General features: G+C 42.4%; 2 protein-coding genes across 2 annotated transcripts; both read right to left on the bottom strand.

Annotated features, from left to right (window-relative positions):
• Positions 1-30,870: 30,870 nt before the first annotated feature.
• On the bottom strand, positions 30,871-142,218 carry MAOB (monoamine oxidase B). The gene is made up of 15 exons (XM_062184088.1): positions 141,997-142,218; positions 100,113-100,207; positions 99,055-99,192; positions 70,243-70,347; positions 69,115-69,206; positions 61,970-62,111; positions 61,107-61,256; positions 58,485-58,644; positions 53,173-53,269; positions 51,515-51,568; positions 46,160-46,217; positions 40,241-40,338; positions 33,726-33,837; positions 33,216-33,278; positions 30,871-31,872 (listed from the first exon to the last, which is right to left on the bottom strand). The coding sequence occupies exons 1-15, from the start codon at positions 142,040-142,042 to the stop codon at positions 31,720-31,722; spliced, it is 1,563 nt and encodes a 520-aa protein (XP_062040072.1). The 5' UTR covers positions 142,043-142,218; the 3' UTR covers positions 30,871-31,719.
• A 74,020-nt stretch (positions 142,219-216,238) lies between these two features.
• On the bottom strand, positions 216,239-224,073 carry NDP (norrin cystine knot growth factor NDP). Its single transcript, XM_062182907.1, has 2 exons — positions 223,900-224,073; positions 216,239-216,466 (listed from the first exon to the last, which is right to left on the bottom strand). Exons 1-2 carry the CDS (start codon positions 224,071-224,073, stop codon positions 216,239-216,241), a joined length of 402 nt encoding a protein of 133 aa, XP_062038891.1.
• Positions 224,074-226,243: the final 2,170 nt, after the last annotated feature.

Here is a 226,243-nt window from a genome sequence, read left to right as displayed (position 1 = left end):
CCAGAGGAGAGTACTTACTGAGTTATAATGAAATGGATTTGTTGGAACTTCTGTGCACCACCCAAGATGAGCAGCATACTAGAGCAGCAAAATTGTCCTCTAGGAGGCCTCCCTGACCAGCCTCCTGTGAGCCCAGCTACAATGGGCATCTTCTCTTCTGCCTTGAAGGTGGCCAGACAGCAGTCAGTCCTTGTCAGTGACAGCATTTTATGACAATGTCAAGAAAGCTGTATTTCCTTTTTCTCAGGTAGCCCCCAGTTGTCTGAAGGCCCTTAGGGTCATATTTTTTTTTCCTATGACCATGGAATTATATCTCTTAACTTGCATATGTCTTCAGCATGGCTACTTTGCATAAATATTAGCATTCCAATTTCTCTCAAATGAGTGCTGAAATATACATGATAAATTTGTGATTGTTATTCATGAAGACTCAATACAGAAAGGAAATTAGGGCTCTATATGATAACCTCAATTTGCTTCATTTACTAAATTTTATATCAGAAGCAAAATTGAGTGATTTTATATCTGAAGACTATGTTCTCTATCTTAGGAGTAATATGGGCCCAGACCAGTGCCCACTTCTTACCTTGGCCATTTTAAAAACTGCCAAATTTTTTTAAAGCTCCTGCCAAAAAATTCAATCATAAAATAGTTCTTTTAAAAAATATATATATTTTTATTTAAGGAGAATTAAAGAGTACCAGAGGAAACCAGCCAAACCAAGTATATTACTCCATTAACCTTATCAGAAATGCAAATGTTAGTCTCTGGACCCTGGATATGAGGACTTCAGGTCTTCCAAAGTTTTTCCTATCCTAAGAGCAAAGAGCTGGATTTTTCTGCCACTCTTTCTTTCTCTTGCAATTCAAAAGTATTTTAGCTAACTTAGGAGTTTCTGTAACATCTTGGATATACTCCAGTACCATAAGGAGTTGCTGAACATTATATCAAACTGCTTTGAGAAATCTCATCTCTAATCTCATGTAGTTTTTCTGTTCACTTACTGATTAACCCAGTCCTGACACACCTCTTGGGAAGTGCTTATTTAAACTTCTGAACTGGTAACAGTTTTAACAGTAATCAAGTTGGTAACATATGTAAGTCTTGCATGTTGAAATACTCCAGAGTGTGCCATTTACTATCTTCTCCAACTTTTTAGAAAACCAGTTGATTGATCCTACTTAGATCAATTCTATTCAGCTACAGATTTGGGTATCAAAATGAATGCCAGTCCAGATCTGCCTAAACATGAAATCAGAGCTGAGAACTCCCACCATGTGTGAGGGTCATCCATTATGAAGATACCATTGATCTTCTCTCCCAACCAGAGAGACAAAAGACAGTGTAAGATGCTGATAGAGTTTGGCTCTATAAGGCATCCGCTTCACAGTTCTGAAGATTGAGTTGGCCTCATTCCAGAGTTAGGTTGAGAATTAGATTTTAAAATTTCATCTGTTTGTCACAACTGACTGCTAAATAAGATCTCATACTCCACTGAAGGATAAAATATTGAAGGATTGTAAACCCTGTTTAGTTTGTAAACTTGGTGTCTAATGTTCTGTGTCTGAAGTTTGTCCCCAGTGCTACATGTGGGAGTATGCCCATGTGTCTGCTTCGTCATCAAAGTGAGATTTGCCTGTATGGTACTGTTTGCTAATAAAGTATACTACCACCCCTGATTCAGACCTGGCTTCTCTATAGTTGAGGGTTCCATTCAGAAGGTCCAGTGGCTTCTTACTGCAGAAGTTCACCATGAGGCATTATCCATAGAGTATAGGCTTAAAAACCCAATTCTTAAAGTTGGTTTGACTCTCATGTGTTACTGAAGTTTCCTAGGAACTGATTAAATGCTAGAATACTGTACTCTGCCTAATTAGACCACAAGAGGTAGGTTCTGATCCAAGGTTTCTCACCCAATTAGCTAATGATACCTTGAGCCAATCATTCCAGTTCTCTGTCTCAATCTCCCCATCTGAGGAAGGATGGGTAGCATGAGATGGCTTCTAAAGGTTCTTTCCCTGACAACATTATGTGATTTATGCATTTTATTGCCAGTACTCTTTATATTTTTTGCCTATTGATATGGCAAAGGCAAGACATTCAGCCTTTCTGTGTCTAGGTCCACTCTTTGTCTTAGATTGGGTTCTCTGGGAAAAGACTCTGAGATGCAGAGTCGGGGCAGAAAGTTTATTGGAGAGAGTTCTCAGGAAATATACCTAAGGAGGTGAGCAAAGCAGAATTGTGGAGGGGAAGGGTCAACCTACAGTGCAGTTGGAATGCAAGCCTCAGCAGAGCCTAATAGGGAGCGGGGGAGTCCCTGTAGAACTGTCCTCTGTGAGACAAGGGAGTGATCTGTGTGTTCCTTCATCAGACACCCTCTGGGAGGATATTCCTTGGGTAAGGTAGGTCCAAGGATAATTCCTGATGTGAACTAAGATTAGCCTGTACTCCAAGAAGCTGAGAACCATAGTATCTACTTCCCCACACAAAAGAAAGTTGCCTTGTCATATAGGAGATAGCACTGACTTGATATTTGCTTTTATGGATAGAGTGGAGCTATCCCTGTGAACCTATCCCTTTAGATGAATCAACTTCTTAATTTAAAAGGTTGTATTTTTGCACCATTTTTATAGGAAGGAACCCTGGAATGATTCAAGGTGTATCTCAATAAATGAGCCCCATCTACAGATTACTAGCAGAAAGCTCAAAGGGAAAAAACATGCATTCACAAAAAAGTCCAAAATGTCTTCCGGAGTCAGGCAGCTAAAAATGAACAGCAGCAGCCATGAGATATTAGGGGGTAGCGGAGACTGTAGCTGACCTAGGAAGCATGTGCCCCTCTAAAGAACATTTATATTCAAATACCTTTAAAAGTCCACTGAACCAACCAAAACACATTTGAAGGCTTGGTTTACATGTTCAAATTATGCTCAAGACCCTGATAAATGCAAAGTTTGGTTTTGTACCACTTACATAACAAATTCTTTTTGAATCCCTTTTACTTTCTGAGAAATGAGTATCAAGACTGACAACCATTGTAAAACCACATAGAGCAAGTAAGAGAAGCCTGGGTTGGAAGGGCAGAAAGACAGAAAACAAAGATAGGAAGAAGCCCTCTTAGACCAAAATCTCCATTAAGAAATAACTCTTCCCCTAGGCAGCAGCAGTGTTTACCTCCTGCTGTGCCAATGTCATGAACAATGAGAGCAGTACCAGACTTTATTGGAAAAAGACGCATCTTCACAGTGAGATAGAAATTGCCACTCTTTTTGTCAGCATTTTATCTGTGCTGACTATGATTTAAATCCAGTTAGCAGGACATCAACATTGAATTGATGATTTAAAAAAAAAACTATAGTGGGGCCGGCGCCATGGTTCACTTGGTTAATCCTCTGCCTGCGGCGCCCGCATCCCATATGGGAGCCGGGTTCTAGTCCTGGTTGCTCCTCTTCCAGTCCAGCTCTCTGCTGTGGCCCGGGGAGGGCAGTGGAGGATGGCCCCTGCACCCGTATGGGAGACCAGGAAGAGCACCTGGCTCCTGGCTTCGGATCGGCGCAGCGCCGGCCGTGGCGGCCATTTGGGGAGTGAACCAACAGAAGGAAGACCTTTCTCTCTGTCTCTCTCACTGTCAAAATATAAAAAAAGAAAAAGAAAAAAACCACAAAACTAATGTTTGCTTAAAACTAAAGTGGTCATAAAAATGCAAGACATGCCCCTTGGCCTAGCAAAGGAAGGTACTAGGTAATAGCAACAGCTCAGGACTTGGTTCCCTTCCTTGATCAAGGCCATTCTCTAGAGTTCAAGGGAAAGGCAGGACTCAAAGTGATAGCTGGTATTAACTGGTTTTCTTGGCTGGGAGTCAGTTTTCTGAAGCCAGGTTTTTTTTTTTTTAATATTTCCATAAAAGCCCACAGTACTTTTTTTTTTTTTATTTGACAGGTAGAGTTATAGACAGAGAGAGAGACAGAGAGAAAGGTCTTCCTTCCGTTGGTTCACTCCCCAAATGGCCACCACAGTCGGCACTGCGCAGATCCGAAGCCAGGACCCAGGTGCTTCTTCCTGGTCTCCCATGCGGGTGCAGGCCCAAGCACTTGGGCCATCCTCCACTGCCTTTCCAGGCCACAGCAGAGAGCTGGACTGGAAGAGGAGCAACTGGGAATAGAACCTGGCGCCCATATGGGATTGCGGGCGCCGCAGGCAGAGGATTAACCAAGTGAGCCACAGCACTGGCCCCCTGAAGCCAGTTTTGAAAGCCTCATGTAAAACAACCGGCTGAGGGAACTTGCCATTCATGCAAGGTAGGCCATGCACTCTTCGAGCAAACCCCTTTTAATGCACATATGGTTTATAAAATATGGTTTCATACCTCAATTGGAGACAGCTTTTCTCATTAATCGGTCTCAAGAATGTCAGTGAATCACTGAGATCCATGGGTGAAATGCAGTAGGGTGTTATGGGTGTATGCTGGGAGCTGGAATGGGAACAAGAGAAAAAGAATATGGAGTGCTTAAAGGTCCATAGAACACCATACTACTAAGAATCTTGATGGGTTGATACCACCAGAGTGAATTAGAGCCCCTCCAAAACCATGTGTCATTTATTATTTACATGCCCCTACACAACCACTCTGTGACTTGAACTACCTGCCTCATAGAGTTGATAAGAAAAGTGAGGGAATGCAGGTAAGGGCTTAATGAAGCAAGCACTAAACAAATATCAGTTATAACCCATCAACCCTTTAGAATAAAAGCAAAGAAAACACATTTTACGTTTTGTGAAAGTTACTTCCTTATGAGTACTGACTATGTGCTAGATAGGCACAAGACAGAGTCAACTTTATGGAGCACATAGTCAGCCACAGACACCAAGCAATATGCGAATTGTGGCTTTGGTCAGAAATTACATTACAGGGGGCTGGCGCTGTGGCATAGCTGGTAAAGCCTCCACCTGCAGTGCCGGCATCCCATATGGGTGCTGGTTCAACCCTCGGCTCCTCCACTTCCAATCCAGCTCTCTGCCGTTGCCTGGGAAAGCAGTAGAAGATGGCTCAAGCCCTTGGGCCACTGCAGCCACATGGGAGACCCGAAAGAACCTCCTGGCTTCAGATCGGCACAGCTCTGGCCATTGCAGCCAATTGGGGAGTGAACCAGCGGATGAAAAACCTCTCTCTTTCTCTCTCTCTCTCTCTCAGCCTCTGCCTCTTCTCTCCTCTCTGTGTGTAACTCCGACTTTCAAATAAATAAATAAATCTTTAAAATAAAAAAAAAGAAATTATATTACAGAAGCACAGTGTACTATGAACACAGAATAAGTAAGATTTATGGGGAGGTTAGTGGAATATGTTCTCAAACCCCCATAAACATTCTTGTGTGTTTATGTAAGTAAGTAAATAAGGACCCTTCATAGGGGAGAATAAGGAAGTAAAAAGGAAAAAGATGGCATGGCTAATTGATAAACGACAAAAGGCGTCATTAATAAGTGCTAAATATTAGGCCCCATTGATTGTAGTTTACCCCATGTGTCTTACTGTCCGTGTCTACCCAGCACTTCTGTGCCTTGCAGATCTTTATCAACTATGATTCACTTTCTCCCAGCCCCCTGTGCTAGGGAACTGCCTAAATTTGTTTTAGAAGAGTGACATCTTCTGGCCAAACACTGTTGTTTCCATCCAATAGAAATCCTGAAGTATTCAAGATAATTTCCTTCTTGGAAAAACTAAATCTCCAAACATGTTTACCTGTGCTCTCTTACTTTCTTTCCAGTTTTGACAGAGATTGACAATATTAATATCTTGTATTCTTTTTTCTTTTTTAAAGATTTATTTATTTGAAAGAGTTACAGAGAAATAAGGGGAGAGAGAGAGACAGACAGAGACAGAGACAGAGACAGAGAGACAGAGGTCCTCCATCCGATGATTCACTCTCCAATTGGCCGCAATGGCTGCAGCTGCGCTGATCAAAGCCAGGAGCCAGGAGCTTCCTCTGGGTCTCCCATGTAGGGGTGGGGGCCCAAGGACTTGGGTCATCCTCCACTGCTTTCCCAGGCCATAGCAGAGAGCTGGATCAGAAGTGGAGCAGTCGAGACTCGAACCGGCTCCCATTTGGGATGCCGGCGCTTCAGGCCAGGGCATTAACCCTCTGTGCCACAGCGCCAGCCCTAATATCTTGTATTCTAAGCTTTTCTCCTGCCCTAATCTCCTGGAAAGATTTTTGTTGCTGTTGTTAGAATTACTCAGCTTCCTCAGCCTCTGTTCTGTACATCTGGGTAACGAGCAAAGAGAAACACTGAGAGACACTCAGAGAGGTGCAATTGCTTTCACCTTAGAAAGGGCAGGGAAGTTATCTGGAAAAATCAGAATGACGGTAAAGTCTAATGGTGTGTGGCATCTTGAATAGTGTCTAAGAGTTCCGTGGGGAGAAGAGGAGAAGGTTTCAGAAACCTAACCTGAGGCTGTGGAAAGTGTAGAACTGGGGAAAAGAAGAGGTTTTGCAAAGCTGCCTTGACAACCTAGGAAGCCAGAAAGGAAAGAGGGAAGGAAGCCAAATTTGCCTGTGAGTTTTATGATAGATACCTATCAAGGAGTCAAAATCTGTTTCTTTTAAAAAGAAACAAAAAATGAAGCATTGTAGTGGGACCATCGTAGAGGTCTCCAAAGCACCCTTGATGATCCAGGACTGTGTTAATTCAGAAATATACACCTAATGGTGCCTGGCATCTTTAATGGTGCTGAGGAGTTCTGTGGGTTACATTTATAGACTCTTAGTGGAACTAAACAGAAAGAACCTGACAACTCTGCAGCCAGCAATGTTAACATCTAAGTTGGCAAACTGTACCCTAGGCCAAACATACACTATATGTGTCTGATAGTAAACTAGATTTACATTAAGAAAATGAACAAGAGTTCTGTTTGCCTAGCATGCATATTCACTTGACTACTACAGGTCATTGTCTCATATCAACCAGAAATCATGGGAAATGCAGATATGAAACCCTCTAGATTGGCCCACCTAGGCATCTGGTATCAGATGGACCTTGTATTTATATTGTGCAGAGTAAGGCAGAGTGTCCTTCCCAAGGGCAATTCACTGGGAAATAATGCCAATTCAGAGATGCCAAAGGGAGTGAGGGCAAGTCAGCTTCTCTTACAAGCAGCCTGACCATTCTAGCCTTCTCAGCCATTTGAATTTTATGGGCTCTATCAGTGTCCTATTGCCCCTGTAACAAGTTATCACAAATTTAGTGGTGTGTTATCTTATAGTTCTAAAGGTCAAAAGTTTAAAGTTTAAAGTGAGTCTCATTGGGTTAAAATCAAGGTGTCAACAGGGGTGGCTCCAGGATAGAATCCATTCTTTGTCTCTTCCAGCTTCTAGAGGCTTCTGCTATTCATTGGCTCATGGCTGCATCACGCCTATCTCTTGTTTCCATGGATACATCACCCTCTCATTTTGACCTTCCTGCCTCCATTTTGTGAGGACCATTGTGATTACATGGGCCCACCAGGATGATCCCTCCCTTAATCAAATCTGGGAAGTCTCTTTTGCCAGGTAAGGTAGCAAATTCACTGGTACCGGGTTAAGAACGTCAAAACCTAGAGTGAAATGGCAACATTGGCTTATCCTCAAATTCCTGCTATTCCAGGCGCCTGAATGTGGGGCAGCCTTCAAACCATATGGGATCTACCCTGCTCCTACCAGTGCCTGCTCTTCTCCACATCATACATACCACTGAATATGACCTTCTTCCAGTTTTGTCTGCTACATGCGCAAGGGCTGAGAAGCAAATGTATTTCTCTTATATAAGCACAAAAAGTGACTCCAATTTTACACCTTTAGTAAACTAGAGCAGCAAAATTTCTATTCTCTAGTCCCAATAACAGAATGTTTTCAGTCTCTGTACACAATGGGCTTTCATAGGAACCTGCTTGGGGCCAGCGGGAGCTGTGGCATAGCAGGTTAAGCGCCACAGGTTAAGCAGCTGCCTGCAAAACCAGCAACCCTTTTGGGTGCCAGTTTGAGTCCCAGCTGTTCCACTTCCAATCCAGCTCACCACTCATACACCTGGGAAAGCAGCAGAAAATAGCCCAAGTGCTTGGGCCCCTGCCACCCATGTGGGAGACCCAGATGGAGTTCTTGGCTCCTGGCTTTTGACCTGGCCCAGCCATCTGGGAAGTGAACCAGGGGGTGAAAGATCTCTCCCTCTGTCTCTCCCTCTCTCTCTGTAACTCTGCCTTTCAAATAAATAAATCTAAAAAAGAGAACCTGCTTAGGGCTTCCAAGGTGGCAGAGCATCAAAGCAAGAGTATCCTACCAGGCGCTTGGCAACCCTTGACCTCCCAAAAGACAACCAAAGAAAATGTCAAATCTAAGTTTATCAGACACACTATAGTAAGAGAGCAAACAACAGTGCAACAATAGTCTTAGTAGAGCCTCAAAGAGGAGAAATAGAGAAGGTTGTATTGGATTTTCAGCTTGGACTGGGCTGTTCTGAGGGCAGGTCTAGCCAGGTAGAAAACTGGTTGGAAGTGGTGGAGTTTATTATGTAGTAGTCACTGACTGGTAGGCCTAGTGAGGTAGGGTCTTGGAGTCTTGATGAGCAAGCTGTTATTCATATTCCAAGAGCAAATATTTCATGGGACAAGTAACCAACTTATTTTGACTGATTCCTGTAGCGTTTAGTTCAGGGACAGGAAAGTGTGTTGGTTTCAGTTTCTGACATTAAACAGAACTGCAAAAGTTACTATTCCTAAATGCACATTCTGATTAGTCAGCCCAAGGGTTTTCCTTAGATGTGAATTGTTAAGTCATTATTCTTTGAGAGCATAAATGTTTTCTCGAGAAATGGACTCTTTAAGTCAGCTTCCCTTATAGAAGACGATAAATGTTAAGAGCTCAGGTTTTTGCAGGCAGTTAGACCTGAGTTTGCATCTTGCTATTTAGCATAAATTTCCTGTTCAACAAAACTGTTCAGTTGTTCTGAACATTCAGTAAGAATGCTATAAACCCTCCCCTGTTTCTCCTCTTTGAGACCCTACCGAGACTATCAATGGGATGTTCTGCCTTACTGCAGGTGAAGTTGATAGTAATAATAAACGTTAGCCTTAAAAATGACAACTTGGGGCAGGCGTGGAGTAGGCGGTTAACCTGTGACGCTGGCACCTCATATGGGCTCTGGTTTGAGTCCCGGCTGTTCCACTTCTGATCCAGCTCCCTGCTAACACGCCTGGGAAGGCAACAGAAGATGGCTCAAGTACACATGGGAAATCTGGATGGAGTTCCAGGCTCCTGGCTTTGGTCTGGTCCAGCCCAAGCCTTTGTAGCCATCTGGGGAGTGGAACCAGCAGATAGAAAATCTGTCTTTCCCTCTTTCTCTCTGTAACTCTGCCTCTCAAACAAATAAATACAATCTTTTTTTTTAATACATGATGACTTAAGATCAGTGTGTGGTCTACTATGATTCTCATTTCTAAAATACATTTTGAATTTTCTTCTGTCCTCCACTACCATGTCTCTGATGAGTCACCTCTTGTCAAAATACCCTGGTTTTCCTTTTATCAACACCACCTGAGCAGCCCCAGTGATGTTTCAGAAGTTAAATCTGGAGGCAGGTGTTTGACCTAGGGGTTGTTAAGACACCTGTGTCCTACATCAGAGTATGTGAGTTTGATACATGTCCCTGACTCCTGACTCCAGGTTCCTTCTAATCTAGATCCCAGAGGCTGCAGGTAATGGTTCAAGTGATTAGGTCCCTCTCATCCATGTGGGATAGCTGGATTGAGTTCCTGGTTCCTGGCTTCAGACTGGTCTAACACTGGATCAGGCAGGCATTTGAGAAATGAAGCAGTGGATGGGAGTGCTTGCTGTCATTATCATGCTCAGTCTCACTGTCTTTCTGTCTCTCTGCCTCTCAACTAAGTTTTTTTTAAAAAGTATATCTGTTCCTTTCAACAGCTGCTCATTGCACTTTGGATATAGCACACCATGGCTCCCAAGGCCTTGCATGCTCTATCTCCTGCCTGGCCTCAAGCCACTCCTCTCTCCCTCAGAACCTTCCAGCCATCTATCTAGTTCTTCTGATAAATCCGCAGACATATCCAGTTTTTTTCTTTTTGAGTTTCCTTCTTCTGGAAGGTTCTTTTCTCCATTCTTCCCTAGGCTAAATCCTTTGGGTCTCTGATGAAATGTCACTTCCTCAGAGATGCATTTCCTGACAACCCCTCCCTCACAATTAATTCTCCATCACGATCTCTTTTTTAAAAAAATGATTTATTTTATTTATTTGAAAAGCAGAGTTACAGAGAAAGGTAGAGACAAAGAGAAAGAAAGGTCTTCCATCCATTGGTTTACTCCCCAAATGGCCACAACGACCAGGGCTGGGCCAGGCTGAAGCCAGAAGCCAGGAGCCAGGAGCTTCTTCCAGGTCTCCCATGTGTGTGCAGGGGCCCAAGCACTTGGGCCATCCTCTGCTGCTTTCCTAGGCGCATTAGCAGGGAGCTGGATTGGAAGTAGAAGTAGGATGCTGGGGCTTCAGGCCAGGGCTTTAACCCTCTGCCCCACAATGCCAGCCTCCATCACAATCTCTTATCACTGTTTTTACTGTACCTCAATAAAGCTGATCTGAACTTAAAATAGTGATTCCAAGAAGCTAGAAAGGCTGGAGGTGGGGAGGAGGGTAGAGGGAGGTTGGATAATGAGTACCAAAGTACAAGTACATAGAAAGAGTAAGTTCTAGTGTTCCCTACAACAGTGAAGTGACTACAGTTCACAACAATCTATTACATCTTGTATGACTAAGTAACAGAGAGGAGCTTGAAGCTTCCAAACATAAAGTAATGACAGGGAGACAGAAATGCGAATTACCAGGCTTGATCAGTATACATCACACACAATTATTGAAATATCACATGGTACTCCATAAATGTTAACAATCAGTAAACGTCAATTGAAAATGTTTTTAAAATGTTTGAGAAGTGACATCATAAATAGGAGCGTCAGTTGTTAAATCAACAATGGAGTCACCGTGCACTTGCTCCCCATGCTAGACCTCTGTCCTTAATGAGTTGTACTACGAGAATTAAAGGCAAAACTTGTCTTCAAACAGTACTTTATACTTTGTGTGTCTGTGTGGGTACAAATAGCTGAAACCTTTCCTTAGTAAAAAGTTGGTCTTCTGTATATAAAGTCAATTAAAAACGAATCTTAATGGAAAATGGAACGGGAGAGGGATTGGGAGGTGGGATGGGAATGCAGGTGGGGGGGAGGGAATGGGGGGAAGAAACACCATATCCCTAAAAACTGTAATATGAAAATTTGTATTCATTGAATAAAAACCTTCAAAAAATAAAATAAAAATAAATAAAGTGTTTGAGAAGGAAATGCTAACTAACCTGATGTCATCACATTTTGAATACATGTATTGCATTATTAACACAAAACCCAGTATATATGTACAATTAAAACAATACAATTGGGGCCGGCGCTGTGGTGCAGCAGGTTAACACCCTGGCCTGAGGCACCGGCAACCCATATGAGCACCAATTCTAGTCTCGGCTGCTCCACTTCCCATCCAGCTCTCTGCTATGGGAAAGCAGGAGAAGATGGCTCAAGGCCTTGGGCCCCTGCACCCGCGTGGAAGACCTGGAAGAAGCTCTTGTCTCCTGGCTTTGGATCTGCGCAGCTCCAGCCGTTGCAGCCAATTGGGGAGTGAACCTTCTCTCTCTCTCTGTCTCCTCTCTCCGTGTAGCTCTGACTTTCAAATAAATAAATAAAATCTTTTAAAAAATAATACAATTAAAATTACATTTTTGTTGAAATGATTGGTATTTTTAAAGTTTTTATTTATTTGACAGGCGGAGAGACACATAGAGCCCCTGCCTGCCGGCTCACTCCCCAGATGCCCAAAATGGAAGCCAGGAGCCAGGAACTCAACCCAGGTCGCCCATGTGGGAGGCAGGAACCCAATCACTTGAGCCATCACTGCTGCCTCTTAGGATGTGCATTAACCAGAAGCTGGAGTCAGGAATAGAGCTGGGTACAAAGTCCAGACACTCTGACAGGGGAATGCAGCTAACTAGCTACCAAGCCGAATGCCTGCCACTGAAATGACTGTTTAATATCTCCTCAAATGATAGACAAGCCTTACCACAAGTAGGGTATATATGTGCAGAGATCTAGGTGGCCACAAGCTCCCTCATGTCCACCTCCCCACGGTTCATTTCCAGGCAGGCAGTAACTTTATCCATTTACCCAGCATGGCTTACAAATGCAGGGCTTTTTTGGTGTATTCTGATGTGAACAGTGTCAGCAAGCAATGCCTTAAACCAGTATTTTTGGTACAGATAGAGATACAAGCAAATAAGGATCAAGGATCACCATTAACAGTCAGGATTTACTATGAAACATCACTTGCATGAGAAAAATTAAAACCCTGTCATTCCCCAGGGTCACAATTTCATATGGTGTGCCCAGTATCATAATGGTAATGACATAACTTCAAAAGGACCCAACCACAAATTCAAGTTTGCTGCTCTTTAATTATTATACTTCCATTGTAACATGCCCTCAAAAGAAGGAATTTAAATGAGCCAATTAGTAACCGGAGGTCAGTCTGGAAGAAATAATTGACAGGACTAGTCCTCAGATCTCACCAGGGCTCCTTGGATTTAAATTGGAATCCAAGAGAGAAGCATTTATTCATTATTTATTTCATTCGATCATTCATGACATGCCCATTCTCTAGGGGAAGCTGGGTATCTGGCTGAAATACAAAGTTAACAAATTTAAAATTCACAAGCCAAGAAAGAGAAAGTCCAGTCTCTCCCCAGCTCACTGCAAGGGCTGGGACTGACATTGGGCAGGCTGGGGAAGGGTGCCCCTGGCTTGTCAGAGTTGGGTCAGCCTACTCCTCTACCCCTTGCGACCACCCAACTCCTGACATGAGTCCATGGAAGACATTTCTGGTTAGATGAAGCAAGCAGAGGATGGTGGCACATGACAGTTGTTTGGCATCACGTTTGTGCTTTCAAGCAGATGGCAGGCAACTCCTTCCATGGATCAGGATCCAAGGAAACAATGGCTGTGGGTAGCCAGTCCCTCTGAAACAGGACAAATGGGCCTGGCAAGGCACAAAGCCCTTTCCTGGGCCAGAGGCAACACGATAGAGTGGCAAGGGTGAACAAAGAGAAACAATAGCTTTAGTGGTTAGAGAGGGTTCAGGGAAGAAGGTGGGCTTTGCCACACTCAGCCTAGCCTTTCTCCACTGGGGTGTCAGGCAATCAGATGCAGCATGTCTTGGCGGGGGGAAGAGAGGAAGGGGTTGACTGAGGATAACAATAGGAAATCTGGGGCAAGACACATTTTTAAGCTCAGGAGAATCTCCTACAACATGGAATAGATTGGGGGCTGCTGATGATTGTTGGGCATGAAGCCTCAGTCCTGTCCACTGAGGCAGACCAATTTCTGGCAGAGGATGGAGCCTGGGACTTAGTTCTAGGCCTGTAGTCTGTACTGGTCACCTTAACTACTCTCACTACAGCTTCCTCTTAGGGAGGCATAGGGCTGACACTCAGGTGCTACCAATCTCCTACCTCGGGGTAGAATGACTCTTCCTATCCATGCTAAGCCCTGGGCCCCTGAATCCACCAGGATTCACCCCCATAGAACCCACACTGAGACACCTTCCAGCCCTACCTTGATCCTTCTGCTTGGTCCTGCCCACCCATCTGGGTCACCCTACTGAACTCTAGCTGCCTCAGTGGGATGGGGTGGACTCATTGGCTTCATGAGACCTAGCAGACTCCCCTGTCCCTGGCTTTCTGAAAAAGGAAATTCTGGAGTTGAGTTGCTAAAGACAAAATGTAGAAATTCTCCAGGCTGACAGAAGGCTCCCAAGGCACAGGGAGTAACCTGCCTCCATATATAAGTCTCAAGGGCAGATTCTTGGACCACGGTCTGCTGGGTGAACAAAAGGCCAATAGAACTTACTGCTGCTTCCCCTCTCTTCTATTTTTATTCTAGTTTTCTCACCAATTCCCCTTTTCATAAAGCCCTTTGAAATAGGGAACTCATCTGCCTGAGGTCAAGCCACGAGGTCAAGGCCATATTTGGGACCCTCTTCTCTCCATTATCAGGATCTTGAGAAAGGAGGAGGCCGCAGAGAGAAATGAGGAAAAGCTAGCGGTGAGGAGGTGAGTAAGAAGAGGAACCTAGAAGGCCATGCAGAAGGAGGAATCATTGGGTCTCTCTCTTTGTTATTTTTTTTAAGATTTATTTATTTGAAAGAGAGTTACAGAGACAGAGAGAGAGGTCTTCTATCCGCTGGTTCACTGCCCAATTGGCCGCAATGGCCGGAGCTGCACCGATCTGAAGCCAGGAGCCAAGAGCTTCCTCCAGGTCTCCTACGTGGGTGCAGGAACCCAAGGACTTGGGCCATCTTCTACTGCTTTCCCAGGCCATAGCAGAGAGCTGGACCGGAAGAGGAGCAGCCAAGACTAGAACCGGTGCACATATGGGATGCTGGCGCCTCAGGCCAGGGCTTTAACCCGCTGCACCACAGTACCAGCCCCCACTGGGTCTCTTAACATTCCAACTTTTTGCTGGTGTCACCCAGAATTCCATCTTTAGAATATACTTTACCCTGTGTTGACCACAATTTGATGACCCATGCATACTAGGGTGAGACATGCGAGGAAGCCACTTGGTGGGCTAAATATACATTTTAAATTTCTTGATTAATTAATTTATTTGAGAGAAAGAGATAAAGAGCTCCTATCCACTGGCTCACTCCTCAAATTCCTGCAATAGCTAGTATTGGACCAGGCTAAAGCCAGGGGCTAGGAACTCAATCCAGGTATTCCACATGGGTGACAGGGGCTCAACTATTTGAACCATCACAAACATGCATCTGGAGACAATCCAATCCAAGAGGCTTTCTGATATGATATTTTAGACAATGCAACAAAATGAAATAGGAAAATTGTAGCCCTTGCTCTCTGGGTCCTTGTTATAGTTCCTTCGCTTCCTCTGAGAAGGAACTTGGCTTTCTCTGAGCCCAGGGCTTTGTCCACCTTTTCCTCATCTAATAATTGCTTGTATGCCAATCTCCTTTTGTTTTATTTTGCTACCTTTATATTTACATATATTACTGGATGTTGTCGCAAATCCTCTGGGAGGTAGCAGTCAAGAAGCAACAAATGCATAAATACAGTAGCAGATTGTTTAACCAGGTGTCTGAGCACCAGAAATATATAACAGAAACATTTCTAAAATATTTTAAAGTAATTATTTACATTTTAATATCAGGTTATTATAATTGCTGAAAAGTTGTAATAATAGAGCTTATAATGAGCGATTACAGTGAAATCATCATAATCTCAGTACACACATTATGACAGTTCTTAGATAAATGTCTCTTTAGGGGATCACAGTTTTTTGTAACTGAGCAAATATTGTTGTACCTCATTATCTGTGCGGGGGATTGGTTCCAGGAATCCCCATGGATGCTAAGATGCTCAGATACTCAAGTCCCTGGTATAATATAGGATGGTGTTTGCATAGAAACTGCACACATCCTTCCAGAAACTTTATATCATCTCTGGATTACTGATGCTGCCTCACACAATGTAAATGCTATCTAAATAGTTGTTATACTGTATTGTTTAAGGAACTAGGACAAGGAAGAAAGCCTATATATGTTTAGTACAGATGAAATTTTTTTCAAATATTTTTGAACAAAGATTGGTTGAATCTGTGGATGTGGATATATATACATATATACTGGGAAATGTATATATATATTATATATAATATATTTTAAATATTTTATTTATTTGAAAGTCAGAGTTACAGAGAGAGGTCGAGACAGAGAGAAGGTCTTCCATCTGCTGGTTCATTCCCCAGATGGCCACAAAGGCTGGAGCTGTGCTGATCCGAAGCCAGGAGCCAGGAGCTTCTTCCGGGTCTCCCACATGGGTGCAGGGGCCCAAGGACTTGGGCCATCTTCTACTGCTTTCCCAGGCCATAGCAGAAAGCTGGGTCAGAAGAGGAGCAGCCAGAACTAAACTGGCACCTATATAGGATGCTGGTGCTTCAGGCCAGGGCTTTAACCCGCTGCACCACAGCGCCGCCCCTAACAGTACATATTGAACATTTTATATATAATGTTTGGATGTCTAAGGGATCATCCTTAGAACTTTTCTCTATTTATACTCAACCCCTTGGCTGCCCAATTACATCACCAGCTCCCATCTTTCCCCTGAACTCCAATACTTACAGTCAACAGCCTACCTGACATCTCCACTTGGATGACCATGGATATCTAAAAGATCTCATTTATTGCACTAGACCAAGCCACTGGAGTCTCTGTCCTGGACAACTAACTTCCCTGGCCTCCTAATTAGTCTCCTGATTCCATTCTTATTATAGAGCAATCTGAGCTCCACATCACTGTAGGCAGCCCATAAACAAGTCACAGACAAGTCAAGGTCAGTCTTGGCTTGTGGAATTCCTGGGATGAAAAAAAAAAGTTACCTATTCCCATGCTCTAGGAGAATGATCAAACAAGAACACTCCGCTAAAATTAACTATGTTATGATTGTGCTGCAGAAGCCTGATAAGTTGCTTGCCTGTGTTGTTAACTTCTGTGTTGCCTTGAGCTGCAGCTGGTAATGTATAAAATATCGCTGAGACGCTGGAATAAACGAGCCTTGATCAGACTTTTGTCTTGGCTCCATTCTCTGTGCCCTTGTCCCTCTTTTCATTCCCACTCCCTCCTTCAGGTTCTGTTCGACAGGTGCGGCTGGCCCGCATCAGGTGGCGCCCGAACAGGGACCTGAATACGAGGGACAGAAGTGAGGAACCCCGCCAGAAAGGCTGCAGCGACAACACAATAATGAGAGGAAGACGGTAAGGACCCAATACCGCTTGCCTCCGGATAGGTGTGAAAGGGGCAATTATGGGACAAGCACAAGGTAAGCAGGCCGTGATAAAGGCTATAAAGACTCCATTACAGACGCAGGGAATAGGGTTAAAAAAGGCGAACCATAGAACAGTTCATTAATGCTATAGGAATAGTCAGTCCTTGGTTCGCAGAAGAAGGAGTCGTGGATGAGCAACATTGGGATTTGCTCGGAAAAGATTTAAATGCGCATTTAAAGAAACAAAGCAAGCCATGACAAAGGCTGTGAAAACTTTATTGCAGATGTAGAGAATAGGGTTAAAGAAACAAACCCATAGAGCAATTTATCAGTGCTGCTGAAAAAATTAGTCCTTGGTTTGTTGAAGAGGGTGTTGTGGATAAGAAACCTGGAAGTAAAAAATATAGATCAGTGTACACTGGACATCCCCCACCCTGCATTTCAATATTTCATTTGAAGTGAATGTTATCTGTTATAAAGTTAATATTACTATGTGAAATGAGGAATTGTGGTGACAAAGTGTCCGGACTACCCATTCTGTTTTTGTATTATGTGCTAACTCTACCCTTATTATTGATAGGAGTGCTTGGACAGATTATGCTTGGTTTGCTTTACAAAATAATGTAAATCAAAATATGCCTCAAATAGTTAAGATTCCACAAACTTGCAAAAATGTAATAATTACAGATAATAAGAGGCTAATTCCCTCAGATATGTTTCAATTTATCCTTAAAATACATTGAGTATTACTGTGTTTGATTGCTGGATGTATGCTTGTATGAAAAATTTGTATTGTATTCTTATGATGTGCTAATTATGTCTACCTCTCAATGCAACCCTAGGGCCAAATGTAAGGACAGATATTTGGGATGGAGAGGCTTGTATCTAGGTTTGGCTCTGGTAGACAAGTAACTTTGCTGCCGGATGACCTTCTCCTGCTCCTTGGGAGCCTGGCCAGTTCCCGAGGAGGGGGATAAAGGAATGTTTCTAATAAACAGGTGGGCATGCTTCATGTCTCGGCTCTCTGGCCAAGATCCGGGACCGGACGCACTGCTTGCCTAAAATCTCAGCAATAAGCCACCCTTGTCTTTGGGGGCTTTAAGGAGGAGCCGGAGCAAGTCTCTGCTGCTGCTGTTTCATCCCGGGGGAACACGCAGTCAAGCTGAATGTTAAACGTGCCTGTAATGATTACTGATGATGGCTGATTCTCAGTATGGATCCTTTTCCGGTGCTGTGTGAAGATTGCCTAGTGATGCCCACAATACTGTAAATTCTACAAAAGTTAAGTACAATGTGGACATGGATCAATTGGCTACTGTGGCTGAGGTGTTCTGTGACAGTCCCTTTGATGAGGGATTAGCAAAATGGATTCACTTAAAAACAGGACATTCAGGACCTGCCACTCTGCATAGTATGTCATTACAAAAAATCAACAAGGAGGACTGCCCGATAAATGAGGGTGATATGAATGTGGCAGCAAGGACATGTACAAAAATTGTCCAAAAGTCAAAAATCAAAATAAGGCTCCTCCTGGGATTTGCCCCCGGTGCTAAAGGGGAAGGCATTGGGCCAAAAATGTCACTCCAAAACTGATAAAGAAGGTAATTCATTAAAAAACAGAGTTCAGGAAACTGGAAGTGGGGCCAGCCTCGGGCCCTCCCTACAGGAATCAGAGGACCGTCTTGCTATAGTATCACTAAAGCAATGGAGCCATGTTTATTGCAACATTCTGTTAATCTATGCTCCTTTACCATCTTTCCTCTAAATAATTTTAGTGTGCACTACAAGGCTTGCAGCGTATTTCTTGCGGATTAAACTAAAAGTAACTAAGTCTGTGCCCAGCAGACAGCTGAAAAATAATTTGCTGTCACAAATTGGCAAAGTTGGCAGGATCTGCAAGTATACAAAGCAATGCCTTTCTTTAAAAAGAAAACTGAAGTTGCATGTGTAACCTGTAATGTTCCTGGCTGGAAAGACCCTCAGTTGGCCTCTTTGGCAAAGGAATGGGCTCTCTGCTCAGGATTGAGTGAGAATTGGGATGGCAAGTTACGGAGTGCACAGCCTCCACAAGTTATTGAGGTTTGCAATTGGTGCCAGTAGAAAAGGGGAATGAACTATAGGCTTTGGGAAGGTGAGGATGGATTTTGTTATCTGCATACTGATGCATGTGCAAACAATTAAAAAAGCAGTACAGGATAAATGTAAATTGGGAAAAAGAAAATGCTGCCCTTTGGAGTCAAACCGCTAGGTAGTGGTAGGAAAATTATATCAAGCCCCTGTACCGCTGCCAGGGCCAACTAAGGTTATTCAGTGTAAACGATATAGAATTCCAGGTGGACGTGAGAAAATATCTAAAACAGTAAAAAATTATATTAATGCTGGAGTGATGATTTCCATAACCACTAAAAGGAATAATCCAATTTGGCCTGTTAAGAAATCAAATAAAACCTGGAAAATGACTGTGGATTACAGGAAATTGAACAAAGTTACTCTCCCATTGACTGTTGCAGTCCCAGATACCATCATTTTGATGTAAAAGGTCAGAAGTATAGAAGCGTGTTCTTGATAAGGAAAGTTAAAAGGAAAAGAGGTTTTTAAATAAAGGAAGGATAGGGTTTGTAAAAATTGTTTATCTTAATGGCTAGTTTATTCTATACTGGAAAAAAAAGGTTTGAGTAAGTTACAGAAGGTGTGAGAAAGTTACAAAATGTTATAGGAAGAAGACATTTTTGGTTATAAAACTATTAGTCTATTTTCTTTGACATAAAATCAAAATCTGATCCTCTGTCAAAGCAATGAGTTAAAGTAATCTATTATGTTCAAGTCTTAATGTCTCTGTTAAATTCTAACTGTTTAAAAATAGCTGCGAAAAGAGCAATGGTGAAATGGAGGGATCCTATCACCAATCAATGGAATGGACCTGATCCGGTACTGGAATGGGACGCGGGCTCCTAAGGGATGGGTTTTTCTATACAGCCAATATGCCTTTACATAGTTAGCCTCTGATAACTTCCCAAATTGCTCCCTGGGCCGTGTGGCCCCGATGCTGACATCTGTATTTACAGCGGCAGATAGAACGCGTCGGCGGCATGCTTCACCTGAAGACTGTAATGGCAACGTCATCCTAATAGGAGAGGACACTGCCCTTGCCATGGCTGTACCAGTAGTAAGTGTTCCTGGACTGGCCTTTGGAAATAACCGTGGACTGTGAAGGCTTGCATGTTTAGTGACCAAAACAATCTTACTGCTACTGGACTGTCCAATATAGCTGAAGAATTGGATCAAGTTCGTTCAGGAGTGCTTTTAAAAGGCGCAGCTATCGATTACTTGCTGTTAAAAGATCATATAAGTTGTAAATCTGTACCTGGGGGATGTTGTTTTAACATTACTAACAATGTGCCATATATAGAGTCTGTCATTGATAAACTTAAGACTGAAATGCAACATACGTTCATTACTAACCCCATAACATTTGGAGGGTTTCAATGGATTCATTTGTTATTAATGCTGGCTGGACCGTTACTGCTCTTCCTACTTTGTATGGGATGTTTTCCATGTGTTCTGCATTTTATGCTGACTTCGCTACAGTCTGTATGGACTGACATTCATTACTTAAAACTTCATACCAAACCTCCTTTGTAATCAAAAATAATTGATATTTGGCTGTATGTTTCATCTCTCACCTAATGTCAAGGTGGAATGGTACTCAATGACGGGTAAGACACTCAGCATCCTGTACCAACCTAAGACAGGGCTCTAGGCCAAGCTGCCAGAGTTACCGATGACGGGTAAGGACAGAGATGACTGAGGGCAACCTAAGACAGAGGCCATTCTCAATTAAATAAAAAAGGGGGAGATGTAGGCAACCCATAAACAAGTCACAGACAAGTCAAGGTCAGTCTTGGCTTGTGGAATTCCTGGGATGAAAAAAAAAGTTACCTATTCCCATGCTCTAGGAGAATGATCAAGCAAGAACACTCCGCTAAAATTAACTATGTTATGATTGTGTTGTAGAAAGCCTGATAACTTGCTTGCCTGTGTTGTTCACTTCTGTGTTGCCGTGAGCTGCAGCTGGTAATGTATAAAATATCGCTGAGACGCTGGAATAAACGAGCCTTGATCAGACTTTTGTCTTGGCTCCATTCTCTGCGCCCTTGTCCCTCTTTTCGTTCCCACTCCCTCCTTCAGGTTCCGTTCGACAGGTGTGGCTGGCCCGCATCACATCACAAAGTGTGCCACAGCCTGAATTCCCCAGGAAGGTGGTGACTGGCATACAGGAAGTTGATAGGAGGGTGCCTTAGTATCAATACCAGTGGAAGAGTGAGGGAAACAAAATTGAGCAGAGGGTGAAGTTGAACACAGAAGCGATTTCACTATAGGCTTCAACTGGATCTAGGATTGTTCTTTGTATTCCTTCATTGCCCAGTCATTGTTTGGGAGCTACTCCTAGGAAGGGTCACATCTTTGGGCCAGGGAGCTTTTTTCATCCCAGAGAAAGGGACACAAGCATGAGTCATTAGCCTCCCAAACTCCAGAAGCTGGAAGAATCAGTGTTTCAATTCTAAAGTGGTGGTGGTAGGCAACATCTACACAATACAGTAGTTTCCACTATAGATTAACTCTTGCAAACATTTGCCAGACTCTCTACTCATCAGTTAGAAACCCTCAAATGAATTGTCTGCATACTAAGTATAATAACCAGTCTTTGCTGTGGCCTAGGACTTCCCAGATGATCTGGCTTCTGTCTAACTCTCCAACCTCATTTTCTGCCATTAATTTTGATACTGTTGCTCCTGCCACATGATCTGACTACTATTTCTTTAGTGCCCCAATTATACTGTCACTTCCAGTCCTTCCACTTGATGTTTCTTCTGCCTGGAATGCCTTTACCTTGAATAGCACCACAGTTCATTCCTTACTTCATTTGGGTCTCTATTAAGTAAAAGTCACTTTTTCACTAAGGCCTCACATGGCTACCATATAGCTCTCTATGCCTTTGCCTTTCTTCCTTTTTTCTTGATAGACATTTTTCCACTTGACAGAGTGCATTACACCATGTATTTATGTGTTATCTACCCATTAGAATGTAAGTTCCACAAAAGAAGGGAGTTTCCCAGTTTTTGTTCACAAGTATATTCTCATCACCTGGAAAAATAACTGGAATAGAGGGTATTCAACAGACATTTGGTAAGATATTGTCACATGGCTATCATTCTTTAATCCATATAATAGAGTAGGAAAATGACCACATCCAGAAGATGCAGTGGTTAGATTGAATGATAAGAACAATAAAATATTAGAAATAAAATATCTAAGCCTTGGAGCTATCAGTAATTCAGAAAGATCAGATCCTATGCATTCTGGTAAAGTGATCTTAAAAGGAGTAGACACTGAAGAGAATATTCACAGGTTTCCAGCAGCTCCCACCTGGGTTTGAACTGTATCTCTACTGCTTACTGGTTATAAACCTTTGTCTTTTTTAAAAGATTCATTTATTTGAGTGGCAAAGTTACAGAGAGAGAAGGAGAGACGGAAAGAGAGAGAGAGAGAGAGAGAGAGAGAATCTTCCATCTGCTGGTTCACTCTCCAAATCGCCACAATGGTCTAGGGCTGGGCCAGCCTAAAACCAGGAGCCAGAAGCATTATCTGGGTCTCTCTCTCCTATGTGAGTGCAGGGGCCCAAGCACTTGGGCATGCTCTGCTGCTTTCCCAGGGGCATTAGCAGGGAGCTGGATCAGAAGTGGAGCAGCCAGGACTTGAACGAGCACCCATATAGGATGTCAGCATCATAGCTGGTGGTGACTTTACCTGCTACACCACAGTGCTGGCCCCAAGACCTCTGTCTTATAATATCTCTGAGACTCAGACTCCTCTTCTGTAAAATGGAGCTGATAGCAGTAATGTTCTTATAAAAGTAAATGATGCGGCCGGCGCCGCGGCTCAATAGGCTAATCCTCCGCCTTGTGGCGCCAGCACACCGGGTTCTAGTCCTGGTCGGGGTACTGGATTCTGTCCTGGTTGCCCCTCTTCCAGGCCAGCTCTCTGCTGTGGCCCGGGAGTGCAGTGGAGGATGGCCCAAGTGTTTGGGCCCTGCACCCGCGTGGGAGACCAGGAGAAGCACCTGGCTCCTGCCTTCAGATCAGTGCGATGCGCCGGCCGCAGCGTGCCGGCTCGGCCATTGGAGGGTGAACCAACGGCAAAAGGAAGACCTTTCTCTCTGTCTCTCTCTCTCACTGTCCACTCTGCCTCTCAAAAAACAAAAAAGTAAATGATGCACATTATCTTTTAAATAGCATATTTAAAGAAATAGAGCTGTTATAACAATGTAAATAAAATGATTATCAAAAGACAGTCTTATAAACTCTTAAATTTTTAAAAATATTTATTTATTTGTTCTTTGAAAAAGCAGCAGAGAGAGGGAAACAGATCTTCCATCTACTGGTTCACTCCCCGAATGGCCACAATAGCTGAGGCTGGGGCCGGATGAAGCCAGGAGCCAGGAACTCCATCCATGTGGATGGCAGGGTCTCAAGCACTTGGGCCATCTTCTACTGCTTTCCCAAATGCATTATCAGGGAGCTGGATTGGAAGTGGAGCAGCTGGGACTTGAATTGTCTCCCCACTATGGGATGCCAGTGTCAGAGGTGGCATCTTAACCTGCTGTGCCACCACGCTAGCTCCCAGTCTTAAAATTTTGTCATGTGCTATTTTGACTGAAAACCTGTATTCAAAAATCTTTGAATTTATTTCTCATATGATCATACTTCCTGAGGCAGGGTAGGCAGGAAGCAAAGTATATTCAGACTGTACTTTGGTTTCCATTTTTACTTTTTTTTTTTTTGACAGGCAGAGTGGATAGTGAGAGAGAGACAGAGAGAAAGGTCTTCCTTTTTGCCGTTGGTTCACCCTCCAATGGCCGCTGCGGACGGCGCATCTCGCTGATCCGAAGTCAGGAGCCAGGTGCTTCTCCTGGTCTCCCATGTGGGTGCAGGGCCCAAGCACTTGGGCCATCCTCCACTGCCTTCCCGGGCCATAGCAGAGAGCTGGCCTGGAAGAGGGGCAACCGGGATAGAGTCCAGCGCCCCAACCGGGACTAGAACCTGGTGTGCCGGTGCCACAAGGCGGAGGATTAGCCTGTTAAGCCATGGCGCTGGCCCATTTTTACTTTTTTGACCTTGGCCAGGAAAAGATATGTAAGGGATACATCCTGGATCTAAAAGTTAGCTGGCTATAGTTATTACAAGGGTCACTGCCAGACACTTGCAATGTGCAGAGGAAGGGTGGAATAGCACTTTTAATTTTCATGGGTGTGTGTGGCTTAGAAGAGAAGAGTCCTTCACTAAGAGTTCCAGCCAAAGAACACTTCCCTATGGTCACTGATTAGAATTGAATAACACATCCAGACTTAAATAGATCATTGACAAAGTTAAACAGGCCTACCACAACTGCCTCCATGTTATGGGACTGAGGAGGTGGCCAGTGTAGCTTCCTTGAATCATAGCAGTGAGTAAATAGCTGAACAAAGTCACGATTCAATCAGGAAGGAGCTGAAGGGATGAATATTGCTTAGGCCTAATACCCAGCGTTTTGCCATTTTGTTGCCAATGGGAATGGACTGTAATACTAAGATCCCTCTCTGTGAACCCAGTTTCAATAGTAATCCTTTTTATTGCAGGTTTCATCACTTGTGTTTCCTTTGCTTAAGCAGTACCTGTGGCATTTGGTACCTAAAAGGACATGGGCTCAGAATACTTGGAGAGGGCATTAGGGGGTTGGTAAGGAGGCTTTTATATTACTCAAGGGCATAAAACTTTTGTGCTGGCTTAATTATTTAACAAGCAACATTCAGAACATGTTATTTTGAAAACACTTCTGCCTTTGAAGCACTTCCAAACTATCAGGATACATAGACCAAAGGGGCAATAGCCCCCATTGAGCCTTGGGCTCAAGAAGGAATTATATTCACCCAAAGTCAGCCTTGTCCAGCGGGCTAAGGATCTGAATATTTGGCAGCATAGGAGGTAGCAGAGATCAGGTAAAGAACAACACAAGGCCAGAGAACAGAGATGGCTTGTGGGGATGAATGACTTATGGCCCAAGCCAGCCTCCGCTCTCTTCTGAAACAGCTGGTGGTTATCTTTCACTGCCTCCACACAACTCCAGGACTTTCTCCCTGATTTACTATAACCCAGGGAAGATTTTGTTATTGAAAAGGTTTTGACAGCAGGTTAGGAGAAAGGAACTATAATGCAATGAAATGGCCTAAAGGTGACAGTCAGATATGTCAACTCAAGAGCAAAAGCTCAGTGCCCTCAGCATTTTGCTTTGCAAGGAAATGAAGTTTCAACGGGAGAAAAACTGTACCAGAATGCTTAAGGAAGAAAATGACTGGGAGTTGGAGATGTAAAGAAAGGTGAAAGAAGAGGTCAATGTTTTCAGGCGGCCATAGGTTGAAATGTTATTCCACCGCAGTGAGGGAATATGACTCGACAGCGACTTATCATGTTGTCTCAGCAGACATGACAAGAGCAATTATATCAGAAAGTATCAGCCCAGGGTAAGTGCAGGATCTTATTAAGTCCATTATTTACAATAGAGGAGCTTGGCTCCAGTGTCCACAGGCTGAAGTGTCATCAGGATCACTTGCCAGGAGAATTTTCAACTCTGGGTCTTCCTCTGTACTTCAGAAAAAATTAACAGTAAGCAAATGAATAACAATAGACATCCACCAACATATTTCAGCAAGTCAACTACACATTCCTCTGGAGTCCAGAACACCCTAGGTCATTCTATGTCTCTAATGTTTACTCCGTTATTGAAGTGAAGACTGAGTGAGAAAACTATCCTTGCTTTCATATAGGACCTGCCTTCCTCAGTTTGGAGCCAAGGCTAAGGAGAAAGTAAGGGAATCCTAGCAGACTGGCCAGGAGAGAAGACCCTAAGGGTATGCAGTGGCAGAGAACTAGGTGATTAGGGACAGGCATAACGTTTGGCGAGAAGCAGATAGGCAGGCAGAGGAATGTTGGCAGAAGAAAGATGCCTCTGTTGGTTAGGTACATTCTGCTTCCATTAAAAAAAACAGGGACAGTGAGGAAGGCTCAGTCAAGTCACAAGATGTCCTGGAGCATTGTCCATTGTTGCTGAGATGCCTCAGTAGTCAACTGACACAGCAGCTACTCTACTGCCACCTCTTCAGATTAGGACATTATTTGCCCATGCCTATGACTAACCTATTCTCTCCTTGTGTTTACTCTCTTCACAGCTGTCACAGAAAGGCTTTGAGCCAGGACAACTCAGGGACCACTGGGCCACCCATACATGCTTTGACTTGGACATCAACTCTCATCCAATTGGCCGTGACCAGGGTAGTACAATCAAAAAGCCAGATGACTTTTCTGCAAAGATCTACTTCTGACCACTTTTTTCAAAGGGGGGACCCACAGACATGGCAAGCACTTAGTGCCTAGCACCTTTCCAGCAATAGACCTGACCTGTAGGGATTTACCCCAGTTGTATGGGAGGAGAAGAGAGGAGGGTATGGAACCAGAGGGGAAGAAAAGAGAGGAGCAAAGCAAAACTCTAAACTGTCTTTCCCTCAACAGAACTCCTTTTAGTTGTGTATTGGCCCCTATATATGACAACCCTTGGACATTACTGCACCCTCTCAGCCCATCTTTTCACTTCAAACACTGCTGCAGCAACCAGATGTGCCAGCTGACATCAGCGTCTTCCTCAGTGGACATCTGGATGCATGAACAAACCTAGAAGTTCAAGGGAGTGAACAATCCAGGCAACACTTTGGCCAACAGGGGATATATACTCCCTTCTTTGGTTCCACAGGCAATCTGTTATCAGGTGCAATCTACACAGCTCCTCAAAGAGTTCCCAGCAGGACCGAGCTGCATTAGCCCACAGCAGTGCCAACTCAATAACATACCCTTGGATCAGCTCTTTCCTTCCCTATTTCTCTGTTTTCCAGTAATACTCCTACTCTTTGGGACCTCTTCCTAGGGTGATCTGCACAGAAGTCCTTGTGTGAGGCACTGCTTTTAAGGAAGGAAAACAGCCCAAGACAAACCCATCTTACCAGGAAGATCATCTTCCTGGGGTCAGTGCTATGGCATAGTGTGCTAAGCCTCCACTGGCAGTGCTGGCATCCCACAGGGACAGTGGTTTGTATCCTGGCTGTTCCACTTCCAATCCAGCTCTCTGCTATGGCCTGGGAAAGCAGCAGAAGATGGCCCAAGTGCTTGGGCCCCTGCACCCACATGGGAGATGGGGAAGAGGCTCCTGGCTCCTGGCTTCAGTTTGGCTCAGCTCCAGCCATTGTAGCCATTTGGGGAGTGAACCAGTGGATGGAAGACCTTTCTCTGTCTTTCTCTCTGTCTGTAACTCTACCTCTCAAGTAAATAAATAATTTTTTTTAAAAAGGCCAGCGCTGCGGCTCACTTGGCTAATCTTCCGCCTGCGGTGCCAGCACCCCGGGTTCTAGTCCCAGTTAGGGCGCCAGGTTCTGTCCCGGTTGCCCCTCTTCCAGGCCAGCTCTCTGCTGTGGCCCGGGAAGGCAGTGGAGGATGGCCCAAGTGCTTGGGCCCTGCACCCACATGGGAGACCAGGAGGAAGCACCTGGCTCCTGGCTTCGGAATGGCGCAGTGTGCCTGCTGTGGCAACCATTTGGGGGGTGAACCAATGGAAGGAAGACCTTTCTCTCGGTCTCTCTCTCTCTGTCTAACTTTGCCTGTCAAAAAAAAGAGAGATCAACTTCTAGCTCTATGATCTGGGAAATACACACTGCTCTTTCACTTGTTGAATTAATGCTTAACTTTCAGAGAGCAACTCTGTTTCCTTTCATTCTAAGTATTTTATAAGCCTCTTTTTTCACCCTGATGCAGCTGGGCAGTGAAAAAGAGGATGAAGCCAGGCAGCAGTTCTGTGAGAAAGGCTGATGTCATATCTCCAAGCCTTCTTATATCTTTGAACCAGTGACATTTTAGCCCTTGGTTAAGACCTTCACAGAGAAAGTCTTGCCTCCTATATTAAACTGCTGCTGGATTGAATTCCCTGTATGTTTAGGCACAAAGGTCTTTCCAAACCACCCCAGTCATTCTGATGTGAACCCTCAATTGAGAATTATAGCTTTAGACCTGTCAATCTACTCAAGAATGAAACCAGTTAGTTATTACTGCTACCTCAAATAAAACATATCAAAAAGACAACTGCCATTTAAAAAATGAATATGAGGGGACCAGCATTGTGGCACAGTGAGTTAAGCTGCCACTTGAAATGCTAGCATCACATATCAGAGTGCCTGGAACTGAGTCCTACCTCTGCTTCCAATCCAGCTTCCTACTAATGTACACCCTGGGAGGCAGCAGGTGATGGCTCAAGTACTAGAGTCCCTACCACCTACATGGGAGACCCAGATTGAGTTCTGGCCTCCTTGCTTAGACCTGGCCCAGCCCCAGCTGCTGCGGGTATTTGGGGAATGAATCAGCAGATGGAATACCTCTCTCTCTCAGATAAATAAGAATAAACATTTAGAAAAATGAGTATGAGGAAAAATGAAAACTGGCTCTCTACAAGACAGCATAACATTGTCTTTTTAAAAATTATTTATTTGAAAGGCAGAGAGAGAGAGAGAGAGAGAGAGAGAGAGAGAGAGAATCCATCTATCTGCTGATTCATCCCCCAAATGGCCACAATGGCCAACTAGACCAGGCCAAATCCAGAAGCCTAGGAACTCTCTCTGGGTCTCCCATGTGGATGGCAGGGGCCCAAGCACTTGGGCCATCTTCTGCTGCTTTCCTAGATGCATTAGCAGGGAGCTGGATTGGAAGTGGAGCAGCTGGGTATTCGAACTGGCACTCATTGGACACCAGCATCACAGGTGGCTGCTTAATCCACCATATCATAATGCTGACCGTAAGCACAGCATTCCGTTTACCAAATCGGTGTAACAATTATTAATCTAGAATTAAAATGAAAATTTCAGGAGTCCATTTATTTATCTATGTATGTATTTTGAGAGACTGTGATGGCTTAGGTACAAGAGTTATGGAGGATGGAAACATAGAAACAGTGTCTACTCTCAAGAATAAATGATAATAATGCCAGAATGTTGAATAGGGTATGAAGAACTGCAAGTTTACTTTTTTGTCCCCCACTGTTCATCTCAATCTGCTCAGTGAGGGAGGTTTCTCCCTTTGTTGTGTTTGGAAACTCTAGTAGGTCTATGACTCTAGCAGTAATTCTTAAGTTAGAGACAATCCTATGGCTCCTTTTGCCTTTTAAATACTTAATGTATTTATTTGATAGAGAGACAGAAAGATAGACCTCCCATCTGATGGTTCACTCTTCGAATGCCTGCAATAGCTGGGGCTGTGCTCAGCAGAAGCTGGGAGCTGGGACCTCAATCCAGGTTTCCCATGTGGGTGGCAGGAACCCAACTAGGTGAGCCATCACCACTGCCTCCCAGGGTCTGCATTAGCAGGAAGCTGGAATAAGGAGCTGGAGCCAGGAATTGAACTCAGGCACTCTGATGTGGGATGCCGGTGTATTAACCAGTCTTAACCACTAGGCTAAACTCACCCCAGTCATGTGGCTTCTGTTAAGTCACAAACCAGAATCTGGTCTGAGCTTGATTTAGAGCTCAATCTCTCCTCCTGCAGTGAGAGCCACCTTTAGGGGAGGTGGTGACATCTTCCAGGGCTATTTGGTTAACTTTCCATTCTGCTTAGTTTGTCAGCCATGGATTCTGGAACATTATGTGTCGGACACAGTTTTTCTTTTTGAAAAAGATTTATTGATTCATATGAAAGGTAGAGTGACAGAGGCACAAGAAGAGATCTTTCATCTGCTGGTTCATTCTCCAAATGCGAGCAACAGCCTGGGCTGGGCCTGGCCAAAGCCAAGATCCAGCAACTCCACTTGGGTCTTCCACTACCAATCCCACTTCTATCTTGGGCCATCATCCACTGCCTCCTAGGATCATTAGCAGAAAGCTGGATCGGATGCCAGAGTAGCTGAGACTCAAACCAGGCACTCTTGATATCAGATGTGGACATCCCAAGAAGTAGCTTAACTCATTGTGCCACAGCACCCATGCCTAGAGGGAAATTCCTTATTTGACTCTTTATTAATGTATGTTCTGGAGTCAGTAACGTCACAACATTTTAGGGACAGTTTTTGGGGGGAGCATGCCTAAGCAGATACCCTTATGCCAGGTATGTTGAATTTTTAAACAAATTTAAGAAACAAAATGGTTACAAAAATAAGTCTTACTGGGTTCTCTAATTTTCTCATTTAATCTGTGAAGTTCCTATAAATTCATGCATGTAAATGTCATCATAAAATCAGAAACAGTATGTTACGATTTATTGATCCCAGAGGGTTTCTTAAATTTCACTTATACTGAGAATAATCAGCTTCATTTTCTAAGGGAGGGTGTGAGAATAGTCATTCATGGATTTAAAATATATCTTGATAAAATCTGACCTTGGAAGTTGAGAGGTATGAATGCTCTGAAATAATGATCTCATTTAAAAAGTAGATCAAATAGGATTTAATGGACCATAAAACTGTGGTTTTAAATTAATGAGTGTACATAGTAAAAAGCTTTGCACTGGATAAGGAATATAAAAGGTCAACTGAAATATTATAGTTATTTTAATAGTTTTAGCATCTTGCTTATTAATATGTCAATTACCTTGACAGGTTTGAGAGAATGAAAGCAAAGAGCTGTGCCACTTAGCACCCTTCCCATATCATTTTAAATCATTTACCAAGTGCTCACATGTATGTCATCTATGATGGATCACGCAATCAAAACACATGCATCATCCAGTCTTCAAGAAAATTTTGACTAAATGCTTTAAAGCCACAATAATATGCCTAATACAGGATCTTGATTTGGTCTGTCAAAACCTTGGAAGTCATTACCCCAAAAGAAAAGACAGCAGACATCTGGTCAATCAATTTTATTTTTAATTACCCAAATGTGCATTGACCTTTGTGTCAAGACATAATGGAGGATAAAAAAGGAAGACAAGACAAGATTCCTACTCTTAAAGCAACTAAACGCACCTGGAGGCACATTGCAAAAGACAGTAAGACTTAAAGGATATATATATATATATATACTGAGTAGCATTTAAGCAGCACAAGACCATTTAGTTCAGAGGAAACCCAGGCAAGAGCCCACCATTTGCGATGATAGCAGGGAGTCGGAGAGAGCAGTTAGGGAATACATCCTGGGAGGTGGGAAAAGTGCTGCACCGGTGTTGTAGGCCCCCAAAAACCAGCGGCTTACTGGGTAGTTAAGTTCCACCTCTGTCAGCTCCAATTTGTTAGACTCTAAAATAGAAAGTGAGGATTAGATGGTCTCTAAGATCCTCCAGCTATAACAGTATAGGATTCTGAAGACAGATGTAGAGAGCTTGGGAAAATAAGGGCATCACAGGAATAAAGGTTAAGCACAAAGCCACAAAGGTGAGAAAAAACTTGTACATGGGCAAGGCGTGTGGTGGAACAGCCAGGACATTAAACAAGGCTATTTAACTATTCTAAAGATTCCAAGGGCAGTAATCTTGACAATGGATGAGACAGCATGCCAAGCCAAGTAAGGAACACTAACTAGGGGCCAAAATGAGATAGAGATACTATGTTGCCTGTGGTCACAGTCTGATTTATCTTTATGCTCCTAACCATGCTCTATATTCTTTATATCTTTGTGGAACTTCATTGCAGCCCCTTCCTCAAACCTACAACCTAAATAGAATTAAGAAGAGGGTGTGGCTCCAGACGCCCTCTCTTCAGACCCGTACAAGTAACCCCCTTTTGTAGGCCAGGAAGCCAAGAGCCACAGCCGAAAACATGGTGGTCAATCCAATCAGTCTCAGCAGACCAGGCACAGAGGGCAAGTTCCTCTCCAGGAAGGTGGTTGTGATGGGCCGAGCAGGAACATCCTGGGTTCAGAGAACACTGGGTGTTAGTACAGAGCTTGCACACTGCATTCCAGAAAAGTCTATTCCCTCCAATTCTCTGAACATGATTCCCTCTTGCCAAGCTCTAAGACATCAAACATAACATTCCCTCCACACATATTGCTCACTCCCTCTTCCCCACTGGGCCCTATATTTAACTCCCTTCCTCAGGGAGCCTTTCCTGAGCCTCCAGCCTAGGATGGCCCTCATTTTACATTTTCTCTCAGCATGGCTTCTTCAATACGCTTGTACTTTTTGGTTATCATCTGTAGTCCCCAGCAGATGTCAAGCTCCACAAAAGCACTGCTGTGTCCTCACTCCAATGACCCATGCACACAACACACATGCCATAAATATTTATTGAGTGAGTGGATCAATAGTCTCCCCTGCATCCCACAACCCCCTCCCCCCTCTGGCAGAGACACTAAGAGGATGACTTTGGAGTGGCAGCTCTATTCTCTCTGACTTCACACTTAAAGGACAAAGGAATGACTTTGGCCTTTTTATCTCTTGTCCTCTACAATATGCTTATTTTATTTAAAAGATTTATTTATTTATTTGAAAGGCAGAGTTTCAGAGAGAGGGTAAGGAGGCAGGGGGAGATCTTCCATATGCTGGTTCATTCCCCAAATGGCCACAAGGGCTGCAGCTGGGCCAGGCTGAATCCAGGAGCCAGAAGCTCCTTCTGGGTTCTTCCACATGGGTGGCAGAGGCCCAAGCACTTAGGCCAACCTCTGTTGCTTTCCCGGGTACATAAGCAGGGAGTTGGATTGGAAGAGGAGCAGCTGGGACTCAAACTGGAGCTTATATGGGATGCCAGCATCACCGGCAGCGGCTTAACCTACTGCACCACAACTCTAGCCCATATAATGTGTTTCCACTCCATCCTCGTGTGGCCTTTCTTCTAGCCAGGAATGCTTCCTGAGGTCTTACTACAAAACTTCTCAGTACATTGAAAATGAGTTATTAATCTAAATATGCTCTGATTCCTTCCAGCCCTTTACCCCTGGACATGGGATGCTAAACCTACTTCTTTTTTCCCACCTCTTGTTGAAAATATTTATTTAACAGACATTTATTGAGTTCTTCTTACATGTAGAATTGAGAAATGTCTCCATTTTAAAAACTCTTTATTTTATTCCTAATAATCTGCAATGAACATAGCAGCTACAAATTTATCAAAGTTCTTCTAAATTCCTCACCTCTGCCCTAACCCCTGACACCTATGTTAAACATTCACTGAATTAATAGATACAAATGTGTTCTTGCAAGTCATTGTTTGTAGAGGAAAAGGATCTAAAGCCTTGAAATAAAATATAGCTTACCACAGATTCTGGTTCTGACTGCCAGATTTCATCCTCTGGAATCTTCCCAATGGCATGCAGGATCTGAAAAGAAGGAGCAGCTTGGTGAATAGCAAAAGTGATCACATCTTTCTCCTAAACTGCTCTTGAAGTATGATATCAGAGGCTCACAGCAAGTAAGTTTGGTAAGTTAGGAACGTGCCTGAACAGGGATGAGAGCTGAGGGATTTTCATGAAAGATCACAGAAACAAGTTTGGTTCTATAATGCTGGATCTAGGTTATTGCTCAATCAGAGCCATGGTGATCTTCTACCCCATGGGATCTTTTTACCTTCATATGTGAGATATTTTTTTGCTATTACTTTTTGGTTAAGTTGTTTGCTCCATCTGGAACTGCTGGGAAAGAAAAATGGGGGTTTCAGGTATCCTCAGATGGGGGTTACTGAGGAGTTGACCTCCAGGCTCTCAGACAGCTTTGATCAGCTTGGCAAGCCCATGGGTTAACTCCCTGTCTGTGACCCTGGGTCCTACCTCTCGGGCAGCTCTCTCTCCAGCCTCCACAGCCCCCTCCATGTAGCCGCTCCAGTGTGTGGCAGTCTCGGTGCCTGCAAAGTAAATCCTGCCAACTGCCTGGCGTAGAACCCTTGGAACAACAGCAAGAGGTTAAAATGGTTAGTCTCAGCAAGCCAGAGAAGAGCTTTCCCACAAAGACCAAGGCTGCCTGGTTTGCTGATTCTAAATATCACCTTCTTGGGACACAACCTTTATCATGTATAAAATGAGTCTTGGACTAAGTCAGTTCTGTCAGCTTGACATCTTTTTTTAAAAATAGAGGTTTTTTTTCCTTTTGTAAGATTTATTTATTTGTTTGAAAAGAAGAGATACAGAGAGAGAAGGGGAGAGAGAGAGAGAGAGAGAGAGAGAGAGAGAGAGAGAGAGAGAAGTTCCATCAGCTGGTTCACTCCTCAAATGCCCACAACAGCTGGGGCTTGGGCAGGCCATCCATGTCTCCCACATGGGTGTCAGGGACTGAAATATTTGATCCATCACCTGCTGCCCCTACCCCAGAGTGCATTAGCAGGAAACTGGAATGGAGAGCAAAGTTGAGGCTCAAATCCGGGCACTCCAATATGAGATATGGGCGTTCCAAGCAGCATCCTAACTGCTGCTCCAAACACCCACCCTATTTTTCTTAAATTTGTTTTTTGACAGGCAGAGTTAGACATTGAGAGAGAGAGAGAGAGAGAGAGAGAGAGAGAGAGAGAGAAAGGTCTTCCTTCCGTTGGTTCACCCCCCAAATGGTTGTCACAGCCGGCGTGCTGCGCCGATCCGAAGCCAGGAGCCAGGTGCTTCTCCTGGTCTCCCATGCGGGTGCAGGGCCCAAGGACTTGGGCCATCCTCCACTGCCTTCCCGGGCCACAGCAGAGAGCTGGGCTGGAAGAAGAGCAACCAGGACAGAATCCAGCACCCCGACCGGGACTAGAACCCGGTGTGCTGGCGCCGCAGGCGGAGGATTAGCCTAGCCTAGTGAGCTGCGGCGCCGGCCCTTCAAATTTTTTTTTTTAAAAAACTCCATGACATAGCTACTTTTATCATTATCTCATTTCACCCATGAGGAAACTGAGGCTCAGAGAATGTGCAGTGACTCACCAAGAGCCACATTACTAGATAATATCAGAGCCAGGATTTTGAACCAAATCTACCAAATGTTAAAGTCTCCATTTTTCTCCTGAATGTTGCCTGGTGTATCATTATCACTAGTTAACAGGGAATGCCTATGGGCCAGTGTGGTGTGGTAAACGGCGGATTAAACCATTGCTCGCAATGATGGCTTCCATATCAGAGTGCTGGTTTGAGTCCTGGATGCTCTACTTCTGATTCAGCTTCCTGCTAATGTGCCTGTGAAGCAACCAATGATGGCTCAAGTACTTGAACCCCCCCAGTCACCTATGTGGGAGACCTGGATGGAGTTCCTGGCTCCTGGCTTTGGTCTGGCCCAGCCCTGGCTATTGTAGCCATTAGGGAGTGAACCAGTGGATGGAAGGTATTTCTCTCTCTCTCTCACTCACTCACTGTCTCTGCCTCTCTCTCTCTGCCACTCTTCCTTTCAAATAAATATATTAATAAATCTTTTAAAAAGCAAGGAGTGCAGGGCCAGCACTGTGGCACAGTAAGGTAAGCCTCCACCTCCAGCGCCGGCATCCCATATGAGCACTGGTTCATGTCCCGGCTGCTCCTCTTCCAATCTAGCTCCCTGCTAATGGCCTGGGAAGGTGGCAGAGAGGGTTCAAGTGCTTGGGCCCCTGCATCTGCAAGGGAGACACAGAAGAAGTTCTTAGCTTCAGATCAGCCCAGCTATGGCCATTGCAGCCATCTGTAAAGTGAGCCAGTGGATGGAAGACCTTTTTCTCTGTCTCTCCCTCTTTCTGTAACTCTACCTATCAAATAATAAATAAATAAGATCTTTAAAAAAAAAGCAAGGAGTGCTCAGATGTGATACAAAGGGACCTAAGTGTCACAGACTTAGCCTGAAGAGAGGCAGTGTGTTTTCACTCTCACAAAAACATGAGGTGAGCATCACCAATAAGCCATTATGCATCCTGTCTCCAGTTTCCATTACATCAGTGAAGGGCTGTTCAGATCTAATGCCCATGCTCCATCCTTGTCAACACTGTACACTGCTCAGCCTCTTATCCAAAAACCAGAGACTGGCTTGAATTGGTAATTTTCTTTTACCTGCCCTTACTGTAGCCATCGAGAAAATACAAGATATTGAATATTAGTATACTGACAATAATACATGGAATGATCTGGAATTATTGAGAGCCTGTAGGTATTCAGGATGGGTTTGCTTTCTCCACATCCATTAAATACTGCTACTTTTCACTGCATGTTCACTATTTTAAAACATATGGAACTAACCCCAGTTGGACATCTCTGGGAAGCCTGGCCAAACCCTGTAGTTAAATATTGGAGGAGAACAAAGGCTTAGATAGAACTAATTACGCTCACAATCATTCATTTCAAACAGATGGAGATAGTTTTGCTCCATTAATCATGTAGAAACCTTCTTTCTTTATTGAAATAAAAGTGCAACAGTTAGAAAAGAAAAATCCCTGTCCCTTCTTTCGTAGGTGAGTGAACAGACAGCATATACTTACAAAGGATACAGGACATATATCAGAAAGGAGAGCTCCGCAGATACTTCTCCTGGTTCATGTGCTTTACTGCACAATCACTACAATAAGCTTTCATTCCATCCAGAAGGAAAATTCTCTGAGAAATGTATCTAGTCCTATTTTTAATTTTTTCAATTTTAGAGGCAGAGAGATAGATCAATCTTTCATCCTCTGGTTCACTCCCCAAATGCTTGCAAAGGCCAGGGCGAGGCTGGGGGTAGAGTCAGGAACTGGGAATACAATCCAGGTGTCTCACATGGGTGTCAAGAAGCCAATTACTTCAGCCATCACCACTGTCCTCCAGGGTCTGCACTGGTGGGAAGCTGGAGTCAGGAGCCGGAGCTGGGACTCAAACTCAGGCTCTCCAGTGTGGGAGATGGGTGTCTTAAAGGCGAGGCTATGTGCCTGCTCTCTGTACTTAGTTCTTTATCAAAGTGATACTATTAATTTTGTCCACTGTCTTTCATCTGGAAGCAGAACACTTACAAGGGTACTCCAAAAGGTTCATGGAAAATGGAATTCAAAGATAGGTTTATTTTGGTCCAAAAAAATTTTTTTTGACAGGCAGAGTGGACAGTGAGAGAGAGAGACAGAGAGAAAGGTCTTCCTTTGCCGTTGGTTCACCCTCCAATGGCCGCCGCGGCCGGCGCACTGCGCTGATCCGAAGCCAGGAGCCAGGTGCTTCTCCTGGTCTCCCATGGGGTGCAGGGCTCAAGCACTTGGGCCATCCTCCACTGCACTCCCGGGCCACAGCAGAGAGCTGGCCTGGAAGAGGGGCAACCGGGACAGAATCCGGCACCCCGACCAGGACTAGAACCTGGTGTGCCAGCGCCGCAAGGCGGAGGATTAGCCTATTGAGTCGCAGCGCTGGCCCAAAAAAATTTTTAAATCCATGCAGTTTTTTCATAATATGCACTTCCATGAACTTTCTAAAGACTTCTCGCATGGATTTCAAAATTCTTTTGCTCCAAAATAAACTTGGGTGGTATGTCTATTACGAAGCCTTTGCAGATTTGTCTAGGTAAAGCAAATCTGTCCTTCCATGTTTCTCCATGGTGGCTTTTATAGTGCTCTATTTACCTCAGAAGTTTAGATGCCATTGTTGTTATTCTGCCCTCTCACCCATCACCACCATGAACCCCCCAGCACTGTCAGTTCCTTCCTAGCAGGGAGGTGTGTCCTTGGTATTGAATTTTTCAGCACAGTGCTTAGCAAATGGTGGGCACTTAGCCAATAAATGCTGAATGAAACAATTACAATTGACATTACTTTACACTGAGCCTATCCAAAACTCATCCTAATGACCAAGTAGTTTATCAAGTGGTACCCTTCGGCCCCAGAATGTTCTTTCATGATCAGATTTTTCCATCTTCTATAGGATAAGGAAAGTGCTAACTAAAGTCATTATGAACCTTCTGAGAAGCAGGTTTTAACCTTTCTTTGATTGGTTTCTATGCATAGACTGATTAGCCACTTCAGTTTACTCACATCCTCTGTTTGTTGCATATTCTCAACAGTCTTTCACTCACTATTCTACATTCTTTACTTTTAATTCTATTTGTATTTATTTATTTGACAGAAAAAGCTAGTTCCTATCCACTGTTTCACTTTCTTTCTCTCTCTCTCTCTCTCTCTCTCTCTCTCTTTCTCTTTGGACAGGCAGAGTTAGACAGTGAGAGAGAGACCGAGAGAAAGGTCTTCCTTCCGTTGGTTCACCCCCCAAATGGCTGCTACGGCCGGTGCACTGTGCCAATCCGAAGCCAGGAGCCAGGTGCTTCCTCCTGGTCTCCCATGTGGGTGCAGGGCCCAAGCACTTGGGCCATCCTCCATTGCCCTCCCGGGCCACAGCGGAGAGCTGGACTGGAAGAGGAGCAACCGGGACAGAATCTGACGCCCTAACCGGGACTAGAACCTGGGATGCCGGCACCGCAGGCGGAGGATTAGCCAAGTGAGCCGCGGCGCCAGCCCACTGTTTCACTTTCCACGCGCCTGTAACAGCTGGGGCACTGAAGCCAGGACCTGGGAACTGTAGTCTCCCAGGGTCTGTATTAGAAGGGACCTTGAAAAGTCAGCAGCCAGAGCCAGGCACCAAACCAGGCAATCTGACATAGGACGAGGGTGTCCTAACTGGCATTTTAACCACTAGGCCAAATGCCTGCTCTTACATATCCTGTTTTGTTTATATTGAACTCTCAGCATGAAATTATTGCTTGGTTTAGTATCACCATAACTATCATAATAATTACTGTTATACCATTAATTTATACCTTGTTATTACCATCAAATGCAATTTAGCTAAACATCAATGACTCATACTCAGATGCACAATGCTGTGAACGCTAAAAGCAAATGAAATGTGCACTTTGGGTGAACTGTGATGTGAATCATATCTTGATAAATACATTAAAAATAACTCTCACTTTCACTAACATACAGCTTATTGACCACTGTAGGTCTTCTTGTGCCTCTTCACCCACTGGCTGATGGAACTGAGGCTCAGAGAGAAGAAATGACCTCTCTAGGGTATCCAAGTTTGTTATCGGTAGAATCAAGACTGAAACCAAGTCCCTTCACACAAAGTCTAGAGTTCATTTTGCTTTTATAATGCACTTAAAAAGGGCTGCATTTCACTGAGATCTGAACTCAGCACAGATGATCCCTCACAAACCAATAATAAGCTGAACATATCCCAAGTCAAGAATGCATTTAGGGGCAGGTATTTAGCCTAGTGGTTAAGATGCTGGCTAAGATACCTACAGCCTGGGGCCAGCACTGTGGCATAACGGGTAAACCTACCACCTGCGGCGCCAGAGGCACTGGCATCTCATCTGGGTGCTGGTTTGAATCCAGTCCAGCTCCCTGGCTAATAGTGTGCCTGGGAAAGCAGCAGATGATGGCCCATGTGCTTGGGCACCTGCATCCACGAAGGACACCTGAAAGAAGTTCCTGGCTCCTGGCTCCTGGCTTTGGACTGGCCGAATGTGGCAGTTGTTCCAGGAGTGAATCAGCAGATGGAAGGTTCTCATTCTCTCTCTCTCTCTCTCTCTCTCTCTCTCTCTTTTAAAAAAGCATTTAATTCACCTAACCTACTAAACATCACAATTTACCCTAGCCTACCTTAAATGTGCTCAGGACACTTACATTCATCTCATTTGGACAAAAATCATCTAACAGAAAGCCTGTTTCCTCATAAAATATTGAGTGTCTCATGTAATTTATTCAACACTATCCCGAAAGTGAGAAACAGAATGGTGTTATGGATATACTTTCACACCATCACATAATAGAAAAATTCCAAGTCAAATCATCATGAGTTGGAACCATCTATAGAAGCGTATTTCTTCTGATAAAGCGAGTGAACCCTCTGACTATATGAATTGCTATTCTTTTTGCACTTGTAGCTCACATTATTTCCATGGGAAAACAGCACTCTGGACAGTCATGCTTGGTTTTGGTCTTCTTTTCTCAACTTTTCTTCTTATTTACATTCTTCCCACTTGTTCCCCCAAAATCCCATTGCTGCCATTTTCTGCTTTAAGTTATTTTTGTACAGTTCAGGTCTAGTTTATTTAAACATTTTTTTCTTACTTAAGGTAAACAAATTTCATGTATTTCATATATACTGAATTGCTACTCTTATGCTGCAACCTTCTTTGGTCACATTGATTGCAATTGATCCTCTAGAGGAATCAAGAGTGAAAGGCAGCACTCTGGTACAGAATTCTGACTTCATTCACGAGATTCATAAAGTACAAAGGAACTTTGAGCTTCTTTTGGGGTGGCAGTTATTTATAAGCAACAGGGGAGAAGAGCTTTGCATGCAGGTGCAGAGGATCGCGGTCACAGCTTAGCGCACTCTCACTCTACCTTCCGTATTGAGTCATGATGCCCGGTGGGAAGTAGGTCGTGTAGCAGCCCCCAGAGTACTGCTCCTCACACCAGTTCTTCTCTTCATAATGCACTGGCTGCAAGGCAAAGTGGCAAAAGCTTGAAGGAGATGCAGAGGAAGCTATCTAGCCCAGAATAAGTCAAACACAGTCCCCTAGGCTTCATGCTGGTTAACCAATGTAGTCTTCCCTCAGGGCCTGTGGGGGGATTGGTTCCAGGATCTTTGGCTGATACCAAAATCCATGGATACTCTAGTCCCGCATACAAAATGGCATAGAGTTTGCATATAACCTACACATATCTTCCTGTATACTTTAAATCACCTCTAGATTATTTAATACACCATAAATGCTATGTAAATAGTTGACATTGTTTTGTTTGGTGAAGAAGGACAAGAAAAATATCTGTACATGCTCAGTATAGAATCAGCTATTTTTTAAAACTATTTTTGATCTGTGGTTGGTTGGATCCACAGATGAAGGGCTGTCTGTATTTCTCAACTACAGTTTCATTATCCTGGTGTTTTTGAAGATCTGTATTTGGGCAGGTAAATATCCTTGGTAATAAACTTGTAAAAAATTCAGACTTTGGAAAATGTCCTATTTGGTTTATTGATGTTTGTTGCACCATTCATAAACTGCAACTCTCTTTTTCCATTTTTAACTTGGTCTTACCTATTAAGAAGTTTTTGGTGCAAGGTTTCACAAAGAGTTTTTTTAAAAGATTTATTTATTTTACTTGAAAGTCACAGTTACACACACACAGAGAGAGGGAGAGGCAGAGAGAGAGGGAGAGAGAGAGAGGTCTTCTATCCGCTGCCACTCCCCAGATGGCTGCAATGGCTGGAGCTGTGCCGACCTGAAGCCAGGAGCCAGGAGCTTCCTTCACGTCTCCCACATGGGTGCAGGGGCCCAAGGACTTGGGCCATCCTCCACTGCCCTCCCAGGCCACAGCAGAGAGCTGGATCAGAAGTGGAGCAGCCGGGACTTGAACCGGCGCCCATATGGGATGCCGGTGCTATAGGTGGCAGCCCCACCTGCTATGCCACAGCACCGGCCCCCACAAAGAGTTTTGTTTTTTGTTTTTGTTTTTTTTTTTTTTTTGACAGGCAGAGTGGACAGTGAGAGAGAGAGACAGAGAGAAAGGTCTTCCTTTTCCATTGGTTCACTCCCCAATGGCCACTGCGGCTGGCGTGCTGCAGCTGCCACACCGCACTGATCTGAAGCCAGGAGCCAGGTGCTTCTCCTGGTCTCCCATGTGGGTGCAGGGCCCAAGCACTTGGGCCATCCTCCACTGCCTTCCCGGGCCATAGCAGAGAGCTGGCCTGGAAGAGGAGCGACTGGGACAGAATCCAACGCCCCGACCGAGACTAGAACCCGGTGTGCCGGCGCCACAGGCGGAGGATTAGCCTATTGAGGCTTGGCGCTGGCCCCCTACAAAGAGTTTTAAAAAGAATTTATATCAGGGCCAGCATTGTGGCACAGGGGTTAAGCTACCACCTGCAACACTGGCATCCCATATGAGCACTGGTTCGAGTCCCAGCTGCTTCACTTCCAATCCAGCTCCCTGCTAATGTGCCTGGGAAAGCATTGACAAATGACACAAGTACAAACATGGGAGACCCAAATAGAGTTCTAGGTACCTAGCTTCGGCCTGCCTCAGCCTTAGCTCTTGTGGCCATTTGGGGAGTAAAGCGGTGGGTGGAAGACCTCTCTCTCTCTCTCTCCCTCCCTCCCTCCCTCCCTCTTGACTCTGCCTTTCAAATAAATAAATAATCTTTTTAAAAAATGATTTATACTTATTAGAATGATTGAGCAGGAAAAAAAGCAGAAAAACACAGCTGTAAAATTGAAAAGGATGATGAGATTCACGGTTCTGGTGGAGAAGAGCTTTGTTAAGGGAAACTGAACAGATAAACTAATGTTTTGTGACATGTGGACACTTATGTTGGTGGTGATACTTGTAAACAACTATTGTTCTGAAAAGTATATTTTGGCCACAAACTTGCAAAACTAGAGCTGAAATTTTGCAAAGCTCGAATGCTTAAAGTCACTGAATGAAAGTTTGGCCGGCGCCGTGGCTTAACAGGCTAATCCTCTGCCTTGAGGCGCCGGCACGCCGGGTTCTAGTCCCGGTTGGGGCGCCAGATTCTATCCCGGTTGCTCCTCTTCCAGTCCAGCTTTCTGCTGTGGCCCGGGAAGGCAGTGGAGGATGGCCCAAGTCCTTGGGCCCTGCACCCGCATGGGAGACCAGGAGAAGCACCTGGCTCCTGGCTTCGGATCAGCGTGGTGCGCTGGCCACAGCAGCCATTGGAGGGTGAACCAACGGCAAAAAGAAAGACCTTTCTCTCTGTCTCTCTCTCACTATCCACTCTGCTTGTCAAAAAAAAAAAGAAAAGAAAGTTTTATCATTAAGCACTACTTTGAAACAATAAAATCAACAGCAAATTTTAAGATAAAAATGGATGCTTTAAAACAGATTTTGAAAAATGTTTTGTTTAAAAAAAATTTGCAGGGCCAGCATTGTGGTATAGTGTGTTAAACTGCTGCCTGGATACTGGCACGCCATATGGGCAGCAATTTGATTCTTATCTGCACCTGGGAAAGCAGCAGCAGATGACCCAAATGCTTGGGCCCCTGCCACCCATATGGGAGACCTGAAACAAGCTCCTGGTTTCAGCCTGGCTCAGCCCTGGCTGTTGCAGTCAAATTGGGGAGTAAACTAGTGGATGGACGATCTCTTTCTCTCTCTCTCTCTTTCTCTCTCCTTTTCTCTTTCTGTAACTCTGCCTTTCGAATAAATTAATATGTCTTTTTAAAAATCTGAAATCATAGAGCTGACTTTGCATAATCATTTGCAAAGCAACCTACTTATAAAGTATGAGGCCCTGCCTGTTAGGCTAAGTGGCTCCAGGTCTTCTGTAGTGTCTCTTGGGGCTGTACCACCAACAGAGTTGGGGAACCTGTTTTCTGCCAAGGGTCATTTGGATTTTTATAACATCACCTACAGGCCATACAAAATTATCAACTTAAAAATCAGCCTTCTATAGATTGATTGAATTTCTCGAGTCCCACCTGTGGTTGCCTTGGCAGGGCCAGACCAAATGATTTTATGGGCCTTATGCAGCCTACAAACCAGGCACTCTTCACCCTTAGCCTAATATCTGATGGCTACAGCTACCTCCTGAACCACCCTTCTTTGGCTTTCCCAGCCAATCAGAAGGAAGGCTGCACTTTATTTTTCATCTTTCCTAGCTTCCACAAATGTCTCTCTTGCACTCAATAGACACCAAAGCAAGAGCAAAGCAAATGGCACTTTCTTTTTTTTTTTTTTTAACTTTTATTTAATGAATATAAATTTCCAAAGTACAGCTTATGGGTTACGATGGCTTCCCCCCTCCCGTAACTTCCCTCCCGCCCGCAACCCTCCCCTCTCCCGCTCCCTCTCCCCTTCCATTCATGTAAGGATTCATTTTCAATTCTCTTTGTACACAGAAGATCAGCTTAGTATATATTAGGTAAAGTTTTCAACATTTTGCCCATATAGCAATACAAAGTGAAAAAAAACTACCATTGGATTACTAATTATAGCATCAAATAACAATGTACAGCACATTAAAGACAGAGAACCCACATGATTTTTTTTTCCAAATTAATTAACTTTCTATGCCATTTCCCCTTCAATTCCAGGTTGTTTTTTTTTTTTTTCATTTCCAATTCTCTTTATATACAGAAGATCACTTCAGTATATCATTAGTATAGAGCTCATCAGTTTGTGCCCACACAGAAACGCAAAGTATAAGGATAAAGTATTACATTCTATATCTAGAGTCAGGACCTAAGCTGATCAGGTCATTGTTTCTTATAGTGTCCATTTCATTTCAGCAGGTTTCCCCATTAATGTTTATTGCAGCTCAATTCACAATAGCTAAGACCTGGAACCAACCCAAATGCCCATCAACAGTAGACTGGATAAAGAAATTATGGGACATGTACTCCATAGAATACTATACAGCAGTAAGGAACAATGAAACCCAGTCATTTGAAACAAGATGGAGGGATCTGGAAAACATCATGCTGAGTGAACTAAGCCAGTCCCAAAGAGACAAATATCATTTGTTTTCCCTGATCGGTGACAACTAACTGAGCAAATGGCACTTTCTAGGCCAACAGCAAACAAGGACAGAACCAACACTGCATTATCATCAGGGAAGAATCGTCCACATTCTTCTTAGAAAAAGAGACTTTCCAAAATGAAAAATGATCAACTTTTGCGTAAATATGAGAATAACCGCTTTCCTCTCCAAGTGAGGTTCCCCAAACAAGGACCTCACATGGTGTTAGATGAACTTCAATTACAAACTGAAATTACCTGTGAGTGTCTGTCTCAGAAGGTAACTTCATAAATGTCTGACTATCAACCAAAGTGAAACATCTGGAACAGCAGTTTTATAAAGAAAAACTAATGTTTTATCAGATGGTAAATGATTTTTTAGTGTGCATATATTTTTGGTTTTGCTACTTCACTCATTATATTACCCTTGAGTCTGGAGGCAATGACTGAATTAAAACTTGCTTAACAGTATGGAAGCAAAAAAAAAAAAAAAAAAAAGAAAAGAAACAAAGCACCTTCCTCATTAATATTATGTTTCTCTGCAAACTGATCAATTAACTGCTGTTATTCATTTGCTAAGAAAGAACTCCCCCACACCTCAAGAGCATATGTTTCACCTACCGCAAGGACTCAAGGTCTGCAATGGGGCCAGGGTAAGGGGACAGAGATCTTGCTTTAAAATAATGAACCAAAACAACAGGTTCAAAGGCATACCAACTCGACCAGGAGGATGCCGGCCACTCCACAAATAAGCAAGGTTCAGGGGTAGAGTCCTAGGACCACGCCACGTAGCTGATCAACTAAATCATGGGATATACTGCAGAGATTTGGAGTTCAGAGGCTTAACAACGTAAACATATTTAGCCTCCTTTTTGATTTTTCTCACATTTTTAACTGCTCATTATACATTAGTCCCTGCTGACTTCAAATGCTTCATGGACAGCTAGATTTAATAATCACTTTTCAAAGGTGATATAATCCATGTTAAAACAAAAACAGCAATTCCTCATTTTAAATATTGGTGAGGGAGATGATTATGGTTACCAGTTAGTTTGTGCTGGTTAGCCTGCCTACTACCCTGTCTCCCTACCTTGCTCCGCCCCACCTTGCCTTTAATCACCTTGGAGCTCACTTGATTAATCGGAAGATCATTATTTCCTCCGGCGGCTTCACCACACATCTAGGAAACTCAGCAGACAGGACCTAGCCTATCAGCCTGCTCTCCTTCCATCCTTAATGTTCAAGGGTAAAACAAGGACCCACAGGAAGGGGCCAGGTCATCCTATTTTGACTAGAAGACTGGGGGTGAGGGGTGAGGGGGTGGGGGGAGTGTTAGTTTATGCAAATTAATGGGACCCTGGTCTTTTTATAAGATCATCTGAGAAAAACACAGCTCCTTTCATCTCCATCCTGGCTGCCAAGATCTGGGATTTCCCTTGGGTGGCTTTAGCACAAGCTAGCCTTCTGACTCCCTGACAGAGAAGGGAGCAGACTGGCCCCAAGTCCTGCTTCAGGTAGAGCTCTGAATTCAGGGACAAGTGACACCACCTAAAGCACAGCATGTCGCAGGATCACTGACCCGCCACCAGGCCACCAGCGCAGTCAGGGCCCTCACTCTCTCGACGCACTAAGAGACGGATCAGCCTTGTGCAGACCCCTCTGTGAATGTATCACGAGAAGAAACAAGAGCTCCAGAAACTGACTTGCACGAACCAATTCCCACAAGCCCCTCGAGGATGAAGCAAGATCTGTCTCCTCTAGGAAGGGGTTGAGAAGCAGCCTTACCTGCAGAGCTTCTTGGGAGCCCAGCACTTTTGCATAGAGCTCACACAGTTTCTTCAGCCTATGGGCAAACAAAAAGAGAGGTAAATATGAAGAAGAAAGGAAAGATAAAGTGAAAGAGGAACCTGTCTTCAATGAGGTCTTAAATCTATGAGGTCACAAGTACGAATCGTGTAAGACTGCTGATAAATCTTGAAGCAGCTACAGTGACACAGTGCTTGAATCACTGGGGACACACAACAATTTGCTCATTCGTTCGAGAAAACAGATTGTGTACTTCTTAAGTGTCCATCCATTTACTAAGCACTGGAGATTCAGGGACATTGAAGACACAGCCCTTGCTCACCCCACTTTGCCCCCTTGCCCAGGTACAAGGTGATAGGCACAGTGGAAAGCGAGGGGAACAGGAAAAACTTTGAATTCTGCTCCTGCCTCTTTCACATTGTGAGATCTTGAGAAGCTTACTCAAGCTCTCTGAGTTTTAGTTGGATCCGCAGTCTTGCAGGATTTTCTTATTAATGATTTCAAACAGTGTGGCTCCCACAACAGCAGCAGCGGCATCCTGATGTGGGGAAACCTTCTTAGAAATGCTAGTTCACAGGTCTTGCCCCAGACCTCCTGACTCGGAAATAGGAGAGGTGGCAATCTGTTTTCACAAACCTTCAGATGGTTCTCAAGTTTGAAACCTCTCACAAGAAAGTGTATACAGTTGCCCACCCAATAACTGAAACATAATATATAAGTGCTCAATAAACAGTAGCTCTTAAGAAATTTAGTTTTGGGGTGGGGAGAGAATTGGAAGTAAGCCAACAGTTATAATTAGTCAATTTAAATATGAACTCATAATTCTTTCAAGCCTGATTTTTGCAGAATAGTATGCTTAAAGGGATCTTAAAGATGATTTAAGAGCTAGGACAGTGATTTTTTAAAAGTGACTTTTAGTATTTTTTTTATTTATTTGACAGGTAGAGTCATAGACAGTGAGAGAGAGAGAAACAGAGAGAAAGGTCTTCCTTCCGTTGGTTCACTCCCCAAATGGCCGCTATGGCCGGTGCTGCACCGATCTGAAGCCAGGAGCTAGGTGCTTCTTCCTGGTCTCCCATGCGGGTGCAGGGTCCAAGGACTTGGGTCATCTTCCACTGCCTTCCCAGGCCACAGCAGAAAGCTGGACTGGAAGAGGAGCAGCCGGGACTAGAATCGGTGCCCATATTGGATGCCAGCGCCACAGGCGGAGGATTAGCCAAGTGAGCCACGGTGTGGGCCCCAGTATTGTTTTAAATTCAAAACTATACAAACAAAAGTATAGGAAAATGCCTAATTTCTTCCCCTTGCCTCTCTTCCTTCTCTTTGTCTTTGTTTTTACAAAAGTGAAATAGTTTGACACAAGCACAGGAATAGTTGAACACACAAAAAAAAGCAAAATGAAATTCAGAAATAGAACCCTGAGGAATACTGATCTCTCTACTTACTACTTATTGAATTCTTTATTTAGTGGGGAGCTAAGCTTGTGATGATAAAGTATAGTGAAAATATGTCACTGTAAAAATTAAAAGAAAATGGGGCCAGTGCTGTGGCGTAGCAGGTTAAGTGGCCGCCTGCAGTGCCGGCATCCCATAAGGGTGCCAAATCAACTCCCGGCTGCTCCAGTTTCAATCCAGCTCTCTGCTATGGCCTGGGAAAGCAGTGGAAGATGGCCCAAGTCCTTGGGCCCTTGCACCCGCGTGGGAGACCCAGAGGGAGGAAGCTCCTGGCTCCTGGCTCCTGGCTTTGGATCAGCGCAGCTCTGGCCGTTGCAGCCACTTGCAGAGTGAACCATCGGATGGAAGACCTCTCTTCTTCCTCTTCTTCTCTGTGTAACTCTGACTTTCAAATAAATAAATCTTTTTTAAAAAAAACTGTATATATGAAATACATGAAATCTGTTCCCTTTATACAAATAAAAAACAAGGAAAATTATCAAACCAGAAAAAAAAAAGAAATAGAACCAAATACATAAGGAATTTAGAATACATATGTAAATGGGCTTTTTAAACTGGGGCAAAGGGTTTATTCAGCCAAATGGCACTGGTGCAGGAAGAAATGAAGTTGGACTCCTACATTACTTCTTACATCAAGTATATTTCAGAAAGATCAAAGATTTACATATAATAGATGAGACCATAAAAGTAATGGGACAGTTTACTGTAAAGCAAATTAGGTATCCCACCCTTCCGATGGCTCTTTTGTTTTATCCTGAGCAAGCCAGACAGGGTAAAAGATTGCAAATCAGGTCTTTTGATGGGTTTTGTACCCTCCTTGTAACTGAATGTCAAGCTGGTAAGTTTTTTTCTTCCCCAAAATTGTGTGTAAAAACTCCACTACCACCAGCCCCTTGGGTTCTGCCTTTCTTGGAGGCCCCCTACAGGCCACTCTGGCTGGAGGTCTCTGACTTAAATAAATCTTGCTTTTAAATACTTTTTTTAAAAAGTAATGAGAAAATGGATGATCTTACAGAAAAAAAAAGTGTTCTGGAATAGGAAAGTCTTTTCAATGCATAATATACTATCCAGAAGCTATGATTTATTTTTATTTTTTTCCATTTTTTAAAAAAATTTATTTGACAGATAGAGTTAGACAGTGAGAGAGAGAGAAAGAGAGAGAGACAGAGAGAAAGGTCTTCCTTCCGTTGGTTCACCCCCCAAATGGCCACTATGGCCGGCTTGCTGCACCAATCCGAAGCCAGGAGCCAGGTGCTTCCTCCTGGTCTCCCATGTGGGTGCAGGGCCCAAGCACTGGGGCCATCCTCCACTGCCCTCCTGGGCCACAGCAGAGAGCTGGACTGGAAGAGGAGCAACCGGGACTAGAACCCGGCACCCTTATGGGATGCCGGCGCTGCAGGCGGAGGATTAACTAAGTGAGCCACGGTGCTGGCCCCAGAAGCTGATTTAAAAATGGATAAATCAAAAAAGGAGAGAAAGATCCAACATGGGAAGTGGGATACACAGCAGACTCATAGAATGGCAGATGTCCTAAACAACACTCCGGCCTCAGAATCAGCCCTTAAGGCATTCGGATCTGGCTGAAGAGCCCATGAAAGTATTGTAGGCATGGAAAGCCAAGATACCATGGAAAAGAAAAAAAGAAGAAGACCTAAATGAAAGATCTCTGTTAGTGAGATCCCAGTGGAAACAACGGGGCCATCAAAGAAGGAGGTACCTTTCTCTGAAGGGAGGAGAGAACTTCCACTTTGACTGTGACCCTATCGGAACAATATCAAAGTCAGCGAACTCTAAAGGCTTCCATAGCCCTGGCAACTCATGACTAGAGCCTAGGGAGATTACTGACACCATGAACAGGAGTGTCAAATTGTTAAGTCAGCAACAGGAGTCACTGTGTACTTACATCCCCTGTGGGATCTGTCCTTAATGTATTGTCTAATGTGCAGTGATGCTATAACTAGTACTGAAACAGTATTTTTACACTTTGTGTTTCTGCGTGGGTACAAACTGATGAGATCTTTACTAATTACATACTGAATCGATCTTCTGTATATAAAGATAATTGGAAATGAAAAAAAAAACCTGGTGTTAAATTGGAAATGGCATAGAAAATTAATTAATTTAAAAAAATATATATATTATGTAGGATCTCTGTCTTTAATGTGCTGTACACCCTTATTTAATGCTATAACTAGTACTCCAACAGTATTTTTTTTTCTTTTCTTTTCACTTTGTGTTACTATATGGGGGGCAAACTGTTGAAACCGTTACCTAATATATACTAAACTGATCTTTTGTATACAAAGAGAATTGAAAATGAATCAAATCATGATGTGATAGAAAGGGGAGAGGGAGCGGGAGGGGGGAGGGTTGTGGTGGGAGGAAAGTTTTGGGAGGGGGAAGCCATTGTAACCCATAAGCTATACTTTGGAAATTTATATTCATTAAATAAAAGTTTAATAAAAAAAATGGATAAATCTGACTTCATAAAAAGATAAAATTTTAGCCGGCGCCGCGGCTCACTAGGCTAATCCTCCGCCTGCGGCACCGGTACCCTGGGTTCTAGTCCCGGTCGGGGCGCTGGATTCTGTCCCAGTTGTCCCTCTTCCAGTCCAGCTCTCTGCTGTGGCCCGGGAGTGCAGTGGAGGATGGCCCAAGTGCTTGGGCCCTGCACCCGCATGGGAGACCAGGAGAAGCATCTGGCTTCTGCCTTCGGATCAGTGCGGTGCACTGGCCGCAGCGGCCATTGGAGGGTGAACCAACGTTAAAGGAAGACCTTGCTTTCTGTCTGTCAAAAAAAAAAAAAGATAAAATCTCATTACAGTATAAAATGAATAAGCCGTAAACATGAACAAAGAAGTTGGGAAAAATGTGTTCGAGGCACTGGAGGTCCAGCAATGAAACAATCCAGACAAAACTTCCTATCACCATGGATCTTACATTGCAGTGAGGATATTTTTAAATGAGTGGCCCAAGCAGATCTCCATAGCCGTGGCCATGTACATAAGTGGCAGTGGTAAAGAAGAGTACCCAGATAGAAGGGGAAAGAATAAGTCACAAATCAAGGGCTCTTAGCTGGTAAATATGTGGCATGGGAATAACTAATTGGCAGCAGTAAATATTGTCAGAACAAGCTGTCACCTCCAGAGAAATTAATCCCTTGTGTAGTAAGCATGGTAGACTGTCTTGCAACACAGTAAGTTGTCTAACTGTTAATCTCCCCAAGTAAATTTTCAGCACCTGGGTTATATCCATTTTCTTTTTTTTATTATTTTTTTTGACAGGCAGAGTTAGTGAGAGAGAGAGACAGAGAGAAAGGTCTTCCTTCCGTTGGTTCACCCCCCAAGTGGCCGCTACGGCCAGCGCACTGCACCAATCGGAAGCCAGGAGCCAGGTGCTTCTCCTGGTCTCCCATGTGGGTGCAGGGCCCAAGCACTTGGGCCATCCTCCACTGCACTCCCAGGCCACAGCAGAGAGCTGGACAGGAAGAGGAGCAACCGGGACAGAATCCGGCGCCCCGAACGGGACTAGAACCTGGGGTGCCAGCACACAGGCGGAGGATTAGCCTAGTGAGCCGTGGCGCCGGCCCTATATCCATTTTTATATTATCCATAGCTCCTAGCATAATGTCCTATGTACAATAAACTCAATAGTCATTTGAATACTTGGTTCTTAAGTTGCAGCACTGTCTTTATACAGTAAGATCCATGTAGTTAAGATATGAGACATAGCATTGGTATTATACATAAGTAAAACTGAAAATCAGGCACGTAGACAAAAAAAAAAAGGAAAAAACGGAGGAGGAAAGGGAGAGAGGGAAGGAGATGAAGAGAAAGACAAGAAGGCAGGCAGGCAGGCAGAGAGGCATTTCTTTTGTTACCTTTCTTCTTTGGTAAGGCGTGCCAGTTTTCTGGCTTTGTGGGCAAGGATAAATCTGAAACACACAGACGAGGAAAAAAGAGGAGAAATAAGTGGATGATTCTTTCATCCTGGTCTCATTTCTATAGCTACGTATGTGCTCACTGTACAACGTCAACACCAACCAGAACTAACAAGTTTATTTTATGCTCAGTGTTTGAATATTACATGTTACATTCCCGACACAGAAGAACACTTTCTACCTTCAGGGAGTCAAGGTATTCCAAAAGAGATGACTGGCCAGAAAGGCTACTTAGAACAACACCATGACTGATGTGCTTCCGCATACCCAGGCTGCTGGGCAATAGGAATGAGCCCTGGGCAGCAAATGCCCGCTTAAAGTCATGTCTCAATCCTTCCAATTTCATCCAGTCCTTGCTGATTAGTTTCATCTCCACCATCTCCTTAGCATTGAACCTTCTAGATTCTGCCTCTATTTCTAGCCCGACAATTGCCTTCAACTTAACAACTGATTCTGGGCTCTCTGTTCTGACCCTTGGTTCCCTCTGAGACAAACTCATGCATGTCCTAGGTTTCCTCTCAAGTTTGGCTACTCCAGTGAACCACCTCTCTGGGCCGGATGCTGGCCCCCAAGACATCTGCCTCTGTGCTGGTCTCCTCTTGAAAGCTGAGGACTGGGCTGGCTTTAACTCCTCTCTAATGGGGACGTAAAAAATCTCAGCACCTTACATAAAGAACATTTGCTATAGTTGCAATATGGTTTTCCCCACTAAAACTCAATATTGAAATCTGATTCTCAGTTTGGTGGTAGCTGAGAGGCAGCGGATCCTTTAAGAAGTGTTTTGTGTCTTGAGACATCTGCCCTCATGAAGGAATTAATGCAGTTCCCACGAGCGTGGATTAGTTCTCAGAGGAGCAGGTCGTTATGTGAGTTTGGCTGCCTCGGCTCACTCTCTTGCTTCCTGTTGCGCCACATGATCCTTTGCTCACGCCTGCTTCTCTCCCACTTTTCTGCCCTCCACCAGAAGCTGAAAATCTTTTAGATGCTGGTGCCATATCCCTTGGTTCCCAGAGCTATGAGGCAAAAACACACATCTTTTCTTTATAAATCACTCAATATTAGTTATTATAGCAACACAAAACAGAGTAAGACAGTATCGATATCCACATAGACTTCACAAGAAATCCTCTTAGTAAAGCACCCAGGTCAGGCCTTTATATCGCGCTTTCAACAAAAGACGGCTATCAAAATATATCTACCCTCTCAGAACTAAATACAAAAAGGAAAATTAATATAATGGATTTTAGAATGTTATTGGCATTATATTTCCTTTCAAGGTATTTATTTATTAGAAGACATTACAGAAACAGTAAGATTGTTTCTACTGTTGGATTTAGAGAATAAGGTCATAAACCCATTAGGCCCCACATTTTCAATTCTGTGACTATTTCAACAACATAATATTTATTTCAAAGTTATGATAGGTAGTATATTTACCACTCAATGTAAGTCTACATGGGTGCCCTGTATTTAGAATAATGGCACAAAATGGGTTAAGTGAAAAGGTCATTTAACATAGTTCGAGGCACATTTACTGACAGTATATGATGAACTTCTCAACACAAAATAGCAGCCACAATACCATAATTATGCCTTACCCCATGATAGCTGCATAGTTGCCATCAGGTTTGGTATCATCCAGTGTGTAAGCAATTGGAGCTTCTTCTCCTTCAATGATCATGGTTCCACAATAATCTTGGAGAAAAGCAAAATGGAAGGAAAAATGTATCACCCTATCCAACTGCCCATAGCAGATACAATGAAGCACATGTTTTTCGAGTTTAGAAGCCTGAAGGCTGAATACAGCATGTATGCTATGTAGGTATATATGTATGCTCATAGAGCATACTCTAAACATATGAAGGCAAACCAAACTGATGTCAAAAGAAGCGCTAAGTAGCAAACACTTTACAGAAAAAAACAAAAACAAAAACAAAAAGCCCTTCTCTGCAAAGAACAGAGCCAGGAGATAAGAATTCATCCAGGCAACCATTCAATGAAACCTGATTTTCCTTGATGTTAATACTTGTGTTCCCATTTCCTTTTTCATAAGGAACCAGAATAAAATCCAAAGACGTGTGAAAGAAACACTAGTCCACTCCCATAAAGTAGATGTGACTGAATGCTCACATTTTATGAGGAGCCATTTAATTTGATTAAAGTGGTTCTTGATTATTTGGAAATAGGGCAGAGAATCTGGATGACAAAAACCCATAGAGTTCCAAGCCTTCATTCCAACTATGACCTCCAAAGACCCTTTTCATCCTCGAGAACAGCTTAGGAAACAATTTCATTTCATCCTGGACAAAAGTGCTTCCTTCATCCCCTTCCCAAACAAAATCCAATGGCCTTCCTTATCTATGGGTATCCATAGATTCAAACAACTGCAGATCAAAATATGCTAGAAAAATGTGCCTCTACTGAACACATACAGACCTTTTTCTTGTCATTAATCCCCAAACAGTACAGTGAAACAACCATTTACATTGTTTTCGCTATTATTAGTAGTCTAAAGATGATTTAAAGTATATGGGGTGGCTGGCATTGTGGCACAGTAGGTTAATCCTCTGCCTGTGGCACTGGCATCCCATATGTGTGCCGGTTTGAGTCCTGCTGCTCCACTTCTGATCCAGCTCTCTGCTATGGCCGGGGAAAGCAGTGGAACATGGCCCAAGTCTTTGGGCCCCTGCACCCATGTGGGAGACCCAGAAGAAGCTTCTGGCTCCTGGCTTCGGATCGGCCCAGCTCCAGCCATTGTGGCCATTTGGGGAATGAACCAGTGGATGGAAGACCTCTCTCTCTGTCTCTCCTTCTCTCTGTCTGTAACTCTACCTGTGAAATAAATAAATAAAATCTTTTTTAAAAGTATATGGAAGACTATGTAGACTATATGCAAATACTACACAATTTTACATGACACATTTGAGCCTTCATGGATTTTGATATCCATGGAGACTCCTAGAAACAATGCTTCCGTGTGTACCAAGGGACAATTATTATAGACTATTTTTACAAAAGAATGTGACAGAGAAATGGTAAAAAGTGATGGCAGAGTCTAAAATGTTCTAAAAATATCCCACGTCTCTGTACCACTCCTCCAGTGCCATCATTTACTTGGCATATTTCAGGTGACTGAAGAGCATATGGTAGACACTCTGGAACAAATACTGTATGGAAAATCCAATAAGAGGGTTTTAAAATGAAGGAGAAAACAGAACGAACTTTGTGGCTACTAACCTCAACCTGTCAGTGGGCACATGTGTGAGAACAGATGCACTCAGAGGCCTTCTAAACTACACTTTCCCCTCCCACGTCCCTCCCCATTGCCCACCCCAGGGAATCAATGTCAGCCACTAGCTTGAGGGGTACTTTCATGCCACTCAGGTGTGTTGGGTCAGGAAAGACACTGAGAAAGACTGAAGTGTGGGAAGGAGATGTGCTTAAAGTCTGTCCAAGAACTCAGAGACTTAAGAATACAAGGGCGACTGGTGTTGTGGTGCAGTGGGTTAAAGCTGCCACCTGTGATGCTGACATCCCATATCAGAACGCCAGTTCAAGACCCAAGGTGCTCCGCTTCCTATCTAAGTCCCTGCTAACGTGTCTGGGAAGGCAGGGGTAGATGACCTAGCTACTTGGGCCCCTGTTACCCATGTGGGAGACCCAGATGGAGTTCCAGGCTCCTGGTTTCAGCCTGGAGCAGCACAAGTTGATGTGGCTATTTGGGGAGTGAACCAGCAGAGAAGATGGATCTCTCTGTCTCTCTCTCTCTCTCTCTCTCTCCCTCCCAAACCCTATGTTTCAAATAAATAAATATTTTTTAAAAGCTAATACAAGAGAAGTTGCTGTTACAAGAAGGCAAGAAAGAGAGGAGAAAAACAGGACAGAGAAAAGAGAAAGTTCATGTTGGTCATGTAGCAATCAGTCAGATGAGACAAGGAGCTGGCACATGATACCAGTGGAGGAACTGCCTTCTGGGTAGAGGGACTCCTTGTATACTTCCTTCCTAGGATGAAGCCAGCCTGTGAGCCAGGCAGGGACACTTGAAGGAAGTGAAGGAACAAAGAGCCGAGAGAAATGTCATGTTCACGCCAGACCTGAAGCATGCAGAATCAGTGCAATGTCTACCACTCACAGAAGAAAGCTCAGGAGTCCTGCCTGTATACACAGAGCATCCCACCAGCTTCGCAGGGCCTCACTCCTAAACAGGAAGGGCTCTTCCAGACATGTAAGGGGGTCTTAGCAGAAGAAAGTGAGGCAGACACTTGGTCGAGCAGGTGGGTTGCCAGTTAAGACACCTATGTCCCACATCACAGTACCTGGGTTTCATTCCCAACTCTACTTCCTGACTCCAGCTTCCTGTTAATGAGAAGCAGTAATGACAGTGCAAACAATTGGGTTCCTGCCACCCACATGGGATTCCTGGATTGAGTTCCTGGCTCTTGGCTTCCGTCTGCCCCAGCCCCAGCCTTAACAGGCATTTAAGGAGTGAATCAGAGAATGAGAGTTCGGACTCTGTCTCTCAAATTAAAAAGAAAAGTAGAAAAAGCAAAGACAAAAGTAGAAACAAATGAACCAGAGAAACTCTTGGGAAAAAAGACAGTGATTTAAAAAGTAAATTTCCCCAAAAGTACTAAGAAACATCCTAAGAGAGAATGGAGGAGAGACTATAGTAGCTATAAGAGGTGATAAAGAGGAAGATTCAGAATAAAATACTTCCGTAGAGACAGAGAGAGTAATTTTCCATCCGCTAGTCCACTCCCCAGAGGGCCGCAACAGCCAGAGCTGTGCCAATCTGAAGCCAGGAGCCAGGAGCCTCCTCCAGGTCTCCCACGTGGGTTACAGGGGCCCAAGGACTTGGGGCATCCTCCACTGCTTGCCCAGGCCACAGTAGAGAGCCAGATCAGAACTGAGGCAGCCAGGACTCGAACTGGTGCCCACATGGGATGGCAGTGTGGCAGATTGGGGCCTTAACCCACTGCACCACAGCACCGGCCCCACATAGTATTTTTATATCTGAGCATTTATTTGTATTTGGGATTTTTAGTTTTTTTTTCCTTATTCTATTCTGAATTTTGAAAAACATGAGCAATAAAGTATTTTAAAATAAAAAACACATTTTTACCCCAGAATAAACCTATTTTTCAATTCTACTTTACACAAACTTTTTGAAGAGCCCTCACATATTTAAAGTATTACCAATGCAAACAGTAAATCTTTAAGAACAAATAACTTAAAATTTTAACAATGGTTCCCTGGGGGAAAGAGCAATAGGAGAGGGACATTTTCCATACACTTTTACTGTTTGAAAGTTTTATGGTGGGTTTAGTTCTGTAATTTTTAGTTTAGCTTTTAATGAAATAATTAATTTCAGAGGGAGAGAGGGGAGAGAGTGTGTGAGAGAGAAATAGAATTCTCATCCACAGCTTCACTTCCCAAATTTCCTCAATGGCCAGGGGCCAAAGCTGAGAGCTAGAAACTTAATCCAGTTCTCCTACATGGGTATTACTTGAGGAATCCAATTACCTGAGCCAATGTCTTCTAGGGTCTGCATTGGCAGGAGGCTGGGGTCAGGAACTGGAGTGGAGTATTGAACCCATGTACTGCATGTATGTGGGACACAAGTGTACTTGCCAACATCTTACCTAGTAGGCTAAATGCCAACCCTATATTTCCATAATTCTTTACAAAGCAGGTATTATTCCTGTCACTGAAAATGATATAAATTAGATGTGAAGATTTAAGGGAAAGTATAAACAGCTAAAAGAAGAGCAGAAGCAGGGAGACTGCAAGGATACAAAGTGTTGCTAACAGCCAGTTCTCTCCACATATATGGGCTTAGCATGAAGGGCTCAGGTGGCTGACATGGCCCCTGAAGAGGGAAGGGTAGAGATGGTGAGGGAGATTGGACTTAGGATGACTTGGTGGAAGGTTGGCAAAGATGGGGGCCTTTCAGTACACATTTGTTGAATATATATGACCGAACAAATTAATTTACCACAAGGGTACTTCAAAGAGTTCAAGAAAACCAGAAGAGAAGTTTATTGTGATACAAAAAATGATTTTGGAATCCATGTGTTTTTTTCATACCACATTTTCTGTGAACTTTTTGAAGACCTCTGACGTGTATGGATTTCAAAAACTTTTGCACCACCATAAACTTACCTTTAATTCCATTTTCCATGACCTTTTGATATACATGTGTATAGTAGAATCTTGACACTCATGAGATGGCTTGCTAAGCATTTTCAAAATCCTCATCTTTGTGAATATCTTTATACACCCATTTTTTTTTTTATTTTTGACAGGCAGAGTGGACAGTGAGAGAGAGAGAGACAGAGAGAAATGTCTTCCTTTGCCGTTGGTTCACCCTCCAATGGCTGCTGCGGCCGGCGCATCGCACTGATCCGAAGGCAGGAGCCAGGTGCTTCTCCTGGTCTCCCATGGGGTGCAGGGCTCAAGCACTTGGGCCATCCTCCACTGCACTCCCTGGCCACAGCAGAGAGCTGGCCTGGAAGAGGGGCAACCGGGACAGAATCCAGCGCCCTGACCGGGACTAGAACCCGGAGTGCCGGCGCCGCTAGGTGGAGGATTAGCCTGTTGAGCCACGGCGCCGGCTTATACACCCATATTTTAAAACCTGTATTAAGAAGTGTTAATCACCCATCCTCACAAGATTTTGTAGGAGGATTAAATAAACTTCATATTGCATTTTAAAGAGTTGGACATATTCCATGGAAACTTAAACCCATGAGTTTGTCTAACATACTTTACTTGAAAGAACTGTACTTAGAACCTGGACTAAGGATTCGTGTCCAGCATGCTAACAAAAACACTTATAAGCAAGTGCATGTCTTGACGCCCAGTTTCTTGGACCTTCTCTTGAAGGTCTTCATAAAGGGAAATGACTCACCTTTCTTCCTCCAGAAGGGCTCCTTATAGTAAACCATGCACTTGATGACTGAACCCAAAGGCACACGAGTGATCAGCTGATTTCTCATCATCGGCAGAGGAGGATTGTAGTGAATTTTCATGCCCAGAATAGGAGGAATAGCACTAATGACATATTTAGCCTAAAAAAAAGCAACATGGTTTAACATAATTGGTTTACAGGTTTTTCTCCTAATGATTCTTTCTCATTCTACCCTTGTCCCCTTTCCAGCTATTCTTTTGTTTTTCATCTTTATCGTGTTTTATTACAGAACACTTCAAACACTACAGAAAGCGGTGTATTGAATGCAAAGACAATAGCATTTGTGTATTACTCAACTATGGTGTCTTGCCATCATATTTTATCTGTCCTCCATCCTTTTCCCTCTCTCTGATGGATTAACTGAAAGCAAATCTGATATATGACATACATTTAGTACTTTATTTCTGAAATGGATAGATGAAGATATTTCTGAAAATAATTACTCAATGTCCCCAGGTATTTTTCAGATGACAAAACAGTTTTGTCAGTGCAGGAGAGCCCTGAACCCTCCCCTATATGCCTATCTGCTAGGGCAGCTGTGGAAGCAGTCAATTTTTTTAGGGAAAAACTTTACAAGAAAATAGCAATGAAACTGTTGTGATTTGCACTATTTATAAAGTAATTTTAGAAATGCATGTCTGGCCGGCGCCGTGCCTTAACAGGCTAATCCTCTGCCTTTCGGCGCCGACACATCGGGTTCTAGTCCGGGTCGGGGCGCCAGATTCTGTCCCGGTTGCCCCTCTTCCAGGCCAGCTCTCTGCTGTGGCCCGGGAAGGCAGTGGAGGATGACCCAAGTGCTTGGGCCCTGCACCCGCATGGGAGACCAGGAGAAGCACCTGGCTCCTGCCTTCAGATCAGCGAGATGCGCCAGCCGCAGCGGCCATTGGAGAGTGAACCAACGGCAAAAAGGAAGACCTTTCTCTCTGTCTCTCTCTCTCTCACTATCCACTCTGCCTGTCAAAAGAAAAAAAAAAGAAAGAAAGAAAGAAAGAAAGAAAGAAAGAAAGAAATGCATGTCTTATCTGGGTGTATAGTAGGATTTGAAGAAAACTCACAGCTATTGTACTGATTGCCTAGTTACTTCCTCCTTTACTCCAAAACTAGAATTCCATTCTTCTCTCCCAGTTCCCTTAAATGCCATTAGAGCACTGAGAGAAATCTCAGAAGCATCTCTTCTTTTTTTTAAAAAGGATTTTATTTATTTGAGAGTCAGAGTTACAGAGAGAAGGAAAGACAGAGAGAAAGGTCTTCCATCTGCTGGTTCACTCCCCAGATGGCTACAACGGCCAGAGCTGGGCCGACTGGAAGCCAGGAGCCAGGAGCTTCTTCTGGGTGTCCTACATGGGTTTAGGGGCCCAAGGCCTTGAGCCATCTTCCACTGCTTTCCCAGGCCATAGCAGAGAGCTGGATCAGAAGAGGAGCAACCGGGACTCGAACCGGCGCACATATGGGATGCCTGTGCTTCAGGCCAGGGCGTTAACCTGCTGCATCACAGCGCCAGCCCCAATTGTATTGTTTTATTTGTACATATATACTGGATATGGTGTAATAATGCAATACATGTATTCAAAATGTGATGACATCAGGTTAACCCTAACCCTGAACTGGCACCCAGATGGGATGCCAGCACTGCAGGCTTGGGCTTTAACCTGCTGCACCACAGTGCTGGTCCCCCAGAAGCATCTCTTCTTAAAAGAGAAGCTAGAAGGATCTTGTCAAAACCTAAAGCAGCTCTTATTGTTCCCTAGGTCAAAACCTCCAATGACTTCCCATCACACTTGGAGTCAAAGCTAAGTTCCTCATAATCACTTGAAGGTCATACAGGAAATGGATTCCTATTAAACTTCCATTCCCATCTTCTGTTACTCTTCCCCTCGTTCCTCTTACTGCTGCCATTTTGACCACCTTGCTGCTCCTTAACCATGCTGTGCCTGCTCCCACCCCAGGGCCTTTGCACTGGCTATAGAGCCTACTTGGAACACTCTTAGCCCAGAAAACCGCATGGCTCAATCCCTCATCTCCTTCAGTTCTGTGCTCAAATATCACCTTCTCAGAGAAGTCATCCTTGCACAACTTACTGAAACTTAGACAACAAATCCTACTACTCCAGCTTCTGATACACCCTCTCCCTCCTTTGCTTGGTTTTTCCCATACTCCTTGTCACTATCTGACAGTCTATATAATCTAGCTGTATATTTGATTATGGCCTTTCATCTTCACTAGAGTGTAGGCCTCAAGGAGTAGAGAATTGTATCTATTTCGCTCGCTGCTCTGTTCCTAACTCTTGGAAGGAAGTCAGGCATATAGGAGGAGCTGGCTACTTATCAAATAAATACTTCCTTTGGTTTTCTAATCATTATCCAGCCTAACATGGAGGCTGGATAATACAGGCACTTGTAAATGCCTATTCCTGCCAAGATGCTGGTTCTTTTTTCCTTTCAGATAGAAGTAGCTTTTGGCAAAGTGCCTGCCTATGAAGTTGGGGCTATCCTTGGCGTTATTTCAGCTTTGGTTATCTGTGGGACTCAGGCCTCTTCCCCTTGGTTCTAGGGTCTTGGTTACCTCATATATCTCATGGTTTAGGGTCTCCACGAGGACATTTTCGCCAGTCTGGTCAATGCGGATCACAGGCCTCTCAAGCTTCACTCGCTCCCCCAGGAGGTCCATTATTCGCTCACTCACTTGGCCAGATCCACCCACAAACTTCCTCTCCTGGAAAGAAAAGAGGACTCTGGAGCGGAGTGACAGATACAGGAGCAGGCACCCTTTGCTCAGTGCCCGGTTTTCCTTGTTTGTCTTTACTCCAACATGTGTAACTGTTCCTTTTGCTCTTGTGAATTTGCATCCTGCGCCATTGTTTTCTAGTAAGAGACTGCTGGATTGTGAGAAAATTCCAGGTTTGCTGAGTCACCTTCCGGGTCACACTCTTGCAGAGTCCCTGTCCCCAATCTCAGGTAGACATCCTCAGAATGTTCTCACGTCCCACCTGTCTGGTCACCACCCCTGCTCTCTGAGGGGACTTCAAAAAGTTCATGGAAAATCAAATTAAATATTTGTTTTGCTGCACAATTTTTTGAAAGGTGTGCACAGTTTTTCACAATACACATTTTCTATGAACTCTTTGAAGACCCCTTCATGTATTTAGCTGATGATTTCCTACAAACTTACCAAATAACAATGGGATGTATATCCAAACGGCAAGTGGCAAAAGTCCATAAAGAGAGACAAGCCTAGTCTTGAAATCACATTAGCCATTGGGTTCTCACACTGGGTATCTCATGAAAGCCACAGAGTTGCTATGGTAAAGCTCTAAAAGCCGCAACCCTGCCTCCTGTTTCAGCTGTTCACATTTGAGGGATGACACCAATCTTTCGTTTTGGTGGTGCTAGTACTCTGTTGGGAAGGTGGGGAGATGGATGAGGTACCTGCCCTCCATTGGTTGTTGACATGATTCTGGTCGTGCCCCCACACTGCTTCACATACCACAGGAACCAGAGAGCAGAGACCTCATGGGTCTCTGCAGTGACACACAGATTCACAAAGAGAGTGGCAAGCTTCTTCGCAGATCTGCACAGGAATAAACAAGAGTAAAATGGGCAAATATAGGATAGCTTCTTCTTCTCTAGACATTATTAAAATTATACATTTTCTTGGCTATGTTAGCACAATTTGGCAAGTCATGAAAAAATGTCAATAGAATCTGATATGAAACACAACATCAGAGATTTGGAGGATATAAGCTTGATTTTCCCCCTTAAACAAAACACCTTACTCAGAATCAGTTTCTAGCCTATATTCTTGCTGTCCTGATTTCTTCTGACCCACCTGCTGCTCTCCCACTGAGCCCCATCTCAGTGAAATCACCACCATCCACCACCATCCACTAAAGTCAACACTCTAGAAATCAAGCTCAATTCCTCTCTTTACATCATTCTCCTCACACCCCATCCATCAGGAAGTCCTGTTGCTGCTTACCACCTCACTCCAACTTCATCACCAGTAATTTAGCTTCATCTCTTGCCAGCAGTGTTGCAATTCCAGACGTGTGTCACTTAATAACAGGACACATTCTGAGAAATGCATTGTTAGGCAATTTCATTGTTGTGTGAACATCATAGAGAGTACTTACATAAACACAGATGGTATAGCCTACTTCACACCTAGGCTACGTAGTATAGCCATTAGCATATAAGTGCTCCTTCATTGACAAAAATGTCATTATGTGGAACATGGCCGTACTCTCCAGATTGGTTTTTCTGCCTTCTCTTGTCCTCAACAGATATCGCCACCACCCTCAAGATCAGATGCTTTTACCTTCCTTCCTACCATGGTGTTCTTTCTCAAGTGTAAATCAATTCATATCATATTCTCAATCTGTGTGTGTGTCTCAGCTCCCATCTGCTGGTTCACTCCCCAAACTCCCACAACAGCTGGGACTGGGCTAGGCTGAAGCTGGGAACTGGGAACTCAATCCAGGTCTCCCAGGTGGGTGGCAGGAATAGAATTACTTGGGCTATCACTGCTTCCTCCCAGGGTCTGCATTATCAGGAAGCTGGACTCAGGAGCTGGAGCCAGAAGACAAACCAAGATGGTCTAATGTGGGACACAGAAGTCCTAACTGATGTCTTAATTCGTAGACCAAACACCCACCCTGTAATTCTCTTGCTTAAGACCCTCTAATAACATCCTTTCAAAACCAGAATAAGATTCAGGTCTTTCACCATGGCCTCCAAAGCACTAAGTGATCCAGCCCATGTCTATCTTCTCTATCCATCCTGTCCCCCTACAACTTATTCTAATGCTTAATCAGAATGAAAAATGCTCTTATTCATTTATTAAAATAAGTGCTGGTTTCCATATTCCCAGCACCCTGGTATTCTGTAACTTTGCCATTATCCAATATTTTAGAACTCTTTTCACCCTCTGAAATTATCTTGATTATTGGTTTATTATTTTCGTTGATGTCTCCCCCACTAGAAACTCAATGTATGAAAATTGAGACCTTATCTTTCCTACATACTGTCATGTTCTTTAACCAAATAGTGTCTGGCACATAGAAAGCACTCAATAATTACTTGTTGGGTGATTAAATGAATGATTGATAATAAATATCAACTAAAAATTATTTTTTAAACATCTATAATATGCAAAGGTTATGCAGGTACTATACAAAACAAAAAATTAGTAATACTTATTTATTCAGTTATTCTACTGAGTAATTGAAGACAAGCGCAAAGGATAAGTAATTAATAGAAAATAGAGGGGTGGGCCAGCGCCGCGGCTCAATAGGCTAATCCTCCGCCTTGCGGCGCCGGCACACTGGGTTCTAGTCCCGGTCGGGGCGCCGGATTCTGTCCCGGTTGCCCCTCTTCCAGGCCAGCTCTCTGCTGTGGCCAGGGAGTGTAGTGGAGGATGGCCCAAGTCCTTGGCCCCTGCACCCCATGGGAGACCAGGATAAGCACCTGGCTCCTGCCATTGGATCAGCGCGGTGCGCTGGCCACAGCACGCCGGCCGCGGTGGCCATTGGAGGGTGAACCAACAGCAAAAGGAAGACCTTTCCCTCTCTCTCTCTCTCTCTCTCTCTCACTGTCCACTCTGTCTGTCAAAAAAAAAAAGAAAGAAAAAAAAATAGAGGGGTGAACATTTGTCAGGTAAATGGCTAGAATTTATAGCCTATCAGAAGATACAACAGAAAGTGAGCAATCCCATGCAACTCCAAGGACTCAGCACACCCCAAAATCCACCAGTGGTAATGTAAACATGGGATATCTTTAAAAAGGACAAATCTCTATTTTGACTTTGACATAAAGTTTGCATATTGTTAATCTGGTTATATCTGATGCAGAATTTTCTACCTGGTGGTGCTGACAATGGATAGTGGTGGTGCTGACAAGGTCTGTAAGCTTATCTTGTTGAATTGTTATAACAATCCTATAAAATAGCCATTATTTTCTCTAGTTCACAAGTCAGAAAACTACATCTCTGAAAGTTGAGTAATACTTTGGTACACAATTCACTAAATGGTACAATTTCAAATCAAATCACACTTGACTCAAAACTCAAGCTTTTGAAACCTCAAAATGTTTTCTAACTATTCAGCTAGCAACCTTGAAAGTACAATCACCAAGGGGCATCTCTCTATTGTAGTATATCTTGATCCTAGAAGTTTGTAGAATTGAGACAATGTTTGCAGTCACAACAGTGCCTGACAGCACTTTTGTGATAGTCCCCACCATCATGGCCTGCAAAATAGTGTCATATATATGTTGAAGTAACTTCTAGTTCATCTTATGAGATTCCTGCTGATAACTGAAGGGAAGGAAATTACTAATGCATGCTGTCCTTGCAGAGGCAATTTGTGGTATTTATGTAAAGCAAATATCCAAACATCAGCTTAAAATGCTTCTGTAAATGGACAACATCGTTTGCTGTTTCCTGACATCCTATTTAGTTTACTTCTTATTTTATAGGTGAATTCAGGTGCATAAGGTCAAGAGTGTAATAAATAGAAAAAACTTAATGCTGGCCCAGTTAAAAAGCCAATATTAAACATAAAAATATTGCGGATTCCAGTTGTTATTGTTGCCCATTTGTTGGGAAAGAAACAATCTTGTTTGGAAGTGAAGGCAGATGTGAAAGTACAATAGTGCCCCCCTTATCCACAGGGAATGTGTCCCAAGACCCCCAGTGGATGCCTGAAATTACAGGTAGTATTGAGCCCCATAGCTACAACATGTCGTCCTAGACATACACACCCGTAATAAACTTCTATTCCTCAACAAGGTACAGGAGGAGACCAGTAACAATAACTAAGACTAAAATATAGCAATTCTAACAATAGACTGTAATAGAAGTTAGGTGAATGTGTTTCTTCTCTCTTGAAATAGTCAAGACAAATATTAATATTTTCCGACGGCAGTTGAGAGTAGGTAGCTGAAACCGGGAAAGCAAAACCAGGGGAAATGGAGGATTACTGTAATTCTCTCTGAAGGGCCAGCTCATTCTGAGTCTTCTTTTTGATTTACTCTGGGATATTCAGTGAGAAAACAAAGAAGAGGAACAATATTTGGGGGGTGGAAGTGCAAAGAATCTAGTGTAATGCTTTTTGTATTTTTTGCCCTGTTGACTTTTAAAAAGATAAATGTTACAACATGTTTCTACATGAAAAATATATACATGTTATATAAAATGTGAAAAATTCATAAACTAAAAAGACGAGGGAACGAATACCTTCCATATTTCTGCCTTCCCAAAGGATAAACACTAGTATCATTTTGATGCATTTCTTCTAAGTATAGGTTTTCAAAAACAATGTATTTGCATGGCTGTTATGATATGGAAAATGGAATTTCTGCCTCTGAGGAATACGTTATAAGTGACCATAACTGAAACAGTGATCAAAAGTAGCCTTTGGGGGACCGGCGCCATGGCTCACTTGGTTAATCCTCCGCCTGCAGTGCCGGCATCCTATAAGGGCGCCAGGTTCTAGTTCTGGTTGCTCCTCTTCCAGTCCAGCTCTCTGCTGTGGCCTGGGAGGGCAGTGGAGGATGGCCCAAGTGCTTGGGCCCCTGTATCCGCATGGGAGACCAGGAGGAAGCACCTGGCTCCTGGCTTCAGATCGGCACAGCGCCGCCCATGGCGGCCATTTGAGGAGTGAACCAACGGAAGGAAGACCTTTCTCTCTGTCTCTCTGTCTCTCTGTCTCTCTCTCTCTCTCTCACTGTCTATAACTCTACCTGTCAAATATAAAAAAAATAGCCTTTGAAGTTATGATTATGCTTTAGTCTGAATAACAGTAGATTGGATACTTTGGGGATTACTTTCTTTAAAACCAGAAATCACCCTGAGTGCATCTTGCTTAGGAAGCATTACAAAATTATTTTGTGTTTCTACCCTCCTAGTATCTCAGAACATTCTACTCTGTCATACAGCAACCTAGAGTATTCACCAAGCAGAGGACCAGGCCGAAGTCTATGATCTCAAAGAAATATCAGTGGTCCCGTCTTCAAGGAGGGTAAACCTCTCTGAGGAGAAAACACTTAGCTGAATTTACCAAAAGTTTTACATAACAAAAGTTATAAAACAAATTCAGATGATTGTATACTCACTACATTTTGAAAATCTATAAAGTATATAATTTTAAAACATTGCAACTTTATTACAGTCAAAGTACATTACATTACAAACCATATTCTCATAAGAAGTGTTAAATAGCACTAGATAATTGTTAAAAGGATATAACAGGGGCCGGCGCTGTGGCGAAGCAGATTAACGCCTGGGCCTGAAGCGCCAGCAACCCATATGGGTGCTAGTTCAAGACCCAGCCGCTCCACTTCGTATCCAGCTCTCCGCTATGGCCTGGAAAAGCAGTAAAAGATGGCCCAAGTCCTTGGGCCCCTGCACCTGCAGGGGAGACCTGGAAGAAGCTCCCGGCTCCTGGCTTTGGGTCGGCTCAGCTCTGGCTGTTGTGGTCAATTGGGGAGTGAACCATTGGGTAGAAGACCTCTCTCTCTGCCTCTCCTCTCTCTCTGTGTGTAACTCTGATTTCCAAGTAAATAAATAAATCTTTAAAATAAATAAATAAATAAAAAGATTTAACAAAAAATTGATTTCATGGCATCAAAATATGTTGCTATTCGAGAATTAGTTGCTTTCAAAGGTTGAAGACTCAGGAGAAACACAAAGATTTTTTTTTTTTTACAGAATGTATAGCAATAATAACAACAACAACAACAGTAATAAATCCATTATGATATTCACTTTCCATGGAATGTTCTGTAACCACGAAATATGATACCTGATGAAGACTTTTTAAATGATGCCATGTCTTAAAGTTCTTAAAATAAATATTGACATTTGATATTAAATGTTAAAATCATTTTCTTGGTTGCCTATTGCTTTTGCAGAGCATATAGATACAGTTTCATTTTTAGAAATGAGGTTATAAATCACACTGTACACACTCTATAACAGCCTGTTTTTCCATGCATTTAAATATTATTTTTCAAGTCATTAAATACTTCTATACAAAATGATTTTTAAAACTCTAGAGCCTTCTAACTTTTCAGTGTCTCATAATTAATCTACCAATCTTCTATTACTGGATATTTAGGGCTTCCTCTTTAAAAAAATAATTTAAAAATAATTCTTTGAAACTTCCTCTCTCATTTTCTCTTCTTCCTTCCCTTCTTCCATCTGTATGCCCCTTACCCCTGTTCTTTCTCCTTTAAACTAAATTCTAAGCTGAATTTCTGTATTAAGAAGTATGTACATTTCAGGTCTTTTGATGTCAACCACATCTTAGATTCAGATATTCCTAAAAACTTGTTTTTAGTTTTGGGTGTGAGCATCCTAGCTTCCTTCTCCAGTGCCTAGAGAATGAAGACATCAGCCCCAGCCCTAATTGCATTCCCAGATAATGCTGTTTAACATGCAAAGACAGTCTCCTTGAACTTGGCTTCCGTTTCTCATACTTTGTATACTGCATATTCACCATGTCCTGAACTGGAACCCCCACAATCCTTTCCATTTCCCCTGCTGTCAAAGAGTAGTGAGGCCTTTCCATGTCAGCTGTCTATACAGCCTCCTCCACAATTTATATATAATCCCCAGTTCTGCCAACAAGATGAGAAACAGAGACAGATACAGACAGGACATACACATATGGTGTTGGCAGGGAGATATATATATATATATATATATATATATATATATATATAGAGAGAGAGAGAGAGAGAGAGAGAGAGAGAGATTCCATCTATGAGTTCATTCCCAAAATGTCCACAATGGCTGGGGCTGGGCAGAGGCCAAGACCAAAGCTGAATCAGAAACTCAATTCATGTCTCTCACATGGGTGGTGGGAAGCCAAGTACTTGGCATTATATAATGCCTCCCAGGGTGTGTATTAGCAGGAGACTGGAATCAGGAGTGGACCCAGGACTCAAATCCAGGTGCTACATCTGATATGGCACGTGGCCATCCCAAGCAGCACCTTAACAATTATGCCAAATACCCACCCATGCCCTGAAGAATTTAATATCTGAATCAGGAATACTTGCTTGCAAACGTACATGTTTTGCACTTAAGGAGAGCAGCAGGTCCAGTCATACATGTGTCCCCCACTGTTGTATATTATTAAAAGGACTTCTCAGAAAGTTCCTCTTCAAATGAAAGAGCGGCAGATGTACATGCTAAAGAACCATCTGTACACTTGATCACCAGTGAGGGCTATAAAAGTATATCTATATCAACGGCTTGATGAATAAGATCTTTAAGCTGGTTGTCTTCAAGCTTTCCTAAGTAAAGGAGGTGACACATCCTGAGGACTTTATAGGTCACATCACCTTTGTGATGCAAAACTACTCCAAAGAAGTAAGTTAGACATATCAATATTTTTAGAGGAGCATCCAGTTCCAATACTGTTCACTCCATTTGACTAGTACTGCCCACTCCATTTAACTAGTACTGTAGTTTTAGACACCAAGCAGCTGCTGGTCCCATACCCGCTATATCGTAACGCTAAACCTGAAAGATGGTCACAAAAATGCCTATGTCTTATGTCAAGTCTTACTCAGTCCAGCAGATCTTGTCCAGCAGTTCCTTCATTGTCATGTGGTCCCACTCTTCAGCAAGGGGTGCCTTCCAAGGGGCATCACTGGGAATCTACATTCAGATGAGGTTTAGAAAGGGAAATACTCAATTCCATTTAAAATAAATATTCAAATAGTATTAAACTCTAACTTAAGAAGAATGTAAGTTTTTCAAATTCCCCCAATAATGACTTTCATTTTATAATAAATGCTGTGTGTATAGCTTTCCTATGATAGATGTCTGTACCATTCAATCCATACTTACCTTATGATGTCACTTCCTGCACATTAAATGAAGGTACATTGTAACTGAAGTATTTCCAAATATGGATTACAGCGTCTCCCCTTATCTTCAGGAAGCACATTTCAAGGACCCCAGTAAATGCCTGAAATCTTGGGTAGTACTGAACCTTAAATAAACTATGTTCTCCCTTTCCATGCATAAATAAAGTTTACCTTACAAATTAGGCACAGTAAAAGATCCACAACAATAACTAATAATAAGATAGAATAACTATAACAATGTACTTTAATAAGAGTTATTTAAAACTCATGAACCTTTTACTTCTGGAATTTTCCATTTAATATTTTCAGACTGTTGTTGACAGCCGGTAACAAATAGGCAAGAGCAAAACTGTGGATAAGGAAGGATTACTGTACTAAGCTACTAACTTACAGAGCACATTCATAAATTCAACTCTTTAACAATGTTCAGACAGCTGCAACAAATCACATCTAAATTGGAGTTTTCAGTTAAGCTTCGTATGTGTTTACTTACAGGCTGCAAGTTTGAGCACGATGGGGAATCAAAGACTCAAAAGTCTTACTTTGCTATGTCCTGAGGATTTTCTAAATTAGAAACATCATCTCTGGAAGGCTGAGTGATACATGATCGTCTGCCTCCTCCTCAGTAGTACACAAAGCAGTCAGCTTGACATCTCACTCTTTTAGAGGTTAAAAGCAAGTTTGTTCCTTCAATTCACAAATCTTTACTGGATGTTACTATGTTACACTGTGCTAAGGAAGCGTTGGTTACTTACACTGCACCTTCTTTCTTCTAAGGATTAAACTTACTATGAAAAATACAAATGAAGTCAACGGAGCTTTACCTCTTGCCCCATTTCATCCATTATTCTCCAAAGGTTGTTATGATCCAGGTAAGTGATTGGATTCCACACTGCTGGGAATGGGCCCCTGAAAGGGTATGACTTGCCCTGTGAGATACAAGATATTTTGAAAATGAAACATTTGTTATGATGTAAAAGTAGCTAAATCTAATAAGCCAGTACAATGCTGCAAACAGAATCATCTTTTGTTATCAATACGTGATGGACACTCAAGCCTTTTAGCTCCTTGTGTTCTTAGAATCATTAACTTTTCAGCATAGAGATTTCCTGCAAAATTCTCTGTTAACTAAGTAAGTTCTGCGTCACACTAAGCACAATAAAGAGGTTTCTCTCTGAAGCTGGAACGTTTACCATATAGATTTAATTGCCAGTACAGAAACAGAGTTACTGAAAGTAATCTCATTTGTCAACGATAGTTGCAGATAACTATCTTACAATTAGGAGCCCCTGTGTGTCTAGAGAGTTAGCAAATTACAACTATAAACATTATACAGACAGCCCTTCACATCCATGAGTTCTGCATCCATGGACTCAATCAACTGCTGATTGAAAATATATTTTTTAAATGGCACCTGTAATGAGCATGCACTTTTTTTCTTGGCATTATTCCATAAACAACACAGTATAACAACTATTTACATGGCATTTATATTGTATTAGATATTGAAGTGGTCTAGAGAGGATTTGAAGCATATGGGAGTAGGGATACATATGTTCTGTGCAAACACTATCTAGTTTTATATAAGGAACATGAGCATCCATAATATTGGTACCATGGGGCAATCCAGAACCAATTCCCTCAGATACCAGGGGTGAAAAACCAACCACAGAAATGCAGCCACCTGCAGGAAGAGTCACAAAACAGGGCCCAGAAAGCTTCCCAAAGGTGTCAGATGAGTTAGGTCCACACAAGATTTCTCAGAGATCAGCACAAAGATGAGACAACTTCAGGCCTGTCATCTGGACATGTTTATACCACCTGGTTCCTCCCACAGAGACACCTTGACACATAAAGGGAAAAGATCTATGCAAGGATTAAGAATCAACCTATAGATCATCTCTGGGAGACTTGGCTTGTTGATGGCAGTTTGGATCAATTTGAAAACCTGAGTCAGAAGTCAGATTGTGTATTCTGACAGCATAAATCAACAAAATCAGAATAACTTAAGGCTGTCAGCTAACCAAAAGCTCATAATTAGTCTGTGGCATTCGGCAAAATTTCATCTTGTAATGATTTGGTAGGCAGAGAAACTAGAGTTGTGAAATGAGAAGAGATTTTGTGTTCCTTCTTGTATTCATTCTATGGCTGTGTTGATCATCTCTCTCCAACAGGGCCCTAGGAGTCTCAGGGAAGAGTTGAGACACAGGCTTTCTTTTCTTCTTAGTCAATATTCTCTGGAGGAACAGAACCAGCTTTATTTTAAGGAATTAGTTCTTGTGATTGAGAGAGTTGGGGAACCCAAACTCTGCAGGGTAGACCGGAGACCCAGGGATGTATTACACTCCCAATCTAAAGTCTGTCTGCTGGCACAGTTCCCTCTTCTGGGGGACAGCGCTGTAGCATAGTGGGCTAACCCTCCGCCTGTGGTGCTGGTATCCCATATGGGTGCCAGTTCGAGTCTCGGCTGCTCCACTTCTGATCCAGGTCTCTGCTACTTACTACCTGGGAAAGCAGTAGAAGATGACCCAAATACTTGGGCCCCTGCACCTGCATGGGAGACACCGAAGAAGCTCCAAGCTCTGGCCCAGCTCCAGCCATTGCAGCCTTTTAGGGAATGAACCAGTGAATGGAAGACACCTCTCTCTGTCTCTCCCTCTCTCTGTCTGTAACTCTGCCTCTCAAATAGATAATAAAAATAAAATCTTTTTAAAAAATTCCCTCTTTTGCTGAGGACTGCAGTCTCTCACTTGAAGTTTTCAACGGCCAAAGCCCTCTTAATTCTTAGAAAGGAAGTATGTTCAGGATTCTAAAATAAAAGAGTGAGAGGTGACCATCACGAAAGGTCTTGTGTGAGTAAATGGAAACCAAATAATATGTGAAGAGCACCATACTGCTGCAGAAGAAAACATTTTATTCTTTTATGTACTCACACATAGTCCTCACTGGCTCATGTCAAAGCAGGTAATGGCTTAGTTTAGCTAAATTCATAAAAGCCAGTATTCTAAGATTATGGAAAGCTTCTGATAAACACAGGAAAAGCTTTTGTTAGACTCATAAAAAAAAATCTCAAATCTTCAAGATTCAGGGAATAAGCAGGCTAGGGAGGAGATGCCCGAGTTTATAAGATTACACAACCAAAGGCATTGCAGTTTTGAGGCTCAGATTTGGCTGTGATAGAAACAGTCCAGTGATTGTTACTGTTTTGAATGTTGTCCAGGGAGGCCTGTCTTTCTGAGAAAACTATAAAACATCAGAATAAATTCCCAGTTCAGGATATGCCCAAATTACAAAGACTAAGCACATACGGCATTTTATTTTATTTTCACAACATCCCTGTCAAGTAGGCCCAGATGTCCTTTCTTTTATAGGTAAAGAAAACAAAGCGTGGATGAGTTTAAATAATTAGTGATCTCACAGTGGAAGCTACTGGAAGTTCAATTGAATTTATAGTAGATGTCAAAGTTAGAAGTGTGTGTGTGCACACACTGGTGTGTGAAAGAGGGACAGAGAATAGCAATTGTCAGGAGGCATTCAATAGCCAATAGATATATACTGGAGGCTAATATCAAAATCTCTGTGATATAAATTAAGTCGCTGTCAGTAGCAAACACCACGAGAAGGGCAGCACCACAGGGACTTTGGGAACTGAGAACAAGGTGCATCATTGTCCTCTGGGCTTCCAGGAAAGGACAATGAAGTCCAAACCTGTCCCCCCAAGTTCTTTATGGGACATGACAGAGCAGGTGAGTATTTCTGCAGGGGTAACACAGGGCTGAAAGGCATGGAGCTCCACTGGTGGGGAAAAGGCACAGACCTTCAGCCATGATTGATGGAAAAGTCACCCACACAACTCATGCATGTGTTCACATGTGTGGATATGTATGTTTCATCAGTTGTAGAAATTCTAGGTGACAAAGAAAACTATAAAGAATAACCATTCATCATTCCACCAAGCAAAAGTCCATCTTGAAGGGGCAGGCATTTGGCACAGCTATTAAGACACTGATTGGGATGCCCATATTCTGACTGGAGTGCCTGAGCTCAAGTCCCAGCTCTGCTCCCTATCCAACTTCCTGCTAAGGCACATCCTGGAAGGCAGCAAGTGATGGCTCAAGTGCTTGGGCCCCTGTCACCCATATGGGAGATCCAGATGGAGTTCACAGCTTCTGGCTTTGCTCTGGCTCAGCCCCAGATGTTGTAGGAATTTGGGGACTGAACCAGTAGATGGCGCATCTCTCTCTCTCTCTCTCTCTCTCTCTCTCTCTCTCTCTCTCTCTCTCTCTCTCCTCCCTACCCGCTCTGCCACTTTGCCTTTCAAATAGATACATAAATGAATAGATTTTTAAAAAATACAGATTCATTGACCATTAGAGTAGAAAAGGACTTCAGCTGTCATCTGGGTCCAGCCGGCAACCATCTAATGTTATGGAGCAAAACTTGCTGCCCTGCCAGATGCCCTGAGATGACATCCAGCTCATTAGACAAGGTCCCTTCTCAGAAAAGTAATATTCAATGTGTGCTCTGGATACAGGTGAGCGACTCCCTCAGAGAGAGAAAAGAGAGGAAGGAATTTTTAAAATCATATGCCATTTTGGATTCCAGTTGCATTGAGTTCAACGTATTCACCCTAATTTGTGACACAGGCATTGCTGATGGGCTATCTCAGGATAGCAAATGCTAGATCACCCTAAGGAAAGAGATCCACAGTTCTCAGAATCCACAATGGGCTGATCCTGTTTTTCCCAGCAAAAGGCCTAGTTTTCTTCAGTACATGAACTTCGGGAGCCTCCCACGTCATCTCCTTTGGCCATCAACAAGGGCCAGAGATCTTCCAGGGTAGCATTTCTTCCTCCCAGATACAATCTCTTTGTTACCATATCTGTCTGTTTTAACTACTGCCTGGATTGGCTTTTCAGGGAGTTCAGCATAGTTCACTGACTCATGTTATTCCTTTCTCTACACTTGCCCCCTGCCCATTCATCTTACTGCTGGAGAATAATAATCCTTGCATCTGTAAAACTACAGATTGCCTGAAATCAGTTACTTAGACCAAAAAAAAAAAAAAACAAAAAACAAAAAACAAAAAACTACCTCTTTTCTCCCATCTCATAATCAAGCATCAAAACTGCCAGTTCTACATTCAGTATCTACTTAAAATCCAGCTACACCTCACCTCCTTGACTATTACTTCCTTGACTGAAGGCCCCATCAGCTCTGACGTCCTAAATTCTTTCCCTGCTTCCACTATTGGCCCCCAAAGTTGCCCAGCAGGCAGAGAGAGCTTTGTAAGATATACTGCCTAACATGTCATTCCCTTAACCAAATGTCTCTAATGGTTTTTCATCATGCTTATGTGTAATTCGAAGTCCTTACCATGGTCAAGAAGGTTTAAATAATTTCCTCTCCCCTTCTCCTACTTTTTCCCTTTGTTCATATCACAATGACCTCCTTGTTCTTTAGGCACACAATGCTCATCACTGCCTCAGTGCCTTTGCACTTGTCCTTCATTCCTTATTTCAGGAATACAATTCCCTCATTTCATTCAAAATTCATTCAAATGTTACTTTCTTAAAGATTTTTGTTCTTTCAATCTTTATCATTCTTTATATCAACTGAGACCATGTGATTTATTTATTCATATATATGTTTAATGCCTCTCCCCTCTGGAATTCTCACAAAGGTAGAAGTTTTGTCCTTTTCACTAGTGTAATCCCAGTACCTACAACAGTATTCATTTAATGAATATTTGAGGAATAAATAAATAAATATCGGATACTTTGTTCCTCTGAAACCATCTAGAGGTCAGAGGCGACTGGTAACAAACTATCCATGCTCACATAAGCAGAAGCATACACTATGTGTCATTTTGTGGCTAACATTTCACTCAACCTAATGTCTTCAAGGTTCATCCACCGTATTTCACCATGAGTCAGAGTTTCATTCTTTTCTGACTGAATAGCATTCCACTGCATGGATAGACTATATTTTGTTTAAACATTCATCAGTTGGTGGGCACTTGAGCTGCTTCCACTTTTTGGCCATTCTGAATTATTTTACAGATGAAGAGGGTGAGGCTTAAGAGAAATAGCTTCCTCCAGATCACACAGCTAATAAATGGGGTTCAAATTCAGGACTGCTTCAGGTCAAGCCAGTTCCCCTGCTTCTCATGCAGCAGAAGATTCAAGATCTCGGGGCAACTCCAGGCAACAGCAGGCACCACGGAGGCCCAATTCAACCCCATTCTATTCTGTCGGCTTCAGTGTAAGTGAAGATCCCTAGGCTGAGAGACAAAGCAAAGAATAATGATCAAGTTATAGCTAAACGATGAAGAGAATCAAAACTGTCTAACCCACGGTCTTGGACAGGCCCAGGAGAAATCTCCAGGCATCATACTTCTGTGTGCTACTGATACTCAGACTATTTCTTCTTTTGTTAAATTAAAAGGTATTAACCACAAGCTCGAAACAAGCACTAGGCAATGTTATGAAGATATAGAGATGAAAAAAGATGTAGTCCCAAGCTCAAGGAGCTGCAACATGTAGCTGGACAGACAGGTCCACAGAAACAGAAGATTCTGGCACCATAATGAAAATGGGGCACATGGCTGACTTCACGGCCTTGCCTGGCTACATGGCTATGCATAGCACAGCCCCCTTGATGACAGCCCCAGTGTTGGGGTAAAGGGAGTTGTTTCACAGGGAGTTCAGTCAGCTTCTTTCATCACTGTGTCTATCTCACCCCAGACACCCCTATACTTCTCTGTCCAGAGCCATTCTCAGCCGGGTGACACAGTCTGCAAAAGCCTCAAGGAATAAAGTTTGACTTGGAATGACTGAAGAGAAGAGTAGACTTCTGCAGTGGCCCACGTGGTAGGCATTGTAATGAGCTTGCCCAGATCACTCGTCAGAAATAGAGAACTGGAGCAGGCCTTAACCTAACAGTTATGAAACTCACATCCCATATCAGAGTGCCTGGGTTTGATTCCCAGCTTTGGCTCCTGACTTCAGCTCCCTGCTAATGCAGACCCTGGGAGGCAGCAGTGTGGGCTCAAGAGGTTGGATTCCTGCCACTCATGGATTGAGTTCCCAGCTCCTGGCTCTGTCCCTGGATGTTGAAGGCATTTAGGGAGTGAACCAGTATATTTGAGTGCTCTCCATGCGTGTGTGCGTGTGTGTGTTCCAAATAAATAAAATAAAATAAGAAAGAGACTTATTCAGTTGTGAGGAATGTTATTGGCAGGCAGTCCTTGGTTCAAAGTTCCCTCCAGAGATTACCCCAGCTGCAGAAAAGTCACTTTCTCCAAGGTCATGCCTCCTTCCTTGGGTATCTCACTTCCAATGACTGACCAATGTGAAGATATAGAGACCTTGCCCTCTTGTTCCACTCAGGACAGCTTTGAATGGTCATCCCATCCTCAGAATTCCTTGCAAGGTCATCTGAGACTTTCACAGCAACTCTATCATAATTTGACTTCTCCCTCTGACCTCTCCTGCCTCCTTCCCCACCTATCCACAGTTACTGAGCCCTGGATCCCTCTGTAACAAACTCCCTACACATTATTCTCTATCTGCATCCTGGGAAACCCAATTGTGATGGCCATTCAATGGAATGGGCCCAGCAAACTGGAGCAACGTCTGAAGAATCTCAAGCCCAGGGTCCTGGGGTAACCCATACCTCATGAGAAACTTCTAGAACCAGGCTCAATGTAACCTCATTTAGAATTGAGGTATTTTCTTTTAGAGGGATTAGTGGGGAGGTTCCGACCTTCTAGATGATTCTCACCAGAAACTTGCTAAAGGAAACGAGAACTACAGCTACTCAGATAGGTGAACAGACTAAAAAGGGGGAAGTTCATACTCAAATCTAAGGCCCACGTCACAGGTCTTCTTCAAATCTCATTAATCTTCATATAGAGGTTTGAGCCAGGAGTAAGAGGAAGTTTGCCACCTTAAAAAAAAATCCCCAAGGACCTAAAACAACAACAAACACTGTTATACAGTTTTATAGGAAGGGATCTTAATATTAAAATCCACATGATCTCCAAATTTCAATGAATCTTAAATAAGTTGAAATAATGAAACTTTCTCTTCCATGCATTTTTAACATGCTCTGCTAGATGTATGAGCTTAAGTGTAAATTCTTAAATCAAAGAAAAGATAACCTTCAGTCTCGCTACAAGACTTCATAAAATCTTCCATAAATAATTTACACAGAAGGTAATTTTGCTAACTCTACTGTTCTAGTTTAATTAATAAATCTAATGTGTTTTTTCATAGACAAAAATAGCAATACAGTGCTTGTTAAAAAGTTGAAATTAAAGAGTTACAAAATTTCACGTTCACATAGATATGTTATGGCTCATAAGTTTTTACTACAGACACAAAGTGACTTTTACGGTGATTGGATTCTAGGACAGTAAAGAAATAAAACCAAACACAATAGCATGAGTCAAAAACGGACACTAAGCTTTACCACAACCATTGCAAGCCCTTCTTTTATAATATCCAACCATCAGAAACCACTTGAACAAGGTCTATTTTTACCTACATATATAATTTTATATATAAATTTCTCTCTATATATGAGAGAGAAAAACATAGCTATGAGGTTCAACACTCAGTCAGCAGGTATTCATGAACTAAGATGTGTGACAAACTGTTTGGCACTCTGCATGTAATGTGGATATAAACAGAACCAATGCCATGGTGTTACAGTGGGCAATCAGTGAGCTAATGCAAACATGTCTTAACACAGTGCCTTGCACGTAGTAAGTGCACAAATATTGACTAGAGTCATTACTGCTGTCCCTTTTCTTTTCACAAAATGTATTGCCGACTGTCTTTTCACACTTTTCTTTTCATAATATGTATTGCCAACTATTGTTAAGTAGATGGGAGCACTGGCCCCAAAACACATTCATTCCAAGTCAATGTAGGTAAGTTACACCTCTGACACTTTCATCATCTGTGTATAATAATAATCTGCAGATAACAAAGCCTACCTCTGAGGCTGTGGCAAGGATTAAATAAGATAACATATGCAAAGTCCTTAGAAGAATGTTAGTTATTACAGAGTGAGAATCTCTTATCCAAAATTCTTGGGGCCAGAAGAGTTTTGGATTTTGGATGTTATTGGATTTTGAAGTATCTGCATATGCATCATGGTGTAACTTGAGGATGAGACCCAAGTCTAAACATGAAATTCATTTATGGCTCATATACACCCTATACCTGTAGCTTGGAGGTAATCTTACTGAATTTTGACTGTGACACACATGAAATCAGGTGTGGACTTTTCCACTTGTGGCTTCATATCAACACTCAAAAAGTTTCAGATTTTGGAGGATTCTGGATTCTCAGATTTTTTATTGCTGTTATCATGATTTTAATAAGTACCATAAAGTTCCTTCCTATGTACATCTTGAAGCTGCCATGATGGGAAACCCTCCAGGCTTTGCTGGGGGCAATTTCACTGTGCGAGCCCAGAGATGACTGTGTCACAGAAGCCCCAAAGCGCTCCAGCCTCACAGCATCATTGAGCATGCTGGGATTTAGCACCAGGAAAAGCCATTCCCACTGCTCACCCTAGTACCCCCTTGTTGGGGAAGGTGTTCACCCAGTCACATTCTCCAACAGCCTTCTCTGAACCTCTAGAACTGGACCCTGAACTCCAGCCTCTGAGAGCAGTTCAGCTAATCCAAAACAACTGCACTCTCCTTCCTATCCCAACTGTGGCCTCGCTAGGGTCGCAGGTGCCGGACGACAGGTGCGCCCTCATCTTTCAAAGATATTACCCGAATGCTTTTGATGTCCCTGAAATATATAGAGTAATAAGAAGATGGAAAAGCTCTTGGTAACCTGGGTACATTCTTAGGACAACATAAAAGGGGGGAGGGAGGATGGAAGGGAACAATTGACTTCTGAAATAAATGATTTTTATCAAAACAGGTTTTCCCTCAGATTCAACTGTTATCCTTGGGTTGCCAGACTATTATCTCGAAATATGAGAATATGTCATTATCCTTGAGACAAATTGTGTCTAAAAAACAAATTTAAAAAATGCTTCTAAAGGGCTTTTCTACCATATAAGATTTTTTTAAAAAATGATGAAAGTACCTGATATTTACAGCCATCTTGCATATTATGGTGTTTAACTTTTGTGGCAACATTGAAAAGCAGAAACTAATTATTCCACTTTCTAGACCAGAAATTAAATTCTAAAATACATGACATTACCTGTCCAAGGTCCAGTTGAATTTACTGAAATCCCAGGAGTTTAACAGACTCCAGCATTAGAACGTTAATCTCTAAGGAGGGATCCTAACAAAATGGAAATTGATAACCTTGAATTTAGCCAGGCCTAATAGGTATTCTCTTTATTGAAGAACTCATCCAGTTTCAAAGTCTGCCTTTGGTTGATGCTGACTTTTCACTCCATAATTTCTTTGGGAGATGTTCAAACCAGAATGATGATTCACTTGGATGAGTCAGAAGATTCCCCCAAAGAAATGTAAAGCCTTGAAACAAGAACTCCACTTTAAAAGTAATCAGAGAAGATTTTATGAGCAAACAGAAAAGTTTTCTTGACCCCAAAAGGAACTTTGCTGCTATGAACATTAATCCTTACTGTTGAAATTGTATTGATTGAAGGGACATTCATTTGTTGAGGCAGTAAAAATGGTTCTGAATAGACCCTAACTAGAAGAACATCCTGGGAACACAGCAGGAGTGAGATTCGGATAAAAAAAGAAGGCAAGTTTGGCAAAGAAGCAACTTGTGAATTTTATGTGGAAGCCATCCTACAGCCACTTTTAAGAGAATTCAAACTTTACCAACTGTACTGAGATGAAAGGAATCAGAGGCATCTGCTTACTTGAAACAACTATTCTCAGGAAGAAGGAGTTGTCAAAGAAACTCACTTAAGGGGCTGGTGTTTGGTGCAGCAATTAAGATGCCACTTGCTGCTATACTTGCATTCCATATCAGTGTCTGGGTTTGAGTCCTAGGGCAGCTCTCTATTCCAGCTTCCTGCTAATGCTCACCGTGGGAAACAGCAGGTGATGGCTCAAGTACTTGGATCCCTGCCATCTGTGTGGGAGACCTGGATGGAGTTCCCAGCTCGCAGGTTTAGTCTGGCCCAATTCTGGCTGTTGTGGACATTTGGGGAGCAAAACATTAGATGGGACATCTCTCTGTCTTTCTCTGCCTCCCCAAACTAAATAAATAACAAAGGAAAATGACTTCTAAAAAGAAGAAACTCATTTAAAGAGTACTTTTACTTGACACCCATATGCTTAAGATACACACAATAATATATATTTTTCAAAGCTATTCTGAACTTTGACTTGATAATGTCTACAAATGAGAGGCTCTCCAAAAAGTTCACTGGACATGTACATTATGAAAAATCTATGCAGAGATTTCACATTTTTCACACCAAAATAAACTTATCTTTAAATTCCATTTTTCCATGAATTTTTTGAAGTATCCTTGTGTCTTGGAACTGCTGGAGATATTAAAAACAGACCACTCAGACAAAAATCTCTTTCTTTGATAGGTAAAAAAGACACAGTTTCAGATGAATTGTATGATGATTCGTGGCTTGTTAAATTTATAACTGTTTGCCTCTCTCTACTTCTTGACAGTGTTTTCAAGTAGCTCACCTTTTCCATCTTCAAGTACATTATTCGTGCTCAGAAAGTCTGTCACTGTGCTAGTATTTTCTCTTTATTTCATGTGTATCATTTGGACCCATTCAAAATTAATCTTTTACTTTAGAAGGTCTCTAAAACACACCCAATACCATTCTTATGCAAAGACTCAATTTTAAAATTCCGTTTGGGGCTACTGTCTCATATGATGGCTTTGAAGTCCAAAGCAGGTCACAGAGTGCTAGCTAACTTGAGCTGACCTAAAGTGGGTTTCCACAATGACCACAATAGTGAGACAGGCAGAGTGGCCTAAATACAGTTTCAAACGCTCCTCTTCAGAATTATTGAATGACTGCTGGCCATTTCACTTCCCATGTATTCAAGAATCCATTTGAATATGTTGCTGTGAGCTTCAGAGCTGGAGAACACAGAAGGATCCTAACAATACTTCCATCGCCACTCAACAACATGAAGTAAGAGAATTAATTGTGAGCATATCTTAAGGCTTCTTGTGCTGAATTTCACTTGTATGAGAAGCTCTAAGGGTTGCATGAATCTTATATTCTGTAAAATTTTGATAGTAAATGACATTTTTATTTCAGTGCATTCTTGGTTAAATGGCTAAATGAGGAAAGGGGATCCTTTCACAGGAAATGATGGATTTTCCTCATTGATATCTGTCCAAAAGAAAGAGCAGAGTGGCAGATGGTGTGAATCTCCATCTAAAAAGAAGAAATAGAGAGACATACATGCACACATACACGCACACAGAGAGAATCTATTTGCTCATGAAGGAATTTCTGAAGCATATTACATTTAAAACAAAAGTCAGGGACTGGTGTTTGGCCTAGTGGGTAAGCCATTAAGTTCAGAGGCCTGCATATCACATCAGAATGCCTGGGTTTGATACCTGGATCTGGCTCTTGTCAGTACAGACCCTGGGAGGCAGTGGTCATGGTTTAAGTATTTGGGTCCCTGCCATCCATGAGGGAGACCTGGATTGCATTCCCAGCTCCAGAGTGGGTCCCTCCAGATGTTGTGGGCTTCTAGGGAGTGAACCAGTAGATGGAAGTGCTCTATCTCAAATAAGTAAATAAATTTTTAAAATCAACAAAAGCCAGATCATGTTACTTCTCTATTTTAAACTTTCCATTGGATTCCCATGGGTGGAAATAATTGCATCTGTACTAAACATACACAGACTTTTTTCTTGTCATTATTCCATAACCAATACAGTATAGTAACACTTTACATAGCATTTACATCTTATTAGGTAGTTAAAGTGGTCTAGAGATGATTTAAAGTATATGGGAAGAAGATATACATAGACTACATGCACATACTACACCAATTTATATAAGGGAGTTGAACATCTCAGGATTTGGATATCCATGGGGGATTCTAGAATCCACCCCCTATGGACATTGAGGTATGCCTGTAATTGCCTACTAGGCCATTTGCCATCTAGCTCTGTGACATCTCTGACCTCCCAGCATTGTGCATACCGGGTCATGAGAACCAACTGATTGTATCTCTTTGCAACTCTGTTCAGTGATGACAGGCTGGCAGGTTGGCATCAGCCATGGAGTATTTATACCATGCAAATTCTACAGAGGAGAATTTTTTTTTTCTGAGAGCAAGTTATTAGCAAACCACTCTCCCTTGTCTACTCTGCTCCAGCTCCTTGCTGTTCTGGAAACACTCATCACATACCTGCTTCAGGACTTCTAAGTTGGCCATTTCCTTTGGCTGGAATGCTCTTGCCCAAATAGCCACTTTTTACTCTCACCTAGGTTAGGTTATCATCACCTTCTCAGTGAGTCCCTGCCGTTATTGAACCTTAAATTGGATCCCATCCTCTCAACCCCTATACTCTTCATTCTCCATAGCACTCATCACTGTCAGATAACTAGATATATTTTTTCAAATGTGGCTGAGCAGATGTTTTATCAGATATTGCTTTTAAAAAGATTATTTAATTTCATTTTTAAAAATTCTCCTTTACTTATTTTAATCTTATTTGTAAAGCAGAGAGACATAAATAGACAAAGACCTTCCATCTACTAGTTCACTCCCCAAATGCCCACAACTGCAAGGGCTGGGTCAGACTGAAGTCCAGAGCTCAGAATTCAAGGTAGGTCTCCCATGTGGGTGGTAGGGACCCAAGTAGCTGAGCCAACATCTGTTGCCTCCCAGGATCTACAATAGCAGGAAGCTAGAATCCAAAGTGGAACTGGGACTCAAACCCAGGCAGTGTGGTATGGGATGGGGAGGTGGGGGTTCCAGGCAGCATCTTAACCACTGTACCAAATGCTTGACCCTATATATTAACATGGAACATCTTATCCATACAAGTATACTTTAAAACATTTGTGGAAAGTGGAGTTAAAAGACAAGCTTATTTGGAAGCAAAAAATAAAAAATAAAAACCTTTGAAATTCGTGCACACTTGTTCTCATAATACATAATTCCATATACTTTTTGAAGACTGCTCTTATGCATGGATTTCAATTTTTTTTGCACCAAACATAAACTTAACTTTTAATTCCATTTTCCTTGAACAGTTTGAAGTACTTTGTTTAAAGGAGACTTAGCAGATCTGGTTGAAAAGTTCAAATCCTTAGTAGAAATTATTAAATCTTGACACAGGGAAAATAACAGATTTTAAAAGCTGAAATTTTTTTGTGTAATTCACTAACTTGGTGGTTAACTGAATTTTTCCTCTAAAATACACTTGAAACTCAAGCATTTTTAAGTTTCAGACAAGCCATATAAATTCTGGGTACATCTGAATTAACTTCATTATAGAAAATCCATAGCTTATGCCAGTTTTTATTCTGTACTTTACCATGTTTCTTGATTCTGCCTGTTTAATGCAAGTGACAGGCAACAGAAAGTCAACCCCAGCTAATTCTAATTGTATTTTGGGTATATATGTTTTTCCTACATATATTTTATGCATTTTCTTATCACACACCCTCCTCAACTAACATGTAAACTCCATAAAGGCAGGCTCATTTAGGTGGCAAAGATCCATTCTTTCAGTCATTCATGTAAGAAACATTCCCTTAAGGCCTGTTAAGTGCCATGTCCTGATACAAGTGCTAGAGATAGAGCAGTGGACCAAATCAAGAAACTAGATACATTCCTGCCCTCACGGAGCTTCCAGTCTACCAAAAGAAGGAAGATAAGAGAGAAATAGATGCACTATGGTACATCAGAAAGTTTGTGGGAAATAGAATTGAAAGATGTTTGTTTATTTTGGCATAAAATGTTGAAGTCCACACATAGTTTTCTCATAATACACATTCTTCCAAGAACTTTTTGAAGTAATGTCATACAATGTGATGTCAAGTATTACTAAGTGCCTGACAACAAAACAGGGAAGGAATAAATTAAGAAAAGAGGTAGGAGATGCTACTCCTTAAGACAGGGTTATCAGAGAAGGTGATATTGGAGTTGAGACACAAGAACATCCCAAGTTCAGGGAAAGGCAGTGTGTTTTAATTATTTTTTTTTTAAATTTTTATGTATTTGAAAGGCAGAGAGACAGAGACAGAGAAGACTCCCATCTGCTGGTTCACTATTACAAGTACCCACAAAAGCCAGGGCTGGGCCAGACCAAAGCCAGGAGCCCAGAACTCAATATGTGTGTCCCCATAGGTGGCAGGGACATAACTATTTGAGCCATCACCTGCTGCCTCCCAGGGTGCTCATTAGCAGGAAGCTGGAATCAGAAGCACAGCCAGGACTTGAACGCAGACACTTAGATACAGGACGCAAGCATCTCAAGTAGAGTCTTAACTGCTGCACCAAATGCCTACTCCTCCATTATCTACTGCTGCATAAAGGAAAAAAAACCCGCAATTCAATGGCTTAAGACACCAATCTATTATTGTCTCTCACAGTTCTGTGGTTTGACTTGGCTAAGCTGGGCTGTTCTTACTTGAGGAGCTCATGTGGCTACACCAGTTAGTGGCTGGTGCTGGAATTATTTGAAGGCTCAACTGGGCTGGATGTGCAAGACAGCTTCACTCCAAGTCTAGCTCCTTAGGTGGAGAAGGAGGTAGAAAGCTGCATTCAGCTGAGACAGTCTGAGTTACTCCTTGGAGTGTCTCCAGTATGGCAGTTGCAGGGTATTTAGACTTCTAAACTCATGTATGTTAACTCATGGCCTCTAGAGGGCGTTGCAATCTGCCAGGATCTTAAGGTCTGGCCCTCCAAAATGGAATCACAGCACTTCTGTCAAATTCTCCTGGTCAAAGCAGTGACAGAGCTCTCCCAGGTTCAAAGGGAAAGGTCACGGAACTCACTTCTCCCTCTCCATGGGAGGACAGTCCAAGAATATGAGGCCAACCATCTTTAAGATGCCTCAAAGTGCACAAGTGCAGGGGAGTAATAAACTTGGCACTCTAGAAGCCAGAGTGGCTGGAATACAGCGGGGTCAGGAAGCTGGTTGGGGACATATCATTTAGGCACTTATGAGCCATGATAGAGGCTGAATTCTTTCATTCTCCTTCTAGTTTCCTTTTACTGCTTTTTCTCCCAAGGTTCTACAGTCAAGAAACCTAAGCTCCAGCCTGGATACACAGACAAGATGTCAACAGGAATCTGGGAGAAATGCCTGGAACCAATCAGGGAGAACTATGAGGCCCCTAAAATAGCAGCAGCACAACTACCCTGGCCTTAGAAAGAACAGTAGCAGCTTAAAAACAACCTGTTGTTTTTAGGTGGACTCTCATCCTTTCTAATCCAAAGGATCAATGGCATTAAGTATCATAATGGCATCCTTCAACTGCCAAAACATCTAATCTACATAGGCCACTCATAAAGTGATGCTTCTTATAACCATATTATGTTTACACTTTGCAATAGAAACATGAAATGAACCCCAAAATACATGTATGGCTGTCTAATATTTATCTTGTGTGACACAAAGTTCCAACAGTCTCACCAGAATATAGATGCTCCTCCATTTATGATGATGTCCCATCCCAATAAGTATACCATAAGTCGAGACCATCATATGCAGAGAATGCCTGGTATCCCCTAACACAGAGAACACACCAGCTTTGTTGCACCACATACTGTAATACAGTTGTAAGTCTCCTGGTGACTGCAGGGCTGCCTGGGAGCTGCACTTGCTGCTATAGCTCAACATCACAACAGAAGAGAGGATCCAAAAGATCAGAGGATCCAAAATTCAGAATTTGAAGAATGGTGTCACTGAATTTGCATTTTCTTCACACCATCATAAAGTAGAAAAGTTGAAAAATAAACCATCAGAAGTTGGGGACTGTCTGTACTTTAAATTCCTGGATTAAGAAAGAAATGAAATGACTGAATGTCCCCCAATAGTCCTTGACTTAACCAAATGGGTAGATCGTGTCATTGTTCTCCATGGGCTCCTGGTATCAGGGAGGTATTATAGGTACCAGAGGGTCCAAACAGGGGTGTAAAACATCAGTGATGGGGCATAAGACAGACAAAGTCAGTATGAGGAAGCAAGAACCTGAGCAGAAAAAACAGAAAGGTCAACAGCCTGCTCTGCAGGTCAGTCCTCAACACTCTCACCCTTTTCCTTATTTCTCCTCGAAACTCCACCCATTCTCATGTACAATCTCCATGAACAGGTCAGCATCTCAACTGAGACACCAAGTTCCCGAACTCTGGGGTAAGACCATCAAGGCTTGACATCCCCAACCCATCACTTACCAACTGGGGAATCTGCAGGAGTCATGTGAATGCTTTGTGCCTCAATGTCCTCATTTGTAAAGGAGGGACAATAATAACCACAGGGCTTTTCTGAGTATCCAGTGAGACAGACTTATGCTTAGACTAGTGCTTTGTATATATATCAAAATCGCTAAAGATGGCTATTAAATTCAGTTTGGAACTGAATCTCTAGGAGCCACCATGCACATGTGTGTTTGGTTTAACTTGAGAGTCTAAACGAAAGGTAATTATGAATTGTGATTTTTTTTTCTCAGCTCACACATGACTAGAAGCTTTCTGTAGCAGCTGCCCTTAACATTTGCCAACTTAAAACTAAAAGAGAAACAGTAAATGTCAGCAGTAAAAGGTGCCAGGTCACTCTACAGCCCTTCTGCACGATGCGTATGTGCTGAAAGATGAAATGAGGAAACACACTTCTTCCATGCAACTAGAGGTGTATTTTCCTTATGACTCATTTCTGTTGGGCTTTTCTCTAATTTTTATTTATTTTAATTTATTTGAGAGACAGAGACAGAGAGAGAGAATCTGGTATCTGCTGTGTCACTCTCCAAATGATCATAACAGCCAGGGCTGGGCTAGGCTGAAGCCAGGAACCTGGAACTCCATCCAGGTCTCTCACATGGGTGGCAAGAGCCCAAGCACTTGCATTAGCAGAGAGGTGGATCAGAAGCAGAGCAGCCAGGACTCAAACCAGCACTCTGATATAGGACACCGGAGTTGCAGGTGGCGGCTTATCCTCTGTGCCACAAAGCCAGTCCCTGTATTTTTTTTTTTTAAACGATCTGGTTATTTATTTGAAAGGCAGAGTTAACTTAGGTTATTTTGATATTGGTAAACCCTGACATGCCCCCTGTAGAAGAGTACCAGCATGGTCACTTAGTAATCCAGAGGAAAGGGTCTCCACTGGCTTAATCATAATCACTGTCTCATATCCTAGGATCTAAAAAGATTACAGTGGAGCCGATGGAAATTTAGAGAGTAACATGGCCAGAAAAGGGCATTTTACTCTTTTCTACGACCTATGTGGTCTGTCTGGGAATGTCAGTTTAGTTGCAGTCAAATGGTTGATCTTCTAGCCTACTCATAATTCAGAAAGGAAGACAGAGAGAGAGAGAGAGAGAGAGACTAGACTTAAAGAGGAAAGGCTTGTAGTTCAGTGCATAACAAGACTACACAACTATTTTTGTTTTATTTTGGTTATTGGCCTGATTCTCATTGGAAAAGGATTTACAAAGCTTCATCCTGCCTGGCGTCTCATCTTTGAAATTCTTCCTTAATAATAATAATTCTAGAGCCAATTAGAGAAGTGTGTTTTCAAAAGTAAAGTAAACACTATCTACCCTTCCTATCAGAATGTTTTCAGGATGTTCAGGGCATCACAACAGCCTTGTTGGTGACAGTGATGTTAATCAATGTCTTCTGCTAACATCTTTTCCAAACCTCAAATCACTAAGAGAGACAGGTAAAAACATCCCTCTGTTCAAATGGAGAAATCAAGGTACACAAGCACAAATTACATGGCCAAGGTCACACAAAAGGTCAATGATCAAGTGTGTGTGTGTGTGTGTATGAGAGAGAGAGAGAGAGAGAGAGAGAGAGAGAGAGAGAGAGAGAGAGAGAATGGGAAAATTCTGCAGCCCAGTCATACTAGGATAAGAGCCTTTGAGGTTCTGCATTAGACCAGCTGCTTTGGGATCTAGACAGTCTAAACTCAAAGGGTCTATGCTCAGGCACTAAGCCTGGCTGGAAGCAGTTGGGTTATTGTTAACAGACATGTAACACAAGAGACTGCTGCCTGGGCAGGTGAGAGGTACACAGCTCTGTTAGAAACAGTGGACCTAACCTCTTCTCACAGGTCATGAACTCTGCACAGTAGTCTATGTCTGATTATAGTTTCAAAAATAAAAATGAGAGGAAGTCCATAAAAAGTTCTAATATTACTAACATGTACAAAGAAGAAAGTAGCAAATTATCTCACAATGCACCGTCCAGGTAAAAGCAAAAGCTATGCCGTTTGGTGTATGACATTTCAGACCTCTTTATATAAGGATCTATAAAGAGAAGATGGGAAGATGAATGGATGGATGGTTGCCATGGGTAGATCAATGAACAGGTGGATGACTGGGAGATGAGGGAAAGACACCAAAAAAGGAAGAAAGCAAGGCAGGAGGAAAGGGCAAAGAAAAATATATGAGAATCAAAGCATAATATATATGCTAATTCAAATGACATAAATGTACTTGAAGTTAATGGAAGAAACCAAAACTGAAGTGAACTGAAAGAAGTGTTAAACTTTCAAATATGTTTCATAAACTCCATACACATATATATGCTTCTATATATATACATGCAAGGGTTTTAAAAAGTTCATGGAAAGGCCGGCGCCATGGCTCATTAGGCTAATCCTCCACCTGCAGCGCCTGCACCCCGGGTTCTAGTCCTGGTTGGGGCCCCAGTTCTGTCCTGGTTGCACCTCTTCCAGTCCAGCTCTCTGCTGTGGCCCGGAAGTGCAGTGGAGGATGGCCCAAGTGCTTGGGCCCTGCACCTGCATGGGAGACCGGGAGGGAGCACCTGGCTCCTGGCTTCGGATCCCTGCAGTGCGAAGGCCGTGGTGGCCATTTGGAGGGTGAACCAACAGAAAAAGGAAGACCTTTCTTTCTGTCTCTCTCACTAACTCTGCCTGTCAAAAAAAAAAAAAGTTCATGGAAAATGGAACTGACAGATAAGTTTATTTTGATACAAAAATTCTGAAATCATATATATGAGGAATCTTCTAAAAGTTCACGCAAAATACATATTATAAAAAACTATGCATGAATTTCTAATTATTTTGCACAAAAGAAACATATCTTTTAATTAATTCTCCATTAACTTCTTGAAATCCCCTTGTATACCTATATATATAAAATCTTGGAAGTACAAGTAAGAGAAAACCTGGGCCGATGCTGTGACATAGTAGGTTAAACATCCACCTGCTGTGCCGGCATCCCATATGGATGCTGGTTCGTGTCCCAGCTGCTCCTCTTTCGATCCAGCTCCCTGGTAATGGCCTGGGAAAGCAGTTAAAGATGGTCCAAGTGCTTGGACCCCTGCACGCATGTCAGAGACCTGGAAGAAGCTCCTGGCTCCTGGCTCTTGGCTTCAGATTGGCCGAGTTCCTGCCATTGTGGCCATTTGGGGAGTGAACCAGCTGATGAAAGACCTTTCTCTGTCTCTCCCTCTCTCTGTCTGTAACTCTACCTCTCAAATAAATAAATAAATTTAAAAAAAAATCAAGTAACAGAAAACTATTCATCCTATTTCCAGCATCACGCTGATCCGAAGCTTGGAGCCAGATGCTTCTCCTGGTCTCCCATGTGGGTGCAGGGCCCAAGCACTTGGGCCATCCTCCACTGCCTTCCTGGGCCATAGCAGAGAGCTGGCCTGGAAGAGGGGCAACCGGGATAGAATCTGGCGCCCCGACAGGGACTAGAACCCGGTGTGCTGGCGCCTCAAGGTGGAGGATTAGCCTGTTGAGCCATGGCACTGGCCTAGTGTGTTCTTAGTACCCAAATTGTCATCTGCAATTAATCTAACTTATATATCCTCACCAGTTAATAGCGATAAAATTTCTAGTTCACAACTAAATAACTTAGTTATTTGGGAATGCAAATACTTAGTAGGTTCTAGATGTCTGCACCAGAGTAATATTATCACAGTTATTATGTCCTCATGGCATTAAGGGCCAAAAGAAAGGCACGAGCCATGTGAAAGACAGCCTGGAAATTCATGCCTAGGACTTTCTGCAGGTTGCTGCCACTGAGCTCTTGGCAAGGTAGGCAAAACCTTTTCAGGCCATCTGTCAATCCCTTGGTACCAACTGCAGGCTGCTGAGGCTCTTTTAGCCCTCACATGGTCCTCTTACTAGTCACCATCCTTCAGTTTGCTGGATCCCTGTCACTGTATGTCCTTTGGACTACCTGACATACCCCATGATGACAAGGTATATTAGGGATCTTCAAAAAATTCATGGAGTGTGGGTGCAGCCTCAGAGGCAGTGGTGATGGCTCAAGTAACTAGGTTCTTGCCACCTAAGTGGAAGACCTGGAGTGAGTTCCTGGTTCTGAGCTTTGGCTTAGCCCAGACTGAGCCACTGTGGGTATTTGGGGAATGAATCAGTGGACAGAAGTGTTCTCTCTCTCTCTTTCTCAATCTCTATCTCTCTCCTTATAAATTAATAAATGAAATAAAAAATTTAAGTTCATGGAAAATGCATATTATGAAAAACTATGAATGAATTTCAAAAATTTTTGCACCAGACTTACCTAATACCATTTTCTCCATAAACTTTTTGAAGTATCCTTAGAGATAGTGTAAAATTCTGCACATGATTTAAGCTATAACCCTGTTTCCCTTAGTGAATTTCACCATCATAGCTGAATTCTATACACACTCTACCCTCCACCCCAAGCATAATTTAAAACTAACTCTGGTGGATGGCATTGTGGTGTAAGGGGTTAAGCTGCCACTGGCTGCTCCACTTCTTCTTCTTCTTTTTTTTTTTTTTTTTTTTTGACAGGCAGAGTGGACAGTGAGAGAGAGATAGAGAGAAAGGTCTTCCTTTTTGCCGTTGGTTCACCCTCCTGGCTGCTCCACTTCTAATTCAGCTCCCTGCTAATGCACCTGGGAAAGCAGTAGAAGATGGCCCAAGTGCTAGGGCCCCTGCACCCACATGGGAGACCTGGAGGAAGTTCCAGGCTCTTGGCTTTGGCCTGGCCCAGCCCTAGTTGTTGCGGTCATTTGGGGAGTAAACCGTCTGACGGAAGATCTCTCCCTCTCTGTTCTGTAACTCTCAATTTCAGTTAAATAAATAAATATTTTTTTAAAAAAACTAACTCTGTGTTACCCACAACTGCAGCCCCTATTAAGTTTATCGAGATGCATGTGTGTGTGTGCACGTGTGCATGTATAGAGTATGTTTATTGAGTCTGTCACATTTGAAGTTCCAATTGGAAACTATGGAGGCCTAGAATAAACCTGTCTCCCATCCCAAAATGTTGTTCCAAATCCAGCCATCAAAGACATAATTTTGAGCAAATTATTACATGTTTCAGATCTGCCTGTATTCTCCAAAGAACACAAATAAGCACTTTGGTTTCCAGGATAAATTAGCATTTAGCTTCAGAATGATCACTAGACAAATAGGTTTCACTTGCAGAAGAGAAAATTACTACTTGCCACATTTTTTTTCTTTAAAAAAATTTCCTATGGTGATAAAGACACATTTGTTTCCCATAAATAAGAAATAAAATGGAGTGGGGGTGGGAGTGGAAGAGAAGGTTCATTAAGCCCACCTCAGATAGAGCAGATTTGTGGAGTGGGTAAGCTCAGCGTGGCAAGTGTGAAGTTCATGTGAAATGGGCAGCTGGAGACTTCTGTCATCATGAGAGACACAAGTGCATTCTGGACTTTGATCCAGGCTTCCCTGGATTAATAGGATTGGTGATGGGGCATGGAGAAGGGGAATTAAGGGCCTGAAGAAGACTGCATACTTCTGGCTCATGGATCTTTAGAAGAGGCCAAGGTCTTACGTGAGGGGACTTCAAAAAGTTCACAGAAAATGAAATTAAAAGATAAGCTTATTTTGGTGCAAAAATGCCTTTGAAATCCATGCACAGCTTTTTTTATAATATGCACTGTCCATGAACTTTTTGAGGATCTCCTCAAAGGCATGGATTTCACATTTTTTGCACCAAAAATAAACTTATCTTTTAATTCTACTTACCGTGAACTTTTTGAAGTCCCCCGTATAACAAGATAATTTCTATTTGTTAAATGTGGTTATCACTTGAATATTTTATTTCTCAATATTTCTCTTCTCTGTTGCTATTCCCTGTTACTGAGTTTAGACAGAAAGATTCACTGAAATGGTATTGTAGATAGATATCTACAATTTATCCTGGCTGCCTGTGATTTTTGTCTACTGTAACTTCAACTGGATTTCAGAGTTATCAACAAGACTGAGGGGTTGAACCAAAAGCTCTTCCTGCTATGAGGTTGTTAGAACAATAGCAGTTACAGCAACAATTAGGTCATCTTTTTGAGAGATGTGTCTTCATTCACACACCTCTGTTGCCTTCAAGTTGATCACATACAATGCAAAAGGAACTTTCACAATGAATTTGGCTTTTGCCCACTGGGAAGTAGGCTAAGCTGAGAGTGTCTATTTGCTCAGTTTCTTCAGATAGCTGAGGTTTGGAAATGATTGTTAGTATGACATTGAGCTCTTTATGTTACTCTGCACCTTGACGTTGACCAACGTCTTAAGAGTTCACCTGTATTAGGCAGCTTTTCATTACTACAAGAAAATAACTGATAAAGGCTACTTATGAAAGAAAGAGGTTTACTGTGGCTCATGGTTTGGAGGTTCACAGTCCAAGATTGGGTGGCCCCGTTGGTTTGTGATGGTGTTCTTGCTGGCCGCAGCCCAAAGTGGTACAGAGCATCACATGGCGAGAGGGAGCTTACTTCTACATCTCTCTTTGTAAAGCCAACATGATTAAACTGTGGTGGGGCTCTATTCCAAGAATATAATGCAATGTAATCACCTTTCAAAGGCTCCACCTGCAGACACCATAATTGGATTAAGTTTCACCATCTTCGTAGCATTAATGTAAGATTTTGGGGACCAAATCTTTAACACAAGGGTCTTTGGAGGACAATTAAGATCCAAACCAATATCCAAATTTTCTCGCTTTAAATCTCTGTTTTAACAGCATGGGCCTTTGGATGTTGGAGGAGATAATGTTGCCAATAAAAAACCCACAGGACACAGAAACAGAGCTGTTTCAGACCCAACCTTGTCATCGTTTGCTGTATAACTCTGAGCAAGCCCTCGAGTCTTTCCAAGCATCTATTTCTTAACGTGAAGAATGGAAGTGATGATGCCAATTGTTCCTGATCTCAGAATTTTTTCCAAACTTCTTCAAAGTAAAACCACAAATGAGTAAAAAAACAAACAGTAAAAGAACCATACAGATAGATGGGTGCATGAAAACTCACAATATAAGAACTGGTGTAAGTCAAAGTACTGTATAGCATGATTCCTTAAGAAGTTTTAGTTTTTGTCTTTTCCTTTTTAATTGTGAGATATTCCTTAAAAGGAAACAATTTTTTGCAAGTCACTTCCAAGGCATACAGCTGTCTTCTAAAGTGTATCAGTAGAAATCAGCATTACTATTTGTAAAACAGACCAAAAATCTCAGCAGATGCTCAACAATAACCAAGTACTAATGGCTGCATCACTGACTACAGAAGTGAAAAGGGGGCCAGGTTAAGCTTCCACCTATAATGCTGGCATCCAATATGGGCGCTGGTTCATGTCCCCACTGCTCCACTTCTGATTCCGCTCCCTGTTCCCTGCTAATGTGCTTGGGAAAACAGCAGAAGATGCTCCAAGTGCTTGGGCCCCTGCACCATTTGGGAGATAAGGATGGCGTTGCTGGCTCCTCCCTGCAGCCTGGCCCAGCCCCAGCCATTGTGGCTGTTTGGGGAGTGGCCAGTAGATGGAAGACTCTCTCTCTCTCTCTCCCTCCCTCCTTCCCTCCCTCCCTTCTTCTCTGTAACTCTTTCAAATAAATAAATCTTTTTTAAAATAAGTAAAAGAAAACCCCTTCTAAATTATATAGATTTGAGTTGAAGCACTTTTCTTACTGATAATCAAATCAATATAGTTTGGCATCATATTTTTTATTCACAAAGTCATCATTGGAACACCATGTTTTAACAACATAAAACATATGCGGGCTGACGCTGTGGCTCACTTGGCTAATCCTCCACCTGCTGTGCCAGCATCCCATATGGGTGCCAGGTTCTAGTCCCGGTTGCTCATCTTCCAGTCCAGCTCTCTGCTGTGGCCCGGGAGGGCAGTGGAGGATGGCCCAAGTGCTTGGGCCCCTGCACCTGCGTGGGAGACCAGGAAGAAGCTCCTGGCTCCTGGCTTCGGATCGGTGCAGCACCAGCCGTAGCGGCCATTTGGGGAGTGAACCAACGGAAGGAAGACCTTTCTCTCTGTCTCTCTCTCACTGTCTATAACTCCACCTGTCAAATAAATTTAAAAAAAAATACATGCACACTAGCACTAAAAGTGAATGCCACTCAATAGATATAAATATTTCTGATAGAAACAGTATTCATCGAAGCACACCATGGGTTCATGGATACCTACTATGGAGCCAGCATGAACAAACTTCACCTTTCAGCAGACCATACATATATCTTCTACAATGACAGGAAACTGGTGATACCGGAAGTTCTCCTCTCTCAAGGAAAGATGGCATTTCATTGGATAACTAGCCCACCATGAGCCATGTATCATTCCCCTTTTCCAGGTAGCTGAATTTAATCAATTTCAGTATCAACCAACAAACTCAAGTTCCTTAGCCTAATGTTGATAAGGCTGCATTTAAAATGATCATCCATTAACAGACATGTAATAAATTTACAAAGCAAATCCCTTCAACAGAGGCTGATTCAAACAGCAAGGATCTCACAAAATGGCTTGATCCTCTCAGGATTCAGGTTAAGAAATAGTGTAGGTCTGCTGAAGAAACAAGGCATGAATAAACAAGGGTATATTCCAAAACAGTTTGTGGAAAATAGAATTCAGAGAAGTTAATTTTAATGCAAAAAATTCTGAAATCCATGCATAATTTTTCCAGAATTACTCTGCATGAATTTTTAGAAGATTCCCTTGTACTATATATTTACATGTGCTATCATTTGCATTGGGGACAGTAATTATTAAAACTGGCAATAGAGAGCAGTGTCAAAATGTCCAAAGGCCTATCTTCCATGCAGAGGAGACAATTTCTGAACTACATTCTCTAGCCTGCAGTAGGAGATAGAATGTCAGAGCTCTTGTTAATAATCCCAGAAATGCACATAGCCATCCAAGATGCTTTTTATACGTTAAAAATGAGAAAAATGACATGTGGCCAATACAAGAAGGTGGTGATAGTAGAGAACCAGTATTTAGTTTAAGAAATATGTCTTAGCTTTTTTTTTTTTTTTTTTTTTTTTACAGGCAGAGTGGACAGTGAGAGAGAGACAGAGAGAAAGGTCTTCCTTCGGTTGGTTCACCCTCCAATGGCCGCCGCGGCTGGCGCGCTGCGGCCGGCACACCGCGCTGATCCGATGGCAGGAGCCAGGTGCTTCTCCTGGTCTCCCATGGGGTGCAGGGCCCAAGCACTTGGGCCATCCTCCACTGCACTCCCTGGCCACAGCAGAGAGCTGGCCTGGAAGAGGGGCAACCGGGACAGGATCAGTGCCCCAACCGGGACTAGAACCCGGTGTGCTGGCACCGCAAGGCGGAGGATTAGCCTAGTGAGCCGCGGTGCCGGCTATGTCTTAGCTTTATGATTATTTATTATCATGCAGTTTCTCACCAGATATGACCATAAGGAGGTCAAAGTGGGTCTTTTGCCAAGATTCCAAAATCTTTTGCTTGATTGCATCATTAGTATTTCAATGTGTCTCATTACTGAGAATTAGAGACTAAGGCAGCATATACACATATGCATATGCATATATTTTTAAATGCACTGATATTTCCCACTTCCTCCAGCAGAGGTCAGAAAATAGCAACACAGGAATGTGAAAATCTACAAACCAAGACAGTATTATAGAGTGATTTTCCCAAGACAGGATTACAAAAGGTTTTTAAAATTGTTTTCTTTATTACTATTTTCTAATTACGTTATTACAATAAATATGCTTTACTTCTATAATATTTAAAAAGTGATAACATCTATTTTAAGCTTCATAAAGAACTCTGTTGGCATATGTTACTTGCAGTTTCTTAGCTGCACATAGATTATGGGAAATCATCAAAGAAAGTAGCATATTTGGTCATCACTATTAAAAATCATTTAACACCATTCTCATTATTGATTCCTGTGAGAAATTCCTCTCAAGCAAGGGACTTAATGTCAATCAGAAGATTATCAGGAGAAAAAATCCAAAGCATTCTGGATATAGCTCTGAACTAAGATGAATTCCTGCATACACAAAGACAGAAAAGCAAATATAATCTCTGGTCATCGCCCCTGTCTGGAAAAGTCTGAGAGAGCCTAGTGTTGGAAGTCTATCTCTGCAAGTCTTAGTGGCGGGACAAGGAAGACATAAGAAATCAGTCAACGTGACCTACATTTAAAAAAGCAAAGAACTCAACAAAGGATATTTACTAAGAACTGCTGATTGATTGTCATCAAATCTCACCATTACCATGCAAAAGTCTCATGTATAATTCATGTATCTCTTTTTCTACTAGACACATATGGAAAGCAAAGTGAAAAGGCTCATAAAACAAAGCTTTAAGGTCAACCGAAACATTTATTTATAAAGTAAGGAAACATTTTACCTACATTATGGCAAATTAAGTAGATGCTTGGATCCTGTTCTAGCAAATGATTCATAATGTGTGTGGTCTGCTGTTTGTCCTCGAAATTATCACTCACAAATAATATAAGGATGTCAGAATTGTTGCAGAAATCAAAACTGACTGTTGCTAGTTTCTTCTGCCTTCTAAGGGAGCAATTTCTACCAGGAAGGAATACAAGAGAACTTTAAAAAGTTCATGCCAAAGATAGAATTAAAAGATAAGCTGCTTTGGGGGCAAAAACTTTTGAAATCCATGCATAGTATTTTACAATACACATGTTCCATGGGCATCTTGATGGCCTCTCACATGTCTTCCTACTGCTTACTTTCAAGTGAGTAAGACTGAAATTCAAAACCTCTGCCAGGGACTCTGGAGTGGGCCCTGGATTCCCTTTGTTTGAGAGTATCAGTGTGTTGGGGACCAAGATGAAGATTCTGGGAAAACAGGAGCAGGGATATGTGAAGAGAAACTGAGGACAAGCAACATGGTGGGAGACTGAACTCTACAGGGAAATGTGACCAGTGGGAGACTCTCAAGGTCTAAGGAGTTATTAGAATGATATACAATATTCATTTCTAAGCTGTTTGTGTTTCTGCAGTTTCAAAGCCACCCCTCACCCCCTGCCACTTCTCAAAACTCTAGTCACGTCTGGGGCACACAGATACTTAGGGCGGTCTGAGAAAAAACCAAGACAAAGAGGTGAGTTTGAGCTCCGGTTGGCATAGAGCAAAGGTGGAGAAGGTAACAGGTTATGAGACGTGAATGACCCTAAGTGTCGTGGAAGCAGGAAATAAATCACAAATGATCACAAGAATGAGAGACCCAATAACTTCACAGAAATGTTGGGGAGATCAATGGAGTTTCCCCCACAAAAGCTAAGATTTGGAACTTGAGCCACTTTGTGTCAAAGTCCAAAGAAGAGCAGCCTTAGCTGATACGTAGCACACAATGGCAAAATTTCTGAATATTCCATTATATATATTAAAAAATAGACTTTGTAAGGCCAGCGCTGTGGCACAATGAGCTGAGCTGCCACCTGCAATGCTGGCATCCTGTACTGGAACTCTGGTTCAAGTCCTGGCTGCTCTGATTCTGATCCAGACCTTTGCCGATGTGCCTTGGAAAGCAGCAGAAGATGGCCCAAGTATCTGGGACCCTGCCACCCACACATGAGACCTGGGTGGAGCTCCAGGCTCTAGACTCCTGGCTTCAGCTTGGACAAGCTCCAGATGTTGTGGTCATTTGGGGAGTGAACCAGCAGAGAGAGGATCTCATTCTCTTTCTTTTCTCCCCCCACTCCTCTGTTGCCTCTGTCACTTTCCACTTTAAATAAATAAATGAATAAATAGTGTTTATAATGTGAAGTCTAAGCAGGTTTTTGTATAAAGAGGTCTTCAGAAAACTCAAAAAGTGTGTATGATGAAAAAACTATGCATGGATTTAAAAAAATCTTTGCATCAGAAGACACATTTCAATTCCATTTCTCTACAAACTTTTTGAAGTACCCTCGTAGAACTTGAAAGAGTCCCAGGTATTTAGAGATATTTAATAAATTAATCACAGAAGTTTTTCCTCTACTGTATTAAACATTTTGTTAAATGGAATACCATTTCATCAATAATCTTTCGAAATTGGGTTAGAATTCCCACCTAATCGCCCTTTGTTAATACTGAATAAATTCTCAAAGTGACTGACAGACATTTGTCAAATACATATGCATCATCCAGTAATGATACAGAAGACTGTCCAAGAGAACAATCTGGAACTGATATAGGAAAATACCCATAGAGAAGCTTTCAAATCATTCAAAGACTGGCCGAGGTTTACCTTTACATGGTGGATCAGACGCTCAACTTCATTCACTTTGTAGGTCTCCAATCCTAGTTCCTTGGCTAATCTTAAAATACGATTCTGGGTTGGCCCAACATAGGATCCTCCAAGGTCCACATATTTAACTTTTTGGTTCTGTTTTCCCATGGGAAAAATAAAAGAAAAATATTTGTGAAAATATTTCTAAAAATAAAAAGTCCTGAAATAAACCAATTGGTATTTTACTGGTTATAGATACATCTTGAGGTATATCCATGGAAAACTAGATTCTGTTCTCAACTCTAGTTCATTCACTTGACTTAATACAAGGATAGAAGTTAAACGCACAGAAGTAGACAGTAGAGTGATGCTTGACATAGACTAGTGGTGGGGAGCAGGGGAATGGAGAATTACTGGTCAAAGAGTACAAAGTGTCACCTAGACAGCTGGAATAAGTTTTGCACAAGTGATTATACTCAATAATAATGTTATTTTAAAATAATCAAGGAGTAAATTTCAAATGTATCACCATAAAAATAATCAAGGAAATGAGGTGAGGGGTATGTTAATTAGCTTGTTTTAATCACACTACATTGTATACATATATCAAAGCATCACGTTGTACTCTAAAAATGTAATAGTTATGACTTGTCATTTAAAAATAATATAGATTAATATTGATAAAATAACATAAAAATATAGATGAGACAAAAACTCTAACAAACATTTAGCTTGTGTGGTTGAAATGATAGTGTTGATGTTAGAGAAGCCTCAAAGTTAAGGATGGGAAGTATAAAAATTGTGATATTTTCTCCCACTTCACGCACATACACACACACATGCACACACACACACACACTCCTTCCAATTTCCTTCCTCCCCCATACTAGTTTTATGATGTCAAATATCCTGAAGTGAGCAGATGAAAAAGGACAGAGGAGTTGGAAGGAAGGCAAATGGAGAGAAAAGTGGAGAACACTTCAGGGTCCTTTTCACCCTCTCAGAAAGAATCAAGTGAAATTGAAGACTTTCGGGCCTCACGCTCATTTTTCCCCACTCCATCTTTAATGTCTTACCCTAATGGTGTAAGTCCGGCCACCCACACGGTCTCGGGCTTCCAGAACAACCACATTCAGGCCAGAATCATGCAGAAGTTTGGCTGCTGCCATACCTGGGACAAAGTACAATAAGGTATCAGGATCAAGCACTTTACAGGGATTTAGGTCAAGCTCCTCACACCAAGACTGATGAGAAAAGTCCATGTTGGCTCACACACACAGCCTAGGGTTGTGTTCACCTTACAGATGGATAGAGTTTCTCATTCAGAAGCCGAGTCTCAGACAGCAACTACTATTTCTAGAAAGAACAAAGGGGATTTCATTTTTGGTAAGTGTGTCCAATCTTAAAAACTTTCTTGGTGATTATATCAAAATGGTGTAGAGGGTAAAGCCACTGCCTGCAGTGCCAGCATCCCATATGGGTGCCAGTTCGAGTCCCAGCTGCTCCACTTCTAATCCAGCATGGCCTGGGAAAGCAGCTGGAAGATGGACCAAGTCCTTGGGCCCCAGCAGCCATGTGCGAGACCTGGAAGAAACTCCTGATAGCTCCAGCCATTGCAGCCATTTGGGGAATGAACCAGGAGATGGAAGACCTCTCTCTGTGTCTCTCGCTCTCTCTCTGTAAGTCTGCCTCTCAAATAAATAAATAAATCTTTCCAAAAAAATTACTTAGCAATTTAACAATGAAAAACAGTTTGATGATTTTTAGACTCCCACTAGAACAAAAACAAAGATTCCTATAAAAATTGCTAATATTTATATAATGATGCTCACCACATGTGGGCTGTTGTGTGTTTAAATATATTAATTCAGTGAATTCTTATAACAACTGAATGAGATAAGTTACCATTGCTAGCCCCATTTTATGGTTGGGGAAACTGAAGCACAAAGAGGTTTCCAAGGTCACAAAAGGAGTAGATGGCAAAGCCGATTCTGCTTCTGTGTCTGTATTCAAATCCACGACAGAGCACTGCCTTGGGAGGGGCCCACCCTCTCCACTGTCTGCACCTTCTGATTGATTTCTGCCACAGGAGAAAATTACATTTCAAAAGATCTTTTGTCACTTTACTTGGATCAACATGTTTTGAAGACACATTTGTATCCTGTGGTTTGATAAGAATCCATAGAACATAAAATATGAGCCCACGTGAAAAACCATAATGAAAAGCCAAAGCTTCAGTCACCATCTGTCAGCGATCTTAAAAGAAGAAACTCATTTTTCAGAGAGGCTGATTTGACATTTCATTATTTGAGTTCATCTATCTTCCCACTCTGTCCCCAGGGTCAGGGCCAAGGCTTCTGAATGTAGGAGGGAACAGTCCCAAAGTCCACAGTCCCAGAGCAATGCACACACAAGCATTGCACAACCCTGATTCAGGAATACAAGGCTTGGATTTTTAACTCCAGTTTTCTAATCTTACCTCCATAAAGCAGAAAAAAAACCCACTTTTATTTAAATTCCAAATTGCAGAAAATTCAATGACATTTATCAAGCATCAGTTCAACAAATGAAATAATAGCATGCAGCCATAGTAACAGCTATTATCAGTGGGTTCAGATAAACCACCTGAGCATGTGGGGGCTTAAAGAAATGGATTCCAAAGGAAATACAACATTGCTCGTACACACTAGCATTTTATATTCCACAAAAGGTACTGTCTTCTAGTAAGTGCAGTTACACAAAAATATCTGATGCTAAACATAAACAGTTACTAAAACAAACCAAGGGCTTATCAGTGAATGAATAGAGGTCTCTATGTTTGTGTGCCTTAATAATTATAAATAGAAAATTACAAATATCTTTAAAGAAGACATCATGAAAGTACATTGCTGGAAATATCTCTCAATTTATCTCACTGATGTTCATGGGGGCAACTTGAAATACTTGTTGGGAATCAACTGACAAAAATCAATTTGAAAAAATAAATGAACAAAATACCAGTGGCTTCGGAGAGTCACTGCAATTTAGGAGGAGGGAATTTGGGGGCATCTAAGAAACTAAGGAGTTGGAGTCTGGTCAGTAGTTGATTAAGATTGTCAGAAAGAGGTAGCGCTCCAGGGAGTCCTCAGTGATCACTGATAAAAGGACCAATGGTTGACTGCTCAAAGAATAAACTCTACAGTTCCCCCTTCCAAGAGGGTGACTTCCCAAGTGTTCCTTCCTATGTTGGTTGTTTGGAACATTTTTTATTTGAAAGACAGTTACAGAGAGAGGTAGAGACAGAGAGAGAGGTCTTCCATCAGCTGGTTCACTCCCCAGATGGCCGCAACAGCAGGAGCTGCGCCGATCTGAAGCCAGCAGCCAGGATCTTCTTCCCGGTCTCCCACGTGGGTGCAGGGGCCCAAGGACTTGGGCCATCTTCCACTGTTTTCCCAGGCCATAGCAGAGAGCTGGATCAGAAGAGGAGCAACTGGGATTAGAACTGGCACCCACAGGGGATGCCGGCGCTTCAAGCCAGGGCTTTAACCCACTGCCCTACAGTGCCGGCCGCTGGAACATTTTTTAATTTAAACTTTTATTTATTTATTTATTTGATTTGATAGGCGGGGGGAGGGGGGTTTGAGAGCTCTCCCATCTGCTGATTCACTCCCCAAATGCCTGCAACAGTCAGGTAGAACCAGGCCAAGCCAAAGCAGGGAGCCAGGAGCCAGGAACTCAACTCAGGTCTCCCACATAAGTGGCAGGGGCCCAACATCTCAGTGTACACATGAGCAGAAAGCTAGAATTAGAAGAGAAGCTGGGACTTGAACCTAGGCACTGCAATATGGGATGCAGCTGTTCCAAACAATGTCTTAGCCACGATGCCAAACACCCACCCCTATATGGAAATTTTAACATATCTGTAATGGAAACAGAAAGATGAGAGATGGTACATTCTCTGGGAAGTCTGGAAACTTTCAAGCACAATAAATACTATTGCAAAAAAAAAAAAATAAAGTAGCAGAAATATACTCACCCTAAAAACACTAGACAATGTAACTGACACAGTTTAAACATTTACACAATAGTTCCCTAACATAATGCCTAATGGCTTTTTAAAAATGAAAATATCCACAATCCTAACAGCCACCATCATAAAGCATGGAGCACTGTGTGAAACATTTCACAAAGTTTAGCTGATCCTCATCACAATAATAGGTTAAATGTCCCTGATTGGAAATATCCCAATATCCAAAATTTTTGAGCCCTGACATGATGCCAGAAGTGGAAAATTCTACATCTGATCTCATGTGAGGGGCTGTGGTCAAAACACAGGCACACTAAAAATACTGTGTAAAATTACCTTCAGGTTTTGTGTACGAAGTATATAAATGAAGCATAAATGAATTTTGTGTTTAGACTTGAGTTCCATTCCCAAGATATCTCATTATGTATATGCAAATATTCCAAAATTTGAAAAAAGTCCGGAATGTAAAATATCTCTCGTTCCAAGCATTTCAGACATGGGATTCTCAACCTGCATTATTCTCCTCATTTGAAAAAGAAAAAAAATGGTGGCTTAGAGACATTCGGAGACTTGCCGTAGGTTACACAATTAGGAAGTGGCAAGATCGGAGATCAACCCCAATACTGAACTCTTAGCCACCATCCTGGGACAAAAAAGGAAAAATTCTAGGTAAGTTTCTCCATACACTGATGAAGGCTGCTTTGTATTTAAATATAAGAATCCTGAAATACCAGCTTCCCCCTAAATAGATACTGTATGTAACTTTTGCAAATAATTTAGGAGCAAGCTGATAGTCACTCTGTCCTTTTGTAAAGCTAATGAAACTTGAATTTAACATGTAAGATCACTGAATATTTCACAAACAAATGATCATTTGGCACTTTCAAAAGCAGTCCCCATGTGCCCCAGACAAGCCCTGGGATGAATAATCATAGCACACACCAATAATGCCTAAGGCCATGCAATTATAAAAATACTGCAATGTTCTGCCCAAGAAATTTACTTGGAAAAGATTTCATCAAAGGAATGACTATCTCAATTAGGATTAGACATCAAATTATTTGCAAAGCCTAGAAATCAGGGGCATGTGGCATTATGAGCATTCTGAGTTTCCAGTTTAGTGCCATGGAAAATTGCCCAAGTTAGCTGCTGGGAAGTACACAGTGCAGGGATTAAGGAAGGGACCTCTTCAAAGTATCTTAAGAGCAGTGGAGGAGTTCAGATATGGAGGGAAGGGTAAGATCAAAACCACCATCTGCCTTGTTCTTTGCTTTGTCAATCTGTTCCATGCCCTTCATATCAAAATTTGACATTTAACAAAACTTCGTAAGTGTTTTAAAATGCAAAGTAATTGTCTTGAAAACATTATGAAACAGTACTTCAAAACAGCATAAGGACTATTTCCCACTTGAAAGATACACCCCCCCCCAAAAAAAAAAAGGAGAGCGAGAGAATCATGTTAACCAACTTGACAATGAAATTCACTGTACCTCAAAAGATCTTTAACCTTGTAACCCTGGTAAATGATATAGGCGTTCCCTCAGGACTGATGAAAAGTCAAGAATATGCAAATAGCCCTCATCACCCCTGTCACTTCTGACAAAGCAAGAGTTCCATGAGGAAATTCTAGAAACAACCAAGTGAACTTTTGATCAAAGTACTGGAATTCTTTGATGTCTCTAAAGAGAATGCTTTTTTGGTTATGTAACACAAACACACACACAAAAGGTCTGGGGGTAAGAAGACAAATATCCTCAATTTGAAATCAAATTCATTAAAGCGATATCTCTAAGTAGAATCCAGATGTTAATTTTGCTAAACTTTCCAACAGAGTAGTGAGGAGACCCAGAGCAGGTAAAGCCATGACTGAAAACAGCTGACATTTGGAGCACCAAACGGGGACCAGCGTCTCTTCTAAGTGTTTTACCCAAAAGAACGTATTTATCCTCCCAAGAGGGGCAGCTATAGAAAGTGAAGAAGCATGGAGAAGCCAAGTATTGTGCCTAAGGTCACACAGCTAGCAAGAGGCAGGGTCAGTACAATGGGCCATAGACGGAAAATATGAGGGGAAAATACTACATCTGCAGTAAATATGCACAGGCATTTTATTCTTGTCTCTACTCCCTAAACAATAAAATCTAATGACTATTTACATAGCATTTGCAGTGTATTGGTATTGTAAGACATCTAGGGTTGATGTAAAGTACACAAGAGGATGCGAATAGGTTAAATGCAAATACTATAGCATTTTATGTAAGAGACTTGAGTATCTACAGATCTGAGGATTTGCAGGGGTTCTGGAACCAATCCTCCCCACCCTCCACCCCTGCCCTGCAGATACTGAGGGATGACTGTATTCAAGTCCAGGAAATCTAACTCCAGATAACAAGCATGCCAGCAGCCTTCATCTCACTTACCAGGGAAACACTCAAGCTTCCCTTTAACGTCACAGACCATATATACAAGCATCCAGGCTGCGGCTAGCACGCACTAGCACATGTTGTGCCTTTGTGTGAATTACAAGAAGGCACACGTTCCCAAATTTCCAAGAGGAGCCTTTCCTTCGGGTGAATGCAGCCCACAGGGGTGCAAAGGGCTTGATTGGCAGAGTGGGGCTGGACTGCGTCCTGCTTTCACTGCATCTGCTCCACACCTTGCACAAGGCATCATCTGAGTAGCTGATGCGGTGGCCTTGAAACTCAGAAAATTTATTTCCTGAAAGCTAAAAATTTAATTGGCTACTCTTTGTCTCCTCAATGCCAGCACACAGTTGGCCTGTAAATGTCAGATGAATGGATTTATTTAATACCCTTCAACAGAAATAACATTTAATTACTTAGTCAATAAACAAATAAATAGCTAGGGTGGTGTCTATATAACTTCTGTATTTTTAATATTTGATGTACTTCAAAAAGTTTGTGAAAAATGGAATTCAAAGATAGGCTTATTTTCGGTGCAAAAAAATTTGAAACTCATGCATAGTTTTTCTCATAATGCACATTTTCTATGAATTATTTGAAGATCCCTCACAGTATAAGAAGCTAAAATATTTAGCTATGCTGAAATTGATTTCTTCTGGTCACACTGGATATGGTAATGGACACCCCCGACTTTTTCAAAGGGAAAGAAAGACAGCCAACCCATAATAATAGCCACCTCATATTTGTGCAGCACTGCACAGTTTCCAACTCTCACACACATTCCATGCATAACAACAACCCTGTGAGGTTGGCATCATCACTTCCATTCTTCACATTAAGAAATAGATGCTTGGAGAGACTCGAGGGCTTGCTCAGAGTTATATAGCAAACGATGACAGGGTTGGGTCTGAAACAGCTCTGTTTCTATGTCCTGTGGGTTTTTTATTGGCAACATTATCTCCTCCAACATCCAAAGGCCCATGCTGTTAAAACAGAGATTTAAAGTGAGAAAATTTTTCTTTAACTTTCTTGGAAAGAATATTTTGTGAAAAATCACGCAAGCCTGCCAGTGTCCAAAGTCCTGAGACCCCATCATTTAGGGAAAGATCTGAAGGCATTTGGGGCAACATGGTACTCCCTAGGGAAGCTCCACTGAATTGCACATTCAGGACTTGCTTTGGCCAAACAGTTCTTCCTCCTCAAGTGTGGCCTCATTCTTCTTCCCTGAGAAAGCATCAATCACAATTTTCAGGAAAATCGAAGCAACACATGACAAGAACCAAATCTCCCAATAATGCACTATCAGTGTGATGGTTGTGAAGCCAAGTTCAGAATTACATCGTTCACATCTTGCTCCCCAAAACGAAAAAGATAGACTCCAAGCCTCCTTGGAAGCATGGTAACCTTTGTTCTATTTTCTCTAAGACAATCAAAATCTATAACACAAAAACAAATGGCAATCGCTTGTAAAATAAAGGAGACCTTTACTGAAGCCTCAGGCCATGGGATGATTTACGCTCTTGAAAAGGATGCAAAACATCAAGCTTTCATAAGTTGCCATAGAAACCTTTCTCCAGATGCAGCTGCTTCAAGATACTAGAATGAGATTGCCTTCCAAGGTCTTTCAGAGTATGTCTAAGACCATAAAAATTGTTTCTTCATCATGCTTTATATGCAAATGATCACATTTTTCTAAAATGTCACCGATCATAATGAGTCTTGCTTCATATCCAAGCTTTTGTCTTTACCCTTTGTTGTCTGAAAGGAGTTGCATATCTTTTGTGTGGTAGACAAAATTTGTTTTCGCTTTAACCTCAGCATGGTCTGCTATGAACAAAGGAAGCAAACCCACAAATTACAGTTCTGTCTTTCTCAAGTTTCTATGCTATATTATTCATTTATAAAACTCTTCTCTAAAATGAAAGTTCAATTCACTTGCCTTAAATCCTTTTTGGAATTAGATGAAATAGGTTTGAATAAATAAACACACTTTTGGTTAAGAAAACTCTTTTGTAATTATGGAGAGACTTCAAAGAGGTCATGAAAAAAAGAGCTAAAAGATAAGTTTATTTTGGTATAAAAGATTCTGAAATGCGTGCATATAATGGGTCTTCAAAAGTTCATGGAAAAATGTGTATTGTGTAAAAACTATGTGTGTGCATTTCAACATCTTTTGCAGCCAAACAAACCTTACTTTTTAATTCTATTTTCCATGAACTTTGTGAAGTCACCTTGAATACAAGATTATGATGCCATAATAGTAACCATGACAGTGATCCTACTGCCACGAAAGTAGCCCTCCTTTAGATTATGGACACAATTTTGAGAATCATAAACTTCTTTCAGGCAGAATACAAAAGCAGACAGCTACCACAAACACCTGTGGCCCATTACCCAGATCCTACTCCCCAAAACAGATGGATGTTGCAAACAGTATGATGAGGATCAAAGGCCTGCCAGAGTACCTTGATTGCTTCTCCATGAAAACATCTCTTCCACCAAAAATGGGATGATGAATTAGGAATTCTCAAAGGAGAAGATAAATGTGAGCATTGCCAAGGAAAAGAAATCTGGGTGTAATGTAATGAGTGCCTGGAAGAAATGAAGTTACAAGGAGTCATTTGGCCAGGTCAAAAACTGGCCCTCCCAAAAACATAAATAAAAAAATAATAATTAAAAAAAACTGGCTGTGGCGCTTGCTCTATCTTCTGGGAGCTTAGTGAGCCAAGGATCCTGGCAGAGGAGCTGTGCTTTGCCTGTCCCAGAAATAGGCCTGTGAAACAATGACCACCCTCATTCATATGTTAAAGTCTAAACCTCCAGGGTGAAGGCAGAGATCACAGTGCTGCATCTACAAGTTGAAGAATTCCAAGGGTGACCAGCCAACTCCCACAGAAGCTAAAGGGAGAACCAAAGAACAGAGTCTCCCTCAGAGCCCTTAGGAGGAACCAACTCTGCTGGCACCTTGATCTTGGACTATTTGTTGCTTGAAGTCAGCCCCTGTGGAGCTTTGGTTACAGCAGCCCTAGCAAACTAATATACTTGAGAGATTGTATATTCTATGGCAAGTTAACTTACCTGGGGATCAAAGTCCTGGTTAGCCAGGCTAGGCTGGTGCTTTTTATGTACTAGTGGTGCTCGGGTATTGTTAAGGGGTGAGGGGCAGAGAGAGAGTTCCTAGCAGAAGCACTATTTCAGGTGAACTGTTGAACCTGGGAAATGGGGTCACAGCTCAAACAGGTGGTAGGTAGATAGGAAGTTGGGTGAGCTTCATAGTGGCAAAGCTTATGGATCTGAGCTCCAGTCTTGGAGACATCAGCAGCATAAAAAATGAGAAGCCTTTCACCATTTCACCATTCACAGCAAATAACAATGAGGACATGTGAATGCGCAATCTAGAACCTATGTGAGGAATTAAACATCCCAAGATGTGCATAAAGTAGCCATTGCTGAGATTATACAAATTCTATGCTTCATATAAATTCTGCAGCATTTTTAGAATGTCTGATGTTTAAGGCTCTTATTAAATTCTACTCTAAAATTAAAGGATTTGTCAAGGACATTTATGTAACTATTAACTCACCAAGAAATATTCTGGCTTCAGAGCTTCATTGCTTTTCTCAGTGCCAAGAAAATGCACCATAACACGCCCAGACCCAAGAAGCCCCATCCTGCCAGCTCAGGCATGTTGGGTCTCTGGGTACTCATACCATATGAATGGAAACAAGTCAAGAGTGCGGACCTGACTGTGAATCAGTCATTTGGAAACATGTATGTAGGAAAATCTGTCATTTAAGGCCTTGACCACTTTCAAACAGAAGCCAAAAGAGATATAGGAATCAGTTTTGGCATTAAAACACTGGCCCTCAATTAATCCCAGGTCAACAGAGTCTACTTTTATTTTGGTTTCTGGCATTCAAACATTGGCCCCAAGTAGGCAGGTCAAGTAGGCAAGTAGGTTCTTCCCTTTTTAAAAATCTAACATGAAAGACTCATGTAAAGACTGTATGGTTCCACACAGTGTGTAGACCTTGATTCATACAGTTGTGCACAGACTCATGCTCAGTGTCTAGCATATTAGTGCATATGTGTGCATGTACTGAAGCTGTGAGCACATACAAGACCAAGAGCATTACTGGGAGGTGGAGGTAAGATTGAGGAAGCAACACACAAGCCGTTACTGCTCCTTTAACTGTCACTGTAAATTGAGTGCCTCCCTTCTTACTAAATGGGAAACAACACGAAACTACTACAAAATGTAACTGTAGGGGCTGGCGCTGTGGCTTACTGGGTAAAACTACCACCTGCAGAGCCAGCATCCCATTTGGGCACTGGTTCGAGTCCTAGTTGCTCCACTTCTGATGCAGCTCTCTGCTGTGGCCTGGGAAAGCAGTGGAAGATGGCCCAAGTCCTTGGGCCCCTGCACCCATGCAGGAGACCAAAAGCTTCTGGCTCCTGGTTTCAGATCAGCCCAGCTCTGGCAGTTGCAGTCACTTGGGGAGTGAATCAGCGGATGGAAGACCTTTCTCTCTCTCTCTGCCTCTGCCTCTTAACTCCACCTTACAAATAAATTAATAAATGTTTTTAAAAAATAAAAATTGTAACTATAGTTACAAAAGAAAAGCAAGGATTCCCAGAAGCCCTAACACTGAGAATTCTCAAGAATTTTATTTTTTAAAATGATTTATTGATTTTATTTGAAAGTCAGAGTTACAGAGATAGACACAGAGAGAATCTTTCATCTGTTAGTTCAATCTCCATATGGCTATAATGGCTGGAGCTGGGCCAGACTGAAGCAAAGGAGCCAGGAGCTTCTTCTGGGTCTCCCATGTGGATACAGGAGCTCAAGCACTTGGGCCATCTTCTGCTGCTTTCCCAGGTGCATTAGCAGGGAGTTGGATTGGAAGCGGAGCAGTCAAAAAAAAAAAAAAAAAGGTCGGTGCCGTGGCTTAACAGGCTAATCCTCCGCCTTGCGGCGCCGGCACACCGGGTTCTAGTCCCAGTTGGGGCGCCGGATTCTATCCCAGTTGCCCCTCTTCCAGGCCAGCTCTCTGCTATGGCCCGGGAAGGCAGTGGAGGATGGCCCAAGTGCTTGGGTCCTGCACCCACATGGGAGACCAGGAGAAGCACCTGGCTCCTGGCTTCAGATCAGCGAGATGCGCCGGCCGCGGCGGCCATTGGAGGGTGAACCAACGGCAAAGGAAGACCTTTCTCTCTGTCTCTCTCTCTCACTATCCACTCTGCCTGTCAAAAAAAAAAAAAAAGAGGAAGCGGAGCAGCCAGGACTTGAACCAGTGCCCATTATGGGATGGCAGCACTGCCAGTGGTAGCTTAACCCACTACGCCACAATGCCAGCCCCAAGAATTTCATTTTATTGGATGAACTGGAACAGACCTTTTATCCAGAATTCTAAACAAAACGCTATGAAGACAAGGCAAAGGTACAGCTTTCTTGACAAATACCATCAAGGCACGTGTCCTGTGGGGAGCGGCAGGAGGGGAGGAGGACACCGGTGTGTTTTCTTAGAAGCTACTTTTGCACACTGATGGCCTCTGTCCCACTGCCTGGAAGCTAACTCTCCCTGCTTTAGTGTCTTCATGCCTAAGCAGCCTAGATCTGACGGGGGGGGGGGGGCCTTCAAAAAGTTCATGCAAATGCATATTATGAAAAAAAAAAATCTATGCATGGTCTTCAAAATCTTTGCCCCAAAATAAACTCATCTTTTAATTCCACTTTCTCCATGAGCTTCTGGAAGCACCCCCATATATCCTCCATCACCAGTGAGAGCCAGCAACCCCAACCAGCATTCAGAAATTTGCTCTTAAGAAATCAAAATAATTAATTAATTAATTTAAAGTAGCAAAAAAAAACACACCCTTACAGAATATTTTAAGAAGGATTTAACTATTTTGATCCTGATAAAAGTCCTTGTGGAAAGTCTAGTGTTTTGAAAAATTTAGCCAAAATGGAAGCAAAGAATTTCCTTCTCCATTTCTGGCTGCTCTGTAAACTATGCTGCCTGGGCTTGTCTCAGAGTTCTAGATATTGATGTTCTAGCAAGATCTCTCCTTCGCTTTTCATTCCAAGTCACAGTTTGAAAACCCAAAAGTCCCAGGGAGTAGGTATAGTGTGAGGCAGACAGGTGCAAAACAATGAAGAGCTGAAGTAGACGTGCCCTGAACAAAAGCACTAAAATCACATTTTGAAAGACTCGAGAGCCAGTCTCATCTTGCAAGAGACTGAGGCTGCAGACTACCTGTTTAGAACCTCTACCCTAAGCTTCCCTATGGGCCTCATTTCATTAGTGGGATGTGGAATGAGCAAAGGATACCATTTTCCTGGGTCCTCACCGATTCATGTCACCTCCGTGCATGGCTCCAAAGATGACGCTTTCTGTTCCAGAGCAGGGCTCATCATTAAACCACTATGGAAATCCCTGGTTTTCAGCATATTTACGATGTAGCATTCATTGACCAAAAAAGTACAAGCATGGAATGATCAAATCCTACCCATTTCCCTAGGTTTTTTTTTTTCTAGCTTATCTGTGCCCAATCATCTGTCCAGGAGCTGAAGCCTAAAACCTGGGCCTCATCCTTGAGTCTTTCTTGGCCCTCATCCCATCTTGCCCTATAAGATCCAGCACAGCTTAACTGCTGCCAATTTCTCTAGCTTCTTCTCTTTCTGCTCCCCATCCTACACTCCAGCAATTCTGATCCACCTATCCTGGTGGTTCTTTCCATATCCCAAGCTTTTGAGTCTCGGCCTTTGTTCTGCTGAGATGTCACTTAATTCCACTTCATCCCTTAAAACACAACTCAAGGGTCCTCTCCTCTAGATAACGTGCCCTAACCAGCCGCCAGGGTGTATTAAGAGTCCCAAGTACAGGTTTTCAGGGCAATGAATGATTTGATCGCCTAAAATAAGAAGAAGACCATGTGAGGATAGGAAAAGACAGGCTGAGGTAAGGTCTACGTCTAAATCCACAAGACTCATTTTGGGAGCTCTACAATGCTGAACTTTTCACTCAAATTATTTTTGGAAAGAGGTCTTTCCTGTTATTTCATACCAACAGACTACAGATAGGCTAAAATTTTTCCACATCTGGCCAACATCCAGCTCGTGGTTTGATAAAAGACATAACAGAAAGCCAAAACAAGCTGGCAGTGCTTGCAAAGACAAGGCCTTAAATGGAACACAGATGAAATTACTTATACTTCCATTGAGTTGAATCTTTTTTAGAGAAAATTACACTTTTAAGAAGAGAGAGAGAGAGAGAGAGAGAATATCATTCTGGATCTCAGTGAGAGGTCCTGGACTCAATTGTCACGATCAGTATCAAAAAAGGACCTGGAACACAAAAATTAAAGCTAGGGGTAAAGATTTAGAGCAAAACAAAATATCTTTTGCTATATGGGAAAATTAGTTAAAGGGTTTCTACAGCTGAGAACTGGTTTCCCTATTCACTTGGCACATCTGCTTGGTCACCCTGAATCAAAGGCAAATCCAGGGGCTTTCAGTAAGAACACCTAGATGTCAGACTCAGTGGTGGGCCCCTACCCTTGGCAATCCAATTGTTTTAATTAATTCTTTATGTTTCATTCTGTACTTATGACAACCATGTATTGAAAATATAAGCTTAGTATCTGTGTCAAAATTAGCCCTCATATTCTAGGTCTTTCATTGACTAGGTGATCAACTGTATTCCCTTCTTTGAATCTAAATTTCCTAATCTGTACAAAAATGAACATATTTATCCCTACCTTATCAAGTAGTTGGGAAAAGAAAATGAAGCAACATATAAGGAGAATTCAAAAAGTTCATGGAAATGCATATTATTTTTAAAAAATTATACATGGATTCCATAACTTTTAATTCCATTTCCCATGGACTTTTCAAAGTCCCCTCATTTATAGGGGCATAGCAAGTGTGGTGCCTGTTTCACAGCAAATAGCCAACAAATATCCATTCAATGAATGAATGAGTCCAACACCTTAGAAAGTATTTGGCTGTTACAGTCTCACTCTGTCACTGTGGAAGCTTGAACAAGTCATTTCTTCACTTCTAATTCCAGTTTGTCAAACAAGGACTATACCTTCCAGGCAGAGTTGGTGCGAAGATTATGTGTGCAAAATACCCTGCATATACTGGGCCTGCTATTGCTGACTGAGCAAGCTAAACTAGAAACTTAATGGTTCCTTTGCTTCCCCTTTATTTTCACTTCCCAACAATGCTGGGACTTTTTATAGCCTCTCTTATCACCCTTTGATTCAATATAGATGATTTACTCATAGAAAGTCATATAAAATTGGCATAACTGTCTGAATTTTAATATTTCTTCAAACTGTACATCACACACAAAAATGACTGGGTCTAAAGAGCATCCTCTTTTTAATCTATATATCCAAAAGGGTGGATAACTCATATCATGGATGGATGACAGCCTGCTGACCATAGCAGAGAAGAGATAAATTCTTTTTCTGTTGATAACATTTTTATCAAGGACTTGGGACAATCTAAGCAGTATCTTTTGCTTAATCAACATCAGAAGGACTATTTTAACATCTCTTTTCTGAAATTAAGGCCACTGCATTTGACAGTTAATTTCCTGATATTAAATGAGTAGTTTTAAACTTCAGTGTGTGATTTTTCCATAGCCTAAAAATGGCTGCTTTATATTTTTTCTTCTTTTTTTAAATTTTTTAAAATTTATTTGACAGGTAGAGTTACAGACAGTGAGAGAGAGAGACACAGAGAAAGGTCTTCCTTCTGTTGGTTCACCCCCCAAATGGTTGCCACAGCCAGCGCACTGTGCTGATCTGAAGCCAAGAGCCAGGTGCTTCTTCCTGGTCTCCCATGCAGGTACAGGGCCCAAGGACTTGGGCCATCCTCCACTTCCTGGAAGGGCCACAGCAGAGAGCTGGACTGGAAGAGGAGCAACTGGGACTGGAACCCGGTGCCCATATGGGATGCCAGTGCCACAGGCAGAGGATTAACCAAGGGAGCCACGGTGCTGGTCCATACTTTTTCTTTTTAAGATTCCTACATGACACCATTCCAGCATAAGACCCTGGTTCATTGTTATGGAGAAAATGAAAGAACTCACTCATCTTTCTGCCATAAATCCACTTACACACCTTCACCTGGGCCTTTATGCACTGCCTCACCTGCTATGACTTCAGTGAAGTGTCATTTCTCTAAGGGAGCCAATCCTCCTCCACTCTCTTTGGGTCACGTTCCCTTCGGGACTTTAATTCTCTAATCCTCCTCCCTAACCCACGGCTCCTTCTCCAACTCTGTTGCTGAATCCTTCTCCTCTTTCCACCTCAAAATGTCAAAGTCCCAGGACTCAATTCTTAGACCTCTTACTTTTAAAATCATTCCCAAGTGATCTCACTCAACCCCATATCCTTGAAACCTCAGAATTTATATGTGTATATGTGTGTGTCTATGTATTTATATTTATATACTGCCTATTCAATTGTGCCTTCAGCTATGTAAAGATCACCCCAAGCTTAACATGTCCCAAACACAGTCCTTTAGTCCCTTCCCCAAAACCACTTCCTTTCTAGTTTTTTTCCTCCTCAGTAATGGTCCACAATTCCTTCATCTGTTGAGGACAAAATAAAGGAATTGTCCGATTCTTTTTTTCCCTGACCATAATGCTCTCCAATCAACATATGAGCGAGTCAATTCTCCCTGAATACCACCATTTCTTAGCATCCCTACCACCATCTTGACCTGAGATGATACTGTCTCTCCTCTGAGTTACTGTAACAGCCTTGCAATTGGTTCTGCTCTTACCTCTCTTAACATTTCCATGTACACAAAACAGAGTATCTTTAAAACAACATTAACTCATGAAAAATCCCTGTTTCAAATCTTCAATGTCTTCCCTGCAAACAGGAGATCCCACTCCATTACTTAACAAAAAAGGTCCCAGATAAGCTCATTTTCTCCTACGTATCTTGCCTCATTCTTACCTCTTGCTCATCCCACTCCAGCCACATTGATTTGCTATTTTGTAAACACTAAGATTGTTTCAACTGGGCTTTGCCGAACTGTTCCCACCTGTTCCCCCTGACATTTATGTGTCCAGCATCACAGAGCTCAGCTCACAGCTCATCTCTAAGGTAGAAGCATTCCCTGACTCTGTCCCATCACCCTATCCTATTTTCTTTTTCATGGATTACTTATCATTAGTAGTGCTTTGTAAATAGGTTTAAGATTATGTTTGGTTTATTGGTTGTATATGGTGTAACCCACTCCCCACTAGAGTGTACACTCTGTGAGGGAAGGAATCTTGTTTGTGTCTTTTTCTACTTCATCTGCAGCACGTGGGAGACTATTTGGCATGTAGATATTCTCAATAAATATGAGGAGTCTCCAAGAAGTTCATGGAAAATGTATATTATGAAAAAACTTCAAAATTGTTTTGCACCAGAATAAACTTGTCACTTGACAGTATGGAGATTCCTCAGAAATCTGAAAATAGATCTACCATATGATCCAGCCATTCCATTCCTGGAAATTTACCCAAAGGAAATGAAATCGAACATATGAAAAAATTATCTGCACCCCCATGTTTATAGCAACTCAACATACAATATATAAGAATCAACCCCAATGTCCATCAGTTGAAGACTGGATAAAGAAATCATGGAATGTATACACAATAGAATATGACTCAGCTGCAAAAAAGAATGAAATCCTGTCTTTCACAACAAAATAGAAGCAAACGAAGACCATTATGCTCAGTAAATAAGCCAGTCCCCAAAAGACAAATATCCATGAACTTTTTGAGGTACTTGCATGTTTGTTGCTGGCATGAAAGAATTCAGACAAATTAATTAGTTCAGCTGGAAAGGATGAAAAGTGGCCTCTTTTGTAAAGAACTTACTCTGGTGGGTCCATCAGAATGCAACTCTTTTTAATTAATTAATTGATTATTCTAAATGGAGGAGAGAGCACTCTCATCCACTGATTGACCCCTAAATGCCCACAACAGTCAAGGCAGGGCTGGGCCAACACTGGGAGCTAAGAACACAATCCAAGTACCCGATGTGGTTGGTAATGAGCCAACTACTTTAGTATCACTGAGGCCTCCCAGAGCCTGCATTAGCCGGAAGCTGCAGTCAGGAGCTGGATCCAGGAACCAAACCCAGGTACCTGGATGCAGGATGCAAGCATCTTCACTGCTAGGCTCACCCCCCAGAACACATTTCTACTAAAAATGCAAGGCGCTAAATGTGGTACTGCATGTATCACAAAACTTATTTTAAAGTCAATGTGACCATTTGATCACAGGTGTCCTTTGCAATTTTCAGCCTCAAATTTTCTGCTCTAAATGTCTCCAATTAAAATTTTAATACAATTTTTTTTCAACCAGAAAAATTAAAATACCAAGGCAGAAGCGCAATCTTCCACCTGGACAAAGACTCAAAAAAGGTCCCCAAATATCAACAGCAAAATGTGAGCTCCATAACTGGTCTGCCTCTTGTTTCAAATCTATGAAGATCCCTTTAATTTGTAACATCATTTTGAGCACTTGTCAGAAAACTAAAATGCTTCCTCCATTGAAGGTCGCTTGAACACCTGAAATTTTAAAGAGTTATTTTAATAGTTTTATTATTAATTCCTCTGGGGAATTTAAGTTCTATATCTGCCCTGTTAGATTGTTGAAAAGAAAGATACCTGGTCTATTCTGCACTAGCTATTTACGGAATTTTTTTTTCATATTAAATGTTTTAACACTATGTTACAGCTGAAATACTTTGTGTATGTGTGTTATTTGTGTGTGTGTGTGGTGTGTGTGTGTGTGGTGTGTGTTTGCATTTTTAAGTACTTTAAACAAAGTCTCTGTCCTCACAAGCTTTGGGCAAAGCCTCAAATTGTCATGTCAGTCAGCATTCTAAGCTGAAATGGAAAGGCACTTCTAATGAGACAGGTCAATCCCACTGTGTTGAAAGGAAGTATAATCCAGACCTGAAAACCCGTGATCCTTCACAAAGTCTCCTCAGCAGAGGAGGAAATCCTTTTCCAAGTAAAAATGGCAATGTCACCATTTTCAGCCTTCAATGACAAACTTCTAAATCCAGAAAGTTACGCTGTGACTTTATGTTCTGCTGTGCCTGTCTGTCCCTCTGAACTTTTGTTCGATTCCCTGAGTCGTAATTTCTGGGGCTCCTTTGTTCTTTGTGCAGGTTTCCATGCAGAGATCTGTGTCTTATTATGCCCATCTGTATCCTAGCCTTCCCCAAATCCTCTTCCTCTCTTCCCTGATCCAAATGCCAAGCCAACAAATATATGCTTGTCTTCATCTTGGCTGGAGAGGAGGAAAATATATAGAGATTTGGGAATCATCTTAGTAAAGAGGAGTGTGTAAGCCACTAAAGTCCCCTGGAGGTGTGTAAAAGTAGTAGAGTCGATGCAAACCTGACACGGAATAATAACCACACAGAAAAGTGTTGAAGGAAATCTACTTATTAGACTAAGCCATTTTAATTGCAGTATCAGGAATCACCCATTGGCTACTGGCCATACACCTGGGTATGAAATCTGCACACTGAAAGTGGTCCTAAGGCTCGCAGAAATCTGTATGTTCTGGAAGAGCATAAGGGCTCTCAAAGGCAGAGAGCATCTCAACAGTACAAGAAACCTGTCCACTCAGAAATATAAGCATAAAGACACACTGGTTTATTCAAAAAGAAGAATGGATTCTACCCTATAATCCAACGACAAGAAAAAAATAAAATATAGTAACCCTCCCAAAAATGTAATTGAATAATAGAAGAAAAATGTTCAACTCTGATAGTAATTAAAAATGAAAAAGCATCATTTTTACCTCTCAAGTGGGAATACCATTCTCACTCTCAATCGAGAAAGACTGAAAAAAAAAAGGATGCTGTTAAATGCTCCCAACAGTGATGAAACAATGCTGGCTGGAAGAGTAATTGGTAAAGCATTTGAGAAAAGCAATTTGGCAGTATCTGTCAGAAACATTCAACTGTCCATATTTTAAAATCAGATATTATTACTTTATAATTGAATTTGAAGGAAATACTGCCAGGTATGGAAAAAGGTAATTATTCTTAGAGATCTTTAGTGTGCTGTCATTTATAATAACACATACCACACAATACCTAATGTCCAATAATCTAATATTAGTTAGGTAAGCTATAGGATGCCTTATTTGCTGTTACTTAAATTATGTTCACAAAGACTATAGTGATTGAAAAACGCTTCTGTTGCAATATTAGATGAACATATAGAAAATTTTGTCTATAACAAGACTAAAATATAAATGTGCAGCATGTACACACACGTACACACACACAGAGAGCAACAGATTATGAAAAAGTCTGGAAGAAAATGTACTCAAAAGGTAAGAATGGTTATCTTTGAATGCTAAGACTTCAAAATGAACTTATAAAAAGAAATCACTTAGAATAATACAAAAACCCTTGTTTAGGGATAGGTATGTACAAGGCAGGTAAGTAGCCACCTGGGAGGCCTACAACCCATATCAGAGTGCCTGGATTTGAGTTCCATTCAAAGTTTCCTACTAACTCACCATTCAAGTTTCCTACTATTGTGCACCCTGGGAGGTAGTAGATGATGGTCCAAGTACTTTAGTTCCTGCCAATCACATGGGAGACTCGAGCTGTGGGCTCCTGGCTTCAGAGGCTTAGCACTGGCCGTTACAGGAATTCGGGGAACGAACCAACAGATGGAAAATCTCTCTCCATCTGTCCTACTGTCTCTCTCCCTCTCTCTCTGTCTTTCAAATAATATGAAAACAAGTAGATAAAATATTTTTTTAAAAACCTGTTTAGTCATGATGTCATGTGAGCAATTTCATTTACTGGACTATTTCCATGATAATGTATACTTTTTATAAACCTAAACTTAAGCATTTAGAATCAGCGCATTGCAAATCTTTTCTATAAATCAGTTTATCTTCCTTTATATTGCCACTGCAATTCTCTATTTCAGAAAAAAAGGAAGCAAGTTGAGTTGATAGAAATGCTTTCCTTAAAGGTCAACTCTATATCAAATTAGATAAAAATAGACTCTGCTACTTGATATTTTATGAAATTTACTTCAATTACAACCTAATGAGTGGATTGGGGAATGGAGAGAAGGAGGCACATCATTTTTTCAGGGCCAGGGAGCTGTTTCCCTTAATTGCTTTTTCTTTAACACCACCAATACATCTTTATTAGATTACACTGTAAACTTTGGAATTTAATAACACTGTTTAGATTGTGCTTTCTAAAGTGATGAATACAATGCAATTATCATTCACCAATTAAGGGATTGAAGTTGGTATCACTATCTTTAATTTCAGGTTCACAGCCCAACATATATGCTCCAAAATTCACATGAGAACTGTGACTAAGGCAAAGATTTATGTTCATGCTATATATATATATATATATATATATATTCATGTAAATATACAATATATACACTATGTAAATACTATATATTCATGTAAATGTACACATTGTATCCATATTTATTTATTTCAAAGACAGAGTTACAGAGAGAGGGAGAGACAGAGAGAGATCTTCCATCCACTTGTTCACTCGCCAAATGACTGCAATGAGTAGGGCTGGGCCAGGCCCAAAGCCAGAAGCCTGGAGCTCCATCCTGTTCCCCAACATGGGTGACAGAGGTCTAAGCTTCCATGTCTTCTTCCCCTGCTTTCCCAGGTGCATGAGCAGGGACCTTGATGGAAAGTGGAACAGTAAGGACTACAACTGACGCCAATATTGGAATGCCACTGAGGTGTTGCAGACAGCAGCTTAACCTGCTGCACTACAATGCTGGCCCCTAGGTATCTTCTTCAGTCACAGTTTTCATGTGAATTTGGGTGCATTTGATTACTCTATAAGTATATATATATACATACATTATATATGTTATCTATGAACACATACAAGATGACTTCAAAAGTTTAAGGAATTAGGCCAGCGCTGAGGCTCATTTGGTTAATCCTCCACCTGTGGCGCCGGCACCCCGGGGTTCAAGTCCCGGTTGGGGCGCCAGATTCTGTCCCGGTTGCTCCTCTTCCAGTCCAGCTCTCTGCTGTGACCTGGGAGGGCAGTGGAGGATAGCCCAAGTGCTTGGGCCCTGCACCCACATGGGAGACCAGGAGAAGCACCTGGCTCCTGGCTTCGGATCGGCGCAGCACGCCAGCTGTAGCGGCCATTTGGGGGGTGAACCAACGGAAGGAAGACCTTTCTCTCTGTCTCTCTCTTTCATTGTCTAACTCTGTCAAAAAAAAGTTTAAGGAATTAAAAGATGAGTTTATTTTGGTATAAAAATTATACTTCATTCATTTTTTCATAATATGCATTTTCATCAACATTTGAAGACCCCTTGCATTCATGACTTTCAAAATTTTTGTATCAAAATAAAGGTACATTTCAATTCCATTTCCATGAACTTTTTGCAGTACCTTCACATATAAAATATTACTTACCACATGTCTACTGCTTAGCATAATTATTTATTTAGTGACTAATGTTTTACCTTCATTAGGTTCATGAATGTCACTTATGAATGGTAAATTAAAGTGGGTCTGGATTTCCATTTAGTTTGCATATCTTGCTTCACAGTTATTTCCCTGGAATACCTACAATCAATGCATGATCCAGCAAATAATCACCTTAAAAAACAGGTACATAAACAGCACTTTGATGAATGGGTTTATTCCTACCAAGGTGAGATCATATTTGGATTTTGGGCTTAACTACATAGAAGAGGTTTAGACTTGATTATCGGTTCAACACTCAAAATGGCCCAGGGTCAGTTTTTAAAGGATGGCAGAGGTATGGTTTGGTATGGTACATGGATGCCTCCATATCACATGTGTAAGACTATGTAAGATCAGAACCGGTTCAGGTTTGCAACAGCACCCTACATGAAGATGTTGAGCTGGCTAAGTGTTTTGTTGAAAAGATTTCTTCCAGCCCCAAGAACCTGGGGAAAGCACATAAGAGCAGCTGGGCACTTCTGCTCTCTTTCCGGAAGACAATACATAATAAATATCTTCTAGGTTACACCCACACTATGTGGTATCCAGGAAATCATTGCAGATCATGTTTTAAAACCTTAAGAAGACAATCTCAAAAGGTTAGATATAAACCTGGCAGTTTCACTCCTAAGTATATATCCAAGAGAAATAAAAAGATGTCCATCAAAAAACTTATATATAAATGTCCACAGCAACACTATTTATAATAAATAAAATGTAGAAACAACTCAAATGCCCATCAACTAATGAAGAGATGTGCAAATCATGGTAGGTCCACGGAAAGGAATATTATTTGCCCTTCAAAATGTAATGAAATGAGGATACATGCTACAACACTGATGAATCTTAGAAACACTATGCTAAGTGAAAGAAGACAGGCACAAAAGATCACATAATATATTACAATTATATAAAACGCCAGGATATTCCATTATCTAAAGAATAGAAATTGATTAATGGTTGCCAGGGGCTAAGGGGATCAGTGGTGGTATTGGGGAATGGAGAATGATTGCTACTGAGTACAGGGTTTCCTTTTGGGGGGATAAAAATGCCCCAAAATTATATTGGAATGATAATCACATGACTCTGTGACTATATTAAAAACTACTGAATTAGACACGTTAAGTAGATGAATTGTATGGTATGAGTATGTGAATGAAATCTCAATAAAGATACCATTTAAAAATTGTAAGATGAAATTTTGGAACTCAATAAAGTTGATGATGACGATGATGATCATTACTTTTAAAGTTATTTGGAGGTTTTAATGAAAGATGTTCTAGCAGGTGCTGGAGCCGTGGCACAGTAGGTTCATCCTCTGCCTGCACTGCCAGCATCCCATATGGACACCAGGTTCTAGTCCCAGCTGCTCCTTTTCCAATCCAGTTCTCTGCTGTGGCCTGGGAAAACAGCAGAAGATGGCCCAAGTACTCGGGCCCCTGCACCCATATGGGAGACCCAGAAGAAGCTCCTGGCTCCTGGCTTCAGATCCACTCAGTTCTGGCTGTTGCAGCCATCTGGGGAGTGAGCCAGCAGATGGAAGACCTTTCTCTCTGTCTCTCCCTTTCACTGTCTGTAACTCTACCTCTCAAATAAACTTAAAAAAAAGAAAAAATAAATAAAGATGTTCTAGCAGATATTGCCGATGCCCATGTCATATTCCCCTTTATTCATTTCTTCAGGCAATCATTATTTCCTTGAGCCTCTGTGGCTGACTCTTAAGGCCCAAGAGCTTTATTTCTGGGTGCAGAGGCCACCGAGCCTATTAAATCTCACAGCTCCCTCATACTCAGTGGGGATAACTGAAGAGTGTCCCACAGTCTCTTGCCAGCTTCCCTAACAGGATTGTGCTCCAGTCGCCCACGCTGAAAACAGGCTTGAATATTCACCCTCTCTTCCTTCCCTGCCTTGCCTGCCTTCCAGTCTCCATTCCCCTGCTGCTGCTGGCTGGGTCGTCTCCCAGATAGATGACTTGCACTCAAACCTTCGTGTCAGTGTCTGCTTTGAGGGGGAACCCAAGCCCAAATGCGTGTTACCCTTTCTTCCCTTCTCAAATAATATGTGTATCCTGTCCCACACATTATTATAAGAAAATTCTGAAATGATAGCTGGTCATCATTAAAAGGACATCTCTGCAGTTCTGGGTTTAGCTAATATGTTGGGGCAGGGGGGAGGTTTAGAATTAGAGATTATTGGTTTGTATTGTCAAATAACACTGGTTTCCCTAAATCATCATAATAGCTGCAATGGATCTTTCTTCTGTTTTTGTTTTTATTTTATTTATTTGAAAATCAGAGTTACGGAGTGTGGGGGTGCATAGAGAGAGATATTCCATTTGCTGGTTCATTTCCCAAATGGTTGCAACATCTGAAGCTGGGCTGGGCTGAAGCCAGGAACCAGGAGCTTCTTCCAGGTCTCCCACATGGGTACAGGGGTCCAAGCACTTGGGCCATCCTCTACTGCTTTCCCAGGCCACAGCAGTGAGCTGGATCAGAAGTGGAGCAGCCAGGACTCGAACTGACACCCATATGGGATGCTGGCACTGAAGGCAGTGGTTTTACCCACTACACCACAGCGCTGGCTCCTGCAGTGTGCCTTTCAAAGGACTGAATCTATAGATTAGATTAACATGGGAAAATGTAATGGTGCTTGAAGCAGGGGGTTCAGACCAGAAAACTGTGAGGCTTCAACACTACCCATTGTAGGAGTGGCTCCCTGGGCAGCATGTGGAGTGGGCAATTGCAACAGGTCCAGTACATGGAAACATAATTGAGGGCCTCAGGGAAGCAGCGCAGGAACACTGGGACTGGCAAAGACTGGCACTTGGAAGGTTCTAGAGTCAGTGAAGTGTTGGTGAGTAGGGGAACCCTTTGTGTCCTTTAGGATTTAGTTGGAATAATGACCCTACTCAGAAAGACAGAAAAGTACATGCCATGAAAATGCTGCCATCAAAGTACTGAAAGCACAAAATCTCAAAACTGTGCTAGCACTCCCACGTATTAAAGTTTTGCTGAAAAATCTGGTGAGAATAGTCAGGTCATTTCCGAGAACAATACGCAAAAAAAAGCCACTAACAGAAACTTCACGACAGCCTTAAGTGTGTATGATTGCCTCATTTTTATTTCCCAAAGGATGCCAACCTCTTACCTGTATATTTTAAGTGACTTCTCTGATCTGAAGCCCCTGGAACCAAATGTGTTTCACAACTGTGAATTCTTCAGATGTATGTGAGATAATACAGTACACTGTGCATCGAATATGAGAACTGGGACAGCCATCCTATAAGCACCTGCATTATCATGTCTGTAGGAGAGCATATGAGAAGTCACTGCAAACTGGACGGATCAGTTTTGGTCTGGTTTTGCTGAAAACTTCAGAAAGTAATTTCAATTTTCAGAGTCCCAAGGGTTTGGGAAACACAATAAGGGACTGTGACCTGGTGCCATTATGATGGATTAAGGCCACACTTGCCATCAAAGAACTGCTGAGGATGTAGATGTCAATGGGACAAGAAGACTCAGGAAAAATGAGGACATACTTCCATTATAAATATGCTCTTCTTGGCTACCTATGTGGTTTCAAAACAACTGCAAGTAATTGACATCCTTTAACCAATCAAAATGGCTATAGTAAAGTTAATTCAGAAAACAGTGACATCTCAGGAGGAACAAAATGTAATTAAAAAAAATCTTAAAGAAAAACTCAATGAACTATTTAATATTTATCATGAGCCTACTACAACAGTACTTCCAAACATTTGGAAAATGGAATTTTAAAATTTTAAAATCCATGCACATGAGAGATCTTCAAAAGGTTTATAAAAAAAAAGTACATTATGAAAAAAATGCATGGATTTCAAAAAAATTTGCACCAAAATAAACTTACCTTTTAATTCTATTTTACACAAAGTTTTGAAGTCCCCTCAGCTACACCAGGCAGTGTGCCAAGTGGTCAGAAAAACAGACCCAATGTTGGCCCCCTTGAACATTATAGGGAGGGTGGAAAAGATGCAAAAGAAAGTGCCACAGGAAGACAGAACAGAGAAGCTCGTCTGCACAGGGCTGGCAAAGAGACCTGGCAAAGTGGGTTTACAAAGAAAACTCAGAGGGATGAGCGAAGTTACCTAAGTTGGGGGTGTAAAGGAGGAGAGCTGGGAAGAGATGGCACACAGGCCAAGAGCCAAGTACAAAGGTCAGAGACTGGCAGATTATTCAAGAACTTGAAAGTGGCCAGTGGGGCTGCAGAACCAAAGCAAGAAAGTAGCAGGAGATGAGGCATCAAGGTAGGTGGGGGTCAGGGCTGATGTATGTGTCGACCATAATCAGCATTCCAGACTTTATCCTGAGGATAACACAAGGCCACTGATGGGCTTGAAGCAGAGACGGAACCTCATAAAATTCACATTAAAAACAAAATTGCTCATAAAGGAGAAAATTGTGGAAGGCTACAAACCAGGCTGTTACCAAGAGTTGCCTCAGGAGTGTGGGCTGGGGAGAAGGCCTTTAAATAATGAGCTATGTTCTCTGAAGGGAGGAGAGAACTTCCACTTTGACTATGGCCTTGTCTAAATAAGATCGGAGTTGGCAAACTCAAAAGGCTTCCATAGCCTTGGCAGCTCATGACAAGAGCCTCGGGTGATTACTGACATCAAAAATAAGAGTGTCAATTGTTAAATCAACAACAGGAGTCACTGTGCACTTACTCCCCATGTAGGATCTCTGTCCTTAATGTGTTGTACTATGCGAATTAATGGTAAAACTAGTATTCAAATAGTACGCTATACTTTGTGTATGTGGGGGTGCAAACTGTTGAAATCTTTACTTAGTATATACTAAGTTGATCTTCTGTATATAAAGGTAATTCAAAATTAATCTTGATATGAATGGGATGGGAAGGGGGAGTGGGAGATGGGATGGTTGCAGGTGGGTAGGTGGTTATGGGGGAAAAAAACCACTATAATCCAAAAGTTATACTTTCAAAATTTATGTTTATTAAATAAAAGTTTAAAATAAATAAATAAATAAATGATGCATTATGTCTTTGAACTACTGCCTTTGGTTTGCTTCCAACAATAACTACGGTGTGTGAATAGCGAATGTGACATTTTGCCCCGTTAAAAAATGGCTCTCCTTTAGTGTAAGAATGGCCTGGATGGCTGAGCTTTGAAGAGGTTATGCTAAGAGAAATCAGTCCGCCAGAAAAGGATGAAGACTGTAAGCCTCCACTCATGAGGACCCAGAGCAGCCACACTCTCAGTTGCCAGCTGGCGGAGTTGGTGGTTAAGAGGCACATAGTTTCTGTTGGGGAGATGAATGGTGGTAATGATCATACAACATGCAAATGTACAAAGGGGACGTCACAAGGCTCATGGAAAATGGAATTAGAAGATCAGTTTCCTTTAAATCCATGCATAGTTTTTCTCTAGTATGTATTATCCATGAACTTGTTGAAAACTTTACATACTCAATGCCCCTGAATCATAAGCTCAAAAATTATTAAAAGGGCGAATTTTATGTTATGCATACTTTTTCCCCAATAAAAATAAATCGGACTGACTGGAAAGGGCTGGACTGAATGGTGGGATGTAATGAGCAGACTCTGGGAACCACAGTGAGCCATGTAAGGAACCCTAGATCAGGAAGGGGGCTGCAGACAATGCGGTGGATGGGTTTCAGGTATATTTTGAAACTAGAAGTAACAAGATCTTAGGAGTAATTTAAAAAGTCAAGAACATATCTAGAATAAATTTGTCTTGGCTTGAGTTGGTTCAAAAGTACATCCTAGGGACAGGGTTTTACCCTCAGTGGTTAAGATGCCTGCCGGGCCAGCGCTGTGGTGTAGCAGGTAAAGCCACTGTCTGTAGTGTTGGTATCCTATATGGGGGCCAGTTCAAGTTCCGGCTGCCCCACTTCCAATCCAGCTCTCTGCTATGAGCTGGGAAAGCAGTGGAAGATGGCCCAAGTCCTTGAGCCCCTGCACCCACATGGGAGACCTGGAAGAAGCTCCTGGCTCCTGGCTTCAGATCAGCACAGCTCTGGCCATTGTGGCCATCTGGGGAGTGAATCAGAATATGGAAGACTCTCTCTTTCTCTTCCTCTGCCTCTCTATAACTCTGCCTTTCAAATAAATAAATACATCTTTTAAAAAAAAAAGACACCTGCATCCCGTATCAAAGGCCATGAGTTCAACAACCAGCTCCAGCTTCTGACTCCAATTTCTTGCCCACGTGGACACTTGGGAGGTAACAGTGATGGTTCAGGGAACTGGGTTCCTTCCAGCCATGTAGGAGACCTGGATTGAGTTTCCAGCTCCTGATTTTGGTCCCCTGCCCACCGCAGCCATTTGGGGAGTGAGCCAGCAGATGGGGGCTCGCTCTGTGTGTGTGTGGGGGGGGGCACACTCTCTCTGCCTCTAGATCTGTCACTCAAATAATATATTTGGCACAGCTAGCTTTTAGAGGTGATCTGAAGAAGCCAATAAAAGGGGCAGTGCCAAGTGGGTGCAACTCTGGAGACATCTGGGAGACAGTGTGGAACATGGCTTAGCTACTCTAAGAAGTGAAAAAGCTGGGCTATTTATCCATCCAGCCATGTCAGTTATAGTAGGTTGATGGCTGCTCCTGGGGGGTGAAGGGAGGATGCAGGGTCAGCAGCAGCCACTTCCCCATCACTGCATGCCCTGAGAATGAGCCAGGAGGGGTGCCTGTGGACACAAGAAGCCTTCAGGAAATGACTGGCCCCCCACAGAAGCTAACATCTCTGTACATGGGAACAGGCACCAAGGAGAGTGACCCCCTACAACATCTACAATTGCCAAGGCTCCTGGCTTGAGAACTAGGCTGTAGATGGTTCCATTTCCCCAAACACAAAAGACTGAAGGCAGAGCAATTAGGAGTGGGCAAAGGACAAGATCTGGCAAAAGAGATTAAAGGAACAGCCAGAGATTTAGGAGGGAGGCAGGAAACTGGCATCATAGGAGTGACATGGAGACGGCATGTGTTAGAATGCCCTAAGAAAACACAGCATGAGGAGCTGAAAAATCGTTTAGATCACAAGGACTAATTTTGAAAACAGTACTAGTTAAATAAAATTCAGAAGGTCCAAACATCCCTATACTGCACGGTACTGCAAGCCTCACAGGTCAAGGATGGAGAAACCGGTAGTCAAAGAGACAACAATGTGAGAAATGTGAGGCCCAGCCTGCGCCTGTGCCTGTCACCTCTTTCTGACATCCACTTCATGTATAAACTACACCAGCCAATAGAACACACACACTGCCTTACAGGAAGGATGTATTGATTGAGGAAAAAAACTAATATTGGCTTTTTTATCACGTGTACAAGAATGATATATAACTGAGGTCCTTCAGAAATACCAGGTAGATATTATCACTACTATATTTTGCATGAATATTTGGTTTACTCTTCACCCAGAGTTGCAATCATTTTAGCAACAAGATTGAATAAGCTCTCATTTTTACAATTACCTGTACACCTCATTTTTCACTGTCATTGAGATCTTTAGTCATTACCTTTGAAAAACATTGAAAAATGATGTTAAAAATATATAGGGAGAATGCATTATTTGAAGACTGGCTTAAATGCTATGTGCTAACAGTCTTTTTAAACCCCTGCATTCTAAGAAAAGGTGTTCAAATATCTTAACAGACGCACACACGCATGTATTCACTAGAAATTTAAGATCCATTAATGATTCTCTTTTAAAAGATCAGGTTTAAATTCATGCCCAACCTATCTTTTTAAATTTATTTATTTGAGACAGAGAGAGAGCTTCCATCTGCTGGTTCACTCCCCAGATGCCCACTATGGAACTCAATCCAGGGCTTCCACACAGGTGGCAGGGGCCAAATTGCTTCAGTCAACACAATCGCTTCCCAGTGTCTCTATTAGCTGGCAGCTGGAGTCAGAAGCTGGAGCCAGGAACCGAACTCAGCCAGGTGCCTGGATGTGGGTCATGGGTGTCTTAACTGCTAGGCTAAAGTGATCTTTAAATCTATGTTTCTTTCAAAGGGATTCATGGAGGAGGAAGAAAGCCGTATTTAAAGGATGTCTGCTTGCTGAAACCTACCTTTAAAAGAAAACCGTAGGAGGGGAAAGATGCCTTCTCATTTTCATCAGCTTCTCATTTTCTGCTCACAAACTGAATCTCAGAACTAAAGCAAGAAGAAGCCCCCTTGATTTTTATTTTCCACACGAGATGTTTTTGCCTTCGCTACCTTCCTGTCATCTCAATCTCTTTATACTTTTCCCCGTTTCTCAAAGCTGTCCGCTGGAAGCTCCATATTGTGGACTGGCAGACCAATTTATCTACAGAAAACTCCTTTTCCCCTTGGACACATTCTTCATGAAGTCAGAGGAAAAGGAACAAGGGGAGAACAACAGAACACAGGCAGTGTCTTTTGGATGTTTTGCCTTTTTATCAACTAAAACCACGTGGCTTCCTTTCAGAACCTGACCGCTCCTGTGTGCAGCCTGATTTCTGATAACATGAAAGGCACATATGTTATTCTGCTTAGCCCTCCTAGGGCCAGAAATAGTGCATCACCTATGAGGACAACTACAAAATCCAGCCGAGGACACAGCACTCAAATAGCAAAACCGTAGTGGTCTTGGCGTCCATTTGTACTCTGTCCAAAGATAAGCTCTTTCCAGGGACCAAGAGGCTTCTTTCATGTAAAAAAAAAATACATTTTTGTATGTGCGCCAACAAGAAATAGGCACAGGAACTGTAATTTCACATCGTTTCTGATGCATGTGTTAAGTTGGAACCGTTTGTTGACTGTTCACTCCTAGTACCTAGCTCATAAAAGGCACTCGAGTCATGTTTTCTAAATGAAAGATTCGCTGCAGACAGACTGGAATCGAGTGGCAGGTTGCCAGCCAAGATTTCGGGGAGATAGTAAATAGAAGGGACTGAATCACAGGACTAAAAACGAGCCCACAGTTTCCTTTTACAGACACTAGCCCGAGTAACGTGCTCTTTTTTTTTTTCAATTAGAGAACAGGCTCCTCAAAGTGCTAATGACATCGTAATATGAACACAGGAGCTCCATAAGGTTTGATTTGGTGCAACAGGGAGAAACAAGAGATCCCTCTGTCTCTCCCTCTCTGCTCCCCCACTTTCTCTTTGCTATGGAATGGGACAAAGTGTTGTCTCCACCAGACTTTCAATGATGCTCAGCTATATAGTCTCTGCCTTTTCTTATGTTTTTCGAATCATCTTCAAGCAAATGCACTGGTCGGTGAAATCTGTCTTCCAGCTGCTCTACACCGCCAGGCCCTGAGCTCCTGGCTTTGGCTCCCCTGCCCGCTCCCCTGCCCGCTCTGTTGTACGTCACTCGCAGTTGAGAAGTTCTCCTTCTCAGTGACTTCCTGCTACTTTAACAGAGATCACTATCTAGAATCTTCAGGATCCAAAGTATACCATTCTTGCCTTTCTCCATCCACCAGAGGGGCTTTCCAGTCATCCCTAAACTTAAACGAATGAAAAGTTGTCTTCTCTATTCAGTGATAAATCAATAGCAGATCAGTTTATAAAAGAAAAGATATTATTCTTCTGGCCCTTAAATCAATTTTTGGTGTGGATATTTGGCACACCGGTTAAGGTACCACTTGGGAAATCTGTGTCCCATATCAGAGTGGCTGGTTTGAGTCACAGCTCCTCTGCTTTTTCATCCAGCTTCCTGTTAATACACCTGGAAGGCAGCAGGTGATGGTTCAAGTACTTGGGTTCTTGCCATCCATGTGGGAGACTGGATTGAGTTCCAGACTCCTGGCATTGGCCTGGCCCAGCACCTGCTGTTGGAACTATTTACAGAGTAAACCCTTGGATGGGAGATTCTCTCTCTCTGTTTTCTCCCACTCTCCCTTCCTCTCTGTCAGTCTCTTTTTCAAATAAATAAATAAATCTTTGGGGGAAAAAAACCCACAAGAATGTAGACTCTCAGTTGCATCCAAAATGCTGCCCTGGGTTACACGGATAGCTCCTAATTTTCTGTATCCAGTCTTCACAGATTAAGGTGGTGTGCTTCATAATTTTTCCCTTGGCTTCACTATCTCAAATTTCTCCCAGTGATGCACAGCCAATTTTAATAGAGAACCCTGCTTAGAATCTTTGGGGTCCAAAATATACCATCCCCGCCTTTCTCCATCCAGTAGGAAGACCTTCATATTTGCCTCTAATCTAAAAGCCCTGGATCTCAGTTATTTTTTAAAGACTTACTTATTTCAAAGGCAGAATGATGAGGTGGGAGGAAGAAGGGAGGGGAATGAATCTTCCCTCTACTGGTTCACTCCCCAGGTTGCTGCAACAGTCAGAACTAGTCCAGGCCAAAGCCAGAAGCCCAGAGCTCCATCCAGGTCCCCTACATGGGTGGCAAGAGCCCAGGCACTTGGGTCATCTTACACTGCCTTCGCAGGCATGATTAACAGGGAGCTGGATCAGAAATGAAGCAGCTTTGACTCAAACTGGCACTCTGATATGGGATGCTGGCATTGCATGATGGCAGCTTAGCTTACTGTGCCACAGACGCCAGCCACCCTGGATCTCAGTCCTAAATCAGCCCATAGAGTAGAAAGAAAAGAACTGGATTCCCCAGAGCATACCTGGGCCAGTATAAGGATCAGCCTCCACCTTCCACCCCTGCTCTGGGGGCTTTCAAGGTTCAGGAAAGAAGTTATCCAGAAATGATGGACTAAGCACCTTCCTAGGCCTTACTGATTTCTAGCATTCTTTGTGGAGGCTACTAAAGGACATGGAAAAGGCCGCATTTTTTGAAGGCCTCCACCTCCACCTGGCTGAAGTGTCATGATGAGAACACTGTATGATGTGCAGAGCAAAAGCACTGTTCAATCATTGTTTTGTCTAGATTAGGATCTCTGGCTCGCAGTTTCTGAGGAGGATGTGCACATAGCTCAAACAAGGTTCAACACATGTAAAGAAATAAGGGAAGCGGGACTGTACAGAGGGAGGAGTTGAAATGTGATGCTGCCCCAGTCAGTCAATCTCATGGGGAGCTCTGAAGCTGAGATGGCCCTTCAGAGTTGTTCTGAATTGAGATGGAGGGGGCAGCGCGAGGCCTTCTTACCCACACATGGGTTGCAGGATGCCCCCGGGAAGGGGCAAGCCCTTGGGGGAGTCGGCTCCCTTCAGGCAAGGGCATTTCCACAGAGGGTCTCAGCAGAGGGCAAGCAGCAGCCAACACTCTGAGCAGATCCTGAAGGGAACTCCTGCAGCCCCTACAGCATCCACGACACTGCCATTTCAGGGCCGAGAGTAGTAAGAACAGAAGTAAAATTTCAGCATCCTATGTATATTAGAAAATAAATTAAGTTTAAAGCACTTAAAGCTGTCTCATCTGAACCACAGAAACATATCTCCACCAGCCCTCAGAGCATTCACTTGTCCACGCCTGCCTCCCTCTGCTTGGTGTACTGCTCAAAGATAGGGCACGCACTACCCATCTGTATATTCCCACACCCAGCCAAATATTTGGTAAGCAGGGCACTCCATAAGGGTTTGTTGAAGGAATAAATGAATGAATGAAAAAAATTACTTTTCTCCCCTGAAAAAATCAACACTATAGGAAAACACATTTAATGAACTGAGGACAAGGGCTGTTTGACTTCAACTAACTGGTGTAGCATAAAAGGGCTATTCTGACACAGTCGGTGGGTCTCCTAAATAAACTAAAATCAAACGCAAGATCTGAATGCAGAGTAGAAAGGAAATTAAAATGTAAAACACAAAACAGTTGTTTGATCAGCTGTTATAATGGACTGTAGACCAAGGCTGTATTCACACCTTATCTAGATGGGTACAAATAATTAATCATAGAAAATGGCTTGCTATGGGCAATTTTCTTTCCTTTTCCGCTCTAAAACATAACAGCTATCTAATTAATGACGTCAAACTTCCAGAAGAATGATAACCAATACATTTAAAAGTGCCATAAAAATATATGTTCCTGGTAAACAATGGCAGCATAAGGTAGTAACTGCAAAAACCAGTTTGCTTGCCTGTTTCAGAGAACAAAATTTACTTGCCACCACTAAAGTTTTATAAAACAGAAGATATTTGAAATTTCCGGTACCTAAAACGTCAAAAAACTCCAACTACAAACTGGTGAAGAATATTGGTTTTCATTGTACTGTGCTGGACGTTGGGAGAAGAGGATGTTGGGTCCTTACTGAGGCTTAGGAAGTATATTATTAAAATTCCACCACAAAGTAAACTGATCAAACTTTCTTGGGTAACAGTCTTGCAATAATTACTAAATGCTTCAAAGGATGGCCACTATTTATTTCTAGGGATTTCCTAAAGAAATCATCAGACTTATATGCATCAATTTAGGTTCATAACAACTTTGTTTAACACAGCAGAAATTTGGAAATAGCATATGTACAGCGATAAGAAATTGGTTAAATAGGTTATAATACATTCATATGAAGTAGCATTATAAAATTATCAAGATCGGCTGGCGCCGCGGCTCACTAGGCTAATCCTCCGCCTGCGGCGCCGGCACCTCGAGTTCTAGTCCTGGTTGGGGCGCCAGATTCTGTCCCGGTTGCTCCTCTTCCAGGCCAGCTCTCTGCTATGGCCCGGGAGTGCAGTGGAGGATGGCCCAAGTGCTTGGGCCCTGCACCCGCATGGGAGATCAGGAGGAAGCACCTGTCTCCTGGCTTCAGATTGGCGCAGCGCACCGGCTGTAGCAGCCATTTGCGGGGGGGTGAGGGTGGGGTGTGAACCAACGGAAAAGGAAGACCTTTCTCTCTGTCTCTCTCTCTCACTGTCTAACTCTGCCTGTCAAAAAAAAAGTTATCAAGATCATAAGGAAGTAAGGAAGAAGAGCAGTTAAGATATAACTTAACATCCATAATCTTATTTATTCTAAAAGGAATACCAATGAGTACCAAATACCACTTACAGTTTGGATAAAGAAAATCTAGATGGCAATAGTAACACCTATTGTTTCATTGTGGACTTTAATTATGGATGATTTTCATTTTGTTTTTGCCATTTTCTATAATTTACAGATTTTCACAATAAATATGCATTATTTCTGCAACTTGGGTTATTAGAAACTATTCCTCCCTCTTTAAAACCACAATTCTTCAAACTACTAATCACCAAGGTGGAATGTGATTGCATCTTTCCTCTATATCATTGGTCTTTCTTAAAACTGTTGAGGTAATTTTGGCTACTAATTAATTTCACTATTAATTCTTCACTTTATCCTTTGGGAAAAGATGCCCTGTCGGATAACAAAAGCTCTGGAAAACAACCCAAATAAGTGAGGTAAAATTAAGACATATATAGACACAATTTAAAACAGAAGCATAACTGAGATCACAGGAATTAAAAGTTGTGCCAACTCTAAAGGATGAGGTCAGGGTTTCAAATTCAATTTAAAATAATTGTTAAAAATGTTAGGCGAGCCAACAGGGAGGATTATTTAGGTTGGAAGGAGAGCATATAAGCCCAAGGATCTAGTGGGACAACTTAATTCTTGTGTAGTTCTGATCAATATTGATGATATGCGGGCCAGAGCAAAAAAACCAGCCTTGGCAACAAGTGACTAACACAAGATCAAGAGCTTAAATTTCAGACACAACATGGAAATTAACTAGAATATGACATTTAACATGCCATTAAACAGACACAATGGTAAAATGACTAACATCTGAAAGGTCAGAACTACCTGAAGACTTTTGCTGATGGTGTCCCCTCTGTCACAAAACAAAAGGTCTCAATGACAATTTGTATATAACAAATAGGATAAACTATTGAATTTATGTTTATTAAGAGTGTCCGAAACATACACTTCCTATTTAGTAAACAGAATCATAGCCCTTGGGAAGAAAACTCTGCTTTTATTTTTTTCAAGATTTATTTATTTGAAAAGCAGAGTTACGCAGATAGAGAAAAGATCTTCCATTCACTAATTCACTCCCCAAATGGCCACAACAGCAGAGCTGGGCCAGGCCAAAGCCAGGAGCCAGGAACTCCATCAGAGTCTCCCATGTGGCTGGCAGGGACCCAAGCACTTGGTCCATCTTCTGCTGCCTTCCCAGGTGCATTAGCAGGGAGCTGGATTGGAAGTAGAGCAGCTGAGACTCAAACTGGCACTCGTTTGGAATGCTGGTGTCACAGGCGGTGGCTTAACCTGCTGTGGTCACAAATGCCAGCCCATGTTTTTATTTTTCAAGCGATTAGTGTTTGTGCTACCTGTTTTCTGGGTAAATCTCTCAGCAAAACAGTGAAGAAAGCACAGTACATCTTTGGAGACTGCGTCTTATCCATTCTTCCCTCCTCCTTACCCCACTTTCCCTTGCAACCTTCCCTGGGCTTTAAGGAGAATCTGTTTATTATCAGCAGCTCACCTCTCAACCTGTGCCCGAATTCCTATCCATTTTCTGGCTTCCCTGGCCATCAGGCACACAACCACCCACACTACCTTAATAGTATCAGTTTCCAATGGTTCCCTATTTCCAAACACAGAAAAAATGACTTCTCACTTTGTTTCTCAGTATCTCATATTCTGATTGTGTCCTCCTTCTACTAACTTTACTACTCATATCCCCTCATGCTTTTTATCCTAGCCATGTTGGACTTTCTGTTGTCCTATAAATACAAACATCACCTGCAAATTAGAGTCTCTGGCCCTATCATTTCTAATTTTCCTGTCATTGTTAAATTTTAAATTTATTATTTATTTTCCTTTTATTTGAAAGGAAGAGAGAGGCAGAGAAATATCTTCCATGTATCCAGACTCACTGTTTAAATGCACACAACAGCCAGGACTGAGCCAAGCTGAAACCAGGATCCTGGAAGTCAAACTTGCTCTCCCGTGTGGGTGGCACCCCATATTGGAGTGCCTGGGTTCAAGTTCTGGCACCACTTCTTATTCCAGTGTTTTGCTGTTGCACACCCTGGGAAGGTGGCATGTGATGGCTCCATTACTTGGGTCCCTGCCACCCGAGTGCGAGACCCAGATGGAGTTTCTGGCTCCTGGCTTTGGTCTGGTCCAGCCCCAGCTGTTGAAGGCATTTAGAGTGAACCAGTAGACGAGATCTCGATCTCTCTCTCCCTCTGCTTCTCCCTCTCCCTCTCCTTCTCCCTCTCTCTCTGCCTTTCACACTAAAAAATAAATAAATAAATAAATTTCTTACAAAAGATACCAAACAGGGAAACAAAGGCTAAATAGAATAACAGTGAAGCGATTTGAAAACTTAACATCTGCTGGGCACCAAATGACTTAGAAATCTTGGCACAAAAATGTTGATAGTTTCTGACATATTTAGCATATACATAGTGAATTATGAGTTTAAGCTTTTTCTTGAAATGTGGTGCTGGCTTTCTTACGTCATCTGTTAGTAAATCCTACACAAGCCAAGAAAGCAGGGTTTGGAAACAGCGTGAGAGAAACAGAAAGCGAGAGCCACAGAACCCCAAACCACCTCCTGAACCCGACAGGGGGCCCACACTGGCCCTGCAGACCCACTAGCAGTGCGTGGCCATTCTGTTAGCCTGATTACCAACAGCACACACAATGCCTAGCGTGTGCTTGTCAGGTGTCAAGCCCCAGTCCCATCACTTCACATGTATTTTCTCTTGCAATCCACCCAACTATTTTATAAAATAGACACCACTGCTGCCACTACTTTCCAGATGAGAAAAGAAAGGCATGGGAACACTAACTGTTTTGCCGAAGGTAACACAGCTAGTTAGTGGGTGAACCAGGGCCAACCCGATGCCCTTAACCTCTATGCTCTTTCTCTGCCTCTGTATGGCAAGGAGCCTCAACACCCCGCCAGAGAAGGAAACTGATCACTGTTAATGGCCAAGCCAATACTTAAACCTGTCCTGGTGACTTTTGAGGATATACAAGGGGCAGAAATTGGGGTTCTAGTGGCACCTGTATCTGCCCCCTAAAGCCTATCACTGTGCCCCATGGGTGAGCACTGAGGGGAAAAAAGCAAGGCTCTGTCATTCTAAATCCTCATGGAGCTGCTGTGCAAAGTCAACTTCTTAACAACCAGCCCAGCATGGAGGCAGCACTTGAAATGCTACCTCTTTTTAAGATTTATTATTATGCCACCATGTTATTAAATAAATAATGTCATTGACTACTAAGGCATTTTTTTAATTTATATTTAAGACAGGAGTCAGGTGACTGAAGTGAGGACCAGATCAGAACTGCAGGGTGGTGCTTTAGTACAGATGGAAAACTTGCAAAATGTTTCCTGACAAAACCCCTGGTTCCAGCTCCTCAGACTCCTCACTGGTGGGCGGAGGAGAATAAAGAAAAGGGCTGGGGCAGAGTGGGGCTTGAACCAGGCAGGTCCCTCTTGAACTTAGAGAGTACGCATCTGTAGCCATCTTTTATATGCCTCACATCTCAAAAACTTCTTTTTAAAAAAGACTTATTTATTTGAAAGGCAGAGTGACAAAGAAAGAGGAAGAGGAGAAGCAGGGAAGGGGGGGGGGGGACCTTTCATCTGCTGGCTCACTTCCCAATTAGCCGCAACAGCCAAAGCTGGGCCAGGCTGAAGCCAGGCGCCTGGAACTCCATCTGGGTCTCCCATGTGGAAGGCAGGGGCCCAAGCACTTGAGCCATCATCATCTGCTGCTTTCCTAGATGCATTAGCAAGGAGTTGGATCAGAAGCAGAGGAGCCAGGACCTGAATCAGCACTCCCATATGGGATGCACATGGCTTAACCTCCAGGAAAATTGATGATTGGTGAAAAAGAAGTCTGCTTGACTCTAATGTCTACCCCGTTGTTTTTTTTTTTTTTAAGGAAAAAAAAGATTTATTTATTTATTTGAAAGGCAGTTACAGAGAGGAAGAGGCAGAGGAGAGAGAGAGATTCATCCACTAATTCACTCCCCAAATGGCTGCAATGGCCAGAGCTGGGCCAATCTGAAGCCAGGAGCAAAGAGCTTCTTCCAGGTCTCCCACGCGGGTGCAGGGGCCCAAGAACTTGTGCCGTTTTCTACTGCGTTCCCAGGCCATGAGCAGAGAGCCACAGCGCCAGCTCCTGGTCTACCCTGTTTTAACACTGCCATGTTGCCTCTCTATAAAAGAATTCTTTCAAAAGTTCATGGAAAATATGCATTATGTAAAAACTATGAGGATATCAAAATTTTTGCACCAAAATAAAGTCATCTTTTAATTCAATTTTCCACGAACTTTTTGAAGTATCGTATTGTCTTGACTGAAATATACAAATCTCAAGCATATCTGTACAATTTTTTTTTATAACACTCAAGTGAGTTAGAAGAGCTCAGGGAAGTTCACATCTCTTGCCAAGTGTGAACAGGGGTCTTGCCATTAACATGGGCCCACATCTCCTCATCATGTCCCTCGATTCACTGTCCGTCCTGAGCTGTCTCTTTTGCTCACACTGCGCAGGCCGACCCTTACACCCTTAAGTCAAGCTCATGCCCCTGGGAATTCACAGATCACCTGCCAGGTGTGGGGTACAATTTGAAAGACTGGCTCCGGCTCTGCCAGCAATGTCAAACCAGTGCCTGCCACCCTCAGATGGCCAAATCACCTCTCCCAAGATTGGTTAAAAAAAAAAAAAAACATTCCTGCTTCAAGTTGCCCTTTTTTAGCTTTTACTCTGAGAATTGAGCAAGACCCATTGCAAAACTGCAAAAGATAGTTGCCATGGTTGCACCAATCCAGATGCTCATACTGACCCCAGGAGTGGAAGCAATGGGCAGCAACGGGCAGTTGACCCATGTGATTGATGCCATTTGATCTGACACATCTCCAGTGACAACCTGTCCCTAGAGGTGAAGCGATTTCAGTAGGGACTTGTTTATATACCATACACATTTCTAAAAAGCTATTCTACAATTGCTGTGGAACTCTTCAAACATCAGTAGTTATATATTAGCCAGCCATACTCTCTCGGTTCATCTGTTTATCCCATAGACTGATTAAAATTTGCTGACAGCAAATTATCAGAATGCCCCAAGTTTAATAATTAACAAAGTCAACAAATCAGGGTCAAAATTCAGAGACTTTTAAACACAAATCATTGAGCAGGTCATCATAGTCATTCTAATATTCTCCATTTTCACACCCCTGATTTTGGCCATTTCATCTACTTCAGTGGCTTCTACTAAAACTTCCCTGTCATCACACCTGTAAGCCCAGTTTGTTCCTCACATTTCCAAGTGCTCCCTGGTGTCTTCCCAGCACCTCCAACTCAAGACAGCTTATCTTTACCCAAAACCTGCTCTCTCCTTCATGCCCCTCTTTATGCCAACACCATCACCATATTCTTAGTCATGTCACTCACTCAGCGGAAAATCATTAATGGCCATCCATTAACCACGAAAGGAGCTACACTTTTGGGAATGAAATACAAGGCTCCCCCTCCCCAAAATCCATCCCAACTGGCATGTCCAGTTTTGTCTCCCACTAGAGTGCACCGCCCCCCCAACTCTCCATGCCGAAGTTCTTCAGGTTTTTTCATGTATTTGTGATTTCATCCAAGCCAGTCTTTAGCTTAAAAATGCTTTCTTTACTACTCATTTGGTGAAGTCACACTCATCCTTGAAGACTTATAGTTCAAATGCCACTTTCTCTGTGAAGTCCTCTGAGACTTTTTCTCGGAGTTTGAATATTCTCTGCAAATCCCCTTTACATGTGCTTTTAAAGCAGGGGTGGGGAATGTCCAGCCCTCAAAATCATTTGTTCTGGCCCTGCCAAGGCAACCACAGGTGAAGACTCAAAATTCAATAAATCTATAGCAGGCTAATTTTGAAGCTGCTAATTTTGCATGGCATGCACATGTTGTTACAGATACCCAAATGGCCCTTGGCACTAAGAAGTTCCTCACTCCTGTTCAAAAGCAACTATCACAGGTCATTAGTATTAACTGCTCGAGACTCTGTCTTGCACATTGGCTTATGAGAGCCCCAGGGGCAAGGGCCTTGTATAATTCATCTTTGATTCCCCTTAGGACAGGAAATAAATGTTCATTGAATGAATGAATAATGAATTAACCATGGATTCCTCCTGAGGCATGCACCCCCTTCCCTCTTGGATTGTCCTTGAGTTTTGCATCCCCCTTTCTTGGACTGACAAACCTTCTAAGGCAAGAACAACATGAGCCATTTTTAATCCTCTACCACAGCCTCTCCTGATGCCTATGGCTTGAATAAATAACTAAAACTTTTGTGGGGGATTGTGCCATATTTCAGACTTTGCAAAGCTATTGCACACACACTGTTTCATTTGCCCTTCACAACACTCCTGTAATCTAGCTATGACTAGCTGGTGTTACCCTCATGTAACACATAAAGCAATTAAATGAAGGTGGGCCTTGAAACTGCTTTCTTGGTTCTTAGAACAAGGTCTGTTCCATATAATGCTCTTGAGAAAAGGCAGATCTACTCATCAGCCCTTCGTTTTGATCAGAGTTTGGGGGCGAATGATTGGAAAAACAGCTGAACTCATATCTACCCTCATCATGTGAGCCTAACATGAATAATCTGAATGAGCTTGAGGGTTTGAATATGAATCAGAAAAGGCAAAATAATGGGAGGAAACAGAAGACTCTGAACCCATTAGGTATATTCTGGGAAAGAAAAGGTCTGCAAGAGCCTCCATAGAGAAGCTTCAGCTTGCTGTGCAGGGCAGCATCAAGAGGCACTTAGCAAGATTTTGTAAAACTTCCTGTAGGAGAGAAGATGACAAAAACACACGAAGAAAACAACCTGGACACAGCCTTGGCCATCTCTGCGCCCTATGCTTATGCATCCATGCACCTGCAGAGCCAGGCACAGAGCCTGGCACCGAAGAGCTCATGAGGGCAGTCTGGACTGAAGAGCTAGCCTGGGATTTGCCGCACAGGACCAGGGTCAGGACCCAATATCCAAAGCCTTGTTTTCCCCACCAGGCACAGGAGGATTAGAGCACCCACGCTCCGTCCTGCTAGCAGGAAGCCAGGCTGACCCTGCTCCAGAACGCTACTTGAGATCTGGTGACGGCAAGTCTTGGACAACACACTCAAGAGTTCTGGAGGCGTCCAAACTATTGCTCAAGTACCAGGAGGTACTGGGCGTTGGGTCAGAGCAACCTGGGGCGGCGGCGGGGCGTGGGGGGGGGGGATCTGTTAACAGACTGTGCAGGAACCACTCACCCTACTCCATAAGATCTGCCTGCATCCTTCCACTGACCCTAGCCCTCTTTCCAGCTTCCGTTTTGTGGAGCCCTTGCTGTGTACACAGCCCCCACCCCCACCCCCCGCGCCAGGGGCTAAGGGATAGTCTCAGTCCTCATCCTTGCCAAATATGGGCTGGACCAGAGGGCCAAGTTGCACTCTAGCCAGGCCGTGTTCCATGTCGGAGACAACGGGATTAGAAGAAGTAACAGAGGTGTTTAAGGAGACCCTGCAGCCTCAGGACGACCCATCACGATCACGGAGCCCCAGAAAATCAGGGGGTTCTGGGAGGTCTTTGGCAATCCACTGGCCAGGGGCCAGCCCTTTCCTCTGTTCAAGACCGATGCCAGAGTAACTATACCTCATGGTGCAAGCGCAGGTCAAGGTGGAGCAAATGACTGACCTTTGCAGCACCCTCCAATAGCTGTCTCCCAGCCCCTGGGCCCCTTGCCCCTGGCTTTGAAAATTTTCATCAAGCCAAGGCCTAGCAGCCTTGCGGCGCCGTCGTAGTTCAAAGTCTGGCCCCAGAGCTTCAACAGGCTTCAGCTCCCCGCCCCCCAACCCGCGGCTTCGGTTCAGGCGCGCGCGCCAGCTTTTGCCCCCAGGGAGGATTCGGTGTGTAAGGCTCAGGAGCCGCTGGATTCCGGCCGGTGTGCAGAGAGTCTGGGGGCTGCAAAGTCGCTCCCCGCCCCCACGGCCGCTCTGCGTGCCTCCCCCCCGTCCCCAACCCTCGGCGGCCACCTGTCTGAGCGCGCCGCGAGGAAGGAGGGCACGCAGCCGCGACTGACCTGAGATGCCGCCCCCCACCACGACCACATCGCATTTGCTGCTCATGTTGCTCGCCTCTCTCTGGGCCGCCCGGTCGCCTGCTGCTCGGATCTCCAGGCCGCCGCCCCCGCCCGCACGCCGCGCGCTGGCCCCCACGCACCAGCGCCTCGGCCCAGCAGCTATATTGCTGGGCCAGCGCCACCCGGACGTGCAGCCACGCCTGCCGACGCGCAGGCCGGGAGGAGCAGCTCGGCCACCGCCCCCGCCTGCAGCTCCACCGCCCTGGCCCGGGGGGAGGGCGGGCGCCTGAACCCACGGGTCACCTGAGACCTCAGAAAGTCCCTCCCCCTTCGACCTTTTGCACCTTATTTTCCCATCCACCTCCCTGGTGTGCTTGGGGACTGGGAGGGTGACAGAGTGGAGTGTCTTCCGCTGGTGCCCCAAGGCCTCCTCACTATGGAGTGAATAATTGCAAGCATTAATTAAGCTTTTTGCAGGTACCAGGCCTTGTGCTAAGGGTCTTACTCATGATTCCTATTCAACCTTAGGGCAACCCATTTTTACAGATGAGGAAAGTGAGAAAGTAGTTGGAAAGGTAAGATAAAAAGTGAGAAAGAGAAAAGCCATGCATTGAACTATCACTTTCTACCCCCATTTGTGTCAATGAAAATTGTAAAATGGGAGGCAGGCGGCGGTTTGACCTAGTGGTTAAGATGCCATGAGGGTGCCTGGGTTCCAGTCCCAACTCTGCTTCCCATTGCATATACCCGCTAATGCACACCCTGGGAGGGAGAGAGGGTAGCTCAAGGGCTTGGGCCCCTGCCACCCACATGGGCGACCCCGATGGAGCTCCTGGTAACTGTCTTTGGCCTAGCCCAGCCCCAGCTATTTCAGGCATTTGGGATTTGGGGAGTGAACCAGCAAATGGAATATTCATTCTCTCTCTCCTCTCTCTCAAATAAACTAATTAAAAATTTAAATTTAATTAAAAAACCAAGAAGATTCTGAGACCCACTTTCATCCACCCTGTGGTGTTGCAATTATGTTGGCATATCCTTGGGTGGGATTCCTAGCCCGCCTCACCCACCTTACAAACACACACTTCTTTCCCTACTCCCCTTTGGTAATTAACTTCAGAGGTTTCTTTCCCTAGCCTTGCAAGCACAGCATCCAAAGACACTGCTAAGTTTCCCCACTTTTGCAAGTGATCAAGCAAGCCAGTTCCTTAAGCAACACAGTGTGTCTGTAGCGTAAGCTGTGGAGGCTAGAACCCGGGGTGGGGTGGGGTGGGAGTGCTGGTGGTGACGTGGAGAGGTCCTGATGGCCAGTGCATGATGCAGATCCCCCCTGAAGCAACATGCTGAGTTATTCATGTGACCCCAGGGACCCTGGCTTTGCCAGACATAGGGGTGATGCAATTAGATTATAGGTGCTTAAGCTGAGAAGGCTCCAACTAAAACAGAGCTGTATTTTTTGAGCAGTAGGAAAGCCACCTCTGAGAAGTAAAAATGGGGAGAAGCAATGTAGGGTGGCCTTTGGAGAAGTAATTGGTTGAAGCGCACTGCTCAGGCTAGGTGAGCTGCAGGCCTAGGAGGAGCTGGCTCCAGGCCTGGCATGTTGGTGAGAACCTGAAGCACACCTCTGCCTCCTCCCCCCTTGCTCCCTGTAGGCACCTGCTACTGAGGTATCTTAAGCTGCTGCTGCCTTCACGCGAGACAAGGGTTTAGGCACTTTGGTGACTGAGAAGTTACTAATAGCAGGAAAAGTCCTGGCTCGCTCTGACTTTGGTTCTAGAAACTTTCGTCTTTTCCTACTTTGGTATCAAACAGTTAGAACCCGGAGCTCCGCCCCGTGTCACCTGCAGGGAATGAGGCCTGGGTTGACCTCCTCCTTGTCATGCCCTTCTGCTCCTCCTCTGCCCACAGTGCCCTGAAGCTTTGGGCCACTCCTTAGGTGTGGGCACTGTGCCCTCACCTGGTCTGTGATTAATCATGTCAGCTGAGATGGGGTGGCTGGAGAGGCTCCTTGTGGGATTTGCTTGAGATCTGTCTCTTTGCTGTTTGGCTCCAGCAGTGCAGAATTAGCTTAAGGGCATGGGCAGATTGACTATCCCTTTTATTTAGTTAGTTAATTAGTTATTTGAAAGGTAAAGAGACAGATACAAGGTGGGTGAAGGGTTGGGGGAGGGTAGACAGATCTCCTATACACTGGTTCACTCCCCAAATGCCCACAACAACCAAGGCTAGGCCAGACTGAAGCCAGAAGCCTGGGACTCCATCTGGGTCTCCCACGTGGGTGGCAGGGAACCAAGCACTTGAACTATCATCGGTTGCCTCCCAGGGTGCCCACTAACAGGCAGCTGGATCGAAAGTGGAGGACTTGAGGCTGGCGCCGTGGCTTAACAGGCTAATCCTCCGCCTTGCGGCGCCGGCACACCGGGTTCTAGTCCCGGTTGGGGCGCCGGATTCTATCCCGGTTGCCCCTCTTCCAGGCCAGCTCTCTGTTATGGCCCGGGAAGGCAGTGGAGGATGGCCCAAGTCCTTGGGCCCTGCACCTGCATGGGAGACCAGGAGAAGCACCTGGCTCCTGGCTTCGGATCAGCGAGATGCGCTGGCCGCAGTGGCCATTGGAGGGTGAACCAACGACAAAGGAAGACCTTTCTCTCTGTCTCTCTCTCTCACTATCCACTCCGCCTGCAAAAAAAAAAAAAAAAAAAAAGAAAAGAAAAAAAAAAAGAAAAGAAAAAAAAAAAAAGAAAGTGGAGGACTTGAACCAAGCCCTCTGATTTGGGATGTGGGCCTCCCAAGAGGCATCGTTACCACTGTTATCAAGCACTCATGATGATTATCCCTTTTCTATATACAACTGACAATGAGGCTGGGAAAGCAGCCATAGTTCCGTAGTGTCTGGGGAAAAAAACTAGCAAACTATGTTTTCTCAAGACAGAGGGAGTCAGTTACCTTGTGCTCTATGCTGCAAAAATGAGTTGAATTGGAACTCAGGTCTTGGTCACAAGGAAAGCTGGAGCCCTTAAAGGGGCTCAGAGGTTAACCCCCCCCCCCATTCAATCAGCCTCCTGGGCCTGTTCAGGGCCCTCAGTCTCGTAGGTGGGATAACTCCAGAGGTCCGCCTCCTTCCTCTGCATCATGAGGCTAGAGGAGCCAGTGCTTCTCAAACTCGAATGTGCGCACCAATCGCCCAGGTCGGGGATGGGGTCTGAGAAGTGCGTTTCAGTGCTGCTGGCCCGTGGACCGCACTCCTTGAGCACATTCTCCTCTACTACAGCCTCTGTCTCTCCATCAGTGCCAGAACCATCAGCACGCTCTAGACCCCCTTCTCTATCTCGAGGCACCCGGCATGAGAAGGAGTCTATTCATTCTACCAGCATTTATTGAACACCTGCTATGCTAAGCCCTGACTAAGGGATGAACAAGACAGAAGCTGCTCCTGCCCTCCTGGGGCTCACGCTCTACCAGGGGACATCCAGGAACGGTGATCACAAGCAGAGTTCTGAATGTCACTCTGGAACACATAGCAGGGCCAGATCATCTGACTCCGAGCAATCCAGGAGCAGCTCCAGGAGCAAATGATGCTTCTGTTGGGACTTGAAGGATGATTAGGAGTTCACTATTTTTTTAAAGATTTGTTTTTATTTATTTGAAAGTCAGAGTTACAGAGAGCGATAGAGACAGAGAGAGAGAGAGAGAGATCTTCCATCAGCTGGTTCACTCCCCAGATGGCTGCAATGGCCACAGCTGTGCCAATCCGAAACCAGGAGCCAGGGATTTCTTCCGGGTCTCCCACATGGGTGCAGGGGCCCAAGGACTTGGGCCATCTTCTACTGCTTTCCCAGGCCACAGGAGAGAGCTGGATCAGAAGTGGAGCAGCTAGGTCTTGAACCAGTGCCCATATGGGATGCAGGCACTGCAAGTGGCGGCTTTACCTGCTACGGCCACAGTTCCAGCCCCGGGGGTTCACTATTGAGGAAGATGAGCACTCCAGGCAGAGTCAACAGCAAGTTATGAAGCAAACTTGATACTGGAGAACTGCAAGAAATGGACATAGGCCGGTGAACAAGAACATCCTCAACGGCCTTTAGGACTTAAGTATCACAAAAATACTAGTGAATAATAAGATGATAAAAGTGAATAATTAATAGTAGGACAGGAAGCATCATTTATTTATGTGTGTGTTTGTGTCTACTCTTTCCAACTAGAAGGGATGATGGATTTTTTTATTAGGCTCTTCAAGAATAATTTATTGAGCACCAAGTCTGTGTCAGGCATTGTGCCCATCTTTAGAAATAACACCATTAGAAACAAAGGATGAGGCAAATTCTAGGAAAACTAAATGTGAAACTAGACAATGACCAGAAACCTAGTTCATGTTCCAAGGAAGCCACACTCAGCACCTCTAACCAAGGAGCACAGGGCAGTGCTGTGTCCCTAGCGGTGTTTATTTGCCTTTTCAAGTTGATGAAATCCATGTTTCTTTCATCAATTAAAATGAACATCCATTCCTTTCATGTTTTTATTAGAAGACGGCCCAAGAGATAAAATATCCTTATTACTTCTTTCTTGCTGTCCAGCTTTTCATTAACGGATATTTCAGTGAGTCTCTTGTGATGCCACAGGAGGTTTCAATAAAGAAGCAGGCTGTGCCCAACATTGTTCACCAGATATTATCTGAGTTGTACATTTTCCTTTTATTTTTTAATGCTGGAAGCTTGACAGGGGATGGAAAATTTGTTTAAAACAAATTAGTTTTTTCAGAGCTTACCGGTTTTTTTTCCTAATACTCTGTTGATCTTTTTAAAAGAAAAAACAGGCATTGAGGGATAAAATCATGAAAGGGTCAGCTATCACAGCAAGGGCAGCTCTTTAATAACGTTCCATGAACAGTCACAGTGCTCCTGGGTCTGCTCATCATCAGTGTGTATCCTAATCTGAGAGTGTCCAAATCCCCTCCTCAGAAGCAAAAAGATGATAGAGGAGTCCTCATTGGGCCAAGACCTTGTTTGGGCCCCAAAGATTTGATTAGGGTAGATAACATCTTCAGATAGACCAAGAGTTGGGGGAACCCAGCTTCCGTGCAAGTCAAGATTAAGACGCCAAAATAAAGACCTATTCCAGGGCCAGGGCGCTTGACAGGAACTGAGTCAAAGTGGGGTTGGCAGGGAACAAGACAGAGGACAGGTGAGTGTCCATGGCCCAAAATCTCCATGCATGCACTGAGCCGACGTATAGAGACAGTTGAGATGGACAGGAAAGAGACTCTTCTTGCCCCAGGAACCAGGCTACAACTCTTTTTCCTGTGACCTCATTGCCAGAGCATGGGCAGGAAAGGGAACACAGAGAGCACAGAAGGGCTGAGCCTGGAACATAAGGAATCAGAGTCGCCAGGCTACAAAGCCTCAGAAAGATCAAGGTCATCCCCAGACACGTTGCAGGACAGATGGGAGAAAATCAAGGGCTAAAGTATCTGTACCCAAAGTGTATTTTTTTTACAACCACTGATACTGAGGCTTAGAATATTTCTACAAATCATAACTAGGGTCCTAAACAAGGGGTGATGTATCAGAAGAGATTATGTGACCAGACTGAATGTGACACAGAAGGGCAAATAGCAAAACATTTGGCTGAAGAAGAAGAGAAACTCAGAACAGACATTGCCCAAGAACATCCGGTTAAGGGCTTTCACCAGTTCTTTTGCAAAAAGAGGGCAGTGTGTTTAATCCCACAGGATTGCAGATTCTATGCTGACACATCAACCCAAATCCAGGACATGCCACAGTCTGAATTATGTGGAAAGCAGGCAGGAGGTGTGCTAGAGAGTGTCCCCAGGATCCACGCCTGCAGAGGGCAAAGGAGAGGAGTGGGAAGTTGAAGAAGTCGAGCTGTGACACATTCTCAGCGGTAGCCCTGGGTGACTCTGTGGGGAACCCCGAGATGGGAATGGCCCTTCAGAATTGTTCCCTCCTGGACCAGGGGCCAGGCCTCCAACTTATCCTTTGATGTGGGCTGCCTGAGGAAAGTGAAGCAGTTCTAAACAAAAAGCAGGTTGATGAATGATTTTCTTGGGATCGGGTCAAATTTAAAATTAACTTGGGGAACGGATATTGTGGTGGTTAGGCTGACGCTTGGGATGCCACATCCCATTTCAGAGTGCCAGTTTGAGTTCTGGCTACTTTGCTTAAGACCTGCCTTTCAGTTAATGCTCCTTAGAGGCAGCAGATGATGGCCCAAGTGCTAGGGCCCTTGCCACCCATATGGGAGACCTGGATGGAGTACTGGGCTCCTGGCTTGAGTCTGGCTCAGCCCTGGGCATTTGTGAACAAGTCAGTGGAAGATATCCCTCTCTCTCTCTCTCTCTCCTCTCTCTCTCTCTCTCTCTCTCTCTCTCTCTCTATATATATATATATATATATATATATATATATATAATGTGTGTGGGTTTTACTCTGCCTTTCAAATAAATAAAACGTTTATAAATAAATAAAACATTCATAAAATAAATCGGGAAGAATCACCATCTTTAAGACACTGGCTATTCTGTATCCCAAAACTTGGAATGCTTTTTCATTTGTTCCAATATAACTTTGTGTATTTCTAAACAGTTCTGTAATTTTCCTCATACAGGTTTTGGATGTCCATAGTTGATTTATGTCTAGGCATTTCCTTTTTTTTCTATTGTCAATGAAATTTTTTCTTTCACTATATATTCAAATATGATACTGATTTTTAATGAAGAACTTTAATTTTGCATATTTATGTTATACCTGTTACTTTGTTAACATTTCTTGTTTGCAGCAGTTTTTCCATTGATTAGAATATCCAGGAAGACCCTGAAAAAGAAGAGCCAAAATAAAAGAAGACAGAGGCCTTACCTTACCAGACATAAAAACAGGAATGTTTTTCAAATTTGAATTTTGTCCGTGTTTATTGAGGTATAATTGACAAATAAAAATTGTGTATAGTCAAGGAGTACAAGATGACTTGATATATGTAAACATTGTGAAATGATTATTTCAAGTTAATTAACATATCCATCAACATGTGTGTGTGCATATATATATATATATTATATATATACAGTTACCACTTAAAATCTATTTATTTAAGAGTGGGAGAGACAGAGAGAGTGAAGGCAGAAAGAGAGCATGCACTTCCAACTATGGTTCACTTTTCAAATGCTCACAAAGCCAAGGATGGGCTGCACTCAAAGCCAGGAGCTCTGATTTCCCACCTAGGTGACGGGAACCCAATTGCTTGAGATGTCACCACTGCTTCCCAGTGGTTAAGGTGTTTGTCTCCCATATTGCAGTACCTAGATTTAATGCACAGCTCTGGCTCCTGACTCCAGCTTCCTACTAATGCAGACTTAGGGAAGCAGTGGGTAAAGCCATGGCCTACAACACTGGCATCCTGTATGGGCACCGATTCATGTCCCAGCTGCTCCACTTTCAATTCAGTTCTTGTTAATGTGCCTGGGAAAGCACCAGAAGACAGCCCAAGTGCTTGGGCCCTGGCACCCATGTGGGATATGTGGATACAGTTTCAGGCTCCTCGGTTTGGTCTGACCCAACTCTGGCTGTTGCAGTCATTTAGGGGAGTGAACCAGTGGATGAAAGATCGATCCTGATTACAGAGCCACCCAATGGGCAACTTTCAGACAATTTGGGCATCAAAATAAATATATATCGTATTATAAACTATTGAATAAAATAGAGATGCATAGGTTTATAGTGATGGAAATAAGGGATTACACTGAAAGTTTAGTGAGGAATAAGATATTTGCATAGTTTTACTGAACTGACTATAAAAGTAAGGAATAAGGACATCAAAATTAATATCAGTACTGGACAAATTAAAATTGTGCACCACCTGATAGGATGCAATTAAAACACTCTCGCACTTCTGTTATATTCCTGCCAAAAGGCAAATTGGAAATCTAATCACAAGAAAACACCAGACAAATCTATATTGAGGAGTATTCTACAAAATTCCTTGTAGTTCTTCAGAAACCCTGATCTCTGACTGTCCTCCTCCAGAATCAGGGAAAGTGGATCTCTGTTGTCTCAGCAACCCAGTCTCTGTTATTTTGTCCTGGCAGCCAAGCTAACACACCATGGCAGGCTTTTATTTTTTCTCTCTTCTACTCTTGGCCACCTCTCCTCAAAATGCACTTTTCTTCCACATTTTCATTCATATACATTTTCTGAGTCACTTTTTTTTTAAGATTTATTAATTTGTTTTTTTCTTTCTTTTTTTTTTTATTTATTTTTGACAGGCAGAGTGGACAGTGAGAGAGAGACAGAGAGAAAGGTCTTCCTTTGCCGTTGGTTCACCCTCCAATGGCCGCCGCGGCCAGCACGCTGCGGCTGGCGCACCGCGCTGATCCAAAGCAGGAGCCAGGTGCTTCTCCTGGTCTCCCATGCGGGTGCAGGGCCCAAGGACTTGGGCCATCCTCCACTGCACTCCCGGGCCACAGCAGAGAGCTGGCCTGGAAGAGGGGCAACCGGGACAGAATCCGGCACCCCGACCGGGACTAGAATCTGGTGTGCCGGCGCCGCTAGGCGGAGGATTAGCCTGTTGAGCCACGGCGCCAGCCAAGATTTATTAATTTGTTTGAGAGCAGAGTTACAGAGAGGCAGAGAGAGAGAGAGAGAGAGAGAGAGAGAGAGAGAGAGAATCTTCCATCTGCTGGTTTACTCCCCAGACAGCTGAAACAGCCACAGCTGCGCCGATCCGAAGCCAGGAGCCATGGACTTCTTCCGGGTCTCCCACATGGGTGCGGTGCAGGGGCCCAAGGACTTGGGCCATCTTCTACTGCTTTCCCAGACCATAGCTGGATCAGAAGAGGAGCAGCTGGGTCTCGAACTGGTGCCCATTTGGGATGCCATCACTCCAAGCGGTGTCTTTACTGGCTGCCCCACAGGACAGCCCCCTTCTGAGTCACTTTACTGAAGCCTCTGGAAACTTTGTCACCCCTGCTTCATTTCGTCTTTCTTGATTCCCTGTTTACGTGGTTTTCCCAATTTCCTGGGCTTCACTCCTCAGCCATTTTGGTGATGCCTCTCATCTTACTGGAAATGTTGCCTTTTCCCTCTCAATAAATAAAATGGTCCATTATCCTATCCCTGAAATAGCTTATACCTATACAAATCTGGCAGCAGAAATATCTTTAAATTTTTACTATGATTTCTCTGATAGTCCATCTTGATTTTAGGTAGTACTTGGGGGTACTTCGTTCAAACTAAAAGATTTTAGCTAAAGAGCTTGCACAACATGGGTAAGCCCTGTGGCCTAGCAGGTTAAGCTGCCACCTGCACCTATGTTGGAAACCCAGGGCCGGCGCCGCGGCTCACTAGGCTAATCCTCTGCCTTGCGGTGCCGGCACACCGGGTTCTAGTCCCGGTCGGGGCACCGATCCTGTCCCGGTTGCCCCTCTTCCAGGCCAGCTCTCTGCTGTGGCCAGGGAGTGCAGTGGAGAATGGCCCAAGTGCTTGGGCCCTGCACCCCATGGGAGACCAGGAGAAGCACCTGGCTCCTGCCTTCGAGCAGCTCGCCAGCCGCGGCGGCCATTGGAGGGTGAACCAACGGCAAAAGGAAGACCTTTCTCTCTGTCTCTCTCTCTCACTGTCCACTCTGCCTGTCAAAAAAAAAAAAAAAAAAAAAAAGAAAAAGAAAAGAAAAGAAACCCAGAAGAAGCTCCTGGCTCCTAGCTTGGGATCAGCCCAGCACTGGCACTGGCTATTGCAGCCATTTGGGGAGTGAACCAGAGAATGGGAGCTCTCTCTCTCTCCCTCTCTCTCTAACTCTGCCTTTTTTAAAAAAAGATTTTTATTTATTATTTATTTGAAAGTCAGAGTTACACAGAGAGAGGAGAGGCGCAGAGAGAGAGAGAGAGAGATCTTTTATCCGCTGGTTCACTCCCCACTTGGCCGCAGTGGCCAGAGCTGTGCCATTCTGAAGCCAGAAGCTCTTTCCAGGTCTCCCACGTGGGTGCAGGGGCCCAAGGACTTGGGCCATCTTCTACTGCTTTCCCAGGCCATAGCAGAGAGCTGGATGGGAAACGGAGCAGCCAGGACTCGAACCAGCGCCCATATGGGATGCTGGCACTGCAGGCAGTGCTTTACCCCCTATGCCACAGCGCCGGCTCCATCTCTGCCTTTCAAATAAATAAATAAATAAATAAATAAATAAATAAATATTTTAAAAAATAAGAACTTGTTGGGGGCCAGTGCTGTGGTACAGCAGGTTAACGCCCTGGCCTGAAGCGCTGGCATCCCATATAGGAGCCGTTTTGAGACCCGGCTGTACCACTTCCAGTCCAGCTCTCTGCTGTGGCCTGGGAAAGCAGTAGAAGATGGCCCAAGTCCTTGGGCCCCTGCACCAGGGTGGGAGACCCAGAAGAAGCTCCTGGCTCCTGGCTTTGGATTGGCGCAGCTCCAGCCGTTGCGGCCAATTGGGGAGTGAACCAGCAGATGGAAGACCTCTCTCTCTCTCTCTGCCTCTCCTCTTTCTGTGTAACTCTGACTTTCAAATAACTAAATAAATCTTTAAAAAAAATAAGAACTTGGCCGGCGCCGTGGCTCAACAGGCTAATCCTCCACCTAGCGGTGCCGGCGTACACCGGGTTCTAGTCCCGGTTGGGGCTCCAGATTCTGTCCCGGTTGCCCCTCTTCCAGGCCAGCTCTCTGCTATGGCCCGGGAGTGCAGTGGAGGATGGCCCAAGTGTTTGGGCCCTGCACCCCATAGGAGACCAGGAGAAGCACCTGGCTCCTGGCTTCGGATCAGCGAGATGCGCCGGCTGCGGCGGCCATTGGAGGGTGAACCAACGGCAAAGGAAGACCTTTCTCTCTGTCTCTCTCTCACTGTCCACTCTGCCTGTCAAAAATAAAAAATAAAATAAAAAAAGAACTTGCACAACAAAGCCAGCTATTTGACAAAGGCTATCATCTCACTTTGGTTGTCTACCACTTGAAAATTTGGTAAAAGAATAAATTTTAAACATTTTCATTATTTAAAAAATGATGTTATATGATGGGCATGCTCATTAGTTTGATGTAATCTTTCTACAGTGTATACATAAATCAAAATGTCTCATTATCAATATAAACAGATAGTGAAGGTAGATGACAGGTGCATGGGGGACTCATTATACTATTCCTTCTACCTGTGTGCATTCAGGAAAATTTCCAGAAAAAAATGTTCAAAAATAGGCTGACTATAATTTTAACTAAGCATAATTTATTAACTGCAAATGATTTGAAAATTGGTATCCACTTGATAAATCTGGGCATCAAGGTTGGGTAATACAGGATTTTCTGTATTTTAAAGAAAAGAAAATAAAGTTTTTCATCTTACTTACTCTAGTGGATCATTCAGTTTGTTTATTTCTCTATCTGAAAGTTTTCTAGAACAAATGCAAATTAACCTTTCTGCCTCTTCAAGACAGATGACAAGTTAATACCTTTTAATCTTAAGATGTGAGCTGTTTAGAGATCATGAAAAGACCTTTGGTGCCACCTGGTCTAACTCCTCTGTCACCCTCTTACATCAGTCCACCTAGGACAGAGGAAGTAATCCCATCTGGGACAGTTTTTCCTCCTGCCAACACAAACACCCACTTAAACAAAGGGTCTTCCAAAATTCATGGAAAATACATGTGAAAAAACTGTGCATGGATTTCAAAAAGTTTTCATACCAAAACAGCAACATCAACAACAAAACCTTAATTTTTCACTTCATTTTTTCAGAGTTTTTGAAGTCCCCATGTACACCCAGGATGAGCACTCAGGACTCATGGCTGTGAAGATCAAGTATGAACAGAGTGCCTAGGATTGAGCCCTACTTCCGCTTCAGATTCAGCTTCCTGCTAATGTACATCCCGGGAGGCAGGAGATGATGGCCCAAATACGTGGCCCTGCCTCAATGAGAAACCAGGATGGAGTTCCCAGCTTCTGTTGTTCCCAGCCCAACCCTGGCTGTTGTAGGCATTTGGTGAGTGAACCTGCTGAGGGACTATCTCTCTCTCTCAACAGATAGATAGGTAGGTAGGTAGGTAGATAGATAGATAGATAGATCTATCTCTTTCTTCATTGCTCTACATTTCAAGTTAATAAAAATAATAAAAAAACTTTGAAAATAATCAAGTATGAAAAACTTCAAATGTTTTAAGCTGTCATGGCTTCTTGTATGTCTCTAGCTCCTGTTTGTAAATGCTCTGCTATATGTGGGACATTGGCAAATTTCAATTAAGAGAACAGATTCAAGCTCCACAATGTAAAACTCAAAATTACAAAAATAGAACCTAACTTATGGAGCTTAGGATGGGTACTATTTGGCAAGTATTCAAGTCCAGTCATTTCATCAGTGCTGATTTCAGGTTTCACTGTAACAATAAAATAGTGTTCATTAATAGCAAAGTGCCATAAGAAAAAAATACTATAAATAAATTTTGAAAAATTAAGAAAATCAAACATGAAAAAGCTCAAATCTCGTAAGTTGTTTCTCTACATGACCAATATATCAAGATCTCATGTAAAAGGCAGATTTGCAATGTTAGGGACTAAAAGACGAACTCTCATCCATCCTATCTTTCTACCAAAAAAAAAATCCCTAGGGCCCTGATTCTTGTCTCCTAATTTGGTATTTTAAAAGTCATATCCTAAACTCAATCATTTCCTGGAAGCCTTCTCCTTACTTCACATCACAATTGATTTAACTATGTTTTGAGTATGAGCTAGAACAAATTACTCTTTGTCCCTATCTTTGAAGGTAAAAGAGTTTACTTTCTATCCACTTCAAAGGAATAGGACAATTGATATTTGAATACAAGCTGCACATCCAGTCCTGTGTTACGTCTTTGGAGACCCAGGGCAAATACTACAGAGCCTTTACCTTAAACAGGGTTGCTAGCTTTAGCAAATAAAAATACAAATATGTCTAGTCATAAACTTTAGTTTTAAATAAGCAATTAAACATTTTTTTCAGTAGAAATGTGTCCCATGCAACATTTCCAATATATTCATGCTTAAATAATTATTTGTTATTTATCTGAAATTCAAATTGAACTAGATGTTTTCTATTTAATTTGGTATCTCTATCCCAAAACCATTTTGTTCTGGTTCAACAGGAGAAGTCAACACATAGAAGTCAATCTGAGAGAAACAAGTTGCAAAATATGATCAAGTATTAAATTATAGGGTATAGGAAAAGGGAAGAATTAAGAGATGTCAGAGTTCCTCCAACAGATAACACTCTAGGAATTCTGTGTTCTGGAGTTTTTCCTATGTCCCTAGCCCAAGGCATGGTGGTGATGTGATTTAATAGAGCCTCAATGTGTTTAATGAATGAACAAATAAATGAATACATTGATGTGAGAGGAATTGAGGTGGGTCTTAAAGGAAGATTGAGATCTGTATAAAAGAAGCAGAGAGAAAGATGGATATGTTCATTTGGGCAAGAGGCTTGGCAAGGAGGAGGGTTCTCAAAATTTCCTCTGACTGAGCAGGACTTGGGCAAAGCAAAAATTTCCATAACTGCTGACTACTAATCGTACTTTGCAGTGAAAAAAAAAGCTTATAAAAGAAAATAAGATAAAATTTCATGGAATTGCATGTGATGCTTCTGGAAAGACTTGTTTACAGTCTTCAATCAGTTTATATCTCTCCAGGAAATTCTTGTAACTCACTGGTGACTTAAGCACTGTATCTTGAGGAATGTTAGCCTAGAATGTATGTACTAAGCTTCTGGAGCTAGAAAATTGAAAAGAGACCAAATCTTAGGTCAACATTAAATATACATAATGAAAGAGAGAGAGAGAGAGAGAGAGAGAGAGAGAGAGAGAGAGAGAGAGAGAGAGAAGGAATTTCAGTATGTCATTTCAAGTTATTTGGGACCAAGAAGGAATAAGGCTTAAATTCTAGAATTGCTTCAGGATAGAGCAAGGTTTCTTAACCCTTGCACAACTGACATTTGGACAGGATGATTCTTTGTCATGTGGGTCACCCTAGGCACTAGAGGATGTTTAGAGGCATCCCACGCTTCTACCCAGTTGCTATGGCTTGAGTGTTTTGTTACCCCAAAATTCATGTTGAAACCTAATCTCCAGGGCAATGTTATTAAGAGATTTAGCTTTTAGAAAGTGATTAGGTCACGAGCTCTCTTTCCTCATGAATGGGATGAAGATATTTGTAAAAGAGGCTTCAGGCAGTGTTTGTCCCCCCCTTTTTTTTTGTCCTTTCATTTCCCCACCATGTAAAGACGCAGCTTTTATGTCGTCTATTACACCAGAATGCACCCAACCTGCCAATACCTCATCTTGGACTTCCCAGCCTCCAGAACAGTGAGAAAGACATTTTTGCTTTTTATATATTAGCCAGGATCCAGTATTTTGTTATAGGACAAATGGGATAAGACACCACTAATGCCAGTAACACCCCTTTTGTTTCCCCCATTTGTTTCTGACAAATAAAAATGTCTTCTAGACATTGCTGAATGCTGCCTAGGGTGGAAAATCACCCTCTGTTGAAAACCATTGGTCTAGATGAAAGCTCTCTGTTCCAGTTGGATTATATGACTAAGAAGTTTCTACTGTAATTGTTTTGCCATCCAACTGCAGCAAATAAGGGACAATTTGAGCAAATAAAGCCTATGCATTCCAGAAATGTGCCTGAAAGATGAATAGAGGTGCTTCCAGAGATGAATGCTGGATGATGAAAAGGGAAATGATGACCTATATCCATTAAGATCACACACATTTACTTCAAAGGTCCGGACTTCAATGGTCTTGGGTCAAGCTCGGTTAGGTGCACTCATGGAAATAAGTGTACTTGAAAGCAGACAAGGAAAGGCAAATAGCTACAAGCTAATTACAGGGATGATTCTACATCGTCTACAACACTGGGCAGAAGAAAAATTGCCCATGGTAAAGGAGAGGGGGAAAGACCCTTGGAAATCTGGGATCTTTCCCAGGAGATAACTCCCTTCAAGTAATAAACATTATTTTCTATCATTTCAAGAACCTTCTGCAAATTTACACATTAGATATCATTCTACCTAAACAGGTAGGCCTCCTATTATTTGCCTCTGGTTAGCTTATACTAGAGACATTGTTTTCATCATTTTGAGAAACAACTGCTATTTTTAACTAATACCTGGGAGCCCCTAAGAATTGATCTCTAGGAGAGAGATAAGCAATATATTCTTACATGTAATACCTTATTTTTCCTGGTTCAATAAACCAGAGTCTTAACAAAATCCTTTTTTTCTAGCAATTTATTAAGTAAAATTTAGGATGATTACAAATATAGATAAAATGAATAGGTATCTTAAATGTCCACTATTGTATGGGAATTATTGACCAAATACTATAGGAAACTTTGTTATCCTTGCCTTTAAAAATGTAAAACATTGAATGGAAGTTTTGGAACTCCAAGAGATCAGTATCAATCAAAAGGGATTTTCAATAAAGTTCCTTAATTTCCTACTCATAGTAGCATTGAGTAATAATCAGATAAAGGACTTTATTTCCAGAAACATGATATAATACATGTCTTGAAAATTCCTCCAATACAAAGTAGCTACAAATTCTAGATAAAATTTACCAATCATGTTTTGCTAGATGAAAGTAACCAGACACAAAAAGTCATATATTATATGATTCTTTTTATGTGAAATATCCCAAATGGTTAAATTCATAAAAATAGAAAGCAGGGTGATGGTTTCCATGGGATAAGGGGAGAGGAGAATGGAAGATTTACTGCTCGGTCTCTCTTTGGGTTGATGAAAACATTTTGGAAACTGGATAAGGTGATGGTTGCACAACATGATGAGGTATTAACTGCCACCAAATTACACAATTCAAAATGGTTAATTTTTGTGTTATGTGAGTATCAGTGCAATTCAAAAGTATACTGTGTATAGTTTGAAAGGGAGAGAGAGAAAGAGGGAGGGACAGAGATGGAATCAGACACACACACACACAGAGTGAGAGCGAGAGTGAGAGAGAGAGAGAGAGCACCCAACTGCTGATTCACTCTCCAAATAATTTCAATGGTCATTGCTGCACTGGGACCAAAACCAGGAGCTGGGAGGTCAGTGCAAGTCTCCCATATGAATGGCAGGAACCCAATTACTTGTGCTATTACTTCTGCCTCCCTGGGTATGCATTGGCAGGAAGTTGGAGTCAGGAGACCAAGCTGGGAATCAAACCCAGGTACTCTATTGTGAGACACACACACCTTAATTACCAGGCTAAACACCAACAAACATATTTTAAAATATATATCCAGGTTAATAAGAAAGCGATACACATCACGAGGCGCCTAACTTAAGAAGCAGATGGAAATACAAGTGATCATCTGAAGTTACAGCTATCCTAGGGCCTTTGGTGATTTTTCTAACTGAGAGAATTGAGTTTCAAAGACAGCGCCAGGACAGGAGGCAGAACTCTGGGCTCATGCAACAAGAAATGTTGAAACTTAGCTCCATGAATGAAGCCCAATATTAAATGGAACAATCGCTGGAAGTGCTCATTGGTCACAAACCACTTGCCAGGAAAGTTGCAGTGAAGGGATATATTTGAGCCTGGGATCTGGATTTGAAAAAACAAAAACAAAAATAGTTTCTTCCCTGTAACTACAGGTTAAATAAATGATGGAAAAGAGGGTGAAAGGGTAACACAGACTTATAATGAAAAAAAGATACATATCTATCATGTTAAATTAGTAAATAAAATGAAACAAAATGGTAAAAAATGAAAGATTAGTGCATTGAAATTTAAAAAGGGAAAAATTAAAATATTTTAAGGAGATTTAAGAAGCAAAAGGTCATGTATAATGAAGAGATAATGAGAGGGAGAAGTTGTTAAAAAAAAAAAAAGCCTAACTCTTAGACAGTCAAATAATAGGAAAGAAAAGATTATTAACTCACAGAAAAATTATTTAAACCAAAGTGTACAGAACTAACACAGAAATGCCAAGCAACAAATAATGTTGAAATAAAATAAATGTAGATCCAATCGTAGTGAGGAGAAGCAACAGGCACACAACTAATTAGCAGACCTGATAAGAATTCTTACCTGAGAGTGGTGTGCTGTGGTCACACCCCAGGAGAGGGCCTGGGTGGAGGCCTTCAACAGAGATCTGGGTGGCAGGGTCCAAATTCCAGAAGTCAGATCCCTACCCTTTGTCTATTTACAAGATTACCTGAAATCCAAGACATCTCTTTAGTCCAAACAAACATAGAGACTCTATGATACTAGGGATACCACACAACTAATAAATGACAGAACTGTTAGTTCACTGGTCTTCTGAAGCCAAAAGCATAGATTTCTATCATTTCCTCAAATTCTCATGTTTAAGAAAACAAACAGTAAAGCAAATAAATAACGCACACAATACCTCTGGTTGTTTTCGTTGGGTTTTTGATTTCTTGGCTTTAGGATCTCAGAAATGTTATGTCTAGTTAGAAGAAAGAATCGAATAAGACAAATGGAAACTTATTTTATTGTACTTAGGGGGACAGAGCTGGGTGACAGTGCTCAGAAGGAGGAGGACAGGAACACAGGAGGCAGAGTGCAAGGGGGACCAGTGGTGTCCACATGAGACCCAGAGGGAGCAGGAGATGCCTGTGCTCCACCAATAACAATCAACCTGCCTCAAAATGGAAAAACAAAAGGACACTGAGGCCCCATAGTTTAGGAACTATCACCTATTCTGAGATTATATCCATGCTTTTTTGTTGTTGATATGTTCGTTCTTTTATGTCATGATCCCAAAGTAGATAGTCTCTAAAATCTCTATCTAAAAAATGGAAATTTGACAACCTTAAACCAGTCAATCCATTGATCACTACTATTACTTTTAGGAAAATCCTATCAGTCTGTGAAATGCCAAAGTTTGTGCAGTCTGCATTTGCAAGACCAAAATGGCAAACCTTAGTGAGAGAGTGCCAGAAGCCAGAGTATGCACGTGCAAATGTGCATGAGAGAAAGCTAGAGACACAAAGAAGAAAGAGAGAATCAGGGAATGCCAGTGTGGATATGGGAGTTTCAGAGAGGCCTTCTGGGAACCAGAAGGGTTTATCCCCACGAAGTAGAATGGACAAGGCTGGAGAACATCAACACCTTAGCTCTGTATTATATGGCACTTGCCTTTGTCTGCCTTGCCCTGGAAAACATGGCCTGGGGAAAGGATGTTCACATAGTTTATTTTGGGAGGGAACTTTTAGGGATGGTAATGGGAACTGGGAAAAGGAAAACTAGGGAGGAGGGCACAAACTGGAAACGTGGGATTCACCTCATTGAGATCTTCTAGGGAATGGTATAAAACACACTTCACAGTTGTCTGGCAATGGCATGGGGGGGGGCATTTATCCACTGCTTCACAAACCCCACTACTCAAGCTTTGTCCCCATGGGCTGCTAGCACTTTCATGCTTCCAGCTTAGGCACATAACAGGGTACTTCAAAAAGTACAAAGGAAAATAAAATTAAAGGATAAGTTTATGGGATTGGCATATGTCCTAGCAGTTAAGACTCCCACATCTGGGGCTAGCTCTGTGGCATACTGGGTTAAGTCACTGCCTGTGACACCAGCATCCCACATGGGCACCAATTCGAGTACCAGCTATTCCACTTCTAATTCAACTCCCTGCTAATGTGCCCAGGAAAGCAGCAGGAGATAACCCAAGTACTTGGGCACCTGCACCCATATGGAAGACACAGAAGAAGCTCCTGGTTCCTGGCTTCAGCCTGTATGATTTCAAAACATTTTTGTAAGAAAATAAACTTATTTTTTCATTAATTTATTTATTTGAGAGGCAGGAGAGAAAGAGAGATAGAGTTGTCATACACTTGTTCCCTCCTCCAATGCTTCCAACAGCTGGGATGGGCCTGCGCAGAGCTGGGAGTGGGGAGCTCACTCTAGGTCTCCCATGTGAATGATAGGAGCCCAATCACTTGAGCCATCACCATTGCTTCTAAAGGTCTGCATTAGCAGGAAGAGCCCAGGGCCAGAGTCAGGTATCAGTAGAATCCAAGCACACCATCTAATAGGGAATGCAAGTGTCTTAACCGGGGTGTCTTAACCTCTAGGCCAAGTCTTCCCAGGCAGGTGTTCCTCTAATGTACTCGCTTCAGACAATAGCTGAAGCCTCAGGGCTCCTCACTCCCCAAGGTCTCTAACGTCTTCTCATGTTTACATAGTGGCTGCAGTGACCTGCTCTTTGCATAGCTGCATAATAGTTCAGTCTTAAATATTACTGCAGGGGTCAGCGCTGTGGTACAGTGGGTTAAGCTGCCATCTGCAATCCCAGCATCCCATATGAGCGCTGGTTCAAGTCCTGGTTGCTCTGGTTCCAATTTAGCTCCCTAAATGTGCCTGGGAAAGCAGCAGAACAGGGCCCAAGTACTTGGGTCCCTACTACCCACGTGAGAGACCCAGATAGAGTTTCTGGGTGCTGGCTTCAGCCTGGTTCAGACCCAGTCCTTGCAGCCATTTGGGAGACAACAGGGGGTGGAAGTTCTCTTTCTCTCTCCATCTCTCCCTCTCTCTGTCACTCTGACTTTCAAATAGATAAATAAATAGAAATTTAAAAATATTACTGCAATGGGACTCCTTCAATTCTCTATGATCCAGAATGGTTCAATCCCAGCCTGGAACAAGTACAGTGCTACTAAAGTCACAGAACATCTTCATATGACATTTCTCATTTGACCTTCACATCAACCCTGGAGGGTAGAAGTGACAACTACATTCCAGAGGTAGCAGAGTGACCAAGTCATAAAATGTTAGCATTTCTAACAATATTTTTTCCTTGTGAACATCCAGCTTCTTGTCTATAATGCTTTGAAAACAGTTCTTAGCCCAAAATAACTCTCTTTCTACAAACTAAAGCTAGAACATTGTGTTGTGACTAGCTTCACAGTTGTCAGTGTAACGCCAGTGGGCCATTTGCTATTCTTTGTGGTAAATGACTGAAGTCAATTTTGCCTATCTTCAGAAAGGAAGAACTCATTGGGAAGACATGGGTTGCCTCACAGAATCAGCAGGGAGGCTGAAGAAGCAGGGTTAAGAAAATCTGGAACCAAAGTTACAGACTTGGCTAGCTTATCTTTAAACAGCTTAAATCAATAAGGCTTGTTTCTTGCTCAAGCCATGTGTCCATTCTGAATTGGCAGAGGGCCTCTGTCAATACAGTCACTGAGTGCCTCTAACTGACAAAGCAGCCACAATCCTAAACATTGTCAGCTATTATGCAGAGGGAAAAAGAAATTTTGGAAGGTCCCATTCAACCAATCAGATTCTCAGCCTCAAACTAACACACACCCCTTCCACTTCAATTCATTGACCACAACTGGTTATATGGTTCCACTCAACAACAAGGCAACCAGAAAGTGAAAGTGTACCCCGAACTCCAAACAAGGTAAAAAAAAAAAAAACAGTTTACAAACATAACTCAAGACTACCACAGTCATTCAGAAGGAAAATCCCCTGGTAAAGGGACCACAGGAGCACTATTGGTCACCAACAGCTCCTACCTCTTCCTACTCATGCAGATTCTTGGAGGCAGCAGTGACAGCCTAAACTACCTTCATCACGCACTCTGAATTCATTATAAAATCAAAATGCATGTTAACGGACTGGGTTTGGGTCATATGATCATTCCCTACCTTGGCTCACAACTTGACATTATGTAATTTCAATGGCAGATTCCCTAAATGGAAGAAGGAGGGATATTTTTAAAGACTTATTTATTTGAAAGTTTGAAAGAGAGAGAGAATGTTACACACACACACACACACACACGGGGTGGTGGGGCAGATCTTCTACCTGCTGTTTCACTCCCCAAATGGTTGCAACAGCCAAAAGTAGGCCTGTCCCAAGCCAGCAGCCTGGAACTCCACCCTATTGTCCTACAGGGGTTCAGGGGATCAAGAGCTTGGGCCATCTTTCACTGCCTTCCTAGGCATATTAGCAAGGAGCTGGATCAGAAGTGGAACAGCTGGGTTTCAAACTAGCACTCCCATATGGGACACAGATGTCGCAAGTGGTGACTTAACCTGCTGTGCCACAACATCGGCCTTTAGAAGGTGGTTTAGATCCTGGGCAGTTAAAAGGGAGAAAATGTCCACTACATGATAAAAACCTAATACACCCAATCTGCAGAAGAAAATAGGAAAACTACACATATAAACAGTCCTGTTCAAAGTGTTATTCCCATTTCTCCTCTGATTAGTGTGGGACTTGGAGTTACATGGGCCATTCACTCATATCTCTACCTCTTTGTTCATTTAGGCAACTGGGTACACTAATATTCCACCTTGTTTCAGAAACTCTGAAGATAACATGAATACAGAGCTGATGCTGAGGTGTAGTAGGTAAGCCTCTGGCTACAACAGTGTCATACCATATGGGCAGCAGTTAGAGTCCCAGCTACTCCACTTCCAATCCAGCTCTTTGCTAATGGCCTGAGAGGGCAGTGGAAGATGGCCCAAGTGCTTGGGTCCCTGCACCCATGTGGGAGACCTGGAAGAAGCTCCTGGCTCTTGGCTTCAGATGGCCCAGCTCCAGCCCTCGCGGCCGTTTGGGGAGTGAACCAACGGTTGGAAGACATTTCTGTCTCTCTCTGTGTGTCTGTAACTCTGCCTCTCACATAAATAAATAAATTAATTTAAAAAAAAACACTCTTCAAATTGTTAAGTCAACAACAGGAATCACTGTGTACTTACTTCTCATGTGGGATCTGTCCTTAATGTGTTGTCCAATGTGAAGTAATGCTATAACTAGTACTGAAACAGTATTTTACACTTTGTGTTTCTGTGTGGGTGCAAACTGATGAAATCTTTACTTAATATACACTAAACCAATCTTCTGTATATAAAGATAATTGAAAATGAATCTTGATGTGAATGGAATGGAGCGGGAGATGGGGGGTGTGAATAGGAGGGAAATTATGGGTGGGGGAAGCCATTGTAATCCATAAACTATACTTTGGAAATTTATATTTACTAAATAAAAAAAAACACTCTTCAAAAAAACACGAATAAGACATGGTCTTCTAGATGTTTGTATTCTAATATAGAAGATAGGCATTAAATACATAATCGCAATGCAGTGTATTAAGTCTATATTAGATATTAATGCTCAGGGATGGTGTTGGCACAGAGTAGAAAGTAATTAACTTTTTCAAATGTTTATTTTTTTATTTTTTATTTTTATTTTGACAGGCAGAGTGGATAGTGAGAGAGAGAGAGACAGAGAGAAAGGTCTTCCTTTTTGCCGTTGGTTCACCCTCCAATGGCCGCTGCGGCCGGCGCATCTCGCTGATCCGAAGCCAGGAGCCAGGTGCTTCTCCTGGTCTCCCATGCGGGTGCAGGGCCCAAGGACTTGGGCCATCCTCCACTGCCTTCCTGGGCCATAGCAGAGAGTTGGCCTGGAAGAGGGGCAACCGGGATAGAATCTGGCACCCCAACCGGGACTAGAACCCGGTGTGCTGGCCCCACAAGGTGGAGGATTAGCCTGTTAAGCCACGGCACCGGCTTAAATGTTTATTTCAGATAAAGAATGAGAGAGAAAAAGAGAGAGAGCAAGAGCTCACATATCCCAGTTCACTCCTCATATGCCTGCAATGGCTGGTTCTGGGCCAGATCAAAGTTGGGAACTGGGAACTCAATTATGGTCTCCCACATGTGTGGTAGATACTCAACCACGTGATCTATCACCTGCTGACTCCCAGGGTGCACATTAGCAGGAGTCAGGAATCAGGAGTGGAGCCAGGACTCAAATCTAAGTGCTCCAATATGGAATGCAGTCATCCCAACTTAAAACTTAAATACTAGGCCAAATTCCTGTCCCAAGAGTAATTGACTTTAAAGGATGGGGTTGCATTAGTCATGGATGGCCATTTTGAGAAGAAACTAGTGGGGAGGGATGTAGTGGAGAGGAGCAAAGCTACAGGGTACTTGCTTTGAACAGAGATGAGTAATCTGGTATACCAGATGCACAGAAAAGTAGATCGGGCTAATTTGAGAGGAAGAGAGGCAGAAGCCAGACCAGAAAAGGCCTTCCTGGCCATGCTGGGAATAAGCTTTGTCCTTTATGCAGCAGGAATACTAACATTGGGATGGTTGATTTGGACTAGGGGAGAGGTAGGCTGGTACCTGCAGGCTGGTGTATCCCCTGAGTTGGGGCAAGGATTTTCAAAGGACAAGCAGCTAGAAGGGACAGAGAACCTACATGGTGTGTTCAGAGCCTTTGAAGCCCAGCAAGATGAGGGAGGGTCATTCCAGCTGGAATATGAAGTCCAGCTACACATGTCACTTGCACTGAAGGGCTAGACACTCAAGGCTGGAGGACGTGAAATCATCAGTTGGAAGCAGGTGGAAAGGAAGTGTGGAATTTGAGCCTGCAATCTGCAGCCTGGGGGCTTGGAGCAGTTACTTGAAGGAGCCAGTAGTTGATGCCTTCAGAGACTTCCAAGAAGTCAAAGCTAGAGACCAGAAAGCTAGTGAGTAAACTTCAAGTCAGTCTGAACAGTTTATAGGGCACTTCCTAAACGAGAAAACTTGCTGACCCATGACTTAGATCTTACAGGGATTTTAAAAAAATTAGCAGAGACCATAAAACATGAGGGAACATGTTAGATGACCCAGGCCCAGTCTTGAAGGAAGAAACAGAGATATTGGGCATGTTGCCAGTCTGAACTAGGATAACTGGCTTAGAATGTAGGAACTGATCACAGGAAGATGGCACAAAGCAAGCAAGCAAGCAAGAACGATGTGGGAGACCTGGATATTGAGTTCCGGGCTCCTGGCTTCTGCTCGGTGGAGACTCAGGCATGTACAGGTGTTTGGGAAGTAAGCCAGCATTGAGGATCTCCCTCTCTCTCTCTCTCTCCCATAAAGAACATTAAGAAAGGAAGAAACAACAGAAAAAGAAGGGAGGGAGGGAGGGAAGAAGGAAGGAAGGGAGGAAGGAAGGGAGGGAGGGAGGGAGGGAGGGAGGGAGGAAGGAAGGAAGGAAAGAAGGAAGGAAGGAAGGAAGGAAAGGAGAGAGAAAGAAAATCAGAGATCTGGATTCAAGGCACACCCAGCAGAAGGCTGATAGAATTCTCAGCAACATCTGCTCTTAAACACGGCTCAGGCAAAGTTGGACAGGAATGTGAGCGTGCTATGGCTTTACTGCAGGAAGAAGACAGCAGGAAGTTGGGGACAGGGAACCAGGCACGACTTCGCAGATCTGATTAGAAAATGGAGATGGGAGTGTTCCGAAAGCACCGGCCCTTGCAGCAGCCATGCATGAATTCTGAATGCCCAGAGCAGGTCATTCTCCTCCCACCTTCTAGGTTTGCTCAAACTGGAGATGGAATTATGTGTAAGTGCCTCAGCGTGGCACATCTGTTCCCTGACCTAGTGCCTACCTATCTCTAGTCTCATCTGACAGCCTCCTGCTTCATGCTTGATCCTCTTACAATTCCACATCCCTGGCTAGTATCATCTTGTTCCTTTGGTAAAGCTATTTCTTTTATCTAGTGGGTGGCCAGATAGCACAAATTTTTAGGGTGGCCAGATAGCACACATAAAAATACAGGTTGTCAAGTTAAATTTGAATTTGAGATACCAATGAATAAAACACTGCCTCTGTGAATAAGCCCCACACAATATCTGGAACATATTTATATGAAAGTTTACTCCCCTATACGTGAAATCCAAGTTTATCTGAGCATACCATGTTGTAGCTGGTTGTTTGCTATGGTTTGAATGTGCTCCTCAAATTTCATGTGTTGGAGGGGCCAGCACTGTGGTATAGCGGGTAAAGCTGCAGCCTGCAAAGCAGCATCCCATATGGGTGCTGATTCCAGTCCTGGCTATTCCACTTTTGACCCAGCTCCTTGCTAACGCACCTGGGAAGGCAGTGGAAGATGGCCTAAGTGCTTGGGCCTCTGCACCCACATGGGAGACCTGGAAGAAGCTCCTGGCTCCTGGCTCCTGGCTCCTGGCTTTGGATCGGCCCAGCTCCAGCCATTGTGGCCATTTGGGGAGTGAACCAGCAGATGAAAGATTCTCTCTCTCTCTCTCTCTCCACCCCTCCCCGTTCCTCTCTGTAACTCTGCTTTTCAAATAAATAAATAAATCTTTAAAAAAAAGCAAATTTCATATGTTGGAAATCTAATCCTCAAATTCATATATTAATGATATTTAGAGGTGGGATCTTTGCGGGGTCATTTGGATTGGAGAAATTCATCAGAGTGGGGTCCCCATGATGGGACTAGTGGCTTTGTAAGAAGAAGAGAGACTTGAGCTGATACAAGCTTGTGCTGCTCTCCACCATGTTGCAATGCAGCAAGAAGGCCCTCACCAGATGCTGGCTCCGTGCTCTTGGACTTTCCATTCTCCAGAACCGTGAGCCAAACAAACTTCTATTCTTCATAAATTCCAGTCTCATGTATTTTAACAGACTAAGACATCACCCTAACTGGAATGCTTTCTCACTCATTCCTTGTGATGCATTTCCAATGTCCCTCCTCCAGGAAATCTTCCTGAACTCCTGGGCTGGCCTGAATGCCTTCTTCTGGGCATCCCACCTCTGTGCCTTCATTGTTGTGCATGGCCCATTAAGGTGGCATTGCCTTTGGAAGAGCTGTTGTTCTCCATTAGCCTCTAAGTTTCCTTAGAGACTGATGTTGCTAGAACTTGGCATTCCTGGTTGGCGCCGCGGCTCACTAGGCTAATCCTCCACCTGTGGCGCCGGCACCCCAGGTTCTAGTCCCGGTCGGGGCGCCAGATTCTGTCCCGGTTGCTCCTCTTCCAGTCCAGCTCTCTGCTGTGGCCCGGGAGGGCAGTGGAGGATGGCCCAAGTGCTTGGGCCCTGCACCTGCATGGGAGACCAGGAGGAAGCACCTGGCTCCTGGCTTCGGATCGGCGCAGCGCACCGGCCTTAGCGGCCATTTGGGGGGTGAACCACTGTCTAACTGCCTGTCCAAAAAAAAAAAAAAAAGAAAAAGAAAGAAAGAAAGAAAGAAAGAAAGAAAAGAACATGGCATTCCCCACATGAAAGCTACTTGACAAAAGGTGGTTGATCTGAGATGACATCTGTGTCCATGGGCTCTGCATCCATGGATTCAATCAACCATAGATTGGATAAATTTGGGGGAAAAAGCCTATTCCTGTTATTATTTTCTAAACAATACAGTATAATCACCATTTACATAGCATTTACATTGGATTAGATGTTATAAGTAATCTAGAGATGATTTAAAATATAAGAGTATGTGCATTCATTTTATGCAAATACTACGCCATTTTATATAACAGACTTGAGTCTGTAGATTTTGTTATCTCCAGGGCATCCTGGAACCAATGCCCTGTGGATACTGGGAGACACTGGTATTTGTAGTCTTGCAAATAAATGCCATAAACATCACAAACAGACCGACCCAATGACATTTTTAAAAAATTTGTCATCTGCGTGTGTGTGCATATTTCTCAGACCACAAAAGAGAAGAAAAATGAGGCTTTCTGATAGCTGAGCCCACAACTTATCCCAGGGCCCAGTGAATGTTAAAGGCAGCCATAAAGTGCTCTGAGAAATCAGATAGTAGTCTTTGCAAAGCATCAAAGTGCGAGCCACAAAGAAGTTTGACCTTTCACTGTAAATACATGTTTCCTATCAGAATTTAGGGGAAAAAGTTATTTTTCATTTTCTATCTGCTTGCTGAAATGATAAGAAAATGTGAAGAATGAATGTTCAGTACTGTAAGAGGAAAAGCATTATAATATTAAGGCATTAAGTAGCCTAGCAAAGAAGATCTGGCCCATTTCCTTGAGTTGAGATAGGAATGATCCAGGCAAGATGAGAACCTAGTCAAAAATCAAAGGTGTCCTTTATTACTTTAAAGGGACACCTTATAGATAAAGAAATTAGGACCCAGAGAAGCTAAGTGATTTGTCCAAGGTCATGGAACTGATCACTAAGTTAAAGGTCTCCTGATACCCAGCCCAGTACTCTTGTAAATATCTACAAAAAAACTTTGATGGAAGATTTCCAATGTCATTGAGGAACCCATTCAAATATTTATTAGATTCTTATATCAAAAGATGCTTCTTTCTTTCCAGCTTATCAGTCTTCGTTTTGTCCAAGTCTTTTCTCAATGAAAAGGAAGAAGCCCCACTCTCATCAACTTGTGCCTTATATATTTAATGACTGTTATTAAGTTGACCCATAGGTGTTCTCATTCCAGACAAAAAACAATTTTTTAATAGATTGTGTTCTCCTGGGAAAGTGAGTCTCCTTTAAACTAGTTAGTTCCTGGATCTTTAGCTCCATCATACATTAGAATGCACAGAATGGATATGGCATTTGAATATGAATCTTCCCAGTTTGGGAATAAAGGGAGAGTTATTTTTATTCATGAATTTTCACATATTCCTATACATCTTTTTTTTTTTTTTTTTGGACAGGCAGAGTGGACAGTGAGAGAGAGACAGAGAGAAAGGTCTTCCTTTGCTGTTGGTTCACCCTCCAATGGCCGCCGCGGCCAGCGCACCGCGCTGATCCAATGGCAGGAGCCAGGTGCTTATTCTGGTCTCCCATGGGGTGCAGGACCCAAGCACTTGAGCCATCCTCCACTGCACTCCCGGGCCATAGCAGAGAGCTGGCCTGGAAGAGGGGCAACCGGGACAGGATCCGGCGCCCCAACCGGGACTAGAACCCAGTGTGCCGGCGCCGCAGGCCGAGGATTAGCCTATTGAGCCACAGTACTGGCCTCCTATACATCTTATAGTTATATTTCCTTTAAAGAAAACAGAATTGTGGAGTAAATAGCTTTTAATTACTAACTTATGGCCATGCCATTCACTTCAGACAGTGACATAAATTTACTGCTATTGATAGCAAAGGTGCCATAAAATCCCGAGACCTCTGTCCTGTAACTAGGCACTACTGACTCACATGCCTGACACCTTAAAGGGCTTCCTTTTTCAAAGGTTGGGTTTATGCTCGTTCTCTATGCTGTGCCTTACATGCACTATTACTAAGTACCCAAACCATAAATGTGCAAGCAGTAAATCTGACCCAGGGCAAATTGTATTAAATATCAAGAAATTTAAGTCTAGAGTTACTTCTTGGCCAATTCTCACTCAGTTCCCAATATCTATTTACTTAATCTCCTTCTCGGTTGTTTTGCATGTCTTATCTATATGTTTTAATCTACAAAGTCTCTAATTGCCTTGTAATAATACAAGCTTATCTTCTTAGAGATATTTCCTTACAAGTTTACCTAACAATTTTTAAAGGTACATTATGCTTATATACTAACTTAAAGAGAGAAAGCACAAATATCTACTTATAAACTGCAATATTATGGAACAGAATATAAGGGTACTTCAAAAAGTTTGTGGAAAAAGGAATTTGAAAGATAAGCTTTTACAAGTCCAAAAAATGTTCAAATTAATGCATATGAAAAGATTTGAAAAAGTTCAGGGAAAATGTGTCTTATGAAAAAATTTTGCATGACTTTTAATGTTTTCCATAAAAATAAACTTATTTAATTCCATTCTACATGAACTTCTTGAAGTATTCTTGTAAATATTGAAATCATTCCATTTATAATCTGCCATAAGAATCTTTTCTTTTGATACACTCGTTTGAGCCTTTCCCTTTTGCCTAAGAATACTGGCCTTCTGCCCAGTGATCCAAATCCTCTCCATTCTTTTTTTTTAAAGATTTATTTTATTAATGTAAAATTCAAATTCAAATTCAAAAACAAATAGAGTGTGAAAAAAGACTAAAAAGAGGGCATTAGCGAAACGTGAGACAACGTCAAGTGACATAGCATGTGTGCAACTGGTGTCTCTAAAGAAGAAGAAAGGAGGACAGAAAAATTCATAAAGACAAGAAACTCAATGAATTTCAAATATAAGAAGCATGAAAAATACTATACAGAATTACAACATATAATTTCTTGAAACCAGTGACTTTTCCTCATTACTGTCCTTTTTATCACCCAAGTAGTAGTAAATGGTAATCACATAAAAGCCTGAAAATTTAAAAAGCTGAAAACTAAATGAATTATAATAGTCACTATGACAGGTATATATGAAATATAATGATTTGTACATTTTTGTTGAGCTTTAGCAGTGAATTCAATCTTAATTATAATAATTTTCCAGTTGATTTCCTTGGAATTTTAAAGAAAATATTATGTAGACTCTCAATAATGGTAATTTCCATTAAAATATCTCAATCTCTTTTTTTATATTATAAATATCCTGTTATGGAGGCTTTACTAATTAAGGATTCAGAGTGGCTATTTTCAACACTGCTTTACGAAGCTAAAAAATTTAGGAATGTGGTCTTTCTCCCCCTTGGGAAAACATTACAGAGGAGACCTCCTAACTTGCATACATCTGTTTAAAATTTTTTGGCTACTATTTCCCGTAATTTCCTCATCTTCCTTATTTTTTTTTGACAGGCAGAGTGGAGAGTGAGAGAGAGAGAGAGAGAGACAGAGAGAAAGGTCTTCCCTTGCTGTTGGTTCACCCTCCAATGGCCGCCGTGGCCAGCGCACCACGCTGATCCAAAGGCAGGAGCCAGGTGCTTCTCCTGGTCTCCCATGGAATGCAGGGACCAAGCACTTGGGCCATCCTCCACTGCACTCCCAGGCCATAGCAGAGAGCTGGCCTGGAAGAGGGGCAACCGGGACAGAATCCGATGCCCCGACCAGGACTAGAACCCGATGTGCCGGCGCCACAAGGTGAAGGATTAGCCTGTTGAGCCACGGCGCAGGCCCTTCTTCCTTATTTTTTGAAAAAAGATTTATTTATTTACTTTGAAAGACAGTGATGAAGAGAGAGAGAGAGATAGAGAGAGAGAGAGATTGTCCATCTGCTGGTGTGCCCCTCAAATGGCTGCCACAGCCAGTTCTGGGCCAGGCTGAAGCCAGGGTCCAGGAATTTCATCCTGGCTTTCTACATGGGTAACAAGGGCCCAAGTACTTGAAGCATCTCCCACTGCCTTCCCAGGCGCATTAGCGAGAAGCTGGATCCACAGCAGAGTAGACAGGCCTCGAAGCGGTACTCCTATATGGGATGCTGGTGTCACAAGTGGTGGCTTAACCTTCTGTGCTACAATGACAACCCCTAAATTGTGCTTCAACAATTGAATAGATTTATGGAATAAAATGAATACATCTTCCACCTTCTACTAGGCACAAAAATTCACTTGAGATGTTTACAGACAAACACAGACGCTAAAACTATACAACTTTTTACAAAAGATTTGCTTCTTTATTTGAAAGAGTTACAAGAGGCAGATTCAGAGAGAGAAGACAGATCCTCCACCCACGGGTTCCCTCCTGAAATGGCCACAACAGCCAGGGCAGGGTCAGGCTGAAGCCATAAGGCAGCAGCTCCCTCCAGGTCTCCCACGTGGGTGCAGGGGCCCAAGTTCCTGGCCATCTTCCAGTGGTTTTTCAGGCACATTAGCAGGGAGCTGCCAGCAGCCCAGTCTCAAAGTGAGGCATATAATATAGGAATGCTGTTGCCAAAGGCGGTGGCTTTATCTGCTGCACCTCAGTGGTGGCCCTGCTATACAACTGCTAAAAGAGAACACAGAAGCATATCTTGGGGCCAGTGCCATGGTGCAGTGGGTTAAAGCCCTGGCCTGCAGTGCGGGCATCCCATATGGGCACTGGTTCAAGCCCTGGGGACTCCACTCCAGATCCAGCTCCCTGCTAATGCACCTGGGAAAGCAGCAGAGGATGGCCCAAGTTCTTGCTTGGGCCCCTGCACCCACGTGGGAAACCCAGAAGAAGCTCCTGGCTCCTGGCTCCTGGCTCCTGGCTCCTGGCTCCTGGCTTCAGATCAGCACAGCTCTGGCCATTGCAGCCATTTGGGCAGTGGACCAGCAGATGGAAGGCCTCTCTCTGTCTCTATCTCTAACTCTCTCTGTAACTCTGCCTTTCAAATAAATAAAAGAAATCTTTTTTAAAAAAAGAAGCATATCTTCACAGTCTTAGGCTAAGATACGATTTAGTTAGGCAGTAATCACAAAAGTTAAAATTAGTAAATTGGATTTTGTCAAAATGTAAAACATCTGCCAGTCAAAGACACCATTATATGAATGAGGAAGCAATGCACAGACCGAGAGAATATATTCATAAAACACATATCTGATAAGGATTTATATTCAGAACATTTTTAAATTTCACTTTTTATTTTAGTTTTAATTAATTTTCAACATATTCAATATGATTTATCCATACAAGTCTAAGAACATAATGATATTCCCTTCCTCTCTCCCTCCATCCTACCCTCAAGAACATTTTTAAAAAAGATGTATTTATTTATTTGAGAGACAGAGAGAGAGAGGGACAGACAGAGAGAGAGAGTCCATCTGCTTGTTCATTCCCCAAACAGTTGCAACGGTCAGGTCTGGGACAGGCTGAAATCAGGAGTCAAGAACTCCATGTGGGTCTCCCACGTGGGTGGCAGGAACCCCTGCTATCATTTGGGCTGTCATTTGCTGCCTCCTGAGTGGATTAGTAGGGGGCTGGATTGGAAGTGTGGAGCAGCTGAGATTCGAACCAGGCAACCCAATACGGGATGCAGTCATCTTTAAGCAGCCGGCTTTCAATTTCTTACAGGGTTGAACATACTCATAATCTTGCTTTAAGATCAAGCAATTGCACTCTTATGTATTTGCCCAACCGAAAGGCCTGCTAGAGAAGAGTTTAAAGAGCCTGGCAGATGGACACAAGCTGAACCGCCTTCAAAGTAGATTCAAGATTTAAAGGACTAAAATAACATGGATTAATCTCAAAATCATTATGTTGGATAAAACTAGCCAAACACAGAAGATCGTTGATATCATCTGTTTGAACTTCCAGAACAAGGAAAACAAATATATGTGTATGGCAATAGGAAGTATTTGCCATTGGAAGGTGGAGGCATGAGGGGACTTTCTGGTAAAATGGAAATGTTTTATCATTCTACTACTTTATTTTTGATCAGTGTGGTGATTGCACACGTTAATATATTTGTCAGAACTCTATAATCTAAGATCTGTGAATTTTACCATATTTTAATACTACAATTTTTTAAAAAGGTGTTGGAAGAAACAAAGTGAATTTAATAAAATCAATAGGATACAGATCATTGAAGTAGAATAAAAGCATTCAAAATTGATACCGGTGTATACCAGACTCTAGCATAAGACAAGAATAGTATCTCTATCCTACTCCGGGGTGGGGGGGCTGAAGATGGATTGTTTATCAGTAATTCTAGCACAATGGCTGTAGGGATCAGAATATACCACCCCCAAATATGCCTCTTTGGTATAAGGATTATTTTGAGCTGATTCTTTTGAGTCACTGCAGATACAGGAAGAAATTCTGAGAACAGAATCAAAGTGACTTTTCTGTAAAGGATATTTATGACTAGAAAGGAAATCTCAGTGCCAAGAAAAGAAGACTGACTCTAAACGCTAGAGTTGCTTGTCCATGGAGAAGGCTCCAACCGAAATTTGCATAACACACTTTACCATTGCTTACCATGCATGGAGTGGTCACATCTCATAACCAACCTTCCCAATACCCTTCTTTATTTCAGTTGATGATGTATTTAAGCCTTATGTCAAAGCCACCCCTTTGAGATTTATTCATTTCTCTAGGTATCTCCCAAACATACCTGAGGTATACGCGTTATCACCATGTTTGTTTTCCTCTTGTTACTCTGTTTCTTGTCACAGGGGTCTGGTTCAAGTAAGAATTATGAAAGGTAGAGAGAAAAATATTCCCCCTCTCCATGTGTTTTCTTTCTATAAAATAAAATCAAATACTTATCTTCCACGAAATCAGCAAAAAACACACAACAGTTAAGCATGTAGTGTTTAGAAGTAAAAAATGAAGGGCCATCATTGTGGCGTAGCAGGTAAAACTACCACTTGCAACGCCAGCATTGCATATGGGTGCCAATTTATCACCTGGCTGCTCCTCTTCCTATCCAGCTCCGTGCTAATGCTCCTGGGAAAACAATGGAGGATGGCCCAAGGGCCCCTGCACCCATGTAGGAGACCCAGATGAAGCTCCTGGCTCCTGGCTTTGGCCTGGCCCAGCCCTGGCCAATGCTGTCATTGGGGGAGTGAACCAATGGATGGAAGATTCTCTCTCTCTCTCTCCATCTCTCTCTCTCTCCATCTCTCTGTGTAACTCTGACCTTCAAAGAAATACATAAATCCAAAAAAGATGTAAAATGAGATACCCTACAAGGAATAATGCAGTTAGAAAATGGACAAGAGGCCTGGACAGATATTACACTGAAGGGGATACACAGATGACAAATAAGCACATGAAAAGATGTTCTACATCATTAGCCATCAAGGAAGTGCAAATTAAAACCACAATGAAATAATACCGCACACTTATCAGAATGGTTAAAATAAAAAATATTGACACCGGGCTGGCGTTCTGGCACAGAAGGCTAAGTTTGAGTCCCAGCTGCTCCACTTCAGACCCAGCTCCCTGCTAAATAAGTGCCTGGGAAAGCAGCAGAAGATGGTCTAAGTGCTTGGGTCCTTGCCACAAGCATGGCAAACCTGGATGGATTTCCAAGTTCCCGGCTTTCAGCCTTGTTCAGCCCTAGCCATTGTGGTTATTTGGGTAGTGAACCAGTGCATGGAAGATCTCTTTCTCTCTATGTCACTCTGGCTTTCAAACAAATAAATAAATCTTTAAGACATACACTGACACCACCCAAGGCTGGTGATGCTGTGGAGAAGCTAGATCTCTCACACATTGCTGGTGGGAAGGTGAAACGCTATAGCCAATCTGGAGCACGTTCTGATAGGCTCTTCAAAGACTAAACATGCAGCTATCGTATCACTCAGCTATTGCACTCCTGGACATTTAACCCAGAGCAGTGAAAGTTTGTGCTCACACAAACACCTGTGCATAATTGTTCATGGCAGCTTTGTTAGTAACAGCCAGACAGTGGGAACAACCCAAATGTAATTCAACGAGTAAATGGTTAAATAAATTGTACTACATGCCATGCAATGTAATAGGATTAAAGAGTTGGAGAAAAAATTAGTGGTTGTCAGCAGTTAGGGATTGGGGAAAGGAGGGTAGGAGGCTATAAATAGATAGTAGGATGGTAGTAGTTACATGAATCTACACGCGTGACAAAATTGCACAGGACTTTATACCCTTACAGACACACACAAACTCACAAACGCATGTAAAACTAGGGAAATGTGAATAATCTCTGTGAATTGCAGCAATGTCATTTTGATATTGTACTGTTTTTATACTTAATCAATGCAAGATATCATCTTTGGAGAAAACATTATACTTCCTTGTACATTTTTTGAAACTTCCTGTGAATGTATAATTTTTGAAGATAGAAAGCATTTCAAAATCATCAGTTAGAATCTTACAAGCATAACACAATAGGGTGTCCAATGGAAACATGATATGAGCCATATATTTGAAATACATACATTTTCTAGTATCCACATTAAAAATTAAAAAGAAAAGGTAAAATGTATGATATATTTGACTTAATCTCATACAAATGAAATATTGCCATTTCAATGTGTAATCGCTATAAAATGTTATTAACGAGAAAGTTTGCATCCTTTTTCCCTATCAAGTCTTTAGAATCTGGTGTATGTGATCCTTACAACGCATCTCAATTTCAACTGACAACGTTTCAAGCGCTCATTAGCCACATGTGACTAGTGGCTTCTCTATTGGATAGAGCAGAGCTGAGGAATGAGGAGACACAGTTCATCAACTCTTGAGATTCAGAAACTACAGATCACAATGTAGACACTTTGAGTTTATTATAGGCAAATGTTACCGTAAAAGAAGTTAATGAATAGAATTTGTAATAAATGAGTATGTTTAATACAGGAAGCAAATAGACAGTCAATATCTATTACAAAGAGTTGCTACAACTGGACAGGAAGAGTAGTCATAAACAAACAATCGACAAAAGGGAACATACGAAGACCCAACAAAGACAGGAAAAGATGTAATTGGATTGACAGTGGTATTTCACCTTATGTCTATTAAATTAGCAAAAGTTAAAGAGATCAGTAACAGCTATTGGTGGTAAGAATGCAAGGAAAGAGATTCTCTCATGCATTGCTGTTGAGACTATAAAGGTTTAAGGGCATTTTGGAAAGTAATCTGGCAATGTCTCTTACATTAAAACAGAATGTCCCAATCTTGGAAATCTCTTCCTTAGAAACAAATCACATTATTCAATGATCTCTATGCACATATGTTTATTTAGGTTTGGTTCATAGAGGTAAAACTCTGGAAAGAAATCACATGGAAAGGGGAATGGTTGAATCCATTATGTTCATCAACTATAGACTGTAGTCACTAAAAAGAAGGTAACCCTTGATTTGGAGGAATTTTATAGGAGTGTTAAGGAAAAAGAAGACACCAAAATTAGTGTGTAATATGATACATTTGGATTAAATAAACTATCATAAGCACCCATATGTGTGTGTGCGTACAGATGATCGCCTATGCTCGGTAAGGAATATGAAAGAATACGCAATAGGCAGTCAGCATGGTCAGTACACCGGTGTGAGTGCACCTGTGTGCATGTGTGTGGAGAAAGGGTGATTGCAGGTAAGAGTCAAGGGATGATGTGCAGGGGGGAGCCAAGTAAAAAATGGAGAATAGAACAAAAAATTGCATTAGTGAAAAGATGTGTATATAAAGGCAAATAAAATTTCACACAAAACTTTAAAATATATTTTAAAATAATTTCACGAATAACAAGCTCTGTATGCTTCATACCCATTCTTAAAGTACCTTTGGAATTTGAAGTTGATGCTTACAGATGTCTTTGGTTTTGAGAGGCTCAGGCTAAATAAAAGAAGCAATTGTTTTCCTCTAGGAAGGATTCCAGGATCATGTAGTTCGTAACTTCTAATCTTATTGCCAAGAAAATATCAGAACCTCAATCTATGAAATCCACCCTTTGTTTTTGTTCATATATACGGCCTCTCTCCATCACCTTTTCCCAGGCATAGACATCCGGTAAACCGATTTTTTAAATGTTTGTTGTTGTTAAGATCAGAATTGAAAATGCTAGGATTGTTGCTGAAGCAACTGGAAGATGATATGAAATTTTTCTTAGATAAGATGCTTCATTGCATTGGGTGGTTCGGGTTTGAGCAATTACCTTGAAAAACCAAATAAACAAGCTCTGTTTTGCCCCTAGAATTTAAATAACACCTGCTTCTTCTCAGGACAGTTGGATCAAGCTCTATCATATGCTACTTACTATCAGAAAAGTCTATATATGTATGAAGTCCTTGGGGAGCGATGTAATTCAAAATGACTTAAAGGTCACAGTCCTCACTAAATGAAAGGCAGGGTTTTGAATCAACAGAGTGGCTCAATGGCATAGGAAAAATACAAGAGGTGTTTAACTTTGAAGCACTCAGGGAAAATGTACAGAGCAGCTACTCCTTATTACTAAAAAAATCATGTGTACAGATAAACAAAACCAAAAGTCTTCTTAAGAGAATTGAGGTTCTGTAGGGGGTAAAGACATGAAGGGACTAGTTATCATTACTTTCATATAGAAATGAAATAGGTTGTTGCCAAGAAAGATACAAATAAAATTCAGGCACAATATTTTATGTAATAACTCTGGAAACCTGTTGCTTCTTGGAAGTAACATAGTATTTGAATCTCATCAATAAGAGTTTCATAGAAGATTAACTTCAAGCTCGATTGCTTATGTCTCTTCCATCCTGAATTCTGAATGTTCTGCGGGTGATAACTTGTCTGCAGAATTGAAATATGTAGGATTTTATGACCCAACATATTAATATTGTCCATAAGATAAAATTTCCGTGTATCTTTATCATGAGTATAGATGCACTGTGGAACTCCATAAGCTAGCTTCCTTCTAGGACATTTAGTTTTGGCTTTGTTCACACCAAGTGCCTTGAGGTCACAAAGATGCATGTAATTTAACTCAGAGAGTCCTTTTCACCTGAAATGCACAGGGTAGAGTTAACATTTGAAAGGTTTGAACCATTACTCAAAAGTCACCTAAGTTTTGGGTATCCCAGGTCACTTATCTTCCTCTTCGTTTATGTAACCCTGTCGTATACTTTTACTTTCTCTAGGCCATCCCAATTAGTAGGTGTTAAGTAAATTCTAGCTGGGCAAATGGATATTTTAAACTCCTCCTTTTAGTGATTCCAACTACTGTCTGGAAAAGGCAAAATTATAGATACAGGAAAAAGATCAGTGGTTACCGGGGTTTGGGAGGAGGGAAGGATATACCGACAGAGTACAAAGAAGTTTTAGGGCACTGAAACTACTCTCTAGGACACAGTAACAGTAGATACAAGTCATTGTACACTTGCTCAAACCTACTGAATGCACAACTCCAAAAAATGAGCCCTAATATAAGCTATGGACTCTGGGTTATAATGTTGTGTCTATGTAAATTTATCAATGGTAACACATGTAGCATTCAGATGGGAGATGTTGATAATAGGGAGGCTATTACATGTCAGGGGGTAGAGTGTCCATGGGAAATTGCTGCACCTTCCATTCAATTTTGATATGCACCTAAAACTGCTCTTAAAAAACAACAAAAAAAGGCTGGTGCTGCGGCTCACTGGGCTAATCCTCCACCTGCGGTGCTTGTTATTCGTGAAATTATTTTAAAATATATTTTAAAGTTTTGTGTGAAATTTTATTTGCCTTTATATACACATCTTTTCACTAATGCAATTTTTTGTTCTATTCTCCATTTTTTACTTGGCTCCCCCCTGCACATCATCCCTTGACTCTTACCTGCAATCACCCTTTCTCCACACACATGCACACAGGTGCACTCACACCGGTGTACTGACCATGCTGACTGCCTATTGCGTATTCTTTCATATTCCTTACCGAGCATAGGCGATCATCTGTACGCACACACACATATGGGTGCTTATGATAGTTTATTTAATCCAAATGTATCATATTACACACTAATTTTGGTGTCTTCTTTTTCCTTAACACTCCTATAAAATTCCTCCAAATCAAGGGTTACCTTCTTTTTAGTGACTACAGTCTATAGTTGATGAACATAATGGATTCAACCATTCCCCTTTCCATGTGATTTCTTTCCAGAGTTTTACCTCTATGAACCAAACCTAAATAAACATATGTGCATAGAGATCATTGAATAATGTGATTTGTTTCTAAGGAAGAGATTTCCAAGATTGGGACATTCTGTTTTAATGTAAGAGACATTGCCAGATTACTTTCCAAAATGCCCTTAAACCTTTATAGTCTCAACAGCAATGCATGAGAGAATCTCTTTCCTTGCATTCTTACCACCAATAGCTGTTACTGATCTCTTTAACTTTTGCTAATTTAATAGACATAAGGTGAAATACCACTGTCAATCCAATTACATCTTTTCCTGTCTTTGTTGGGTCTTCGTATGTTCCCTTTTGTCGATTGTTTGTTTATGACTACTCTTCCTGTCCAGTTGTAGCAACTCTTTGTAATAGATATTGACTGTCTATTTGCTTCCTGTATTAAACATACTCATTTATTACAAATTCTATTCATTAACTTCTTTTACGGTAACATTTGCCTATAATAAACTCAAAGTGTCTACATTGTGATCTGTAGTTTCTGAATCTCAAGAGTTGATGAACTGTGTCTCCTCATTCCTCAGCTCTGCTCTATCCAATAGAGAAGCCACTAGTCACATGTGGCTAATGAGCGCTTGAAACGTTGTCAGTTGAAATTGAGATGCGTTGTAAGGATCACATACACCAGATTCTAAAGACTTGATAGGGAAAAAGGATGCAAACTTTCTCGTTAATAACATTTTATAGCGATTACACATTGAAATGGCAATATTTCATTTGTATGAGATTAAGTCAAATATATCATACATTTTACCTTTTCTTTTTAATTTTTAATGTGGATACTAGAAAATGTATGTATTTCAAATATATGGCTCATATCATGTTTCCATTGGACACCCTATTGTGTTATGCTTGTAAGATTCTAACTGATGATTTTGAAATGCTTTCTATCTTCAAAAATTATACATTCACAGGAAGTTTCAAAAAATGTACAAGGAAGTATAATGTTTTCTCCAAAGATGATATCTTGCATTGATTAAGTATAAAAACAGTACAATATCAAAATGACATTGCTGCAATTCACAGAGATTATTCACATTTCCCTAGTTTTACATGCGTTTGTGAGTTTGTGTGTGTCTGTAAGGGTATAAAGTCCTGTGCAATTTTGTCACGCGTGTAGATTCATGTAACTACTACCATCCTACTATCTATTTATAGCCTCCTACCCTCCTTTCCCCAATCCCTAACTGCTGACAACCACTAATTTTTTCTCCAACTCTTTAATCCTATTACATTGCATGGCATGTAGTACAATTTATTTAACCATTTACTCGTTGAATTACATTTGGGTTGTTCCCACTGTCTGGCTGTTACTAACAAAGCTGCCATGAACAATTATGCACAGGTGTTTGTGTGAGCACAAACTTTCACTGCTCTGGGTTAAATGTCCAGGAGTGCAATAGCTGAGTGATACGATAGCTGCATGTTTAGTCTTTGAAGAGCCTATCAGAACGTGCTCCAGATTGGCTATAGCGTTTCACCTTCCCACCAGCAATGTGTGAGAGATCTAGCTTCTCCACAGCATCACCAGCCTTGGGTGGTGTCAGTGTATGTCTTAAAGATTTATTTATTTGTTTGAAAGCCAGAGTGACATAGAGAGAAAGAGATCTTCCATGCACTGGTTCACTACCCAAATAACCACAATGGCTAGGGCTGAACAAGGCTGAAAGCCGGGAACTTGGAAATCCATCCAGGTTTGCCATGCTTGTGGCAAGGACCCAAGCACTTAGACCATCTTCTGCTGCTTTCCCAGGCACTTATTTAGCAGGGAGCTGGGTCTGAAGTGGAGCAGCTGGGACTCAAACTTAGCCTTCTGTGCCAGAACGCCAGCCCGGTGTCAATATTTTTTATTTTAACCATTCTGATAAGTGTGCGGTATTATTTCATTGTGGTTTTAATTTGCACTTCCTTGATGGCTAATGATGTAGAACATCTTTTCATGTGCTTATTTGTCATCTGTGTATCCCCTTCAGTGTAATATCTGTCCAGGCCTCTTGTCCATTTTCTAACTGCATTATTCCTTGTAGGGTATCTCATTTTACATCTTTTTTGGATTTATGTATTTCTTTGAAGGTCAGAGTTACACAGAGAGATGGAGAGAGAGAGAGATGGAGAGAGAGAGAGAGAATCTTCCATCCATTGGTTCACTCCCCCAATGACAGCATTGGCCAGGGCTGGGCCAGGCCAAAGCCAGGAGCCAGGAGCTTCATCTGGGTCTCCTACATGGGTGCAGGGGCCCTTGGGCCATCCTCCATTGTTTTCCCAGGAGCATTAGCACGGAGCTGGATAGGAAGAGGAGCAGCCAGGTGATAAATTGGCACCCATATGCAATGCTGGCGTTGCAAGTGGTAGTTTTACCTGCTACGCCACAATGATGGCCCTTCATTTTTTACTTCTAAACACTACATGCTTAACTGTTGTGTGTTTTTTGCTGATTTCGTGGAAGATAAGTATTTGATTTTATTTTATAGAAAGAAAACACATGGAGAGGGGGAATATTTTTCTCTCTACCTTTCATAATTCTTACTTGAACCAGACCCCTGTGACAAGAAACAGAGTAACAAGAGGAAAACAAACATGGTGATAACGCGTATACCTCAGGTATGTTTGGGAGATACCTAGAGAAATGAATAAATCTCAAAGGGGTGGCTTTGACATAAGGCTTAAATACATCATCAACTGAAATAAAGAAGGGTATTGGGAAGGTTGGTTATGAGATGTGACCACTCCATGCATGGTAAGCAATGGTAAAGTGTGTTATGCAAATTTCGGTTGGAGCCTTCTCCATGGACAAGCAACTCTAGCGTTTAGAGTCAGTCTTCTTTTCTTGGCACTGAGATTTCCTTTCTAGTCATAAATATCCTTTACAGAAAAGTCACTTTGATTCTGTTCTCAGAATTTCTTCCTGTATCTGCAGTGACTCAAAAGAATCAGCTCAAAATAATCCTTATACCAAAGAGGCATATTTGGGGGTGGTATATTCTGATCCCTACAGCCATTGTGCTAGAATTACTGATAAACAATCCATCTTCAGCCCCCCCACCCCGGAGTAGGATAGAGATACTATTCTTGTCTTATGCTAGAGTCTGGTATACACCGGTATCAATTTTGAATGCTTTTATTCTACTTCAATGATCTGTATCCTATTGATTTTATTAAATTCACTTTGTTTCTTCCAACACCTTTTTAAAAAATTGTAGTATTAAAATATGGTAAAATTCACAGATCTTAGATTATAGAGTTCTGACAAATATATTAACGTGTGCAATCACCACACTGATCAAAAATAAAGTAGTAGAATGATAAAACATTTCCATTTTACCAGAAAGTCCCCTCATGCCTCCACCTTCCAATGGCAAATACTTCCTATTGCCATACACATATATTTGTTTTCCTTGTTCTGGAAGTTCAAACAGATGATATCAACGATCTTCTGTGTTTGGCTAGTTTTATCCAACATAATGATTTTGAGATTAATCCATGTTATTTTAGTCCTTTAAATCTTGAATCTACTTTGAAGGCGGTTCAGCTTGTGTCCATCTGCCAGGCTCTTTAAACTCTTCTCTAGCAGGCCTTTCGGTTGGGCAAATACATAAGAGTGCAATTGCTTGATCTTAAAGCAAGATTATGAGTATGTTCAACCCTGTAAGAAATTGAAAGCCGGCTGCTTAAAGATGACTGCATCCCGTATTGGGTTGCCTGGTTCGAATCTCAGCTGCTCCACACTTCCAATCCAGCCCCCTACTAATCCACTCAGGAGGCAGCAAATGACAGCCCAAATGATAGCAGGGGTTCCTGCCACCCACGTGGGAGACCCACATGGAGTTCTTGACTCCTGATTTCAGCCTGTCCCAGACCTGACCGTTGCAACTGTTTGGGGAATGAACAAGCAGATGGACTCTCTCTCTCTGTCTGTCCCTCTCTCTCTCTGTCTCTCAAATAAATAAATACATCTTTTTTAAAAATGTTCTTGAGGGTAGGATGGAGGGAGAGAGGAAGGGAATATCATTATGTTCTTAGACTTGTATGGATAAATCATATTGAATATGTTGAAAATTAATTAAAACTAAAATAAAAAGTGAAATTTAAAAATGTTCTGAATATAAATCCTTATCAGATATGTGTTTTATGAATATATTCTCTCGGTCTGTGCATTGCTTCCTCATTCATATAATGGTGTCTTTGACTGGCAGATGTTTTACATTTTGACAAAATCCAATTTACTAATTTTAACTTTTGTGATTACTGCCTAACTAAATCGTATCTTAGCCTAAGACTGTGAAGATATGCTTCTTTTTTTAAAAAAGATTTCTTTTATTTATTTGAAAGGCAGAGTTACAGAGAGAGTTAGAGATAGAGACAGAGAGAGGCCTTCCATCTGCTGGTCCACTGCCCAAATGGCTGCAATGGCCAGAGCTGTGCTGATCTGAAGCCAGGAGCCAGGAGCCAGGAGCCAGGAGCCAGGAGCCAGGAGCTTCTTCTGGGTTTCCCACGTGGGTGCAGGGGCCCAAGCAAGAACTTGGGCCATCCTCTGCTGCTTTCCCAGGTGCATTAGCAGGGAGCTGGATCTGGAGTGGAGTCCCCAGGGCTTGAACCAGTGCCCATATGGGATGCCCGCACTGCAGGCCAGGGCTTTAACCCACTGCACCATGGCACTGGCCCCAAGATATGCTTCTGTGTTCTCTTTTAGCAGTTGTATAGCAGGGCCACCACTGAGGTGCAGCAGATAAAGCCACCGCCTTTGGCAACAGCATTCCTATATTATATGCCTCACTTTGAGACTGGGCTGCTGGCAGCTCCCTGCTAATGTGCCTGAAAAACCACTGGAAGATGGCCAGGAACTTGGGCCCCTGCACCCACGTGGGAGACCTGGAGGGAGCTGCTGCCTTATGGCTTCAGCCTGACCCTGCCCTGGCTGTTGTGGCCATTTCAGGAGGGAACCCGTGGGTGGAGGATCTGTCTTCTCTCTCTGAATCTGCCTCTTGTAACTCTTTCAAATAAAGAAGCAAATCTTTTGTAAAAAGTTGTATAGTTTTAGCGTCTGTGTTTGTCTGTAAACATCTCAAGTGAATTTTTGTGCCTAGTAGAAGGTGGAAGATGTATTCATTTTATTCCATAAATCTATTCAATTGTTGAAGCACAATTTAGGGGTTGTCATTGTAGCACAGAAGGTTAAGCCACCACTTGTGACACCAGCATCCCATATAGGAGTACCGCTTCGAGGCCTGTCTACTCTGCTGTGGATCCAGCTTCTCGCTAATGCGCCTGGGAAGGCAGTGGGAGATGCTTCAAGTACTTGGGCCCTTGTTACCCATGTAGAAAGCCAGGATGAAATTCCTGGACCCTGGCTTCAGCCTGGCCCAGAACTGGCTGTGGCAGCCATTTGAGGGGCACACCAGCAGATGGACAATCTCTCTCTCTCTCTATCTCTCTCTCTCTCTTCATCACTGTCTTTCAAAGTAAATAAATAAATCTTTTTTCAAAAAATAAGGAAGAAGGGCCTGCGCCGTGGCTCAACAGGCTAATCCTTCACCTTGTGGCGCCGGCACATCGGGTTCTAGTCCTGGTCGGGGCATCGGATTCTGTCCCGGTTGCCCCTCTTCCAGGCCAGCTCTCTGCTATGGCCTGGGAGTGCAGTGGAGGATGGCCCAAGTGCTTGGTCCCTGCATTCCATGGGAGACCAGGAGAAGCACCTGGCTCCTGCCTTTGGATCAGCGTGGTGCGCTGGCCACGGCGGCCATTGGAGGGTGAACCAACAGCAAGGGAAGACCTTTCTCTCTGTCTCTCTCTCTCTCTCTCTCACTCTCCACTCTGCCTGTCAAAAAAAAATAAGGAAGATGAGGAAATTACGGGAAATAGTAGCCAAAAAATTTTAAACAGATGTATGCAAGTTAGGAGGTCTCCTCTGTAATGTTTTCCCAAGGGGGAGAAAGACCACATTCCTAAATTTTTTAGCTTCGTAAAGCAGTGTTGAAAATAGCCACTCTGAATCCTTAATTAGTAAAGCCTCCATAACAGGATATTTATAATATAAAAAAAGAGATTGAGATATTTTAATGGAAATTACCATTATTGAGAGTCTACATAATATTTTCTTTAAAATTCCAAGGAAATCAACTGGAAAATTATTATAATTAAGATTGAATTCACTGCTAAAGCTCAACAAAAATGTACAAATCATTATATTTCATATATACCTGTCATAGTGACTATTATAATTCATTTAGTTTTCAGCTTTTTAAATTTTCAGGCTTTTATGTGATTACCATTTACTACTACTTGAGTGATAAAAAGGACAGTAATGAGGAAAAGTCACTGGTTTCAAGAAATTATATGTTGTAATTCTGTATAGTATTTTTCATGCTTCTTATATTTGAAATTCATTGAGTTTCTTGTCTTTATGAATTTTTCTGTCCTCCTTTCTTCTTCTTTAGAGACACCAGTTGCACACATGCTATGTCACTTGACGTTGTCTCACGTTTCACTAATGCCCTCTTTTTAGTCTTTTTTCACACTATATTTGATTTTGAATGGTTATCATTTTTATGTTTTCAAGTTCATCAATCTTTCCTTCCATGAATTCCAATGTGCTATTAATCATATCCAGGGTATCTTTCATTTCAAATATTGTAATTGCATCACTAACACTGCATTTGATTCTTTTCTATTTCTCATGTCTCTACTTATTATACTTATCTGCTACCTTCTACATCATATGGAGTATGACTGCAATCACTTTAATATCCTTTTCCGTTTATTGTATATTTTGTGTTATTTGTGGATATTGCTTGCTTAAGAGGCAAGCACACATGAATACACACACGCACGCAGAGAGGGAGGGAGGGAGAGAGAGAGAGAGAGCTCCCATCCACGAGCTCACTATCCGAATGCCCACAAAATGCCCATAATAGCCAAGGCTAGGACAAGGCAAGAAGCCAGGAACACCAAGGAGGAGCCTCATGTGGATAGCAAAAACCAAATTACTTGAGAGATCACTGTTCACTCCAGAATCTGCATTAGCAAGAAGTTTAATGAAAAAACATAACTGTGAATTGAACCCAGACACTCCAATATGGAAGTATAGCACCTTAACTGGTGTCTTTGTCAGTAGGCAAAGATTTATCCATTTATTTGAGAGGCAGAGCCATAGACAGAGAGGGGGAGAGACAGAGAGAGAGGTCTTCCATCTACTGGTTCACTCCCCAAATGGTTGCAAAGGCCAGAGCTGGGCCAATCTGAGGCCAGAAGGGTCTTCTGGGTCTCCCATGTGGGTGCAGGGGCCCAAGAACATGGGCCATCTTCCACTGCTTTCCCAAGCCATTAGCAGGGAGCTGGATCAGAAGCAGAGCAGCCTGGACTCCAACCAGTGCCCATATGGGATGCCAGCACCGCAGGCAGAGGCTCAACCCACTATGCCACAGTGCCAGTCCCTGGGTATATGTTTTGATTTTCTGATATTTTGCCTCATTTGGGTCACAATTCTGTGCCTCTTTGCATGCCTAATGATTTTCTATTGGCTGCCAAACAAGTTGATATTGGTGTTTTTATGTTGATATTGGATGTTTTTATGTTGTCCAAACATTCTCAAGAATTGTTCTAGGCTATAGTTAAGTTACTTTGAGACAGTTCGAATATTTTGAGGATTTATCTTAAGCTTTCCTAAATGAGATCTGAGTAGTTTTTAGCATATGTCTAATTTTTCCTCTCAACTCAGTCAATACCGATGTGATTACTTTACCAATGCCCTCTGAATTACGAGATTTTCCTCTCTGGCTAGTGAGCACACAAACTATTCCTGGCTGTGTAAGTTCTGGAGATTTTTCCTCTGCTATTCTTTTGTTATTCTATCACTCAGCCCCTGGTAGTCCCCTTATGTATGCATGCATATCAGATCTCAGCTGGAGTCCAGGTCCTAAGCAAATCTTTGGTATAAAGCTCTTTGGGCACTCTTCTCTTTGGTACTCTCTTCTGCAGACTCAACTCAGGGAGAAAACCAGGCTTCATCTGGGTTGCTCTTCCCTGCACTGCTGCCAGGAAATTCTCTCTGAACAGCAAGCTGGGACAGTGATCGGCTCATCTTGATTTTTTACCCTCTCTCAGGGATTATTGTCCTTCACTACATGATGTTCCATGCTTGAAAACCACTGTTTCATATATTTTCCCATTAAAAAATGAATTCAAGTACCTGTTATCCCATATTGAATGCAAGCTGACATCCAAAATAAACATACAAGGGTATTTTTCAAAGTTCATGGAAAATGAAGTTAAAAGACAAGTTTATCTTGGTGCAAAAAGTTTTGGAAATCCATGTATATGAAGTGGTCTTCAAAAACATTCTTGGAAGATACACACTTAAAAAACTGCATAGATCTCAAATTTTTCAACTAAAATAAACTTATTTTTAAATTTCATTTTCCACATGCTTTAAAAAATCCCCCTGTATTTTAATGTTTCATGAAGTTTCATTAAGAGCTTTTATTAAGCTGATGCATGAATTCTTCGATGAAGCAGTAAATCTATACATAATTGGCAGTCGCATAATGTATCATTAAGACGGCACCATAAACCAGTGGCTAAAAGAAGGAATTAGTCAATAAAATGGCCTAGAAAATGTAGATATTTGAGAACAGAATCAATTTATATCTTTACCACACACAATACTTGAAATAATTTCTGTTGGAATAAAGAACTAGCTATATACAAAAAAACAACATAAATATTTATTTAATTCTTCCCTGTTAGCAGTTGACATTTGGCACAGTGGGTAAGACCACCACTTGGGATGCCTGCATCCCACATCACAGTGCCTGGATTTCAGTCAGCTCTATTCCCAATTCGAGCTTCCTGTTAATGCACACCCTAGAAAGTAACAGTGATGCTCAATTGGTTGGGTCTCTGCTACCCAGACTGAATTACTGTCTCCTAGCGTCAGCCTGGCCCAGCCCTTGCTGTTGTAGGTGTCTAGGGAGTGAACCAACAGGTGGGTGCACCCTCTCCCTCTTTCTCCCCCACACACTTTTTACTCTCTCTCTCTCTTCCTTTCAAATAAAATAAATGTGTAAATAAAACTTTTTTTAAAAAATCAGTCTCTCCATTTTAAAAAAAGCTCTGTTAGATAATATATAACAGACAAATCTGATAGAAATTTTTAAAACCTGTCAAGAAGTATTAATAAAATAAATTAGAAGAGTTGACAAAAAAAGTTTTCAATAATAATACAAAGGTGATTATGACCCCCAAACAGAAAGGAGCACATGTTATAAGCATATGCTCTGCAAAATTATGAATTCAATGACTTAATACACTTGTGATAAGCTACTGAACACAGCAGTAATCAAATACAGTAATTGAAAACTGAAAATCTCTTTTTACCCATGAAATTAAAGAAGATTAAGAAAAGATAAAATGCAAACTTGGCAATGTAGGGAGAATGAAATGAGTGTTTATCTATATTGCCAGTGGAAATAATAATAAGAACTCTGCAAAAGGAATTCAGTAATATTTATCAGCAGTCTTAAAAATGTTCCTCTCTTCTGATTCTATAATTTCACTTTTGGGAACATGTCCTAAGTAATAATAGTTCTAAATGCAAACATTTATTTGCACACAAACAAGTTCATATTGTTAAAAAATGGAAACATCTAAAGAGCATTAATATTAATGAATCTAAACAATGAAATGGTATGTCACTATTAATAATGTTACAAAGAATTTAGAGACCAAATGTAGTTATTGGTTTTCAAAAACAGGGACAAAGTTGAATGCAAATAAGAGGTACTCAATCATGTTAGAATTTCATGGAAATAATGAATAGGGTGATGTTCACAAATACATTATTATTATTAATGGAAATAGAAATATTGACTATATTTTTTCTCCAACTTCTTTGTATCCTCCAAATTTTTAACAATGAACAAATGTTATTTTTGTAATCAGAAAAACACTTAATATTTTCACAAAAAAAGTCAGTTACCAAGATGGGTAGGAAATTTCTTGTAAGTTGTCTCTTATAAGATGTATTTTAGGGGCCAATGCTGTGGTGTAGTAGGTAAAGCTGCTGCCTGCCGCTCTGGCATCCCATGTGGGTGCCGGTTCAAATCCAGCTTCTCCACTTCCTATCCAGCTCCCTGCTAACACGTCTAGGAAAACAGCAGAAGATGACCCAAGTCCTTGGGCCCCTGAATCCACAAGGGAGACCTGGAGGAAGCTCTTGGATCCTGCCTGGCCCAGCCCTGGCTATTGAGGCCATTTGGGGAGTGAACCAGTGGATTGAAGATGTATCTGTGTGTGTGTGCACGCGCGTGTGTGCTTGTGTGTGTAACTCTGCCTTTCAAATAAAAGAATAATTTTTTTAAAAAAAGGTGTATTTCAAAATATGTCTTTATGCTTGGGGTTCCCAGGGTAGTCTTATAGATCAAGCATGAAGAGCTCCAACTTCTCTGGTCTACGAGTCATCATTATTGTTGATGTTGTCCATGTTTTCATCATTTTTTGAAGCTGATGAGAAAACCTCACTGGTGATAAAATTTCCAGACAGTAATGTAGTTTAAGGAAGTGCAGTTCCTTCCTCCTAGTCCTTATCATGTCCCCTTCATTTTCATTTTTTGTTCCTCTCGTAGGGCAGTCTGCAAAATCCCTGGGACTAAGACCTTTGTCAGAATCAGTTTCAAAGAACTGGAAATAAAAGAAGTACTAGCAAGCAGACTGAGACTTAATTTCACTGCGTACATCTGTAAATGTTACTAAACTTAGTCTCAGCATTTTGACCTGCAAAAGTGAAGTTAATAAAACCCTCTTCTGGGGCAAGCTTTGTGGCTCACCGAGTTCAAGCCCCTGTTTGGTATGACCACATCCCATATCAGAGTGCTGGTTCAAGTTCTTGCTACCCGTCTTCTAATCTAGCTCCCTGTTAATGCGCCTGGAAGGCCTCAAGTGATGGCTCAAGTACTTGAGTCCCTGCCACTCATGTGGGAGACCCAGATGGAGTTCCTGGCTCCTGGCTTTATCCTGGTCCAGCTCTGCCTGTTAGGCCAGCAGGTGAAAGATCTCTCTGTCTCTGTCTCTCCCTTCCTGCTCCATCACTCTGCCTTTTGAATGAATGAATGAATAAATAAATAAATCTTTCTTTAAAAGAAAGTCCTCTTTATAGAATTTCTGTGTTAGAAATCATAGCAATAAAAATCTGTCACTTAGTAAGTATTCAATAAATTGTAGTTTGTAGTAGTTGCAAGAGTGATATATTATGGAATAAAGACTAAATAAATATTTCTTGCTGACTGATGGAAGGCATACATGTTGAAATTATACAGCCAGTTAAACTCTTCAGAAAACTAGCAGATCAATTCAGAGATATATTGTAGAACATTGTTGTTTACATACTTTCTTCTGCCCAAAATAATATTTTTAACAAGACACTTAGAGGAGCAATGTGTTCACCCAAAGAAAACAATTCAGCAGCAACAAGTGAAAGGGGGTGATTTGGGGGCAGCAAGAATTTTCCTGGAGTAAACTCCAATCTTCCTTCCTTTGTTTATGGGGAAGACCATAAATACAATAATGGAATCCTGACAATCAGGCATAGGCAACGTTTTGAATATCTTCATATCCAGCCGGTTCACAGAGAGGGAAACTAACACTCAGTGAGCAGAAAGGGAATGTCCCAAGGTGGGTGGTCTAGAGACAAGGCTAGAAGCCAGCTCCAACCTCTTGATGGCCAGTTTAACCACAACACTGCCCCTCACCCCCGCATGCTACATGTCCTGAGAAGGGGGGCAGGGCAGAAGGCAGGAGAGGAGGAGAAAATGGAGTAAGAGAGAGATAAGGGTGATGGTGCTTCTCCTCCTGCTACTGTGGACAGGAACACTGAGGTATAGGAGCATGCCATTACAGACTGAACTCTGCTCTCCCCACCCTCCACATTCATGTATACAAGTCTTAGCCCCCAGTACGTCAGAAGGTAACAACATGTTGAGATAAGGTCTTTAAAAGGGTAATTAAATTAAAATGAAATCTTGATGCTGGGCCCTAATCCAAAAGTGATCGATGTCCTTAAAAGGAGATTAGAACACAGACACGCACAGAGGAAGGGCTATGGGAAGATGTAGTGAGAAGGCCAAGGAGTTCCTTTTCATGAAAGCAACCAGCCAGTTACCTGCACTGTTCCTTCTCCCTGGTCCAAACCACTCCTGGCCACTCCTGCCCTTCTCCTGGGGAAATCTTTTACGAGTGAAGGAATGAGAGGAAATGAAAAAGTGGTGAAGGTGTTTCAACAAAGTGATTGAATCCTAAAAAAATGGACTAAAATAGAAAATAGAACGAAATTCTTTTAAAATTGACAGAGTGGAGGGAATATAGAGAAATTTCCTTTTCTTCCCAGAGATTTTGATTCTGGGTTAAATTTTATTTTTCCTTTCTCTTCTTCTTTTTTTTTTTTAGATTTATTTATTTATTTGAGAAGTAGAGTTACAGACACTGAGAGGGAGAGACAGAGAGAGAGGTCTTCCATCCGCTGGTTCACTCCCCAAATGGCCTTAATGGCTGGAGCTGCGCCAATCCGAAACCAGGAGCCAGGAGCTTCTTCCGGGTCTCCCATGCGGGTGCAGGGGCCCAAGGAACTGGGCCATCTTCCACTACCTTCCCAGGCCATAGCAGAGAACTGGATGCGAAGAGGAGCAGTCGGGACTCAAACCGGTGATGCCAGCGCCACAGGCGGAGGATTAAACTACTGCACCACAGTGCCGGCAACCCCCCTTCTTAATCACTATATTTAATGACATGTGAATTATGTATTTTATGCTGATGTTGCAAGTGCAAAGAAAAGATTATCGTGTTTCAACGAACATGGAATTACCAAAAGTCCTCATCATATTTTTGACATAATAAATCATATCAACTGAAATGCAGCAAGACATTTCTTTTGTTCTACAATGACACATCACATTGAGAGCAAGATGGGCAGTGCCAGCTTTGAACACACAAACAGCTTCACCCTGTACATAGGGGTGTGCTGTTGCGAAAGCAGGTCTCCATGCAACAGTTCCCTTTCACTTTGGACAGTCTTCCAACTTACTGGATGTCTGCCCACTTATTATTTACCTCAAAGAGAAGATTTATACATATCAGAATCACTTCAAGATATGAAGGTGTTTCAAAAGGTTCATGGGATTAAAAGATACATTTCTTTTGATTAAAAAATGTTGACATCCATGCATTCTGGGGCTGCACTGTGGTGTAGCCGGTAAAGCCGTCACCTGCAGTGCCGGCATCCCATATGGGTGCCAGTTTGTGTCCCGGCTGCTCCACTTCCAATCCAGCTCTCTGCTGTGGCCTGGGAAAACAGTAGAGGATGGCTCGAGTCCTTGGGCCCCTGCACCCACATGGGAGACCTGGAAGAAGCTCCTGGCTCCTGGCTTCAGATCAGCCCAGCTCTGGCCATTGTGGCCATTTGGGGAGTGAATCAGTGGATGGAAGACCTCTCTAGACCCCTCTCTCTCTCTCTCTTTTCTATGTCTTTCCCTCGCTCTCTGTAACTGTGCCTTTCAACTAAATAAATCTTTAAAAAAGAAAAAGAAATCCATGCATTCAAGGGATCTTCAAAGAGTTTGTGGAAAATGCATATTATAAAAAATTGCATGGATTTCAACAATTTTTGCACCAAAATAATTTATCTTTTAATTTCATGCTTCCATGATAATTTTAAGTACTTTGGTATATTAGAGTTTAAAGCTATTGACATATAGTCTGACTTATTTCTTGCTTTGTTATTTTCTCTCTTTCACAAAGATAATGATGAATTGAGAAAGAAAGGATGAATACCTGTGTGGTGTAGTAGGTACTTTTCTGGATTGAAAACATTTTACAAATAAGGCTATTACATTTTGTGAGTCTACCTGTGTCCAAACATAACCTAGACTCTGTAAAAATGTCCACACCTGTTATTCCCTATTTACTACTATTCCAGTAAGAAATATTAGGAGCCTGAAGGAGCAAGGTGGAGTTGAGAGATGTTATAGATTATTTTTAAATGCCTCAATTTTCACAATTAGAATTCCTGCTTCATCAGGGCCAGTGTTATGGCACTGCGGGTTAGGCCACTGCCTGCAATGCTGGCATCCTATGTGAGCATTGGTCCAAGTCCTGGCTGCCCCACTTATGATCCAGCTCCCTACTAATGTGCTTGGGAAGACAACAGAGGCTGCCCCAAGTACTTGGGCCCCTGCACCTACAAGGGAGACCTGGATGGAGTTCCTGGCTCCTGGCTTCAGTCTGGCCTAGCCATTTGGGGAGAGAACCAGTGGGTGAAAGATTTTTTTCTCTCTGTCTCTCTCAATCACTATGCCTTTCAAATAAGTAAAGTAAACATCAAAAAAAAAAAAGGAATTCCTACTTTGTCATCAAATACTTTCTTCCTAATGAGGTGAATCATGTGTCTTATGGTGACTTTTGTGACTGGTTATATAAACCCTGATTTCAAATTTGTAATTATGAAAGTTTTCTTTTTTTCCATTCTGACAGAAAACAAGGCTTCTGGGGGAAGTCTCTGAAGGCTAAAATGTTATATTCCTGTCTTTTTCTTGGAGTTCATTTAAATTAAAACTGCTGTATGTCAAATATCATCTAGTGATTTAAAATACCCTGAGTTCATTAGAATGGCAAAACCCTTGCTGACAATTTATCAGGAACTGAACAAAGTGGTACCTAGCAGATGAAGAAAAGTAAATTTAATCTACAGTTTAATTAAACAGTAAAAGATCGTGATGATCATATGAATCATATACTTTCATGGAGAAAGTTCCCATAGAAATCTAGCACATAATAATTAGTACTTATGACATCTTTTCAATTTTAATTTTGGGAATTTTCATGAGAGAGTGAAAACATTTTGAACGAGGCCTGGATGCCAGGAAATTTGTGCCCCAAGCTCAGATCTAATGGCAATCTTTGGTACAGCTTTGTGTGACTTTTCGCTATAGTTTCATCACATAATGGAGGTCATAACAATACTTCATTTTCTCATATAAGTCTTGACAACTGTTGGTTTAAGAATCAATCAAGGGGCCGGCGCCGTGGCTCAACAGGCTAATCCTCCGCCTTGCGGCGCCGGCACACCGGGTTCTAGTCCCGGTCGGGGCTCCAATCCTGTCCCGGTTGCCCCTCTTCCAGGCCAGCTCTCTGCTGTGGCCAGGGAGTGCAGTGGAGGATAGCCCAAGTGTTTGGGCCCTGCACCCCATGGGAGACCAGGATAAGCACCTGGCTCCTGCCATCGGAACAGTGCGGTGCGCCGGCCGCAGCGCGCTACCAAGGCGGCCATTGGAGGGTGAACCAACGGCAAAAGGAAGACCTTTCTCTCTGTCTCTCTCTCTCTCACACTGTCCACTCTGCCTGTCAAAAATTAAAAAAAAAAAAAAAAAAAAAGAATCAATCAAGGGGCCCATACTGGAGGACAGTAGGTTAAGCCCGTGCCTCAGATGCCAGCATCCCAAATGGTGCTGGCTCAGGTCCTGGCTGATCCGATTCTGATCGGTCTCCCTGATAATGCACCTGGGAAAGAAGCAGAAGATGGCCCAAGTACTTGGGCCCCTACCACCCATGTTGGAGACTAGGACTGAGTTCCAGGCTCCTAGCTTTGGCCTGGTCCAGCCTTGGCTCTTGCAGATATTTAAGGAGTGAACTAACAGATGGAAAATCTCTCTCTCTGTAACTTTGCATTCAAATAAATAAAATACATTTTAAACAAAAAAAGAAATCAACCAAGCAAAAATATTTGGTTATTTTGATCCTTCTAGGTAGATGAGGTCCACACGATTACATGAATTTAGTCAAAACAGACACAAAAAATGATCAAGAATGAGCAGGTTGGTGCTGGCACTGTGGCTTAGTAGGCTAAGCCTCTGCCTGTGGCACTGGCATCCTGTATGGACCCCGTTTCAAGTCCCAGCAGCTCCTCTTCTGATCCAGCTCTCTGCCTATGGTCTGGGAAAGCAGTGGAGGATGGCCCAAGTCCTTGGGCCCCTACACCCATGTGGGAGACTGAAAGAAGCTCCTGGCTTTAGATCAGCACAGCTCCAGCCATTGCAGCCATTTGGGAAGTGAATCAGTGGATGGAATACCTTTCTCTCTGTCGCTCCCTCTCTTTGTCTGTAACTCTGCCTCTCAAATAAATAAATAAAATCTTTAAAAAAAAAAAAGAAGAAGAAGCAGGTTGCATGTAGACAGGATGATGATGTGGTCTTTTCTCCAGAAAGCATTCTATTTTCCAGAGTTTGAGGGTCTGGGATTCTGGAGCAAGGGAAGTGTAATTCTAATTGCTGAATCAGAAATAACACAGCTGCTCTTTGGGAATTTAAAAGTGTCCATTTTGCTTTACCACATGGAGGGTATTTTCTATTTTTAAAAAAGATTTATTTTATTTATTTGAAAGGCAGAGTTAGAGACAGAGAGAGAGGTCTTCCATCCGCTGGTTCACTCCCCAAATAGCTGCAACTGCCAAGGCTGGGCCAGCCTGAAGCCAGGAGTCAGGCACTTCTTTTGGGTCTCCCACATTGGAGGTAGGGGGCCAGGCACTTATGTCATCCTCCACTGCTTTCCTAGGCCATTAGGAGGGAGCTGGATTTGAAACGGAGAAACCGGGACATAAATCGACGCCCATATGAGATGCTGGTGTTGCTGGTGGCAGTTTTACCGCCTGTGCCACAACACTGGCTCCACAGAGGGTGTTTTCTTGACAAACTTAAAAGCCGCAAACTAGGCCTTATTAAATTATGGGCTAAGTGCATTTCGATGGGAGAGTGAAGCAACATAATGACACTAGGTCAATATCTCTAGTTATCAAGAAAGGCCAAGTCTCACTCATTTTAACAAAAGTGTTGTTGAGGTTTAATATCCAAGAGTGTTTATTTGCAAATACTCTGCTATCTCTGTAACATGCACCATCCAGTTATTTAATCTCTCTATAATCTCTACCAACATACAAGACAGGGATGGGTTGATAGATGTTGACAGATTGACAGCTGTGGCACTGTATGTATCACTCTTGTGACAAATCACTCTTTATTCAGTTCATAAACATGTGAGGGAATATGATGAAAATAAATCAATTCCCTCTTCCAAAACATTGTCAAAAGCTACAGCCCAAAATGTTGCTCTGTATCTTTTGCTACTATCATCTGATTTTTCCTGAAATTCCCTTTAGCCACATGTAATTCCCAAATTTCTTCAAAAAGCCTTTATAGCCTATACTAGCTAACTTTGATTTTTTGTTTTTTAAAATATTTATTTGAAAGACAGAGTGGCAGAGAGAAAGAGAGGCAGGGAGACAGAGACAGGGACAGAGAGATGTCCATCCTCTGGTTCACTCCCCAAATGGGTGAAACAGCTGGGAGTGGGCTAGGATGAAGGCAGGAGCCAGGAACTCCATCTGAATCTCCCACGTGAGTGGCAGGAACCCAAGTACTTGAGCCATCATCCACTGCCTCCCAGGTGCACTGCAGGGAGCTGGATTGGAGGAAGAATAGTGAGGACATGAACCAGCAGTCAGATATGGGATGTCAACATTACAAGCGGCTAACCCACTGCACCACAACACTCACCCCACCAGCTAGCTTTTGATGTGCAACAAACCGCTCCAAAATTAAGTTGTTGAAATTAAGTTGTTGGATTGGCAATTTGGACTGGGACCAGCTAGAGAAGTTCATCTCCTAGTCTTGGTTGGCCTTACTCATGTGTCTAAGCCAAGGGCCAGCAAACTTTCTGTAAAAGGCTAGATAGTAAATATTTGGGGCTTTCTGGACCTTACAGTCTCTGTCACAACCATCCCCATTCTGCCACCATAGCAGTAAAGGAGTCATAGACAGTTGCAAATGAATGAATACAGCTGCTTCTCAATAAAACTTTATTTACAAAAGCAGACAGCTTCCCAGAGGACTCTAGTCGCCAAACCCTGGTCAAGAGTCAGAAGTTGTTGGTGGGGGGCTGGTTGGTCTGGAAGGGTTTTGGCTGTAATGAAGAGCATCTTTCAAACTTCCTCTTGTGTACTGTTTGCTAAACTCCCATTAGCCAAAGCAAACTGCAAGCCAATCCAAAATCCAGGGATGCAGAAATATATTACATATCTTGATGGGAGGGGAAGAATATGTGGTCATTTGTAATCTTTTAGTTCCAAGCCAACCATAATTCACTTATCTAGATAGCCACCAGCAGTATGTAGCAAGAGGCAAAACACAGCTAGCTGCTAATAGTCAGCTTTGATTTTGGATGCCCCTGCTGCTGATCAGAGATTAAATCCACAGAATTCCTTTGAATGGTTTTCTCCTTTTTAGGTCGAAGTGAGATGATCCTCCCAGGGAGATTGCCACCCTGTACAGCACATATGTAGTAAGCGATCAGATAGAGTAACCTAAGAATGAAAAAGGACCCAACTGATTTAAAGGCATCACTACCCATAGCACATCTTCCACCATTTGAGCTACTCCTTTGAAGCTAATAGTAGTGGGGTGCTTGTCCCCAGGAGCACCTGGTGAAAGTGCACCCAGGTCAGCAGAAAGCCCTACTTCTAGCTCAGATTTACCATTCACCATCTTATGAAGCATGCTGAGACTCTGAGAGCACCATAGGATTCATGGATGGTCTCACATGCTTCCATGTTTTCCCATAATGGTCCTTCTGTGTCTCTTCCATTTTCTCCTTGTCACTGAGAATAGAACATGTCTTACTCACCCAACGTTTACTAAAGGACCACTCAAATGTGTATTTGGGGTGTGGCTATGACTGTAGTGGAGAGAGAGAGAATATGTAGGCCCAGAGGGCATATTCTTAGGATGGCCTGGGGACAGGTTGCTCAGGCTTGTGAGTGACAGCAGGAGAATATCCTAAATCAAGTGCAGTCTGCTTGGTGGCTTGCCCAAAGGAAGGAGATATCCTTAACTGTTACAGGCCCACCTTTAAGAATTTGGCTTATATTTCCTCAAGCAGTCCTCCTAAAATCCCTTTGGCATAGGTATTATTTGCCCTATTTTGCAGCTGGGAGAACTGAGGCTCAGAGACATTCAGTGAATTGGCTCAGGCCCTCAGCTACTAAGTGGCAGAATCAAGGTGCAACCCAAGATTCACTCTGACAGCTCCAACTGCATCCCAAGACTAGGAAAGTCATGCTGATGTTTCTTCCATTGTAAGGTCTAACCCCTTCTGAGCAAGCAGCCTTAACTTTCCAAGGTTTCACATGCAAGCTTTTCTTTGCACTTTGGCTAAGGAGTTTTTCCAGCTATCCAGTGACTGTTGGCAACAAGAGCAGTGTGAATTTTCACTGTGACACCTGACTCACTCTCTACTCTGTGATCAGCACCTTCTCATCTCTTAGGAGAATTAGGAGGATCCAAGGAAATCATCCGTCTCACCTGGCCCACACTTCAAGACTGGGGAATTATCTCAACCTTTCTTAAATTGCTCTTCTGGGGGCAGAAATGTGGCCTTGTAGTTAAGATACCTGCATCCCACATTGGAGTGTCCGGGTTCCAGTCCCGGCTCCGCTCCCATTCTAGTTTCCTGCTATTGCACACTCTGCGACGCAGAAGGCCCAAGGACTTGGATTCCTGCCACTCCTGTGGAGACCCAATTGAGTTCCTGGCTCCCGCCTTCAATCTGGTCAACCCTGAATGGTGCAGGTACTTGGGAAGTGAACCAACCAGTGGATAGGAGATATGTCTTGCTTGCTTTCTCTTTTTCTCTCTCTCTCTCTCTATCTCTCTCTGTCTGTCTCTCTCTCTTCCTTCAAATAAATAAATGATTAAATAACTTTAAAAAAAATCATTGTTCTGTTCATTTCCCAAGGTTCTCCAGCGGAGAGTCTCTATTTCTTCCACTGGAGGCTTCTTCCAGTGTTTTCCTTTCTTGAAAGAAAAGAATTTTTTAACCAAGACCTAAAGTTCCTGTAGTTCTAAATTTAATCCACTATTGTATTTGTGTCTTCTAAGAAAATAAAGAAAAATGACCTAATTCATCTACATGAAAATTCCATGGTATATTTGAAGGTAGTAATTTTGCTGTCAGTTTCTCTTAAGCTCCTCTACCTTCCTCAATTAGTTTTTGACATTCTTTATGAATCCAGTCCTGATTACAATCATATCTCCATCTTTTAGGACCTCCTTATTTATAAGAATCAGATTGACAGTAATAATTCTACTTCTTTCTTTTTACATTTATTTGAGAGACAGGCAGATAGAGTTTCTATGTGCTGGTTCACTCCCCAAATGTGCTCAATGACTAGGGCTGGGCTGGCTTGAAGCCAGGATCTGGGAACACAATCCAGGTCTCCCACATGGGTGGCAGAGACCTAGCTACTTAAACCATCACCGTTGCCTCCCAGGGTTCACATTATCAGGAAGCTAGAAGCAAAAGTAGAGCCAAGACTCGAACACAGGTACTCTGACATCTTAACTGCTAAGCCAAATGCCTACCTCTAATTCTACTTCTTATTTTTCTACAAAGATGTATTTATTTATTTGAAAGGGAGAGTTGGGGCTGGCGCCGTGGCTCACTTGGTTAATCCTCCACATGCGGCGCTGGCATCCCATATGGGTGCCGGGTTCTAGTCCCGGTTGCTCCTCTTCCAGTCCAGCTCTCTGCTGTGGCCCAGGAGGGCAGTGGAGGATGGCCCAAGTGCTTGGGCCCCTGCACCTGCATGGGAGACCAGGAGGAAGCACCTGGCTCCTGGCTTCGGATTGGTGTAGCTCCGGCCGTGGCAGCCATTTGGGGGGTGAACCAATGGAAGGAAGACCTTTCTCTCTGCCTCTCTCTCTCCCTGTCTAACTCTATCTGTCAAATAAAAAAAAATTTTAAAAAAAGAGAGGCAGAGTTGGGGGTGGGGGTGGGGAGAGAGCAAACAATCCGTTGGTTCACTCCCCAAATGGCAGCAACAGCTACAACTGGGCCAAGCCAAAGCCAGAAGCCTGGAACTCCATGTCAGTCTCCCACCTGGTGGCAGGGACTCAAGTACTTGAGCCATCAGCCACTACCTTCCCAGGCCATTAACAGGGAGCTGGATGGGGAGTGGAGCAGCTGGAACTTGAACCAGAGCCTATATGGGATGCCGGTGTCACAGGACCTCACAAATGTGTACAAATATTATGTGTCAATCAAAAAAATGGGAAAAATAATAGCAATTTATGCAACATATAAAAATTAGCCTCGTGGTTGAGACACTTGTTAAGAGACCCACATCCCATATCAGAGTACTTGGGTTTGGATTTCTGGCTGCAGCTCCTGACTCCAGCTTCCTGCTAAATGTGTTCCTTGGGAGGCAATGGTAATGCCTCAGTCATTTTGTCCCTGCCACCTTTGTAGGACACCTGGATTGTACTCTCATCCTGGCTCCTGATTTTGGTCCAAGCTGGTCCTGGTTGTTGCCAGTATTTGGGGAGTGAACCAACATATGGATGCACTCTCTCTTGCTCTCTCTATCTCTATCTCTCTCTCAGCCTCTCAAATAAAAAAAAAATAAAAATAGAAGAGGGACAAAGGATGCAATCAAAGCCAGAATTAGGTTCAAAATTCCATCCACATATAATGCCACTGGCCCTAAATGTAGAGCATTTTCGGATTACACAGCTAACATAATAGATGGATCATTTCAGATCAGAATGACTATGTCATGTTATTAGAGTCAGAAATGTGCATGCTTGGTTAAGTCCCAGATGACAGGTGACATTGTAGACAAAAGCTGCACAGAAAGAGATCTTTCCCTGGAGTTGCCTACTTAAGCTTGGGTGGGGCTCCCAGGGTGTGTTAGTCATGGGTTTTTTAATTTTCTGTATTTTCTGATACTGTGACATTCAGGGGCCTTTCAGACACAGGGAGGCATTGCCCTTGCAGGATTAGCTAATTCCTTGAGAAAGCAAACAACTTGCTGCAAACCAACCAATCCCAAGCCCATACCCACACCCACCTGCTTTTATCAGGCTCCTGCTGTTCAGGACATTCCCTCTGACCTCCAGTCACCCCAGGGCCAAGGCCAAGGCCCTGGCCAGGAAAATCCTATAGCCTTGAGCCTGCCAAAAATTATTCAAACCACCCAATCTTAAACCTTGAAAACCACAACCCCTGCTTTCCCCTTGCTCCTTCCACTCACTCCCTAACATACATGCGTCTCTGCATGGCCCTGCATGACGTGCTGTGACTGAGTCTAAGGATCTGTCATTAAAAACTCTTCCCTTCGTGGCCACCATTTCCATATTGGTGTGTCTTTCCACATCTGATTCAACCCCAAATCACGGGTACTTTTGAAACCGAAGAGCTGGTGCATCTTCTGGTCAGGCTTTCCCAGCCTGGAACTCCTGACTCAGAAAGCTCAGCCAAACTGAGTGTTGAAGTTTTCTGCTGCTCCAAGCAGGTTTCCCTTTTCTTTCTTTAATGTTCTCAAAATGCTTAAGAGCATTTGATCTATTAAATGTATTAGATTTGAAAAATTGGTAAGGGATGTTCTCTTGTTAGATTTGGGAGTCTGCCTTTGTAAAAGTGAGAGAATCGGGACTGGTGCTGTGGTGTAGTGGGTAAAGCCATGCCTGTGACACCAGCATCTCACATGGACACTGGTTCGAGTCCTGGCTGCACCACTTCCCATCCAACTCCCTGCTAATGTGCCTGAGAAGGCAGTGGAAGATGGCCCAAATGGTTAGGCCCCTGAACCCATGTGGTAGACCTGGATGGAGTTCTAGGCTTCTGGTTTCAGCCTGGTCCAGTCCTGCATTGCAGCCATTTGGGGAGTGAACCAGCAGATGGAAGATCTCTTTCTTTGTCTCTCCTTTTCTCTCTGTAAATCTGCCTTTCAAATAAATTAATTAATCTTTAAAAATATTTATTTATTTGAAAGATTAATAGAGAGAGAGGAGGAAAGACAGAGAAAGAGATCTTCCATCTGCTAACTTACTCCTCAAATGGTTGCAATGGCCAGAGCCAGGAGCCAGGAACTTCTTCTGGGTCTCCCAAGTGGGTGCAGGGGCCCAAGTGCCTGGACCATCTTCCACTGCTTTCCCAGACCATTAGCAGGGAGCTTGATTGGAAGTGGAGCAGCTGGGACTCGAACCAGCGGCCATATAGGATGCCAGCATGGCTGGTGGTGACTTTACCCACTATGCCACAGCGCTGGCCCCAATACATAATTTTTTTAAAAAAGTGAGAGAATCAAATACATTAAATTTGTAAATGTGACTTTAAATAGCTAAAGTAATTTGATTAAAAGTGGAACTGGTGCACCCCTTTAGTGGAATCTCTTCATCTATGAAAGCAATCTGGAGATTAGCAGGACTCTAATGTTTTAAACAAACAGAATTGGAGCAACTGGATAAGGAAAAGAAAAAAGAATCTTGACCCCAACTTTACATCCCTCAAATACAAAAATGTATTCAGGATGAACTGTAAATCTAAATACAACACCTAGAACCATAAAGCTGGTGATAGTAATAAATGTGAACTTTAAGATTTAGGATTTTTTTGGAAATGTGAGAGGCTATATCAAAGACCAAACTTTGAATATCAGTTTAGGGTATAACATCTTGGGCTGTGTGGAAGAAGATATATTTTCCAGGGACAGAGTCATGGTACAGCAAGTTAAGCCATTACTTGCAATCAATCCTATTTCAGAGAGCTTATATCCTCTATCCTGGCAGTTCCACTTCTAATCCAGCTTCCTGCTAATGCACCTGGGAAGGGAGCAGCTGATGGCCCAAGTACCTTGGGCCCCTGCCACCCAAGTGGGAGAGCTGGATGCAGTTCCTGGCTCCTTTCTTTATCCCGACCCAATTCTAGCTGTTGTAGCCAATTTGGAGAGTGAATCAGCAAATGGAAGATCTTTCTTTCTCTCTCATCCTCTCTCTGTCACTGTGCCTCCCAAATCAATAAACTCTTTTTAAAAAGAATATATATTTGCCAAGCTGATATTTGAAATTTTCTCTTCAATATAGCCTCTTTAATTTCCAAGGGTTCTAAATCTGAAAAAAATTCACATTTATTATCATTATCAGTAATGTATCCTAGTGGATCCTGGATCAGAGGTAAAAATAGTGTTAATAAAGGGTATTATGGAGGGACTGGCACTGTGGCACAGTATATTAAAGCCCCAGCCTGCAGAGTTGGCATCTCATATGGGCACCAGTTTAAGTCCCAGATGCTCCACTTCCAATCCAGCTCCCTGCTAATTCACATGGGAAAGCAGCAGGGGATGTTTCAAGTGCTTGGGCCCCTGCACCCATGTGGGAGACCCAAAAGAAGCTCCTGGCTCCTAGGTTTGGATTGGCTCAGCTCCGGCTGTTGTGGCCATTTGGGGAGTGAACCAGCAGATGGAAGACCTCTCTCTGTAACTCTGTCTTTCAAATAAATGAAAATAAATGCTAAAAAAAGGGAGACAATTGCTGAAATTGCTGGTATTGAGCTGCTTTTCAGTATAGGTGTACAATTTTAACCTGGATGTGAAAGAGAGGATCTTTATGTGTAGGAAATCATGATGAAATATTTAAGAATACAGCGATATTACTCATACCAGTTACATATTTATGTATACGTATGAGAGAGAGAAGTGTAGATGATTAACAATTGAGGAATCTAGGTGAGGAACCTAGATTATATAAGATTATATAAGCCTTCTTTGTACTTTTCTTGCCAACTCTTCTGTTAGAAGTTATTAAAAAATTCTGAAAACTGAAAAAAATTTCTTTCAGAAACTGAATTGAAATCTATCTCTTAAAGATTTCCATCCTTTTGGATCTATTTCTTGGCATGACCTTTAACCACTAAAATATGATTTCAGATGTTAGTATTAGAGTATCACGACTCTCCTAAAATTTTCATACCACATTATCTGAATGAGAACTTCACCTCCCTCCTGACCTTTGCCTGCTTCCTGCTCTAAGCAGTGTAGACACACACACACACACACACACAAGCACCAAGTATATATACTAAGTGGAACCAGTGTCAACTGCCACATCTGTAGATCCATCCATGTGAATGGACAAGAAGTTATTTTCCTTCCTCCATAGAAAACTTCCACAATGTCCAGGGCTTCTCAATGCAACTGTGACACAGCCTGTCACCCACTGCATTGGCAAAGAAAGGCTGGATAGCCTGGCATTGTCTCATTTGACAGGACTATGAGACTAAGGGACTCTCGGGAACTCACAATGTGTGGAAAAGAGCAGAAATAAGACCTGAAAGCCTGCTGCAGAAAGGTTGCTATGGTGTGATGTGTTCTTCCCCGCCCCTCTTTTCAGAGCCAGAGGGAAAAAAATGAATTATGCTGGATCTCGCCAGTTCTTTCTTAAGTGAATGAATGAGGCCTTCCTAAAGGAAACACAAAATGAATGGCTCCGCCACACAATCTAGGGACACAATAGAACATTATAAGCCAAGATCACCACAAGCTCCAGTCAGTGCACAGGCACAAGAAAAATCTGAATTCACAGGATATGTATTCATGTTTAAAGTATGAATGACATGGGTGCCATGAGACTTGTCTAGAATAGTCAGCTACATTTAGCATCACCAGAACTTTGCTGTGACAACTGAGCCCCAAAAATTTGTTTTTATCAAGATGCTTCCAAATCTGTGGCTGTGTTCCCCAGGCCTGGCTTGGTAGGAAGCTTGAAAAAATACAGCTAGTCAGTCTCTGGACTAACGACCACCTGCTTGATTCGGAGTACAAAGAGTTCTTGCAAACTCTCTGTTATAGTAGACCATTAGCACCATCTAAAGGCGACATACTAAATGTCTTGCCAAAGTACATAATACTCAAAATGCTGTTTGTTTTGATGGTTTTTTATATAAAAAATTTCAGAGACACAAAGAGAACAATAGACAGAGAGCTCTCATCCACTGGTCTATTCCCCAAATGTCCATACCAGTCAGAGTTGAGCCGGACCAAAGGCCAGATCCAGGAACTCAATCCACATCTCCCACATGGGTGGCAGGAACCCAACCATATGAGCCATCACCTGCTGCATCCCAGGGTCTGGATTAACGGGAAGCTGGAATTAGGAGCCTGAGCAGGAATCAAACCCAGGCACCCAGATGTGGAATGTAGGCATCCTAAGTGTCATATTTTTATCTTTTTGGGGGAGAGAGAGAGAGAGACAGAGAAACCTAGAGATAGACAGAAAAGGAGGTGTTGATCTTCCCCAAATACCTGCAACATCCAGCACTGTGCTAGGTTGAAGCCAGGAGCCTAGAACTTAATCTCATTCTCCAAGTGGGTGTCAGGGACCCAAGTATTTGAGCTATCACCTGCTGCCTCCAACAATACTCATTAGCAGGAAGCTGGAATTAGAAACAGAGTCAGGACTTGAACCTAGAAACTCAAATATGGGACGCAGGTGTCCCAAATGGCATCTTACCTGCTGCAACAAACACTTCACTTTATGGTATAATTCTACTGTTGCTGCTCTGAAAAATTTTGTCTATCTGGACTGAAAAATAGGCCATATCTATGATGGCTGTATTCCCAGAGAGGTGCATGTAGCGCTTTTCTATTTGAAAAAGATAAAACAATAAGCTACAAGTATCAGAAGCTCAATTGATCTGCTTTCTTGTGTAGGTACCCTGTCATTCTTCAGCTCAGCAAATTCACTCTGTCAATGAACCTATCTGAACTTGGCCATGAACACAGAGGTGAAAGGACTTGAGGAAAGGGCAGGGCAAGCATCCAACAGCCATTAGCCTGGGCCTGAGAGATGGGAGCTCCAGTCTGCCTTTTCTAAGTGCTAGGTTTGTGGTTCTTTTTCCTATTATAGCAAAGAGTGAAATAAAGAGATCCAGGCAGGCTCTGTGGAGTTGTTAGGTGCAGCTGAGTTTTGTTTGAATCCTTTAGATTCAAGGTAGGAAAAAAATCTGACTTAAAATTTCCTTAGGATGTTTGCAGGAGCCTTGGCGTTTAGCTGGAGCCCCCTGATTCCTTAGAATCTGGAGGGCTCCCAAAGACCTTTTACAATAGGGGCTGGTCATACAAAAGATTTGGGTGGTAGGTGGTTTTTAGAACAAACTGACCTTTGGTCCTCACCGAGGTCCACAGCTGTAGTCCTCCAGTGGGAAAATGCCTTGTTTGAGGGTCAAGATGGCCCAAGTGCTTTATTCCCTGTCTCCCATGAGAGAGACTCAGATGGAGTTCCAGGACCCTGGATTAGACCTGGCCTAACCCTGACTATGGTGGGCATTTAGGGAGTGATCTAGTGGATGGAAGATTTCTCTCTCTCTCTCTCTCTCTCTCTCTCTCTCTCTCTCTCTCCCTTTCCAATAGATGAAAACAAATAATGAACATTGTAAAATGAAAACAATTCTTTTAAATACAACTAACAGCAAAGTTGTCCTGAGAATTAACTTAGATAGTGCATTCATTGGATCTAGAACCATACTGGATGCAAAATAACGATGCTGTGCCTGATGTCTGTTTTCTTGTCCTAAAATCAGACTCTCCTGTTTGAGCACACCATTGCACAAAGCCAAGTTAAAGGCTCTGGCTCATGAGCACAGGTTCCAAGATACATTTCAAGCCACTTGCCAGGTTCCTCAGACACATAGACTAGGGTCTTGCTTTTGTCTTCTGAAATGTTTATTTGCCCACTGCTTCCTGAGTGTCTACCACAGGCCTTGCCTTCACCCTGCAGGATCCTGGTTCCACTTTCATCACAGGTGGCTCTTGCTATCAGGGTATTTGAAACTTTCCTTTGATGGCCCTGTAACTAAGCAACTTAATTACAGGTGCACACTCTGCTGAAAAGCTTGCCACTCACTTTCTTTAGTCCTCAAATACCCCTGGCAGATATCCAGAGTCTCGGTACACAAAAGTAAAGGGATAAGTGACCCACCCACTGCAGAGCCAACCTGAACCGCTTCCCATCCATCTGCTGCTTGGAGCCTTGGTCAGAGAGGAAGAGGGAGTAAAGAGAAGAACAGGGGAAATGTAACACAGTTTTCATAAAGTATACTACATTTAATCGTTGTAAATTCTCAAAATGAATTATGCATTATCATCAATTCCACCCTATGTCATATAATAAAGTTAACTATGTTCTCAGCTTGGTCAGAGCAATATTTTAAGGAGGTTCTAGATTAGTCCCATTTTTATCACATATAGAAAACATCACTCATGCACAATCCTTTGAAAAGAAGAAAAGGAAAAATGGAGAAACCTAATAAGTAAAAATACAGGATTTCCTAGTGGAGAAAATAAATCAAGAACAGATTTGTTTTAAATCCCCTCTGCCTTGAGAAGAGGTGTTAGAGGGTGTGTGTGTGTGTAATAGAATATCCATGATTCAGGAAGAGATCTTCATAAAATGATCTAGGAAACTGAGAAATGAAAGCCTAAGTGATTTGTGCAGGATTGCATAGTTGATTAGTGGCAGAGCAGGAGGGGCCTTCAGGTTTTCTGACTCCAAGGGGATTGCTTGGCAGAGCCACATGGGCAATAAAGTCTTTGAAATATCCACATAGCTATTGCTTGCCACATACTAAACTGCTTCATCCATAATTTCCAGGTCCATTTCTTTGTCTCTTAGACTTAGACTTGCCCTTTTGTCCTGGTAAGTTCAATTTATCCATGAAATCTCAAAAAGAATTTATAGTACAAATTGATATCTAAAATATCCACATTGTATTCAAAAGATTACAGCCTGATATGATAGAGTTTTAAACTCTCAAGCATGGCTTTGGTTTCAAATATAATTTGGAATGTTTTTACTTTCTCCAAAAGTCCATATTACAATAGTATATTTTATAAAATTCTATTGGGTCAAGGCCTTGTATGCTTTGTGTTAACAAGCTCCTCCCATTGTGGGATCATGGTTTGCGAATGAGAACAGACAGACACTAACACAAGAAGCTTTGGGGATCTATTCCTTCTGCCTGCATGCTTTAGGATAAAGAAAAAGAATCATATATGGAATCCTTTTAGAGTGCATCTCATAGAAGTAGAGAGTATAACAGTGATTACTATAGATTAGGGAGGGGGAGAAGGGGAGAGATTTGTCAATGGGTACAAAGCTAGAGTCAGACAGGAAGAAAAGGTTCTAGTGTTCTATTGCAATAGAGTGATTGTAATTAACAATAATGTATATTTCAAAATAGCTAGAAGAAAGGTTTTTGAATATCCTCAGCACAATGAAATGATAGATGCATGAGGTGATGTGTATGCTAACTCTCTGATTTGATTATTTTACAATGTATACATTTATTGAAACATCAATGAGTACAATTATAAAGTGCCAATTTAAAAATAAAATTAAAATTAAGTCCTGTAAGGAAGAGGAATAAAAGAAAAAAAAAGTTTTCTGCAATAGCAAAGAAAGCATATAGACTTTGAGACCAAAGTATGACCTCTGGTTTCTTATCTATGAAGTTTCGGTGATAATTAACTTACCCTATAAAGAATATTTTGAGAGCCAATGAAATACAATCTGCGCAAGTGCTATAGAAATGCTAATATTATTAAAAATCATATCCTTTTATGCTAAAATGGCTGCCTTAAAACCAAGCACACCAGATTATCTCCTTGAGGATTATCTCTGTAAGTCATCAGTGTACTTCTTAGAGTCACCTCTCACCCTCTCTAGCCTGTGTACACATTAAAAGCAAGGCTATCACTTTTTCATCTCAGTATCTGCAGCATTCAACAGCCTTGGCTCTGCTACATATTTTTAAACTATGCATTTAAAGGAAGCTGAGACATTGATTTGAACCCTTAAATGTTATGGGCCATACAATGAAACTAGATGGCTTAGATTCAAAAAATAATGCACTCCTTTCCTTTTAGAGGCCCATAAATATGTAAAAAGTTACTATTGTAGACTCAATTCTCAAGAGTCAGGTGCTGAAACAGAGTTTGTGGTGCAGGCTATTGACTAGGGATCATTACCCATGGAAGTACGAGGGGGAGGCAAACTTAGGTAAGCAGAAAAACAGAGCTGGGACACAGCCAGCCTGGTAGAAAATTGTGGAACAAGGAATGCTCATTAAAGTTATTCTCCACTGGACCAAGATAGTCAGGCCTTTATAACCTGGCCTCCATCAGGCATGGGATATGATCCTCCACGGGAGGACTCTCTGCAGCTGACCCAGTCCCTGGAGAGGTTGACAGCTGAGGCAATAAATCCTTTCTTGAAGGATGACCTGGTTGGTGTGTCTCCATGTTTGTCATGGCCATCCAATTTTAAATGTTCCGCCACATGAGAAGATGGCATTGATATTTGAGGGCACAGAATAACTTCAGTCAGTGACACATTTCAAATTGCACTCGCCATCCAATAAAAGAAAGGCCCTGTGCTTCCACAGATTTATGGTAGAATACACCAAGGTATTTAATTACTATACTATAGTGAAGAGTTACAGGAAAACAAAGGGCTCTAACGTTTGTTGGCAGATCATGTCATTTTTTAAAAGATTTATTTATTTGAAAGAGTTACACACAGAGAGAAGGAGAGGCAGAGAGAGTCTTCCATCCACTGGTTCACTCCCCAAATGGCCACAATGGCGCCGATCCGAAGCCAAGAGCCAGGAGCCTCCTCCAGGTCTCCCACGTTGGTGCAGGGGCTCAAGGACTTGGGCCATCTTCCACTGCTTTCCCAGGCCATAGCAGAGAGCTGGATCAGAAGTGGAGCAGCCGGGACTAGAACCTGCACCCATATGGGATGCCGGTACTACAGACGGCGGCTTTACCCGCTAGGCCACAACGCCAGCCCCAGGTCATGTCATTTTTCTCATGAAATGCTATCTTTCAGCAAGTGTTGCTGGGTATCTATTTGTGCATGGAAACCAGCATCACTAAGTAAAGAGCTCCTCCCACAGTACAACTGTGGCCAAACTCAACCCAGATCTAAGCCTCTCCACTGTACCAGTCTTTGAAGGGAACAGGCGTATTTGCCCACCAGGATGCATCATCAGGAAGGCACCATCAGCAGGACATAGCTTCCTTTTCTGATCTATGCCTTCCCACCGCCCCCACCTTCCCTGGCCCCCACAACTTTGGTGTTCCATTTTGGGCAGCTCTCTTGCTCACGTGCATCCAAGAAATTTTTGAAAAGTTCATGGAAATGCATATTGTGAAATAACACATGGATTTCAAAAATGTTTTGCACCAAAACAAATTTATCTTTTAGTTTCATTTTTCCATGAACTTTTTGAAGTCCCTTCATGTGTTTCAGTGAGGCTGGAAGAAGTGATTGATAGCAAATCCATACCTTAATTCCTCCAAAGTCTCATTAAAAAGTCAATTTACTCTGTTCTGCAGCCAGAATGTATATACAGCCCACTCGACCTAATACAAAATAGTATATTGGGTAAATCAGCAAATACTTGAGTTTATAAGAAGTTCAGCCACTATCTCCTCAGAACTAAGAAGGGTTAATTGATCTTTCATTTTAAGCTTCTGGGGAAAGTTCAGGAATTTAACAACATGTATAAGAGAAGGGATTGTAATCTCAAGAAAAGCAATTAAGTTCATAAACCTGTCTACCTTCCACAGCAGTCTGAACTCATTATTATTAAATAGTTATATAAGATGCAGGTAAGGGGCCAGCATTATGGCACAGCAGGTTAAGCTGCTACCTGCATCGGCAACATCCTATATCCTAGTGCCAGTTCAAATCCCAGCTGCTCAGCTTCAAATCCAGCTCCCTGCTGATGCCCTTGGGAAGATAGCAGAAAATAGGTCAAGTGCCACTCATGTGCAAGACCAAGATGGAGTTCCAGGCTTCTGGACAGCCATCTGGGGAGTGAACCAGCAGATGGGATGGAAGACCTCTCTTTCTGTCTCTATCTCTGTCACTCTGCCTTTCAAATGAACAAAATAAATCTTTAAAAAAGATGAGAGTAAGATCAGTTTACAAGAGACTTAACTTTCACCATTATGGATTATCATACAGATTTATAAAATGTACCTACTAAGATTATAATATATTTAGTGGGACTCGTGCTGTGGCTTAGCAGGTAAAGCCGCTGCCTGCAGTGCCAGCATCCCATATGGGAGCTGGTTGAAGTCCTGGCTGCTCCACTTCTGATCCAGCTCTCTGCTATGGCCTGGGAAAGCAGTAGAAGATGGACCAAGTCCTTGGGTCTCTGCACCCACATGGAAGACCTGGAAGAAGCTCCTGCCTCCTGGTTTTAGATAGGAGCAGCTCTGGACATTGTGGCCATTTGGGGAGTGAACCAGTGGATGGAAGACCTTTCTTTGTCTCTTTGCCTTTGCCTCTCCACAAATCTGCCTTTCAAATAAATAAATAAATCTTTAAAAATATATTTTAGTTTCCTTTTTTTCATACATTGTAAACAGAGAAGGCAAGTGAACATTCCTTAGGTATTCCAGGAATAATGTTTTTAACTGATCATTGTTTTCATTTGGTCTCAATCCTTAGTGGTAAACACTAAAATAAATCCAAATGTATTTAATTTTAAAAGATATAATACAAATTCCATTGTAATAGAATATTTGATAATGTTTGAATTCTCTCTGTTCTCAGGGCTATTTTGAGGTCTTTGGGGAGAATGTAACTCTTGTTCCCTTTCTCAGCCTTGGGGTGCTACTGCTAAACTTCACCCTGTCTTGCCACACTCTCTTCCAGCCCACTCGCCCTATTCAGCATCAAAGATCCTGAAAGGAGTAAGGTTCTTTTTGTTGGTAATGGGAAGGGCAAAGAAGCACCCAGGACTATGGAGAGCAGGAAACCTGGATTGTAGTTCCAAATCCAAAACTAAAGGTGTGACTTTGAGCAAGTTGTTGGATTTCTATAGGTTTCCATTTGCTCTTTTATTTTTTTAAGATTGATTTATTTACTTGAAAGTCAGAGTTACACAGAGAGAGAGGTCTTCCATCTGCTGGTTTACTCCCCAAATGGTTGCAATGGCCAGAGCTGGGCCTATTTGAAGCCAGGAGCCAGGAGCTTCTTCTGTGTCTCCCATGTGGGTTCAGGGGCCCAAAGACTTGGACCATCCTCTGCTGCTTTCCCAGGCCACAGCAGAGAGCTGAATTGAAAGTGGAGCATCCAAGACTCGAACCGGCACCCATATGGGATGACGGCACTGTAGACGCCAGCTTTACCCATTATGCCACAGCGCCAGCCCCAAAGGGAACAGCCCCATTTGCTCTTTCAAGTCTCTTTAAGGGGAGAAGAAAATGCATACTTTGTAATGGTCCTTGCAATGCCACTGTCGTGTAATTCTTTAATACTCCAAGCATATTCTGCTCATTTCCATGGAAGAAGCTTTGACAATAGACCATATAAAGGGATTTGAAGGGATTACTTTTTATGGTTTCCCAAGAATCTGGAAGATATTAGTCATTTAACTCCCTCACCCCGGGTCCCATATCTGTAGGGATAAAATAAAAACTGGAGTTTGGGGTATATATTATAGATTGTCAAAACAACTTGAGTTTTCAAAGCCAAGAAGAGATATTTTAAGGCTAGAAGTATAATTTTCACTTTTTGATTAGCAACATAAAAGGGTAGCCATAAATATGACCAGCAGTTAATACTTTTGTTATCAGTTAAGAATTATAACCATTTCGCTTTCAGCATTAAAATTTAGTTCTTTTTATGAGAAAATTTCTCTTCGTGTAATAGTCCAAATTACCATTTCATGTTTGCCTTCAGCATGAGGAGACCTTTCAATTTAGTAGACTAGCTGATTCTGTCACCATGAAGGTTAAGATCAAGGTCAAGGTTTAATAGCCCTAGTTTCATTCTGTTTCAAAGCCACAGAAACAAATTTAACTCTGCTGGCTTCCTAAAAAATGTGTGAATGCTGTGTGCCAAAGAGTGTACAATACCATCCTCTCTACAGGAAAGTAATTCACAGGTTGGCTGTACAAACAGTGGGGAGCACCTCATCTTTGGTTAACCAGAGCAGGACGGTGTCCAGGTTGTCTAGAAACTGAGTTGCCCACTCTGGGTTAGTTTTGAGATGGAGATGCCTACAGTGGACATAGCACTCTACTAGCATTGTGAGTGTTCTTGCATTGCTCCATGGTATCATTGGCCCCAGGGCATTAGCTAGTCAACAGTTCAGGAATGACTGTGCACTATTTGTCCTCCTGCTGGTTCTTTAGACTTTAATTATGGATATTCATTCTCTTCTGAGTAGAAAAGTTGGGAGATTAAAAAGGAGATGACTATTTCACTGTATGCTAAGGAATCCAGAATGCACCAAGTTTGTGTTCATGTGATAGGCTAACTTCTGAGACTAATAGCCAAACTTCATAAGCCTTCTCCCAGACTGCTTTTTTTTTTAAAGCCCCAGTTAGGTGTTAAGCCTTACAATTGAGATGTCACAATCCCTACCTGATGCTCAGCTCTGGCTCCTGACTCCAGATTCCTGCTAATGCAGATCCTGTGAGGCTTTGGTAGTGGCTTAAGAAATTGGGTCCCTGTTTGGGCCGGCGCTGTGGCGCAGTGGGTTAACTGTCTGGCCTGAAGCCCGGCATCCCATATGGGCACCGGTTCTAGTCCTGGCTGCTCCTCTTCCAATCTAGCTCTCTGCTATGGCCTGGAATGCAGTAGAAGATGGCCCAAGTCCTTGGGCCCCTACACCCATGTGGGAGACCCAGAAGAAGCTCCTGGCTCCTGGCTTTGGATCAGCACAGCTCCGGCCGTTGTGGCCAATTGGGGAGTGAACCATCGGACAGAAGACCTCTCTCTCTCTCTCTCTCTCTCTCTCTCTCTCTGCTTCTGTCTCTCTGCAAGTCTGCTTTTCAAATAAATAAATCAATCTTAAAAAAAAAAGTTGGGTCCCTGTCACCTACACGGGAGACATGGATTGAGTTCTTGGCTCACCTCTTTAGCCTGGGCTGGCCAGGCCTGGCCTGGATGTTGTGGGCATTTAGGGGGTGAATCCTCTGCTTTTCAAATAAATAATTCTAAAATTCTAATACCACCATCATATATTCTAGAACCTTATCTTTCTCTTTTTTGAACCCTCCTACCACATCGTAGAAGATGTTCAAGCACTAGCTACATGTATCTTATAGTTCACAGCACAGTAAGATAGAGTCAGAAAAAAACCAGTTCTTATACAGGTCAAATTTTTGAAGATACTTTCTTTTTATTTCAAAACATGGAAATAACTCAAAATTTGAGCTTCAAGGACCACAATATATTTGAATCAAATGTTCAGAAGATGAGCCAGGCTGCCATTTTGGCAACAAGCTTCACATGGACAAGTGGATGTTACAGAATGATGCCCAAGACATGGCTAAAGCTATAGCACACCCACAAATAAATTCATACTGGGTTGTCTAATTTGCATGCAGGAGTATGGTGCATTCTCCATGCCACTAGTTACGTATATGCCTTTTCCATAGTCAGTGCAGGATCCGTATTTGTGCAAGTCTTTAAAAGTCTGCTCCCTTACAAATGTCTACCATAATTTATTTGCAAGAGCCTTCAGGTGACAAATTCTTTATGTCACCTTTGCTTCCCAAAAAGTCATTTCTGAATAATAATTACAACTATCAAGAGTTCCAGCTTTACCTAAAAGAATCATTTGTTAGTTATTTTAATGTCAATTTGCTGTCTATGAGTAAACCTGGCTAAACATATCCATATGCTTTGCGTCTGTAATTTGAAATCGGTAACCTATAGCGGCAATAGCAACCTTAGACCAAAATGGCAAGATTAAAAAAAAAGCAGAAGATATTCCAGAAAGACTTGAGATGTCCTGCTTTCCAAAGCAAATTCTTCCCTGATATGCACCAAACAGTGACAGCCTGACATACTCTTGCATGGGGCCCCACATTTTCCCACTACTGCACAATGGCTGGAAACCCAAAACAGCATTCAGAGCCAAAGGGGAAAATAACTGAATCTGAGAAGGAACCAAAAGAAATTGTACCAGGGAAAGGAGATGGGAACTGAAAACAAGTTCCCAGAGTAGCTCTCTCTGTCAAGAAGCATGTGGAGTCTAGGCAGAACCCTGTGGGAATCGCTGCATCTTTTTGTGTTTGTTTTCCTTAACTCTTTTCTTGCCAGTCCTTCCTGGCTGGTTGGACTGCCTCCGCAGTGGTCCCATCCAGCAGCCACTCAGCAGCAAGCCTCAGGAGCTGCACTCCTCGCAGTGACAGGACAGGATGTACCGGTAGGTGGCAGTGAGTCGCATGCCCCCTGAGCAGCGCAGCCGCAATGCCTTCAGCTTGGAGGTCTGTGGCCGGCAGCAGTGACAGGAGGAACGGAAGGGTTGCTTGAGAACAGTGCTGAAGGACACCAAGGGCTCCGAACGCGACGCCTGGCTGCAGTGCCCCTCGCACCTGGCCAGGAGCACCATCTGGGGAAAGAAGAGGAGGTGGTTACCTGCGGAGTGGCCAAGACACCCCAGCATCCTTTGAAAGACCTTGACCCTTTTTATTGGATTCAACCAGTGGCTCTCAACCCTGAGTGCTAAGCCTTAAAAAAAAAAAGTCAACACTCAGTTCCCATCTTAGACTTTTTGAATTAAAATCCCTATGGGTAGGACTTAGAAGATTCTAGAGCAAACTGAGACTTTAAAATCATTGGACCAGGCCCACCACCATGATGCTCAGATTAAAAAAAAAAAAAAGTCAAAGAACAAAAGAAGTTTCTCCTGCCAGGTGATGGTCTACCATTGGCCCAATGCATTGTGATTCTATCAGTAGCAAAATGCAGAAACTCATTCAAAATTGAAACTGAGGAGTAAATAAAGAATGATGACACACAAAAAGGCAATTGATTTTTACAAGGAATCAGCAAGCAAAAGGAATATGTTTCTGAAGAAGGAAACGGGAAAGCTGAGTAATACTTAGGAAGGCATATTTTGGGTGATACAACTTGGGACAAGACAAAGAAATAGAGACAGAGCATTTTGGGGGCTCTATGGTGATACTCTTGTGCTTCTACACTGAAGGAGCCTGACATCTGTGTCATCACATCTCTATCTTCAGAGTCATTCGGAGGGCAAATATTAGGAGGCGCCCATTCTAAGATCAAGGGCATTTCCAAAGGTTTGGGTTGGAGTAACAAAGGCAGTATATTCTTTACGTTGGCTCTTAACGTGGCTTTAGCAATGAGTCTGATTAAAAATTACCAGTTATCCCCAGGAAAAATACGTACATAAGCACACACTCAGTATCTTGCATATAGCCTAAAGGGATAGCCAAAATGCTCATTTATGTATCGCATATGTAAATCCTGGCATCCAAGGAGTGCAAGTCATGGGTGAGGTACGATGGAGCAGTTTGATTCATATGTACCAAGGCAGGAAGAAGGTCAGGGAACTTGGGATTGCTGGTCCCTGTTTATGTGGGAGGATCTGGCTTAGTGAATTATGTTTGAAGCAATGGAGAAAAATTTGCCCTATAATTTCAGAACCAACAGCAAGATCATAGAAAATGGAACTGTTCAAATAAAAGAGCAAAAGATGCATATATGTGCATGAAACCTTTTGACATTTGCCTTTACAATATTTTGAGCATTAGCAATTATTAATAAAGGCTCACCAGCTATTATCTCTGACATCATCCCATAGTGCAGAATTAAATACCCCAAAATTCTAAGAAGGAAATGGCTGGCCCATCTTTCCACAAAGGGGAGAAATGGTAATTATAGATCATTAACATCATCATCTGAGAAGGTGCCAGGGGTAAATGCAACAATCACTTGGCAACCATCAAAGGAATATAGGATATGGGTTGGGGGTGTGGGTGACAGTAGGGCTTAGAGAAAATTAACCTGGACTAGACCAACTGATTTGTTTTCTCTGAAAGACCAGAGGCAGAGAAAATGGCAGCAATAAGCTGTTAGGATTTGCTTGAAGTTTTTTATTCTATTCTCCCTGTTCTTGACATTGATAGGCATTTATCAATGATCTGAAACAGAGTTGGATAGATTACATCATAGGTCAGTAGTGCACAGGTCAGTCCCTGGTACCCAGCCCCCATCTCCCTAATGAGAAAGTTCAAGATCATCTCCTTCCACACCTGTGAGAACATGGGAAACTAGTTGGAAACTAGTTGGACATCTATCTCTGTTTATGTGTGTTGGGAGGTGAAGGGGGAGTTGGAAAGATAAGACCCAAAACTGTATGTCATTAAAGAATGGAAGGAAAAACCATGTGCATTCCGGTTTACTCTTGGGAGCCCACATTTTAGCCTCTGTCATTGCCTCACTTGTGTTTCAGCACTTAATGAACATCTTCTGACCTCTTCCAGACCAGGGCATCTCAGGCTGAAGTGCGCATGTGAAAATGCAGGTCCTGATGGAGTAGCTCTTGGGAAAGGCCCCAAGATTCTTCATTTCTCATAAGATTCTTGTTGATATCGGTACTGCTGGGCTGATGCCCAAACTTTGAGTAGCAAGGCTCTGGATTCATTCAAGTTTCAGGACTCTGCTGGAGATGGATCACTAGACAGCAATCATTTAGCTAATAGGAACATTTATTGAGTGATTACAACATGAATTATTATATTGAATCCTTGTAACAATCCTCCAAGAAAGGATAGTATAATTGGTAATCCATACTATTATTGTAGATGAATAAACAGAAGCTTTGGAGAGTCCCAGTTCCTTGCCCAATCTTGCATATCTGGAACAAGGCAGAGTTGGAATCAAACCTGGATCTGTCTAAAACCAAACTCCTGATCAAAACCACTGTAACACCTGCCCCCTGCCTTGAAGATGCTTTCCTGAGATATGAGCCAACCCAAGCCCTTCTCTAATGTACACTGGCTTGGCTCTAGATCCCTGATTGTGTCATTACCAGGGAACTACAAGTCTAACTTTTTCCTTACAGACTTCTTGGGACATGACATCACCATCCTCAAACTCACATGGAGCCGAACCTCCCAAGAACCCTAACCAAGTGTCCCCATTCATATCAGAATAAAGACCTACCTGTCTTCATCCTACAGCAGTATTTTGAATTTACCCCAACTGAATGTAAAACTTCCTTTGCCTTTTTCTCAGCACTGACCACTGTGCACCCCTGTTTCCATGATATACCTGAAGCACCTCCTTTTCCTCAGGAACAAGATTCCTTCATGTTGCTTCTCCCATTCCTTCTCTTACCAGCAACCTCAATAAATAGACTGTTCAGCACATCTCAGGGAACCAGGTCAACCTCCAAAGGGTCTGGACCAGGCTGGGGGCACTAATAAATTTACAGCCAGGGGAACAAAAGGCATGGGGCACAGGGCACGGGGCATGGGCTTGGGAGGGTGGGTGGGAACTTGGCTCACTCCAGCTGGGATCTGGTTCTTTTACTCAAGTCCCTAATCAAATTGATGCAAAGAGGCCTTTGCACATAGAACACCCCCCTTCTCTCTTTCCTGTTTACTTGGATGAATTATGAGGGCCATAACCCACCCTCCCTTCTTTCCTCCCTCCCTTCCTTCCTTCCTTTCTTCCTTCCTTCTTTCCTTCCTCTCTGCCTTCCCTCCTTTCTACTTTTGTGTCTCCAACATCTTCCACAACACCTTCACATAGTAGACATTCAGTATAAACTTGTTCCTTTAAAAAAAATCAATTCAGATTCCTCAAGCAGTCAATTGTGTTATCAACTTGATGTTCCCAACTCTCCTCATTTTCCTACCACACTATGAGCCTTGTGGGCAGTGGTAGGAGAGGATTTGGGGGCCCTAACAACTCTCTCCTAATCTCCAGGCTCAGCCTTTGACATGCCAGGGCTCTTTTCCTCTGTGAATTTTCCTAGGTTTTGTCTTCTGAGCCATCCTCCTCCTTTGTTTTGTTGCTGTCTCTTTGTTCCCACCTGCTCCTCTGGCTCATAAGAGTTCAGACAACCATGCCCTGGCTCTAAGTCCTGGCCTGGGGCCACCGTCTCTCAGTCCTTACCCAACTTGGGCTTTGCAAGCCTGCCCTGCCAGCTCACTTTCCAACCTGGGTTCCTGAAAATCCCTCCTTGGCCCAAGTCCAGAATTCACCCCCACCCCCAATTAGCCCCTCTTTCTTCCACTCACCTGATAAGGGAGGTCAGACAGTCAGGTCTGTTTCTCTTTTACTTTTATCCTTCTTCTTAACACCTCCCTCTGCTCTTCACCCCATCCTGAGTTTAGCAAGCACCACAATGAGGTTCATTTCCCTAATCCTTTAAAGCTATAGGAGATCCCAACGGTTATTGAGATCTCAGAAGTGACTGAAATAGAAAGTGAGTCAAAACACCTGTCCCGTTTATAAGTTCATCACCAAGATGGCAGCATCATTTATTAAATGTCTAGTATATGCTGGACACTTTCCTGGCTGCTTTACATATAGCTCTGCCAACACCCATACCCACAACTTTGAATGCATACCTCCATTTTACATGGGAAGAAATTGAGACACCAAAGAATTACTTAGCTTCTTCCAAAGTCACCCATTTGACAAACTATGGAGCTGGATTTGGAAACCAGGTCTCTGTCACTTCAAAGTCTGGGATGCTTCAGTTCCCGTAAAAATTCTCCAAGCAGCCAGTTTCCACTGACCCTCGACATTTGAGCCTGTTTGCTCTACAGCCTTTACTCACTCCAAATGCCAAGAAACCATGGCATCCCATGAAGATTCGAAAGGAATCTACTACTCCCAGGATCTTTGGTATCCATTCCCAGGAAGTGTCACCACTTAAAGCAACCAGGGCATCTGTGGCTACACTGTCCTCCTTAGTGAGACACGGGGCTCAGTCTTCTCTGCCTGCCTTCACCTCAGCCCTTTCCTCAATTGCTAGGAGATGGCAACAGAACCCTGAGACTGGCCAGCTGCAAATCAGGGCTAGGGTGACCCGAGAGACTCATGGAAGGCGCCCAGAAAAGGTTTCAATTCTATTTCATTTTCAGGAAAAATGCTGACTGTAAGTAACTGTTGCTGGCAGATCAGAAGTTGAGCCTAGACATCTAAATAGTGGTTCCTGCATTTGACTTACATTGTTCCAACATGAAGCACCAAGCAGCTGAAGAAAGAGGAATGTTCCAAGGTAAACATTGTTACTTCTGCACTATATGGCATCAAGCAACCTACTGAATACTTCTTTTGGGTTTCAGCTTTCTTTACTGAAAACGTGGAAATGACAAAGCCTGCCAGCACAGGCTCATTGGTAATGATTAGCACACTTAGAAGAGTACTTCAAAAAGTTCATGGAAAAAAATTTTTAAAAAAAGTTTATTTTGGTGCAATAAAACCAAAGAAATCCATGCATAACTTTTTTTTTTAAATAATACACATTTTCCATGAACTCTTTGAAAACTCCTCATACATCTGGATTTCAAAATATTTTGCACCAAAGCAAACTTATCTTTTAATTCCATTTTCTGTGAACTATTTGGAGCCCCCTCATCATACAAGGTACCTGACACATATTAGATGCTCAAACAAGTGTCCTAACCCTTTCCTGAGACTGAGTCACACACTCCGCTTCATCTGTCTTCACAAAGTCAGACACTGGACAAATGTAAGTCAGGAAGTGTTACCAATCTACGGCAAACAGCAGACACTTGTCTAGTAAATAATGGCCCTTGAACATGATGTTGACAGGGAGTTTGTGTAGCGAGGGAAAAAATCTACTCTAGTCTCTTTTACCAAGAAGACACTAGGGTAGATTGTTATTGGCTGCTTTCTAACAGGATAAACATTTTATCCCTTGTCTCTAAAGGTGAACAATTTCATTAAATGAGACCCATGAGAGAGAAGATTAGCTTGAGTTTGTGAAAGTTAAGAATTATAGAATACTTCTAAATGAAAACAATTTTGTTTCTGGTTACAGTAGAGCAAATCTAATCCATAAAAGGTCTGGGTAGTTGAGATTCTTCCAGGCATACTTTATAGCCAAGAAAGAAAGGTTTATAATCATAAGCACCATTTACATAAGAAGATTGCTATATTTGGGACAGTTCAGTATGTTTGAAAGTAGATTGTTCCCATGAAATGACAAGCATTTCTCCTACTATCACAATTGTGCAGCGTTATTTACCACAGCGCTCTGGAAGAAACGAAGGTGACCAACTGTAGACTGAAGTCTGTTTCTAAGACTCATGCTCAGGCAACGTGAGTTTACTGGGTAGGAGTTAATGTCTACTAATGATGTCTCTTCTTTGCCCTTCCCTACGTCAATGTGATAGTTGCTAAGACATGCCTCCATCAGTCTGCTTGATCTTTCCAGATTGTTTTCTAGTTTTTAGAGATGCTCTATTTTCTGTGTTACTTCCTGTCATCACACTGACACTCATGTTTAAGATAATTTTACCCCCCCTCCTTTTTTTTTTAAGAATCATGACTATGAAGGACAATGCAACAGGGTAGAAGTCATCCATGGAAACATAAAGGGAAGAAGAGGAGAAGGCAATAATTGTTCCGGTCAGCCTTACTTGGGCCTACAGTTTCTCAGAAATCATGATTGTAAAAGCACTTCTCACATTTTTTTCTCAATATGGTTTAGTTTTCTTTCCCTAAGGAGGGATTGTAGCCTTGCAAAAACTTACATTCATCTCTTTACTGCAAATACAAATAAGATCCAGGAAGTCTTTCTTAAGTGGAAAATCTTTATTTGTTCCCACAGTCATAGACCTTATTAATATAATGGTTAAAGTAATGTGACTCAAATTCTGATCCCCCAAACTGAAACAAGTCAGCATCATTGAGCCATAATCACAGAAATTATGGAAATTTTAAAAGCAGACTGAAGTTATAATGCTTTCAAATGAAGGGTGGAGAGATTGACTTATACGGTCTTAATTCAATTCTAGTGGTTGATATTACAAAAAAACCCTAATTATACTGGTAATTTAAAAGATACTTGCCATATGAGAATGCTTAAGTGGTTTTCGTCTCAGGACTGAGAGTGAAAATCTCTGAGGTTGGGCTAAACAAATTCGTATTTACCAAGTGTGGACAAATTTCATTCATGTGACTGTTTGCGAGTAGTGACACTTGTGAGACTCTCATTTGGAGTTCTGTTCCACCCTCCAATGTGCCTTCCTTCTGGGTGGTCCATGTGGCTGGCTGTTCTTGGTGGTCTTTTAAGCATCCTATTCCTTTGCACACCTAGACTCAGTGTTGAAGTACAGGTTGCCCATGCAAGAGATATGCAACCTGCTCCAAATAAAAGTGATTCAGATAATCGGTGTAAAAATGATAAATGATCAAATTGCCACCCTGTCTTTTGAAATCAATATTACATAAATGTAGCACATGGAGAAAGGCCAGGTACTAAGTAATTTCACCAAGAGAGCCTTTGAAGAGACCTCCAAGAAGTGTGTCCGATGGCTCAATCACACAAGGGAGCTCCAAAGGGTTCATAGAAAATAGAATTAAAAGATAAATTTATTTTGCTGAAAAATATTTTGAAATCCAGGCATAATTTCTTTGACACATGCATTTTCTATGAACTTTTTGAAGATCTTGTATTTTCGTGCACCCCTTTCCTCTTTATTGCTGGTGGAGGTAGGAGGAATGATGGCGACACATAGGCTCTATTTTACTTTCTTGAAAAACAATACTACTGCTCATACATTTCACTGCCAGGGTCAAGTAATATACTCCTACTGGATGAATGTGTATATGGCAACTTAAGCAGCTTTATTGACAGCATTATAAAGCATGATGGGAAGCCCTAAAAGAATGAGTCTCCCACAAGCCTTGGGAGCCAGCCATATGCCTCAAGTCTGGGCCATGATCATAGTTCTCCTCCCCTTGACAAAGAAATATGGCTTCTGTCCTGTTTCCACGGGGGTGCTACCTTCACAGAGACCTTGGTCTTACCTTGGAGCTACACTTGTACAATGGGTGACTGATAGAATCCACATAGTGGTGCCTCATGCAGCGTCGAGGATCTGAGTCCACCATGAACGAGCTGTCCGTTTTGCTGTCTGTATCTCCCATTATTGCCAGCAGGGACAGCATAGAAAAAGATGCAGCTAGTACATGATTTCTCATTGTTGTAAGGAAAAACTTCTCCAGAAGAACAGCAGAGGGAGGCAGAGGACAAAAAATTGGAAATGCTTTAACCTAGGCTCCAGATCCTTTCAAGGAAAGGGCAGGATCTGGCTGAAGCTTTCTGGTTGTCATTGTCCTTTGAAGGCCGGAGTTGTGTCTTATTCTTTGCACTCGCAATCCATCATCAGAGCACCTGCTGCACAGCTAGAAGGAAAACAGAAATTATTGTCCTCAGAAATGTTTACCCAGAAACACTAATGGGACCCAGGAGGTAATGAGTAGAATATTTCTGTCATTTTAAGTGGAGAATATCGGTTTCTACAGTGTCATTAGCATAAGCTGTCATCCATTTCACTCCCCCACCTCTACCTCATAGCAGGGATCCCCATGGAAGTGGATACCATGGTTGAATGGAAGCACATTTTGACTTTAACTGCTGGAGTCCATGATCTTAGGGGCAAGAACAGTTTGAACCCCATGTGGTTCTGGCCAGCCCTGAAATGGGTGGTCTCGTCTTTATTCTTGGTTGGTAGGGGCAGGAGAGTCTATTCAGCTTCCGAGTATAAGCTTTGGTGTTAAGTGTCAGTTTACAGGTAGGTAAGAGGAGAGGGGGCAGGTCATCGCTAATGAACACAGGACATGTCCCTTGGGAGTACATTTTCCACATCCAAGTCCATGCTCACCCACCCACCTAGTTTTCCACTTCGGTGCCTGGGCTCATCCTGTTTTGGTTTTAAGCACCATGCCACCCAGCATCAATGACAAACTGCGTCTGAAATACACATTATGCTGACTGGCCTCCAGCATGGTTAAGGCCCCACATGTGTATTTGCCGACAGAGTCACATTTTTACAGAGCCTTTGTGGCCTGGGCCCATGGTTTAATTGGGAAAAGAAAGTAGTCATTGGAGCAAGGGCTTACCATTAAAATAGGAGCATACTGTAACAGTTTGCTTTATTCTTTTAACCATACTTCCTGGACAAAGGACTGGGGTCTGGAGATCTCCCCCAAATCACTTCCCTAACACCCAGCCATTGACAACACTGATGCTTTTTTATCACACCAGAAGGCAGAGAGTATCACAAATATTTTCAAACATTTGGGAAAATTGACATTTCACCCCAAACAATTCACCCCAAACCAAAGGAACATGATAATTAAAGCTTTAGAAAAACTTTTGAAAGCATTTCAGATAAAAGTTTGATTACTCTGCTCATAGTACTCTTTCATTAAAAAAAAAAAAACTCCCTACCCATGAACAGTCTGAATAAACAGGACAAGGTTGAAATTAGAAGTTAAAGTCAGTATCAGCCAATTGCTTTTACCCCTATAGAATGAGTGACTTCAGACACACAGAGACTTAATTAGCTGTCTTGCAAGAGTAGAGAATTCTAAGTGGAAAAATGTGCGTGAGACAGGGCACTTTTAGGACAGAGCCTCCCTGGCAATGGCAAAGCTTAAGCACATGAGTTTTAGGGAATCCTATAAATTTCAGAAAGGGCTGAGACCAGCAATGAGGGGATCCACCTAGACCCCAGTCCCTGCACTGCCTGTAATTAGCTGGAGGACCTTGCATGGGTCATTTAAGCTCTTCAAGTCCATTTCCTCATCTGTAGAGTAGGGAAGTTGGAAAAAATGCCATCTGCTGTCCTTTTTTTGCTCTAAAATGCCACCACTTGACAGCTATGATTTCAGCTCCCACCATCTCCATACACAGGAGCAAATCCTAAAGTTGTGGAGGCCCTACTGCCACACAACTTTGCATCACTTTCCTTTGTGTGCATGCTAATAGAATTAATCTCATTAAAACGAATCAAATCTGTGCCCAGTGTTCCAAATCAGTAAAGGATGCTGAACAGCATTTCTTGTTTTCTTTTCAGCTGCATAGTACAGATCTTTCTACACACATTATCCCGAAACTCAGCAAGACTTTAGCTCAAAGAGCCAGAACTTTCTTGGAGTCCATGTTCAAAGGATGCAATATTACTGACCATTTCCCGAGTTTCAGTATGACTAAATTATCCCAGTTGGTTGGTTATCTGTATCTTTGAGGCTTTAATTAGTCTCAGAGAGGGAATTGATTAGATTCCTCCTTTCACCACTCCAGTCTACAGATATCTCCCCCAGGAGTCAATGGCACAAGGATGAAGGGAAAAGCAGATATTCCAGT

The sequence above is a fragment of the Lepus europaeus genome, chromosome X, assembly GCF_033115175.1.
Source record: "Lepus europaeus isolate LE1 chromosome X, mLepTim1.pri, whole genome shotgun sequence".
NCBI lineage: Eukaryota > Metazoa > Chordata > Mammalia > Lagomorpha > Leporidae > Lepus > Lepus europaeus.
This window is presented reverse-complemented; position numbering and strand designations above follow the sequence as displayed.

What these genes read in the sequence shown, in the direction of transcription:
- MAOB (XM_062184088.1), bottom strand. Translation starts at nt 142,042, where the DNA reads ATGAGCAGCAAATGCGATGTGGTCGTGGTGGGGGGCGGCATCTCAG. An exon ending in GCTCCCAAGAAGCTCTGCAG is followed by an intron (nt 40,339 to 46,159) that starts GTAAGGCTGCTT and finishes TTTGCCTTGCAG; the next exon opens with CCAGTGCATTATGAAGAGAA. An exon ending in GAGAGAGAGCTGCCCGAGAG is followed by an intron (nt 33,279 to 33,725) that starts GTAGGACCCAGG and finishes CCTTCTTTTCAG; the next exon opens with ATCCTGCATGCCATTGGGAA.
- NDP (XM_062182907.1), bottom strand. Translation starts at nt 224,073, where the DNA reads ATGAGAAATCATGTACTAGCTGCATCTTTTTCTATGCTGTCCCTGCTG. An exon ending in TGTACAAGTGTAGCTCCAAG is followed by an intron (nt 216,467 to 223,899) that starts GTAAGACCAAGG and finishes TTCTTTCCCCAG; the next exon opens with ATGGTGCTCCTGGCCAGGTG.